This window comes from Thunnus thynnus, chromosome 8 (genome assembly GCF_963924715.1).
Source record: "Thunnus thynnus chromosome 8, fThuThy2.1, whole genome shotgun sequence".
Taxonomy (NCBI): domain Eukaryota; kingdom Metazoa; phylum Chordata; class Actinopteri; order Scombriformes; family Scombridae; genus Thunnus; species Thunnus thynnus.
This window is the reverse complement of record NC_089524.1, coordinates 27,650,654-27,863,089: the sequence shown is the minus strand read 5'-3', so window position 1 is coordinate 27,863,089 and position 212,436 is coordinate 27,650,654. Positions and strand designations below refer to the sequence as shown.

Here is a 212,436-nt window from a genome sequence, read left to right as displayed (position 1 = left end):
CAGTGGCCTCTTTGCCTCAACAGATAGCTAGCCAACTGTTTTGAGAGCATCAGTGAGCAAGTCCTTAGCCACCACTGCCAGTTCATCAGGGCTCTGGCACACATGGCTCACAGCCAAGCAAGTCATGGAGCAAATTCACATACATATTTCTCAAGCTACAGCCCGAAGAAAGCTGTCTTAAACTAAACGCCTCACTGCCCCAAGGGGACAGCTTCTATGAGAAAGTCCAATTAAGGAACTCACAGAGGTTGTGGGTTTTATGTTACTAGTCTTCCCTCCATTTGTTCCTGACTCCAACCTGTCAATTTGAACTGGTGCTTGTAACTTCAAGGCTAATCTGCTGTTGTCCATCAAAGACTGCAGTAATTGCACCATGCATCGTTTGGGCGACCCTTCATCTCTCTCACACCAACCACAACTTAATTCATCCTTTTTCACATACAGCAGCCTATTGAAACCTTCCACGTAAACATAAATTCAAAATCATCAAGACCACTAGTCCTTCAGTAGCAGCACAGATCCCCTTTTTTGTGAGAACAATCCTGGTCTCCAAGGTCAAGACATGTTTCTGCATCAAGGTTCATATATGGTAAAGGAAACAAGGTCATTCAAATCATCAGTAGCTGCCTTAGCCCTGTCAAAAAAGGGCTAAGGCAGGGAGCTATTACTGTGCAGGATTTCCTCAGAAGGGAGGTCGTTATTCTGTTTTGGGGGAGACATGATGGAATTTGGATGATAGTCTGATCCCACTGAATATTTACAAGCCACCCTCAGAACAGCTGAAGTGCTTATCCGTTGGACAGTGTGGCAACTGCCCATGGGTCAATAGTTTAAGCTTCCCAGTAGCTGTGGTGGTGCTGGCATGAATTTCTTTTTAGGCTGCTTCGAGGCCTAAGGTCTTGTTCCCACGATCCTCTGATCCTTTAGGGGTGCAAAGAGCTGCCTGGTCGGTCAAGTCACTCAGAAGACTGCAGACAGGACCTGTTGTATGAAGTTTTGGGGATGAGGTTATTATGAGGTTGGATCTTACGTTAGTGATGTGACCCATGCAGCATGAAATTATTTGTTCACAGATCATTAGCAGCTGGTACAAGCCTTAAAGACTCCATGAAATTGTGTATGAAATGTGATGACATACCTGTTAGGACAATGACAAAGTAACAGATCAGTCTGCACTGTAAACCGATGGGATATCAGCTGAGGAAAGAAAGCCTGTTTGATCTGATATCTGTAGAAGAGAATGATTTCACTAACAAGTTCACAATGACAACACTACCATGCTGATGAATAGCAGGATTCATGTTTACCATGTTTGTTATCTTAGTTAAACCTGTTAGCATGCTAACAATTAGCATTAAACGATAACTGCAGCTGGGGATGATGTGATGTCATGTTTGCAGGTAGGTCAAACAGATAACTAATGACATTTCCATCAGCCTAAGCTGTATTTTGTGTTCATGCTAACACGCTAAACAAAGATGATGAACATCGGAAATTGAAGCTGTAAACTTGAGTGTTTGTCCCTTAAAAATAACTGGCAATGTTTAAATGAATATTTATGTTATATAGAAGATTTGAAACCAAGTCTTCAGGGACTTTAAACATTGTGTATTTGTATACCTACTGTATAACAGACCTTATATATACTCAGTTTTGGGTGGTGAAGTCTCATTTCTCATCGCACCACTGAAGAGTTAATCCCTTACTCTGCCTTTCCAGGAATTCATACATAGTTCACTGGCCATCCTTCCTTTGGCCACAATATTATGCATACTTTGATCATGTAAGTTGTACTGCACTTATGACTGATCCACTCAGTCCAAAACCAATGTTCATAGTAACCCATGCAACATCTAAAACTGAGCTTCAGTTTATGGATATGAAAAATATTAGGCCAAAAGGAACAGAATTTCAGTGGTTTCAGTGGTTTTAAATACAGCTCGGACAGTATTTACTACATACTGTACATCAACGATTTCACTACTTATCTCTTTAAAATAGAAACGGTCCTCTCAGCCACAGATAGTAGTTACGACACTGATTTACAGGGCACATAAAAAGGAGAGGCATGAATAGAAGGACAAGGAAAGGCTTTCTGAAAGTTGCAGACAGGGTCATCATGCTCTTTTGTCTACCTCCCACATGCAGTCACATGCTGCTGCAGACCCAGAGAGCTGCCTACTCTCCCTGTGTCTGTCTGTCTGTCTCTCCCTCTATCTGTCTATCTGTCTGTCTGTCTGTCTGTCTCTCCCTCTATCTGTCTGTCTGCCTATTTGGCTAAACCATCATGAGCCGAGCAGTGCCCCTCACACCCGCCCTGCATGATCCAAACGGAGCAGCCTGAGACTTCTCAGTTACTTTCTAATACTATAATAAAGGGCAAAAAAGGAAGGTACACAGTAAACATGAAGTATTTCATGTACTATGTTACATTCTCTGAATGTACAATATTGATAAATATAAAAAAGGAAGATTTCAAATCTGCATGATGTGTATCTATATTACCTACATATGAACCACAGGTTTATGCAGTAATATCACAGTTCTCTCCAGCTGCTGTGTCTTCTATTAACTATATCAATTTTAACTTCCTGCATACAGTATAGTATAGTATATCAGTAGTACTTATCTTAATTTTTAAAAATAGCTTCACCTAGATGTAGGGGGCTGAGACACTGACCATGTGATCACATCCAGTTTGAGTTCCTGTTTGCATGTTGATCCCACCTCTCTATCATTCGCTCATTTCCTCTCAACCCCCTACTGCCTGCAATCAAAGAAGGGAAAAATGGCCCCCAAAATAGCTTCACCATCTAATTTTCCTTTGAGAATAAATAAAATTTCAATGTGTTCATATCTGATGAACAAGCCAATCAATATCAACAAAATGTCTCTTCAAACAGCAGTGGTAACTTCTTGGAAGTGAATCTTTAAAGGCCACGTTGACATTGTTTCAAGTCTGTCTTTAAACACTACTCACATACCCATATGTACGTTGAGAGTTGCTGTGTGCCACGGTAACTTCAAACTAATGATAAGAGGTTATAAAAAACAAACAAACACAAATGCAGAAATCTGTCATGTGAAACAACCGAAGCTGGTCTAACTTTGGCTGCAGGTTTTCTGTTCACGCATCGTTTGTACTGTAATAGGAAGCTGACAGAGAAAATAGGTTTTCAAGGCCTTTAAGGGCGTAAATTGCTACTGTGCTCATAAGCTTTGGTTAAAAACATAGTGACTGCAGGGTGGAAACAAACTAAATGTGTTTTTATTGTTATTTAAGGATGCAATGTGACATCCACTCACATTGTGGGCTTGCTGACTGGTTTTATTAACATACTATGTAACACAGCCACAGATGAAGGAGACTGTTCATTCCCAGTCTCTCTCCTCCCTCCCTGCCTTTAGCCTGGACTGTATTGAAAAGCACCTGACTCCCACCAGTGTAATGTACTTTGTGATTATTACTGGGGGAAAAAAGCACTAAGTCTACAAAGAATGCTAATGATTTTTAAGCCAAATCAAGCCTTCATAAAACAGAAGGGTTTTTTTTCCTTGTGCCTTTGAACTACAAAGAACTATGCATGATTTTACATGAGTGGAGAAGTAGACGCAGATGACACACACACACACACTTGAGGGAGCTCACTACAGCCAGCTACACTATGAGGAATGTGTAGTGGGGTCTGCACGAGTGAGTAGGGGTCTTAAGACCTACATCACATCACCATTTTTCCCAGCACGTGAGGGAGGCACGGCCCCTCATGATACTCAAGCGCTGCTGACAACAGCACGCCACAGAGGCAATTACTGGAGATTTCTTTAATCCCACAGACCTGCAGGCTAACAGCAATGTCCGACATCAGGGCAACACTCCGCCGCCATCCTGCTACAAGCTTTGTACCATGTATTAAAAAGGGACGGTCAAAGAGAGAAAAAAAAGAAAATCTGATTTGATTTTGGCTAAAGCACCGCCTGGTGAAAAGAGGGAAGAAAGCCAAAATGAACCTCTGACCTAGTTTGGAAAAATTCAGTACAATGGTTTCATGATGAGGAGCACAGCCTCTTAACCCTTTAACGCATTTAAATAATAACCTTAATCCAGACTGCAATGTCTGATAGAGCAAAAAAAGAAAAAGAAACCAGGAAATTGATATTATTTTGAAATTATTAACACTGCTTGTATCAATTTGTCTTACTTGCTGAATATTAGATTCTTAAAACAACAACACATAATCAATAGTCACTCCAGCACAGAAAATTTTCCATAATTTCAACAAAACAAAGAATGTTTCATTCTTTTTTCAGTTGAATTTATTAACAGAAATGTATTAACATTTAATATGCAGGAATGAGACCTGTGAATACATGGCACAATCATATTATATACATTCTTTAAGGAGACAGTGCACAAACATGGTGGGGGGAGGGGTAAATACAGGAATCTTAAAATGACCCTTCAGTGGGCTCTGACTGACGTGAGCCGAGTGAGAAACACTGACTTTTTAAGTTAAAAATGTTGTTTTTTTAATAATAAAGAAACATGGCTATTACCAACAAACAAAAAGTAATACTACTGTTTTGTTGCACATCAATTTCTATATACAAACTAGGGACAGGTAATTCACACAAACCAGAGGGAGAGATCTACCACAGTGCTAGGCTGGAGCCTTTTTTTTTTTTTTAACTCTGTAACTATAATAATATACATAATTCCCATGTAACACAACAATCACATGTGCAGCTGATCACCCCACCTTTTTTAAAGAAACTAAATAAGAGCAAACCTGTCTTTGTTCCTCTCTTTAGCTTATAATGCTTTTAAAGCTCATTGCACATTTTCCCCCCACAGACGTTTGTGTCGTAGTAGAATGCCTGCATGAATGTGTGTATTAATAGGTGAGATTAACGCAGTCTCTGTGTGGCAGCACCTGTACTCTTCCTGGACTTGTTGTTCTGTAAAGGTCAGAGGTCAGTGTCCTGTTAAGTAGTCCTGGGTGGAGTCTGAAGCAAAGGAGTCGGCGTCCTCGTTGTCGGAGTCTTCGCTGCTGTCGTCAGCGGCGGGCTCCCCGGACAGGGCGATGCGGGCGTAGTCATCAGTGTCGATAGACTTGCAGAAATGAATGGCGTATTTCAGTTTCTCCTCCAGCACCTGTTTACATGAGTACCTGGGCAGCTTAAGCAGGAAGAAACATGTGTAGGACTCTGGCAGGAAGTGGTCAGGTGGGTTGTACTTGTCCAGCACCTAGAGACAGAGAAGATAAAGTTAGCAGGGTGATATTAGAGTGTCTAATGTCAATACACAACAAATAACTTTGAATTTAACGAAATAGTTTGACTTTGAGGGAAATATGCTTATTCAGTTTCTAACCAGGGTTACGTATAAAGATACCACTCTCATATCTTTATGATAAATAAAGCTACAACCAGCAGCTGGTTAGCTTAGCTTAGCATAAAGACTAGAAAGAGGAGGAAACATGGTTCCATCCAAAGGTATAAAAATCCAACTACCAGCACCTCTGAAAAGCTCACTTACATGTTTTATCTCCTTTGTTTAATACTAACAAAAACTGAAGTCTAAAAATGACAAGTTGCGCCTTTATTGGGAGTAATGTGCTGGATTATTTCTTGGCCCAGTGCAGTGACTGGTTGCTTGGCAACCTCACAGTAAGGACAAGCCTCTGAGAAGTCACTGCTCCCAGCTGAGAAGTAGTCCAGCATATAAACCCCCTGTAAATCCAAATTGTAGCTGGAAGGTGACAAAACCAGGCTAGCTGTTTTCCCATCTTTCCAGTCTTTATGCTAAGCTAAGCTAACCAGCTTAGCTTCATATTTAGCAGACAGATACAAGTATGGTATCAATCTTCTCATCTGACTCTTGGCAAGAAAGCAAATATGCCCATTTCCTAAAATGTCAAACTATTCCTTTAAGTTAGCTTTACACTTCTTACCTGCACGACAAAATCCCGTCCACGGAAGTCAGCGATGGTGCGAGGCAGACGTGTGCGACCCCAGACGAACCTAAGGAAGAGGGACCTCTCCGTGTTGGAGAAGGACTCCATCACTTCCCAGAACCACTGGATGAGAGGCGCTGTTGGCTCCACCCCCTTGTAGGTGGCCACTGACTTCAGCAGGTGGAGCGGGATGTCTGGGCTTCCACACACCTGAGGAGAAGGAATCATTTACTGTAAAAAAAATCTGCACATAGCCACAAGCGATTTCACAAGCTAAAACTCCGCTCACTCACCATAGTTTCAAGTTCGTAACCAGTGAAAAGTGACAGCAAGGGAACAGGAACCACTCGAGCCATTCCCTCACGCACTGCAGATACCTGTTCATCAAATTCATGGAGCCTGCAGGGTTAGGGAAAAAAACAAAAATAGAGAAGGAAGGGTAAACAAAAACACTAAAAACAAACATAAAATGTACTTTTTGTTCATTCAGCGTGTTTTCTCACCTGTAGTTAATTGCCAAGCGGACATATTCTGCACGGTTCTCCAGGGTGATGTGGGAGTACTTGGAGCTGAGCTGGATGTCCTGCCCGCTGGCGTTGGGCACTGTGAAAGGCAGAGTCATGGCCTCAAACTCCTCAGCTGTGGCCTCGTTGTCCCGGATGTACATCAAGCCGGGAATAAAATCCTTATCAACCTGAGAGGAGCAGAGCAGATCATCGCTACATAATTAAACAAGAGCAAATGGTAATTTCACCTGGTATATATATATATATTCTTCATAATGTGCGTATGTACAGCATGTGAGTGTGTGTACGTGAGCGTGCCCTTGCCCTCGTGCCCACAACACTGATTCCTGTGAGCTCCACAGCGATGCACTCTTTCTCAAGTCTTGTGCTGAATTCATTTCCCATCTAACCTTTCTAATATCTCAAGGGCAAAACCGCAAAACAAGAGCAGCTTTGTGAGGAAAAAGGATGCTTTTTTCTGCTCCAGTATTCTCCCGAAGATGGCTCAGGAGCTCATGATCACAGCGTGAGGGCAGGAGTAGACTCACGCCAACCCTTACACAAAAGCCGAGGTTGTGGCTCACAACTTCCACTAAAATGAATGTGGATGTTAACCTTTGAAGAACAGGTACATTATGAGTTTATATCAATGTTTCTTACTGTAGCATTCTGTACTTCATGCTGTACCATTCAGTCCCTTTACAGTGAGCAGGGAGCTGATGGGCTTAAGGTTTAATCCGAGAAGGAATGTATAGGAATGTGTTCTTTTTGGTGGTTATAATGCAGATCATGAGGGTTAGAGGTGTTACATAATATCTGACATAAAGAGAGGCATTCCTTTTCGTAGCTGGAGGGTGGCGATGTTAAATTACACCAACACAATAAGAGCTCATGTGATGTTTCTTGGGACTGTGAAGTAATAGGACGTTAAATAATTTTGCAAGTTTTATTTTAAGTTGATGAATGTCACCTGTTCATGAGAAGGTGCATGTTTGTGTTTCCATTTAAGGCTACTCTGCTCTATTTGTGGGCAAGTTTCACAAAGAAAAAAAAAAGAAGTCATACAAGAACAAAAAGAATAATTTCACACCAGGAAGTTTTAAGACCTGTTGCTGGAAATCAGCAGATGAAAACATAATGAATGTAACAGCGTCAGTAGTCATATTGTGGGACCCTGAAATAATGAGAAAACTCTACTACAAATGTCAACAATGTGTCATCAGAGCAGCGCTGTACTGTGAGGGAAATCGAGAGGGAATGGTTCATGGTTGAAGTTAGATACTAAAAAACCTTCCATGACAGGGTCCATGACTTAGATGGGAGGAGCTCACAGGGACGTAACAGTCATGGAGGAAGATGAAAGAATATTAAACAGTAGGGGATGTTACAGCACTGAGCGCAACAGAGGATGTTCACCTGGACAGTGACTTGAATAAAGACCCCGAGGCAGCTGCTGTAGTGAGAAAAAAGTTCCTAACAACTGTATACTGGAATTATAAATTGCCATGCCAAAATATGCTTAAAAAAAAGTTGTGACACCTCTCACTTAGTCGCCATGATGATAAGGATGATACAGTAAACAGGGTTAACATTTTACTTAAAGTCCCCCTATTTAGCATTTATAAGGAGTATATCAACAATTAATAAAAGGTTTATAACACACTAATGTTCTAAGGAGCTCTGATTATTAATGTAGTTGTCAACATCTCTTAACTCCTCCTGTGGACACCCACAGATGGGTGCTGGTATATAAACATATAATGAATGACAATATAGGAAAATACAGCTGTAATAATATCATAGGAGGAATAATATTTCTTGCATTGGTAACATTATATTAATAAACACTGAAAAATGTCCTTATATCGGGTTATAACTACATTGTAGTGTTGTGTTATAAACTATTTATTACATGTTTATATACTGCTTATAAATGCAAAGTAGGCAGGTTAAAGAAAAGTGTTCCCTGTGAACAGAACATTAAATTTGAATCAAGTTTATTTAAGTTATCAACATCATATTTACCATATTTAAACTACATATCTTGTACGACAAGCCTGGAGCATTCATGAATCTGTCTGTTCCAAAGAGAAAATTCTGAATATAAGAGAAGTGGTGACTACAACAAATTCTCTGAGATGACTTGTATGTCCCACTTAAGAACAAATCTGCACACGAGTGGTTCTCGCATGAGGTCCAGGGTTTGAAATGTTAGTTGTATTTTCAGACTCAATCAATCATCAGTTTGTACTAGATAAACACTGAGAGCCCCTTTGTGCACAGAGGAACCAGGCTGCATACGTACCTCACTGAGGTCAGCGATGGTCAGGTTCATGCCTGCCAGCTGTTTCCATACTGGCTCTGCCAGATTCAGACTAAGTGGACTTCCAGTGCGGATTGCAATGCCCAGGAGCACTCCTACAGACACAGCAAGGCAGAACACATTACACACAGTTCAAACGTAAACAATCACTGTGTTGTGCAAAGTCTGTGCAGTGAGAAAATGAGAAATATCTATATTAAATGAAGCATGCTCAACAGATTGGGCCGGTTGTTTTATCAGCAAAAATGCACATGAAGCATTTGCACATTTTGAAATAAACATGCATATTTTCAGTTTTTGTTTATCTAGGATTAACACCCCAGAAGACCTGTCTGGGAGATTAACTGGATTATACCTAGGAAGCGGAACATGCTCATGTGAAGAGGGGACTTGGCTGCGGGGTTGAGCAGGAAACAGTCCCTGTTGGCGCCTGACTCGTCTCGGCCGTTGGGGGTGACTATGAGCAGCGGGGTCAGGGCGTTCTGCAGCTCTTCGCACATTTCAGCAATGGACTCGCTGTAGCCTCCGCCGCAGTCATCTACAGACTCCCCTGAGGACAAAAGTAGAGCAGAGTGTCCTGAAAATGCACACAGGCCTTGTTTTTCCTGATAATTAAGGGTTACTTTTAAGGAAAAATAGGTGCACACAGGAGACATTTGGGTAAGGGGAAGACATCGAGTTCCCTCGAATATCACAGTGTGGCCATGAACACCTACCCACAAATTTGACCTTCCAGACACGATGAGGGAGCAGCAGGCTGTCTGGGCTGAACGAACTCATTTTGGCACACATCTGACCAAATACAGACTTGGTTCCGTCAGGACCTGCCAGGCCCCCTTTGCTACGGGAACGCTTCACCTGCAGGGTGAAGAGAAAAAAGGAAAAAAAAAAAATCAAAAGAGATTATGGGTTGATGTGTTTCTATTCTGTGCTTAATAACTTCCTCCCAGATAGAAAGAAAACACTGACGGGCATGAATTCCTGGATATGACAGCTCTCTGCACCACAGATACAACTGGAGTTACACACTACAGGAGTGTGTGTGTGTGTGTGTATGTCTGTGGAGAGGCAGTGGCCCGAACCAAGACTATGTGGAGTAAAGTCTAAAAGCTCAGACCAGGAACCCCTACAGACAGGCTGGAGCGCACACAGACCAGAGAAAAATCCCCTTATGAAAGACATCACATGTAATGCTCAGGAGCCTGTCTGGAACATAGCCTCACACTGGAAGGGGGGGGGTGCTACAGTAAGAGTGAGAGTAGAGGACTTGAAAAATGTTGTGAGATAGATTATTAATGTTGTAGATGTTAAAATGTTTGTTCTTCATGTGTTTTCTACTGCACCTGTATCCTGTTCAGCTCCACCACAGGTCCATGCTGTCTGTCCCTCACCATGGTAGCTTGAACCACCTTCCTGAAAGCCGCTTCCTGTTCACAGAACGGGAGAAAAAGTCCCAGCAGATAAAAACATTGCTGTGTACATTTCTAATGTATGTTTCAGGGTTTTAATTCTATATTATCCCCACCTTGCCCTGGGAGATGAGGATGCCCCTGAGTGTGTCAAAGCCCACTGAGGGTCCATGGCCTGTCTGGCCCAGCCGACCCTCCAGGTCAAACATGGGTATGCAGGGGCAGAAGAGCTCAGAGATGTGGTGCAGCAGCAGCAGCCTGTTCCTCAGAGCCATGATGGGGATCTCCTGCAGGTGGTTGTACTCCATGGGTACCTTTAAACACATCACACAGTCAGAGATTGACACCTCGATAGGCATTTATAGGTCTGTGAGGGAATAGCTTTACTGCCATCTTCTGGAAGCTCTGACCAGAGAACATTTTGCTTTCTCACATACAAGGGGTTCAGAAACATGCAAAAAAGTTCCTTGTGAAGCAGGGGTCAATACTGTACCTGTGCAGGCAGTTTCCCAGCATTGGTGGGCTTGCTTGTGGACCAGGCGAGCGTGTGAGCGGATCCACATGCCACCCTGTTGATTTTCTTGCCCTGAAGCGCAGCCACCAGTCGTGGCCTCTGGATGGCATTAGTGGTCCCGTCTCCAAGTTGGCCTTCGTCGTTGTCACCCCATGTGTACACTTCTCCTGAGCCAAACACAACAGCAAAGCTTTCTGTGAAGCTGCAATCCAACACGACTTAGCTCAACGTTTGGGGCTCATTGATAGTAAATGGAAAGATGGCAAAGACTACAATAAACTGATCCGAAATAAACAAATACATCTGTGAGGTGCGGGAGAAGGTGATTAACAACAAAACTCATGCATAAAATGGCCCTTCCTACCATCCTCTGTGCAGCAGACGCAGTGCAGTGACCCTGTGGCGATGGCGATGACCTTTTTCCCTTGTAGCCCCTGAACCTGTCTGGGTCGTCGAACGTGGTCATCAGAGCCGTGGCCCAGTCGATGGTAGTCCCCTTTCCCCCTTCGGATGACAAACATATACCTGAGTCTGCTCCTCATTTCTAATATTTGATAGTGATACAAGGGGCTGTGACAGATTCACTACTCTGTACTGTGCTGTACATACCACGTGTAGACTGCTCCGGACTTCGTGAGAGCCACAGAAAACTGAGAGCCACACTCTACTTTGACCACTCCGAGGCCAGTAAGGGAGTCGATCTGAGGACAAGAAATCAATTCATCAATTAATTAGTCATTTGATGTATTAACATGAAACGCATCCTTTTCCTTTGAAACAGAGCGGAGTGAATAACTTTTGAACATATAAAGCATTTTCAGACTAGTCCTGTTGGAAATGTTTCCTAGAGATACTACAGTATCAGTCCAAAGAGAAGAAGTCCTAAGGTCTTATCTCTCATAAAAGCAAAATAGGAACTGAAAAGCAGAATAATAGAAGAATAATAATAATAATAATAAGAAGAAGAATTTTCTGGGTTTTTTTTTGCATTTTTGTCTTCTGAGATCCTCATGATGATATTCAGTGACCCCAGTCTGTCGTTGGTGGACACATAAAACCTGTTTTTACTCATGTGTTTCTTCTTCAGTGGCAGCAACACCCCCTTACAAGAGCCCTCAGAAGCTTCCTGAACACTTTTAGGGATGACTAACTCTAAAAGACACACCATAAATGGACTTGAAAAAACTTGATAGCCTAGCAACAGGGCTTACAAAGAACCTATAACGCAACAGTCTCTGTAGGAGTCAATGTTGAGCCGATACCCCCTGCATTCAAAAAGAATATCTAATGCTAAGAATATGAAATGGTCTTCTCCTGAATATAATACAAGCTCCACTTTTTCCAATTGTAAATTTCAGGGGAAAAATTGAATCTTATATTTGTGCCAATACAGTAACAGTTATGGCCACTGATCTTACTATTTTAAGCATGTTACTCTTTTTCTTAGCTTGTAGTTTTCATGTCTCAGTGTTTCATTCCTGATATAAAATAAAGAAAGAGATTATAAAGTGACGCCTATGCTGACTTTAAGGGCGCTCTGCTGTGTAATTTGCCTTACCTTCATAGGTATTTTGCAGCCATCACTGCCTCCCCGACCTAATTTGCCGTAGTCTCCGTCTCCCCAGGACCAGACCATGTCATCATCTGTTAGACACAATGTCTGGGCGTCCCCGCTGCCACAGGCTACATCAATGACCCTGTGACCCTGTAGTGCATCCACCTGGATAAACCACACAGACACAAACATGAGCTTTACCTTGCCGTGATTGTCTGGGAGACCTTGTCAGAGGAAGGCAGAGCAAACGTTTTGAGTCTTGTCCAAACACTGAGACATACTGTCTGTCATACAGGCTGAAAGAGAGTTATTTCTCAAGTCTGCCAAGTGTACTGACAAACCTGGAGTATGCTATGTATACAGCACAGTACATAGTGCTCACTGACCAGTTTGGGTTTGAGTTGGTCCTCGCTGTCTCCGTGACCCAGTCGTCCATAGCGACCCTTTCCCCAGGTGAACAGCTCTCCACTGGCGGTAATACAGGCACTGTGTGCTCCTCCAGCTGCGATATCCACCACTTCCACTCCTCTCAGGGACTCAATTACACGAGGACGATCACAGGGGCTAAAGTCAAAAGGAGTTACACTTAACTAAAAAGTACAACCCTTTACTAGGTCATGAGATGAGATGAGAAAACTTTATTGTCACTGTACTGCTGTGCAAGCAGCACAATGACAATTAATCCTTCATTCTTACCATGACATGGATCTGTATTGACAACGTGTGTTTTATAAACTGAAAACTGAAGGTGCAAAGTGTTATGATAGATGCAGTCCTGACCTTCTGTTCCCGTGGCCGAGTTTTCCATCCTCAGCCTCTCCCCATGAGTAGACTTCTCCTTCGGAGGACAGCGCCAGGCAGTGCTTTCCTCCAGAGTTCACAGCTACTTTTCTAATGAAGACGTGTTGGATGGACTCCAGCAGGGTGGGGGTGGACACAGATTCGGTGCCTCCGATACCCAGTCTGCCCCCAGCTCCATATCCTGTTGCGTACAGCTGAGGATCAAGATAAAATATATTAGAACAGCATTTTCCTGGAAGTCATCAAATTGCCGTTGTTGATCTATGGCCGAGCCAGGTTGTGTTACATAGTGTCTGAAAAAAGGAGACAGAGTGGAGTCCACATTTGGACTCACCTTTCCATCAGCAGTGACAGCAAACAGAGTCTGCTCCCCTCCGATAAGCTGCACTGGGCGCAGTGTGGCGAGGGCTTCGGTGGGGGTGGGCACTTTGACCTTTGCCCCCTCAATTCCCCCTAGCTGACCTCTGTGATTGTGGCCCCAGCCGTAGATGGTGCCACTCCCCCCGGCGGAGAGGGTCCAGTCATCTGGCCGTCGGTTCATCCACTGTACAAGCTGCTCGTCGTGCTCACGCTTGAACAAGTCGTGACTCTCGTGGAGACCGTTCATGCTCTCGTGATCAGCCATAAGCTCGCGAATTTTCTTTGTCACCTTCAAAGGGGATAAGAATGATGGACGGCAACAGATTAAGGACAATTCTCAGGTCAAAGTGTTAGGAAGGAAAGTGAAGGCGAGCACAGACAGCACAGCCTGGCACACTCACCTCGTCCAGGAAGGGCCTTGGTAGCGAAGTCCTTTTGTCTAGAGCCACAGCCACTCTGGAGGCAGTGCAGTATCGGCGGAACCATGCCCACTTGTGGGTTTCAGCACAGCAGGGTAAGGTATCGAGCTCAAGGTCGCAGGCAAGAGCAACCAAGACCTGAAGGAAACATAAACATTAGCTTCTGACAGAAAATTGCATCTAATAATACGTGCCAATCCATCACACTCCACTGTGTGGATAACGACAGAATTGTGAGCATACCTTGAAAAATGGACTGTGAAGCAGCTGCTTCCCTCCTCTGACAATGGGGTCCTCGTACTCATACTGCCTCTGCAGAGCCTCTGGTAGCCCCTTCACTAGAGCAGCCAGCGCACTGCCTGTGAAACTCTGAGACAAAACAGATTATTTTATTATCATTAAAATGTGGGCAGACAGGGCCAGAGTAAACAACAATGGCAGTTCTACTACCACAACAACACTAAATCAATTGATAATCTGAATTAATCTGCTCGTGCATATGGTGGATCAACAGATATGAAATGTATACTGAAAAGTCAATAATGAAACACAGAGCTGCATCAAAATTAGTTGGAATGACACACTTCTGTTAAATATTTATTGTGTTTTTAAACATACACAACATATATCTCAGTTGAGCCGTTTGCCCAGTGTCTCCCATCTGTGCGATTAGACTGTACTCACCATAGAGCGAGCCTCGCCTTCACTGTCTCCCAGCAGCCTGTTTATGTTGATGGACTGACCATACTCTGTGGTAAGAAGCTTTCTTAGTCTCTGCAGAGCCCACATTCTGTGTCCAGCAGCTGTACAAACAGAAAGTAATGATTAAATCAGCATGAGGCGCAACCAAGATTACATTCTTAGTACACTGGTAAATTAAGTATGATGGTAAAACCTAATCATGGTTAAACAGGATGATCATACCTAATGCACTTAGCTGGGCACAAGCAGCAAGAGACGCAGCTAGACGAGGCACAATGCTCCTGTTAGAGGCAAAGTTGAGCCTGAAGTCCAGGAGACATGTAACCAAGTCCATGGAGGGGCAGGACAAGATACAGCGATCAGACAGCAAGTCTTTGGGACCTGAGGAAGGACACAACAAGGTTCGGTGTCACAAGTCTAGACGGTGTTTGTCAGAAACGTGTCAGAGGTTCGATATCTGGTGTATATGTGCTATTTCAGATGACAATACGTGGGGTTTCTCTTTTTCTATCACTCAGTGCAGTTTAATATCTAGTGACAGGACTAGTGTCAGCATTGTGTTGTATGTGTTAGATGTGACTCACCAGCAGCAGGCATGATGGGATAGACAGTGAAGCGCCAGCCCCAGCCATTCACCGAGCCATCACTAGTAAATTTCCATTTGAGCTCGTCTCCTGGAATCCTTAATTCACTGGACCAGTCGGACCACTCCCGACCTGAAACACACACACAGCATGCCACTACGTTAATTTTTGATCCCTTGGCTACATTTGATGACAATTTAGTTTTCCTCTCATCACCTGATCTGACAGAGACGATCCTATTGGCTCCATCCATGATTGTAAGCGGGTCGTGGCGTCTTTCGGTTGAACACTGTCGGTCAAACTCTATCCTTAGACCTTCAGCACCTACAAAACAAAATAAGTTGAATTGAAGACACAACATCCTGAAAATGATCTTGCTCATTCAAGTTTCTCAGGAAGGTTTGTGCATTTTTGTCTTTTTTTTTTACCTGGGATTTTTACAGTGCCACTGGTAGAGGTGTCATCTGTATACGGATGGCTGCTCTCCACAACAACTGGCTGCGAGGAAAGACGGCCACTCTGTGAGTCGGTGGCAACGTCCTCCAGCTCAGTGACACACAATTCCAGCAGCATGTCAGCAACCTGCACACCACAGAGACCCCAACATGTCAAATGTTAATAAAAACACAGGCCTACATACACGTAGAATCTAACAGAGAATACAGTAAATTACCTGAGGATAAGCTGTACCCATGCCAGACAGCACAGCAGACAGCACCTCCTTGCCCTTCTCCCCAGAGCGACAAGACACTGCCAGCTTGAGCAGGTCCACCATTACTCGTGTGTCATCAGGCACAAGCAGACTTGTGAACTCATCCAGGTACTGAGGCTCTGGACCAACCACTTTGCTCTGGCTCTCAGAGTCCTTGAAGAAAAATGGGTAAAATAAAAAAATGTGACTGCTTTGACTGAGTCAGGTCCATAATGTCGGGGATAAAGACTTAACAACCCATTTTAATTTATGTGTTTTAATCATTGGACAGACTAACCTCTTTTGTTTTAGTCATAGTTTCAGCTATGATGCTGGCTGCTCCGGGGTCATCAGTGACAGGGATGAAAGGACGTGAGGAGGCACCGGAGGCAGAGGGAGTCACAGCTGATGATGGGGTGACGGCATCTTCTGATGAAGGAACCTGCTCACATACGCAAAATAACACACATGGTAGGGTCATGATCACACAATGACATTTTGTTCATTACTGCCAGAGCCTGTTAATGTAAACGAAAACCTGTATGACAGTGTCAGATATACTTTTTGCTTGTTCTTGTTCTAAGATCTAAATGATTTTATATGAAGTTCTATATTGAGCTCTACATTTTTATAGCCAGAATTCATTTTCCATAGCTGGGAATAAACTCTAGATGTCTTGTGCATTGTTTTACACGCATTTCCATGGAATTCAAAATGTCGTATATGGAATATTTGGAAATCCAACACTGTCTGTGGGACAATTTGTACCAAGTGATGCTCCTGATGTTAAAAGCTTTTAAAGAGCACAATTAATATCTACCACAAAGAAGTTTCCCTGCTTCCCTGTGTAGTCAGCCAGCTGACATTTTATTACACCCAGAATGAAAATGGGAGAAAGTTGCAGTAGAAAACTTGTAGAAGAGTTGTAATTATGATCAAAGCTCTGTCTCGTTATTTCCAACTTGGACCCAAATATAGTTTGCTGATGGCTGCAGCTGCACACCTGATTATTATGGAGAGGTCCACTGTTTTCCAGTAAATCAGCACAAAATGCACTTGAGGCAGCACTTTCATGACAAAAACGCCAAACAGCATGCGACCCCCCCCTCACTGACGTTTATTAAATGATCAGCTTTTTCAGAGACAAAGTTGCCAGCACATATTGTGTTCCTTACCTCTCCCTTCTTGTCTTGCCAGGGATTAGGGCTGACCCGTTCCTCAGTTTCAGGGGGGACAGGAGGGCCTTCTTCATCACTCACGCTGGATGAGGACGAGGAGTCTGATGGGGGAACAGGTGAGCTGGAAGGGCACTCTGCTGGCAGAATCATGCTGGCTGGCATCAGAGCACCAACCACTGCATCCCTGGGGGACACACAAAACATGTCCTGTCAACAGTAATAGCGACTAATGACAGTCAACAGATTCAATTATTTAGAGGTCGTACACACTTTGAGCTCGTCCTGTTTAGAATTCCTGCCTCAACAGTACTTCACTCATCTCTAGTTTGTCTATGCAGCAATTAAGATTTTAACTAATGCTAAACAAACAAGACTGTACTACTATCCTGAATCTTTACATGTCTTAACTGGTTACATGTTTAGTTCAGAGATAACTTTATAATCTCACTTATCACAATACAAGCACATGTATATGTAGCATCTAGCTACATTACAGACTTCTTTACTCTGGACATCTGGTATTATTATTATTATTATCCTGTATTCTCAGCCAAGGTTCCTTTACAGTCCGACACTCAAAATTAAAAGTAACATTGAGATTCCAAAGCACCTAAATAATACACACTTGAACAGATTCAATGATTGTTCCTACTTTAAATTCTGTAATATTTGGTGTTATTTGACTGTAATTCCTCTTTGTTATCCTTTTTACAGTATTTGCAAGGCTATTGTGTGCTTTGATGCCTTTCGCCGCACATTTTGTCATTATGTGTAATTTTTGTATTTTATTAGAGGGCTGAAGGGGAGAATAGTTTTTATAGACCGATCTGATTCTCCTAAAAACTTACAATTGTCTGTTTTTTTTTCTTTTGTGTGGCTTTACCCTTTATAATAATTTGACTGCATTCAGTTCAGACTTGTGCCATCTTAAAAGTGTTAGGAAATGTTAGTAGGTCCGACCTATCAGATTGCAGGCATGACTTGGGTGCTGATTCAGACCTGAGACCAACATGCTCAGTTCAGATTTATGTAAAGTGGTGCATGTCTGAAGGGGTCTTAAGTCCTTTGAGCCACCAGGATGGATATTTGGAATCCTGTGGATAACAAACCTTGCATGCATGATTTGGAGGGCTGACAGCACATGAGACAGAGCTTGCTGTTTGGCCAGGTTGCCGTCCAGACTGAGGAGAATCTTGGCCAGTGAGGGTCGATTAGGCTTCACGCTGCTCTGCCCGCTCATCTTGTTGCTCACAGCTGATGAGTCACTGTCTGACTGGACACCTGTGGTGTACAACACCAAAACAATGAGACACACTGTCAATGATGTGAAGTACCCTGAACCAGCCCCAACTATCATCAGCTAATTGCAGAGCTGCAGCGCCAGCAGATTGAGACCTGCAGTTCTAGTCCAACCTGTGCCACCTGTTGGTAGGAAAATCAACTGCAGCAGCAGTTTAGACCTACAGATGAAGACATGCCAATGTCTGCCATCTACAGGCAAGGAAAGACACACCTTCTGCAACTTTGACAAAGGTGCCAGATCTAAAATGTTGCTGCTATTGCTTTTCTTTCCTGCACGTGGCACATGTTGGCATGTGTAGAACAGGCTGGACAATGACTGAACAGCTTCCCCCCGGTGGACGCTCTGCAGCCGAGTTAGTGAGTAACTTACAAGCAGTTCCAAGAGCTGCTTCACATCTAAAAAAAAACCCCTATATTTATAACCTCTATCATCAGGTTTGACAAAGAGTGTGTGAGTAAGTTGTGTTAACGTGGACAGGGAGGATTACCTAAATAGGATGCACCGAGGGAGTCCCTGGCAGTCTGGAAAAGGACTGGCTCATGAACTGAGGGTGTGGTCACATCCACAGTGGTCCAGGCCACGCTGTGGGAGGAGCCGCAGGCCACTCGAGTGATCTTTTGTCCCTCCAGACCCTGCACCAGGGTGGGCTTCCTGTTAACTGTGGTGGTGCCGTTCCCCTGTTGTCCGTGGTCATTGTCACCCCACGCAAACACCTGACAGAGAATCACAACTTGGATTAGAGTTCATTTTGGTCAGTGTTCAGTATAAAACACTGTTAGCTCATGTGTCTCAGAACAGCCCAAAGAAAACATTAAATCACTGCTAAAACATGTAGGGACCCATGAGCTAGGGACTAAAGAAATGACACTGCTCCAAGCTCTCAATCTTAACAACCTCTTTAAGTACCTCAGCTGCTATTAAACATTCAGTAGCTGCCTCTCATCATAGTAATGATGTGTTAACATTATTAAATTTGTTCTGATGAAAGGTATTATACAATGTGAATGAAGCTCTCTAACAGCAAAGGTCAGAGGTGCCTGGAGAAGTAGTTTGAGAGTCGATAAATGAACTCTCAGGGCGGAAGGAGAAATTCACATATCTGGAACAGTGCCATGGCAGTAAGTGCAGAGTACTTGAACGATATGCTCTGTTGGTGGAGGTCAGTACAAACCTGTCCTGTATCTGTAACAGCTAAACAATGTAGCGCTCCAACAGCAACATGGACAATCTTTTTGCCTCTCAGTCCCTCCACCATCTGGGGCTTCCGCACATGCACATCAGTGCCATGGCCCAGTCGGAAATAGTCACCTTTGCCCCTGTTTGGAAATACAAACAGTATATATATATATATCCATACTATAGCTATAGATGGCAAATTCTGAATCATTGCGTAATTGTTCATTCATCCATCTTACCAGGTCCACACTACTCCAGATTTGGTAAGAGCCAAGGAGAACTGAGCTCCACATTCGATTTGGCAGACACCCTGCCCGTTGAGCCTCTCTATGTTCTGAGGGATGTTGCAGCCCTCGCTGCCTCCACGACCCAGCTTCCCAAAATCCCCATCACCCCAGGAGAACACCAACCCTGGGAAAACATAAAGAAAAAATACATTACCAACGAGAAACTGAAACATATCCATCAGCACCAAAACAAAACCATAGAAAACTTCTAACGAGTATTAGAGGTTTTGTTTATATTCAGGGTTTCTAACCAAAATGCCACAATGCCCTTTGTGTAATATTAAGGCATCAGACACATGTTGAATGCATTTCTCTCTTGATAAAACAATTACAAAGTCTTTCTACATGTTTTAGAGCCTGCATTGTTAGCACTGCGTTGCACCTCCATGCTTAGTCAAAAACTCCACAAAAGTACCTTTGAGTGCATTAATAGAAATACCTTCATCAGTGAGAGCTAGAGTTTGAGCATCCCTGCTCCCACAAGCCACCTGGATAACGCGATGCCCCAGAAGCACTTTCACCTGGATGACGAAGACAAGGCAAGCAGCAGCAATCAGGAATGGAGGCAGCAAGGATTCATGACAGTGAAATATCATTAACAAATCAAGTTCTACGTAAAGTACATGTAAGTTATTGGGTGTAAATATTTGCCTTTCTTGAAACGATGATATATGAAGCAGCCAAAGTAAAATTACACTCTCAGAGCTTTCACTCAGTTCCTATTATAATGTCTAAGATCTAACTTCAAGCCGTCAGTGTTCCTGTGAAGTAAAGAAATGTTTGCGGTGGGTCACACACATACCAGTTTAGGCCTCAGCTGAGTTGTGTTGTCCCCATGTCCGAGGCGGCCGTATTCCCCTAAACCCCAGCTATACAGCTCTCCACTGGAGGTGATCGCTGCACTGTGAGAGCTGCCGCAGGCGATGTCACGGATTCGTTTGGTCTTCAGTGCTTCAATCAACCGAGGCTTGTCACAGTTCCTAAGAGAAAAATCTTACTGTTCTTTAATTGTGAATAAAAAATTGTCCACAACACCATAACTATGGAGATGGATTCACATTCTGGGCAATAATGACTGACATTATGACCTATCTAACCATTTAAAAAATACCCAAACTGAGATTCATACATTCTGCTGAAGTGTCCCAGTTTGCCATCGTCTCCCTCTCCCCAGGAGAAGACCTTCCCATCCACAGTCAGGGCCATGGCATGTCGCCCTCCTGAATGCACGGCGACCTTCTTCACCACATAGTTACTGAGAGCAGTGATCTGACGGGGGATCGGGATGGTCCCACTGGACAGTCCCAGGCCTAACCTGCCGTTCGTAGCCTCTCCACAAGCGTAAATCTTCCCCTCCACCGTCACTGAAACAGTGACACATTGGTTACATACAATGTATGTGCATGTCGTATAACTACATTCACTCCAAAAGCATTTCTCACCCACCTGCAAAGAGGCTTTTGGAACCGCCAGCGACTTGTACCACATTGAGCGCAGAGAGCGTTTCAGAGAAGGAAGGCACCTTGATCTGTGAAGAACACAAACAAAAGTGATAAAAGAATGCAGCAGCTTCTGAGCTTTTTACACAGGCTCCCCCCAATGATGCATCTGGTCCCCTCTTCAGTATATTCTCTACAACGGTGGTTATACAGGTTTGACACATCCTCAAATGTGCGTCTCATACAGTAACCACAAACTGTTCAATAATCACAAGACAGAGCATGGGCCTGTGTGGCAGATTGGATACAATGGAGTCACTGGTGGAAAGTAAGTACATTTACTTAAATACTGTACTCAAGTACAATTGAGTATTTCCATTTTATGCTACTTTATACTTTTCCTTCACTACATTTTAGAGGAATATATTGTACTTTCGACTAGATTTACCTGACAGTAATAATAACTCGTCACGTTACAGGTCCTTGCAAGATACATGGTTATAGATTAAATTATCGAATAATAGGTTAAATAGTTAAATTTCAGCTGGACCAGACGTAACATCAATATTCTCCTTACATGTGAATACAGCAAGTATAATAATCCAATTATTTAACATAGAATAATATACTACTCTGAAAGGGGCTTTCTGCTGCATGAGGAAAACTTTTACTTTTGATAATGTAAGTACATTTTGCTGCTGAGACTTTAATACTCTTACTTGAATAAAAAATTCAATGGAAGACTTGTACTTGAAATGGAGTATTGTGTTCCAAACAGAACATATGGAAATTGACTTTGGGAGAAAGTACACTTATCAGAAGAATATATTTGTGCAAATTGTATTTTAAAATTAAAGCTAGTAAATATAATGACTGGCATCTAACTAGGAAAACACTTAAACACAGAGTTCAAGCTACCTTTGTTATTAAACCACATGCCAGTTTCTAATTTGGTCATATCTGTTCAAGCCTTGAACTTGAATTATTATTTGATTTTGTGGCAGGCTGCACCTTAGAACCCTTCAGTCCGCCCAGCTGGTCCTTGTCATTCAGCCCCCAGACAAACACTTTGGTCCTGATGGTGGCTGCAGACTCCAATCCTGACGACTTCTTCCTAGCAAGACTGAGAAGGAAAACAAATGCACACTGAGGTCACGCATTTTTTATTTCCTTGTCCTGATTGTTTTTCAAATGAAGAAAGAATACAACTGTGTCCTACTTAACTTAGCTGTATATTTATAGCACACAAACAAATCAAAGACACTCTTTTAGCAATGATGTACTTGATGCTTAATGTTCTTGTAATCTTTCAGCGAGGCAGTAAAGAAGGCATCTAAGTGCATATACTTAGAAACCCGTGAAAGTGTGTCAGCAGACATGTGCTCTACACCTTCACTTTACTGGTACACTGATAAAACTAAAGTTTAGAATCAAATAAGGATGAGCAGGAGCAGCAGACACCTCCTGTCAGATTCCTCATGTTTGCTAAAGACAGGGAAAACATCCTGAATTTACCATATTCTTCAAATGTGAAGAGCATTGGACAATCAGCACTGAAAAATTAATCTGTTGGACCATACCTCCCAGTGACAGTTTTGTCATCATCCTCTTCTTCATTGTCAGATGCCAGGAAAGGCACTGTAGCGAGGTCTTCATCCTCTGCTCTGATGCGTCCCACAATGCCAAGTCCATGAATCTTGCAGTCTATCCCAGAGCTGCGGCACTGCTTGATTGCAATCTCAATGTATCTGTGATACTGGAGGGAAGACATTCAAGTTATTACAAAAATCATTTTTTAAGGCAATAAAGAATAATTAATAGTTGATGTGAATTACAAAGTCTTGAGCCGACCAACCTCAGTGCAGTCACTAAGAAGAAGGACAGTGGTGTCTGTGGGGTTGATGTTAATCGTCTTCAGCTCAATTAAGTTGTTCAAAGAGCTTCCACCTGTATATTAAGTGAAAAACGTTACTTCTGATGATTAGAAACTTCTTGCTCTTGTTCAAAACACCATGTTGAGAAAACATGATAAATGTAACTCACCTGACACCACCACTAGTGAGGGCATGTAGCTGCTGTCCGCTGGGTCGACAATCATCTTCAGCCTGTGCACGAGAACGTCTGGAAAGAGCTCAAGCCGAATCCAGTGCTGCAGAGAAAAGATGATGCATTACATTTTAATAAAGCAAAACTACAGTAAATTGACTGTCATTCAGGCTATTTAGGGGCGCAATTCTATCTCCCACCTTTCCCTGCGAGCCAGACGACTGCCAACACTGATCACTGCAGTCAATGAGGCGTGAGGCCTGGTTAACCGACGATGAGACATTGAGGCTCTTGACAGCACGAGACCAGTCGTCAATCAGCATCCCACGCTGGCTGCTGTGATGCTTCTTGAGCTGTTTTCCTGAGCGGCCGCAGAATGCTGGAGACTGGCCTAATTGCAAGGAAGATAAATATCAGGTTTTCCCATATGCATGCACACAGAACCATCAGGCATACTATCTGAGTGAATGTGTGACTAACCGGGTTCGTTGATTCTGCCAAAAGAATGCCTGGTGTTGTGTTTGCGGGTTTTGAAGCAGTTTTCACAGAAGTCGAAATCGTCACAATTCCTGCACTTGAACCTCGGGCCATTTATAGGGAACATCTGACAGCCATCACACCTTCAGGGAACATAAGAGTGTGCACATGAACAACATGTTGAGATACACAGCTAATTGGGCAGACAGGAACCTTAAACATATCCCTACCTCACTCCAGGGTGAACGCTTGGCACCAGTTCCATCTCAGACAACAAACCAGTCCAGTGGGACTGCTGTGGGAAGTCTACTATCACATCCTTTCCATTGGCACTGAAAGCTAAAACAAACAATTTAACTCCATTAGAACAGAAAACAGAGGATTCAGGTTACAGTATCTTTAATTGAGGTATTTGTTTAGTTTATAAACAGAATAAAAATTGGAAAGAATAATCAATTTAAAGCCTAAAGAATCACTTACCTTTCACAACACCAACACTTCTGTGAGTGACAGAGCCCCATTTGTACTTTGGTGTTGTGACTGTGGGTTTCACTCTGACTTTGTCACCAATCTTTATATGGGAAGGAGAACTTTGTGGTGGGAATCCTGGAAAAGCAAATAATAACCAAAAAACATGTCAGAGTCACTTCTCATTACCAATTCCAGCATCAAGTCACTTCTGAATCATGTCAGCCATCAACAAAGCTTACCAAGCAGTTCGATGTGGATGTAACGGACCCAGTAAGTTCCACCTTTTTGCTGCCAGTCACATTGCACATTTAAGTCATGAAGCCCATCTCTGTCCAGCTTAATCACTTTCCCGACATCTCCGTCATACACTTCCTCGTACGTTCTGCAGCACTTCACCATCATCCCCACCTGCGGAAGAGTCAGAACAGAAAGTTAGTGATCCATCACTTGTGTCACACCTCTTTATGGCTGTTTCAGTCGATCCTGAAAGGCTCTTACCTGAATGTTCTCTCTCACATACACAGCGTAATCATCGTTGCTCTGGAAATCTGATCTTTTCTTAAATGTCTGGCTTTCAGTCACCACTGCACCTGGAGGCTAAAGTAACATACAGGCGATAGTATAATTAAGTTATTATTAATTATGTCATAAGAAGGATTTGACCTGCTGAGGGACAAATAACTTGGTCTACTACTGAGTGGGTTACATCAGAAATATAATGTGAAAGTGATGTACCACAGGGAATGTTGGCTCAGTCTCTTCCAGCTCCTCCAGAACCTCCTCATCAGAGTATTCATCTGACACGGTGTCTGCGTCTGACAGCTCGATGACATGAACGTCTGGATGGTCCAGCAGCCAGCTCACCAAAGCCTCCACACCTGTTGTATATGCTCAATTAGTCTCTAAAAAGTATCTCTCAAAACATGATATCGCTTAGAACTGGGATATAAACTAGCAGACACATCGCTGCAGTGACGGCTACACAATTTAAGTGACAGTGTTTGTTTAGAGGGAGAAAGTGTCATTAAAAGTGTACTCAGGTTTATGTCTTACCTGGGACACCAGACGCACTGCCTGTAGTTCCAGACAGTGACTTCAAGGCAAACTCAATGTTTTTCCGTGGGAACCCCATCTCCATTAGCTGGAGGACTATGGGTAAAGGTGGCACAGGGGAGGTCTTCTGTTTTTTCTGTTTGGGTGGTCTGACATGCTGTATGGTCACAGGTGTGGTGGCCTCACTGGAGCTGCTCTCCTCAAACAGTGGAGAGGACGGGTGGGCGGATTCCACAGCCAGGTATTGACACACTGCCAGAGCTGCCGCCTATATACAACGATATGCAAATAACACTGAGGTCAAACTAAACACACCAGCTCTAATGTATGCAACACAACAACTAACACTGATGTAACACCAGCTTTCTAAAGTTTAGTCTGTCGCCTCACCTCCATCTCCTGTCTGTCAAAAATGGCTTTGATGGGGGAGGGCTGAGTGGCAGCGGACAGCAGCTGTTGCAGGAGGATCAGTGGAGGCAGGGGACCCTCAGGTGACAGGTCTCCCACGTCAGGAGAAGACACAACTGGATCCTCTGCAAACAAATAAAGAAAGAGATACAAGATAACAGTCAACAAAGATACATTTCGTCCAAATCTAATGAAACATTATTGGCTAAGATAACAGCAGAATGGTGTTTCAAAGTTCTGTTAATAAAAGAATGTTTGTATAAACTCTTATCAGCAACTCAGTTTACATCCACCCACATGTAATCTCAGGGAAACCTCCAACCTGTGCAAGGTAAGCAGTCTCGTTAATCAAACACTGCAAAGTTTCTCTGCCCACACGGTAGCTATTGTGCTGTATCAAAAGAATTGGTATTTAATGTGTAAACACAGCTCTTCGTGACCAAACGCTCACCCAGTCTCACTGCACAGCAGACAGATTGGAGGGTCACTACACTTAATGAGCCCAAATTATTTGTACCTCATAAAAATGTTCTGACATAGTCAACACTCACAGGAAACATTTTTAGTTTCATAATTCCATAGTTTTTCCTTATCTCACTTTGTCTCACAGACAGCAGCCCTTTATTGGGGGAGATCTTACCACTGGGGTTGGGTCCTATGTCCGCAACCGCCGGCTGGGAGAGAATCTGCCTGAGTTTGTCCTGGTGAGAGAGCAGGGCCCGTGCTGCCTTTAAAATATACAGCCGCAGCTGCTGGCACCGCAGCAAATGGATGTCCACCTGGTCAGCTGGAAACACAATGGCTTTGATTAAATTAATTCAATATCAAAGCATCCTCCACAGCTTGAAACCGTTTTGTCATGGTTATTATTTGTAAAGAAGAAATGAGACCAGCTATCATTTATCGTTAGAACAAAGTCTTGCTTATTGCCTGAACACTTTAGCAGAGATTAGTCTAAATACAGTAAACAGTATTTTATTTTCTATTATGTTTATGAGTCACATGTGAGTCCATCAAGTCTACAATATTTGTGTTGTGCTTCTCAGCAGTTTCTGTACCTGTAAGCCCTCGACTGAGGGACTTCTTCATGCGCTGTTTCTCCAATTTGCTTCCAGCCAGGCTGACCAGCTGGGCCCAAACTGCCAACATGGGCTCAGTGAAGGGCAGGTTCTGCACACTGAAGGATACTGCCGGCAGCTGAGGAAAATGACAACAAAAAAAGATAATCAGTATTTTTGTCAAATGAATTTGCCTAAAGTGAAAGTAGAGCTAATTTGAAAGTTGTGTGTACACACATGAGCAACTAAACACTTCCATACCGGTTTGAGGTGGCTGAGTAAGCAAACCCTACAGGTCCTCATCTCATGAAACTGGACAGTGATGCGTCCTTTAGGGGTGATGCGAGTGACTGTTCCCTCTCCGTACTCCTCATGAACAACCTGACCTCCTAGTCTGAGGCGCCCATCAATCCCTCCAATCACTGCCAGCACTGCCATTAGACTGCCCACTCTTGGACCCTCAGAATCAGGAAAATACTCCTCCAGGAAACACTGAAATTAGGAGAGGGGGCTTTTATAATCACCATTAGAAGAGAACGAATTGTATAAATGTAGGAAGAGTGAAAGCACTAACACACACAATAACTGGATCCATAATAATGCAATCATTCTTACTGCTTCAGACTGGCAGCTTGCCATAACATCTCCAATGGAACTCAGCTGAGTGTTGATGTAATCATTTATCAGGCTGTTCCACTGGCCAAGAGAGTGCAGAGTACGCAGGACAGCAACAATCTCTTCAGCCAGAGTGCTGCTGTGAGTGGCCGTAAGAGACGCTTGAGGGCGTGACTTCCTCCTTCGTAGGGAACCCTCTGCAAGGGGGAAGTGGCAAATTTAAAAATTCATACTACAAAGAAAACACCAGATTTTTTCTTAAAGCCTGAGTGTGATTTATAAGTGCACCTCTGAGAAGTGGCAGATCTGAGGAGCAGGTGCTTAGTAGGCTTCCCAAAAAGCTGAACAACTTCTCCACCAGGAACTTCATGTCCTGAGAGCGCTCCATCTTGTCCCACGAAGGCAGGACTGCCTGCAGGAGACGTAGGGCCAGGATCTGGAAATGCAGAGAATATACAAGACAAGTAGGTGTTACTTCTAGAGATCATCCTCCTTTCTACAACATTATGAATAAATGGACACTGAAATTGCCAAAATAATAAAGTGTTTTTCACTATTTTCGGTCAAGAGAAGTGGGGTGCTGGATTAGCTCCTCATCCTCCTTTTCCCTACAGAACCTCTGTAGTAAAATTTGTCAATGTTTTCACAGAAACTGCATCATAACAGCAATACGACACGCAATCATGGTAACCCACCTGTCTCTGCAGAGTGATGGCATTGAAGGACTGGTGTCCCTCGACAATTCGGATGAGCAGGCTGATCCACGCAGAGGTGCTGAGGGTGCTGCACATTTGGGGCATGAGAGCGATGCTGCGTATGAAGCCCAGTGTACACCAGCTCCTGTGCTGCTCCCGCGACACCAGCCTGTGGGAGTGACAGCCTGAAGAAAAAAGATGGGTCACGTCAGATAATACCGAAATAAACGTGTTTTGTAAAAAAAATAAAATGTCTTATTAAAATGGCAGTTCAGTTACCTGTCTTGTCATTAGCTCCACTTTCCACGAGCATCCTCAGCAGCCCACACAGAGTCCGTGTGGCGTCAGTTTGCACCACGTCTGCATAGATCCCAGACGATAGAGACAATGTCTTCAGCAGGTTGACGGTGCTGGTTAGCATCATAGCTGTCGGGTGGCTGCTCTTCTCCATCAGCTCACCTTCTGTAACAAAGAGGAGAGATGTCATTGCTTGAACCTCACATTTTGCTTGTACCTGTGGTGATTTGCACTAAAGCAGCGATGCGAACTGACCCGTGTCATCCTCTGTGTCTGAGTCCTCGGTGGGAGGCTGGGTGGCTGGTGGTGGCTCTGCCAGTTTTAGGTCATATTTGCCCTCTTTGCCCATCCTGTAGGAATTGGTGCTGCTTGTATCCCACTGGACCCTGATCCAACCATCCTCGCCCAGCTCTCCAATAACCCTGCCGAGACCTGGTGCTGGACCATCCTGCACAAAGCATGTAGAGGGTCACATACTGAACAGTAGGCTTTTTCACTCCACTTTACTTTTACAAAACAGTAACCCATCAACTTTCAGAGTGACTGTAAAATGGATTCAGGTACCTGATCTCCCCATTTCCAGTCGACTCCCCTCATGACCCTGGTGCCTATCTTCATCATGGCAGCCAGCTCGGGGCCGGAGGCAGGTAGTGGGGTGGGGGCAGCCTCTTTTCTGGACTCCTCCAGTACTGTGGCTGAGCCTCCATGTGCGCATAAACTCAGGTCCTCCTCACTGCTGTCTGTGCTCGGTCCTGGAAAATGAGAGACATTGAACACTTTAATATATTCTATTCATGAATGCGCACAGGTGTTCACTGCTTTTGTTCTGGCTATGACTGCTGAGCATTTGATTAGACAGCACTCACCTACGAGCCTGAGGATACTCTGTGTGAGGGCCAGGATGCCAGAATTGAGCAAGAGACTGAGACTGTTAGCCCCATGTTTGAGGGACAACATATGTATCATGGCCAGGAGGAAGCGGGCTTGTGGAATGGTTCCGAGGCTTGGTCCCGCTGGGTTCTCATTGGTGATGGTTTGCAAAGGAACAGGCTGCACACCTGGTTACGAGAAAAACAAGTCAATATAACTAGTTATAGAAATATATCACAGTAGTAGCAATTTACCCAACATCACTCACCGAGCTCTTTGAAGCGGGCGCTGGCCTCAAGCAGGATGTTGCGAACGTTCTGGATGGCCCAGGAATACAACTTGCCAAAGGTCACCTCCAAAAGCATACGGTTGAAGGGAGGGATCAGATCCACGTCCTTCAGGCAGTCAGACAGGGGCTCTCTGAAAAAGATAGTTGAAACATAACTAAAAATATCAACATCCAAAAGCTAATACACTTGTCATCATTTTAACATTATTAGTGGATGATTTGCTTTCACAGACACACAAGATCACATGAATTGCTTTTGTGATGCCCTGCGGTATAAAATCACTAGAATCCTTTTTACCAAAACTCCAAAAATGTTGACCTACCCAATGTTGGTCCCTTCTGGTATAACCCTTTGCCAGCCACAGAGCATTGCATACTGCACAGAAGGCAGCAGGAAGCTTTTGGAGGCCAACTTCAGCATGGTGTCGATGCCCTCCAGCCTCACCTCAGCCCTCTCCAGCTATAATGAAACAGAGTTAACATGTGTCATGCTTTGTCCAGTCTTCCAAAGTTGAGACTGACTTGTATCCATGACAATAATTTGCATACTTCTTTATTTGCCTCTACATGTTTTGATATAATATCACACTGACTACTTGAAGATAGTGATGATTTGTTGCTTTCCAGTCACCTGCTTAAGAAGACACTTCCTCATCTTCTCCACATCCAAGGGCTCCTCCTTCAGTGCAAACTCCACTATGGTGCCCATAAGGCTGGACTGAGAAAAGGCACCCTGAACACTGTGTTTCAGCCAACGGTACTTGTGGACACTGGTGACAGTGTTAAGAAGCGGCTGCCACTTGTCCTGCTGGAAAGGAATTAAACAATACAAGGATGTTAAAATATACAAACACAGCCACTGTGTTGTCTTTGCCATGATATTTTGACTGTATAAGGGAACAATCAAACACAAAGTTATCAGTTTATCATGCACAGTTAGCTCAAACTAATGCAGTCTAATACAGCAGCCCTGCATTATATTCTACCTTCATGGCTATAATCTTCAGTTTATATTGAAACTGATTTACAGAGGTGTTAATTCAACTTTATGGTCATTTTGGAGGCTGTTGGATTGTATAACTGTAGAGGTTTTTCTAATACTGTCTACCATAATTGATATAAATAAGGTGGATATATCTTTTTACATTTATATCTTTTCAATATCTTATGAATTGTTTAAAAAATAATGAAATGAAACTCAAGTACCTTGGATGTCTTGCTCATGGGTGATTTCCTATCAGTAGGTGTGGGGCTGATGTGAACATTAAGTTCTTCTTCATTGGTCCCTTCATTCTCCAGCTTTGGCTCTTCTATGTCAGCAGATTCTGACTTTTTAGGCACTAAAGAAAAAACAGATATCATACATACATTTCAATTCAGAAGTAATGAACACAAAAATAACACCCTATTACTATGGTTTATCTTCCTCTTTCTCTATACCTCTCCATCAACATTCTCAAAGCAAACATTGCATCTATAGTGCTCTTTGCTGGTATGAAACCATACTGCTGCTCACTAATCATCACCTCTCCTCTTAACCTTGCTTATCAACTTTATACCTCTGTAGCTACTACAGCGCTGCACATCACCCTTGTTCTTGAAAATCGGTAGCAGAACACTTCTTCTCCACTCCTCAGGTATCCTTTTACTTTTCAAAATTGTGTTACTATGGTTTATAAGTTTTCCAATAAAGCTAGTTTAGAATAGCCCACCTCTTTTTTTCCTGCGGTCCCTGATGAGTTTTTGGGTGATTCTCCTCCAGCGCGGCTGAGAGCTCAGCAGCTTCAGTTTGGACACTATAGACAGGTCGTTGCTTACAGCTGGACGCAGCTCATTAAACAGGAAGCGCAGACGCTCAATGACAGGAGCACACACCTCTTTGTAAGAGCGTCCTTGTTCTTGATGGGTCTAAAAATAAGCAGGACAAAGAAAACAAGTCCAAATTTAAAGTCCCATTCCTCCTCATTTCCCCCTCCTATAACAAATTACCTTCTCAATATTTCATTATCATAATCAATGTCTATTTATTATAGTACACAAGTTAAAAGCAGGAATCATACCTTGATTAAAGAACACTTTGCCTGGTAGACCATGCGGCACACATCAATCACAGATTTAGGGAGGGACCTCTGTTTCCCTTGGTCCACACCCAAGGCACATTGACTGACAAGTGAGAGAGCAATGTGACCTGTGACAGGAAGAGATGTTATACTTAACTGCTATACAAGTGCAGGTCATTACAGATATAATGATTTTCTTTTGTTGGTAGTATAAGTGCTGGACATTGTGCAATTGCAAAAGAAAAAATGATGTAATTGCATCTTAGCATAACTAACAATTATGAAAAACCCATTTCAAAGCTCAAGTGAGCTAAAATTGCTCCTAATTCCTCCTCAAACAGCCTGTATGAGGCCAGTTGCTAGGTTACCGAGGTCTTGATGTTTGAGCAGGCAGCAGAGCAGCAGGCGGCCGACCTCCTCCACAGGGTGTTCCGGGGGGAAGGTGATGGGTGTAATAAGATGGTACTGCTTACAGCAACGCTCTATTTGGCATAGGAAGTCCTATAGTGTCACAAATAAAAACAAAACGTGAAATCATTTAGTTTCACACCCAGTGTATGGCTACTATCTCCAATCTGGAGTCGTACTTCTCATGCTTGTACCTTCACAGTGTGGTCCTGAGTGTTGTTGTCAGCAATGGCCTGCAGGAAAGGCTGTGCGTGGTCGCTGAGGGTTATTCTGCGGGAGTAGAGTTTGGCCTTATCTGGAGTGGTTGTACCCAGGGAGCTGCAGTGGTCTTCATCCTTCTCTTCATTGTAGTTATAGTGGATTTGACTGGTCTGCAAGCCCCCAGAGAATATAGAGGACTGGAGCCACTCTGTGCAAAAAGATACAAATTTGATATTAAAATTAAAACCAATGCAGAGTCTGGGAAGGAGCAACACCTGGAATATGAAAATCATTGAACCCACTGGCACATTCAATTTCCATGGGGGACAGGGGGGTGCTCTTGGCTAGGTAGGAGGCATGGAGACCCAGCAGCAACCCCAGGTTCCTCTCTGTGTCAATGAGTGGGGAGGACAGACTGCTGAGGTCTGGAGTGGTGACTGTCTCCTGGTTAGGCTGTAAATGATAAACATCAAAATATCAAAGATTATAACCAAATACAAAGCAAGACATTTCATTTTGAAAATGTATATTTGGATAGTTGGTACCTCCATATACTGGCCAACACAGAAGGCCTGCATAGACTCCCTGGTGTCCTCAAACTGCAGGGCAGCTTCCAAAGCAACCACAGGGTCCTCTCCTGCAAACTGAGCTGTAAAAGGAGATATTTTATTATACCATAGTACAAATTTATTCTGACTAATACATCACATTTCATTGCAAAAAATATTTTTTACCCTTACCCAGAATACTGTTTCCTGTTAATGACTGGGACTGAGCCTGGAAGTCCTTGATGTCATAGACCTTTCCGTCAATGACTGTCCAGAAACCACCATCTTTGTTGTGATTTTCCAGGTCAGCCTTGCGGATGAGGGACACCTCTTCATTGTTCTTGGAACTTTGCCCTGTGAAGAACGATCCTGCCACAGCAGAAAAGGAGCTAGTTACATTCTAAACCATACTGTGAAAAGCTTCTAGTCTTCACTCCTTATATTTATGACCTAAATACTAATAAATCGTCTTCAATGACATTTTAAGACACAACTGGTGTCATACCCATAATACCCGGCCAGGCCAGATCTTCATTATCGTCCCTCTCATGTCCTGGAGCCAGGTGATTAAATCGGTCAAGATGCTCCAGGAGACCAGCCAGGAGAGGGATAGAACCCGTCTCCTGCATCAGACCAGCGTCAATGGTGAGGAGGAGGACGATAGACACCACCAACTCAGGCAGGAGCACTCCTGCAGGAGAGAAGACCGCAAGTCATCCACAATTTATGCTGCATATACACACTCAGCAACTTTTGAGAGAGGGAATTACCGGTTAGATCTCCTTCAATAACACGAGATACTTCAGCAAAGTGGCGGCGACCGGTAGAAGCAATACTTGTTGCCACTGGGAGGATGTCTCCAATGTGAGTGCACAGCAGGGCAATGTACTTTTTCAACAGGGAACCAACACCCAGAAGCTCAGGATCTACAAAACAACAGACAAAACTGTCCATTTAGAAGTAATTTTCAAACTTCATCTCTAGTTACTCCAATCTGGAAGACTAGAAAGGTCATTTCAAAGTTGAAATACACAACTTACTGTATCCGTTGACATTCTCTGTGCCATTAACTCCGAGGTAGAGCTTGCTAACCAGCAGCCTCTGGAAGCGGAGCAGCAGGTCCAGAGATGCAGAGCGCTCCTTGCTCACATGCTCTGCCTCTAAATAGTTGGAGATACGCCGAGCTACGTCCTTCAGTCGTGCAATGGTCTGGGATGCGATATTCCTGCAGAAAACAAATCGATGTAAATCTGCTACAAGCTAATCATCCACAGTAGACAGCAAGGGGTTACTCTGTATAGTTGCATAAATGTAGCATAACCAAGGCAAAGTACAGGTACCTCAAAAGCTGCTGTACAAGCTGCACCAGAGGCAGGATTTGTTTCCCTGCTGACTCGTAGATGCCCGTGTTGATGAGGTCTTTATCTAGCATGGTACGACAACGGTGCATGGTAGAGGCATTGGCCTCTTGCTCATCTATCTCCTTCTCTTTTTGAGCCTCCTTCTTGGCCTCAATATCCTGTCAAGAAAAAAAAAATACAAAGTGTGACCCCGTTGACCAGTGAGCAGGGTTATGTCAAGAGTTTAGGGATGCGGAGACCATTAATGTCTAATATTCTGTATTAGTTATCCTAATAGTTAAATAAATACGTCAGAAAAATTGTCAGAAGAAATCGAATTCAATCGACCATAAAGGTTATCTAAAGTTTCAGGCTGGTTCTGGGAAAAAGTATTTAAAACCAAGACTGAAGTAATTTAATGGAGCCAGAAAAAACTGTCTCATAACAAGTAGTTTTATGACCCACTAGTCCAACAGGACCAGCTAAAAAGACTTTGTATCCTGATAGTTGGGGACTCAGTAAGTTTAAATTCAAGCAGAATCTTATTCCCAAGACAATTTTTATTTTCATTTTGTTACACAAACAGACGAGGCAGTTATGAATATATTATGTAAGAAAGGAGAGCGAAGTGGTGACTCATGCATTAAACACTGACCTGTATCTCAGCAGTAATGGCTGCATTCAGTGCAGACTCCAAACCTCCGTCAGCCATTAAGCTGCTGACCAAAAGGTCGATCATAAAGCGACGTCCTGGGCTCACACTCATCTCATTTCCGGATGCTGGGAGAAAAAGAAAATTAAAACCTATCTCCCTGGTCCAAACCATGTTTACAGTTCTATCAAAAGGAACAGGTTTAATGGACTATGAAGCATCCATTATTGCATTTAATCAGTGTGAGCAGATTTGCACTCACCAGCATTAGGCAGAAGTGAGGATAATGCCCTCGCCCTTTCCTCAGCAGTGGGCAGCAGCACTGACCAGCCACTTTGGAGGACAGCTTGAGCAGCTGCTTGGACAGTGTTGAGCACCCCAGCATTGCTAGCTAGCACAACCACTGTTTGTTTGAGGTTGTTAAGCAGGACACTGCCGAGCCCCAATCCCAGCTCCTCTGGATCCACCTGGTTACTAATGGCTGCATGGAGCTGAAGACACATTCAGTAGAGAAGGTTTTAGAGATATGATGATGAGATTACAATCAGCTGTCCAATTAGTCCACAGTTGGAATTTTAAACTTGGCATAAGAGAAGGTGTGGAGATACCAAACGTTACTATTAAGAAAATATAGAGGTGCCTCGAGCATAAATAAGTACCACATTTGCAATAAAACATCTGTTGAGAGACTACTGCCTACCTGGAGCCTGAGAAGGTTGAGTGTGGCGACTACCATACACTCCTTCTCCTGTGGTGGAGGCCAGTCTGAGCTGCCATCCATGCCATCACTGACCTGCCGCAAGAGCAGGTCCAGCTGCTCAAAGGTCATGGGGCATACGTCCACAACAAAGGGCACGCGCTGCCCAACAGACCACTCTGAGCACGAGGACCAGGCAAAGCTCTGAAAACAAACAAAGTGTGTTAAATATATCTTCTATCATTAGGAGAATTTTAAAATCAACAATGACAGTTCTGTATGTTACCTGTCCTGGGCCACAGGAGATCCCCACTATGTGTTTGGAGTTGAACCCCGGGAGTGCTTTAGGTTGCTTCTTGTTAGAAAAGAGTGTATCAAAGTGTTGCAGCTTATCATTACTGCCCCAGCTGTGCACCTCTCCGTCGTCAGTGAGGGCAAGGCAATGTGTAGACCCCACAGCCACATCCACAACTTTCTTCCCTGTTTGCAAGTATACCAGACAGAGATTAGTTTTTGTATTCTAAAAGCTTCTGAGGATATATCTTCACATAGTCAACTTACCTTGTAGACTGTCGAGCAACTTGGGATAGCGGACATGTTCATCAGTACCATGACCTAGGCGTTGATTGTCTCCCTTTCCCCAAGTGTACACTTGGCCATCTTTGGTAAGGGCCACTGAAAACTGGCTGCCACAGCACACCTTCACTATGTCCAGATCCTGCAGTTTCTCTACCAGTTTGGGTGTCTTGCAGCCATCACTGCCTCCTCGGCCCAGTTTTCCATAGTCTCCGTCCCCCCAGGACCACACTTGACCTGTAGCGACACAGAGAAGGTGAATAAAAATGCTAATAGCTTCTATGGCCAGAATTCAAGCCCAAAAAAGGACTCTCGTTCTTACCATTCTCCGTCACAGCAAGCGTCTGTGCATCGCCACTCCCACATGCTACATCCATCACCTTTAGTCCTTTCAGTGCTGTCACCAGCATGGGTGTGGTCTGGTCCTCACTAGAGCCTAGAAACACAGTCAGAAGACATTTCATTTTCAGTGATAAAACAGACATAGATGAGATTGTGTTTGGCAGCTGTAAAGCAGATGGAGCTTACCGTGGCCCAGGCGACCATAGTTCCCTCTGCCCCATGTGTAGAGCTCGCCATCAGCTGTAATGGCGGCACTGTATGTGCTCCCACAAGCAATGTGCACCACATGCTTTCCTGTCTGTTTCCCATTGAAGGCTGCAATTATTGTAGGCTCTTCTAGATATCTGAAATAAATTAAAAAGTAGTATGGATAATGGCATACAAAAATGCTTCTCTGACAGATTCAAGAATTAAAAAAAGAAGCCTTTCAGGAACATTTCTGATCACGGTGAAAATTAATAATTTATGTTTTAAGCATTCTTTTAGGAAATATTAATGCCACTGATAATGTTTAAAAGAATTTGTTAAGGTTGGATGTTTTCATCTCTGCTAAAAATGCAGTCAGTGGCAGCTGAAGATCTGTGGTGTATTAGCATAAAACATTAAAAGAAATTTCCTCGATTTGAGAAATAATACAGGGAATATTTCAGATCGATCATTTAATTTAACTAGATTTCCAGAAATTTGATTCTGTGTCCCAAATGCCATAATTTCCAAAGTCCTTCCACTTTGAAAGCACCAGAATTTCCAGGTAGCTTCATATTACAATATCATGGTACAATGTGAAAATACCAAACTGGGTTGCCCAGAAATTGAATATCAGCTCGAGTCCAGTTACTTACGTGGTGTCTCCATGTCCAAGGCGGCCACCATCGCCACAGCCCCACGAGAACACTTCCCCGTTGGATGACAAGGCCAAGTAGTGCTGCCCATCTGGATGAGCTGCAAGCTTCATAATCTTTCTAGAGCTAAGACCGTGGATTAGCATGGGAGCCTGTAACAAAATAATTCAGTGGCTCAATTTACAGTATGACAGGAACTTCCATTCTCATTTTTTAATTATTTTATTAAACAATAAACAGAAAAAAAATTGTACAACAGAACTGACCAGGGTTGTGCTCTTGTAGTTTTGGGTGTAAACAGCACCACTGCTGGACAGAATGAGAAAGCCCTTTTCTGAACAGACTATTTGTGAGACGCCAAGGCTGGACAGGGCTTTACACTGAATGGGACCATTAACATTGGCATAAAGCTTCCAGCCCAACAGGCCCCAGGCAATCACCTCCTGCAGGGTTCCCTAAAACAAAAAGAGATGGACATGTTGACTTCTCACATTTCTTTAACAACTGTCCAAGTTTTTCTAATGGAGGAATCACATTTGTTAGGCCAAATGTCATGAGAGTTGGAGAGTTGGAAGAAAACTTCAGACTTAAGAAATGTCCGAAGGAAGGAGTAGCATTATTGACCTTTAAAAAGAAAAACCTAAAGCATTTCCAACTAATAAAATGAGTCATCACCTTGTGCGACGTTGGGGAGTTGCAGTGTGGAGGGCTGCAGGGAGAGGCCAAGCGGTCAAGGTGAGCCATGATCACCACAGCTGTTTGCCGAAGGTCAATGGCCAGGTCATTATCCTGAGGCAAGGTTAGGTAGCGCAGGAAACTCTCATTTGGACTCAGAGGAGCTGCAAGAATCTGTAAATCACAGCAATCAACCACAAAGTACTAATTAGCTTGATTCTCATTCAGGAGTAGGAGAACAGTGGTATTTTAAGGCAGGTGTTTCCAAACAACACACAAGGCAACAGACCTTCACTGGACAACATTTTGTCTGAGAGGATTCTTGATCCCTCATCTTCAAATGATATTAAAGTTAAATTGTTCAATTTCTCATATTTCCTATTCATTGGGTGCAACTGAATCACTGCTAACTTTGAGAAAGGCAATTTTCACCTCTGCTTCCTCTTCAGGGATGGGCTCTTCCTTGCTGCTGTGTATGTTTTGAAAGCGCTGCAAAAGGGGTAGTAGAGGAGCGCTGGTGCCCTGTGTGGAGCGCTCGTTGTCCATCTCTCTGGTGCCGCTTTCCCAAAGACGCAGCAGCAGCAGAACAGCAGACAGCAACTGACTGGAGAGACAAAATGACGTAAAGGCTGAGTGAGCGGTGGGCAAGCGGTACATTTCAACTGCAACAGAATATCAAATAAACAGGTTTAAAGGGTATCTGGGTACCTGAGTGTGCCCCTCTGCACAGCCAACTCTAGCAGGATGGCCAGGGCTAGGTGCTGGTCCTGAAGAGGAATGTTGCCTTTGGTGCTGGCACTTCCGTGTACATCACTGTTCCCAAGGAAGACAAGGATTAGGAATCACACGATTATCCATCCAATATACAGTATCTTGTAATGTATATAGGTAGCAGCTGATCAGTAAGCGACAAACCTGAGGAACTTGGTGGCCCTCTCAACGACCTCAAGCCACACTGATGATACAGTTCCCTCGTCAAACAGCGTGGCCTCTGGCAGAGCCCGCAGAGCATCCAGAGACTCCTGGAGAAGCTCACTGCAAAGATCTGCATCATCTCCTGTACCAAAGCACAAAGGTCATGTTTTATAAAAGAACTGCAGTGGCTACAGTACACTACACAGAAGGTATGCAAAATATACAATTTACAGTTTGCTCAGCCCAGCAACTGGAGGTTTCTGCTATTTTCTTAAATTCATAGTGAACAAAATCATGCAGCATACACTACTGCAACGCACATAAGCATATAAAGATATTAACAGTACAATACAAATTTACCACAATCTGGTCAAACACAGACTTTCTTATTAACAAAACACCAATAACATTCAGAAAATGGGATCAGAGAAGTATTTTTACATCAGTTATTGATTCTGACATGGCTGATGAATATGAGCCCTGGTGTCAACCTTGCATGCACCAACAACCTTCAATCTACAATCTTTACTGGTAACCAAACAGACTGAATGCTCCTGGTCCTGGCCTTTGCAGGACCTGCAACAATAGAAAGTTTTATAATAACTATGATTCGTGCATTTGTTCATTCAGCAGGTGGCGAGTGAAAGAACACACTGTTTCACTTCTGTTTTTCTTGCAGTGTATTCCAGGAACACAGCTAGAATGAGGATGAGAAGCTTAACTCTGTGTGTGTGTGTGTGTGTGTGTGTGTGTGTGTGTGTGTGTGTGTGTGTGTGTGTGTGTGTGTGTGTGCTGCTCATGTTACAGAGGAGAGGGCTCTTTGTTCCCACCCAGTCCCTGTGGACAGGCAGCTCACTCTCAACATAAAAAACATTGAACACAACAGAAACAGCATCTTTACTTGCAAAGCTGAAAACAAAGAGCTTCTAAATGTGTACTGGATTGCACTGTGTTGAAATTTGTTCCATCATTATTTATAAAAATCAGGGGAACTGAATACTAAAATCATCTTTTGATACAATGCGGTCCATCAGAACAAAACCACAAACTACAGCCTCAAAATGACCACAGAGTTGAATCATCTCCTTTCTGATTATAACATTCCCAAAGTTAGGATTTATTGTTGTGCTATTGATATACTGCATTGATTTAGATCACAAAGGTCGCCTCAATAAACAAGAACCCACTGTTTGATACCCAGACTGTAGAGTATAATGTATAGCATTGAGATAGCTAGAATTCTGGTTGTAGATTAGGGTTGATATGATTAGAGAAATAATAACAACTACTTTGGTCAACTCATCAACTCATTGTTTCAATCATCTATCACCTACAGATAGTGAAAAAATGTCAAATATATCTGATCCCAGACCCTAAAACGTGAGGATTTGCAACTTACCTTTGTAATATATCACTGTAAAGGGAATATCTTTAGGTTTTGGACTTTATTGGTTGCACAAAACAAGACATTTAAAAATGTCACCTTGGTCAATGGGAAATAGCAATATATATTCACTATGTTTATTAAGACTAACGATTAATTGATTAATCAAAAAATTATTGGTAAATTAACAATCCTGAAAATAATCATTAGTTGCAGCCCCATTATAGGTAACAGACAGTGGTTATAGCTAGTAATTACAAAACTGGACAGCTGAATGTTATTTTAAGGTAAGAGGAGGTGAGAAGTTTGTTCCAAATTCATCTGTCTATAGAGGGAACTATATTTCAGTGGTGCTGATCAAGTGTCAGCCTCAATCCAGTCCAAATGGCCATTTTTAATGTTGGGTTTATCTTATCCCAAAATAGCAGGAATGATACCAACAAGTCTCCCTGGTCCTATCCCAAACACTCCTGCAGTCATTCATCTGGTGGACACCACAGGCTAAGGCTAAAAACATAGCATTGCGAAATGTGTTGGGTTGTTTACTTTGTTACTTTACTTGTAACATGGTGCAACACATCCATCAACAGCTGTTAAGCACAGTTCCATCACCATGACAGCAGCCATCATCGCCACCACTGAGGGACAAAACGTCTTTACTGTTAGTATTCCAGGACATTCTTACCTGACCTCCAGGCCCGGCGCAGGAAAGCAAAGGCGAACGAGAGAGCAGCCCTGGAGCCGACTCTGGCCAGACCTTCAACACCTTTGCTGGCTGGACGAGGGCTGAAATAACAAAACCAAACACACAGGGAATCAATTAAATCTCCATGTCATCTCTTCAGTGACATTCAAAATAAAATATATTCATTGCTAGGAGACCATAGCCACCTCTTGGTTTGCCAAGTAAATGTCATTTGTTGCCTATTGTAAAGGGTTTTGTGCAAGGGATTACCAAAATGAGAGCCAAGTTCTGTGTGTTTGCTGGTTGGTGTGGTCATGCAAATTATCACCATTCCCTCAAAATTACGATAAACACACACTGTCACAAACAGGGTGTGCTGACTTGGCACACATATAAAAACTACAGTAAAAGATAACCATGCAGTGCTGGTAAGAAATTGAAGAAATTCGGATGCGTGCGTAAGCAGTAAAAACCTTGAGGACAGATTTTTAAAACAAACCCTACTGAAGTATACAAGTTCAAGTTTGGAAGACAAATACAGAGTACAGTAGACTACAAGCAAGTGCAACATAGGTTATGCACACAAGAAGTGCATGTTTGAGAGTGTTTAAGAGGCCTACATAAGGAAAGCTGTGTGCATTTATACACCAAGCTGTAGGGTTTAACTCAAACAAGCATGAACAATCAACATCAGTGTACTGTACAAACCAGGAGGAAACTGTACAGAACTTTGTACTTTGTGACTGTACTCGCTCAATCTATAGATTCAAAAGATACCTTGTTCAGCAGCCTGTCAGTATTCATCTTCAGTAAAACTCAGTGGTCAGTGAACTCTTGCACAGGATTTTTGAGAGATCCATTCATTCATTGTCTATCTGCTTATCTTGTGCAGTGTTGTGAGGGGCTGAAGTCTGTTACAGCACACAATGGGCAAGAGGCTGGGTAAACCCACAACTGGTCCCCAGTCATCACGGGACTGACCACATGCACACTCACATTCACACCTCCAATTCACTTCATCTTTGAACTGTGGGAGAACCCTCCCACAGGAGACGCATGCAGAAACATGAATAACATGCACATTCCCCAAAGGGCTCAACTGAGCCAACAAATTTGAACCCTGGACCTTCTTGCCATGAGGTGACAGCACCATGCCAGCTTCAAATCATCTCTAGCTTTAATATTCTTACCTTTTATTGTCAGCAGCAGGGAGTGGTGGGCTGGGTGGCGTCTTCCAGCGGACCTTGTACTTCTCCTCCATCATGCTGTGGCTGAGAGAGATGAGGTAGCGCTCCAGGATGACCAGGCGCTGGCGCAGACGTTGGGCTGACAGGGTGCTTTTGGCCATCTGAGCTGAGAGCTTCTGCTGGTCGTCAACCAGGACCATGAGACAGTCCTTCAACTCAGTCTCATCTGCACACACAAAGAATGTGCAAAGAAAACATGTATTTGTTGTCACAGATAATTACTACTCATAGAAAAACTGTAACACATGAATATTCAACTTTATTTAGAGTGCAAAATTGTTTAAAATAAAAATAAATAAATTGACCACTCTCATGTCATTTTCTTTATGAACAGACACATCAAACGCATTATAAATGTTTTATTAAGCATATATTATTTATTTATGTTTCAAGTTGTTTCTTCGGCGATTCAAAACCAATTTCTGGCAGCTAAAGTCATCTTAAAATATATGTAAAAATGTAAATGCAGTTTATATTTTAATAAAATCACCAGAAATCTTGAAAGGAAAAGGAAAAGCCACAGCACTATGTGTGGCTCTGCTGACACAATGTTCACTGTAAGTTTAGAAAATATTTCATACTACTCATAAAAACTCACATTTTGATTTGAAAATCAATTTTAAAATATCAAAAAGCAGATGATACAGGACAAACAAAAAATGTCAAACAGTAAAAATCATTTTCGCCATTCTGCAAAGATACTGCTGCTTTTTAATAATTTATGTTGCAATCTCAAACAATCATAAATTTTTAATATTTAACCTTCAAGGTTCTGTACATTTCTGTTTACCAATACTAATAAACCACCAATAAAGAAAATACATATCTATCTACAATACGTTTCATTTCATGTCATCATTACGTCACAGCTCTTCATTATACTGGCAGTTGTGTTTTGAGAAAGGGTCATGAGACTCTTCAGCATTACTTGTGGCCTTGACTGTTTTTTTTTTTTAAATGTGAAGAAAAAAAAAATCCCCATATTCAGTATTTTCCCCCCAATGGCCTTCATCACTACAAATCCTTTATTCTGAATTGGTTCATGAGAAAAATGTCTTATTATGTTGCTATACAGCAGCGCTGCAGGGAAGACAAGATGGGCCAAAATAGCAGGTCTGAAATCCACTTAAGCTTTATGTAAGCCAGACTGGCCTGAGGTTGTATGAGCCACAATACAGTCAGCTGTGCATAGCTGTCAGCACAGATATGTATCCCAGTCAGACAAAGTCTCCTACTATTTATTATACATAACGCTTAGCTAAAAAGTAACTTGTACGGGAGAACTACCAAATTCATAACGGTTGATCAATACTTTATAAAAGATCTAACATGGAGAAGAAAAAAAAATACATCCACTGCAAGGAAGCAGGGTAAATCTGTCATGCGTCCCCTGCATCAACCTGATCTGAAAACAATAGGTTGGGTCTGGGCCCTAACTGCTGACATCAACATGTTCCAGATATCGGACCACTCAATGGAAAAGCAGGAAGTATGCTGTTTGAACTTTAAGCATCAATGACAGAGAACTCGTCCATGTAGCGATCCGGTTACACTCGCTGTACAATCAGATCAGTATGTTTTCCTGGCTCAGTCAATTAAAAAAAAAAAAAAAAAACAGAGAGAAGCAGCCAATTAGCTACTAGCAAACCCTACATATGCTTGGCATGTCCCCCGACCCCCCCGCCCAAAAGCTTATCTCCCACCACCATAACACCGTCCCACCCAGTCCCTCTAGTAAACACAGCTTGGGTTAGAGACGCTACCCCACGCTGGACCGAAACTGTAACACCTACCAAGATTACACTCCGGAGGGGTAAAAATAACCACTCAAACCTGCAGACTGCAAGTTGTCTTTTCCACACCTCACTTGCCAGCGCATGCATACACCAGCAGGGCCTGACAGACATAAAATTGATAAACAGAGAGACTGGCCATGTATCAAAATGGTCAGTATCACCGTATCTGGTCGACATTTCGGTGTTGTGAAACTGTCTGCTGACAGCATGGTATTAAGTCATGTAGTTGGAAACTGAAGGGTGTAAAATAACAGAGATAATAGATAAAATAAAGAGAAATAAGAGCCACAACAGGAGTAGTAGTGCGTCACGACAAGATATATTGTAGTGCGACACATCACAATCTTGTTCAGGCAGTGCTCTCACCTGGTTGACGCCCCCAGTCCCAGGTCTCAATGATGGAGTGATGTACTGATGTTGACGTCTCCTCCTCCTCTTTCTTCTCTTTGTCGTTCGGTTCATCCTTCTTTTGAGTTCCAAAGCAATCAGTGCAATCTTCTGAAAGAGTCGAAAGATATTCTGACATTAACCTTCATCTCCTTCAGCGAAGTTAAAATGCTACCCCCCCCCCCCCCCCCCGCATCCCTGGCTCAGGTATCATCCTTTGACAGTGTGTAGAAACATAGCATGTTGTCCTAAATGAATGGCAGTGAAGTGTAAATGCGTCAGGAACACAGGTGGTAAATGAATGCAGTAATCTCACAGTGCCATACCTGGGTGAGCTGATTCTTCTCCGTTGAATGTTATCTCCTCATCTTTTACCATTTCATTCCACATCTCACTCAATCCCTCTGGAGAGAATGCCCGCTGCAAGAAGAAGGAAGAAATCAACATCACTCACAAATCTCAAATATAAGTATGTCACAGACAAGCTTTTATCGCATTATGAGGGTTTTATAATTGCAGCTAAAAAAATCCAGGGTGACCAGTGGCTCAGCTTGTTTTTGTGCTACAGTATCAGCTCAGAATGTCTCCTCACACGGCTGCATTTTTGAATAATAATTTCAATGTGTGTTATCTTGCCTGTATATCATTCCTCTTTGAATTCTTCCATCTGTTTCATTTGATGAAAGAAATCTGTTGTGCAGTTTCATAACCCAGCTAAGGAAATGAATACTGACTAAACTAATATCAATAGTAAGTGAACGATTAAGACTTCAAAATAGCTGCATCATCTCCTAGTTTCCAACTGAATCAAGGAAACATCTGTAGTAAAGTTTGGGTCATCAGCCTGGTAGTAAACCATTGACGCACAGCTTTGCTTTGCTAAGAAATACACACAGATGGAAAGCCAACTCTTGCTTTCAAGGAATGTAATGTCTCGAATGTCAAAAACATGTTAGCTCAACAGACACAGCTGGACACCAGACCAGATACACAACACTAAAGCTGCCTTAAGCACCGGAGAGAGCTCTAACGATGAGAAAACTTGACACCCTTCTCCAATTTTAGTCCTGGTTTGGTAGTCCAAACCCATTTTCAAGTTCAGGGTGAGTCCAGACAAGCTTCAATTTAGGAAGGAGAAGCAGACAGCTCGCTGCACTGCCCATTTTGTAATATGAGACAGTCGAGTCAGTTTCTTGTGTCACCATCTTCTCTAAATCCATCCTATATTAACACGCTTTATAATTACTACCAACATGAGGTTGTTTTCACAACATAGACCTTTAAAAAAAAATACATTTTCCCTTAATTTACTGTGTTATTATAGGTTACACCTCTTTTCAGAAGCACACATGGAAAACAATAATCATCTGTGCAAAAGGCTTCATACAGCTTGCAGGTCAGTGGATTCAGATATGCCTGAAGAGATCTGTTGTGTCAGGTTATTGCAACAAATGTAGCCCCTATAGTTCAACTCTATGTTTGACACTGACCATGTTATGATAGCAGAAGTCTGGATGTTTTTGCTGAATAGTTCTGAGATAGTGATAGATGTGACTCATTTAATCGATTCGGAAAAGAAGAATTGAATCGACATTCACCATCAGAGAGGAGGCAACATTTAGAGGTTTTGCAGTAGTCATATGTGACTGAGCCCACACAGTATCACGCTGTACTTTTAATCTGGAAAAGTATATATTTTCCTGGGATCCTCCTCTTTACTTGGGTACACATACCTGTAAGTCTATCTTCAGCCATTTGTCATGAAATCTCAGCTGAGCATCGAGGGTAAAAGATGGAGAAGGCATCTTCCCCTCTCCTCTCCTGGCTGCAAACGCAGCCAACCTGCAAGATAAAGAGATGAAAAGCTGTGTTACTAATACAAGTCAAACTTACAACGTCACCATTAGAGAAGAATCATAGTTACACAATTATATACCTAATAGTGTGAGGTTGGTTAACATCAGCATGCACTTATCGTAGCATGTTTCCAGTTTGCTTTGAATTGCTACAAATGTCAACATCTATGTTTTACAATGGAAACTTACACTAACATAACCTCAAACTAGTGAACTGGCGGATTTACACAATCAGAGAAACCACAGACAGCTGATATTATAAACCAAATGTAAACAAAAGGGTTGCCCACCACTAATTTCAGAAGCATAGCACTGAACCACTCCCAAATTCAATGACAGGTGTTCAATACACAAGCTGACATGACACAGAAACTGTGTTACGTCTAAATGTTGCTGCTTTCCATCATGCATGTTTCAGTTGCGAAGTTAAGTTACACAAACTGCTTTATCATTAGCAAGGTGAGCCATTTCAGTTATATGTGTGATCGTAACTATAATTATATGCTCTTAAACTCACTACTATGACTTCATTTACATAAATAACGCTCGGGTTTAGGGCCAGAGATGTATCCTTAACTGTAACGTTAAATGACGTTGGGAGTATTAAAATGCTAGCAAGGGCACAGTCTCTGTTAACGTTGATACCGTAGTTACAACCAGGTTATCATACATGAACTAACATAGACACCACTCCAGCAGTTAATAACATACTGACACAGCATCAGTACGCTCATGAAGCAAAACATATTGCAAGGTAACGTTCACGTTAGCTTGGCGGCTAGGCTAACTAGCTTGCTAACGCTGAACCAGCTCTCATCATCCAGGCAGCGATGAACAAGCTTCTGTGACACTGAACCGAGAGAGGTGCAGCGTTTAGGAAAGTTCAACAACATAACGGATATCTGAATTTTAACGACAGATTTCTAAATTACCTGCGGTCTCTTCTTATGCTATTCTCGTCCCCTCAGCTGCTTTGCTGCATTAACAGGACGTGCATAATGGGCTTGATTGACAGGTCGCGGACTAGGGCACGAGGCATGGAAACAAATTACGTAGTCGTAACTGTGAGAGTCGAAGCGATGGATATGTTTCACCACATCCTGCGGAGGCGGGGTTTCACTGCACTGTGGTCGCTTGGACGGACTCTACTCCGCCCGCTCCTACTGACGGGTTTACTAAACGGGCGCTCCGTCTGTATCCGAGGCGGGACATAGGAGGGGCGGGGTTGGCCTGGAATGAAGGCCGCTAGGGGGCGGTTCGTCTCGAGGAAAAAGTGGGAGTATTTATTTGACAGTCAGGGCTGGCACTAAAACACTTAGTGGCCCCCCTCCGAAAAATTAGATAAATAGATGAATACATGTGCAGCAATGGTTCTGAAGACAGAATGATGCAATATTAACAATATTTACTAAAACAAAACTAATTACAATATGTGACAAAATCAAAATCAAAATCAACAAAAACACAAGAACATGCAAAATTCACAAAGGGGAATCATAAATAGACAATATAGAATTTAAGTATAAATATAATTTAAATAGATCTTGAAACAGAACTGAAATGTACTTTGTTTGGAGACACAATATACACAAAAGATTCATGAGTAATAGCCAACACAGATACAAATACAATCTCAAAATGTGTAGATTCTTTTGAAACAAATACACAACTAATAACTACAACCTCTCACAGGACATTAATTAAAACCAAAACATATCAATGCCCTGCACCACAAAGCCAGTGCACATGATAGGGGCACTGGGAACATGTTCACTGCAGCTCATTCCAGTGCATAGTGAAACTGGCCCACTATGCGGTTGCCTACATCACCCACAGCTAGGACCGGCCTGTTGACAGGTTACATATTTTATATAATTTTATGTATTATTCAGTTATAGTGATTATTATTTTAAAATGTGTTTGAATGTCTTTTTAAAATCATTACCATGCTTTGGAAACAAATGTAACATTTCATGTCAATAAAGCCAAAAAAAAAAGAATGTTTTTGAATTGAATATTGTTTAATCTGCCTGCATAATTTGGCTTCACTTGTGGTTTTATCTGAGGGTTTTGAGCATTGCTATATACTTGTGTACTCTTGTTATTATCTCTATTAAATGTAATATGTTTTTAATGCTGTAGCACTCTGACATTCACTGTGAATGAAAAGTACAGTACAAATTAAATGCATTGTTGTTACTATTATTATTATTACACAGTCATCAGAAATGTGGGTTCCTTGTCTGGTGTTTTTTGTTCCTATGAAAAGCAACATACCTGGGATCACCTTCCCTCATTGTCCACCTGGTTTAGTCTTCTGGATGTAGAACAATATTTTAAAAGGCAGATTAGCCAAATAGCTAAATCTGTTAACTCAAAATGTAATCAGTATTATTTCAGCAACCTAACCTAGACAGATTACTGAATGTGACAGAGGCCCAGTTGTCAGAGGACCAGTATGCCCAACCCCATGTGTGAAGATATCTCATTACAGACAGATACAGTAACATTTCCTTTTGACAAAATGAACAAATGGCATCAACATTTACTTTAATATTATGCTATCATGTCACATCAAGAAGGAGTGTTTATCCCACTGAGGTTTCATGCAGAAAGTTAAGTTGGGGTTCAAGTTGTGTGAAGTTCAGTTAGGCTCAGAGTGACACTATACCATATGAGCTCCACATATTTGCTGGAAAAACTATATAACTCTGTTCTTGGGCATTTGGTGTCTTGCTCAAGGAGACTCTAGCAGCAAGGCGGACGCATGGGGAGAGATGTAAGAGTGTATATTCAGCTCAGTTCATACTGTGTTAGCTCAAGAGGATATTTTTGCTTCATCAGTCAGGAGGAAGACTGTAGGCAGCATTCCAGGATTAATAGCACAAAAGAGCACAGTGTGGTAGATGTTGTTTTAATGTGTTATCATTGAGATGGGCTTACAGTGAGATCTTGAGTCGCATTTAATTGATTAAAATGAATATATACGGATTGGCAATAATCAAAGAAGCTTTACTGTAAGTCGAAAATTTCAGAGGTGAAGAAAACATGCTCCTTGTATCAAACTGGATCTCATAGCAAAGGGGTGTTTGCTGTTGAGACACCTTATTTGGTGTAAAAAGTGCCAAGCATGAGGGCTGCTGCAGCCGGGTGCCCCATAGAACGGCGCATGCGCAGTGTCACACTTCCCAATCCAAACAGTAACGGTGGGTTGTTGACTCTCAGTCATTCTGCTGTTGAACCAAATGAACTATAACCAGAAATGGCGTTTGACTCGGAACTAAACGCTGTCTCCTCGTTGCCAGTTGCTGGAATAGTAATAGCAGTAATATCAAGTTTCATCAACGGGTCGACATTTGTGCTGCAAAAGAAGGGAATATTACGCTCCCGCGACAGAGGTAGACTGAAACAGCAGATAAGTAGACCAACACAACATTTTCTTAAACAATACTTATGTGAGAAGAAGTAGTAGAAGCATATCAATGATATCATGAAGTCGAGTAAAGCCCCACAAACTAAACTCTTCCTGTATTTTCCCCAGGAGGGTCGTACCTCGGGGATGCCGTGTGGTGGAGTGGCACACTGGCCAGTGAGTATAGCGCCATCTATTGACTCGGTCTGGATGTACATTCAATAAGAAATCAGCTTCATCATTAACAGAACCTTATATTTCGTGCATCTTTAAGGTAAAATGTAACAATGTAACGCTAACAGTCTGAACAAATGTACAATATGTGTATAATATTAACAAGTGTGTCAAAAAATGTGTTTATGAATCTCATTAAGTGATCGTTGGTCAAATTGGGAATTTCCTGGCGTACAATGTGGCCCCTGCTGTGATAGTTACACCTCTAGGAGCCCTTGGAGTGTTATTTGGGTAAGTTTAAGACAGAATTGGATTCTCTTACATTGCTTTTATTAAGCGTTTAGCTTGACATTGTGATATATGGTTTGTCTAGACGAGAAACATCATTACAGACAGCAACAGCATTTAAGACTTTAATCAGAATCTGTAAGTCACAGGCATTGGATTTTTTTTTTTGCTTTATAGTTTATTTTTTAAAAAAATCCTATTTAAGTTGTTTAAAACAAAACGAGAATGTGATTTGTCATCATTTTAGTGTTGGACAGTGAGTGGACAGGTTTGATACCTCAGACGCTGTAAAGTTATGGTTAATTATCAATCTTTTTCACTGTCATTTTAAAAACTAAAATTATTCATTTTTAATACAATTTTGTTGCCAAGACATTAGGTTTAGTTTAGTTTATTTGTTTGACACAAAAAACATAATTCATTGCAGGGGTACAAAGGATTGTGCAGGTGGGATAAAAAAAAAAAAACCCTAAAGAATTGAAGACAAAAAAAGAAAAACTGAAGCCTGTCAAAGGAGAAAAAAATATCAATACATGAGCACAAACAGAAGAAAAAAAATGAAAGCCATCATGAAGTGTTTTAACCTCATTGTGTCACTGTATCATTTCACATCAGCAAGCAGAAACGTGCTTAGTGAAGACATAAAACTGTTTGTATAAATACCTTCAGGACTATGAATTGCCTTGGGTGTGTTGATAAAAGAGGCTTTTTTGTGTGATGCAGGGCTGTGCTGGCCTCTTGGATCTTGGATGAGCATTTAAATATCCTGGGGAAGCTTGGATGTGTTTTATGTTGCTGCGGCTCTGTTGTGCTCATCATTCATGCCCCTAAAGCAGAGACTGTAACGTCGAGTCAGGAGCTAGAGGAGAGGATATCGGACCCAGGTGACTAAGTCAAGTTTTTTTTTGCCTTTAGTTTACTTTAGTAACTGATAAATGTGGAATTATTAAAGATGAAGTACACTGTAGAGGTGCAAGCAGACAAGTAGTCCATGTGCAATCCAAGTAATATCAGCTCTTTCATTTTTATATTACTAATTCAAAGTAAACATCTTTTACATATACAATAGAATGCTCTTATAAATGAAGATATCACTAAAAATGTCCATTCTCATCCTGCAGTGTTTGTAATTTATGCTCTCTTGGTGGTCCTGATGCTGGTCGTGCTAATCGTGTGGATGGCTCCAGCTCACGGCACATCAAACATCATGGTGTACGTCGCCATATGTTCCCTCTTGGGAAGCTTCACAGTTCCGAGCAGCAAAGGACTTGGCCTGGCAGCACAAGACGTCTTTGGTGAAGGGCCTTCGAGCAGCAGAGCGCTGGCTCTCTTCCTGGGCTTGCTGGGAACACTGGCTGTCAGCATCTTTATACAGTTCTACTTCATCAATAAGGCCTTGGAGTCGTTCAGCTCCAACATGTTCGAAGCCGTTTACTACGTGACGTTCACATCCACCGTGATCCTTGCTTCTGCTCTTCTCTTCAAAGAATGGACTGCACTAACTTTAACTGACAGCCTTGCCATGCTTTGTGGTCTGACAACAGTGTGCGTCGGGGTGGTTTTACTCCGCATATCCCAGGAGGCCTCGCTTACTTGGAAGCAGAAGGGCTTACGGGAAAAGACAGACTGATTCACATGCCTTTTCATAATTATATGACTTTTGTGCCATTCTGCATTTTTTTATAACACAGAGCCTATACTTGAATGACCAAAGTTACAATGTGTTTATATAACTGGTTTGACTTCACATTTACTTGAATCTTATTGCAGTTTCTAATGAAACAGTTCTTAGTTACTGTGTAACCCACTAACATAAGTCTCTTTTTTTTCTTTCCTTCTTTAATTACATTTATACTCGTGAGTACAACTGCCACATGACCTCTCACAGCTTTTAAACAGCATACTCAAATACAGGGTGGGGAACAATTAATTTGTCAACTTCATGTTTTTACTCATTTCAAATAGACAGTGTTCCTCTCAAGGGTTTAATAGGCCTCTTGAATGGTCTCCCTTTCTCCCAATGCAAGGCTGTCTCAATGTAGAATCACCTGCACTTTAACTTATTCATTGAGTCTCTGAATTATTCAGTGTAATTTCAGTTGCAGTCACTTTAGTGCAGGAGTTGTTTAGCAGATGAGTATCAATAATGACTAGGTGTTTTGGTCTAATGGGAAAATTTATAAAGCTGATATACCAAAAAAAAAAAAAAAAAAAAAATCAGCTGTCTCACCATAAATCTTAAATTGTTTTGTCCAACTAAAGAGTGTAAGACACTGTTCTTACCAGATGTTTGATAAGTATTGATTTCCAAATAATAAAACTAAATCATAGTAGTTATATGTCAGCATTCCCTGAAAAATATTTTGGCTTTGCCTATCCTCGTACAATGATTTTCTAGAGATCTTTAATAGACTTTCAGGTTTCTGGGGTAAGAACATCACAAAGAGATGCTGAAGATAAGGGCTGCAACTCGCCTTAAGTTTTTTCCGTTGATTAATCTTTGATTAATTTGCCAATGATCTTTATCGAATTCTAGTCTGAAAAATGTCCATTATAATTTCTCAGAGCCCAAAGTGCCTCATTTTATTTTACCAACTGCCCACAACTCAAATATATTCAATTTACTGTCATGTACAAGCTGAAACCAAGAGCTGACAGTGTAAATATTATGAATTGCAATCTCCAGTTTCCCAATGATACCTGCTGAATTTAAGCCATTTTCTGTTAGACTAGAAAGCAGATTTAAAATAAATGCTTCCTTTAAATTATTTACTGAAACCTTGGGATACATAGGATTAAACTAAAGTTTTGGTTGTTGTGATGTTGTAGTCCTTATTATCAGTACTGTACATGATTTGCTTTTTAATAAACAAGGATTTTTAAGTCATACTACTACCTATAACTTTTGTGTTTTTATAATTTATTGTGCATAAATAACTCCAATAAAAAATCGTGTGATAAATACTACAAGAGTCGACTTTACATTGAGGTGCAGTATTTTATCTGAGAGATGAACATGCTGGACTTCTGCCTGCGGAGGGCACACAGCTCACCGGTCGCATCCCCGGTGATAAGCGGAAGAAGAGGCTCGCAGTGCGGCAGTCGTCCAACGGAGTCGGTGTTGATAGGATGCGGAGAGCAGTATGTGATGGTTAGCCTCAGAGCCAGGAAGCAGCCGAGCTACTAGCCAACCTCCAGCTGCTACCGGAGTCTTCTTTTTGGGGGCAAAACCAAGCAGCTTTTGGACAGGTATTTAACTCACAATATTACTTCTCAAACCTCGCAAACAACCAGACACTCAGATTCTTAGTTAATGCTGATTGACTTCGCTAGCCAGCCAGCTAGCCGCCGCGCTAATAAGGAGGCTAATGTGGCTAACGAGCATATATATAGTAGCTAGCAATTAGCTACTCGCAAAGTTACTGAAATGTACAATGTTGCCATAGTCACTGCTACTGTCTGAGTATAGCCTAGAGCAGTATACTGACATATAATAGCCGGGTAATTATAAAACTACAACCCCGTTAGAGGGCGACTTTGGCTTCAGGCTAGCTCGTTAGCTGCACCTAGCGTGCCCAGGTTAACATTAACCTCATTGGTTGTAACTTCCTGAATTCCTGTCTTGACATGTGGATATTGACATAGCAGGGGAGCGTCCCAAGGCGTTAGTGTTATATACATGCAACACCCAGCAATAACCGGCTATCTATACAACAGTCACTCCTGTGCGTTTGTTTGGGAACAGCTGCTAGTGAAATTAGATGCACCTAAATGTGCTGTTACTCATGGATTCTTACTACTCATCAAGTTATGGTTTACCAGCCTGTACTGTCTCCTGTGGAAACGGTAAGGCATTGTTGTTAAATTGATGTTAAAGACCCGACTTTCTGACTTTTCACAGCAGCTTATGAATGCCTTGTTGTGTTTCATGTGCTCTGCTCTCAGGTGTGTGGGCTGGCCAGAACTGCACTTTTGGTCAGCATCTGCACTGTTTGGTCGTAAATGTGACAGACCACACCAACACATCCAGCCTCACTATGGGTCAGGACAGGGGGAAGTATGATTTCTACATCGGTCTGGGATTGGCCATCAGCTCTAGCATCTTCATCGGAGGCAGTTTTATCCTCAAGAAGAAAGGACTTCTGAGGTTGGCGAGGAAAGGATCCATGCGGGCAGGTAATAACCTTCATGACCACCAAAGAACAAATGGTCCAACTTTGACAGCTGAGTTGAGACACTCCCTGCTCTACTTGTGCAACACCAAAAGCCAGCTATGAAGTCGAACCAGTGGGGACTGCCAATTAGCACACCCTATTACACCTTCCTTACATTTCAGGCTTGCCCAGTTCTGCTCACGTGTTGGTGTTTGTGTGTGTGTGTTTGAGTTATCAGCACTTTCTTAACACCTAGTAATCATTAACTAGGATAATTATATCATTCAGACTTAACTCACACTCAAGTTCTATCATTCATATAAGTTCACATGTTCTAAAATATGTATTCTTTGCTCCTCAGGCCAGGGTGGTCATGCATATCTAAAAGAATGGCTGTGGTGGGCTGGTTTATTATCAAGTAAGTGATGACACTCTATGTAGTTGAATTAAATTAACTTTTGTTTTTTCAGCATTTTTTTAACTGTTGAAATATATCAATTAAAATGTAGTTGAAACCATTATATGCAATCTTTACATCCAAAAAACTGATGCTGACAACCAGCTGTAATTCAGTTTAAACCTAGACTCCTACATGTTGTTTGACTTGCAAATTTCCAAACCCAGGTTTACATGGAAGGATGTCTTTGTACTCTGTGTTGCAACCCACTTAAACCAGTATTTCAGTGTTTACAAATACCTCTGCCTCCATTACAACATTAACTTTGCGCTTCTGTCCTTTATAGTGGGGGCTGGGGAAGCAGCCAACTTCGCAGCATATGCTTTCGCTCCTGCCACTCTCGTCACTCCACTGGGAGCCCTCAGTGTGCTTGTCAGGTACAGATTACTCACTGCATGAACTAGGCAGTTAAGCCTTGTCTGAAAGTACATTTCCCTCATATTTGTATCTAAATTTGTGGAGTGCAGTCACTGTGGCTGACCATTCTTTAAATGTATTACGTTGCAGTGCGGTGCTTTCATCGTATTTCCTGACAGAGCGGTTAAACCTGCATGGGAAGCTTGGTTGCCTGCTCAGCATCCTGGGCTCCACCACCATGGTAATTCATGCTCCACAAGAGGAAGAGATCAGCAGCCTTGAGCATATGGCCAGAAAACTGGTTGACCCAGGTAAACAACCAACTAAACATCAGAGATCCTGTCCAAATATATTTGCTTTACCTAGTTTAACCTCTTTGCCACACTTCATCACTTGAAGTATTGAAAGGTGGAAGTGAAATACATGAAATATAGCTGTTCCATATCAGAGTGTTGCATGTTTTGTTTAAGACCAAATATTACCAATAAGTTCATATTTTATTCTTTTAAATTCATGTGAAGCCCAACTTGACACCTGCTTCCTCCCTTTTTCTTCTAGGGTTTTTCATCTTTGCCACTCTTGTCATCATTGTGGCTCTCATCTTTATATTTGTTGTGGGTCCCCGCCACGGTCAGACCAATATCCTTGTGTACATCACCATCTGCTCAGTAATTGGGGCACTATCAGTGTCCTGCGTCAAAGGACTGGGCATTGCCATCAAGGAAGCAATCGCTGGGAAAAACATAGTTAGCAACCCGCTGGCATGGATCCTGCTTTTGGGTCTGGTGGCCTGCGTGAGCACTCAGATCAACTACTTGAACAAGGCTCTGGACATATTCAACACGTCCCTGGTGACTCCCATCTACTACGTGTTCTTCACTACATCTGTGCTCACCTGCTCCGCCATCCTCTTCAAGGAGTGGGAGCACATGGGCACGGACGACGTGATCGGCACCCTCAGTGGCTTCCTCACAATCATCGTGGGCATCTTCCTGCTCCATGCCTTCAAAGACATTAGCGTTAGCTTGGCTACTCTTGCTGTTTCCATGAGGAAGGAAGAACGGGCCTTTCCTGCGGCCAACGGCATGGCGTCTCACAGTACCTATGAACTACTACATAATGAGTCCACTGAGGACTTGGAGGACAGAGAAATGGGCTTGCCTTTCGATAGTGTTTCCAGAAGAAATGGGGCGATGACTTCTTCATAGGATGATCATGGAACTTTTTGCAGCCCCCTAATGACTCACCAACCATGGGATTGTTATAGGCACGGTGTATGAAAACAATAAGACAATCACCTGAAAGGGGGAAGTGACTCGGACAGACCAGTGGATTGTACTTAATGTTTTAATTTGCCTTACTTTTCTCAGAATATGACCCGGTCGTATTCAGTTAGTTAGAACTTTATTTCATTCCTCTGTAGCGCTGTAAATATGTTTTTTTTTAAAGAAATGTTTTGTTATATGTACATGCATATTCATGCACTGACTTACTTTATATAAATCAAATGTTTTAATATATATTCTATATGAGGTCCTGCTAAAAATGACTACATTTAAAAAGGACTGTCACTATGATTTGAATTCTCGTGATACTTGAAAGTAACAACTATTTTAGTTGGAGGTCATTCTGAACTTTTTTTTGTAGTGTTTACATGAAAAGTTCTTGAGATGAACCAACAGATTTGTTACATATTTATTGAATTAAAATGATTAAAACATTCGAAACACAAGGCACAGTGAATAAATGCTTAACATGAGTATGAGCTTTGTTACATTTCCATTTCCTTTAAAATGTTTAGCATGCATGTTGAACAATATAGAAAATACAAATTTACCTTCACCCCCACTTAATAGGTTACTGTTCACCCTTAATATTCCACCACTGCAAAACCTTAAATATTTCTGATAAAAACTAATTTCCCCTCCCTGATCTATAGCTTTCTGCAAGTATAAAACAAAGAATAGTTCATCCGAAAAAGGGGGAAATATCTATTAATTTCCAATAAGGCACAAGTGAATACAAAAACAACTTATTCTGACAAATGTGGCCCAACTTCCTTACATTTAATGGTCCTTTGCTACTAAAGACCTAAAGTAAATGAAGAGGAATATTTGTGGATAGTCTGGTAATGCTGACAGTGTTTGGAACTTCACGGTGGTCTGCAGTATCGACGGTGGCTGCAGCACCTCAGCTGCTGGCAAGTGACTGGTGTATTGGTGGCTGGAAGCATCGGACGTGTTCCACCGGCATGTTCTCTCCGTCTCCGGACTTCAGGTACTTGTTCAGGATGGCAAAAATCTCATTGTTAAGGACTTGGAATTTGCGGATTCTGTCCACCATCTTCTTCAGTGGCTAAAGAGAAAAAGAACAAAGTTTGTGTCATTTAATTGTAGTTTTTTAAATGGCTCATCAGGGTTCTATGTATTAACTTCGTATGGATTCTGGACTTTTAAGAGATAGTTTAACATTTTAGGAAGTACACTTATTGGCGTTCTTGCCAAGAGTTAAATAAGAAGATCAATACCACTCTCATTCATATTTATCATCAATCTTCTCATCTAACTCTCAGCAAGAAAGAAAAGTGTAATTCCTAAAAAGTTAAAACATTTTTAAAACTATATCCCCTGTGGGTTTGTTCTGTGTACAGCTGAGAACTGATAGCAGGTTTTTACCAAACATTTCATGAACTAAAGTTGACAACTCAGGGCTCAATATTTGTGGAATGCATTGCTTAAAAAATTCCTGTGCTCATTTTCTTATTTTACTTTACAAAATGACCAACTCAGAGGTAATGCTACTGGAAGGAACAATGTGAACTCAGTGCCACTTATTCACAGCGAGCACTTCCAGTCAGCCACACAGCGAAAAAATCTCTGCTACGTCTGAGCTTATTTGAGAGAGAAACAGTCCAGAAATAAGCACTCGTGTATCAGATTCGTATCATATATCAATATATTAAATGGAATGGTTCAAAATAATGTGATACAGCTGATATGAAGTGATAAACACACTCTAGTTCCAATTTGAAGTCCCCAATTCCATGATAAAGTCGAAAAACATGAAATTTAACAATAAACATCAGTGGATTGTGAGAAAGCTGATATGCTCTGTTTCCCCTCTGCTCATTGACATTAAATATGAGGGTAATGACAATTAGAAAATGTAACATATCAAGCCTGTCGCCTGATCAAGTGACATTTTAGAGGCTGTGTCAGCACTGCTATTCCCTCATCTCTCCGACTCACCACACTCTTGATGATCTCATCCTTTCCGTCGTGCTTCTGCACCTTGAGAAGGTGGTAGCTGAAGTCGAGAATGTCAAAGCGTCTCTGCTGTCCCAGGAGGGCGATGATCATGCAGCCCGCCCAGTGGAGGCCGTCCCCGAAGCACTGCCTGGAAAAGAGGAATGGCGTGCATGAGTAAAGACGTGGCAATGACAAATGACATGTGGTGAGAGTCTGTGGTTTTCTGCTGCACTCACTCCACTGTGAACTCGTGGGCTCCTACAGGGATGCAGTACACAAACTGCATGGCACTCCAGAGACGGTGGAACTCCACGCACTCGTCGACGTGCATCACTCCGTTGCTGGGTAGAGGGCCGCGCCAGATGGGGTCTTCCAGGAAGCCGCGCACACGTGTGAGGATGACCTCGAACATGGACAAACCGCAGCACAGCCTCTCTTTGGTTAGAAGGTCGCCCTCGCGAGCGATGGCGATTTGCTGAAAGAAAAGTGAAGCAGGAGACATGTAAGAGGATTCAAGTCACAAATACTGAACCTTACTCGGTTAAAATCTTTTACTTGTAAGATAATATAACAACGCTGATTGTGTTGACAGCTTCCTGTCCTGGTACATTTGGACATGTCATACCTGTGGGGTGCCGAGGCGCTCAATCAGTGGAACCAGATGCAGCGCTGTGTATTTGGCTTCCAAGCGCTTCATCTTGGCATCAAGGCGCTCCCCCTCTGCATTATGAGGAAGAGAAATGTGTAAGAGCATAAGTCTGGTGATATTCTATATTTGTATATTTATCAACAAATCTCCTTAAAAAACCAAAACCAAAAATTTATTTAGCCAAAGTGTCCAAAGCCTGATTATTCTTCTGTGTCATAAAGCTGCATTGTTGACCAAAAACTATTTAAAACACATCAATGCTCAGCACTGTTGCCCTGGGTGACCTGTTCCGTCATTACCATAAACACGGGCACTGTGGTTCATCTTGACTCAATCCTACATACACAGTCATGCTGCTGTAAAAAAAAATACTGGCGCAGCAAATGTGTATTAATCCATGGCTGAAAACAGTCCCCAACAAATGAACTATTTACTCCCGTTTGAGTAACATTTGCTAAAAACTACAGTGACCAGCTGTTTTAGGAAATTATTTAATGTTTTCTAAATGTGAAAGTATATATTCATGACCTGTTTTTTAAGATTCACATCCTCAGTATGAACCAATTGCATGTGGGCTGTGATTCACAAACAGGATCAGGAAGTCAGAAAGTTGATTTTGGGATGTGTCTGCAATCAACTAATTTACTTCTTCCTTTACTTGACACTTGTCAATCATCATCATCGATTGTTAATTTTTGCATCTAAAAACTGTGGTGCCTTGAACTGTAGGATTAGCAGAAAGTAGTGTACATGCCATAGATACTAACTCTTGACATTAAATTGTGGGAATTTTTACAGTATTATAGAAAATATATGACACACCTAGAATTTGGACATTCAAAGAAAATGGCAGACAGACAATATAGTGCACTAGACAGCAAATAGGGAGTGATTTCAGACGGCCTCGCAGCCTTAGGTGTTTTTCATGGAATTTGTTGACAGACTTTTCTCCTTATAAATAATGTTTTTCTTGTATTTACCTTTGACATGGACTCTGGGAAGAATGTTCTGGAAAGGTGCAGCATGCAGCAAATCACAAACTTCTTCCTGTGACTGGGAGGAAGATACAGCAGAGGTTATAATTCCCATCTATCCTCGTTAATACCAGAAGACTGGCGTACAGATACCTGATGATTGTACCATGGATGTGATGTCAGTGCTTGACTAAGGATGGCACTCATAAACTACAGCATTAAATTCTGTATTTTACAAATGATGACCAAGAAGTATTTCTGCAGGTATAATCTCAACAAGGTGTTGCTAGACTGTGATGCATACCAGACTCTGCTCGCTCAGCAGACAGAAGAGGAGGGCATTGCCCACTTCCCTCAGGTTCTGGAAACACACCGTCTTGAGCTCGGCGTACTCAACAATGTCCTTCAGCTGGTGGTGAAAGAACTCCAGGATACCTGAAAGGAAATACAGCCCAATTATCTAATCTTCCAACCTCATTTCATTTCTGTCACACGGTTTAATAGCCCTCACCTGTCCATCGCAGCAGTAGGTATACCCTATTCAGTTAATAAGCACATGCACTGCTGATGTGGCAGCATGGCGAATTTTATTAGATGCCAGTTCTCTGTGTAAAATGAAGGCACTCAGTGTGACTCATTCCTGACTGTTCTCCTGCAGTTTTCTCCTCTGATTTAGAAAAAGCTGAATAGAAACAAATTGAGCCAAGCAAGTATAAACCATGGTATTTGTTCAGCTACTTCATGGTGATTTGATGCCACGTTATTTGCTGTAGCTCTAGTTTATAGTCTCCCCAATGTCCGAAAGCTTCAATTAAAACATTTCGCTTGGTGGCTGCAAAGCTCGGTTCTTTTAACTGGAGTGGTGCCTCCTCCGGGCTCACAGCATCTGTGGGACATTTTTGTGACCAATTCTTTTTGTAGTTTTTCAGAACTCTCCTGTAGTTAACAGACAGAGTGAGATCAAAATAAATGTTTGCACATTTCTTCAGGGAATTCAAATAGGAGCTGCCAATAAACTTGGAATTAAAGAAAAAAAATCCTTTTCTTTTTTCTCTTTTTAAATTCAAATTAGATCAATAAACTGATTCATGTTAAATATATGCAGAGGTCAAATTTCCACTGACCTGGGGAGCCGTACTCATGGCGGGGAAGTCGGCAGATCTTGGGCATCACCTCCATCAGGGTCTTCACATACTGCATTATAGTGCCCTGAAGCTATACACGAGAAGGAGAGCATTAACCTGAAGCGTATATGATTAATCATTCAAGACACATACAAACTGAACCAACAAATATTCACATTTCTCTACTGTGTATTTGGTAGCAATGACATCACTCTGATTCATAACTAACAAAGAGAGCATCCTCTTTCAACCCCTCCACACAGTGACATCCTCTGTTTTGCAACAGCAGTTCTAATTATGCCTCCCACACACTCTTACCGATTACTGTCCCACTCACCAGGCTTTTAACGACCTTCAGCAGCTCCTCCATCACCACAGCGATGCCTTGGTAGCCCAGAAGTCTGCACATGACCTTGATGTGCGGGGGACCCACGAAGTTCCTGTATGAGCTAAATATGCTGCTGTACGCCAGGTTCAAGGTCTACATTCAGAGGAGGAAAGGTGAGGACAAGAGAGAGTTCAACTCAGAGCATCAGCACTTTTTTAATTACTTAAATAAACACTGTAATTTTCAATCATCCATGATGCATCAGGGAGTGAGGATGAGTATTTGAAAGACAAATGACAAACAGATTGTGTTTTCTGTTAAAGCCACTGCTCACTACTACCCTCTCCCTCATGACCAAATGGGTTCTGAAGATAAATTCAGCCCCCATGAGTCTACTGGTGGCTACAGCAGGGCTGACTCACAGTGAACACTTTCAACACATTATCACCACAGGACACAACAAAAAACATTTTATGTTTGGGAAATCAAACGAAATACGTTTAACACACATTAGCACCCTGTAGAGGCTGCGACGCTCAAGAAACCCCCACTATACAGAAAGTACTGGGACAGAATGTACAACATCCAGATTATTTTGTAATTCTTAGCGCTAGTGTGGATAAAAATGTCAATATTCTGCTACATGGGATAATTTATTAAAAATGGATAATCACGTCAGTGGCATGATTGTAGTTTGAGATATTTTCTGTGCAAAATGAGACTTTGACCTCAGGGTGCTGCTAGAGAAAAGCTAATGGAGACATTTTATACATGAAGTTCAGCTTTATTTACCACGAGAAATACTACTCAGTCTCTAAAAACTGTTGCATAATGTCGTCTGTGACTCTGGAGGGAGCTTTCTTTCTCCAGAGCCCTCCCTCCAAACAAGACTAAGAGTCTACAGCCAATGAAATGCTAACATGCTGAGGTTTAGGAGGTACAATGTTTATGTAATGTTTATCATGTTCACCATCTTAGTTTAGTGTGTTAGCATGTTAGCATTTGCTAATTTACCCTGAACACAATTGTACAACTGAGGCTGATGGGATTGACATAATGTTTGCAGTTGTTTGGTCATAAACAAAAGAGTAAAAGTCAGGAGATCATCAAAGTCAAGAGGTTAGTTAGGATTCATCCTCTGGTGACCAAGAATGTCTACAAAATTTCATGGCAATCCATACAATAGTTGAGACATTTCAGTCAAGACCAATGTGGTAGAACAACCGACCGACCAACATCACTATCCCACTAACCTGGCAAAACAAGTCCTAACATGACATCCTCAATAAAAACAGGTTAATCACTTTAAATTTAATGGCAACCTCCCTGGTAGATTATGAGGTATATTGTGTGCAAAACTGAGATTTTGGCCTGAAAGAGGCCCAAGAGGAAAACTCATGGAGTGTCAAAGAAGCAATGGATACATTTCACAGCTTTCTGACATATTTTGGAAAAAGGACATTTCTGGAAATGTCAGTGTAAGAGGATCACCAGAAACATCAGGAGTCTTCCTCTGGGGACCATGAATATCCCACAGTAAATTTCATGACAATCTGGCCAGCATTGTTGAGAGATTTTGCTCTGGACCAAATGGTTTGACAGATGGAGAAACAAAATTTCAGCTCCCACCTCCCCTGACAGAAGGTGCACTGCATTGCTAGTTTTCCGGATTGAAAACCATGGCATTCACCAAAGTGTTGCTCAAGGGTTTATGACTGATTAATCTCACCAGATGAAATATCAAGGCATATCAGATAATTTTTATAAAAACCAATTGATAAATAATAAGCCATTTGGATGTTGAAGTGTTTCAACCCGATGCACTCTTTTCTAACATTCACTGCTGGAGATTTCAGCTCCCTCTCTCCCCTGTCGGCAGAGAGTTGAAGTCGCTGCTCTAATCCAGCAGCACTCCCACTAGTGTGGCAGCAGTGGAGACAAGGACACAACGATCTCTGGTCCACTCCTGAGGTTGAAAACCTACACAGCAGCAGCCTCCAGCATCAGAGCTGTTGATACAGTGACAGTGGAATAGATGCTAATATGACTCATGGGTAGCTGGAGCGCAGGATAATCTGAACACGTCAGGCACTACAGATTGGTATGTTCAACAAATACTGGCACCGTTTTCCCGGTAAGTCTTCCCTCCAATCATGCTTTGAATGGATGACCACTAATGACTATCTTAACATGGTTTATTACCATATAGACCAGTATGTTTTGTTGCTATGGGTTACTGCTGGTGCAACAAAAAAAACCTGTGAAAGGATGCATTTACTGAAATTAATTAGTGGAAAAAATAGAAGTATCTCTTAAGTGACTTGTGCTTTATAACTCACATATAAGCACTCTGGTTTGGTTTAAACTAAGAATTCTACGACGGACTTAAAACCTATTGTTCTTGTGAGACTATCTGTATCTGAAAAATGTATCTGCCTTATTAATTTCCATGATGGCTTAGTTAGAAAACCCTGTTGAAAAATAAGGACCATTTACTTTGAATGTGCACCACACCCACTCTGCATTACTTCATACGGGAGGAGGCAAAACTTGCATTATTATTATTTCACACCACTACTTGACGTATGACTTAGGTCATAACTGAGCTATTATTTTGTATTCCATAATAGAAAAAGCTAAGTTTCAATAGATATTACAAATAATGCTCAAATCAAAGCTAAAACCACACCGTTCAAACCTTTTAACTGCTCTTCAAGGTCAACAGATCGTCACCTTTCCTGTAACAGGTGACTTAACACCACAGATGAGCCTCGTCACAAATCATTCTGCATTATGTAATTTGCTGAACATCTGTACGTACGCACACGTCCCCTCCCACCACTGCACTTTGTCCCAGATAATCCTTTCTACAATGCTTATTATCTTCTGATGTTGTTATTTCTTCTTTTATGCTTGATGTAATGTGGGATGGGTGGGTGGCCATGACGTTTTTGATTAATTATGTTTAACATTATCCTCTCTGAGCGGGAGGTATAGGATGGAAGCAATTACATTTTTTAAAGGGAATCTGCTTTTATGTTTAATTTGGCCACAGGCGAGTCTGGATTCTCATATTATTGTGCGTGTGCCATCATAACAGAAAAGGTGCTGTAATCAAAGTGGTCAAAAGAGTCTGTAATCACATGAAACAAGCACCACAACCCCAACAAACCTGCTATTTTCATGCTGATTTGATGACAACTTGGTGGAGACTCAATGTAAACAGCCGGGTGGAAATAAACACAAAAAAATTATTGTGCTTAAAATGATCTTTTCTGTCTGTCTTACTGTGTTTATGTTATCTCTCTTTCCAGCCCAATTTAAATTGTGAGCTCACAAAGACTATAACTGAGGAAACACTTCCCTCATTAACACAGCTCCAGAAGCAGACAAACAGACAGACAGACAGACATCATGGGTATTGTGGTCTACAACATCTCCACCACCTCCGCTAGAGTGAGCTGGCCGTCGTTCCCCGGCTGCCTGGACACTTTCTACAGCGTCATGTACGACCCCAACTGGAACAGCCTGCTGATGGGCTACAAGCGCAAAACTTTCATGCACGAGGAACGCATCCCCGTCAGTCAGACCAGCACGCATCTGGCCAACCTCCTCCCACAGACCGCCTACTTCTTGTGCGTGACGTGTCAGGCCGCCAATCCGGTTCGCGACCAATGCCAGGTGTTCAGCACTCTGACTGAGAGCAGTGAAGGCCACGACAGGGCCGGCTGGGAGCTCGCCATGGGTGTCTGGCTGACCTGCTGCATCTTGCTCCTGCTCATTGCCGGCATCCTGTTGTGGGGATGTCTCCACAACATCTGCTCCATCCCCAGCCAGGCCGCCAACAGCTGCCCTGTGGTGGCCAACGCAGCCCGCCAAGACACCTCTGGATCCAGACACCTCTACACTGCCAGAGGAAGTAGCAACAACAGCGCCAAACATGCTGCCGTCATACAAACCCCGCTCCTTTCAGCTCAGACCACTGGCCACATAATTACCCAGGACCATGAGCTGAGAACACTTGCTAAGCTGTCTGGCAGCGAGCCAGTATGAATCAACTGGATTGAGGTCATCACAGTATTGTTCTGCATGGACTGAATTGTCTGTCGAGTATTTTTACCCACTGATGAATTCCTATTTGTGTTTAGGAGAAATAGAGTGTTTCCATTTAAAATTAGATCTTGCTGAACTAATTCAAAGTTTTCAATGATGTTCAAAATGTTTTGTAATTGCGCAAATAATCGATCCTGTCTGTATTTGTTTGTTCTATTGAATGTGAATGTTTCTCTCATAAATAACAAGAAGCTCATGAAGGACTTTTTGATTGATTATGTACTATGAATATGAATTGTTTTCCCTTTACTTTGCACACACAAGACATTTCACACATAGTTACCCATAATGATGCTTTTCTAGAAATCTATCAATACATATATCAATAAAGTAGTGAATCTGTGGCTGAAAATGTCGACCATAGGAGAGCTCATACACTGCCAGTCGAATCATGCCAAAAATCAATAAAGATCATCCACTAATGGAATAAGAGAAAATGAATTTAAAAAAGGACAATGTTCTCTCTGTGGGTGATGATGAAGAAAAGCGTACTGACCTTTGATCCGTACAGATAATGGGGTTGAGCATTGGGCGGTTTGTCCCTCTGGAACTCCTGAGAGAAGGGCAGGATGGTGCGCACAAACCTAAACACAGATAATGATTCTTCAAACATGTATCACTAACGTCACCAACATCAAGATATGATGCACATGATCAGAAATAGTAGAAGGTTTAAAATACATCCAAACACTTGTAAATCTTTCCTCTCCAGTCCTGCTATAGATAACCTTGCTGGAGTATTGTGTTGGAGTGTTAACAGCGTTGACATCAGAGATACAACAAAACAAACAGCAGGAATAAAATATGAACAGACCAAACATGAGTATTTGCTTGTTTTCTTAGTCTCCTGTCTTTGGGTTTTGGCATGTTGGTTGGACAATACAAGCAATTAATGTAAACTTGGGCTTTTGGTAATTATGAAGGACTTTTTAATCATTTTCAGACATTTTGTACAATAAACGATTAATTGATTACTGAAGAAAATGATTGGCAGACTAATTAACAATAAAAATAATGTAAATTGATGTAACTACCACATGAACATTAATCATGATCGCAGCATGCTGTCTGATGTTCATGTTTTGAAAAAATAATTGGCTTCCGTTCCATTTTGTGTTATATGTTTGTTAAACAAATGTCAGAATAAATTAGCTAGTTTACCACCAACAGTTCCTGTAATGTGACTCAGACAGTGGTCCAAACTAACACACCTGTTGGTGGAGCCGTTGTAACAATAGTTGGGCAAGAAATCATAGTTGAGTTCCCAGAAGACGTGCAGTGTTATCCGTCCATAGGGGGCCGACACGTTGTGGTTGGCCTCGCGGAACATGGCGTCAAAGCTGTCCAGAGTCAAGAACTTACTGAGGAGCTTGTGCGTCAATCGGTTGATATCGAGAAGACCTTCCAGTTCCTTTAAGCAAGAAAGAGACATAAAAATAGTCAATACAACTGTGCACCAACACTCTGTTCCTACTCTCCAGGGACAAACTTTACATCATGAAAAGCTCACAAAGTCTGCCTCTAGAAACACACACAAAGAAGCAAAAGTAGCTAACACAAAAATACTGATAGAAAAAGAGAGAATATTGTTTCTAAGACTAAAATGGCCGTACCATAATTGAAGTGAGGTCCTCACTCTCAAAGCGATTGATGGCCAGCTCTAGAGACTTGTAAAGGGCAGCTGAAACCCTCTGAGTGATGAGTCTGTTCAGATCAATGGAGCGGCCTAGAAGCTGAAGTTCACAACCAGTTAGACAGACAGAGACAACATGACGCCAAAATAATGGAAGTGGCAACAGAGAGGTACAGTATATGAGCATGACTGGTAAATACCTGGACGTGTCGCTGCTTCAGTAGAGTCTCGTAGCGGTTGGAGGCCGGCCAGGGAATGTTGGCTCCTTGGTTCTTGCAGTCAGTTCTCAAACGTTTGTCAAGCAGAAGACTGAGGGGTTCAAATGAATACAGGAAGGGTCACGTACAGAGTGAAGTGTGAATTTGCATTTTAAAACCATTTGTTTACCTAATGTTACCCCACATCCCAATCAGATACTCACAAATGGATTTTCACCTACCTTCCTGCTAGAATCTTGTAGTAGGCAAATATTTGATCAGCCAGCTTGTAGACGAACTGATCAAAGCACAAGTTCACCTGAAATAACAGAAGTTCAAATTAACTCCACATATATACACACCACCTTTTTGGAACAATATTGGTTGCATTTATATTAACAGTTACATAACTAAGAAAGCACTGAAATAATAGCAAATAAAATGGACATGTGACTGAAAATAAAATTGGATGCATAACATTTGTTTTTTGACAAATAGCATTGGAGGCACACAATACTTTCACATGAGAAAGGCTAAGCTTGTAAAGATGTAAAATTACAATATGATAAAAGCCTAACACTCATGTTCATGCCAAATATTTGAATCTATTACCTCAGCTTCTATTTCATCGTAGAGGAACTGCTTCCTGAATTTGGTCAAGGCGTAGTGTGCACTGTCATTGTACAAATCCAGGGGATACAGCACGTACCTGGAGGGGATTCAAGCAAAAAAAAGCTTTATACCAACGTGTTTTCATTTGGATTCAAGAGTGAAGAAGATGTCTCTACAGATGAACTATGGATTTATTAAACAACACGAACACAGGCTGAGATGGGAATATAGCAACTTGGAAAAGAATAGACATAAAAAAAGATGGAAAGCTAATGGAAGGAGACAGTAAAACCTCTATATTGGGCACTGGGTAAAAACACAATTATATCTGTCAAACAGATAAACCCTATCCTGATGTGTCATTTAAGTCTTTTCAGACATAAGCACAGAAATGGAAAACTTAATTAAAATAAATGACAGGAGAGCACTGCTTCACTGTCAATGTGATTCACATTAGCAGAACTGTTCCCATATCCTGTACAGTTAGCAGAGATATTTGGTCATAAATTTAATTTGATTTCATAAAATCATTACTGTCGGCATCAAATATCTATATGGTTAAAATACAGACTTCTTAGCTATTTGGGGTAAATTAGTGTTTTAATTCCTGCTCATTTGTGTTTAATGGATTATGCAAAACCTGCCTCATCAAAATAATCCTGCAGCAAAGATTTAAAATAGACATGAAAACATTTACAGCTCATCCCAATTTTTAGGATTTTACCCGGAGTCCTTTTTGAAAATATAAGGCAAGATGAAACAAGCACTGAAGTTGCTGAATGCCTCTGATCAGTCACAGCACTGATAATGTCACACAGCCAGAACTTTGGCTTAAATTTGGCTAGAAAAGGGCAAAAACACAGTATGGTGTCTTAGTTCACCCAAACTTTAAATTACACTACCGAGCACTTGTTTGTTTCATAGAGAAAACAAGCAGTGGTGCCATTTCTTGACACTGACATTTCTAAATCCATAGTTACTGCTTCTCTAGATCCCAAAGTCTCATCCCAGAGTAAGACAACAGTTTCTCCAGACGTCTGTGAACTTTAAAAGACAGGAGGTCTGGTAACAGGAGACGCTCCAAGCATCCATCTAGCTTACCACTGCTACGTGGATGATTCACATTAGATAATTGTGAAGAGCTAAAGAAAGGCTCCTAGAAAGAGTAACATGTGTGGATGTCCAGAAAATAATGCAATGAAATTTGGGGTGAGAGGGTGACTGCAAGGCTACATGATTCTAGACCAAATAAAGATCACAATTGTCTTCATGTAAACATAAACAATATGACCATTAGATACTGAAGGATACACAGCTCATATGCTGCTGCAACTTGCTACATTTAAGAATAATCAACCAAGTCTGTCATCTACTCTATAAAGAACACTTCTGAACAATGTTTTCCTGTGTTAATTTTTTAAAAAATGATAAAAATTGTAACTAGCACACAGCTCACCTTTAGCCAGGTGTAACATGTGCCTCAAAACACTGAGGCCTAGTCCAGTTATGAAGGGAGACTGCTTTCATAATGCTAGAGCAGTTGTTATGCAAACCATGTTTCCATCTCCAAACTCCAGCACTTATTAAGAGCCTGTTCATGATAAAGTCATTACTAATAAAAATTAATTGTCATGTTTGATTCCATAGTTCATCTGCTGTGGCCTCAGAATGATTCATCTTTTGTTTTCTGCCTCCACTGCTGCTCAACACCTAACGTTAGCGTGTTTCATCACAGCAGGTTGCACAACGTGAATTTGCAAAAAAGCAATGAGTAGAGTTTATCTCACAAAGCATTCATTTCCTGGTATTAGAATCCGGCTGAGCGGCCGGCGAGGATTTTTTGCAGCAGTTTTCCTGCCTTCTTGTGACATTTCAGGTGGTTGTACAAGTTTGCGGAGTTACATTTACCTCCAAAGTAAAATATCTGCTTTAACTGTCATCATCATCTTTGAATCTGGTTCCACACAGCACAACTTTTTACAGGCTCAGTGTTTTTGTCAGAACTGGGGGTGGAGGAATGTACTGTATTTGCTCTTCCTCACATTGCTAGATTCTCACAACTCCTACCCCCTTTGTCCTGCGCAGTTAAGTCACATGGAGTAATGCACACTTGTCATTTGTTGATGCAACTTACAGAGAAATTAGGAGCGTTTGTTTTGATGCAATGAATCTCCAAGCTAATGCAAACACTGTAGAATCACTGTCATAAAAGATCAAAGATTGTCATTTTATTTTGATTAATTGTGCAGCCTCAGATGAAGATCTTTAATTATGTGAATTTAAAGTGTGACCCAGTTGAGAGTAATAGAAAAATAATGTTTCCCACACATTCCCTGCAAAAAAAAAATAGAAAAAAAGATAAGCATCCTTACTCCATCATGGAAGCTTCCTTGGTCTCCAGGATGTGGTCAGTGAGGATCCAGGGCATGGACATCTCAATGGGGAACTGGATCCTGCGGCCCATGGTAAGTTCCAGGAAGAACTCCCTGAACCAGAGCTGGGAGAGGTCGCAACACTGCTGCAAGGTTTCTGCATGGAAGAAGTGGGTGGACACAGGTTTTATTACATCACAGAGCTGTTACACAGCACACAAAAGGCTCCCAGGAGCTACAAATTTCTCCTTACCACTGAAGTTTAACAGATGAGTATAAAAGAAGGACTCGCGGTGAAACTTCTCAATGTCCACGATGGTGGGGCCTTCCAGACTGCTGCGCAGAGTCTTCTTAGAGCCACTTTTATCAGCGATGAGAGACTCCAGCATAGTCCTCACCATGTAGAGCTGCATATAAAACCAAAGCAAGCCCGGTAAGTGATTTTTTTTTTTTTTTTTTTTTTTAAGAAGAGCCACAAGGGGACTGATATCTTATTAATGCCAGCACAGCGGTGGTTTTACTAGCCACATCAACCGCAAACATCACAGATCCTTCAAATACCGGTATTCTAATCTCATAGGTGGGTGGCTCGCATAAAAGCTCTCCTCTACATGTCACAGAAAACTATCTCATTAAAAAACCTGCACGTAAAAACTACCTGAATATTTACCAGGAGTGTGAAATGTCTTCTTTTTTTTCCGAGTCTTTCCACAACAACACATACGCATCAGCAGGGAGGCTGTAGTACATTTTACTTTTGATTATAGCTCAAAATAAGCTCTGACTTCACATCAGTGGGGAACATTTTCTTAGACCCATTTTCATAATCTCTATCATCTACTACTGAAAACACTGGAGTTGAAAAACTGTTGATTCACTGTAGATAAACACAGCGGGTGATTGTGTAGCTGGGCTTTATAGTCCTGTACCTGGAAACTAGATTAGTTCTTGGAACTGAGCACTAAGCTGATAAATCTGGTTGGTTCATGCAACATAAGGTATGCTAATACAAAATGAAAACATGTGTGATATATAACATAATTGCACAGATGATTACTATTCAGTACTGTATGTAATTAATTAAAGAGATAGAGGGGCAAGCTCTGAGAGAAAAGGCTTATTAATAGTCCTACAGAAACAATGCAGAATGCAAAACAGGCTGGTTTATGAGGCAGAACAGCCCTGCCTGAGACCCTGTAGGCTCCTATTATCTGCTCTATCCAGAGGTGGTTGAACTTTGACCTGACATGTTGAAGACCTCGGCTCAAATCAGGTGTGCTACAGGGGCACCGTGAGCTTCATAAGCCCGATTACTGTTGACTGGCAGCTGCCTGGGTCACAGTGTGTAAGACTTCAGGGGTGTGGGAAAGGATAATGAGAGGAATGATAAAGCGAGTTGGGGGTAGAGAATGTGTTCATCAGCAGAGGCGGAAAGGTGAGACCTGTGTACTGGAGGGCCCCACGGCACGGCGAGGAACCTTGATGTCAAAGCCACCCTTAGGATCCTTTTCCCCACGGAGGGCAGGATCGTTGTGCGGCTCCCGGCCGGTCTCCCAGTCGCAGATCGTCTTTCGGATGGCCTGGAGGACGCTGAAGTAAGAGAACAAATATGGTTATGACTAGTTGTATAAGCAGGAACGGGGTTGTGGGGCCGTCAAACATCGGCTAGGAGGTTTGGATACAAGCACAAACAGTTACACACACAGGGATAGCTGCATTCAGCTTCCATTGTGAATAATGAATGGGATAAAGTATGCAGAACATGAAGGCTTTGCCACGAGGCCTTAACAGCTCAGTGGGGTTCAATCTATTATACACTACAGAGATTTAGCTGCACAGCAGTTTACTAGAGCTTTCAGGGAAATCTGCAGGAAAACAGATTCACAATCACATTTACAATAACCATACAGAGTCAAGCAGGAGGACATTTTCCAGTAAGTATGGTTATGAAAATACCGCAAAATACCAATTCTAATAAAATATCTTTTTATCATTCACTCCTCGGAGCCTGTAAAGGGACATAAAAGCTTGTATTCACATCCCTCACGGATGAATTAGCCTTCAAAAGTGGCAGAAATTCTGCAAAATATTCTTTAGTTGTTGATGTTTTAGGGCACAGAAGTTGGATCATTTTTGGATGAAACAAACAATTGTATTAATATGCACATATAGTCACACAGATTTAACAACAATGGGATTCATTATAAAATGAAACACTGTTGTCCAACACGCAAAAAGATTCTAATTATTATTAATTATTGATAATCTAATATTCTAATTGTAACTACATTGTCATATTTGACTGTATTGCAGCACAACATGTAAATATGTTCAGCCATCATGTAAAGGTTTTCCAAATGAATGTATATTTAATACATTGACTTTCTTTATGTAAAAGGACTTGTTTCCCCAAAAAAACTAATGAGAATGTGGTATGGAGTGAACATGGTATATAGAAGTGATGTGCTGACTAGAAGGCTGATTTGTCATGTGATCCGTACCTCTGGATGACATTTTTCTTCTTCTTGATGGCCTGCCGCAGTGGGTCACGCAGAGTGACTTGAGAAAAGTCCTGCAGAGCCGAGTAGATGGTGTGACGGATGGCGTGGTTGAACACACTCTCCATGCGTCCCATCAGCACCTGCAGCCCCTTTATCATCGCCATCACCTGCCAAAAACACAACGTTCACCGATGACAAGACTACTAGTTGTTCAGAAATGTACGTATGTGGTCGAGTGATCGGATAATCTCGAACTCAGGAATCACCACTGACCTCCACGAGGGCAAACTTCTCCTCGCTCGTGTAGTTGTATCTGGTGGCTCTTTCGTATTCCTCAGCATTGTCAGGACACTCCTTGTTTGAGTACTTGTCTGTCGGATGAACCAGTTTCCAGGAGTACTGCGGGGAAAGTCAAAAAGTTTAAAACATTTGACCAGACAAAATTTATTTAAAAATCAAGCAATCAAGGAGTGATGAGCTATTCATTAAAGCCACCAGTACAATATTTAACCTCTGCAGCTTTAATCAGTGGCAAAAAAAAATTACACAAAATAAAAATCAATACAGTCTCAACTAAATCTCAAAAGAAATCATTCACTCCATGTATTTGCTTCTGTGTATAATTCATCAGTCCTCACCACTTCCATGACGTGGGCGCTCCACTGGGAGAGCAGCTGCATGCCCTGCAGGGCCAAGTCAAACAGCTTCCTATACTCAGCATCTGTCTTCTGGGCTTCCTGACGCCCTGATCCGGTTACCACCTACATGGACACAAATTAACACACTTTTTCAGAACACAGAAGGCCCGCTCTATAAAATCCCGACTTACTCACAGTGCAAGTTAGATAATTAAACTATTCAGTGCCTTTAATGAAACAGACAGAGTGAGAAAACCCTGCACAAAATAGCACCATGGGAGATGTGATCATTAAAATGACTTTCCCCGTTCTAGACATTTCTGTTTCCAGCGCATCAGTGATTCTGATCTGCGAGTCAGTCGGTTAAATTTCCAGTTGAACCACACTTGATTGTGACCCTTGAGCTTTGCCCTGAGCAGATGTCTTGTCTCCCCCCCCCCCACCGCTGGGGCAGATGTCTTGGGGCAGATGCAACATCTGCTGAAATGTTTGTTACATCATCACTGGGAATTCAAATGTCCCACACGTAAGAGGCCGCTTTTAAAGCCTACTATAGGTGATTGTGTGACAAAGCAGCCAGGTGTTGGATGTACTGTTCCCTATTTTAACAAGAAAATATCTGAGTGCACATAATGTACTGATCCGCTCTTCAGCACTGTCAGCATGTGCTTGTTTTAAAGACAATCTAACACCTCACTGATAACCAATTTTCAGCAGCGGCGTACCTGGGTGTCTAATTTAAAACCTTATTACATACTAACCTCACTGTTACTATAGCGAGCCAGCTCCGAGATGAAGCGCATATGATCCTCGCGGATCTGAATCATCTGCTCACAGATGTTGTACTGGGGGCTGCTGGATATAGATGTGCAAGTCCACCTGGGGGGTAAGACAAATGTGGATATGTTCTTGTTAAGAAAGAAGACGTGCCGACACTGATAGAAAGAAAAAACACCTGAGGATTTAAGGAGAAGAAGAAGAAGAAGAAGCAGCAGGATGCTATTTAATCGCAAGATAAGGAAAGACTTGTTGGTTCAGGGTGGCTACACAGACAATACATGATAGTTGGATAAATTCATTGTTGTTTTTTGTCTCTTCAGGTGAGTTGTTCGTAATAAAAAAAAATTGCCTGATTCTTTAAAAAGGTATGAAGTGGTTAAACAAAAGAAAAAACAAGACTTTCATTTCATTACTAATTTGACAATCATATCAAAGATCATCTTTATTTATGAGGATATGACGGACAAATAGGTAGAAGCATTCATCGTTCAACAACTAGAAATAGTTTCAAGCTGAAATGTGGCCTTTAAAAAGGACAGGTTGACAATTTTTTAAGTCTGTCTTAAAACAACAGTCAGATACGTTTCTTTCTTGCCGTAATCATTCCTCCTGTTCATACTGGTTATTAGAAGTTCCCTTCATGATGCACTTACAATGTAAGTGATTGGGGGACAAAATCCACAGACCTTGTTTTGAGAGAAGATATACTTAAAAGTTCATCTGCAGCTGATATGTAGTAGTAGAGGTAGATATCTTCCAATGTTATAGTCTTTTTAGTGCCAAAGTCACTCTTTTGTTTTTTGAAGAATCACAAAGAGGGAAGTTTATGCTAAAAAGACTGTCACTGTGGCAGATATCCACTTGACATGACAAACTCAGGCTGCTGAAGCTGCTGAAAGCACATTTGAAGGCGATCTTTTAACAGCCAGTATGAACAGGAGGATTACACTGTTCCTATGGACACCTGACTGTTGTTTTAAGACAGACTGGAAAAATTGTGAACCTTTTCTTTAAGAGCAGGACAAGACAAAGTTTGAGCTTTATCAACATTATGATAACCACAAGTCTTATCATTATCAATATGGATAATGCTCTAGCTTGAGTTTAAGATACTCTACATTCCACCTGAACAACAGAAAATGATTGATGGTGATTGATGATGATTTGCTCTTACCTGGATTTGTTCTCTTCAAAGTGAGCGCTGGTCTTGATGTACCTGGACAACTCAATCTGCATGTCACCGAACAGAGGAACCACCTGGAGTTGCTGTGAACACCAATGACATGAGGAATGTATGTTTAATACCATATTAAACAACAAAGTTCCAGGTCAAACTCACTGAAAAGGTGAAATGAATGAAAACAAGGACAAAAACACATTTTGGTTTCCAAAGAAGATAAATTCAGGGACTGATTAAGAGAAAAAAACCAAATGAAATGACATTAATTTCAAAGGAACACTCTGCTGTAAATAAAGCATTTAGAGTTGTAGGTGTAGGTAGGAGTTGTAAGATATAAAACTAAAACTGGAACTTGTGGTCATTAGTTTGTTTTTTTTTGTTCAATTAAATTCTGAGAAATTGCACAGGATGAATATTAAGGCCTGTTATGCAAGACTTAGCATTTCTAGAAATTCTTTCTTGGTGTGCAAAGCCTTATTTACCACAAGATGATTGTACATTTTTATATCATATTTTCATATTTAACAAGTCATGATTTGCTGGACACCAACACTTCCTTCAGTTACTCAGCAGTACTGTCAGGTTCAGGGTTACACTCCTCTAAATGGAAAATCTGGATCAACATGTAATAGTGAAGAGAGGGATTTTATGGATTCACTTCATGGCCACCAGACATTAGGTACACCCTGGGGTTACTAAGGATTCATATCATTTAAGAGGCAATTATAATCAAAAATCCCATTACATGGAGATTATAGTTTTTGCACAAAACACAGTAATGACCAAATGTGTCTAATGGTACTTGAGAAACACGGACATTTAGTGTTCTCATTCCCTTTTTTTCCTTTCTTTGCTGTATTATGGCTTCTTTAGTATCTCTCTTATTATTTGTATTATGATTATACTGCAATGTACTGTAGTGTCATTAACTACACATGAACACATATATTTACCACATGTTTACACCTCCATACCTTAAAAAACTTGTCTATCTTGGTGAGGTTAATTCTCTTCTTGGCATCTAGTTTGTAGATGTTGCTGCTGTTTCCGTCCATGAGGTACAAGCCAAAACCCATTACCTAAGAAGTGGAACAGTGGTTATATATAGGATGTCCATTACTGCCAACAATACTCTGGTAAATTGTTTAGAATGAGCAGGATCACACAGGCAATCATTAGCCAATCCACACTGGCAGGTGTGAGGCTTACTTACTTTGAGCAGCATGTGCTTCTCACTGGGAGTGAGGTACATCTTGTTCTCGTAGTAATCGACACACAGGTTGACAATGTCGGCCAGCAGCTCTTCGTATCCATTAATCACTTCCAGCTGCTGCTGCAAAGACTGGCAGACGGTACAGAACAGACAATTAAATGGTAAATCATCACACAACCAATCATTTGGTTTCAATCGATTCATTCCCCATTTTAATGTTCTGTACATTTACTTGCAAGTGTTTTAGGTTAAATGGTTTGATCATAAATGTTGAATGAACAGTATGATACATATCTGACCAACCTGAGTGATTTTGTTGTGGTTTGCAAGGAACATGGACAGGTTCTGAGACTCCTGAATGGACGAGGGCTCAGACATTTTTCTGAGGAACTGAGCAGCACTGAACGAAGGCAAGACAGAGATTTTGTTTTAATAATTAAAAAAAAATAACACCAGGCAGAATGTAAGCATCTTTCATCAGTCAGTGAGGTAAAAGAGGGCAGATAAAGTATTCCTCAGGGATGCTGACTGATGCTGCCATCTAGTGTCTGGTAATTACAGTACTAATATCTTGGGGGGGGCGGGGGGGTTCATCAAAGTTTCTGAGTACCGTTTGTAGGCGGAGTGGTCATTCTTGACGCTGCATTTCATGTTCTTCAGCTCATCCAGTACAGCGAACATGTTGATGAACTTTCCCAGCGTTAGCAGGTACGCCTCGGAGACAAAGTCCTTTCTGCGCTCGGTGTGACAGAGACGACGCACCTCCCCGCAGAAACGGTCGATAGCTGTGCGCTGGAAGAGAGAGAGAGAGAGAGAGAGAGAGAGAGAGAAGATTGTAGATTAGGTTGAGGCAGCGGTTAAGGAGAATCCCTGCCGCTGGTAAAGTGACATTACCTGGAAGTACATGAAATTCATCAGCTTGGTGACTTCAGGCTCCAGGACCTCCACTGTCTTCTCATAGATCTCCACTCTGTTGGGCTGTTCGTTGCATTTTACCTACAGAAAGAGAGAAAGACATAATGAATCGCTAAGGAGAAGTCAGGTAAAGTGAACGAAAGAGAAGTTTTGTTCACAGAGATATTATCACTATAAAAACATACTATGGTACCAGAAAACCATGACTACCTGTGGTATCGCACGCGAGCAGCTCCTCCAGGTGTAGAGCATGATGGCGTACCCCTGCCCCTCCTCCAACATTTCATTCTAATGCAAGAAAAACAAAACTTAAGTTAATAATCAGTCACATAACTGTGCTGCCACCAGTAAAACGTCCAAACTGGCTCACATTTAACCCCCCCAAAAAAATCTAAAACACAAAACCACACACATACGGTAAACATGCATGCACCGTTGCTTCTTTTGTAAGTCATTTATTCCCAGTGGGTGGCAGCGAGAGCGAGTTGCTTTCAAGCCAGCCCTGCCTCCGCACAAAAAGTGCTGTTTGATTCAGACCCCCAGTAATTATCCCTCACTAATTAGACACAAAGCCTCACTATTCCTGCTAGAGATGGCCCCAAAAGCATCCGTTTGTCCTCGGGCCATTTGAGAGTCTCGCTCCTGGCCCCAGATCCTATGAGCTGCTTGCTAAACAATGCCAAATGCTCTGGTGGGACAGGCAAGTCCCTTACCAGGCCTCGTTTTCAACGAGCCTTTGACCCCATTCTGGTGAATTTATTCTCTCCATCAAGTCATTACTGAGGTGAGAGAGAGAACTGACACTCGAGAGGAAGCGCTAATCAGTCACTTCTCATATATGCGACCCTGCTACTGTACCATGCTGGAGTGGACGGTGGCCTGCTCGATGTATCTGGCGATGCCTGTGACGAACGCATTTCGGTCCTCAAAGTTGGTGTTGAAGTTGGGCTGTGGGAGGAAAAATGACGTTTATGTAAATGACAGTGGTACAGATATTAAGCATATAACAGACAAAATATAGTAATGCTTACATTAATGCTACAAGTGATGCCAAAAATATAACACATGATTATAATACTATGCTCATATCTTTTTAATGTGGCCTATCCAAATATTTGCATTTATCGTTTCTTGCTTTAAGAATCTAGCATGGAGATGATGAGTGTTAACTAATTGAACAGTTGTTCATAATGAAACTGCTGTATCGAGAGTCAGTTCGAAAAGAAAAACAATGTCTCTGACTAGAACAATCATTATGAAATAATTGCATGCAACAGAGGAAGCGTGCTCTACAAGTCTGCATGGATGAGAGGTCGGACAGCTGCAAAACGCAGCCATCAGAACTGACCTGGTACATGACCGAGGAGGGGAGGGGCTCGATGCATGGCTGCTGGTCCGGGAGTGGCAGCTCCTCCAGCAGGTCCACGTTGGAGAGAGCATCCTCTAAGGTCACGGTGGACGTCATGCTGCTGAAAAGGTCAAAAAAAAGAATCATGTTTACAACTTTTGTCGCAAAACGCAGGACCTACAGTTCATGTAATACTATAGAGCAGGAGAGTTCACGCCAAACCACAAATATGAATAGTGTTCATCCTCTGGGTACCATGAATGTCTGTACAAAACTTAATGGCAATCCATTCAGTCATTTTTGAAATATTGATGAATAATCACCATATCATTTTGGTTAAATAAACAATTGAGATATAGCAATAGAGATCCAATGTTACTATCCAGTAGAGTAGAGGGACATCTTACAATATGGATAAAAACCTCCAGTATCATGTTTCAGCTTTTCAGGAGGGCTGATATAACAAACTCTTCCTTAGAAATTAACTGAGTTGGAGATGTTAGTGGATTAAAGCCAAGCTAGGCGAGGACATGGGACTTCAGCTCCCTATACTACGACTTTAGTAGTCGTTCTTGAAATATTTCAGTCTGGATGTTGGTGGCCAACCAACCAACCAACCGACACAGATGAAATCCCTTGAGCCAGGCCGCTAGCACGCCTAAAAACAGCATAATGCATTTTTTTGGTTTGATAATATGAGACAGTGTAGGAGGGGGCAGAGAGACTTTTTTTGGGGGGAGAAGGAGGAGGCTCGGGTGTCAAGCATCAAGGCAGCAGCAGAGCAGAGGATGGGTGGGGGAATTAAGCTGAACTTCATGCTAAAAACCCGCCACAGACAGAACATCTTTATCTCTGAAAAATCACCCATATTCTCTGCACTTAGCTCATGTACAGACAAGCATGTCAAGAAACTGCTCAATGTACAGTTATTAGTGTGAATATGACAGGAATTTCCCCAAAAGTCATGAGTATGATTGTGTCATCAATTTATATACTAAATGCTAATAAACCGATAAACCATTTCAGAGCAGGAATGATGGTGAAGAGTCACTCTTCAGTTCTTTAGGGAAAACCCTGATTACAGCAACAACAGTGTAATTTCTGCAATTAAATCACTGAAAAAAAACACCTTTCTCCCATTGATTAACCGCTATCAACAAGATCATGTTTGAAGTCAATAAAAATCAGTTAAATGCGAAAAGATTAGCGCAGTATCAGTCAGAGGCGTGGTATGCTTTGGTTTGCATTCTCACGCTGCTGCTGCTGACTGCTGACAATCAAAAAACCTATTGCAATCAGAACTGACAGTGAGTCAAACAATCCACAGTGACTATCCACCGACACAAAAGCCTGGCAGTCACTGCGTGCACAGACCCGGGGTCAGAGGAGGTCACTGACCTCCTGCTCTGTAGATGGAAGTACGGCACAGAGCACAAAGAGGAGAAAGGATCCATATAATTGAAGAACTACTACAGGATACTGCATTTTAAAATTCAGCCTAATATTACATCTGACACACTGACAAAGTGGCTTTCATGTTTCTTATAAAACATTCACAGCAGATTACTTTTATAGGAGGTCATCTGAGAAAAGAAATGACAGTTGCCATGGTACTTTCAGTTTGGAGATTGCAATGGCAAATACAGAGTCTCAGTCCCACCCATGTGACTCAAGGGATGTGGCTGTTGAATAGTCACTGCATCGTTTTGTTTAAATAAACAACTGAGATATAACAATAGAGATCCAATTTTTACTATCAAGTAGAGTAGAGGGATATCTTATAATATGCATATAAAAAACTCCAGTATCATGTTTCAGCTTTTCAGCAAGGCTGATAAAAACAAACTCTTCCTTAGAAATAAATTAAGTGAGAGATGTTGGTGGAACAAAGGCCAGCTAGGTGAGGACATGGGACTTCAGCTCCTTATAATATAACGTTAGTAGATTTTATGCAAAGAATACAGAAGACAGTAACTGCAAGCCCGAGCGTGCAATCTACAAGGATCTCTACAAAGTGCACAGTGACCACAGCAAACTGCATCCCGTTACAAAAGCAGCTGTAAGCTTTTGATGATGAAAATGAACCTTTACCTCTACCTTTAGGACCTCCATGCATTAATGAGATTACATAAATTAAGTTATTTCAAATGCCAAAAAGATGTATAGTCAAATTAGTTAGTCAAGTTACTTTTCGAGAGACTAATAGTTTCACATGATTTCACTGATCTACCAGTGGCTGTGGCAGAGAAGAAGAAGGCTGCAAGCTAGTGAACATGGATGTAAACAATGTAGGATTTCAAATACTTTTTTTTTTTTTTTAAATTGGCTCTGCAAATGTTTTACAAAAAAATCCACGGAGTACCTTTAAGGGCACTTCTTGGTACATTAGGCTATGTTACATTAAACGTATAATTCTGAAAATGACTTTTTAATAGTACAACACCATTCCATCCTTTTTTTAAAGCACAAGAAGGTCTACTGGGGGTCAATAAAGCATCTTGCTCTGAACAACAGTATCATATACCTGACAAGTAGATTTATCACCTCATAAACGTATAAACAATGAAATGCAGTTCCTAGTTTGGACAATGACACATTATTTTGGCTCTGTGCTCCAGCGTGATGAACCTGAAATGACTGTACATATTGGGTGAAAAGTGTAGGAACTGCAACCTTTTTAATACATGTCACAGTTCCTCCACTGTTCACTCAATAACCTTTAAATTAAAGCTGTAAGTCAGAACTTGATCCTCATAGTGCTGCATTTCATGTCCAATGTGTTGGAGTACAAAGCCAACGAAACTAAAACCGTGTCATAATAAACTTAGAGAGTAAATATAGCTGTGGTTAATTGCAAAATGCAGCTTATGAAAGTGGGAAGGAAGTCAAATGGGAAGATCTATGTAAAGCGGTACTCAGAGTGGGCTATGTCTCATTAATGACTTAGCCAAACATCTTTTTTTAGGTTGCCAAACATGAACGGCAAACAGTCAAGCAAGCAGCATGGAAGACTTCAGATCAGTCATCTCAGCAACAAAATAGGGAAGTATGAGTCCCAGACAATGAGAGCATGTGATGTGGGGTCTTCTTCATGACAGGGGACGGACTGAAAAACTGACATCCAAGAAACTGAAAGTAGCCGATGAGATATAAAATAAATGTTGTGCTTGGATACTGTTTGTGTGAAAATACACAGAAAATAAAATACATACAGTAGATTTGACAAAAGGTCTTACCGCAGCAAGGACAACTATTGTTGAGCCTTTCGGTTTTCTTTAACTGAACAAAGAAACCACGTCCATTATCAAAAAAAAAGGGAACCCTGGTGGCTTTTGCTTTAGAGCACAGTTCCTCTTAAGACTGCAGCCTCTCGAGCTGTCTCCTCTTGTAAAACTAAGAGCCAGACAAGAGACAAATTAGAAAAGTCATGCCTCTTAAAAGAGTTAATTTAGCCTGCCAGGTTGTTGGCCATTACGCCCACTGCTGAAGTTGCACACCGTGTGTTTGTTGTGCTCCCTCAGTAATTACACGGTAAGGAGCTTAAACCAGCCTCAAGTAGGTAACCTAGGTGTGCGAAGCGGAGGGCATACACAAGGCACCGCCACACAACAGTAACAATGATACCAATAATAGTTGATTTAAGCTTCTTGTCACTTTGTGAAATCACACAGTTTTATCAGACAAGATAAAATTACAAAATTGACCAAGAGACATAAAGTAAAGTCAGATGAGTGACGAGACTACTTTCTGCCATATGAAACTGCCACTCTATGTGGTAGAATTATGTAGGGCTGCAACTAACAATTTTCATTATTGATTCATCTATCATTTATTTTCTCCTTTGTCTGGTCGATAAAATGTCAGAAAATGGTGAAAATGTCAGCTGTTTCATAAAGCTCAAGGTGCATCCTAAAATGTTTCATTTTGTCCTGACCAACAGCCCACAAGCCAAAGATATTCAGTTTACTGTCATAGAAGGCTAAAAAACACAGAAAATATTCACATTCAAGAAGCTGCAAACAGAAGATGTTTGCATTTTTGCTTTCAAAATTACAGATTTATTTTCTGTCGATTAATCGCTACAACTGTTGCAGCTGTAAAAGTATGAAAGCAAACTTGACCAAACCAACCTAAACTCTGACTGTGCAATATCCACTTGTATCTAATGAATAGCATAATAATCTGACATGGAGGTATGGTAGACAATAAAGGTCGAGAACCACTGATCTAGACTAACGAGGACATTGTTCCTTAAGACGTGCTGTTGTTTAGCCTTTCAAATGTCCTTTTTTCTATGCTGTCAGTGACACAAATAGAACTCCATTCACCTTCATTGTAGTGGAGTGGCAGCAGGAATGTTAAAGACCGATATCTCAAAACCTCTGAACCTATCAGCATGGCTGGATATCCTCACAAGTACGTGAAAATATGGGGTTTTTGTCATTTGTGTAACTGACCTTTTAAAAAGGTAGATACTGTAGGAAAACAGCAGTCACGCAGCATTCTTTTCAAAAAAGGAAACATCAAACTGTAGTACAGTATGACTTGCACCTGCGTCATGTCTGACAGGGCTGAATAATTTGACACTTTAGCAGGTTCTGCTACAAACAAATACCAGCACATCACACATTCATAGGTCCTTTCACATCTGAAGATGCAGAGGAAGCCACACATACAATACAGTCCTTTCAAGTGAGAAACAGAAGCAACAGCCACAAGCTGCACAACATTTAGCTTTCCTCAGAAGGTGGCAAATAATTGCACCGAAAAACACAAAACGTGACTTCATCAGCTAGTTGCCGTGTGCCAGCCACACAGTCCTCTGAAGAAGTTTGTTTGTTTATTTAGACCGAGGTGTGATAATCATTTTAACACCCTGACTTTAAACACGCGTTTAGGAGGATGTCGCATCATAGTTACTTCCCTATCAAAGCAAAATAAATCCAGATGCAGTCTAGACTTGGTTTGTCTTGATATATTTGGTATAGAAGGCAAATAGGGGAAATTGACAACATATTTTCTTTTTATTAAAAAGGAAACTCTAAATGCATTCTCTATGCAAGTATAGAGTGCTGTTCGATACTTAAAACTTAAAACTTTCAAGCCTACTTAGTAAAGTATTCAGTAAAGCCCTCCAAACAAGCATTAGTTGAGCCCTCTTAAGAGATTTGACCAATCTACATTCTCACAAAAGTTTAATTAGTGATCAATACAGAACAACTGTGGGAAATGGGAACCTATTATTCAATTTCAGTGTTATCATCGCTCTGTTATAAGCAGTACACTGTAGCTCATCACCTGCTAAAATTGACGTCACTGCATCCTTGAAGTAGAGGTTCAACCGCAAAGAGAGAAAAACACCACGTTCACCAAAGTAACATCAGATGTGGCTTTACCAACAGTATCTTCATGTCATATTACCCTCCTTCCTTCCTTCCCTTGTATCCTCCCAGCTAACAATGATAAGAGAGCAGTAAAAGTAACAGAGCAGCAAATGTTGCATGTTTGACTCCTCATTTTACTGTACAGGCACACACGTTTCCAAGTGTTTTTGATGGACATTCAACTCAACAGTTGCCACAATTTGCCCCTAAAATGACGATACATTCTTAAGATATCACTAAAAAGAAATGTCTCCAAATATCAAAGTGACGTACATTTTTAGAAATGTTTGAAACTGCTCCGGTATTTACAGTGAATAGCTGTGCCGTGAATGCAACATCAAGAAGAGGGTGCGGAGCGCAGTCGGGGTTCCTGAACACAACATCTGTCCTGCTTACTGTCATTCTCAAAACAACAAACAAAATAGAAAGAGACAGCATTCCCAGCAAAATCATAAAATGTTGAGTTTCACATCTTTTCAGTCGCTGACAGTGAAAAGTTTTTACTACTGAGAAGTTTGAGTCTCTTTGTCCCTGTTGCGGCTATCACACCTGGCGGACACTGCTCACTTCTAACACTAGTTCAAATAAATTCACCTAAAACGAACTTCTGAGCGAGAAAGTTGACCTAATTTGGAGCCTTTGATGTGGAAAAGGTGTGGGAGGACCTGCCTCCAACATGTAGCCGTGGTATGGCTAGTTACAGGCTCGGTGCCGTGGCCTGAGATTAGTCACAGCTCGGGCCTGTGAGCCAGGAAAATGGCTTGGCAAAGCAACAAGCTGTTAACCCCCTCAAGCTTTTAATTCTGCTAAACATTTGATAAGAGTTAGTTGTTTTTTTAACGGACAACTTAACCAAAACGACGTTAGGAAGACTACACCCAAAGCAACGCCGCACAGCTTTTTTTTCTCCTCCGTGGGGGAGTTAACTAGCTGGATATACACTCTGAAACCAACTTGACGATGAATCACTCCTACTCACCCGGAGCTGTTGGTTATCAGGGAAAACTTGTGCGTTTATTGACCCGATTAGAGAGCCATTTGGCCGGATAGTTGACTCCTTCCAGCGGCTGCTAAGTCCCGTCTTCGGAAGTCTTCAACTCCAAGTTTTTCCAGTCGTCGGCCAGCGGAGTGTTTCCTCAGTGGGTGTTATTATCATGGGCGGGGGAGAGAAGTCGAGCAGGGAGTTCCTGTCCCTCAAACAGGGAAACTCAACAGGAAACTCTGCTGAGAGCTGCGGTGCTGGCCTCCTCCACTAGGGCTGGGACGCGGAGGATAAGAGCTAAAGTCACAGGAATGTACAGTAGGAACGTGCCCGGGGGTATGGAGGGTTACTAGTGCCCCCTCCCCCCCAAAAAAAACTATCCCCATCAAACACAGCGTAGCATGTGGCATCATGGCAAAACCTTTAATTAAACCAATTCAAGCTTTTTTAGTAGCCTAATGACCCGAAAACAATTAGAATTAAATTAAATATTTATTAGATTACAACGTTTGGGTCTGTCCGAACTTTTAATCAGGTATATGGGCATCACAACAGTCCGTATATATACACACACAGAAGCTGCCGCAATCATCCAATCAGAGCACCTTGAATTTACTCATTGCGTCACCAGTCAGAAAATAATATTAAAAAGATTAGAAAGATACGAAATGACGCAATATAATGATAGCAATAAATCTTAAGCAACATCCATGTAACCGCAAACCACTCCAAAGGTTAAAAAATAGAAAAGAACAAGTAAATTAATAACAAACATTCTAATATGTATTATGAATCTTAGTGTTATTCAACCTATTAAATCCATTCTATAAAAAAAGGCAAAGGGGAAGGTAAAATAGGGACAAAAGTCTCAATTTGTCAAAAAAAACCCCAAAACTTTTTCAATGTCATCACAAATTAAATATATCTACCCCCAAATGGCATTAGTCATAGTTCAAGGATGTACAATAACATACATAAATAACATAATTAAGTGCATGAATGCCAATTTGTCAGTGAATCTATATAGTAACATCCTTATAATTTAAATAGAAAAAGAAACATTATAGAGGATAGGGATAAAATAGTGCAGAGAACCAACAGACTTGATCAATGCATATATGTTATTCAAAAAACACTGTAAGGATAAGAAAAAGACATGAATCTAGACATATTAATAAATGTATTGCAGAACAGAGAAGACTTTTTTGTTAATACCTAGCTCCAGAATAGGTATTTGTCTAATAAATATAGCAACACATTTCATTTGTACCACACTTTTCATTCATAGTGAAACTCAAAGTATAAATAACATAGAACATACAACATAAAGAAAATATTAATAAGAGTTAAGATGAAAAAGCCTTCCTGAATAGAAAAGTTTTTAGGTCTTTTTTAAAAGAGTCTAGGGTCTGTGCTGCCCTCAGATGGTTAGGAAAGCTGTTCCACAAGCGTGGTGCAGTAGAGCAGAAGGCTCAATCACCCATCGTGCAAATTGTTGCAATTGTTGAATTTATGAACTAGTTGATAAATTAGATTTTTACCAGTTAGATCATCAATTTATTAGATCTTTACCGTTTATCTTAATTGTTGTTGGAGCCACGTTTGTATCATGTTCATTGTGTATATGCAGCAGTATGTTTTCACCTGTAGTAATTCCCTTTTTGCACAGTTGCTGGTACGTGGAGTATTAGGAAGGTACACATAGGTGAGGCAGTAATCACAGAGCAGGTGTGTTGTTTGCTGGATGAGACAGTTTTTTGACCTTACAAGTGTAGCATGCCATTGAGTCATATTTGTTGTTTGCACACAAATTGTTAATTGATATTAATTGTGTGTGGTTCACAGTCTACACTGTGGATGGACCTGATTGTGTACAATAAATACTTGTAAGTATGGCTAAAATATGGATGTTTGAATAGTAGTAGGTAGATGCTATTGTCATTATAATCATTCTTTCTCCATTCATTAAAAATGCCAAAATGTGACCATACCAAGGGCTTGTTTTGTATTATTGTATCAAATAAAGAAAATTGACGTTAATATAACAATAGGCATTAATATAACAATGTAATTTAAAGTTACTAATATTATAGTAACCTGCCAAAGAATTATACTATTACTGTATAAAGAAGGAAAATCACTTTCAATAACTTAATTTTCAAAAAGGATAAAAGGCAAATACATTTTTAATACAACGTTCAAGAATACACACATACATACACTTCCATTATTAGTTAAAAATACATCCATCCATCAGTTTGTCAAATCATGTACATGTAGTTCAAGGTTGTGGAGTTGAAGCGTATCACAGGACACAAAGGGCAAAAGGCTGATACACACAAACATATTTAGAAATGTTTTTGTTTTTGGACTATGGGAGAAAACTTGAGCACCCATCACAGGACGCTCACACACAAAGACATGTAAACTCTAAATGCCATACAGCTGATGATCCACTGCGCCATCCTTTTTAAAACTATAACCATTGAAATAAGATAAATAAGAACAGGATAAAGATAATTTCCCTTTTATACTAGACATACTAGATGAAAAAGAAAGAATGAGAAAATTCTATGTTGTGCATATTTACCTAAGGTTATCAATTTGATTTAAGCCATACAGCAACACAGGTTGTGCAATAAGGAATTGTAATTTGCAGCTATGAAACGTCATCAGGTCTACCTGGAGCGAGGTCTGGAAAGGTCACTTTAAAAAAGCCTAAAATCGCAGCTCACAGTAGGCTGCTGCAAGAGAAAGACTGCATTTTATCAATGTCCTGTGCATTCTGCAATACCTCAAATGTCTGTTGCCCTGAATCACAACGTCAGGAGAAATGATCCTCAGTGTGCTGATGACGAGCAATTTTGTTAGGCCCTTTGATGGGCTCATTGGTAGCATGCCATCTCCTGCTTACAGTAGAGACAACTGAGTTCTGATTATAATAGATAGAATTCCTCCTGGCACAAAGTATTCACTTTAATTTGTAAAGCAAAGGCATTATACACACTGTAGGAGTTGATAACAAGAAAGTTTGGAAACCTCTGGCAACAGACCTGCTGATGGATATTTATTAAACTTTTAATACTATTTTTCACCTGCAAATGGAAATTGTTAATTGTAATGAACACATTTTATTTGTTAGTTGGAAAATGTTCATTGAGCTCTATTACTACTTGCAGCTGAATTTTCACTTACTGACCAATAAATACCCTTACTTACACTAGCATGTTTATGTAGTGTGCATACATACGAGTATTTTATATCTTGGCTATCCAATTCAATTTTAATTCAATGAATAAACAGTTGGTCCCCGTATGTGTGCAGCGTAGCAGAGGAGTGACAGACAGCGGTGGAGAGTTGGAGGGTTGACGACTACACTCATTATGTTACTGTAAGTGCAATAAAAGCTTTGTGAGTAAAAAGCCAAGAGGAGTAATTTATCAATGCAATCTGCAAAAGATGGACAGAGTCCAAATTCTGAAAAATATTGCCGTAAGGAGTGTGATTTGAGTCATGATATAAACGAGAGCATAATATGAAATGATGTGTTTTTCTACCGTCATACGATGTATATCGTCATATCGCACAGCCCTAAAGCAAGGTTGAACTATGTTTAATATTAAACATGACATATACACCTACATCATAGCGCAAGATTTATTGTGCTTCATATATATATATATATATATAACACATTATTAACAATCAACATGACAGCTCGTAGAAAAAGACCTTTACAAAAAGTACAATTTTTTCAATATTTACAATAAGTTGATGAGTGGTGCTGTGTGTTCACAAGCAGCTTGTTTGACTACGGCCCCAAAAAGACACATATTGTCCTCCAATGCCATGCAGTCCGAGTCCGTCTCCGACAGTCTGATCAGATAGTGACATCATATGTTGCACATCATCACAGGACAATGACAGCAGTCAGAGAACAGACAGTAACGAGACAAAGAAACAAACAGTGGACTTCAGTCCGATCGCGCCAAAGCAGACGCATTCTTCAGCACTGCTCGAACCCTGCCATCAGAGAGAGCGCGAGGGACTCCACTGTACACGAAGGAAAAGAAAAGAAACATCACATTACCTCCATGTTAACCAATAACAACATTTCAAAATGTGCTTGCAGAGCATAAATCTAACATGTAGTTCATTAAAAATCAAAGGTCTGTATTAATTCAACCGAGAATCAGTGTTTTACTTACGATGAGGAAAGGAGCCACGACATACAGCCTTATTGAGTATCGTCACAAGGAACATGTGACAGTTTTTGAAATCTGACTCCATTTTATCAATGGACTCAATCCTGCAATCAAAAGATAAACACAACATTTAGTCACAAAAGGCCTGCCACGAAAGCTACAGCAGCACAGATTTGATACACGGTTTCTGGCTTGTTCTTCTGTGATAGTTTTTAAATGGTTTGGAATTAAAACATAAATCATGAACACCTTGTCATCTTTAAACTACTTCACCACAAATATACTGACATTACATATATATATGTGTGTGTACATTTATTGCTCACAGATGCAATAAACACTATAAATGACAGCTTGTTATTTCTCTTCTGTCTACATGAGAGCTCTTACTTCCAGGCTCCAAATCCAGCTTGCCATCGTTCAGAGAAGATGAGGACTAGATTGAGAACCTTCATTATTGCCTCCTTCACAAAACTGACCTGAGAGAACACGAGAGCAGAGGATAACAGTGGTTGAATGAACTGTTGTAAATGCATGTATGGAGCCACACACACTACTACCCTTACATGAACAGGGAGTACAATGAGTGAAGTGATGTTTACCTTCTCCCTCAGTAAACAGCGGTCATGAATGGTTGCTAAATATCTGTAATGGATCTTGATCAGCTGGTCCAGGTCCTTTGCTTCCTGTACTTGGTGCTGAAACTCTAGTCCCGTGCTGTGCAGAATCTGTCAAGAAACAGCATAGACAAGTAAAAGATTATATGAAAGTCATTAAGTTCAATTTAAAGGCAGTTGTGTATAAATTAGCCTCTGACCATTTTCCAAAGCATACAATATGTTTTTAGATTGATTTCCTACCTTCCAGACAGCTATTGTTTTCTATGAGGAGCATGATACAAATTTGGTAATTTCTTGTTTTAACAAGTTACTGTTTGACAGTTTCATCTAAAATCTGGTAAATTGGACTGTCCTTAAAGCTATAATATGTAACTATTCCACATTAAAATGTCTAAAAACAACTAGACCTACGTTATATATTTTGTCGAGTTGTGTACTGACAGTATCCCAACTGTCTCCAACCATTTTCAAACCCAGAGAAATCTGTAATTTTAATCAAAGTAACGGATCGTTTCATTTGGTCGCTTGCCAATGGCGTCATACCTCCTCTACCAAAGAGTATACGTGCACAAGGTGCATGTGTCAGCGTTGTGGTTGTTCGCCACAATGGCGTCTACCAAAGAGTATACACATACAAGATTATACATTGGCATTGTGTTTGTCATAAAGCTGACTTTTTTCAGTTTTAAGCCACATTTTTATGGTAAACTTCTTAGATCTTGGTTGTTTTTAACTATATCTTTTAACTAGATGAAGGATTTCTGGATCTTAAGTTGTCAGAGAAACAAGTTGAGCAAATGTTTATAGCAGCTCAGCCAGCAGCCCCTCCCTGACATCCTGTGCCTGCCGAACACCCGAACACCGAACACCAGTGTTTTTACCAGTTTTAATCCCCTTTTATGTTTGTTCTAGAGAGGAGGAGACCAGTACCAGTAAAAACCTCCTGACTGATGAACACCGAAGGAATCATAACAGGGAGAAGCTGGTTGTTTAACAATGAAGACAACAACTCCCATGATCCCACACTACTTCACAACATCATCATCCAACTCCATCTTTTGTTATTGTTTTGATTGATAGTACAACATACAGTCAGAACAATATACTTTGGAAAATGGTGGGTCAGTAATATACAGTACACATCATTTCTAAAAAAAAAAAAATGGTTGAAACATTTGAAACCACATGTATGATCCTTTAAATACAGTGCAAGACTGATGATAAAACAATGGAAAAGCACAGGTGTAAATAATAAAATTAATGGCTGAATTCCATTAAGCTGCTTCAGTTTCAGGGTCCTGGTGACACTTGAATATAACGGAGCCATTGTTAATGTTATTAGTAACACCTGTGCTTTTCCTGCCATGACAAGTCAGAATGCTCATTGCTGGTCTCACCCTGGTCATGATGTAGTTGTGAAGGCTGTTGACAAAGTGCATCAGTTTGACCCGCAACAGACACATCCGATGAATCTGTTGATTTATAGGCTCTTTGACTTTTACTTCCTCAGCCAAAGCTCCCTCCAGTTTCTTAGTGATGTTTGTGAACTCTGTGAGAATTAAACATATTTCACATATTAGAGAGACCCTCAGTATAAATGGAACGGGGGAGATTCTCCACATACTGAAGATATTCATGCATCATTAACAACTGACTCGTTTTCATACATATCACTGAACTGAGCCCTACTGTGGAGAATACAGTATAATAAATACTGATTTTTAAGTGCCACCCTAAGTCATACCATTGAATCGAAGTGTGTCCAAACTGTATTTGGCCCATTTGATCTGCAGCAGGAGGAGAAACACTTGATTGTAGATCTTCTGACACTCTGAGCTGATCACAATGTCAACAGGCCAGGGAACCTGTGAGAAAAATAACTAAATGTCAGTATGGCATTAAAAAAAAATCACTGATAAAATCTAAACAAACACATTCAAATTGTTTACCTTGTAACTGAGGGTAAGCACTTCTAGATTATTTACAGGGTGTTTTTTCCTTGCAGGGTCGATGGTCTCCAAGAATATTGACAATCTGAGAAAATATGAAATAATGGAAAAACAGACATTTTTAATAATACAAGAAAACACTGTCCTGTGACATAATTCTTCAAATAATCAGTCTCGTTCTTCACACACAAATACATGCAGTACCTGCTGCTGTCCTCAGGGTAGCGCTGTCCAACTGCCTCCTGCAGCTGAACGTTGAGAAAAGACAGCTGCTGCCAGCTCTCCTTCTCCTGCACCTTGTCAAAGATGGCGGTGTAAAAGTCGTACATGGTGTCTCCTGCTTCCAGCAGGAAATAGTTCCTCATAGCTTGGAGGTACTCCAGCAGCCTGTGGAAATATCAGGGGACTCAAATTCTCTATATGCAGTAACGAGAAAAAGTAATTATTTAAATCATGTAACCCCAAACATGATGCTTACTTGTAGTCTTTCTTCAGAGTCTTCATTAGGTTCCCACAACACTCGATATACCGTCTTTCGATGTGCGGGTAGAGGCAGGAGCGCAGCGTGAGCTCAAACGTCTGGCAGGTGACAGACTGAGAGGAGCGGTCCACGATGAAATCACCTCCGGAGAAGCGCTCATGGAAGTCACTCTGCTCCAAGTAGAGTCTGAAGGAAAACACATGACATTTAAGATTTTAAAACTCTGAGTTTATCCATGCAGGTCTCGCACAAAAAAATATAATCCATTTGAAAATCATATTATCTTTAGACAGAGCCTTTTGTGAGATTATCAAACCAGCAGCTGCAAAAAGGCATTACATAATGTTTTTTATAAATGACAAATTCATGAAATAAATGAATGCTTTGACAGAGCTAGTATTAGCTAGTATTCAATAGGTAGTTTAAATGCTGTGATTAATGCTTACCTGGCAAAGTTGATGGCCAGCAATGGATCATGGACATGATCGATCGCCAGATGCTGTGCAATGATGGACTGCATCTTTATAAGGCTCCTCTTAGTGGCCAGTTCTTCTGTCACTGTGTCTGTCGGAGATTCCTCTTGGCTGCAGAGGCGTGACTGCACTGACTCCAGAAACAGTGCGTATAAACTCTTCCTCTCTGCATCTGCAATGTAACATGTTGTACATTTTTCAAGAAATTGTTCAAACTCTGCTCTGTTCAGCAAAAAAAAAACTTAAAAAACTGTTTCAAGCGCACAAATTAAATACAGTAACTTTTGCAGGGAAAACACTGACCTCTGGAGGATCTCTCTGACTGCTCAACCTCCTTACAGTCCAGATTTTTGAGCAGCTGCATGGACTTCCCAGCCATAATGATCTGCTTGAGGACAGGCTTGAGGAAGGACACCATGGTGAGCTGCTTGTTGCCCTGATCGCCTCCAGAACTGCCGCTGGCTGCATCGCTCAGCTTCTCCTCGTTCTCCACCGTCTCAGACACGCTGTACAGTGTGTAGGTGGCGTACCAGAAGTCCCTGTGGTTCACTGGGACATCTTTGTTCCTGGGCAATAATAAGAGCGAGTGTTTTCAAATTGAGGAAATCAAATGTCATTTAGTGTAGTAAATGTTAGGTTAAAAAGTCATGATGGAATAGATGTTTTAAGGTTCTTGGGGTCCAAACCTCTGGATGATGAACTCTTTGGCAGGATCAAACAGGTGGCCGTGAACAATCCATTCATCCACAATCTCCAGATATGGTCTGACTGTCTCTGTCCATAGTGAAAACAATAAAGCCACCTAGAATAAGAAAAGATGACACACAGGAATGATCACACATACAGATTTGTTTCCTTAAGATCCATGAACTCTCCCTTGTGTTGAATTCACTGAACAAAGCACTCAAGACAAAACTCACAGCTTGCTCTGAAGCTTCCCCGACACTGTCATATTCAATGATTGCCTTGTACAGGGTGTTGAGCAAGTGCGAAGCCCGCACGACATTCGGAGTCTCGGGGGGGACTTCAGCGACCCCGGTGCAAAAGACTTTGTGCAGCACTTTGATCTGTGCTAGGTGAGGGCTGAGCCGCTCCAGAACTGCAGACAGAGTCACCGTCTCATCTGCAAAAAAAAAGAGGCTGACTCATCAAATACCGGCTGATGCAAGCGAGAAACCTCTATTATCTATTCAAGTGTGCCAGTAAGTCATGACAGTGAGCCAGCATGAATAATACCAGGAGTGTAAAACTGAGGTAGCTAAATGGAATCCAGCTATCATTCATTTTTAGCATTAACACCAGTGTTTCTCATACCGTGACATGTCGAAATGTCGTCCATGGAGAATGCCTGTTGCATTATTCATTAAACAGCCATAAATACACAGTGAGAGGTGTTTCTTGCTCACCAGTGTTTGCACAAAACTATCCACCAACTTATTAAAAATCCAGGACCAGATCTGACCACATCACTACATGCTAATAGCTAATTATGCATGACATGGGTGTTTCCTTCACGGGTTGTTTAACATTTTTCATGCATTACTTATAAGATTTGTACAGTACATTCTTTTACAGTTGGATTGAAACACCGGCATCGATATCACGATATGTTCTCTTGCAAACCTGAAGCCTGCATTATCATCGTTTTAACTGGACTTTGAAACTGTCCAGCTTTTTATCATTTCAGCCATCTGCCAGTTTATTGCTGTTCCACTGACATGATGGCACATACAGTGCATGCTGATGTGTGTGTTAATAAGGTTAAGATTCTTCATACTATACACACATGACACAAACTGTGTCATCATATTTCACCAGATCACTTGTGTTGTGATGCCAGCTTTATCTTAAGCCAGTATTACTGTGAATGGAGTTATACTATCTTACCGAATGGTTTTCAATCCCATAACCATACTTGTACTTGCCATTGCATATGATCTCTCTCTCAATTGTGGTCAGCTCCTCTTTAAAGCTGGTAAAGTACTTGTTGAGCGCCCAGACAAAGGCCTGATAGGTCCTGAAGGGAGGCTCGGAGCCCTTCTTGGAGCTGTAGGAGGAACTGGAGCCGGGTGGGCAAGGCTCTGAACTATACCCCGTCACCTCATCTATGAACTTCTGCAACCTGAACACCGCCTGGCCGTACACGGCGATATGCTCCAGCACAGAGCGCAGACAGTTCTGCAGCACAGAGGGAGATAAGATCGTTTTCTTCAGCAAACAGAGGACACGTTTATTAAGATATAATACAAGGAATCTTCAGATTTTTAACTTACACTGGTCAGATGAGTTACGACCACGTTATTCCTTACTGACACTTTTCCATCGTGATGTTGGAATATAAAATGTTTCTTAACCCCAGACAGAAGCCTGCAACACAACAGCATGTAAAGGACACGATCATTTCCCTTATAATCCAACAATGACTCAAATGTTGGGGGATTTACTTGATTATAAAAAGGTATAACGTGAGACAGTAGGAGATACATTTCTCAGAGTTTGAACAAGGAACACAGTCACACACCAGCATCATTACATCTTACCACAGTGTCTCCCGTATTACTTGGGTCTCTGTGACAAAGGCTTTTTCTTCTGGTAGATACAATGGATCATTGTTGTACAAGTGTTGATCCCTGTGAAGAGAAACGCTGAGCATAAACATTTGAAATCTTTTCAATTCACAAATAACCTAAACTGCTACATTTGCCAACACTGTAGTTTATAAAAAAAAAAAAACTATTAGTCTTGGCTGCTATCAACTATTTTGTTATTTATGGAATTTGCATTTTTGTGATGTTTTTTTCTTTCTTTTCAACTGCAACAAAGCAACAAAATTGTCATTGAAAGTGCAGTATTATGGTATTTTTCATTATATTTTTAAAGCATTAAATTTTCTTCAAAGAGGCAAAAAACTGGATGTTGGTATCAGCTTTAAAAAACTACGATGTAGTAGTACGACCATTATTGAAGAAAAAAATGAGTTCTGTAAAAATTCTAAAAAATATACATATTATGAGCATATTCTCCTAATATTACAGCTTTGTTTATAATAGTTATTTCTTATAATTAATGTAACTGATTTATGACTTTATTCTCATGATATTACTTTTTCTCTCAGTGTTATTGTCTTAATATTCTATATCTATAATAATACTATTGTTTTTTTCTTGAGATTATGACTTTATACTTATAATGTGACTTTTTCATCAAGACTATAACATTTTAATTCTCAAAATGTGATTTTCTTGTAAGTGTGACCCTACTGCTATATCCTAAAGTAAAACATTTACAAATGTTGGAGTCTTACCACACATTGAGCAAGTTGGAGTGTAAATGCAAGCTGTGAGGAAAGCGAGGAGCGTGAGCCACCCAGTATGGTGTCACTACATGCTGTTCGAGCCAGGCCCGGGCATCAGGCTCACCCACTGGAAAGACACAAACTGGAATTATTTTCACATTCCTGTGTCCTGTGTCTGTTTCACATTATTGCAATATTAATGTGCGTTTCATTATCTGAAATTCTATTCTCCGTTAAATATAATATGATTGGTTCGCACCCGTCCATGTGACTGCAACTGTCTTGTTAGGGTTGTCCTGGTCTTCCTGGGGTGTTCTGTCCAACTGGATCCCAGAATCCTCCCTGCTGATTGGCTGCTGGCTGTCCTCATCCTCACTCTCCTCCTCAGACCATTCCTAAAAAAATACATAACACTTGATATTTCATAAATAACATTTCAAATACATTCATCAGCAGCCAAAAAAGACAACTCAAGTGAGAATGCTTAACTTCAGCTGGATTAATGTGTACTGAGGTCCTCTCTATTTTTTTAGAGCACAAATATATTGAATGACAGGTTGGTTATGATTTACTCACAGGGGTATCTGGATATGGTCCAAGGTCTATGTCCTCACCCTCCATCAGATATTTAGCCCAGTCAAAGTTGTCCTCTTGTTCTGAAGAGACACCAGTTGAAGAAATAATGATAAACTTGACAGGTGAGCATTTAACAGGATTCATCAACATTACACATGAAATTAAACATTAGTGAAACATCAGCTCACCAGCCTCCTTCACCCTGGGTCTCTCAGTGAAGTTTGTGTTGGAGGGGGACTCCGACAAGGAGAGGAGCAGTGACAGTATGCCATGGTGCACATCAGTCTGCAAAAACAAATAAAGCCAAAGGAAACGTGAACGACGAAGAAAAGTATCTAGTGCTGCAACAATTAGTCAATTTATTTATTGACAGAAAATGAATCAGCAACGATTTTGATAATCAATTAATTGTCATTTTTTAAGGAAAAATGCAAGAAATTAGATGGTTGTAGCTTCTCAAATGTCAGAATTTTAAGCTTTTTGTGACATACATGATATATGTACATGTCTTTGGATTTTGGATTGTTGATCGGACAAAACAAAACATGTGAAGACATCACCTTGGGCTCTAAGAAATCATAACAGGCGTTTTTCATTATTTTCTGACATTTTATAAACAAAGCAATTAATTGATAAAATAAGTATCTGATTAATTGATAATGAAAATAATCGTTAGTTGCAGCCCTGAAAGTATCTACTAGGGATTTGTCTTTGGGGCAGTTTTAGATCATAGACCCTCACTCTATTAATGAGAATATTTTCTGTGCCATACCTTTGTTCCATCTGTATTAGGTAAAGGTGAGTTCAGGAACTCATTAGTGAGCCTCCTCCAGCTTTCTGCTTTACTCAAGTCTGAGTGGACCATGAGCTTTTCATAGATTCTGAAAAACACAGCAGATTACGCATAACAGTGTCATCTGAAATATCTATATATTTTAATGGGGGGGTGTGGGGGGGTTGTATGGCTAAATCAGTCAGATCAACAAAATTGTGGAGGCTTTACGTTTTTGTCATGGGAACATCTTTCAAACATGCAAACCATGGATCCATGGTACAGCATGAAGAATATCAGGCAATGCAGGGACATTAGAGAAACTTTCTGAGGGGACCCCTATAGACCCCTTGAATTACAAAATAACTCTTACGCCCCTGCAAAAGACACAGGCAGAGTAACAAGCACCACACAGACACACTCACCCATTTATACTGCGTTGGACTTTATGGCTGTCCACGTCCAGGTAACGATGAAACCTGACAAGACAACAGACTATTAGCCCACTAACATCACCGTATGATGTAAACACTGGGTTACAAGTTAGCAGCTGACAAGCTAGCTCCCAATCCTGTCAGTGACCAACCTTCACTCACCTAAAATTTGACCAGGCGAATTTCAATGCCAGCTGAAAATTCTGGTCCTCCTCATCCTCAATCCCGCTGATACAACTGATCAACTTCTTGATTTCTCTCTCTGTCTCCTTTTCGAAGGTGCTCCAGTGTGCCATACTGATGTTGACAGTGCTGCTGCTGCTGCTGTTAGCTTTACGTTATATGCATGTAGCTGTCTTTCTGTCAAGGCTTGCGACAGACCTAGTGGAAGCTAAAGTGCTAGCACAAACAAGAAAATGTTAGCTAAATGTCCTTTGTTGCAAACGGCAGGACAGCTTCAGCGTTATCTATTCATTGATTCATCGAGCTAATGCCGCGCTGCTGCGTTTGCCTCCTACAACAGACGAGTGCGCATGCGCGACTTCAAAATCGATTTAAAAAGTGTTTATATGATATTTAATTTTCTTTGGAAATGAAGAACTGTCAACTTGTGCGGCCAAGAAGTTCAATATCTTGAATAAACTACTTAAAGACGACGCTGAAGTTAGCTTCAGATTCGGAGTAAAGGGGAAAGTTAAGGGAAACAATGATATTTAGCGTCTGATTCTCAGTTTTTTCACCATTTATACTCATGAAAAAGAAATGAAGATTTGTGAAACCTTTATTTTGCTCATGAAAACACAAAAAGGGCGCTTTCACTGTTTTTCCCATCCAGACCACATTCAAAAACCACTATATTTAGACTCTGGACTAGATTGCCTAGGAGACTCCAGAGACTCATTAAAACACTGTTTCAGTTGTGAAACCTTTATTCTATTTATGAAAAATGAGAAAAAAAATGGCGATCCTTACTGCTTTCTCCCATCCAGGACACATTAGACCAGGTCCAAAAATCATATACTTAGACCTATCAAATCTGGACCAGATTATTATTATTTTTATAATGACAACTCCAGCTATAAGGTTTGTTTTTTTATCCGGACCGTGTCTGATGTGGTCTGGGTGGGAACAAGCAATAAAATCGCCGCTTCCTTTTTTTTCACAAGGAAAATAAAGGTTTCACAAATCTGAAAATGGTTGAAACAGCGTTTAATCCCACATGAATCAGGCTTTTTGCTGCGATGTCTAACACTATTTCATAAGTAAGAGTAGTGAAAGTGACTCTTAACTTTCCCTTTTCCTCCGAATCGAAAGCTGCGAATCTAAAGACATTACCGAAACGTTGTTGTCATAGGCGCAGAAAGAGTGCCTGGTCAGCAGAATAAGCCTGGGACACACAAAATGTAATTTATCTCTAAACCTCATCGGGAAGCATCTAACCAGATCAAGGCAATAACAGCTGTTAAACAATGAACTGGAACATGAAGGGATTGAGCACATGGACTTGAACACACTCTTTACAAATTACTCTGGAAACTCTATTTTAAAACATAACTTAAGAAGCTATAACTATTTGAAGGAATTAAGAACTAATTCAACAGTTGGTGGCGATAGTGCTCCGAATGGTGGCAATTCGCCATTAGACAGGAAGAAGAAGAAGAAAGTGGGAACACTTCTCCCATAATGCATTGCAGTCCGTTACGACAGGTGGTAGCCGTTGGAGCCTCTCGCCTTCAAGGCTTTTAGATTGGATTATGGCGCTCCTCCCCCGAGAAGCACCGAACTATTCTTTTGAGTGTTCCCCAAAGAAAGAAAGAAAAACTACATATTGTGTAATGGTTTTGTGATACTTATTTTACCAAGCAGCGTTAACAGACTGAGTTTCTGTGAGAAATAATGGATATATATAAAGGAGAGATAATGTTATTTTGTCTTTAATGGGGCGTGGCTAGCACCCTCTCCTCCTCTCACGCATAACTTTAGAGTCGCCACAGCGGTGTTGTTCATATCGCTGTGCCGATCCATCAGAGAAGCAGCTAACCCAGCCCCCTCACGGCAAAAGGAAATGAAGAGGCGGCTACATAAGAAATACCTAATCTTGATTCTGGCATATTCAGGTTTACTTCTGCTAATCCCCTATGTGTTAGATTACCGGGACAAATCCGTCCAACACTCGAAACACGGACTGCCGCAACAACAGCCCAGATGCCCAGATTTGGAGAACACGGTGGCGCTGCTGTGGGATAACGGTTACAAACTCAACGGTAGCGACGCGGCGGAGTACGCCGTCAACCGGAGCCAGTCTCGGATACACATCTACCTGCACGCCACCTGGAGGACGGGTTCGTCATTTTTGGGGGAGCTGTTCAACCAGCACCCCGATGTTTTCTACCTGTACGAGCCAATGTGGCATATATGGCAGGCTCTGTACCCAGGGGATGCAGCCAGTCTGCAGGGTGCAGTGCGGGACATGATGAACGCCTTGTACCGCTGCGATTTCTCCGTCCTCAAACTTTACGCAGGCTCGCAAAACATCACTACGTCGTTCATCTTCGGTTGGAAAATGAACAAGGTGATATGCTCGGAGCCGCTGTGTGATGCACACAAGCGGCACGAGATAGGGCTGGTGAAAGAGGACCAGTGCGCGAAATGCCAAAAGAGGGACATTAGGGAGCTGGAGAGGGAGTGTAAAAAGTACAAGGTGGTGGTGATCAAAGGAGTCCGTGTTTTGGACCTAAGCACGCTGGTTCCTTTGATGAAAGACCCGGCGATAAACCTCCAGATCATTCAGCTCTTCAGAGACCCAAGGGCCGTGCACAACTCGCGGCTGAAGTCCAAGCAGGCCCTGGTGAAGGAGAGCATCCAGGTGCTGAGGAGCAAGAAGCAGAACGACAAGTATAAGCGTCTGCTGGTGCCGAACAACAGGGTGAACCGGGCTGAGAGCTACGTCTCCAGCGCCATGGAGCTCATCTGTGACAATTGGCTCAGTGACATGATGCTGGTGGTGAACTCCCCTCCCTGGGTGAAAAGGAACTATCTCCGCATCCGCTACGAGGACCTGGTCCTGCACCCCATGGAGGAGCTCCAGAGGTTGTTCCGCTTCTCCAACCTCTCCAGCTCTCCTGCTTTGGAGAGGTTTGCTCTGAACATGACGCACGGCCAGGGCTATTCCTCAGACAAACCGTTCTTGATATCGTCTAGGGATGCTAAAGAGGCCATATATGCTTGGAGGGAGCGACTCAATGTTGAGCAGATAAATCAGGTGGAGGCCTACTGCAGCGAGGTCATGAGACAGCTGGGGTATCAGAAGAACAGCATGGACAAAACCACATGAGCACGAGCCATGAAGAATCATTAAGGTATGTGAGATCACATGAAGGGGGGGGGGGGGGGGTGTGGTTTAAGAGTGTTTGATGGTGAACATAGTGTCCTAGATGCTGCCCACGCTCATCTTGTTTTCAAATCAGCACTTCTACCAATACAGGAAGTTAGTGGTTTGACAGAAACCATCCAGCTCTAGGACTGCTGCTGTTTACTGTCTGATCCTTGACTTTTGACCTCCCTCTGACCTGAGTCATATTGAAAACAGAGCGTCTATCTGGGGATCAGTAGAGTATCACATTTTTATTCCACTAGCTCTGCAAGCACAGACAAGCAATGATGATTGATTCGATGCATTTACAGTCCCCCTTCACTTAAAAATGTGTTGATTGTTATTGTCGTTGGATGTTTGAGCGTCACTGTGCAGAATGACGTATGTAGAGTTGAACTAGAGAAGGCCGTCTTCACTTTAGGGAAGTTTAGAGTTATAAGTTTGCTCTTACATGCAGGATTTTGTGACATTACAGGTAGTTTGGAAATGAGTCTTGTGACAAGCGTGATGTGGAAACCTGAAACATGCAGTGCACAGACATGTAACTGCAATTGAACAATTTTGTGGAAAGAGTTTTTATATGTCTTAAAACATGTCTGGAGGGGAGTCTGTAACAAAATCCACCTGTTGATTGTATTTTGTCATTTTCACTATTGCAGTCTGTCCTCACATGATCTGTCTGCTGTGTTAATCAGATACAGACTCTGCTCTCTGTGTTGTAGATAATAGCTCTGTCGGAGCCTCATAATCTATTAATATGTAAAGGTGTTGCTATCTCACATCAAGTGTGGTTTCACTTACTACTGTACTATGCAACAAACCACACTTTACAGGCTTAACCTACCACCTGAACAACAACAACAAACTAATGTTGCAGTTGAATGAACAAAATGTATTTGTGTGCTCCAAAGGCTAAACCTTAAGCTTAATAATCCAGCAATGGCATTTGAGAACAAGTGACACCGCTGTGACTGATTTTTGTAGCCATCAGAGCGGGACAGTCAGAAATATTTCTCCCTCCTTAATGAGCGACTGATCTGCTGTTTAATAGAGGCCTCATTGTTTTCTCCCTGGCATTGCCGGGTCCTCTCATGGATAGCGGGGGGCTGGCAGAGAGTCACTGGGCCTCAGACTGTGCTGTCGAGAAGGGGATCATTGTATACGGCTGTCCGTGACGGCATAGAGCTCCCAGGGTTACCACCGGCCTGTCACCACCAGCTCTCACAAGCAGACCCTTTAGGGCTGTGCAGCCTGCAAGCCATCAGCGATGGAGCAAGACACAGGGTGGTGGTAGTGGGTGCCCCTTATCTCACTGCCTCCAGCGTAGCACTGCTCTATATCTAGTGCGATTAAAAGAGCTCACCAGCATTATTAATCCTATTGAATGCAGCCCTTATGCTCCAGTATTTGTTCCTGTATGCAGCTGTGTCATAATGCTTTCATTTTAATACTCAGCTGACTATTTTCCTCAACATTTCCTGTCTTCCAGGGGCCTGGTATTCAAGGCAGAAGGCAAAAGGTGGAATAACAACGCAAGAAGCTGGAATATGGTCCACTGGGAGCTGCAAGCACGGCTCTTGGGTTGTTTTTTTTTCAGCCGAGGCGGGTCGATGAACTGGAGAGAATCCAAGTGGAAAGAGCAGCCAGTCAGAGACGGATGAAATTGAAACGGGGAGCCGGCAGCTTATTTTTACAGTGATACCTGTTCAACACCAGTGAGGTCTATGCAGATAGAGAAGATATGGGGAGGGGGAAATAAACAAGAAGAGAGAGACAGATGAGGCTGGTTTGTGCCGCCACTGTGCTCACCAGTCTCTATCCTTCTGTCCTTTTTAGTAGCACTAATCCTTCCTCAAATCCCCTGCAGGCGAGGGCCATAAAAAGCAAGAGATGGGTCCTTCTTGGGAGACGACTGCCAGGATCCAGGGTGGCAGCGTTGGGTTGGTTAGCTCTCACCTGACTGACTTATCCGTCCAGCCTATGACTAAGCGTGGCAGTAATCTCGAGCATTACTGATACTTAACTGCAGTTGGCTCACTAACAATGCTAATGTAGAACTTTGAAAGGAGAAACTACAGTATTTTCTTTAAAAGAGGCCTGACTGAGGAACTATTGTTCCACCCCCCCGGCCCCTCAGGAATCTGGACAGCTGCAGCGCCCCACTGACAAAACACTCACATGGGTGTGAAATTTTCTAATATCCCACGGACGTGTCTTGGAAAGCTGTCTCTGTCCTTTGCCAATGAACTTTTTAGCAAGTTTTCACCACAGATGGTACTGATTCATTTTATCTACCATTTTTATTGTTTTATAGTTTTTTGTCTAAACTATTGTTAAAATGCTGTGATATCCCTCCGGTTAAGAATGTGTTGTGTGTTGAGGAGGGGTAAAATGTTTACCAGCATCCACATGTTCAACTTTAGAAGTTGGTTCTTTAATATTTGTTGAGGGTGGAATACCTGAAGAAGTTCTCTTGTCAAAGAAAGAAATAACATTTAGACGATTCAAACTGACTTCAATAAACAGTGAAAACTAGAGAAGCATGTCCTGAACAACGTGCGTGTTATTGCTGTGCGACGTTTGGATGATAGATGCGATGAATATGGACTTTAAAACACTTCAGCATTAGGATTTGATGCGTTACGGTATTCAACTGAAACTGTACATGTGACCACAATGAGCTTTTGATCAGTGTGCAACAGTGAGCATGTTAAAATTTGAATGGAGTTTATACTTCATACCAGTACATTAAGTAAGTTATAGATACAATGGTAGCAAATGGGCCACCACAGAATGTAATGTATTTTGTAAATTATTACTCAAACTGTACATCTCATCATAATGAGCTTGTGTACAGTTGATTAGTGGGTGATAATGACCAGTTGACATTTGAATGGACTTTATGCAGGTCCTGAGTTTTAAATACTATGGGTCTGAATGGGCCTCCATGTTTTTACAAGTCAGGATCAAATGACGTCAGTCGGGTGTCCAAATGAACATTGAAACAGGTTTTCCTTGCTGTGATCATTCCTCCTGTTCATGCTGACCACTAGAAGATCCCCTTCAAATGCACTTACAGTGTAAGTGATGGGGGATACAAGAGGGACTTTGGCACTAAAAAGACTAACTTTGAAAGATATCTACTTGATGTGACTCATTTGGACGCTGAAGCTTCAAATTAGCTTCAGCTAAACTTTTAAACACATTTTAGCACAGAGGGACGACTGTGGATTTTGTCCTCCATCACTTACATTGTAAGTGCATTATGAAGGATCTTCTAATGGTCAGTATGAACGGGAGATTACAACAAGAAAAACACATTTCAGTGTTCATTTGGGTTCCTGACTGTTTTAAGACAGACTTGGGGGGAAAAAAAATTGTGAATCCGTCCTTGAAATGCCATAATAACTCACAGACTGTACATGTCATCAGATGATCAACACAGAGTTGATTTTTGAAATATCAGTGCAGTTACTGGCTGAAATGTAAATCCAATAGATGTCAGTGGGGATTGAATTTTAATATTAATAACTCCAAGTAAAAGTTATCAAAAAGAAAAGTCATAGCAGACAGCTACAAAAAAATCACTCACATTTTGACATGAATCACCATGGTAGCATATAAACTGTGACTTTTGACTTTTAAAAAACTTGTTTTTCCAGGATCATTTCATTCAATATGCAAATAACATTTGATCAAACTGCATGAAATTGCGAGCTTTAAGTGAGGGGAAAAAAGCACAAAAGAATAAGAAAAAGTATGCAAGACAGTGATGTAATCTGATGCATTTAACCCTGATGTTAACCCTAAACAATGCAAACTTCATGTGATGGCTTCTTAGACCTAAATAAAAGACAACTGGGTGACTTATAGTTTAACAATTTTTATTAACATGTTGACATGCAAACCATGGCAGGTAGAACCAGGCAGCCAGTTGCTACTAGAAACAACAGGTGCACATATTGACAACTGAGCTACATCTCATATTTCTCAGGTACAGAGAGCAAGTAAATATAGCCAGCAAGACAACTGACAGCACAACAGTCTGGAGAGAAATGAGTGCGCATGAAGGTTATATAAGAGTCCCACGAGTGTCCTCTGCTCGAGGTAAAGTGCCAAACTCTGCTAATGTCTTCGCCAACATTTAAGTTTTACATGAAGTTGCTGTCCATAAAGTTCTCCAACATCTCAAAGAAAAACTCAAAGTCAGTTTGAACTCAGTGTGTTAACATACAGGAGCTATGTTGCCTTTTTATGCACTTTTGTTAGTAAGTACAGCCGGAATCATACAGAAATCCACTACAGATATGATCAACAGTCAGTTTTCACATTCATACCATGATCATATGGTATGAAGAATGCAAATCTTCAGGCTGTGTGACCTTTCCATATAACAGAAGAGAGATTAACGATCACAGAATCTAACAATAATGGCTTGTTGAGACAAAATGAATGTGATTATTTTAATGCCCTTGATACAGACAAACTTCCCTATCATCAGACTGCAGAGATGTTGGTCAGAGAGCACAGTGCTATGCTTCACATTACTTCTCACTCCAGCTAGAGTTTAAATGACCCACAGTCCATCCTGCTTGGCAACAGCTTACATAACTAGATTCATTTCCTCTTGGAAGTCCTCAGTGCATCATAAAATTTGTGCGTGCCTTCTCCCTTGTGCGAAAGCCTCAGATTCAACTTACACAATCATGCCTTTCACACCTGCCCTTGTGTACTCATACATAAATGCAGGAGCCACCGTGTGCAGTCGAAGGAGAAAACAAAGGCGACACGTGCTGCATGGTGAATTCAAAATGGGGAGAGGCTCAGATGTCTAGACGTGGTAAAGGGAACACAAAAAAGAAGCAACAGAGTAACATCTTCCTACTCCCAGAACAACTATGTTGGTTCAATCAGAGGCTCCACCAGCCTAAAGGGCCTGGATACATGTATATGATGTGCCAGATAATGTGCTAGTATTTACATTTGTAGGAAAAGAGCTAAACGTAACATCTTGAAGGCAAATGACCAAATATTTCCCCTCATAATCATGCTGCGTGGGAGGAAATTCCAAAGAGTGCACTACAAACAGTGAGGATATGTAATTAGAAGGTCAACGAGTAACTGATGCATTATAAATAATGAAACATTTCTATAGTTTATGTGGAGTGAGACAAATCACCATGTAGAAAAAAAACAATAGGGCTCAGTGTTCTACTGTGGATAAATGGCAGCCAACAGAGATTTGCTTGGCAAGCGAAATTCAGAAGCTCAGAATCAGTTATGAAGGATTTGCATGCTGGAGTTGAGCCTCTTACCAGTTAAACTGTTCTGTGTAGATGGTAACTGGGCCACAGGTGAAATGATGTCATGTACTGTATGCTGTATTTGATGTTATCCACCTGCTGAACACATGAATCTATCCACAGTTGGGACGACATGCATTCATTTGGTACCAAAAGAGAAACCATAACAGCAGGAGGTTCACATCATTTTCTGTAACAATGCAGGATGCCATCAGCCCACTAAAGGTACAATCACAGTAATAGGATTACATTTCACTGTGATTGTACCTTATATGATTACATGTGACAAATAAACTTGATTGATTGATTGATTAAAGGGAACAACATGTGTTCCTATTTATTATCAGCCAATGTTAGTCCAATTTCAGGAAATAAGGGAATTCAGGTTACTTATAATCAATGCTTAGGGAAGTTTCTGCATTACTATTATTTATGTGCAGTGACTTCCAGAGAACTAATAAGCAACTTCACTTTTACATTTTTTGGCAGTGAGTTAGATGAAGCTACAGCCAGCAGCCAGTTAGCTTAGCTTAGCTGGAAATGGGGGATAACAGCTAGCCAAAGGTGTCCAAAATAAAAAAAAAGCAAAATCTGCCTAATAGTAGCCTAATTCAAAATAATTCAGCACATGACTCGACATGTAAAACTGTAAATTGCCATTTTTACTCTGCAGTTTTTGTGCAGATTAAACAAACAAGATATAATGTGCTAGTTGGTGAGCTTTATAGGTACTGGCAGGCAGATTTGTTACCATCAGACAGTGCTAGGCTAGCTGTTTCCCCCTGTTTTTCTTTGTGCTAAACTAAGCTAACTGGCTGCTGGCTGTAGCTTCACATTTAAAGGAAAGATATAAGAGTGGCATTGATTTTTATCTAACTAAGTGAAGAAGCGCACTTCCCAAAATGTCAAACTATTACTTTTAGATCATCTCATCCAAATGATGTTCAAAATCATTGCATCATGTTCTACAAAAATCAGTCTTCTGATTGGATTTTTTTTTTTCCCGCAAAATGGAAATGTGTGTTAAGAAATTGTCTCCGAACAAGAACAGGACAACACAAATTAGAAACTTATGTGTGTTAATATATATTGCAGTTAACCCAGGAACTCAGGTTTAAGACCAACAGGCGAGACGCTAGTTTTACAAAATCTTCCATTAAAATACTTGATATTAGTGATTTATGAGACCAACTCACTTCATAGTTCAGTTAAAGTGCTAACAAGTTCAACAAGCATTTGATGTGAGTATATAGGGTAAACAGTCCAGAGACACCACAGTTTAAGAATATACACGATGCTGATGCAGGTAAAAGGTGAGTTCTGCTCTGTCAGGGTATGTGTAAGCACTAATCCTGGGTGGTAAGCGTTTGGTATTCAGACCTTCTCCTTTTTTTCTACTTTAAAATGTCTAAGCACTGTGAGGTTGTCAGATGAAATCTTGTGGTGTTTGAAGAACTATTCCATCCTCAAACTTTGCTGTACTGCTCTAATGAAGACTCAAAAATCTAACCTGTGCAAACATGTCATTGCATTTTATAATTTTAAACATTTTTCAATCTGCAAACAATGTAGCAATAGTGCAAAGTAATCAGAATTATGATGAAGGCCTGCCTTTTATTTGACAGTGTTAAAATTCCTTTTTAACTATTTAAGACTTTATAATTCATGATGATATTTTAAGTTTTGGGAAATCATCATCTCAAGAGAAACAATGCAATTAGCATCAAAACACTTCTGTTGCTTGTTCATATTATTGTTGTGAAAGCCAGCCCTTAACACAGATAATGATCCAGGCCAGCTCAAAGACAAGATACACAGATGCTATTTGTAACAGTCATGGGATGTAATGCACTGAAAGGAGCGGTCGCTCTGAGGAGAAACAAAGCTCAGCATTGTAGCTATTTACATGCTCGTATTCTTCACCCCTGTTACTTCACCCATGACGAGCTGTGGTGGTGGTGGAGAGAGCAAAACGTTTGCTGTCCCTCTCTGCGCTACTCACATGCCAGAATCTCCTCCACACAGACGCTTTTGTGTGAAACTGCAGAAAGCTTCACTGACAAACTGAACAGATGAATAGTACAAATTAACCAGAGAAGCCATGTTTAATCTATAAACCATTAACATTTGTTTTGTTTGGACTTGTTTTAGCATCTAGATGGGGTGTGATGGCAAAGAAGTCACTTAGCATCATCTCAGTGCTAACTAATGTACTGTGAAGACAGAAAACTGGTCAGATGACATGATGAGAGAGTGCTGCTGGGCAATATTTCATTTTTCTACTACTTTTCCACGCCAGCTGAACACACAAAGTGTCACATTTTCAGCAGTGCAGATTGAGTCTCGCATCTTGTCCCCATATCCTGCATAAAGGTTTCAATCCTGTTTATGCAGAGGAAACAAAACAAAACAAAAAAAAAGAATCAGTAAAACTGAATCACAGTATAACAGCGTGGAGAGTTAGTCTCCTGATGCACAAGAGGACACATGTCTCCTGGAGGATAAACTCCGTCTCTGTGATGAGGATGAAATGCTCCTTGAACTCTGCTCTCGGGCCTGGAGCTCAGAGTCACTCTGAACCCTCCCCTCTTGTCTACTCCCATATCTCCACTTTGTCTTATCTCTGAAGGACTGGACGCTCTGCCCGCAGGATGAGAAGAGAGCCGAGGGCGAGGCGGTCTAGGGGTGAGGTCAGGGAGGTTTGACAGCACAGGCGGAAGGAAAGGAGGGTCAGACGTGATCCTCGATGGGGAAAACCAGGCGTGTGCCGCGGCTCAGCAGCTCCTGCTCCCTGGAGTCCAGCTCACGTTCTAGCGCCTCCTCTGAGGTGCTGCCGCTCCTTTTTCCATTGGCGCTCCAGCCTGACCCCCCGGCACCGTCCACCCCACCACCGGACGCCCCGTTGGCTGTGATGGAGGTGTCACCAAACATGAAGGTCAGGTCGCCGTCGTTACGAATGAGGTCAGAGTCGTGGTCTCTCAGCTGCTCGTGGTTCTGCAAACACATCCACAATGGAACATGAGGGGAAGGATGGCGTGACAGATGCAGGACGCACAGTGCGGATGAATGTGGTGTGAAGAAATGAACAGACTGACATTAACAGTGCAAAGGCTCATAAAGGACACTATGGATTTACATAAGGGAAGGAGGGAGACTTTCACTTAGCAGCCTGCAATGCATCCGCTTCATTAAAGAGCGGTAACACAGGAAACCACAGGCTGCTCATAAACATGTACACCATCCTTACAGTGATGAAAGATATGTGCAGTAATGGCACACATTTCAAGTCTACAAGTTAGACACTTAATTTAAAAGCACATATTGCATTCTGAGTATGTAATAGCTCTCAAACTGTGGCATGAGGCCTTCACAGCTCTAATTGACTGACTGACAATCAATATCGCCCATGTCCCCGGGGAGAAGAGAATGAGTTAACATCAGGTCAACACGGGGATTACTCAGATGAAGGGATCAGAAAAAAAACAACACAATTACATAACCTCTTCTCTCCAACAATTATATAGGCAGGGGGAAAAAAAACTCACAATTAATCCATCAGGCATTTTATGTAGTTAAAAAGGGTTATGAGTCATGTTCAAATTGAAATAGTGATTATGCTAGGACAAAGAAAAAATAAATATATTCATTTTAATAAGCTAGTGTAAAAGTGTAAAAGAATAAAGACAGAGGGGAAAAAATCTGCAGTTAAAAATAAATGCACTTCCTGTTTGAGTAACATTTGCTAAAAAAAACTACAGCACCCACATCCTTTATGGTATTATTAATTACCCATTTTAAAATATTAACAACTTAGGGACCAATGGGCTTGTGTGTCACAGACAGTACTGAAACTATTGAGACTAACGCATTTCTGGTTCTTTAGAAAGAATTGTTAAATCTGTGTTATTACGTATTTTTTTCAGAACTATCTAGCTTGGGAAGAACATCTATAATCACATTTTAAATGTTATACAATATGGGGTCAGTGGGAACCAAAAATCTCCTTTGTTTGTGGGGCATTTTATTCCCTCCAGATTTCATAATATCCATAACCGAAGAAGAACCAGGCAGGGAGCTTTATTTAATCCTGTTTCTCCCCGCTTGGCAACACAGAGCACTGGACGGTCCTGATTATATGAACAACCAGCTAAATTCATGGCTCGCCTGCCAGCCAGCCCTGTGCTGGCATACCAACAGCAGTAAACCGGAGAGACAAATATTTAGGGATACAGAACAGAAGACAGAACTAAACTTTCAGAGAATTTAATTTAAAGAGGAAGAACTCTCACAGTGAAGAGATGCAGTTTAGATTTTGTATCCTCACTGTGACAGGCTCTGTGGGTTGCTGTGAAAGGAGGCTATAATAGCCAAAAGCCCCCACATGAAAGTATGTCACATGAAAAGAAAAGGAAAACTAGCAAGAGTGAATCCAAGTGTGACCGCCTCGTCAATGGGTGTTTGTGTGTTTAAAATATCGGAGCGCAATGTCTTTCAGAACCCGATCATCATTGAGGTGGCGCTGAAAAGGGCCTTTTGTGCCCACTGAATGCAAAAAGGCTTCTTGACCGTCCATTTTCTCTCTTGCTGAAGGCCCCGGTGCTTTGTATATTTACTGGCAGGCACCAAGAATACTTTGACGATATTACAATTCTCCTGAGAGAAAAACCTTCAGTATTCAAAGAGAGCCTTCCTGAGGGCTCAGGTCTGAACACAGGAAAATAACTCATGCTTATAGCTGATGTGAACAATGGTTAAGATCAATCTTTTTTATTTATTCAGCATCATAGGCTACTATTAGGCGGATTTTGTTACCTTCAGACAGAGCCAGGCTAGCTGTTTCCCCCTGTTTCCAGTCTTTATGCTACGCTAAGATAACCAGCAGCCGGCTGCATATTTAATACATATTATATATATATATTAATATATACAATATACAATATTCTCATCTAACTCTCAGCCAGAAAGTGAATGAAGTGTAGTTCCCAAAATGTCAAACTATCCCTTTAAAAAACCTCTGACCGCACATTGTGCAGTGAATAGACTTTCTGCAGTTTCTACAGCGTGAACATGTATTTTTCACGGATCAGTGGTCATGTAGGAGTGTCACTGCGTATTTGCGGTGTGCCTGCTGTTTATTTGTGGATGTGCATGTGGACACTCACCTCGTATGCCTGGGGGCTGGTCAGACAGCTCGCCAGAGGGCCGCAGTAGCTGGGCAGAGTGGAGGTGAGCGGTGGGCCGCTGTGTGTCAGGATCGGTTTAAGGTAACTGAGCAGTTATTAAGGAGAGTGACCCAAAGAGTATGAGCAGTTATAAAAGTTAGTAAGTCATTAATAAGGGGTACTGAGATTCTCAATTACTCTCACAGAGTTCTGCAGATGTAAATGTTTATAAATTGTTAAGTATAAATTGGTAAGTGGCCGAACAGTTCTGATGAACTAAAGAGCTAAAAACACAAAAGCAAGTGTCTGGAGGAGGATTTTCCACAATCTGGCATCCCAAAAGTTGCCCTTTTTAATGGCTTATAACTGTCTAACTAACTTTATTTATTATTCATTTATTAACCATTAATGGAACTATTAGTTACAGGTAGTAAACCCTTTATAAAGGATGCCTTAATGAAAAGCAGTAGCCAAACATCTGACACAGTTTACACAAGCTTATTCCAGTATAAAACAGTTTAAACTAGCTTTATATTTTAATTAAAACACATCTCGAGGTCATTCATTTCCTACGAGAAGTTCTTTCCTGCAGAAAAACAAATACATTTCAGCAGATGAATTATGGCTTAATATTGTGGAGGCTGTCTGCCAGCAAGATATATTTGGAGTTTAAATCTGCAAGGAATTCTGTGAGCAGCTGAGGATAAAGTAATTTTGTGATGCTTGGCTGCAGTAGAGAGTGAAACAGCGGGCTTCTCTGCCTCTTGTTTATAATTAGACAGGCTGTATTGCACTCTGATGCACTGTTCAACTGGTCAGGTCACTGGTCTCTTTGTGTAGAGAGGCAGTCTGCTCCCTGTCAGAACATTTATATTGTTTAAACCGAAATCAAAAACGTTGCTGCAAATGAAAAACCACCGGCTGAGGTGCACAGTCAGCTACAGCCCTTACATGTCACCAGGGCACAAAATTAGCACCAACCAAATGCTGGGGAAATATGTAAGCAGCTGGTAGATTTTCCTCACTCACCAGCCAAAAAAAATGGTAATCTATTGAGTGGCTGGTAAAATCTGAACATTCACTAGCCATTTGGCCAGTGGACAAAAAATAATAATAATTTTACACCCTGCATGTCACCACAAGTCACTGAACTCCCCACACCAAAGCCCTGAGTCATGTATGTTTATCTCAGCTTCTGCAGTCAAAATGTGAGAGAAATCCACCCTGCTCGCTTCAGCTGCCTCTAGCATGTGTCACCAGGGAGAAAGTCTCCACTGTCGGCCACAGCTGCTCCGCTCACAAGCAGCTACACAATCAGCCACCTGGGGAGGCAGTTGTTCCCCAGAAAGGGAAGGACGGAGGAGAGCTGCTAAACACATTTACTCGGCTCTGTTTTTGCAGCCAGAGTAAGAGGAGATGGTAAAGGTGGTTCGACGAGATATCAGTTAGTTTGAACAATTAATAAACTTGTGGTCTGAAGGCAAATGATAGTCATACTTTCATTGTTTCTGTAAAGCAGGGTGCACAAAGGATACTTGTGATCAAAGGTGTACCACATTCTGAACAGCCAGGCACTCTCCTGTTTGGTTTTACTTTGTCCCTCACCTTGGGGGCCATCCTGAGGAAAAACATGGAAAAGTCATTATATTCTCATCTTCTACACATGCTGCATACAAAGATCTGGATCCATAAGCGCTTGGGGCCCTACAGATGTAAATGATGTTTGGAATTATAATAACTCTGTGACAAACAAGCCTGAAAACTTATTTTCTCAATCAGCCATTTGGGTTATTTCACATGAGAGATTTTGTGTGTGTGTTTTTGACTGTGCTGATGTTTCACTGGTTTGAAGTGGATTCAGGCTAGTAGCTGTAGTTGTTTTCAGTCTTTATGCTAAACTACGCTAACCGTCTGCTGGCTTTTCCCTTCTCATCTAACTCTCAGCAAGAAGGTGAACAAAATATTGACCAACTCTGTTTTTTTCTGATCTTTAACTTTTGCACATTTGGTACTGAATATGTAATGTCACACTTAAGGGGGAACTGCACTAATTTTACACATCAAAGTCTGTTCAGCATCTTTTTTCTTTTAAACTGTCCATCGTGAGCACAACAGTGTTATAGGAGTGTGATGCTACATCAGTGCAGTACTCTTCTAAGATCTGACACCATGTTTTCAGTGGCTTTAAAGTAAATATAAAATGCTATTCACAATACTGAGAACAAACTAAAACACCTCACTTTAATAATCATGTAAGTCTGTAGCAATCTGAGCAGTGTAAGTACTAACATCACACCCTAGCTCCATGGTAACCTGCACCCACCCCCATGGGCATAATCCCAAGCCTTGGCTCACAGTAATACTATAACTACATGGGACAGTGGGATGCAATTTAACAGGGTAGATAACACTCAACCAGTAATAACTTTGTACAAATTATTCATCATCATAATCATCATCATCTACTGAAAAGTAATTCCAAGCATATTGTACACCACAACTAATCATGCCATTCTGCTTCCGCTGTCTCTTCCAGCAAATTCGCCTCCATTTTTCATGACAAACGGATCTATTTAAGTGTCTTCAGACTTGCTGACTGTGCTCTGCATCGACATAAAATTGCAGAAGTGGAAGAGTATCAGCTGTGAGAGCAGGACTAGCAAAAAATAAATGAGTTCTGAGTGGGATCCTCACCCCCTGTAAGACCTGGAAGCTATCTGCAGAGGGCTGCAGGTCTTGATCTGGATCCACACCGACCCTGCAACACAGGAGGAAAGTAGAAAGACAATATTAACAACTAATGAAAAAAGCAATTTAACTTTGGACAAGCTAAATCACTGCAAACTCTGTTACAGATGTGGCTCATATTTGGTTAGATGTGGTTACGGTAGCAGCATTTGTCAGCCCCATTTTATGCTGTTTGTAGGTAATTTCCCTACCTGTGACATCTGTTCTATGTTTTCAGACTGTTTCCTTTAACACAGAAGTACTGTGTTTTTTTAGGCTACTGCACCTGCAGAAGTCAGATTTGGCCTCTTTGCTACGTGTCTGGAGTTGATTTAAAAACCCACATCAAAGCGCTTTTTGGTTGACCTTTTGGGGGGCTGAGAAATGCGAAATGAGAAATAATTCCTAGAAAAGGAGATGAAAGAAAGATTAGAAATCACAAATACCTTTATGGGTCATGACCCAAATTAGAAAACCGCAACCTTATAAAAAAAAAAGCCCATGCAGTCACCACTGACCCCGTGATAGAGAGACATGCATGCAGGGACCAAGAAAAAGTTAATGTGATAGAGCTAGTTATGTGTGTCTGTGTTTAACATCAAACACATGCTGTGTTTTCATATTTGTCTCTTAAACCAGGCAAGCAGAACTAATAAACTACCATATTTAAACATATTTACAATTTAAAAGGAGAAACTGCTTGTTTGCTTTCATGCAGAGAGTTAGATGAGAAGATCTATACAACTCTTTGCTACTGTCAGCAGCCGGTTAGCACCCTACCAGAGCTGCTGACAGCAGCTTCATTTTTACCATACACACTTGAGAGTGGTATAAATCTCATATAACTCTCAGCAAGAAAGAAAATGAGCAGATTTCTCAAACTATACCACTGAAATTACTACAGCACATATTTTTAGTTTTCATAGCTGGGCATAAATAATTTCCACCTGGTGTCTCTTACCAGCAGAGAGGGATTAAAACTGAACACAAGCAGATTTTAAAGGGGCACTTTTAATTCACATAAGCTCTGGAGCAGTTGAGTGTAATCCTTGTGGACAGAAGCCAAGGAGGAGAAGTGTAGCCTTTCATGGTTACGTCTGAACTTACAACTGGCACAGTGCAGGTGACGGTTCAGCTAATGTGAATGGTTATCTTTAGACTTTTCCATGACAGCTGTACAAAAATATCACTTCTGAGTGATTAAGGAACAGCATTTTTCCTTCCGTTTTCCACCCCAGCTGCTTGAGAAGGAGCAGGCTAAGAGTGTCTGACTGCTCAAAAACCTTGAGCCTTGAAGAACTTGCTTCCTTCTAAACTACACGCACACACACACACACGCACACGCACACGCACACGCACACACACACACACACACACACACACACACACACACACACACACACACACACACACACACACACACACACACACACACACACACACACACACACACACACACAGAGGATCTTCAGGGGGTAGAGGCTGCACAGAGGTCAAAGAGCCTTCAAAAACAAAGAGGTGCAAACTCTGGCGGCGCCGTGTCAGGAAGTATCTGAGAGAAATCACATTAAGACACACTGCTGGGGCCCCAAGAAGAGAAAGGCTCAGCCTAACGCACGTTTCCTCCGATAAGAAACAATACAGAACAGTCACACGTGCTCATATACACACCCATACTTATATAAGAGAGCATTCCACTGGTTTCAATTCACCCACTACCCTTTAATCCTAATCCTGAAACCATCCCCTTCTCTACTTAAAATCTATCAAATGTTCCTCACAAGCAATTTTGTTTGCTGGGTTTCTGTCTTCCAGGGAAGATGTGCAACCCTGAACGGAGTATAAATGGAAGAACCATCATGAGACGGCTCTTATTACTTTCCTCTTTTACAAATACTTTTCACATCAGTTCACACAGGTCTGTCAAGGTGCTTCTGCGGAACGAGATGTGTGATTTGTTCTTCACATTGCTGTGTGATAAACTTGTGCACAGTCCACAGAGATACAAGAGAAAACAAATTCCAGTTTTCACACCATCCAGAGAAAACCTTGAACAAAGCACTTGATCATGCTACAGTAACCAGCATTAGCTCCACCAGAGCTGGGCTGCTGTGTGACACAGTGGTTTTCTGTCTGTGAAAAACCACTGTTTTCTTTCTTAAAAGATTATATCTCAATAATCAATTTCATTTTTTTAAATTCTGACACCAACCTCTCCAGTCGGTCTCTGAAATATTTATTATATTCTTGAGAGTTCCAACTTCTCTTTCAGCTCTGATATTTATACCCCATAGTACCCGTCACCAGAAAAACAGAAGTAAACAGTGAAAAGAATTTCCATCTTAAGCAACTGCACGCTTCCCCAACACCACTTACTGTCAAAGAGTTCACACTCAGATACAGCACCTGACGTACTCCCACAATCCAAGCTGACGTCGCGGCTCCTGCAATGCCGCGCTGTTCCCAACTCTGTCACATCATAAACACGTACACTCAGTATCAAGCACATTAGAGCAGAAAAAAAGGCTCATTAAGGTTGAAGAGAAAAGTATTAAGAGGTATATTTAGCTTTTTTGTGGGACTTTATCTGCGTTTAAAAAATAGCCATCTCATGTATTAAGATTCTCATAGGAGGAACTGTATTGACACACATCTCTGATCTCTCAAATTTGATCTTAACATTAGATACAGACAAGAACTTCTATTAACTACTTTTAACTGAGAAATGTTTTTTTCTCAAGAATCAAAGTGTTTTTTTGTGCATGAAAAGCTTCTATATTCTGTCACACTGGTTAAAAGAGAATCATCCGTATCATTTTGAAGTTCAAAGTTACGTCACGGTCAGTGTTGGTTTAATGGAGGGCTAAGTATAAATGAGAGTTTAAGCAGTTAACAGTGACCACTCAGTGTTTTAAAAACAGTAAGTGGCAACAGTCTCAGCCAAATATGATCCTCTGTTTTGGGGACATGCACTAATCCTCCAACTTGGCACAGAGGCTGAGCAGATGTTCAGGCATACACATCATAAAATAACAAAAAACCGCTGGATGAAAGAACTGGAGTTCCTCAACTAACAATTCAACTGCTTTCAGCGCTTACATGTCAACCAACAGTTCCGCTGCTTTCATCTCTTTCACCTGCTTTCAGTGGTTACACCTCAGGTGATACTTCCTGGTGAATTCATCTCACTTTTCATTCTTCTCAGTCCTTGAACTTCATTTGAACTCCTTTCAGCATTGTCATGTAATTTTTCAGTGCTTAAACTTACAGACCCCCTCCAGACATTTTCAGGACATAGAAAAATCCTTTACTTGGAATAATAAATTGTGTCTGAGATGTTTTTATTCCTCAAAAAATGTTCACTTACCTTGTTAAAAATCTTTAAATCATATCTATTTCTTCTCCCTCATTGAAAAATTCAGAATCTCTGAATACGCAAACATTTTTCTTTTTTTTTTTCTCTCTCAGTGTACGTGCACCGGAGGCTTCAAGTTTCCACATCTCATTTTGTGTAAGTTGTTTACTGGTCCTCAATTGGCTCCAAACTGTTTGTGGTTGTGATGCAAATCATGCTCATATGTACATGCCTTTTGTGTTCAACTGCAAATTTTCAGCTGCGAGCACGCTTCAATTCAGAAAATGTAGCCTTTTCCAGATTATACAGTAATATTCCACCACAATCAAATCTAAAGGACGAAAGCAATTATTGACCGAGTGTGAGCACAGAGCAATCTCCTTCTGTCTCGATGACTGCTCTGCCGGGGCTTGGTGATAAGCTGCATGCCTTCCTGCTAACAGACCATCCATCAAAACCCAATAACAGAAACCAGCAGCGTCTCCTCTCACATCAGACACTTTCTATCCCAGCAGCAGTCCTCCATCACGTCCTGCTCATCATCATCACGCCTCACAGTGAATGCTTCTTTCTGGCTCCCCGGGCAAGAGGAGTCATAAAAAAATAGCAAATGCCATCTTGAAAATTTAATCTTCAGTATTAAATGAAGGGGAAAACACGATTCAATAACAGATTGGTTATATTGTAAGTATGCATGTTGTCATATTTTTTTAATGTCCGATCACTCCTCAGTGTTTAAAGTACTTCCCATACAGAGCCTAAAAATGTGTAAATTTATGCACATATACAGAGGATGATACAAGGATCACAGAGGAGCACGGCTGATATCCTCCTGCCGTATGCCGCATGTCCCAGTTACCATGGCGACAAGTTCACAGGGGAGATTTTGGCAGCGCTCTAAACAGCCACCAAACACAATAGTTCCTGCTCGGACTGAGGAGGCATTACTCATATTAAACAGAGCCTGTTCACTCAGGCTGTTGCTGCTGTCACACACACACACACACCACCGACACATAATCCGCTTTATCATGACAAATAGAGCCTCCCAGTGCATCATGGTCAGGCAAAAATATTTGAGGCTGCGCTCCAAATAAACAAGCACCACCCCTAACTAATAACATGTGTGGTTGGGAATGCTCATGTTGTGGCAGAATGGTGAGAAAATACCTGATATAACTGTAGATTCAGTATCACCTCTGTCTCAGGAATGACCTCATTTTCAAGAGTTTGTGTTCAAAAGTTCAATCTGAGAGCGGAGAACTAATAGTGCGGCCTACAGTAGAAAACGCAGGGAATTCCTTCAAAAGATGCAACATACAGTAAGTCTGAGTGACTATAAGCTCTGAGTGGAAGAAATGAAAGATGGGAAGTCAGCAGCAGTGGAGCACTCTGGCCCCATCTCCTGGCAACACAAGATAAATCTAATAATGTCGATGGCAACTGAACTACATGTCACAGGAGAAATCAGCCATGCTTAATTAAAGCTCAACACATTACTGTATGAAAGTAGAGAAGCAGTGAAATTGAGACACAAAAGGGTTTAACGCTTAACGGCCGGCTGGTAAACTCCGTAACAGATAGAAAAGCTGTAATGGCTTCATTTTATGTCTTTTTAGGCTGATTATTTTAACCCAAAAAAAAAAAATCACTTCCATTGAGCCTACATAATACATAATACATAATTCCCTTTGGATAATCTTCAGGGAACGCAATCAGAAATAAATAATAATAAATTCACTTTATTTTGATTATTTATAGGAATTTAATTTGGCTCAGTTTTTTGAGGGTCTGACAATCTATTGTTAACATTTATAATGAAATTAATAGACATTGATTCATATTTTCATACAACTGAATTTGTGATTTAAATGTGGCTGCTAGTTACCCTCAGCAGGAGTTTATCTGGGTTTTTTGGCCATTATTTTTACTCTATGTCTGTATAATTTAAATGCCATACTCGATTAAGAAAACAGAATACTAAATATGATTAGTTATTTTGCAAAGAGAGGCAAAACTCTGCATATTTTTGAAGATTTTTATGACACTTTTCTTTCATATTTCAAAAAATGTTCGGTTGAGACGACATGTGGATTCGTCCAAATATAGAGGGAATGTTGAATAGTTCATCCGACTTTGTTCTAGGATACAAAATAGTTTTTTCTTTTAAGGATTGTACTCTACACAATTTTGCTACCAGTTTTTTTCTAAAAAAAGAATCTGAGTGTTGCTGTACTTCTGATGAACTGGGAAATGTTGGGTAGATGTATTTGGGTTTCTTTGCGTTTCAATCTTGAGACCAGTTTCTTGACTTATGGAGGATGAATTATGTCTCGTTCATAAATCAACAAATGGCAAAAAAAAAAAGGTTAATGTAATGGTCATGTTACCTGATGTGTAGCCAAGACAGCATGGGTGTGGTCCCACCACCAAACACCCAGACAGTGAAGAAGACAATGAGCAGCGTTGTGGTGAACATCATCTGCCGGGCGTACGTGGCTGTGTCCCTGATGGCCAGAGCGAAAGCCATCGCCCCGCGCAGACCTGTAGAGAGTCACATCCAGGAAAATCAAATCATGGAACCAAACCACGTTCAAACCTGACGTGATGAGGAAAAAAATAATGTGGCTTTTCCATACCAGCAAACATCATCATGTGCTGGAAGTTTCCTTTGATCTTGTGCCTTCGACCGAGGTTGAGCAGGAAGGAGAGCGGGTAAATGTTGAAGGCTCTTCCAATGAATATAGAGAGCTGGCAGACAGGGAGCGGTCAAGAAATTTGTAACTGTACAGTGTTACATAACATGTAATACATTAAAGTTTTCTCTGAATTATCTGATTTTTAGTGGTACAAAAATAAATATTCTCCACAGGGGACCTTGACTTTGGGCTTAACAGGCTGGAACTTCAACCAAAACTCTGGCCTGTCGGCAGGGACATCACAGCAAGTCACCAACTATGGCCCATTTATGCAGCTGTGGAGAATTCGTACTCTATGAAAGGCTTAATCCCAACTGGAAACAGAAAAATGCATGCTTTGAAAAAGGATACAAAAGCCCCGATGATGAAGATGGGGCTGAAAATGTGGTTCTGGAAGGTGAACAGAGCCAAGCCCATGTAGGAGAAGATGAAATTCTCAGCCAGGAAATGAAGGACCTCAAAGAGCTGCATGGAAAACATCACAATATGTCATGATTTCAATTTACAAATGTGTTTTAAAAAAATCTCAGAAAAAGCCTTAAAAAGGTTCGGGTTCATGAGGGAGCTCATTTTGCTTTTCTCTCTCAGGCTGACAGAGCGGCAGGCTCCCTGGCAGCCATGATGATTACAGAGCTGACTGCGTCTACTCCGAGTGGGAGGCACGGTACAAGGGCAGACACACCAACATGTAGACAGAATAATCTTGTTTTAATCTACATGTACTTTGCCATTACACTGCGAGTGTGCCGCTTTCTTTGAAACTGAATAACAAGATACTTGGAGCTCTGATCCGAAATGTGTCACGCTGTGTGTTGTCTATGTGCTAATCTGTACCCTGTCCTCAAGACTGAACCCCCCCTGGGAAACTAAACACTCAGGAGGGATGTCCTCAGACAGCCCCGATTAAGGTCACAGCAGGCTGATCATTGAGCCATCTGGCATCAGGTTCATACTATCAGGGGGTTCAAAACAGTCCAAACTAAAACAGGGCGACATGTGCAGGAAGTGGCCAGATGCTACCTGCTTGGTGCGTTTTGTGGACTCTTCAGATAGGTTGTTGTAGGTATAGTGAGCCTGCGTGATGCCACAGAAGAGCACGGCCACGACGCCTGTAAGAGACAACACACAAACAATTAGAGGGCTCGATACAATGACTCCAACAGACAGAGTGTACTGCAGAGGCTGGGCTGAATAATTTGAATATCCAATGGGACAATTTACTGATTTGGACACATGATCATTAAAGATTAGCTTTTCAATCCTCTTGTTGCTGCGCTGTGTATTCTGCTGTCTGCTCATTTCATCTGCTGCACATCTGCTGTGTAATCTGTATTCAAGTCCCTGTCACATTTCATTTGTACAACAGACAGATCCAGCTCTCTGAGGATGGTTTACCATCAGTTAGCATAAATGGCTCATAATTATGTTATTCAACATAATCATGAATTTAATTGTAATTAAAAAGGCTCTATCTGGGTAGAGTTGTGATTGAGAACAAGAAAATTCACAGTGTATCTTTAGTATGTAAGCATTTTTTACATATTAAAGGTTCTGTTGAAAGTCCAAAGTTTTCTTTTTAATGATCAGTCATGTAGAAGAAAGAACTAGAAGGATCTTCTTAGCCAAAAAGTGTCAAAATACCCAAATGGTCACATAAATGCAACATTCCTGGTTTGATTATAATAAGTAAAAGAATAAAATTTGTATCTATCAAAAACCTTCTATTTTCATAGTTTGTCACCTTTTGGATATGTTATAAATGTATCTTATTTTTCCTTTGAAAATCCTCTGGCTTTATTTTTTTCACCTTGCCTGCACATGCCAGATGCCACTTTTTCGTAAGCCTGGGATCATGAGCTTTTTTTCCTTTTCAAAATGTCAAATTTTGATAGTTTCAGGTCAGATAGAAGTCTGACAGATGCTGAACATGTAAGCTTTTACTGTTTCGCATCCTGACCACAGATGTCTAGTGCCTACTTCCCAAATTGAAAGCATTTCCTTCAAAGCCATGTCCTGGAACAACTCACCTGTGAACCCGCAGGCCTCTGCCAGCAGGAACGTGCTCCAGGACATGAGGAAGAAGAGGGCCGTCTCCAGCAGCGGGAAGCAGTGCAGCTTGGTAAACTTGGTGACGTAGGAGTGGAGTTAAAGAACAACACTATTCAGAGACTTTATTAACCACAACTAGATCATAGCTACTTTGCCAAAGGCTGATGTCACTCTGAACATCAGACCTTATACGACTCATTTCATTTCAAAGCAGAAGGATATGAGAGCGGTGACCACTCCTGTGGCTGCACCCATCACAAAGGAGCCACTGAAAATACCCAGGAAAACCCCCACTGACTTGAAAAAGGCCGAGGCATCAAACATGTGTGTGTTTGCTCCACTTGGCTGATAAGCCACAATAGACCTGAAATGCAAATAAAAAAAACAGGATGAGGCTGTTAATTAATAATTTTCATTATTAATAATACATTTTTCATCTCATTTTGGCTTTTTTGAAAATTAATTGTGCCTCTGTGTCCATGATATTGTTAATTTTCTTATAAATCTACAGAACTGTATGAAAAGAATTGGTCATAAAATCCTTTCACATTCCAGTAGGAGGTGACTTGCAATCTTCCAGCAGAGGGAGGCAGAGAGCTGTCTGCTCTGTCTCACACTTCAGTGTTGTATTTCAACATCAGGAGGGAAAAGGAGCTTAGAATCCTTATCGGTATAAAGACCTTTATCTGGTGCAGAGGGAAGGAAAGCGTGACAGAAATGAGACTTACGAGGAAAGCACAATGGCCACTGCGTCATTCATAACGCTTTCTCCAAACAGCAGAGCGTAGAGATCCCCGTCTGCGTGCAGCTCATTAAAGATGGCCAACACGGTCACTACACACAGAAATACCATCATTTAATTTCAGATATGTAAACTGCATCACATTTTCTTGGCTGATTGTCAGCACGTATGTGTCATACCTGGGTCTGTGGCAGAGATGATGGCACCAAAGAAAAGGCAGTCAGTGTAGTAGAACTTGTCGGTCAGCTGTCCGACCACTTGCATCAGTTTGACCACACCGTACATCAGATTCCTGGAGATGGAAAACCAGAGAGGAGAGGAGAAAAAAAATGTGTGTTTCAGTCAAGCAAGAAGTAACCTGAGCTCACAACAGACAAATATTCAGTAAGTTCCTGATTTTAAACTGACATTTCATGAACAGAAAGCAGACACTCACCCGATAACAAAGCATGAGATAGCAGTGCCGAGAAACGCGTACGTTATGATGGAGCCCAGGTTCCTGAAGAAGTGTCTCTGGAGGAGAAAAAAGGAGAATAAGATGAGGAAAGTAAAACAAAAGAAAGGAAAGAGAAGTGTAACAATTGTGTACAAAGTTTCAGCAGTTTGACTGGTTGTACAACAAACAAACAGCACAACTCAAAGGCCTCTACGGATCACCTCCATAGCTGAGCTCCACCCAAAATCCATCAATGTCTGTATGAAACAAAAAATTCTAATTGAGATTTCTCTAGGAAACGTGTCTTTTCCTTGACTGTGACTGCCAGGAATGATATTTTGATGAAAGAAAGAAAATACTGTGATGATTACTTGATTATTCGCACACGCATTACAATCCTGCTGGTTTTGCTGAGATGATCTAAACCAGATAATTAACTGAATCAACAAGGTAAGAACCAAAGAATCACACAAGTATTGAAGACATTCAGTAAACATCTCTCTAGTGTACTTTAAGGCTGACATGACCTCCTGCTTCCTATTTCCTGAGGCCAGATGTTTGACTCAGCAAATTCTTGAATGGCAGTTTCACTAGAAAAACAGAAAAGCCATTGAAGACAGGATTCTTTGTTGCTTTAGTGGGTAAAACCCGTTATAGAGACTGGTTTTTCTAAACATATTAGAGAACAATTTCAGCTTCACCCATACATTATTTTATATTGGACATCTTTACATTTTGGATTGTTGGTCAGATAAAACAAGCAATTTGAAGATGTCGTTTTGGGCTCTGGAAAATAGTGATGAGTATTTGTCACTTTATAGGATGAACTGTTAATTAAAGAAACAATAGATGAACTAATAATGAAAATAATCATTAGCTGCAGCCCTAAAAAACATTAAGTATGGATAAAAACGGAATTAAAACTAAACCACCACACAACCACTTCTGCACAGTAGCAAAGCACAAGGCCATTTCCCCTCATCCCCCCTACTCCTTGATGTTATCTGTCACAGTATAATTGGCTGAGTTACGCTCTCACACTACGACCACAGATCAGATGTCACCAGCTGTTTAAACACATTTCACTCTCCATTATCTCAAGGTTGAGACACTTAAGCACCTCTACTGGAGATCTGCAACCCACAGTTCTCATTCATTGTGCCAAAACCTGAATTTTTACATAAATATGGTGATGAAGTACTAATAAACAGTGCTAAGCCATCTCAAGATTTCCCCAGAACAAAACAAATCAATTTTAAGAGCGCGCTCTACAACAGTCAAAAGGACAAATTGCTCATATTGTCAGCGTCAGCCGTTTTTTTTGTGCCAGCCCAAATACCAGAGAGGAAACGAAAGACATCTGCTCTGGACTTCCCCTCAAAAGGGCCACTTATGTACAGTAAACACTGAACGCTCTCACAGTTTGGCCAATGAGAGCTTTTCTTAGCTAACCATCTGTCCAATGAGACAGCAGTTTCTGGCAGCAGATACAGTGCATCCACCTGCCCCAACAACATCATCGCATGTTAATGTGTCACATACAAATGCAGCCTTTGACTAAAGAATTGAATTAGTCACAAATGTTACGTCTCACCTTCTTTAGACTGTAGCCAGCGTGGAAAATAATCGGAGGCAGCAATATGTTGAAGAATACTTCAGGGTCAAATGTCACCTGGAGGAGAAAAGAAAAGGTTAATTGAATAAATGTGAGGAATGCAGAAGTGAAGAATTGATGGGGTTTTTTGTCTTACTTTGCGCAGCATATCATTCTGCTCCACATTGTGAATCTCGCGGGAGTTGATCTCTCCTTTGAGGGTGTACTCAAAGAACTTGCCGCTGACATTGAGCAGCAGGGTGCTGACAGGCCCTTCCTTCAGAGAGCAGCTCGGTGGTGTTTTGTTGTTGTAGCTGGTGGCGGGGATGCCGTAACGCAGAATCACACCTACCAGCAAACCTGAGAAAATCAGAGGAGAGAGAAGAATGCATAAATTTGAGCTTTTTCAATGATTATAACCTTTTCAATTACACAGATAATAACAACGGGAAAACGCATCTACAATTATCCAAAACTAAATGCCACTGAGGCAAACTCATCAAGTGTTCAGTGCTAAATTATTCTCTGGGTGCTTCTGCTTTACAAGCCCGCAGGTTCAGCCTGAACCCCGCAGGTTCAGGCTGTGACAACGCAGAAAGCAGCAGAGCAAGGAAGAAAAATGGGGAGACGGTAAGCGGGAGCTTGTGGGGAGAGCTAAAGCCAGGAGGAAGAGATGAGGCAGGCAGTCAGAGAACATAAATCCTCTGGCAAAGCTGCCAGCACTGCGTTCACTCTTCCTACCAGAGGGTTAACCATGTACATAACACTGGCTTTGGCCTAACCACACACACACACACACACACACACACACACACACACACACACACACACACATGATGACAGTTTTGCTGCAGGCATAAGCATATCAGCATAGTGTTGACTTTGGGTAATATTTGAGAATAAACCCCCTGTTGTGTCAATTACGTTCAAAAGATACTCAAATTTCCCAGTCAAGAACTTTAGGTTCTTTCCAGCTGGGGGACTTTTCATGTTTTTGAACTGGGAACCACCATAAAAGGATAATGAGGATTTAAAAAGATGTTTGTCCTGCAACATGTCATGTTTTCTCTCAGAGTTGACACCACAGACTTCTGAATATGTGCTTATAGCTACTCCACAGTAATCAACTGAAAAGAAGGATTTCTTTAGAGGTTGCTCTTTATTCACCAAATCAATATTGTGACAAGGTGCCCACTTGGCAGCACATTCATCCTGGTGACAGTCCAACAGATATAAACAGTCTGATCTAACACAAGTTTAAACTTCATAATATCAAACTGAACTAACCAAAGCAATATTTCTGAGAGCTTGAGATTTTGAAAAACAGCTTGAGAGAAATAATGATATGAAAGTAATACACTAATAGAAGCTGCACTATTGATGTATATGACACATACTGCATAGGCACATAACCCCTACACCTAAACCAGAAGGAGGGTTATTTCACCTTCTCTGAAAATAGTAAATCTCAACAATAATGTTACTCTCAGTTTCTGTTTCTGATTTAGTATTAGATGATAACTACCATGTGAAGAATTGAAGCTGGTTTTAATTAAACCATGAAGGCCAACTAACTGGAAAAACTCAACAAAGCACTTGCAAAAGACAAACCAAAGTCTGTCGTTCTCATCTGATATCTGGTTAATAAGTGACATTTGCAGCACCGACTGGAATCATTCCAGAGAAACGCAACACAGATGTGTCGCTACTACATTCTCTACCTTGTTCCCACCTGGTTTAGCTCAGCATGACTTGCCACATATTGTGGCAGACAGCAGTCACTGACTCTGACCATGTTTTTGTTTTCATAAATTCAGAAGATAAAGACAGACTTTGATTTGTTAATTGAAGACTTTCTTCTCTGAAATTTCACTGCTGCTCAGAAAGATTGTTTCCTGAGCAGCTTTACACTGTATGTGGCATCAGTCTATCCAGTCAATATTCTGTGTTTATGTAGATGTCCCAGTAGAAATCAACATAAACTCACTGATGACAGCCCTGCACACTGATGAATATGAGGAACAAGCATACACTCAGCATGGATGATGCAGATGTTGGTTAGATATAGGCTTTTACTGGCTGCAATCTGAGCAGGCAATGAGGGTTACTACATACAACACATGGAAACTGTATCTTTTTCTATCATCTATCCCTTTTCTTTTTCCCCTGTGAAGCACTTAGAAAGCTTTTAAGAGGCTATATCAAACATTTGTATTAAAAAACAAGTCAAGAGGATATTCTACTAAAAAAAAAAAGTGTATGAGATATATTTTTAGGATAGTATAATGGAATCACAGGGGATAAAATAATATAAAATACATCAGGGTCACTGTAATCTAATTCATGATAGCACAGGCATTGCATAAGTGCCTTCAGATACTGATCCCCGGTCAGTCAGGGATAAAGCTGCACAAGCAGCAGCCTGGTGGAGAGTAGACGAGGCTGAGCAGCCGAAAGCACCTTCTAGAATTAAATTAGCACCGGGCCGGACAATTAGGAGCAATGTGAGCGGGTGGAAATGCGGAGGCGCGTCGGTGCATTTATTCAGACTTAAATGATCTGTTCAGGTTTGTCTCCTCATCGCCTGTGTGCAGCCTCTATGCAACCACCAGGGAGACTGAATCATGCAAAGCCTGCGGGAAGGTGGTGGTAGTTGTGAAGGAGAGCGTGTGTGCACTCAACATATAACCTAGTATAAGACTCACCGTAAATCATTGCCAGTCCGGTTTCGTGAAGGAAACGGACCCGTCTGTGCTTGAAGAGCCATATGGTGAGAATCGTTAAGGTCAGCAGTAAAATGAATGTCAGCAAATTAACGCTGTCCTGTCGGTGACTTTCCTCCGCCTCCTTCTCGGTGGCAAGTTCTTCCATTCCGGCGCCCTCCGCCTTCAGTCCGGACATCGTGTTCAGTAATATCCAAGCGGGCATCATCGTCTCCAGCGCGGCGCGGACTCCGCTCCGCTTCGGCTGTCGGAGAGCGTCCATGGCGCAGGATGCTGCTGCTGCTGCTGCTGCTGACAGCACACCGCCTCTATGCCATGTCACTGTTGGAAGGTACACACAGCTGAGCCGAGTGGGAAAACAATCCAGTGCTCACAGATCGTAGACCGGCGAGGTCAACCTTTTAAAGGTACACTGCGCGATGTAAAAAAGGCGAGGAAACCGTTCCGGAGGGAGACTGCGCTGCCCTTGTGGAGGAGACCAAATCACACAGGCACACACCAAGTCGGCCGATATGAAGCTACTGAGTCATTGTCCTGGGATTTTGATGATTTTGCAATTCAGTGCTTGGTCCTCCTCAAAACAGGAAATTGACACTTGCTGTGCTTGGACGTTAAAACTTGCCCCTTTGCAAGAAAAGTAAAAGCAAATATCCGCTTTGGATGATGTGGCCTTGGTAGTAACACTAGTGGGGGTGAGAGGTAGTGATGATTGGGGGTCGCAGCAGCTGGAAAGGCTGGATTTCAACTGGGCAAAGCCCCAAAAATATCAGATTCCTGTTTGTCAGTTGCACAAAATGTAACTAATTGCAAGTTTGTTGAGGAATTTGCTGAAAAAATGTACAGGACAGCACGTTTATTCTTTTGGACCAGTTTCAATATCTAGTGTTAAGACTTTAGAGCTGCACTAATCAATATTTTTATATTAAAAATAGATCAAATGACTTGTGTAAAGTGAAAGGTAGGGTATTACTTGTGAAGACCCACAGACAATCATCACCGTACTCAACAACATCGGCTCTTAGGCTCCAAAGTAGAAATGTTAGTTGGCCCCTCTAGCTTAGCAGATATGTGACACTGTTATTGTTTACTTGCAGTAAATCCATGTAACCTTAAAGTTGCTCTAATCAATATTTTTAATTTAAGAATGGATCAAATGACTGTGGGTAACGTGAGGGAGGTGGCTAATATTGTCAAACCCACAGAGGATTATGACCAGTTTCCACTCAGCTCTACAGAGGGTTTCAGCTTCCTTCAGTTCACTATTTTAGTGTTACAGCCCACCACCTTCCTGTTTTGATTCACCCTTACTGCTCTCATTAACCTCATTTCCAGCAGCAGCAGCAACAGATAGCTATTTTCAGCGAATAAGCTCAGATATGGTACTTTCACAGCAGCAAATGGCAGTAGGACAAAGTTAGCAACTAACTTGTAAATGTAGCGGAGCCACATATTTCAGTCATGAATTGTTTGGGACAAAGCAGAGTTAAATGAAGATTATTAATTGGAATATTGAATTTACATTAGTCAGGTGAACATGACTCTAGCATTGTGTGTGCATGTGTTGTGTGTGTGTGTGTGTGTGTGTTTGTTTGTTTGGAGGAGGCGGGCGCGAATATTTGTCCTTAGGCCACCTAACAGGTTAATCCGGCCATGACCTGCAGCCATGACTGCAAGATGTTTGCATTCATTGAGAAATAAAGTGTTGTGGGAGTGAGAAAAGGGCAAGTTTCATCAACTAAATTCAAAACGGATGCAATAATAACACCTGATAATACATTTCATGCAGACACTCACCACACTGACGCATGTTTTCTCATAGTGAGTGTTTTCTGATATCATAATGAGTGACAGGCAGAATTAGTTATTAGAGGGAAAGAAAAATTGTATTGTATTGTATGTGTACCGCTGTTCACAAGACTCCTCCACCAAAATCCCTCCACTTTAGCAGTAATTTAATTTTTAATCCTGACAGTGGACTATTTCCTGTCCTGCGTCTCACCCAGCAACTCTTGTATCCTTCACACTTTATGAAATGTAATACTCAGAATCTCCTTTAATAGAGCTTTTACCATTCACCATCCACTCCGTGAGTTAAAGTATACACACATTACTTAAATGTGTGTATACTGTCATTTCTGAGGAGTTAAACACACCCTGAAGGTTTTGGTTTTAAGTCCCCCTCCACTCAAAAAAATATTTTGCTTACAGTTGGATGTGTTAGCTTCACCGTGCAAAATGATTTATATGCAGAGTTTGACAATAGGAGGCTGTTTCCGTCAGCGGAAGGAGGAAAGTTTCTCTGTGCTCACTTTAAATCTGAGGTCAACGCATGTACTTGAGCATGATTTGTGACATAAGAACTAGTTTGGAGCCAATTGTGGTCCATTATGCAATTGCACAACTGTGATGAGAATGGATTTTTCAGAGAAGTAGGAGACATCTTACAGTTAAACTTTAGACATGAAAAATATTTGCATAGTCATAGAGTCTGGATCTTTCAATGAGGAAGAATGAGATGGTATTTTAAGGATTTTAATGAGGTAATTGAACTTCTGGAAAAACCATGTCAGACATGTACTTTTATAGGTCTTAAAACATCCCTTCTTCTGTATTTCAACTGCACCTATGTCACATTATGGTTATGAATGAAAAGGGGATGTACAGAAAGGCCAGGCCTTAGAGCATCTTTCACAGAGGAACCATGGGGGATTATTACCTATTATTAGAGTGGCCTTGTGGCTTAAGTTGCAAGGTAATCTGATCTAATTGGGCACGGTTACATGTTGTTTGTGTCGTAGGATTGTGTGCTTTTTCACTATAGCTCAAACTTCATAACAACATTACAAATATAGACTTTCCCTGACTGGTAAAAACAAATAAACAAACAAAAAAACACCGACATCTCGGCACATTTGCATGATCTTACATGATTCGCTACTTTTCAGTCATTTAACTTCATCGCATGGTATTATTATTATTTTATATAAGATATTTCCACATTGTACAGTAAGCAGCTTGTTGTGGGAACAAGACAACACCCAGTTGGAGAGGTGTGTCCAATGTGTAGATGACGATGCGTTCATGGTAGTCTGGTAAATTCAAGCTTATACGATTTTGGTTCTTCTCATCTAAGGTGACGTCAGTCTACTTTGAGGGCTGCCTACTTTGTAAAGCACAACGTTATTACTATTACTATACTATTACTATTACTATTTATAGTAGACCAACACAGTTTTAATAGATTGAACTCATATATATCAGTTTAGTACCCACGTCATTAAAATATGTCTATATATGATAATACACTCAGAATTTGCAGGTGTGAGGTGTGCAACTGACCCCATACTTTGAGACAGGGATGGTTGCAAGATACATTTAAATGAATTATTAATCATTAACTTAGTTTTTATTTTACCTATCATATTAGTCTGAATTTTTGATTTTGTTTTGCAAACAACGCACTATATTTATGAAAATCGCAGTTATTTTGTTTTGTTTGGGCAAAGAGAAGGCCTTTCCTATTCGCGGCTGTTGCCGGGCAGGCAAACTGAATTAAACTTGGAAAAAAATATGCCAGAAGGTTTTCATTTTATGCAAAGGCAAACGCATTAAAATGTATTAAAATAAAAACTGATTGCGTAAATTCTCATTTGCAGTTTTACATGAACATAGCATGAGTGCACGCCTCTTCTGCGTGACTTTCGTCACTCTGTCCAGGTCTGTGATTGGCTGTTATAACAACTAGTACGGTACCGATTGGTTGCGAAACAACCCTGGGAAACGGGAAGCAAAAAAAAAAATCTTGTCAACTAAAAGTGCACGTAAGCTTCTGCCTCACACATCTCGGGCTCTCCTAGCTAACGTTACTGTTAGAAAACAGGTCTCATCTCGTCACCAGTGAAATAGCAAAATGGGGTGCTTCTTTTCGAAAAAATCCAAAAGAAAGTCGTCCGAAAAAGAGGAACGTGAGCCGACAACAACGACGGTCGAAACTACGACAAGCAACGCGGTTCCCCTTGGCAACAACACCGACGAGGCACCGAAGCAATACAGCTGGGATAAGAGAGAAAAGGTAACGCTCGTAGGACCGGTGAAACAGAAAATAAAAAGATAAAATGAAATAAACTCATATCCGAATGGCAAATGAGGGTCTTAACCAACTAACTTAAGCTTGTCTGCACGCTTAAAACGTCTCTTAACGTGTGTGCCAGCAGCTTTCAGGTGGCTGGTTACTGTGTATTCCCCAAGAGGTGCAGTTAATGTGAGCTACATTTATAGATAAAAAGGCAAATTAGTGTAAATGCTAGCAGCCATGCACTATGCTGACATCCAAAGAGTGTCAGTGACTCTGTTATGCCAACGAGCACCGTTAAGTCACCTGTCGACATTTGCTCTAAAGAGATTTCCTCGGTGCTGCAACATGCTTAGATTCATTGTGCGGTCTCCAGATACTCAACTGTTACCTAACCAGCCAGGAGATGCGTGTAATGCTCATTATACGTTGACAACACTCTTTGAGTTTTAGGCTTAAAGCCTCTTCCTCTCTTCCTCTCTGTCTCCGTGTATCCCGCGTTATCTCATTATCGGATTACTACACAACACTGTATGGTTCACTGTTCCGCAGCTGACCACACTTTTACATGGCTTGTTCAGACACTGGGCGTTGACTAAGCGGTGGTTCAACTTCCGTTTTGACTCATGGGATGTTGCACCTTAAAAATGGTATACCAAACAATACATGACATCACGTAGTATCCGGTTGTGAGGTCTCAAAATAGTTTTATAAATAACTGCAAGCTAATGCGGTCAAATCAAATATCAGTCATGCATGCGACCTAGTTGTAAGAGAAATGGATATAGTGCATTATTGGTATATGCATGTCTGAGAAGCTTAAAAGTTTCCGCAGCAATGTTTCTAGAAGTTTAGACATTTCCAAAAATATCAGTATTGTTATTGGTTGACAGACGTGCAGATACTGGCACAGTTCAAAGAAGGCATATCTGTGCATCTCTAAATATATATTATTTGAATACTCATCTATTCAACTTTCTCTTTGCACAGGTTGATCCTAAAGACTACATGCTGACAGGGCTCAAAGATGTGACGGTGGGCCGCCTGCCTGGCAAACTGAACGGGCAACAGTTTGTCATCCAAGAGTGTGAGAACTGCAACATCTACGTGTTCGACCACTCAGCAACTATCACCATCGACGACTGCGTCAATTGCCGCATTGTTCTCGGACCTGTCAAGGGCAGTGTGTTTTTCAGAGACTGTAAAGACATCAAGTGCGTGGTGGCCTGTCAGCAGTTTCGCACACGGGACTGTAAAAAGATGGAAGTGTTCTTGTGCTGCGCCACTCAGCCCATCATTGAGTCATCTACAGGTATGAAATTCGGCTGCTTTCAGTACTTCTACCCCGAGCTAGCCTTCCACTTCAAGGATGCCGGGCTCAGCATATTCAACAACAACTGGAGCAACATACATGACTTCACGCCAGTGTCCGGAGAGAACAACTGGAGCTTGTTGCCAGAGACTTCAGCGGTTCTGGATTTTGTGCCGGCCCCAGACTCTGAGTCTGAGTTCAAGTCAGTTCGAGTCTCCACCGACCCCGCACGCAGCATTGTGCCTTTGACAAAAGGAGGGAGGCGTAAGGACAGTGAAGAGTCCTGCCTCTTTGTTTTCTTTGCTGGAGAGTACACCACTGCAAACGCCCGCAAACTGATAGATGAGGTGAGGAGGATTCAAAGTGAGAGGAGAGTGTGAGGAAGTTTCGCTTAATATAATACCACAATCTGTTACAAAGTGCTAGTAAAAGGAAGAAGTCTTTAGTATGTGAATGGAAAAATGGTGGTGATAATGATGTATCAAAGCTTTCTGGTAATGCACTGATAAAACTTAAAGAGCAGTCAGTCTTTTACTGCAGATTGAATCGAAAGAAAAGCAAAACCACAGTTTTAACTGGCAGAATCTGCAGTTTTCTGACGTCATCCTAAATGAAGTTACAAATTGTGACTTTTAATCCAGCATCAGCACCTGTCCTTACCTAAAACATTTAGAGGAATCTGAAGCTGGTTGTCAGCCAAATCAGATAAGTTGCATTATCACAGAAGCTCAGCGGATATTTCTTTCATCTCAAACCACTAAATAATTTCATGTGAAATATAGAATGATGGCTTCTCCTGAAGCAGATGCACTTCATTGTGTCTTTTTAGCTCACCAGCTATGTCGAGTACACACCTCAGCATTCCTTTAATATCTGGGACATATTCCATTCATGAATTGTGCATATAAACATTATAAAGCTTTTTTTATTCTTAGTGTTCTGTCAGTACAAGACAGATTTATTCCAAATAATATGATTTTCAGAACCAAACAATTGGTAGTCTGAGTGAAGTCAGTCACATTTCTTTTTGACTCTGACAACTTGTAGAATATCTGAAATGCTAAGCTAACATGCTAAGCTGGCTGCGTTGCCAGTTAAACATTCCAGTTATGTTGGTGTTGTTGCCAAAATATGCATTACTCCATCACACAAGCATGAGACTGGATCCACATGTGGGACAGTTACAACATCTTGTTGCAAGCACTATGCAGACACACTTATACATATATACAGTATATACAGTTAATCTTCTCTATGTGCATGCATTCTTTAAATGCTTGGTGGATCAATGCAAACCTTGAATGTTTATTATCTCATTTATACAGGCAACTGCTAAAGGTTTCATGCTGATCCAGACAAAGGAAGTCTCAATGCGACCTGAAGATGTGAAGAGAGTGTTTCAGAGTAACGCAGAGGAACTGGTGGAGTGGATCACCAAAGGTAATTTTCATCTTCTGCAATCTTTTTTTGTCTCTGTGTGATGTTGGTCCACAATATCACTAAAATAAAAGCTGCTCAGGAGCTCGACCCGGTGTACCAGATCTTATCTAGTAGATTATGAAGATTTTTCATAAAGAAAAAAAAGATACAACATGTGTACATACTCTAAAGTATCAAGTTGTAGTATCAAGTACATATAACAGCAGAGCAGAACGAAACTATCACACTGTCTTAACAGGTCTAAACTGGCAAACAGGGTTAGTTTCCAGTCTTCAAATAGCACAAGACTTTGTCACGTACTTGCTTGTACATATTAGTCATATTAGTCATATCTTTATGTTTACATATCTTTGTTGAGCTTTGTTGTCTTTGTTTTGGCTGCATGTCCATGTGCTTTTCCTGAACATTGTTGTGTGTAAGCATATCGAGAGCCACTAGAAACCAGAGCCAAATTCTGTGTACGTGTTAACATACTTGGCCAATAAAGCTGATACAGATTCTGGAATAATGCTACTAATAATGCAGTTTTTTAGCTGTTATAACAAGATCAGTTTGTTTGATTTGGGTTCCTGTTTTACACCCAAATACTGTCCCCTCTCAGGCTACAGTATATGCCATTTCTGCCATTTCTCAGAAGTTGAAAGTGACTTGTGGCCTATAAGCTCACATGATTTTTACGATGACGACACTGCTGACTGCTAGCTTTCCACTGCCAATCTGGGGCACATTGCAAAAATCAAATGAATCAGCACTCAGATTTGGTAATTATACTTGAAAATGTCAGCATCCCTATTTTGGTCATAGAAAGTTTTATAACCAAACTGTGTGTGTAGCTGTGCAGTCATAGAGCAGTTGGAAATGTTTGGAAGTCATTGTTTGAGTTGGACCGCTGTAGTGTAGGATTGTGACTTTTGTATCTTATTACTAATAAAGGTCCCGTCATCGCCCTGGAGCTGAACGGTGACGGAGTTGTGGAAGCCTGCAAGAACACAGCAAATGAAGTGTTCAGTGGGACCAAGGTAAGCAGACTGTATTTGCTGCATCTGTCTTTTCTAGTTTTACCCATATAGGTTCACTTTCTCTAGTAAAATACCTCCACCAAGCCTAGAACATCTTATGCTTGTTTTCCTCACAGGTTTTTGTCTCTGATAATAAGAACACATCTTCTCGAGACGTGGACAGCTTCTTCAACTTCGCTGACATGCAGATGGGCTTGTGAATGATTACGTATCGAGACAAACCTCTCATCAGACTTTGATTCAGATTGTCTAAACCCCTGCCGTCCAGTTTGGGTTGATTTATAAGTAGCATTTGATTATTTGCCTCTTTTATGGATTATTATTTTTATCCTAAAAAAAAAAAATAGGTAGAAGTGGAAACTATTAAGGACTGTGAATGACAAAGCCTTGGATAGAACAATTCAGTCGTCCCAGTATCATCTAAAAATTAGGAGAATAAAACATTTGCTGTAAAACACGTAACATCCATTAGTTGCTAACTAAGCGTGCTGTGAATATTTATATTTCTATGAATGTATTTGGTCATTCTGTTGCTTTTATCAATTGTGAATGTAGCTCTTTGCTGTAAATGTAATTCATTTTAATTTAAAGCTTTGTTTTTCTGTGCTGCCTGAAACAATCTCTGCAGTGGAAAAGACCATGAGCACAAGAATGCCTGAGGAAATATATTTTATATATAAATCATATTTTTATTTCTTATAATGACTTGTGTGTGTGTATGTGGTTTAGATAATGGATTTTGTTCAAGTTGTGTATATTTGAAAGAAGCTGTGTAGGTGATAACTACGTCTTTATTTGTATTTGTTAGGCCAAAGTTTAATCGTGAAAGGTTGAGTGTCTCTTGCGGTTCATTCAGATGAACTGATCTGTTTATACTGAATGGGAATCAGTGTGAACACGTGTATAATTGCTGGGTTTTTGATGTAGGCAATTCATGTGATAAGTTGTTTTTTTTTTATTTTGTAATATTTGTTTTATACTCTACTGAATGTTTTTGTATAGACACAAATTGATGTTCTTCATTATAATTTTTAGTAAAAGTTTCCTTTTGTGTGACTTCATTTTGTTTGTTTTATACCTGTACTCAATGAGACGGATGAAAGAAAGCAGTATGTGACTGTGATAATGCTTGTAGGCAATGAAGGTAACGACAGTCTATAATCACAATGTCGTAAATGATCGTCCTCCTGATTTAGTAAAGTTTCTATAGTCACCATCACCAGCACATCCACATGGTTTGAAGGTTGTCATTTACAAAACAATTGATATATAAGAAACTTACAATAAGGTAAAGGGAAACTTTCTGGTTCTGTTTTGTAACCAGATCAACCTGACATTTTGTAAAACACAATTTGAGCAGTTTTACATTTTTGAACAACCTCTAAATGAACTCTTGTCTTACTGTCTTGTATGTTGTGTAAAACTGGTAAAAAAGAGAAGGTGATTCATTAATATGACTCATCAAATTAGTGAATTATTTTCTGTGGTGTTTTAAGAAACACAGTGCTTGAATATTAGAGATCAGTGTCATTACTTTAATGGAAAAACACTCATGCCAGAATTTCCCTAAAGCGAAATGAATCATTGGTTTTGCATTGATGACTTCAGTAACAATGTGCTGTCTTGTTTTCATCTACAGCTCAGTGAATCCCAGTTAGCAGCTTTCACTTCAGCTATTTGACTTCCACCTACTTAAACAGTGTGTCCATCATTCGCTAACAGTGTGACTAGACCCAGACTGTGTCGGGGACTTTCATTTATTCATTTATCGATGATGAAACACATGCAGCACATTGCAGGTTTAGTTAGAAGTCCCCCTCCACTCAAAAATATGTTTTTCTTCTCGTTCCTATAGCTGAATGTTTGAGCTTCACTGTGCAGAACGATGTATGCGCAGAGTTTGTTTTCACATTCATCTGCTGAAAGTGGAACGTTTCTCTGTGCTCATTGAAAATCCAATTTTAAGGGGTGAGTATATGAGCAGGATTTGGGTCATCGCAAATAGTAGAGTATTTTATGTACATCTTAAAATATGTCTGGAGGGGATCTTAAAGATAAATTTAGCCAACAGTTTTGTACAGTTGCCTTTAAGAAAAATATACATAAGGACTTACTGTGATGTACTTTTGTATTTGTAAACCTTTTGTATTTGAGCTTAGTTTTTTTTAAAGCAACAATACACATTTGTCTGTAATTTGTTGCTTCTACATTTAAATGTGTAGTCACATTAAAAGCTGTAGAATATCTGAAAGCACACAGATGACTGCTGGACTGTTTTTGTTTTTAATCAGTGTGTTACAGTTGTGAAGGAGTTGTGTCTAGAGTTAGTGTTTCAAGCTAAACACCGGTGCACAAATCGAGCGCACCCAGCGTGGAGGGGAAGCGGCGGGGTTTAGGACCCGGAGGGACGCGCGGTACAATAGAGCTGTTGTGCCGTGGTGGTGGACAGATTGCAGCCCAGGAGGTTCCCACTGTGGTGGGACACAAAAAAACATCAAATGAATGCGCAGATAGCGGGTCTGGCTCTGTGTTTATAGGTGTACGTTGAGGATTGAGTTGTATGGTTGGAATAAAGCGGACAGCACAGCGAGGACTGGAGGTAAGACGGGAGGAATGAGAACACAGTGGGGCTCAGTGTGCCAGGATTTGCCCTGGATGGTGTTTCCAGGCCACGGGGCCTGCTCCTTTTCTGGGACTCTTTCTGCCTCTTGACTACATTAGTGTTAGCGACCATTGAGTAAACGTTGCTGATAATTCACTGCTCCCAGCACTGGATAATTAACCCAGTTGAGCTACATAGATATTCGTCTTTAATGTCTCTAGGAAGTGACATCTTTGTACGACGGTGGCGCTCATGTTTGATTTCTCCACAGCCTGCAGCCCGCTAACAGGCCTGTGTGTGTATGTGTGTGTGTGGGTTTGGCGCCAAGGCTCTTTGGGCAGGGCACTTTGTGTAGTTGTTACAAGGGTTTGTTTTTCTAAAAGCCCCCCAACGTCCCTGTAGCTAAGCACAAAGTCACAGCTACCCACACATTAATACATACAGGACACAACGAGGAGGGAAATGTATAGATCATTGTTTAATTTCTCACCCAGTAACCTCATATCAGTGTGATGTCATATCCGTCCACTTTGTACTATATGTGGGTAGCTTCCTGATCTCAGACTGTGATGACAGTAACATTAAGAGTGTAAGGAAGGCTGGAGCAGAGTTATGACACATGTGTCTGTCTTATTATATTTAACACAGTTGTCTCATTCAGACCATAAAGTACTTGTTGGGTGTAGTGGATGATAAAACATCTTAAACTCGGTGCAAAATGCTGTGAAGTACATTATGGAGACAGAAGTCAGTAAGGGCAGGAACTTTTTTATTTCATAAAAGAGAACTGAATCTGTGTTTTGTGGCTTCAAGCTGATTTAGAGCTGCAATGATTAGTTGAGTAATCGATTAGTCACCAACTTTTGAATTAATCACCGTCAACTGTTTTGATAATTGTTTAATCATTTTGAAGAAGATAATTGCCAAATTCTCTGATTTCACTTTCTCAAATGTGATTTTTCTCTATGACAGTAAAGTGAATATCTTTGGGTTGTGGACTGTTGGTCGGGACAAAACAAGACATTTTAGGTTGTATCTTGAGCTTTATGAAACAGTGATCGAAATTTTCCACAGAGGAAATGATCAGCAGATTAATCAATAATGCAAATAATCGTTAGTTGCAGCTCTGCCCTGAGTACTCACCTCCTACATCATTGGCAGTTTAACAATGTTATCCCACCCTCAGATTATAGCCAGCCTATCATTTATCTGAATATTACTCATCTAATAAGTTTCATCCAGTTCTTCACCGCAGTTGACATTCTAACTTTATACTTAAGATGGCCCGAACTTCACGTTATTCATAATATCTTATAGCTGTTATAATATTTTTTTGTTTATGTGTGCTGCGTTCAGAGACGGGAACGCTGGTGTCAGTAGCAGCTGGCAGGCGTTTAGAGTGCAGCTACAACAACAGGCTCTGCTGTGGAGGTGGACACTCTGTTTACTATGCTGTGTTTGTGTTTTTGGATTTCACTCTTTGAAACAGCACCAAGTTTTAAGTCAATAAAGATCTCGGAACAAGTGATAAAGTTATGACATAATAATTTCACCACTGATTTATACCCCAAGGATTTTTTATTTTCTTGTTTTCAGCCAGATTCAATTTTGATCCTTTTCGGGTATCGCTCGTCTCTTGTGATTTTACAGACTCTACAGGTCTAGTTTGGACTTTGTAACTAGTTTAAAACTATCTATGCACTTTCCTCAGCAGTTGGCATCAGTGTATTTGACTTATACTTCAGTATAGAGTGGAGTGAGTTTCATGCTCCCCCCACCCCTCCTGTCCTCATGGGGAATGTGAGGCATGTCCTGTCTGTTGAAACAGCGTACTGTATGTGGGGGCGACTCCGGGTTTGAGTCCCTCACTTTTTTGAGACCTTAATGAATCGTCCCAGCGGTTCAGTAGGTTAAAGGCAGATACTGTGAACCTGCGGTGTCTGTGTGCTCTATGTCACCCTCGCTATAAACTGTCCAATATACTTTTTTAAAAAAGAAAAGAAAAACTAACAAGAATCAGAGAAATGCAACTTGTGACACAGTGATCTTTTGCATCTTTTAAATCTTTTTACACCTTTTGCTTATTGCACTGACATATTTCTTAATACTGTGTTTCTTATTTGCAGGTATGAAATTAAGTGTTTAAGGGTTTATCAGAGGAATCCACTAGCATGCTTTTCAATTTGAAATTTATGGTGAGTAACTATCTCCTGTATACACATGCTGTTGGTTTTCACCTCAGCTGGTTGTCGCTTGAATTTTATAATCATTTAAACACTCACTTCTATTTCTAAACAATCATTAATTCCTTTTTTCCTGATGTGTTTTAATGCCGCTCTTCTTGTCTTCTGCAGGATGTTACAGGATGAAACGTCTCAGGTCCTCAAGCAGCAGCGACAGTTCTGACAATGAGAGTGAGTCGCCTGCTATGACCTAACACGGACTCTGTTTTTTTATATATATATATATATATATATATATATATTCTGTCGCTTTTTTAATTCACACCCTCTGTCTTAATTTAGGTCCCTCAACCTCCTTCTGCTCCTCCAACAAATATGGCAGTAAATCTGGAACCCCCGCCTCCGACCCGAAGAAACCGGCTGAAGTAAGTTAACCTCCACGTCAGGCGCTGCGCTGCTAAACATCAGGACCGGTGTCTGACTATCTGTGTGCCTCGTCTCCTCCCGCAGGTGTTCAGAAAAGACCTGATCAGTGCCATGAAGCTGCCGGACTCCCACCACGTCTCCCCAGAGGACTACTACCTGCTGGCGGACACCTGGAAGCAGGAGTGGGAGAAGGGAGTCCAGGTGCCAGCGAGTCCAGACACCATCCCACAGCCGTCAGTCAGGTAACGCTGCCCGAAAAGCTCCGACTCTGTTATCAGACGGTGTAGGAACCGGGCTAAATGTGCTATTATAACTTCTTACAGCCTCCAATGAGCTCTGCAGCACTGACAGATTTTGATCTTGTGTGTTCAGAATTATTGCGGAGAAGTCCAAGGAAGTGCTTTACTCCCACCAGAGGAAGTACGTCCAGTGCTCGAGCCAGGAGTCAATGGAACCAGGTTACGTCAACATCAAAGAGCTGGCGGAGGCCATGTGTCGCTACGATCTGGACGACATGGATCTCTATTGGCTGCGCACACTGAACAGAGAGCTAGACTGCATGGGTGAGGAGCAGGATTGCAAAGGGATAATCCACCATAAAATTCCCATTGTGCACATCTTGTGGTCGATATCTGCAACTGCGGACATCTGTCTCCCTAAACTGGAAATAAGAGCATTAAGATTTTGACTGATGTGGTCCTGATAGTCCGCCAGGGTTTCTCTTACCATCTGGGGTTTTGTCACTGTCTGTCTTTCAGGGGAGGAGCCCATAGACGAGCTGACAATGGAGCGCGCCATGGAGGCCCTGGAGAGTCAGTGCCATGACAACATGAAGCACGCCATCGAGACGGTGGAAGGCCTGGGGATTGAGTACGATGAAGACGTCATCTGCGATGTGTGCCGCTCGCCCGACAGCGAGGAAGGGAACGACATGGTGTTCTGTGACAAGTGCAACATCTGTGTGCACCAGGTAGAGATGAGCACACCTCAAACATTTAGTTATGTGACTGAAAATGTATCGATCTATTTCTAAACCTCTAGACATGGCCACCGTTATTTGTAGACAAGTGTTTTTTCTGTTTCATTATTTGATCTAAAGAGACATTTTTGACTATTTGACTTAATTTCTAATCAGAATTTCTTGTCTCCTGTATGTTAATAATAAATGTTCCAGTTACACATTGACTTACTTTAAGTAGCTCATTAATCACTGAACGTCTCAACCCGCCTCTCTCCCAACAGGCCTGCTACGGCATAGTCAAAGTGCCTGTTGGAAACTGGCTGTGCAGGACGTGCGTCCTCAGCATCGACCCGCAGTGCCTTCTGTGTCCCCTGAAGGGCGGCGCCATGAAGGCCACACGGGCAGGCACCAAGTGGGCACATGTAAGCTGTGCCCTGTGGATACCAGAGGTAAATCATCAAACACTTAATATCTTCTGTTTGCTCTCTATATCAACGCACAGTGAACGTTGAATAACGTCTCATCGTGTAAATGTCACTCCTCTGTAGGTGAGCATCGCTTGTCCCGAGAGGATGGAGCCCATCACCAAAGTCTCCCATATCCCACCCAGCCGCTGGTCTCTCATCTGCAGTCTGTGTAAAGTGAAGACAGGCGCATGTATCCAGGTGAGTGAGGATCTTAGTTATAAAAAACCTGACTGGGGTTATCTTTATTGAATTAAAGGGATACTCCACCCTAAATCCACCCGTTGAGTATCAAAATCTCACATTCAGGAAAGTTGAACAGTGATTAAAAAAAAAAGTGTGGAAGTTTGTGGCTTGTTCTTTTAAGGAGGCAGTAGGCAGATTTGATTCATAGTGGATATAACAAAGTTCAGTATTGACCAGTTTTCTGGTTATATGTTATTTCTTCTCAAATCACTTGTGTGCACACTGATATTTGTTCATGCATCTTTCCATTTTCTGTACCTGCTTATCCTGTCAGGTTTTCAGAGGACATTTGTTGTTAAATGCTACAAAAGGTGTTCAAATGTACTATCCATACAGTGATATATATTAGATAGAATATAGTAGAAGATTTAGCTTATGGACAGAAAATCCCAGCCGTACAGTTAGAGGACGCTGTTTGAAATCAACTCTCAAAATATAAAAGTGAGAGGGACAAAAATATAACTTTGGAAAATTAAAGTTTCCACTGTGAAATCACACCCATGGTTAGACTAGCATAGAGGCTGGAAATAAGGGGAGTCTTGTTGTCAGCTTGAGGTTGCCAGGCAACCAGAGGACACATTCAGTGCATCCAGCCAAGATACAGTCCAGCACAGTCCACCCCCTGTGAAATCACAAGTTGCCTTTTTACACTGATTTTTTTTTTTTAACGGTCTAAACTAATGAGATATAAGGTGTTAATTAGTGAGCTTTGGTGCTGGCTGGCTAGCTGTTTTATCTCACAGATATGAGACTGGTATTAATCTTTTCATCGAACTCTTGGAAGAAAAGCTAATACACATATTTCCCAAAATGTCAAACTATTCCTTTACAGTGTTATGCAAATGTAGCTGAGTAACAAATGGCCTCCAAAGTGCCTCCATTTTCCTTCTTTTACTTAACAGCACTAATGAGATGCTATTTGTAGGCCACAGCACAACTTTCCACACAATAATCCAATTATGAAACAAATCATGTAAACTCAGGTTAGTGGGGAAATTGGGTTTCTGCAAAATATGTAAAAGCTTAAATCCTACTCTTACCATAATCCTGTTATTCTCAGTAATTGGGTTACGGAGTCCATGTAAATAATGTACCTGTTTCTGTCTCTGCCCACAGTGCTCCGTAAAGAACTGCACCACTCCCTTCCATGTGACATGTGCCTTTGAGCACAGCTTGGAGATGAAGACCATCCTGGATGAAGGGGATGAAGTCAAGTTCAAGTCTTACTGCCTGAAACACAGCAAGTCCAAATCTGGTGAGGCTGGCCTGAGCCCAGCTCGCTCTAAACCGTCCGGTGAGTCGGTGAAGGTGGGCCAGCGGGCGCAGAGACTACAGGAGCTGGAGGAGGAGTTCTTTACTCTAATCCAGCTGGGAGAACTGGCCCGGGCCCTCGGACTCTCTGAGCACCTGGCAGATTTCATCTATCAGTACTGGAAGCTGAAGAGGAAAGCTAACTTTAACAAAGCTCTGCTGCCTCCTAAAGAGGAGGAGGAGAATCTGGTGCTGCAGCCTCAGGAGGACACCATCCACACACGCATGCGGATGTTCATGCACCTGCGACAGGATTTAGAGAGGGTAGGTGCTTCTTTTTTTTTTTACACTGCAGTGTGTGAGTCTTTACTGCTGAGTCTTGTTTTTTTTTCTATTTACAGAGCAAGTGCAGAGCATTTTGCAGAATTTCATAGTTTCACCGTGTTTGATAACTTAATTTTATTCATGATATGATGATGATTGCTTAGTGAGCATTCTTTACGCCAGAGATTCTGTGTGTTAGAATTCACAATTTGGCCTGTAAACTGAAATTAGTGAGATAACTGTGGTGCTTCTGCTCCTCGATTCACGTTCTAGTTTGAGTTTAGCACGTTCTTATTATATTTCAAACATATGTAATGTGTTTTCATTAATAATTCTCAGAAATCTCTTGTGAACCACTGTGCACATAAATCCAATCTAGGCATTTTTTATTTGGGCCTGTTGGGCCGAGACCCAGGGGTGTGTGTGTATGTGTGTGTGTGTTAGTGTTAGAGATGCACCGATACTGATATTGGATATTGGTTTGATACTGACTCAAATAGCTGGAATCAGGTACTCTGCATTGGCTGATACCTAAAGCCCAAGTATCGGTATCAGGACTGAAAAAGTTGGATCGGTGCATCCCTAGTGAGTGTGTGTGTGTGTGTGTGTGTGTGTGTGTGTGTGTGTGTTACTGTTTTACAACATGGAATCACTGTAAATCAAATCTCTACAAATCAATCCACACACATCAGCAGAAAAACTCTGCAGGGGCTGGAAGGCTTGTGAAGGTAGACCATAAAGTGGACGGTAGAAACTAGAAATATGCTGAAGGGAAACCTGCTGCAGTCTGTACAAGAACTGCCACACAGGAAAAGATTTACATTTACTTTCCAGCAAGACAAACGACCCCATAAAGACATAAAGCCAAAGCAAGGCGGGAACAGCTTCAAAACGACACTGTTAATGTCCTCAAGTGGCCGAGTCAGAGTCCAGATCTCAAACCAGTCCAGGATTTATGGAAGAAAAACTGAAGAAGTCTCAAAAATGTATACTGTCAGAACAGCTCAGAAACAAAGAAAACGCAAAATGATGAATCAGTATTACTATCATTTTTGTTAATATCATTTTTAAATTGACACTACTTTTTCATTCTGCAGGTGAGGAACTTGTGCTACATGGTGAGCCGGCGGGAGAAGCTGAAGCTGTTGCAGAGTAAAGCTCAGGAGCAGATGTTCAACTTGCACGTGAAGCTCTTAAACCAGGAACTCTCTGCTGGTGAGACCATCTGTTGTGTTTCAGCTTGCCGGTCACTTTGTCACCACAAGCACACATTTCACTATTATAACAGATGATTCTGATGATATTCTGGCTTTTTTTAGTGATGTTAGTAACATGTTTGTGTTTCTTTGTGGGAAGGTCTTCCTGCTTCATTTCCTGTGGAGGGTATGCTGTTTCGTCCTCCTCCGAGGATAACTCTCAAGCTGAAAATGCCCAAAGCCTCCAGTCTTGGAAATGGGAATCCCAGTTCCAAATCTGGTAATGGGCCGCTCTGCCCGGACAACAGTGGGAACGTTACCGACCATGCTGGTGAAGGGTTAGGTCAGGGGAAGCCTCAGCTGCACAGTCGTAGCCGGAGAGAGGAGCGCCCCAATGGCCGGCTGTCTGCCTCAAGCCACTCCAGCAGCTCGGCGTTACTGGTTAAACCCACCGGGAAACCGTTAGCCCTGCACGCCGCGCTCCACGGGCACTCGTCCAACAGCAATGGCAAACTTGACCAAGAGCGAGCCAAATCTAACGGTCTCTTAGAGAAGTTTGTGGCTCAGAAGGATAGTTCTTGCCAGACACCCAGCAACCAGGACGCTTCAAACGAGGCTTTGGACAAGAGCAGCTTTCGCAAGTCTGCCATGGAGCACTTTGGCAGATCCTTCAAAGAGGCGACTATTAACTTAGTACGGACCACAGAGGACCTGCGGGCCTCAGACAAACTGTCCCGTAAGGGCTCAGCCAAGGAGAGACTATGGGTTAAGCCCGTATCTGAACACAAAGCAAAAAGCACGCGCTCGTACCAGGACAGTGACGGATACTGTCCTGACCTGGAGCTCAGTGACTCAGAGCCAGAGGCCAAAGGGAGGCACCGGCGGCAGGTCGGGCTGCCACAGCCAGACGCTCCGAGGCGGGACTGTCAGAAAGGGATCAGTAGAGGGAAGCAGTCGCTGGGCTCCAGACACCCTATGCAGAGGTGACAGCTGTTTGTCGACTCCACCCACTGCCGCTGTTCTCTGCGCACTCTCTGGCAGTCTTCCTAAGTGCCAGGCCGTCTCTCTGAACACGTCTCCATCAGGGACCAGATCAAGCCACAGTGCCAACGGCTGTACACATGAAGCAGAAGTTACAGGAGGAGAAGATGCATGAAGGATATTGTCGTCAAGTAGCGTGTCAGTGTTAGTTTGAGAGGAACAAATATGTCAGTCTTCTGAGATTATCATTCCTGCCTTTCATTTGTGGCTAGCGTTACATTTGTACTCTGCACAACTTTGTATTAAACAGCCCTGTTCCCCTACAAACAGGTTTAATTTGCCTTTTGACTAAAACATTTGTACGTACGATGTTGAAATTGGCGTGTAAATAACATGTAACTGAATCACAAATGTTCCACTCTATCGATGCTTCAACATCACTGCGGCCACAAATTAAACTGACATGCCAGATGGAAGTGAATCCTAGCATCTCCTGCACCTGTTTGTTGCACACTGTCTGTTACAGTTAACCAGTTTACCCACAGCTGATAACCCGGCTCGATGAACCTTTTTATATTTGTAATACAGTAGTGGAGTCTTTTTTTCTTTTTTTTTTTTAAAAACATGCCTTTTGTGTGTAGGAATGCAGTTTTCTCAATATTAGTACCATAAGGTTTGCAGGTATGTGGTGTCCTGGTTAGATTTAAGGATCATGTGAAGATTCAAGGATAGGAAGAAATATGTTTAAGAAATTATAACATTCCCCGACGTATCCTTCAGTAACTGGATGCATAAAGGCAAAGACTCAGATTGTCACATGATCAGCCTTCATTTTCACAGACTATTATTTGAAAATGAACTTTCATATTTGCAGTCTTTGCTGTTAATTGTTTCCCTGATTTGATAATAAACAACCTGGCACAGCTGGGTCACTAGGGCTGGATATTGTTATAATTTTTTTGATACAGATGCCAATTCAATTACTTTGCCAAGTAAGAAATCCATTTTTATTTCATTAAACAAAAAAGGCCGAACTTCTCAAATGCAAGTCTTTAATTGTGTCTTAATACAAACAGCTCTACAAGAATTTTGCCTAAATAGAATATATCATGAAATTAACAAAATTGTGATTTGACCAGCATTTGGTGTGAGTTTTCACTGATTTGTCATCCACATTTCAGTTGGTCGGTGCTTTAAGAGTATAGTACTGTTGTAGTTTCATAAATAGTGCAAATATTCACATAGAATTACTTTAGAGCATCTTCCAGTGCACACTTAACAGACATAAAACCCTGAACACAGACCCTCAACCTCAGCTGACCACTCAGAACAAGACAAATGAGGTCAGAGAAGGCAGACGATATCCAATCTGTTGCCTCGCTAGTCTAGACTGGTGAAAGCAGACAGAGGTGGCACCACTACAAGCCTCTAAAAAAGCAGCACTACATACATTTTTATGAGCCAGAAATGTCACGCCAAAGTTAAACGTGGCTGTCACGCCTGACCTACATCACTGTAACCATTTTACAAATGCACGCTCTACGTTACACATGCTGCGATGGAGGGTTTGTGGTTACTGAGTGGTCACTCTGCTAAGAACTGGTCAGGGGAATTACTAAGTAGAGCATTGCAGTCAAATGTGCACCCCCCAACCCCCACCCAATGCAGCATGAATGAACACTGTCTGAATGCATTTTTGTTCTGTTTGGACTTTTCAACTTTTATTTATGTTGCGTGATTGGCCAACGACAGCCAACGAAAAACACTGTTCTGGACTGAAGTTGGTTGTAAATGGCTAAAACAGGTGCACACACTGAATCATGTTTTACAGTGAAATGATAAGGACCCAGATATGCATTTCCACATACGGTATGTTTCTCCTTTGGAAAGTACGTTTTAAAAATAAACTTTTAAAATTAAAATTGTGCTCTTTGTGTGGATAGATGATGGGTGGTTTTAGGGAAGACCTTGGCATATAAAACTCTATTTAAAGCTGTGAATAGCAATAAGGTCTTAGTCAAAATTTTGCAGCGCCAAATATTTTGTGTTTTTGTTTGGGGGAAGGTAGTATTAGTAGGAGGGAAGACATAAAGAATGAATGAAAACTGGCAAAAACAGTAACCTACTTAAAACAATGCCAACCATTTCATTCTTTGTATCAATTATTTGGATGGAAAGCTAGATGGCAGCATTGCTACACTCTAATCTACTAAAACCATCACTGTACTCAGCTTGTTTTAAGTCAGCGAGGCTGTTTTCAGTATATGTGCGCAGGCCTGTCTCGCAGCAGACATGTTGCCCTTGTACAGCAGGGAAAGCACAGACGCAACTAATAACATTAATTAATAATGGCTGTACTCAGTGTCTGTGTGTAAACGTGGCAGCATGAAGAATACCAAGAGTCTGTAAGCAGCATACCTAAGTGGAATGCAGCCATCATTAATTTTACATGGTTAAACCGCTACGATATGTGAAAAAGGCCTTTACAGTGAGACGTACAGAAGGGAAAGCTGTTGTGGTTAAATCTAAAGTCAGCAAGGCACTGAAGCAGTTTGTCTAGTTTGCTTCACTATACTGGTTAGTGCTGTTTCAGAGTTTATTGACCTGCTGAAGAAGCTGAGAAAGACCTGACCAACCAAATTATCACAAGCAAACAGACGACTTAATCAATGTCCTCTCTGGAAGCCCATTTTAGTGCAAAGGTCAACTCTCACCTCAATTTAAACTTTGAGGTACATTTCAAGGCATTTTAAGAATCACTGTGTAATGTGTGGCAGCAATTTTGAGCAGTCGAAAAACACATGAACATCTGAAAGATAGTTGGTATATAGGATGAAAAGGGTAACAGACTGTACACATCTCACTCACATTTTACAGAATGGACAACCACCTTTCTTCTCAGACAGACTTCATGATGTAGGTCAGCAGTTCCTAATCTTTTGGCTTGTGGCCTTTCAAAGCAAAGCAACGTGTTATTAAGACCTCTTGTCACAGGTTACATATGTCCCGAGTCACGAGCTGTTCAGTTCAATAAGCAATGTTTCCTTTTCAGATTGTTTAATTTGAATTTTAGAGACCTCCAATGTTTCACAATGGATGAGAAGGTAGCCTGTGGAGTTTTTCACCACTAGCAGCACTACAGAGCAATATTTTCATGAGTGTATCCTCCTTTTGTTTTTATTATTCACAAGTAGTAGGACACATGCGTGTGAGCACACTGTTGACAAAGTACACATTCCTGCTGCCAGTTTCACCACGGTGGTGGTAAGAAACGCAAAAAAAAACTTAGCAATGTGCCTACAAAGGCAAGGAAGAAGGAGACTGTAAGCTAGCTAACATGGATGTAAACATTTGGTGTTTTAATACACTAAATGTAAACATAACTCCACAGGGCAGCTTTAATTATCTGGTGACCCCTGGAAGGGTCCAAAACCCCAGGTTGGGAACCACAGACCTTTTTCAAAAAAAGAAAAAAAAAAGAAAATTTAAAATCAAATCAATCAATACTGGACCAATACTTGTATAGATATATAGTATGTTGTACTTTTGGCCACACCCCATCAGTGACGTAAACCAGGTGTGGGAAAACACCTGCTGGGACACGTACAGGTGTGGGCAGAGCTACAGTGTGTCTGGGAGTTTAAGGAGTTTCCAGCCAGACATCAGCATCACTGTTGTGTCCTGTCTGGTTCAACACGGAACTCTCATCTCAACATTTCAGCGGGCTCTTTAAGAAGAGAGCCTCTCTACATCTGCTGATCTGTCAGCAGGCGCGGTGCCGCCGCCCGTCCTCCCCGCACATCCCGCATCACCGCAGGGCACAGAGGGGACCCACTTTGTGTTCATGCACATGAGCGGCCAGCAGATCGCACGTGGATAATCGATCAGTTCATCGCTATGGCTGATCAATAATTGAACTCAAAATGCGCCGGGCCCACCGTCTTCGCCATCCCGGGCTATGCAGGTGTAAAAGGTAACTAGACGGAGCTGCTGGGGAGCGACACGGCCACGCTTTATCTCCTGGACCTCATCATGCATGTTTTATGTACAGCCATGACATTTTTTAAAGCGTTGGGATGGACGACTTGCTCTGGCACACGTCTTTAATTGTAGTCATCATCGTGTTTGTCCTGTGTGGTGGTTTGTCTGGTTCAGCTGGTTTGGCGACTGGAGGAAGCTGCAGCAGCAGTTTGATCAAGTAAGTGTGATATTAACTGGACACATGACTGAGTGTGATAGTGAACACGATGCACAAGTTTCTCTACATGCACATCTATTTGAATTACCCCTCCATACAAACAAGACTGCCCTCATGTAGTTTCAGTTGAATACAATAGCAGCTTCCGGGTCTGGAAACATAATGTAGAGATCTCACTTCTACAAGCGCTCTATAGGCTACCATTAAATGCAGTGCTGGAAAGTAACGGAGTACATTTACTCAAGTACTGTACTTAAGTACAATTTTGAGGTACTTGTACTTTACTTGAGTATTTCCATTTGGTGCTACTTTATACTTCCACTCCACCACATTTCAGAGGAAAATATTGTATTTTCTACATTTACGTTACATTTATTACATTATTTACATTACATTTACACTACATTTATTTGACAGCTTTAGTTACTTTTCAGATGAAGATTTGACACGAATGATAATATAACAAGCTTTTAAAATACAACATAGTGTTAAAGATGAAACCAGTGGTTTCCAACCTTTTTGGCTTTTGACGTCTTACATAAAGCAGTGTGTAGTCAGGGTCACATTTCAGATGTCTATGAGTTGTTAACAGCTCCTCCAAATAGTGATTTTTCCCTCTAAACTTTTCACATGGTTTCATTTCAAAAACTGTTCAAATGATCCAAAGTTTCAACAAAAATCAAAGATTAGAGAAAAAGTCCAAAAACTAAAAACAGATTTGTGTATCAGAACTTTGTTTTTTCTTCTTTCCTCTCCCATTAATCATCTCACAACCCCTCAGATTTATCTGGTGACCCTTTGGAGGGGCCCGACCCCTAGGTTGGGAACCACTGGACTAAAATAGCTAACTGTATATAAAGTAGTTGAAACTAGCTCCACCTCCAGCAGCTACAACAGTAGCATGCTGCTCTAACACTGATGCTTCACTATTAATAATCTAATGATGTCATATATACTACTATATCAGTCAGAGGGACCAAACCACTACTTTTACTGCAATACTTTAATTACATAAAACTGATAATACTTATGTCCTTTTATTTAAATAAAGGATCTGAGTACTTCTTCAACCACTGATTAAATGTGTGTTCACTGACGGGCTGCAGACGCCGGAGCTCAGAATGTCCTCGGTTGTGGTGTCCGGAGTGAGAGAGCTGAGACTGGGAGAGCTGCCCATGGACAGCTGGATGACTCACCTGCCGTGTGCTCTGTGGGACATCCCTCTGTACCACCTGGCCATCCCAGGTAGGCTGACGTTAGCTGTTGGTAGTTGCATTATGTCTAGACCATCCTAGATGTTAATGCATATAATAATAATTAGATGTCTTACGATGATTGTATTGATCTTCTCTCCACTCAGGCAGCCACAATGCGATTACTTACTGCTTGGATATGAATGACAGATCCCCTGTTGACCTCACCCAGCCAGACATGCTTCAAAAGCTGGATAAATACATGAAGCCCCTTATTCGCCCCTTTGTGTACAAATGGGCGAAAACCCAGGTAATAAATCACAAAAAAAGCCATACAAGTTACTCTTTGTTAATAAAAATGGATTCAATAATATTTTATGCTGTGTCTTGTAATGTATTCTGCATCCTGTGTCTCGCAGGACTACTCTATAAAGCAGCAGCTGGACTGTGGGGTCAGATACTGTGACCTGAGAATTGCACACAGACCCAACGACAGCTCCACAGATCTGTACTTCTACCACGGTGTTTACACCACACTCACTGTGGAGGTGAAGTACTTGCACACAGACACAAATGTCCACAAGATGTTTCCACACTGAGAGTTATGCTTCTGTAAAGGCCCGCCTGCACTCAGAACAATAACCAGAAAGATAAACTTAAAGAACAACAACACACTCATTCTCCAGTGAGATGTTAAATCCTCCTGTCTCTGCTCTTTATTGTGCTCAAAAAAATCAACATTGTGGTTGCAATTGTGGATGTTTATATTTTACTGTAGTGGGAATGCATTTTATTTAGAATCCTGTTCTTCAGCCCTTTTCTTAAACACACCTTAACCCATTAATTCTTTGGCAAGTATAAAAAGGTATTAGATGCTCTAGAAAATTATCCGCTTAGGAATTCATCAGATTTCTGTAAATCTTTCACCACGCTTGATGCTTTTCACCTAAGCGACCATATCTGTGATGCTACAAAGAAATAATGCAGAAAATATGAAGCATTTCTAAGACATTTCTGTTGTACTCAACATATCTGCAAGAAGAATAAGAATGCTCTTCACTCACCTCTACTCTCCAGCAGAGCTGCCAGGTGGTGAGTGGGAAAAAAAACTTCTTTATCCAGAGCAGATCTGGCAGATCGAACACACTTGACACGCTCCATTAGTAAACCCATGTATGAAAGCCAAAAATCACGTCCTACCACCTAATGGATCCTGGCATTATATGTCACAAGTTATCATTTGTGCAAAGCTGTAAATTTTTTACTAGATGGCGTCCTGCTGTAAACTGAATGGCATCTTGTGTTTTCCTTTATAGACTGTTCTTATTGAGATAAGAGAGTGGCTGGATGCTCATCCCAGAGAAGTGGTCATCCTCTCCTTCAGCCACTTCCTCGGCCTGAGCCAGGAGCTCCACATGAGGCTGCTCAGAACCATACGCAACATATTCACCTCCAAGCTCTGTCCCAAAATGGTATGGCTTCTCTTGGCGATGTTCTATATTTTTCATATTGTCAATAAATCCCATGAAAAGACTCAAATAAACAATACATTTATCCTAGCAAGTATTGTATGTGTAGCCAAAGACTGATATATCCTGTTCCACTGTGCCATAGAGCTCCACTGTTGTCCAACAAATTAAACACACTGTAAATTGTAGTTTATTTTAGCTAATCTATCAAATGTGTATTAATCTGCAGCTGAAAATAGTCCCCAACAAAGGCACTATTTACTTCTGTTTGAGTAATATTTGCCAAAAACTACAATGCCCAGCTGAAACTACTATGATAATGACCCATTTTTAAAGATTTACATCACAAGATTTCATCCTACTTCAATAGGAACAAACATAGTCTGGAGAAGTCTGAAAGCATTGAGAGACAGAGACGGTTTATGTCTTTTCATGGGGTTTTTTGACAGTAAGAATAACACAAGCCTCGTCCTTTAACTTATAATAAAAAAATCATCAAAAAATGCAACTCAGCCCATTATTCTTTTGATTTCAGGAAGTGTTAAGTCTTCGAAACCTCTGGGCTTTAGGCTACCAAGTGATTGTGTCCTATGAACACAACATTGTCAGCTATCACAGTGACCTGTGGCCACATATTCCTTACTGGTGGGCCAACAAATGCAAAGCTGAGGCTCTTATTGAGGAGTTTGAACACAGGAAACAACGCGGCAGACCAGGTAATGTACCAATGACACAGGCTAGGGACATAAATTATTATTACTTTATTACTTACTACTGTCACTTGTACAATCCCATGTGTGTATTTTGTGTTTCAGGAGGTTTCTTCGTCACAGGAATTAATCTGACAGAGGACCTGAAATACATCTGCACACACCCGACAGAGTCCCTGAAAGACTTGGTGATGTCCACGTACCCGACGCTGCTCAGCTGGGTGAAGGAGCAGACTCCCGGCTCCAAAGTGGACTCTCTCAATATTATTGCTGGGGACTTTATCACAGAGAGCCAGTTTGTACCAGCTGTTGTTACATTGAATGAGAAACTACTGAAATGGTCCTCATGACTTTTACCGATATGCATTATTCTACAAAAAAAAATGTGAATCACAGCATGAAATACACATGAGCTTGTTTTGTTGAGAAAAATACTCAAGTACTTGAATTATTCATTTAAATATAAATGCACTTATTGGAGGCAGTGAATTGTATATTTCAGTCTTAAAGCTGCTTGGAAACAGACTTTTGGTATATTGAGCTGCACTTGTTTGTTTACATTCAGTTCACTATTTATGCAATGTACTGTATCAGTTGTCACACATCAGCAAGGTGGCCAGCTTAATGTTACGGTGACCGAAGCAATAATGATACAACTAATGTCACCTTAATGTATGCATTTTAGATGAGTAAGCACAAACAATGTATTCACTGACCACATATGACTTATTGTAGGGCACATGTTTTATAAATACGACATGTGGGCAGCAAGTTTAAGAAGTAGCTAAACTGTAAGACGTGTATTTACCCATAGAGAATGTAGAGAAGAAACTTATGCAAAATGCATGGAGAAAAAAAAGTTATTTGCATGAACCCAACCTTGACTGTTCTATTAAGAATTGACTTTATTCAGCAGGTTAGGCCTTGATTTTAAAATAATGCTGCACCACTGTGCCTGTGAAGATACGCTTTTCCAATAAACATGAGCATTTTGAAGAAAATAATCTCACTTTATTCACGGACCATTCAGAAGTACAAATACAATTAAAAATGTTTCCACTTTATGAGCAAAAAATGTTTTACTTACTTAAAAGAAGTGACCATGTCCTTGGTATTTTCAGCCACAGAGAATGTCAAACTACTGTATGGTGTCCCTAAAGGGCCACAGTAGGAAAAAAGCTTGTTCCCCTACGTTCCTTTACAATGCTTGCAATTCCCTCATGATAGAACATCACAATTTGTGTTACCTTGCAAAAACTTAATTCTACAATTATTAATTAGCACAGGATGTAATTGACTTTTTAAAACCTTTTAAACGTAAGCTATTAGTTTACTCTAATTCAAATATGTTAAGGCAATTCATTGCTTAAATAGTAGGCTGCTCATGTTAAAGGTTCTGTTAAAGTCACCATAACAGTCAACATGATGACAAACAGGGAAATAAGAGAGTAACATTAGAGCCACAAAACAGACTTGTTCCTCTTGTTCCTTTTTGTAAAATGTGAAAATGACCTTTAAAAAGGCCTTTGTTCAGATAGTGTACATATGTTTCTACTGTTAGTTTGGGGTTTAAAGCCTCATACAGGGTAAAGAGGATTCATGAATTGTGCATTTACATTTTGTCCATGCTTGTAGGGAAGATAAAAGATTCCCTACCCGCCAGTTAAAAGCAGATTCAGGATTTTAAAACGTTTTCTACAACATTCAAGAGCCAGAACTGTAATCATGACACCAACTAGTGTACTTGAGTTTGTGCTATGAATGTTTTGGGTTTTGTATTGTTTTATTTGTCTGTTTGTATTTTTGCTGTCATGGATGGTTGTTGTTCTTGTTTTATTATTATGTGCACTGATTTTAAACTATAATGTAATTTTAATGATAGCTTGAACCATCAATACCCATCAAGGGACTGATGTTGGAAATTAGCTTCGGCTATTTACACATGTACAGTATATCAGACTCTGGTCCTGAAACTGTCGCTGTTCTCTGTACTTGTCTCTTAGAAATAAACTAATAAACTAAAAACTAAAGAGAGCATGCTTCTTACATAATCATTTTTTTCTGTGATTAATTAGAATAATTAACTTAATTGTTGCATTTAGAGACAGTTAATGAATGAATTACATTTAAATTATGGAATTACAATCTTAAAAAGTTAAAATGGTATTGTTGAAAACATTGATTAAATGAAATGAATGATTTAATTATTCTGCCATTAGATTCTTGTGTATTATGTATATATTCTTAAATGTACAGTTTCTGTTTCACCAACAGGTCAATTTAAAGATCCTCTCTATAATAAACAGAGTAACAAGAGCTCTCATTGGCCAGCACTTGTGTCCAGTGTTGTGGGCAAAGGCAAAAAGAAGTGTCTTATGAAGGTGGCCATTATGTTCTAAATGTATCAACTGCAGTAATCAATAATAAATAACCACAGAAAAGTCTATAATCATACCAGCAGCTCTGTCCAGCCTTAATTAGTTGAAGAAAAGAATGTCAGTATTTTTATTCATACTGTCCTCATTTAATCAGGGACTTTGCTTTGGTCTGCTTCCTTGTTTTGTTGTTTTCCTACTTCCTGTTGGTTGCTGCCTTCTATGTGAGATGGCTTATTGATATGTTGATGAGTTACATCTAGGAAGGGTTGTCTGCTTATGTAATGGAAAGATATGTAAATAAACTTGACATGAACACTTTGTCCTGACTCATTTTGTTCTTTTAAAAGACAGTGGTAATATTTATCTTTTTTAAACTCAGAAATTGATGATCCAATAAAAAAATATAGATTTAGTAGTTGTAAGGTAGATTTAAAAACAAACCAGACCATTCATGACAAATAAGCCTCAAAAACTTTAAATGTTTTGCAAGTAAAAAGAAAATGGAAGCACAATTATCACTGATAACAAGTTCCTCAGCACATGATGAAACATTTGGTGATACAAAGATTTTATAAATGAAATAAAATCACATGACGATAACAGTAGAAAATAAGCCAGTACATAACTGAGGGCACAATAAACCCTTCTGACCTCTCAATCTCATTTCTAAAATATAACTTTTTAAATTATTTCTGTGAAGAGCATACATCATTTACATAATTACATTGCAAGTTGATGAAATAATTCATCTTAGCTCAATGGTTTTATATGCAATTCTATAAAATGTTGGAGTTTTCTGCAGGAATTTATTTATTTATTTTAATGATTTCACGAACATTTCAGCACCAACATATAGGCATTGCATCTCTTTTGCATCAAACATACAAGAAATAATCCAAGCAGCAGTAACCTTATCATAAATATAACGTAAAAAGATAACAAACAATAAAAGCAAAATAGAGTAAAAAATGAATACATAAAACACACACAAAAAAATTAAATAAATAAAAATAATGCAGGTTGCAGAATGTATTGAAGATGGTCATGTCTAGACAGTTACCCTAGATTCGCGGAACTCTCGCGAGATATGTACGCGTTGTTTCTTCATTTTGCGCGTTGTACAAAATAATGATGTTTCATGATGTGACAGCGCTGTAGTTAAGGTCTGGTTATGTTTAAGCACAAAAAAACCCCACTTGGTTAGGGTTAGGGAAAGACCATAGTTTGGGTTAAAACGATCACTCTCGCGAGATCTTTCTCACCTTCTTGTTTGACACTTGCTTGCCCCGCCTCCTCCGACACGTCACAGCAACGAAGCACCGGGCTGTTGTGAAAAAGCAGTTTGTCTTCTTTGAGGAGAAATGTGTCAAGTGTGAATGAAGTGTGACATCACTTGCGTTGGCATTTTTCAGACATAGGACACTGTTGCCTTTTACGTCGCAGGGCGTGAACGCGAACTTATAAGTCCTTAAAAATGCAGTTGTTGTTATTAGGACGGAGCCAACAACGCAGATGAATCAGGAAACACAAAGTTTAGTCTCCCCCCTCCTCCTTTGTTCAATTTGTGGTCGATCATTTAAAGGAATTGGATAAAGGAAGTGGTATTGATCATATGATGACTTGCGCGAACAGGATTCTCAGATCCATAAGTTCAGTTTTCAGTGAGTCTCCTGAAGGTCTGTGACTGACTTGTCCGACATGGATTACAGCTGCCAGGACTGGATGTCATCTCTACCCGAGGATCTGTGGGACGTTCCTCTGACAGACCTAGCCATACCTGGTACAGATAACTCCTCTTCTCTTCCCGTGTGTTTGCACCGTACCTTTGTAAAATAAATCAACCTGCGCAGAATATTCATCCCATACAGCACAAAGGAGCACAGATCAGCCAGTATAGACATTCAAGTACTACAGGACAGTCAGACTAATTATATATATACGGTTGAATTATGTTAATTATAGCTGAAACAACTGATAAACTGGTTAGTTGATCGACAGATTCAGTTTTTTCAGCGAAAATGTCAAAATTCACTGATTCGAGCTTCTTAAATGTGAATATTTGCTGCTTTTACGACAGTAAACTGAATATATCTGTGTTTAGACTATTTACATTCTTTACAAGCAATTTGAATAAAAAGTGGACTTTGGCTCTGGAGAAAAATAATTTTAGTGAATACAACAATAAAGACTCAGTCTCTGACTTCAATTGGTTTTGCATTTTAGTCTTTTAGAAAGGTAAACCAGTTTCCCCAGTTCAGAGTTCTGAAGAACATGTAAAGCTTTAATGTGCTTTTTCATCCAGGGAGCCATGATGCCATGAGCTACTGTCTGGATATAAACTCCCCCTTGGTCAGGTCTGAATCAGACTGCTTCAGGCTCCTGGATGGAGTTTTCTACTGCTTTACAAGACCTGCCATTTTTAAATGGGCTACAACACAGGTATGTATGGTGGAAGAGTATAAATAGCATCAGCTGGACAACTTGTTCTGATTATAATGTAGTTGACAAAGTGGTTTGAGGACCCCTATGGGACTGAGACGTTATTGCTGTGGGGGGTTTTGCACACACCACTTCCCAGACATCACCTGGAAGTGAAGCTACAAGATTGTCCAGTCATACCCCCCCCCCCCCCCTATCTGTTTTGGGTGGGAGAACTAACATGTCTATTATTCTAATTGGTACATGGAGTTTGCTGACCTCACATAATTCCCATTTGGATCAAATGTAAGTAAATTAAATTAGTAAAACAAGGAACCAACAAACCTGATTGACTATTGATATCTGATTTTCTGCAGTAACTGATTTATTTTGGCCACTGGAAGACAGCAGACATAAGCTGTAAAGCCAAACATATTATCATATTGACATATGACAAACTTGTTAGCAAAAGTTGCTTATTTACACATCCAGCAGTTACAGAGCAACATTATAATTCATTTGGAGTCGTGTTTCTGTTCACCTGACACATGTAAGTCCAATAATCACTCTCCTTTTAGCTCTGTTTTAGTCTCCTCCTGCAACTCCTGAGGGAAATATCTGGCTCTTTAGCTGCTAAATGCTTCACTATGTTCACCAGATAGTTGCTAACTGTGTCTGTCTGCGGTTTGGTGCAGAACAGGTAGTGTACAGTCAGTCTTCATTTTTACTGATAACAGCTTCCTGCTGCGTCTGGAAACGGTGCCGATGAGAGCAGTGAGAGCCAAAACACTAAAGTTGCGAGCTGGAAAACAAAAACAATAAGCTGAAAGTTACTGAAAGGCACCACAGAGCTGCAGAACTGCAGGGTCAGGTGATAATTATCTGTGGGTTTTCGTCACTACAAGCGATTCCTGTTACATATGCAGAGTCATTTTATCCATTTTTAACAAAAAAATATTGATTATAGCAGCTTTAAGTAATGGAAAAGCAGTTTTGATATGCTACATGAAAAAGACAGGTGCAAGTGCAGGGACCAATCACATTTCTTGGCTTTGTGAATGGAGGTTTTCTGACTATTGATACATTTTTTTATCAATAACTGTAACATAATATATCTAATTGTCACATAACATACTTGCATATGTAGTATCCAAACATGTATTATGTCAGTATTGTGATAACATGGCTCCTCCCCTCAGGACAAAAGCATTGAGGAGCAACTTTCGATGGGGATTCGGTTCTTTGATCTCCGCATTGCACACAAGCCTGACGACATCTCCAATGACCTGTATTTCACACACGTCATATACACACATTTAACAGTCTTGGTTAGTATAACCATCTTAATTAAACTGCCCTTAGTTTGAGCTTTTGGGGAATATGTATGTATTGTTTATGCATCAATCCCTCCTTTACAGGAAACACTGTCATCTGTTGCCACCTGGCTGAAGTCTCACCCAAAGGAGATTGTTATCCTTGCTTGCAGCCATTTTGAGGGAATCAGCGACGGACTCCACGAATCATTCATTTTGTCACTGAAGAAGCTGTTCGGCTCAAAACTTTGCCCCCGAAAGGTTAGTTTTCTCCTCGTACAGCTGATTTATTGTATAAAAACCACACTGTGCCTGACAAAGCCTAACCTGCCCCACACAGGAGTCAGTCCTGACCTTGCGCAGTCTGTGGGCGTCTGGTTACCAGGTCCTGCTGTCCTATGAATCCCAGACTGCAGTGAGACATCAGGAGCTGTGGCCTGCCATCCCCTACTTGTGGGCCAATAAGCGCACAGCTCAAGGAGTGATCAGTTACCTGGAGTGGAACAAAGACCTCGGGCGTCCAGGTGAGTTTCAGTTACTCTCTTCTTTCCTGACATTCACTACACTGACTTGGGAGCACAAAGAGTAGAGTTCATGACATTAGAGACTTCTTTGAGGACTTAATTGACAAGTGTGTACTAGTTTTTAATGTTTTTTTTCTCAGATGGCTTCTTCATCTCTGGCCTGAACTTGACAGCTGATAGGAATTACATCACCATGAACCCAAAGCAGTCCCTGCGGACGCTGACCTTCAGTAATTGGGAGTATTTGAGGAAATGGCTGGAGGAGCAGATACCTGGGTCGGACCCCAAGAGCCTCAACATCATTGCAGGAGACTTTGTGGGTCCACTTCCACTCTGTTCTCTGGTCATTGCACTGAACCAAAAACTTCTACGAAAGAACAGCAGTCAGAATAAAAAGTGTTATTAGCTGCTGTGGATGTTTAATTTCATGGGGACTGATCCCAAGATAGCTACTGAAACATATACCTCATTGCCACTTTTCTATATTTCTGTCAATTTAAATGTCTACTTTGCGAGTTTTAACTGAAAGAGATGGTTTGAAAAGAAATCTATATCTACCAATCTGAGTTTCTGTATTCCTTACACTAACTAAAGGTTGTTTTTTTACCCAGAAACCTTTATATATGTTTACAAGAATGCACATCATTCCGTTTGTAAACTGTATTTTCTAATATTTTAATATACTCTTTGTTACATACAATCTTTTTTTACAACGATTGTGGTGCAGTCTATCTGTCCCACAGCTGCTGTCGTGCGGCAGAAAAGGATTTCTCTCCTCCAAGCGTTGTCATCTGCCTGTGAACAGTTTCTTGTAGCGTCCATAAGCAGCCGTGCTGATGATGACCTTGACAACAGCCGAGCCCTCATCTGCATTCACGTGCACGTCTTGAACGGCGGCCTCTTTGTACAGCCAACTGTGGATGAAGATGCACATTTACTATGGATACTCTGTTATTTCTAAATATACCACAGTGGGAAAAACAGCTCACCTTAACTGAGGAGTGCTGAGGTCTACTTTGAGATCCAGAATTTGTTTTCCTGTAGAGTTCACGATCTCTTCCTCCACGGCTTTCTTCAGCACATCCAGGCCTCGCTCTTCCAAAGCAGATATGGGCAGTGTGTCGGGCTCTGCAGACTGATAGCTGAGAGGGACGATGAAAGATTGTTAAGATTAATTTCTTCTTAAGACTGAATCCTGGAAAAAATATTATAATGTCTGCAATCCTTTTATCTAAATCCAAATCATTATATTGCTTTGGGTACAGTTAAATATGCTATTTTATGACATAAATTCAGTTGTATAAGTAAAATTGTGTGTTTCTGTGATGCATGGTCTTGTTTGGAGAGATGCAACCTGTCATAAAATCTTCTAGATCTTGTACACTAGTCAACAGATGCCTGTATTTTCCTGTTTTTCCCTCTAGGGATAAACTTGGCCTTATTTTTAGTCTAAATAGACTTTAAAAGATCTTTAAAACAAGCAGGTAACCTACAGTATAACAGGACATTTGCTCTTACTTGTCAACAAGGTCTATTTTATTGTGGACCTCAATCATGGAGCTCATCAGCCTGTCGGGGATTTGTAGGTTCTTCAAAACACTGAGTACGTTCACCTTCTGATTCACCGTCTCTGGATGGCTGATGTCTCTGACATGAATCAGCAGATCCTGGAAGTGCAAGAAAGACAACACACTTTACTCTGATGTATTCTTTTTCAAAACCAGTTACATCAGAACTTTGAAACCAAACATCCCACATTTACACTCTGTGTGAAAGCAAAAGAATTTCTGATTATCTTTGACGTGAGCAGAAGGTACGTACAGAGTGTTTAATATCTTCCAGGGTGGCAGAAAAGGAGTCGATGAGCTGGTGGGGCAGCTGGGACAGGAAGCCGATGGTGTCCACGTACAGCACAGTCATGCGACTGGGCAACTGGCCGGCGTGGACGGTGACATCCAGGGTGGCGAAGAGCTGGTTTCTGGGCTGGAGACCGCTGTCACCAGTCAGTGCTTTGATCAGAGTCGTTTTTCCTGATGAGGGAAATAAATGAATAAAGTCACTGTCATCGAACTGAAACTCTGAATATTGCAAATATCAAGACTGGTGTTGTGTGTTTCCAGTCTCTCACCACAGTTTGTATATCCCAGCACAGAGACGATGGGGAACTCCTTGTGTTTGCGCTGAGATCGCAGCAGATGCCTCTTTTTACGCAGCTTCTCCAGCGCTGAGCGAATCTTCATCTCCCGCTCCTTCAACAGTCTCTGCTGGACCTCCATCAGCGTCTCACCTGTAAGGACCAAGCTGAAGCTAGAGTCCATCAGGGAAGCTTTAAGGATGGGTTCACCATTTTTCAAGTCTGTCTTAAATCTCTTTTAATCTTTTAACAGCCAGTATGAACAGGAGGATTGATTACAGCGAGGAAAACCTGTTTCAATGTTCATATGGACACCTGACTGTTGTTTTAAGACAGACTTGAAAAATTGTGGACCTATCCTCAAACCTCCATGCAGACATGTGTACGCTGTGGTCGACCACTCAGGTGTAATGGTGTTACCTGAACCTCCGATGTATCTCGCCCCTCCACCCTGCTGATCCAAGTTTGCGATTTCATTTTTCAGACGAGACCTGAAACCAGCATTAAAAAAGTATTGTACATCAGTAGGAATTCATCTTGGTATCAGACTTATTCAAAATCCCAGAGGGTAGAAATGTGATAAAAAATAAAGGCTGAAATTGCAAAATGTTTTCAATGATGCAACCTTAACAAGGGAATCTCTGCCAGAGAGATCTGTAACTTGGCCTCTTTAGTTCTGGCGTTGCAGCGGAAGATGTGGAGGACCACAGAGTATCTGTCAAACACTTTCACCGCCCAGGCTTCCTCAAGCTCCCTCTGAAAAGATTTTTTTTTAAAAGTCTCAGTGCATGAAACATTTCTATACATGAACAGAAAGCGACTGTCAGACAATCTCACCTCAGACAAAGGGGACAGACGCTCCACATTGACAAAAACAGCTGTGATTCCTGCTGTTCGCCTGATTTTCTCTGGAGTGGAAACAGGCACAGATGAGTCATATTACAACATACATGTGCAGATTCACAGGTGGGAACCGAAAGAGGATCATACCTGTGAGAGACTGGAAATTGCCTTTTCCAAATATCCTCTTCTTCTCTGGCGTCTTGGTGGAGAGGATGATCTTGTCCACCACTCTCCAGTTATCTAAGGTGTTTACAAGCCCTTCAGCCTCGGCCATCATCAGCTCAGCTGCAAAGGAAGCCATTAAAAGAGTGAAATAACACCTCCAAGCATCTCTCACACGCTCATATCTGAATGATTGTGTTGTTACCGGTGGTCAGATACTGCTTCCTGCTTCCCCACTTGACATCAGGGTGAACGATGAAGACCCTGTGATGGCCCTCGATGCCTGTAGGAACCTGCTGCTGGAACAGCTCCTCCACCTCGCTGTCCTCGATGAAATCTTCACCCTCATCATCCTCCAGTGTGGAATCAGAGTGCTGCTGTCCACCTTTGAGGTCATCTGTGCTCTTGAAAGTGCGTGTAGAGAGTGCAAAGGCTCTGGACTGCAGGGTGGAGACAGCTCTCAGCCAGTGTTGGTGACAGTAGATCAGTGGAGCTGCATGGTGAGAGGTGAGGAGGGGTCTGCAGGTTGTTGAGGCTGCTCTCTGCCCGCTGTGTGTGCAGGGTCGCTGCAGGAGGGGGAACCATGAGTGAATCCTCCTCAGTGCTGTCATGTTGTTTCAGGAAGCTGTCTTACTGGTGGCATCGGGACCGCAGTTAGATGTCACTCTCACCTCTGATCGGACAGTATAAACTGTCTCACATGTGACAGAAGCTGCAGGTCACCCACCAGCACTGTTTACGTCTTCTTCTTCTTCTTCTTCTTCTTGCTCACTGAAGCATCACAAACCAGCCTGAGACTCTCACGCTGCCACTGTCTTTATTTCAAACTATAAATATATTCAGAAATAGAGTCTAACTGTTTGAAAGAAGGTATATTATCTAATAACACATGCGCTATCAGGGTTGTGAGCTTCAGATTTAGAGGTGTAGTTTTTTCGCCCCGAGTCAGGTCTTCCAGGCAGCGTTTTTTTCCGTGCTGTGTACTTTGGTAAAACACTGAGGGTTCAGTACCTGTCACATGCTGTCAGATACAGGCTCTCAGTGTATGAGATTCAGCCCTGAGTGGAGTTTGTGTTTGCATGTGAATTCTATTGTCCAAATTGTACCCAATTTGGACGAAAGAAGCTGCCTGGAAGTCTAAACTCAGGGACTAAAAGTAGCTACGTCCATGCCGTTGTTGTGTTCGTTCCTGTTTACGTCACTTCCGCTGTAGTTTCGCAGATTTATTAAAAAAACAAACAAAAAAGCACTACTGAAAAATTAACGAGAAACACTGAAACTAGTGTAAAGCACATTACATTTTCTGACACAAACGTACAAAACAGAGTTTAAAATGTTTCATTTGTTCTGCTTTTACTTTTTAATGTAATTTTATTGAGTTAATGTTCAAACTGCTTGATATTCTGGTTTACAGTATCCTGATAGCTCAGAATTTGTATTTATATGAATTTTGACAGGAATACATTTTAATGCTTTGGGTCCATTTTAGATTCATTTTCATTACAGCTGGTTAAATATTAAGCAATTAGTGGGAACTAGTTTTAGCAGTTTTAGTTTCAGTATGAGTATTAAAGTCATCATCTTGTTGTACAGAGTATTATGAATCCCAGAGTTCATTTATTTATTTGTTGAATACAAAGTTCAAAGACTCACACCAACTGAGAAAATGACAAATAAATTGACAGATAAAATCATATGATTAATATGAAGTGAACTTTGCAGTGAAGTAAGTGAATATTAAGCAAATAATAATAAGATTCTATAAATTAATAGGCTAAAAACTGGAATGAGGTTAAGTGTCATTTCTGTCTGAGAGTTAACTTACTTAAAATGAATAAACAGGAGAAGTTTAATATTTGGTTCCTCTTTTGACAACATCACTTTTAGAGTACCGCTGCCATTTGCCTACATCACTGTGTAGTGTGTTTGTGTGTGTGTGTGTGTGTGTGTGTGTGTGTGTGTGTGTGTGTGTGATGGGTGGGTGGGTGGGTGTGTTTGACATATAGTAAAAAGAAGTCAAACAGGTCGCCCCAGTCTGCACACAGACGGGATATAGTCAGATGGAAACTCAGTAGCAGCTATTAATCCTGCGTGTTAATGTTTTATTTTAACAACCATCGACGTTGGAAAAGATAAGAGAGAGAGAGAGAGACCAGGTAGCACAACAAGCCGCAACATGACTGACAATGAATTCCTTCAGAGTGAATAAAGGTGTGCTGTGACAAGGAGTTGTTAAAGGAAACGAGTCGAGGGGAGGATTTAAACCGGCATATAAATCAGTGATGGACCTGTCTTCGTTTCCCAGATTAAAGAGTGAAATATCTTTGGATTATTTTTGCGTCTTGCGTGCGCAAACTTGCCCTCAGCGGGCGATGCCGGTGTCACTGTGGCGGACAGGACTGCTGCTCAGCTTCCTCACTTTGTGCGCCAGTGTGGGTGAGATAACTCTGTCTGTTCATGTAGCTAGATTACATACTGAGATAACTCTTTACACTGAAACCTACTGATGATTTACCTGTGCTGCTTCACTTCTTTCCTTACAGAGGAAGAGTGCGTCCTTGGCATAGTCGGACGGCCTGTCTCACTGCCTTGCTTTTACCCGGAATTAATAACCTTTGTGAATATTTCCATTGAGTGGAGGAGAGACAGTGAAGTGGTGCTCAGATCAGTGTGGGCAGAGGATGGAAATGTGGAGATATGCAGTAAGAACGGCGTCACAATCTCAGCTGATGCTCCAATGACTGGAAACTTGTCTCTGAAGCTGCCCAATGTTGATGTCAAAGAGGACAAAACCTATTATAGTCTGTTCCTCATATCACCAGGAAATCAAAGTGCTCCGCTGTGCACCGTGTGCCTCAGGACAGCAGGTCAGTGTCAAACACATAGGCTGTTATCAGAAGAATAAGATCCCCTTGATTAACAATTTGTGTCTGATTTGTTTTTTTCCACAAAAAAGTATAATTACCTCGTTAAAAACCTTAATATGACATCTACTACCTTCTCCCCCATTAAAAATGACAGAATCTGGAAATATGCAATAAATTTCATTTCAGCAGGTAGTGAAGATGGCTCAGTGGATTGTTTTCCTGAGCTGATTGGATCACTTCCAAACCTGACACACATCCACTCGAGCTGTCTTCACAGATGTGCAGACAACATCAGGAGAGACCCTTCACTCCCTGGTCACTGCATGTTCACCACCCTCCCCTCAGACAAGGTCATAAGGGTCATGAGGGCACTGGCCAACTGTCTGAAAAACAGCTTTTTCCCTAGAGCTGTGGACAAGCTGTTGACTCCCCCCCTTGCAATAACTGCAATAACTTCTCTTACAGTTGCAGTTGGATATTTGTATATGTATAATATTATTGTACTGACTGTAAAGGAACTAACTCCTCTCATTGTTGGTTGTTCGCAGCAAGTTACAGTTCCCCGTTGCTGCTGAGGGAGGAAGCAGCGCAGGGTGATGAGACATTCTTCTTGTGTCAGTCCAGCGGCGGCTTTCCTGAACCTGCTGTTTACTGGCTCATCAACGACACACAGGAGCCCCCCGAAGGCTCAGTGAGGACCCTGGCGGCATCACTCCCAGACTCCCGTCTCTACAACGTCACAAGCCACCTGACGGCCAACATTTCCAAAGATTCCAGCGTGTCGTGCATCATAGAGAACCCGTCCATGAAGGAAACCTTGTCGTCCACAAGCTGTGAGTGATTCATTCAGTTTATCAGGCCTCAAACACACCAGCAGGTCACCAATTGGTCACTAATGTCTGGTTCTTGTTGGAGCTCAGATGGAGATCAGGGAGGCCCGGTGGTGAGTCGAGCATCACAGGCCATGTGGATGTTCAGCACGGCTCTCTGTGTGGTGGTCGGGGTCATGGTGGCGGCAGGAGTGGCCTATCAGATCCACCTGGACAGGATGAGTAAGAAGAAGAAGGAACAATACCAACACAGCCGTCCAGGCAGAGGTAGGCATCTGCTGCTGGAGACGTTTTATTTTTAATAACATTACAAGAGAGATCAGCAGTCACAGTGTAAGAAAGAAATTCAAGAATCTGATCAAACAATACAGAAACTCACCTTCTCTAAAATAAACGACACAAATCTGTGTGGAGGTTTCTCACCTGTGACAACTTTAAGACACAGATTTTCAATCTGTTATAAAATTCAAGCCTTTTGGTCTGACATTTTAGACATGATGCTTTACTGATCATCCTCAGCTCCTCTGAATCAACAGTGAACCTTTTTCCTTCTTATTCCTGAAACAAAAATTACTGTCTCAACCATCAACATCTGACATTTAAAGAAGATAAAACAAACTCTCTGGATTTGATAAAAGTTGGCAGCATCTTTTTAAGTAACTTGAAACTTGAACTTTAGAATCTAAATTTTATACTTCATCAATATTTCATAGTATCATCAGGCTGAAACTAACAGTTATTTTCATTGTTGATTAATCTGTCCATTATTTTCTTGATTAATCGATTAGTTGTTTGGTTGTTTAAATGTCAGAAAATAGTGAAAAATGTTGATCACTATTTCTCAAAACCCAAAATGCAACCTCAGCACAGTCCACAACTCAAACATATTCAGTTTACTGTCATTAAAGACTGAAGAAACCAGAAAATATTCACATTTGAGAGACTGGAATGAGAGAATTTTAGTATTTTTTCTATCATAAATGACTCAAAACAGTTATCTAAATAGTTACCGATTAATTTTCTGTCAATTGACTAATTGTTGCAGCTCTAGTAGGGACACAAGGTGAAATTGTCTAGGCTCTTTGTTGCATTTACTCCATTTTTTCCCCTTTTATTTATTTTCTGTATGTGAAGAAACTGTTCAATAAATATATGTGTGGCTGAAAGAGCAAGCAGAGTTTGAAAGTTTCAGTCCAAATACCATCAGTGCAGCAGCAGGTTTCTGTGTAGATTTATTGTTTAAACTGAAACATCTGGAGAAAGATAAAGGATTCTTCTGAATATCATTTTTAAAAAGATTTTCTGATGTACTGGTAGATGGCAGGTGAAGGAAACAGGGAGGAATATACAGGATGATAAATAACATCATGACACGGACTCATTAGTGCAGTGGTTGTGAAACTTTGAATAAAGTTATGTGTACTTGTGATGCCTCACTATAGACGTGTTCAACCAGGAGACACAAAAAGGTGAAAAGCATTCCATATTTCACAAGAAGAAAAGCAAAAATGAGAGAAAAATCTGAAAACCTACATATATTTTGTGTAACCACAGTATCTGGTGACCCCTGACTTTTTAGAACCCCCCTTCAAAATCAAGACCAGTTTTTCCATCTGGTCGTATTATTGGACATCTACTTGTCACATCCTTTTGTAGAATTTATTATCATGTTGTCTAAAGCACAATTTGAACCAACTGCACAAACTATACTGATACTCGGTGTGATCAGACTAGTGGCTCATTAATAATGTTAAACAATTCACCTCAAATAATCTGTTTTATTTAAAACGAGTTGGAAATCAAATGCACTTACTATTTAACTATTTACTGGAGAAATCAAACAACCTGCAGTGAAGGAAATGTCACAGAGATGTTTCTTAAGCCCTATTCATTTGCAGGAACTGGAACTCAAATGCTTCACTTCAGTAGAAAGTATTAATTGTCTCAATTCAGGTGTTGAAATGACATAAAATGTATCCTATCAAGAAGACCTGGTGGACCTTGTAATGTGCTTTTGGTTTTGTTCTAACTGAAATGACTGTTTGTCATCATCAGGATACAGAAGGCGAAATCTGTACATGGAGGAAACGGAGGCGATGAAGTCGGAACCAAAGGAGACTGATGTGTAATTTTTTAACTGGCAGGTTTCAATCTGACACAACAGAGCACTGATTTGTACATATATATATATATATATTTGTTGTGGTTCACTACTTAAATATTCCGTCTTGAGCTTTGGCTTTTTAAACAGACCCTGCCGATAATAAGTATAGTCACTGTAAATTAAACTGTTGACATGTTTCATCTCATCCCCTATCTTCATTGTTTACTGGAAACTCCCTTCCATTTCTCACAGAGTGGAGTCTTTGTGTTTCAAGGTTTAATAAAAGACACTCAAAACAAGTCTTGCAACTGTTTTATTTCACTTTCTGTTTTATTTCACTTTCTGTTTTATTTCACTTTGTGCAGATCTGTTAGAGTTTTTCCATCAGGACAGAAAATGTGACATAGATGGATAGAATTTTTTTGAATATTTGAAATAAATTAAATCTTCAATGAGATAAAAATGGATGAAAGACCAAAAAAAGACAAAATAATGATTAGTCTTTACTGCAATGAATATGATTTCAATAAGAACAGTTTTGCTTTTTTGATATTAGCATCTTTTTTTGGCAAAGCAAAGGTTCATTTATCAATAATCTGAAACAGACTAAATAAAACGTACATTTTCACATTAGACAAGCTGTAACCAGAAATGACTAAACAGTTCATTCTTCACCAAAACTGTCTGCAATTTTCTATTGATCGACTAATCGTTTCAGCACCAGACATTACACAGATGCAATCACTGTTCCATTCTCCGCATGAAGTGAGCAGTTAGTGCTCCATGCATGTTGGCATCAGTCATTTAGTGACTTCTGACTCTCGTTTCCACAATTAAGAGTCTGGTGCTTCTGGTGCAGGAAGAGAAGACGACGTCGTATCAGAAGGATGTTCTGACGTGTTCGTATCGACACCTCGTCTCTCTCTCGATAAACAGAGTTCAGCTTGATCCTCCCTGCACAGACGTCACCGTGTAGAGGTCGTCCCGACGCTGAACTGTGATCGGGATCTGCTGCCGGATGTCGGCTAAGTACTGCAGGTCTGGTGACAGGAGGATACAGAGAAGTGATTAACCAGAGTGATATGAGTGTGTAGTGCAAAATATACAGAGGATGGACACAATAACAGCAATATGTGTGTGATTAACCTTTGTGAAGCAGACTCTCAGAGAAATGCTTCTATTTTAGTCATTTTTGTTGCACTGTATTGTACCACAGAGGAGAAATCAACTTTGCACAGTCTATAAAAACTGAACATTATGATCTTCACAAATGTATCATCATCATCAAAAACACGTCATAAAACTGGAGCCACTGCATGTTTGTCAGTTTTAGTCTGAACAGAAATCACTGATTGATACAGTCTGCAGAGACAAGCTACTCACCGATATCAGCGTAAATAATGGCCTCCTCTGCTCCAGCCTTGGAGATAACTTCACCCCTGCATCCACAGAATGAAAAAAAAAAACAATCTGAAATCTGCACAATTTAAGATTAAAAATATCCACAGACAGACAATCCAAGATGCAGTTGGTCATAATTAGAAAACTTAGGAGAAGAAGAGACATCACTGATTTTAGTGGTAGAAAGTAACAAAGGACATTAACTCAACTACTAGTACAATGTTGAGGTACTTCTACCTCACTATTTCCATTTTATATTTCACTACATTTTAGAGGGAAATATTGTACTTTTCACTTCACTACATGTACGTGGCAGCTGGTTACTTTGCATATTAAGATTCTGCAAATAAAATGTGATAAATGTGATGCAGAGTTATAGATACATATGTAACACTCAACAGTGAATGATTTCTACATTATGAAAACCATGACTTTTTATACCTGAAAGTACATTTTGCAGGTGATACTTCTGTACTTTTGCATACAGAATGCATTTTAACGGTGATGAAGTATTTTTACTTTGTTGTATTCCTGCTTTCTGATCTGATCTAAAGGTCTGAATAATTCTTTTACTTACTTACTTACTTCCTGTACAAATGAATCCCTCCCTCTGTCGCTGTCACTCAACTTCATCTTCACCTTTCCTTCCTCAACCTCCTTTTCTCTCACCTCTTAATTCATTCATTGGACAGTCACATGCAGCCGTTCTCTCTTGTTCACCTTCAGTGCAGTTTCCCTCACTACTGCCTCCCTCTCTTCTTGTTGACTGCACGTTAAACAGTCACACACACACACACACATATATGATTCCTGGTTCTTACCATGGGTTTACAACAGTGCTGTGACCCCAGGCCACATAAGAGGCAGTTTCATCTCTGGCAGGTGATGCTGTGGCCACGTATACTTGGTTATCAATCGCCCTGCATAAGAGAAGGGAAAGTACAGACACTGATAATTTATGCCAAATTATAGAACATTTAATTACAGCCTAAAAATCTCTGGTTCAAGATTCCCATAAAACACTTCTAGTTGATTGTAAAAACCAAAAACAATTAAATAAATTGAATGCTATTTATGTCAACCTTGGATAATAATAATAATAATAATAATAATAATAATAAATTTACATTACAAAGTGCATCACATTGGGCAGCAAATTAAAACAGACAAATTATGAAAACATGACATTTGACACTAAAGAAAATAACTAAATAAATACATAAAACAGGTTCAAAGAAAATAAAAACTCAAGTAAAATCAGGAAAGATTCTCTGATAAAAGTATGTTTTAAGAAGAGATTTGAAAGAGTTGTGCCTCTGATTTTCTTACATATAACAAGATTGATAAGACATGTATTATATAGTGATGCTGTTATTAGCATTTGCATTACACTCAGTCATATTTCATGATGAAGGAAGATCTCAGTTAGTGAGATGAGTCAACCCTGTCAGGAGATACAGGGTTTACTGTTAAATAACTTTCGACAGCAAATGTTAAGTGTTTTCACAAAATATCTAAAAAGATTTTGAACATGGAGTCAGTCTGACCTCCCCCTCTGCAGCAGCTCCCAGTGGGCCGGACCAGTGGTCATGTTGAAGGCTCCGGGGTAAACCAGCAGCTGACAGCCTGAGAACAAAAAGGACGACGTCATCAACTGTCCTACATGCCATTTAAAAACAGCCCAGCTGATACAAACAGTCACTTCAGCCGCTTACCTTTCCTGCTGTAGAGCTGCGCGAGCTCTGCAAACCTCATATCGTAGCAAATCCCCACACCCACTTTACAGAACGCTGTAAGACAGAGAGAGAAAACAAGTCAACGTGATGCTCGTCCAGCTGCAGGGAAACAAAGCACGACTCAGGAAACGTCACTTACGTGTTTCAAACACTGACAGACTGTTGCCTGGGCTCAGCGTCTCCGACTCCTGGAAGCGGATTTTCCCGGGAACGTCGATGTCAAAGAGGTGAATCTTGAAGAAAGACAAACACGTTGATGTGGGTATAATGATTAACGTATATAAAATATTCAACAAAACTGGTTTCACTAATGAGGTGATGCGTACGTACCTTCCTGTGCTTCAGAATCAGCTCTCCATCAGGCCCGAACACTGTACAGCTGTTATACAACTTCCCACCGTCCTCCTCAGGGATGGATCCTGGTGAACAAGAAGTCACATGGTCAACTTCTCAACTGCACAAAAACATATTTAGGTTTTTATGTGTTTTTTAGTTCTTTGACATCACTTCCTCCGCTGTGCTCAGCCCCCCAAAACTGCTTCATTAGCACCAGGTGACTGTAATCAGTAACAACCAAGCTGAAAAGAGTGTCAATCAGTCCAAGAAAAGCAAAAGATGTAATAAATTAGGTTCAAGTTATAAGAAAAGATATCTGAACAAATAAGATTCAACTCAGTGTATTCTGTGAGTTCTTCTTTGTTGTGCCAGCTCTCTTTAATTAGCTTCATTTACATGTATTATTGATTTCCCGCACTTCACAAAACAATTCTCAACAACCCTCTGAGAAAGAACTTTATTAATTTTTAACAGTATTATGACGTGTCACAGCAGGAGAAGCAATTAACAACACTTAACGATGTCTGAATGTATTTAAGGATTCTGCTGAGAGGCTTCAGTGGAACAGAGATCATTAATGATGTTTGTTACAGCTGCTTTTCCAGTAAACTGTCTGTGGTGAAAAAATGGGTTTCACACTACCAGAGCAAAGTTTGATTGATAAATGTTGTTAACACTGGTGGTTATAGATGCTTCATCTTTCAGTTATCACACATGTACTCATTTCTGTGGTTCATTCATTTATTTAATTGCTATTAAAATTCTAAAAATGCATCCAATAAATGACATGGAAGGAAGAGTAGGCTTGTGCCTTTGTTTTAAAGCTGTTACTACTAGTTAAAAAGTGAGAGTTTTTCCACTCACTGAAATCAAAACACATCATGTGGCTGCACTGAGTTGATCTATTAACTCTGCTGTTGGTGGAGAAACCTGTTAGCCTTTAACTCTGAGGCACAAACACCAAAACCTGATGAACAGAGTAGATATTCTAGATGGGCAGAGGATGGTCTTGACCTGCTCTATGTGAAAAGTGCCCTGAGATAACTTTGTGATGATTTGGCGCAATATCAATAAAACTGAAATTGAATTGAAATTGAATACTGGTGTGATGTGACATGTTTCTACATTTGAACAGTTATTAACAGAAAGATAAATATGATCTAAAATTATACTTGAATGTCAAGTCCAAGTTGTTTCCTCCTCTCAAGTCTACTTCCAGTGATCAGCAGCTCACTACAACACCTGACGTGTGTTACTCCTCCATTATAACTGGAGGAAACAACCTTATGTTTTCCCAAGATAATGAGCTAATTAACCTGTCACACAGGAAATATAATACACCTTTAATAGTATTAGAACTATTCAACACTCAAGTTAAGGAACAAAAGGTGAAACATCTGTAAAACACGGCCATAAAATAATACTGTTTATGAATATATTCAGGAAACTCCCACGTTTCAATATATTGAGTAATCGATTAAAATGTCTATTTACAATTGAGAAAAATACTTATTGTGTTCTATGGACCTCTTTATGCAGGTCACTACAGCCACAGACGCCTCCTTACCTCCCACTAGATACACTTTATTCTCCTTTGCTGCCTCTGACAACACCTGGGTGGATTCTCCTGGGATCCTCTCAGCATAGGTAGAGAAGAAGCCGGTTCCATACGGAGAATTGAAGCATTCCTGTGTTAGAGACAGATGAGAAAACATCAGTTTACAGCAGATGGTGAGCTGTGACTTGAATCTTGGTCTCATGCACTGAAGAGGTGAGGGATAGTGAGGGACAGTAACCCCACTCCACTACATTTCAGAGGGAAATATTGTACGTTATTGTACTACAGCTCCACCAAATAGTGATTTTTCCCTCTAAACATCTCACATGGTTTCATTTCAAAAACTGTTCAAATGATCCAAAATTTGACCAAAAATCAAAGATTAGAGAAAAAGTCCAAAAACTGAAAACAGATTTGTGTATCAGAACTTTGTTTTTTCTTCATTTCTCTCCCATTAATCATTTCACAACCCCTCAGATTTATCTGGTGACCCTTTGGAGGGGCCCGACCCCTAGGTTGGGAACCACTGGACTGAACTAGCTAACTGTATGTAAAGTAGTTAAAACTAGCTTCACCTCCAGCAGCTACAACAGTAACATGCTGCTCTAACACTGATGCTTCAGTATTAATAATCTAATGATGTCATATATAATAATATATCAGTCAGAGGGACCAAACCACTATTACTGAAATACTTTAAATAGCTTTTAATACTTATGTTCTTTTACTGTGATTTTTCATGCAGGACTTTTACATGTAATGGAGTATTTTTACACTGCAGTATTGGTACTTGTACTGAAGTAAAGTATCTGAATACTTCCTCACCGGCAGCAGCACCACTTTGCTGCCCTGTCCTGCCGCCTCTTGGACCAGCCTCCGGGCCCGGCTCAGGTTGTCCGCCTTGACGCTCGTCACCTGTAGCTGCACCACAGCCAGACGGAACTCTGCAGCAAACAGGAGACCCTCAGTGTAAGTTTGGTTGTAGCTACAACTTTAAAACTGTGCAGTGTCAACAGTAAGAGAAGACAGGCTCGGTACTACAGCTGATATTATTAAACTGTTCACGCACTCAGTTAGCTGCACCTCCAGTAAAATACATTATACACACAAAAAGCTCACAGAAGACAGCTTTGTACTTACTAGCCATTGCTTTTGCTAAAGTAGACATGAATGCAAGACAGTGTTGTTTAGCTGTCACAAAGTGCAAAGCAGACGGCGCGTGATTCCGGTTGGTTGTCCGGTTTTCAGAAGAAAAGCCTACAGTTCTAGTTAATAAAGCTAACTCGTCTTTTTTTACTTTAGGAAGGTTGAAGAACTGCAACGATACAATAAAAATGCACGTTTGCAGATGCACATTGATTGTCCTTCTTTCTTAAAGTGACTCTACTACACGGGCTTTAGCTTATTTAAACTTCACAACATTTAATGTGAAGTTTAGAGGCGAAGTGACGTCACAGGGGTGGATGTTTTCCTGCCAATCCAGTTTCAGTGCGAGATTACACACCCGTCCTCATTGGGTACAAGATCAGTAATTTATTAGATGAAATTACATAAAATCAACATACCTGATGCTTGGTGGAGGAGTTAGCCGATATAAACAATTATAGTGTGTATTTATATTGTATATTTGAACTAAATAGAATGATCTTAGCATTAATATTATGAATATGTTGTCTTTATGACAACTCATATGCATGAAATTGAGAGTAAGGACACACAACTATATAGGAGACCAAACTCTACATATTGTCACTACTCCTCTGCTTTCAGTAGGTGTTTGCATAGTCATCTGTCCTTCAATATGGCCACCACTTGTGAAGAAGCGGGTAAACATCGAAAACATGATATTCTTGTTTCACTGTTTGCAGAAACAGGACACCAGTGTGTGTATTTCCTCTCTAATATTTGAGCTCTACAAATATGGCACATAGCCACTTTTTCCTTTTCGAAACGGAGAGAAAAATGCATTAATACTGTGAAAGGCCTCTGTCATTCTGGTGATTTTTTTCTCAAGTCACAACAAAAAACAACAGTTTTAATGTACATGTATATAAAATGACAACGTATGAATGACTATATTTCCACTGGTGCAGTCGAATAATTTCCATTTATTAAAAACAGAAACGCTTAGAAAATAATAGCAGTACAGTAAGGTGCAAATTACACTTGAGACATGTTGCATTTTCGACTAGTGGTGACATCCTTTGCCAGTGATGTTAACAGAGTAATCGAGGATGTTCCAGTCAGTTGAATACTGAAAAATATCACAAAATTACAAATTACAACACAATGCATGGGTTACACAGGAATGCTATGAAAGACTGGAGTGAAGAAAGACCAGATTTGTGAGTCTTTAATTCAAGTTTTGGTTTTTTGTTGCCCATATTATAAATGTGCCTTAATGTTTTAGTCAGGATGAGTTCTCCCTGCATTCAATTTTTTTTTTTTGATGATAAAAGGGATAAACCCCCTCTGGACTGAAGTTTCAACAGGAGCTGTCAGTTCAGAGGCTTCGCTTGACAATTAATACCCAGGCTGCCTACACAACTAGACTTCAACGCAAATGAATAAGTAAGCGAGAAAAGCGAGGAAAAGTCTGAAATAGAGTTAAAGGTTAGAGGAAGAAGCAGCAATATACTGTGATATGTTGCCACTGCTGGTGCCAATATCACACATCACAGGCATGAGGCCGAAGGCAACAGTGGCAAGCGAACTAAAGCTGCTTAGTTAGATTAATACACTGGACAAGACAGATTTGAAACCATAGATATATAATGACTTTGCTTTTTTTTTTTTTAATCACATTATCTTTTCATTCCTCTCAAAGCTGTATACAGCACAGTCCTTGTTACAGCAATCTTTCAAAATAGGTAGCAGTTAGCAGGATGTTGCTTCAATGACAGTTTCAGCCTTCCTGATGAGAGGACTCAACAGTCACATATTTCATCTGGACATTTTCATCCATTTAACTTGGGGGGAAAAAAAAAAAAAAAAAAAAAAATCAGTGACATACTGTATCTGAATGAAATGAAAAAAAAATACTGAGGTGCTCAGGCTCTCGATAACTACAATCACTGAGCCTCCTTTTGTAATACTAATGTAGTCCAGAGGGGCTTATGAACGATGCTTTTTGAGAGCTACATCACACTGCTATGAGATGAGGTTAATTCATTCTTTAAATTAGAAACTCTGTAAAAGGCTTATTTACTTACTGCTTGCTCTAGAAAGAAGGGGGAACTTCAAACCATGTGAGCTGGTTTTAGAAGCCACGTAAAGTTTCACCGCATATTCTAACCACCAGGATATGCTTTCAAAATGACATTGCAAACGTCTGTGCTGATATAGAGCAGTTTACACAATATATACATTACATATTTATAAACATCCTCAAATAATTCCTATTTAAGGCTGTCTGCTGGAAAATAAAAGTTATCAAAACAGTTGTTGCGGTAGGAAACCTGCCTCATGTGCCAGCACTGCTTTTTTTTTTTTCTTTAAATGGGATGTGCATCTTCTGTTTGAGCTGGCGGTACTTGACTCATGCTCACTTCCTGACCTGAACAATGACCATGAAACCAACTGTCGACACGTGAAAAAGGAAATTAAGAGACTGAAATGCAACAGTGTTCGCTACAAAAAAAAATGGGGTCAGAACCGTGATGTTTAAGTGAAAAGAAAAGGTCAGTCATGTGGTGATTGAACAGGTTTGCCATTGGTCAGTTAGTACGCTACGTTAAGGCCAGAGGGAAGTTTCCAAAGTGGAACTGCACTGTAATGATGTTTTATCAATAGCAAAGAAAAACATACAGTATAACCAATATATATATATTTTTTTAACTTAGTGTAAGAGGATGGTTGGATGACTGCGGAGCACCTAAGTATTTCAACACACACAGCCTGTCCCACAGCTCTGCAGTCAGCGGTGTGCCCCCGTGTCCTCAAACGCAGACACACGGGGCTTCACAGTCAACACTGCGCTGGATCTGTCCAGGAAGGAGGACAGCCGAGGGAGAGAGCGGGAGAAGGTTTCACTCTTGGCAGACAGAGACTCTTCTAACAGTTTGTGTTTACGGCTGGCCGTCATGATACCCCATCATGACCCCGTCTCCCTTTACGAGCTCTCCAGAGCATCTAGGACTTTCATGATCTGCTGCTTGATGACCTTGGTGGCATCGCCTGCGTTGGGTATCAAATATCTGAGAGGAGGGACGGGAAAAAAAAAACATTAGAAGAGGAGGAAACATTTGAAAACAGGGAAATAACATTGGATTTAAATAAAATATTCTCTTATGTTCACAAGAACAAAATTAAGCCCTTTATCACCCAGGGGGATCTCTAAAGGTGTCCTGTACGAATCTGTTCATGTCATTTTAAAATTTAGTTTTTAAGAGCTCTGATGTTGATAAGTTGTTGTTTTTTTAATTACAGCAACCTGACAGGCTTGAATGAAATCCAAAACAGAGAGTCAGAAATAACACCAAATGACCATATTAGACTATACATGACAATATTTCTTGAAAGAGTGGGGGTCATACTATAATCGGGGTCATCTGAACAATCCAACTCAATACTGGACATTCCAGTTAACAGGAGTCCTGTGTGAATGCAGCCTATAACAAGAAGGGTGACCTCTATCACTGCTTTCAAAATCACACCCAATGAGGGTCTTTTCTGATCATCAGGATGTTCAATTTTTACAACAATCTGTGTTTGTAGACAGTCACCTTTCAACTGCCAATATCTCCACTCCAGCTGAGTTGTTGCTGCCAAACTTGAACGTGATCAGTTCTGGGTGCTTCTTTTTGGATGTGATCTTCACCACAGAGTTTAGTGCTTGTCTTGACTGGATGTAGGCAAAGCCTTTCCTTGAGGCGATCTCCCTCAGGCAGTACATGTGAGTGGCTGTGATTAACAGGTGGCTGCGAAGACAACAGAATACCAGACAGAGTGAGTGCTCCGAATAACTCATTCATGAGTCATTTCAATGCTTCTTGTTCATTCATTTTTAAAGAAGTGGGGATTAGTCATGTTTAGGTGCAACTTCCCCTACTGCTTGCCCAATTCAGACTCCTACGCCCATAACAGTTAGTGAAGATGGGTGTGGGGGAGTCATGTGAGGAATAATTTATACACACATTACTTTTATGAAACACTATGTCATTTCTGATGACTGAAACACAGCCTGAAAGTTTCAGTGTAACATTTAATAATCAAATTCACTGGGGCAGTCAGTCATCCGACTCACCTCGGGAACATGTGACCGGTTTCTTTCACCTCATTGCACGGAATGTGATGCTTTACATCTGGTTTGTTTATCCAGGTCTGAATGTTGACAATCTCCTTCCTGTCATCGTCTGACATGGATGAGCTGTCAATCTCATCTATTGAGGGGGGGCAGACATTAGATAGTGGTGAATCAAAACTGTATTACATAGCAATATGATGCTGCAATGTATGTTCTTTCATAAATAATTTAATTTTCCGACTGCAGCTGCGTTCAGAAAGACTTTACCTGTGTCATACTCCTCCTCGTCACCGATACTGAAAACAGGCTTCACCCCCCGGTAAGGTTTGCCAACACGGTCGCTGCTGCTTACATGCCTACAGACAGGAAGCAAACAGGGCGACTTTAGAGCTTCGCATCAGCACTGAGTGAAAAAAGTGAAGAAATATCAATGCCTGCGACTGAAAAGTCACATTAAATACACATAACAGCAAGGCTGCACACAAATAGCAATGACATGAAGACCTCCAGGCTGCAGTGAAAAAACCTTCTTAGACATGTAAGCCCACTACTGCCACAGGTTATGCTGTTAAATATAAAGACAGAGGTTAAATGAGACATTTCTACTTGGATATTAGAGGAGTTACGGGTAAGTCATTGTATGATATTCAGGGCTATTTGCAGCATATCATAGTGTTGTTTTTATTTTTTTTCATTGAGGATTCAAGTTTTCTGCATAGCCCTGGCTATCATCTAAAAAGAACAACAATGAAATGAAAAGACAGACTGTTAAAAGTGCATCTCTAAGCAAACAGCAGTGAAGCTGAGGTTCTCCCTAAAACGCCTCAGCTGTTCAGACTAGAAAGAGACGAACGGACTCAGTGGGTTGTGGATGTAAAGATGACTCAATGCTCCCTGAGAGGCGACAGCGGCTTCAGCGGTGCAAACTAAACAGCAGTGTTGGATGTTGTTAGTGAAAGCATGAAGACAGATCTCAAGAAAAAAACCCTTGTCTTGTACACAGGGAACGCGTAGTGTTATATCATATGAGTGAGCGGTGTGAGGCAGGGGATGCTGACACTAAGGCATGCGTTAATGTGACACAGACTAAGTCTCCTACAGTCCCAGGGAGGGGGACTGGTGGGTCTGCAGCCAGTGGACATGCTGGTGACAAACAGCTTGATGTTAGCTCTTACCGATCAGGAATCACCTTCTCTGGCCAGGGCAGATTGAAAGATATTCTAGCGTGGGATAAGGCACAAGGTATGGTGAACATAAATTAAAATACAAAAAAAGACTGTTATAGGAGATAGTTGCCTGATTTTGATAGCCCAGTGTACATACTGTGTAAGAAGCGTGTAGAAATCGAAACATTTTTACTGGCTACATATGTCACAATTGCTCACATATTAAGCCAAGCGTACAGAGAATAAAAATAATACATTTTGGTTGAATTGTTAATCCCGGCAAAGCTCAACATTAACACCACTATTAACCAAGAAGTGAAGTGTAATAGTGTGTTGTAGCATGAGTTCCCCAGAGGGATATAATTGGATGTTCACCTGTCTACAGGAGTGGAGGTGTTCTCAATGAAGCTGATCATCTTCTCCTTTACGTTTACCGACTTGGACTTGAGAGCAAACGTCATTTTGTTGACCAAAGACTTGACTCCTTTACCGTCTCCAGGGCTGCTCAGAGAATCTCCCTGCATTGTCACGAAAAGAAAACGATCCATGTAAAGAAGTAGAAACATTGAAAATGCATCGCAGAGCTAAAAGATTCTCTTTAAGGTTAACATGTTTCAACATCCGTGGACGCTTACATCTGCAGAGCTGAGGCTGCTGTGAGATCCCGACGTGCTGACAATCCAGTGGACGTACGAGGAGTCGAGGCCCTCGACGTTCATGTCTACCAGATGCTGCTGGAGAGCTGAAATCACACAAATCTCGAGTGAGTTTTCGGTTCTTATCCGAATCCAAACTGCATTTGTGACATTCTCAAAATATTCACCCACTCACCCATGAAACCTCCTTTAGCAATGCTGACGTATTCTTTGTTTTTCTGTAACAGAAAGCCTTTAATTAGCAAAGATATTATATAATTGGTAAACATGGTAACAATTTGTGTTTTCTAGCGATGATGTTAACTCTTTTCATCATCTAGTCCCTCACCTGCAGGAAATGGGCCAACACCATGTTCATGTACATGTCCTCCTCCTCTCTCCCACTGCCCATGAAGCACAAGTGCTCTCCACTGGCGATGGAGCCTGACTCCAAAGACTGCTTCTGTGCCTCCAAGAGCGACTTCACAGAGAGAGCAAACTCAGATGGGTTCTGGAGCATCTGTGGGAGAAATGACACATTTATTACATTATTCACATTTGTCATATCGGGTTTACTGTCATTTCACTCTACTAATGGATGTAGTGACATTTACGCTCACCAGGTCAGAGTCCAGGTGAAAGGCAGTGGACAGGTGCCCCGCGTTGTACTGCTCAGCGGGCCGACAATCCACCACGAAGAAGCGTACCCCATCCTGAAAAGTGAAATCCATTATTATCACATCAGACATCATCTTCTCTTAGTTACTATTTTTCCACGTTAGCGGAAGCTAATCAAAGGTCAGCTGAGTGTTACTGACCTGCTGCTGCTGGTTGGCCTGCAGAATTTCGGGGACAGACACGGGGAGACACAATGCCTGACTCAGGTCTGTGTCCTCTTCTTTCAGAGCCACCAGGCTGCTACCAAACAGATTCTGGTTCATCTACCAGGGCAGAAAAAAACAACACACAATAATGGTTTTTAAACAATGCATTCTCTTGTGCAGCGTCCTCCATCTCTGTTAGCAGTCTTGGTTCTACTCAGCGCAACTCCATGTACAACATCCGTATGTAGTGCCTTACCTTTCTGAGAGACAAAGGGGTCTTGCTCTGGTAATACTGCGCCAGAGAAAACAAATCTTCAATGTCTTCACCTTCCAGAAGGGATGGAGATGCTTCCAGCATTTCTGTGACAGAGAAAGCCTTGTTTATGCCCGATGTTTAACATGATATTGAACAAATCAAGAGACAGGAAGTCAAACTTACTGATGATGTTCTCTTTGCTGTCTCCTTCTTGTGCAAGGATGGTCTCTCTGAGGGTCAAACAAAGACAAATCAAATCTAGGTTCGAATTTCCTCAGTATGAACATGTTTTTCTGTATAGCTTCCATGAGCGGCTGCCTACTTGGCATTGACGAGGATGATGAGCATGAGGAAGAAGATGAAGAAAGGGTCAGCCTGCTGGAGGTAGGAGTCCCACAAGGCCTGGGTGACGTCAGGAAGGCAGTGGCTGGAAAACAGACTGCCCATCTGTTGAGGAAAGATAAACAAGACATTTAGCATTTAACGAATACATGAACTGTCTGAATCAACGGGCAGTAACATTTCAACAAACCCAGTTGATGGCGTAGGAGTCAGGTGTGATCTTTTTGGTGTCCAAGAAGGAGCAGAGCTCTGGCTCGTGGTACTGCAGCAGTAGTCTGTATAGGTGGAAGGGGCGGCCGTTCGGCACACAGTCCCTGAAATGGACACATTTCGCAGGCATTATAATCAAAGCCACTATATGAGCGGGACGAACAGGACGAGGAGTGCTCAGACGACTCACCTGGGGATGTATTTGTTCATGATGGCGTAGAAGCAGTTGTAGAGGTCGCTGCGGGGAAGCTGAAGCCCCAGTAGTGGTTTGAGCAGGTGCGGCCAGCTCAGCTCCGGGGTGAAGGTAATGTTGCGGGACTTGCAGTAGAAAGTGATGACTGACTCAACATCGGACACCATGTCGCTCCTCTCCTCCTCTGATACTTCCAGCTGGTCTAAACATGTGGACCAAAGCAGGAAGTGTTAGTAGTGTTTTTCTATAAATATCTTTGTAAAAATGAAATGTTGAATTCACGCTGACAAAACAAACCTACTCAGTGTGACGAACCTGAGAGGTTAAGCACAAAAATAGCACTTTTTCTGCATGCCTTGTTGCTTCCTATTTTGAGCCACAATAGATCTTGTCAAAGGAGCAGACTGTTGTTTCTTCCTATTAAATCCTGACAATCTTCTTTAGATACTGGCAGACTAAGTGAGATCCAAAATTAAAATAACCTTTTCTCCCTTCCTGTCACTTACAGAGGTGTGCATCTGTCTATTTGTGTCGTCTATACTGCCTCAACTTGAGACATTTACCAGAGGGTGCTGGAAAGTCCTGAGGATGCTTTGGTATTTAAGTTATCTGCATCCATGAAAGGGTTCTTACTGAGGCTAAATGATTTGTCTAATGTTGGCTCATTGCTTAGTTTTTCTTTCAGCATTTTACAAGCAAAATACTAGTAGAGATTCTGCCTATAAATGGTACAAGCCAGATCATCCTTCCAGTTTTCACTCAGGATAAATCCTCTTCATAAAATATACAGAACGGTTTGTTTTAATTATGACTGGTGCTTCTCACATCCTGCACCTGCACAAACTGCAAGTGATTAAATTCATCCTGTCCATATTTTGGTGTTGCTGATTCCAAAATTCAGGATTGTGTCATGAAATTAGAGGCATGTGTATTTTACTCACCAATCAGCTGCTGGCTGCGGTTGTGAATGAGGGTCTGTTCGGGTAAATCGAGGACACCATCCCAGGGAGACAGGCTGTCTCCTTTGCCGGAGACATTTAGAGCGATCTGCCAACAAAAAAAAACAAGGAATCATTGCTAAAAATGCAGCTACTGAGTGATAAAGGGACACTTGATAAATACACATGAAAGACTGAGTCTGGTCTGTCAACAGCTGCTCCACTAAGAAACAGGGTTACTCAAAGATTAAAAAAAAAACACCCAAAAAACAGGCAGAGTAAGGAGAAATTCCTAAAAATAAGGGAAGAGTTTGTCTTTACTTTAGGACTCCTATGTTTCTTGCTCTAAGAGCTATTCATGAAACATTTTAGCACTAAAAGTATCTTTTAAGTCTCAAAGAAGTAAATGTGAGAGGTGATGTGGCTCCTCGCATCAGGATTTTATTACAACAAAACAGTAACACCAGTGAAAAATGCAGTTTGAAGCAATGATGAACTTAGAATATAACCTGTCAAAAGAATATAAGTCTATCAGAATTATTCATCAAGCCCGTTTTGTTCCGACAGTTGGAGTGCACATTAAATAATCACCAACTGCCATAAATAATTGAGTAAAGCTGATTTCATGGCCATGGCTGGATTACCCCGTAAAATAGGCACAATATGTAGAGTTAAGGGCCTTCCACACAATGATAACTATAACAACAACTATAGTTGTTCTAACTCAAGTGGATGATGGAGTCCACACCACAACTATAATGACAACGACAGTGGCCAACGATATCATAGGGATCACATTCAGAGCAATATGATGAACGATAGAAACACTGACAGCCAATCAAAATCCATCCCCTAAACCATACGACACCACAAAATCTCCATCTAGTCAAATCAGTGCAATTTGGTCTGTAAATACTGGAACATCACACCAACTAGTGTCCCAAAATACTTATGAGCAACACACTGAATCACCACCAGCCTGTGAACACAAACCCTTCTGGTTTTCTTTTTCTTTCTCTGTGAAACATACAACAGTAACAAGTCATCAATATCCATTTTCTTAAGCTGCTGACACAGCTGGAGCATGCGGCGTGTGCTTGGCACCACTGTTTACAGAACATTATCGTTCATAAGTGTGGATGCTCACATCGCTAGTTGTTGTTATGGTTATTGTTCTTGGTGTGGACAGCCTTCATCCTATCAAAGGATAAATATTTGTTCAGTCAACTGAAAAAAAATATCTCAGTATCAATGTGTGGATACAATCTACTGGACAAATTAATATTTCACATTGTTTCATGTATGAAACTTATGACTGTTTATAAAATATTTAAAATATTTGTTGATGAAATCTATCCATCCCTCCACAACCTGTTGTTTAATGTTTTAAAGTAATTAGATGAAGTCAACAGGCCAATATATACAAGTATCAATAAATTTATTTCTAGTATTACTATGTTCGTTTTATAATTATTTCGAATATATTAATAATATTTTAAAACATATTTATTGATCCTATACAATCCAACACTGTCAACTGTATCAAAGTTTTGATGTAAAATGAAATGAAGACTCTATGAATGCTAATTTACATAGACTGTAGGGTAGCGCTGTTGTAAAGTAATTGTCAATGTATTGAAATGACATTGTAGGTATGTGGTTTCAAACACTACTGAAACTCCAGCTGTGGGTGTGTCATGAAGTAGTAACAGCCTTCATATCATTTGCGTATGTGATGCTTGTCTTTCCAGTTTGTTGGCTTCTGTCTGAGGATGATAACCATCAGCGAGTGGACTCTAATAGTAGAAGTGTTACTCACTTCTATTTATATCCATACACATGATCTTGTACATGGATAACAATGAACTGATGAATGAATTCTATGTTTTAAACTACAACTGTCACATTATAAGTTTCTTATAGATAATTATTTTAGCTTCAGACAAATGACCATCTTGCAGACTTCACTGCTGTCCTAACCCTCTCTGTAGTGGTCACAGTGTTTAAACATGCTCCTCACCTTCCACATCTTGGCTCTGTGTTGAGCTGAAGACTCCTGGACCTGGATGATGCTTCTCTCCATCTCCATGTCAGAGCCGCCAGAGTCCAGAGCCTCAGCTAGATCCTGGTCCCTGAGGAGGCACGCAGAGAACAAATGAAGTTCATTTCCACCACATAACAAAGATTTCTTATGTGTTAAATGTGTCCATAGTTCCTAAAGAAATCGAGTTATCTCCATCACTGCAATCATGATACACAATCTTATTGAGCTGTAGTGATTAGTGGCTTCACTGATTAGTCAGTCTACATAAAAGAAAGCAAATATCATTTTCATATTATTTTTAAATCATTGCCTTCAGGTTGCTTGATTTACTCCACCAACAGCACAAATATATTAACTTTACTATCATAAATGACAAAGAAAAGCATCAAATCCTCACATTTGAGAAGCATGAACTAGTGAATATTTAGTGTTTTGGATTGAAAAAGAAAATCCACACAAACAAACAAACAACAAAAAGATTCTTCGATTACCAAAATAGTTGTGGATTAATTTTCTGTCAGTCAACTAATCAATGAATCATCTTATTGTTGCAGCTCTTGTTTTAAATTAAATAAATTTAGGGATTTTCAATGTTTACTATAATTGCAAAATGAATGCCTTTCAGTTTTTTATGTTTGGTCAAACAAAATTAGCAGTTTTATTTGGTCTTTGGTAACTTCTAATGGCCACCTATCATCAACAAATTGATTTAAAATGTATTGATAAACTAAGATAATATTTAGTTATCGTCCTGTGTAATTAAACCCAAACACATTCAGTTTATTATCATAAAAAACCAAAACATGTTCACATTTAAGAGGCTGGAATCAGAGAATTTGGACATTTTTTCTTAAAATATGACTCCAAACGATTAATCAATTATCAAAATAGCTGGTGATTCATTTAATAGTTGATAACTAATCGATTAAATGACCAATCATTGCAGCTCTATTATAGCTATGTACGATAATTAATACTAATCTGCTGATGATTTTGATTTGACTCTTCATTATCATGCAGTCAAACGTGTTGAAAAACCTGCTGGACCCAACAGGTCATTGTGTCACATCTCAGGAGGTTGAGATGAAACACTGGCGATATGAGAGTTTGGTTAAAACAGACCTGGATTGGGGTTTGAGCTCAGGGTTTTGTTCTAGTTGAGCTGAAACATATCCGACAAACACCGGCTGTCTGGCTAGATATTGTTAGCTTTCTGGCTAACAAGCTTTGCCCCTGAAATTGTCAAAGTGAGGAAGAAAGTGATGAAACGATAAAGACTTTTCACACAAGCTCTTTGGTTATTCGTGTCCGTGTTAATGGCTCGACTCTTGATTTATCAGAACCAACTTGGTTAAATAATATTAGCTGTTAGCTGCCGAGCAGTAACGGTGCCAAACTGGCTCGATAAGACAAACATCGACCGTCAGCAGAGCAAATTAACCACACAAACTCTTTTTTAGTGACTACACACTAAATTCTGTCAGATGAAGCTAACACAACTGTTTGACAGTCGAAGAAAAACCCCTCTTCTTTAATGTAAAACCGTCTCACCAGCTGCCTTGAAGAGCTTCCTCCACCGCATCCGCCATTGTTGTGTTGACGGAGACACGTCACATGCCGTCAACACGGCCCGTCTGTCGCGCGATGCTGTCATTGATTAATTAGATTGTCTGATCAATTATCCTTCAACTAGATTGTAACACTTCAAGCTGTTCGGCGATGAATTAGCTAACAATAATTAAAAGACTTTATAGGCTCTACTTTAATATTTGTGAGTGATATTTGTAATTTTAACAGGAGGATATAAAACAGACCTATTTCTTCATGTTATGATCAAGAAGGCTAAATGTCCCCTAAATTTCCCCTTATTTTTATTTCTCATTTCTCTCCACAGTTTATTGTTTTTTTCTCACAGTACTTGTAGCTAATTCTGTTTGCCCAGATTTTGTTTTCTTCTGTTTGTTCTGTTACTTATTTTTCACTGATTTACTGTAATGTGTTTTTTCGTTTTGTTTCATTATGTTTTGTATATATTGAAAAGTTAACAAAAAAGGCCAAATGCTACATTTTGACACACTACGTCATGTAATATCAAATCCTCTTTCTGAATGACCTCTAGCCTCAAGGTGTTAATAGGATTAAAACTAAGTCGCTTTGTTCACTCTTGAATCATTGTTCGTGATCAACACCAGTAGTTAGTCCTGGACAGATGACTGTTTCTGCTGATTATGGGCTTTTTTCTAAGCAGACACTTTGCAGTAGTCATGCTATGGAAAGCACGTGTTACTAATAACATTAACGATGGTGTCTGTGTACTAGTAAACCATGACAGTGTCAGCCAGCACACACATTATCAGGACCCTGAAACTGAAGCAGCTGAATGGAATTCAGCAATCATTCATTTTCTTATTTATATCTGTGCTTCTCCCACTTTACCACTGTAACAGGTGATAGTCTTACTTGTCCAAAGGTCAACCTCCTGATAAATTTTATATTAACCCTGGGTCATTTAGAATTGGAGAGAAATATAACAAAATCTTCAAAAGCTATATCTATTGCAATGTTAAATATCCACTTAAGGTTAGTGTGATGTTCCATTTTTACAAATTATTTTATCTGTGAAACCTCAAGAACACACACATAAACAATATCAGATATATAAAAAGACCATTATTAATCAAGCAATATTATTAAGCCAACATTGTTAAGTTTCACCAGTTTATGAAAATGCTGCCATGACATCACTTTGGTTACTGAGGAATAATAAACTCCTTCAATATGGGGATTTATCTGGTTTCAGCAACATTTCAAAGGACAACCAAACAATGAGGTCTCCAACCATTAAAAGTCAAAGAGTTCTCAGAGCATTAACATAAAGCTAAAGAGTACAAGACTACGTGTACAGGCTGGAAGAAAACTTGCAAAGATGAAATTCATTCCAGGAATTATAACTTTATTAGGATTCTTTCACTTTGGTCACCATACATATTGTTGATGAAGAATGTCAGTGTAGTTTGTCAGTCAGAATTTAGTGGATATCTGAAGCTGAAGGTCACATCCATTTCTCTGAGGTTAACCCATGTTTGAAGATGATTTCTGAGTAATTCCCACCAGCTGCAGCTGGAATGCATGATTTGGTTCTTTCAATGAAACACCTTCAATGAAATGTTGCCAATAATGCTGCTACATGCATGAAAATATCTTTTAGCAGTTGTGGCTCATTTCTTTTTTATAGATGACTGTACAGGTGCTACTTGAGAACCAAATCATACACTGTACCAAGAGATTCTCAGTGCTGCATGTAGGCTGGAAACACTAAGGCCTGTGTTGTGGGAGGATACATTTAAAAGGAGGGCATGTAGAGAAAAAAAAAAAAAAAAAAAAATCAAACCACTGTCTTTTTACTCTGTCAAAAGATGAAACCAAATGTAGCATGAAAAATAAACATTTTACAATAGTATAGAAAATAAATCATGTTTATCAATTTAAGTGAGCTAGGAAAACAAACACTGAATATCCAATCCCTTGTGACATCTTCTGACACTAGAGGCAGTTCAAAAAATAACATTTTCAAAAAACTAAAGACATAAAGTTGGTTACATTTTCCTAATCCAAAGTGTTTTGCCCAGTCTCTTATCGTTAGGGTGTTCCTAGTGTTCAAACAGCACGAGCATTGCATTTACATTTATTTATAAAGTGAACATGCTGCACAAAAAATATATATTTAAAAAAACAAAAAAAGAAAACAGGCAATCCTGTAATTAAAAAAAAAAAAACAGAACAAAAAAAAAAAAACACTTCAGGATCCTAAACTAACTCCTCTGTATGCCCTTATCCCTTATGGGATCAATTCCAGCATTACAAACACAGACATTACACATGTGACTATAATTTTAATCTTGCATTCGGAACTGATACTGTATGTTACATATGGAAGGTAGCTGGACAAAAACCCTTTTAGATCAGCTTAAATTAAGAGGTGAACAGTCCATTAGAACTATATAAAGCTCTCACAGTATTTTCTGTAGATCTAAGTGTCACATAAACCGTAGTCAGTAAATGGTTCAGACTGAGCACATTTCCATTCTCTTACATTTCACATCATTACTTGTAATTTGGACAAGTATACATGAGCATTCATGTATGTTTTTTCCTCTCAAGATGACACAATCTTTCTTTACTCTGAGCAAAAAAAAAAAATAAAAATGTTGATGTTATTGTGGTTGAAATAAGTGTCAAAGGGCTGTGTTGTTAAAGACCCCCCCACCCAAAACAACCTACCAAGTACACCAGAAGCCCCGATCACAGCCTTGGCTTGATTGGGAATAGATATCCATCTTTTCCATGACAGCAAACCCCTTTAATGTGATGTAAACACGGTATGTTATTCAGGGTGCTTCCTTTTATCTTTTATGATCCAGTACTCATTTTTATACAAATCAAAGTAAGTCAGACAGTTGCACTTTTAACATAGTTAGGTTCAGCAATGAAGACTGAGATTGGCAATCAATAGGCCGAGAAGTTACAGCGTCGGAGGTTTCAGCCCGTACTTCCTCGCCACTTCTGTCTGGGCGTATGCGGCATCGCATAACGAGTACAAATGGGCCATCTCCATCTCTGACTTGGCTAGGTTAATCGCCTTGTTGAACATTTCTATCGCCTTGTCCAGATTGCCCCTGGAAGGAAAATGCTTGTGTTATTTGAAGCACTTTGAGAAAGACACAATATGAGGTTTGGTTCAAACGGTTAATCTCACCTTTGAACTTCGATGGTTCCCATGGTTTCATAAGCAAAGTCACATTTGTTGTCAATCTCAATCGCCTTGCTGATGAGCTCTAGACCCAAATCGAGGTCTTGTTTCCACTGCAGCTGTAACAAACTGGACATATATTGCAGAATTACCGACTGATATCTTGTTTACACTTATGAATCAGATCTTATTTTAACAATATGCATAACTGAAGGGAAAAAAAAGCTTACCCCTTGTGGACATATGTGGTAGCATTGTCTGGTTCCAGTTCAATACACTTGTCATACATCTCATCTGCTTTTCCAAACTGCTGCTGATCAGTCAAAGCCTGAAAAATAAACAAAAACACTTGCGTTGTAAGGTCTGTTGAACATGTCAACAACGTCTGAAGCTGACATTTTCTGTCTGAATTTTAATAAAATATTTTATAAATGCCATTTAAATAAGAAAAAGCAACCACTGATCATTGTTGGAATAGAAATTCACATTTTTGGTTTTATACCTGAGCGTAGAGAGCGTAGCCTTCAGCACACTTTGGGAACCTTCTGATAACATCTTCAAAGCCGTCCATGGCGGTCTGTACTTGTGACGGGTTGTTTCCAGTATATGCTTGTCTATACTGAAGTACATAGCAAAAACAAACTCACTCAGTTAACTCACTCGATAGTGAAGTTAATATCAGACAATCTCGCTTTTTAAAGTGTTTAGATGAAAACTTACAAGAGCGAAGCATTTCTGTGCCTGGGCCAGAGCCGAGTCAGGCCTGAGCAGGATGCACTCATCAAAGTCTCCCACGGCCTCGTCCACCTGGTCCAGCAGAATCTTCAGCTGAGAGGAAATACAGAGGACTTTGTCTTACACTACAGCGTATACCAGGATCCATTCACAAACTGGCACCTAATGAGATAAACCTATCTTAAAGAGACCAGTTCATCCAGACTCCTACCTGACCCCTATGGTGATACACGTCAGGGTTGCGTGTATCGATGTCAGCTGCCATGTTGAAGTCTTGTGTCGAGAGCAGAGGCTGCTGCTGCTGCATGTACATGCTTCCACGCTTGATCAAAGCATTGGCTCGTAGCTGTGAAAAATTAGACAACACAACAGAGAGAGATCCTGTGATGTTGTAGCCACCAGCTCATCTTTCAAAAGTCTTTATTTATATGTAAACATCATTAGGTAAGCTGTGAAAAAATGGCATGCATTAAAATAAGATTAAACCTGGAAAACATGTCCGTACCTTCACATTGGCATCATGCATGTTGATTACTCGATCCAGATCAGGTTGAGCAGCAGTAGCGTTGCCAATCAGCAGGTAGAATGTAGCACGCAGCAGCAGGGCCTCAGCAGTGTATCGTCCGCCTGACTCGATCTCCTTGGTGCATTCGCTGATGATTTTGTCATAGTTCTCCTCCTCCATGTACTGCTTTGCCTTCAGGTAGCCAGAGCTAAGGACGTGAAAAAGATCAGATGAGAAAAACTGTTTATCTACTAGGTAATAATTCACAGTTTTGCAAAAAAATCATTTCACTTAATACACTTTAAACTGCAAGTAAACATTTGACCTCAGAGGATATCTTCAATGTGCCCCTCTGCACAAAAACAGACTTCAATGTATTGTAATGCTGAAACAGATTAACAATGCACTGTTTAGTACTTGGTTAATAGGCATATATTGTTGTGCAAACTCAAAATATTAGAGGTTTCCATAAAATATCAATGACATGCACATTTTCTTTACTACACAAAAATGTGTTTGATTGTGACCCTCCAGGTTTACTTCTGGATCCACAGCTAGTTCTATATATTTGTTTTCAATTTGACTTTGTGAATCCCTTTACTTTTCAGTTGGTCAATATTTCTAGTTGTTCAACACCTTCTGCACAAGATGCCAAAAAAACAAAAAAAAAAAACAAATTGTGGCCCAGCAGATGAATCATGATGATTTTAGTCATCCCCTGACGTTTACTCTAAAGACACAGTAAGGCAGTAATTCTCACGCGTACATCAACATCTAAAGCCATGACATTTTCAGAACACATTCATGTTCTCCTGAGGATGCATCATTTGGATTTTATCTAGTGCAAACCTCAAGTATTAACTTGTAACATTTGGAAATTCTATATGAAAGATAGCTACACTCCCCAGAAAAAACGTTCTGCTTAGTTCCCATTCAGCACATTCACACCCACACTCCTGCATCTTATCACTGTCACTGATAGTGGAAAGGTCGTAGGATCATAAAAACCAAATGAGTTTCTTCCGTTGGAAGCATGAATATGTTCAGAGCTTTCATGGCAACCTCCCCATTTCATTTAAATATTCTTGGAAATTTTGTGACTGTTAAGTCAACACAGGGACGAGCTGTGTTGGACGGTTAACTTGAAAATTGTAATTAATTACTGATGACATATTACTCATCGTAAAAGTAATTACATGACTTTATTTCTCAGCAGCAGAAGTAATGCGTTTTATTACTCATTACTTTACTTTTGTTAATCAGCTGCCAGCTCCAATCCTCCACACCCACATGTAATATGTATTGTATTTGTGTTTAACACGTGGTTTAACAAGCAGGCAGGATACAATTTGGAAGAATTTACTGACCATCCAACAGCTAGTGTTAGCGTAGCCTCAGTGACTGCACACAGCACTCCAGAAGTCCCGACCTCAGCTGCATGATTCATGGATTTAGTTCTCTGAACTGAACTAGCGCCAGGTGATTCCTGAACGCAGGCGTACCCGTGGCTAACGATAGTGAGCCAGCTAAGCTACAACCCAACTTTGGAATTACTGCGAGTTGCATTTGTCCTCCAGAGAGGTCTGCCAGCTGAACGCAGGGACCACATTGATATCAACCCTCCATCAATCCAGTAAGACAGCGAGCACGTTGACCCCCAAGTGTAAAAGTAATGGAGCGTTACTGGGATTAGTAACTGTAATATAATTATTGAATTTCAAACTGTAATAATATTACTATTAATATTATATTAAGTAATGCGTTACTGCCCAACACTGCTCCTCTGTCCCTCCTGGTGAAACCTAAATGTACCAGTTAAGTTGATAATAAGCAAATATTCTCTGACCTCTCAGTGACTTCAGCTGCCTCGCCCTCCTTGTCCTTGTCTTCATCTTTCTTCTCCCCCTTCTGCAGGGGCTGCGAGATGATGTCATCAGTGAATGAACTAAAGTAGGACTTGATGAACTGAGGAGAAGGCATCATGGGTTCACGGTTCTGCAGAGGGAGGGTTAAAAAATAGATGTTTACTGTGCACTCAGGGAAATAAAACTGAAACAAAATGTCTCTAGAAGTGTACAAATACCTTGTATTTCTCTTTGGCCTTCTCTTTTCCCAGCTGTTTCAGCACCTTGTCTGCTAGCAGCATGCTCTGTTGGTTCTGGAAGGCCTCGAGAATACACACCGCTGTGACATCTGGAGGATTAAAAGGAAACAATAGCAAATCAACTTGACAGTCTTTGTCACAACAACAGTTACACATTTTAAAAGACACATTTGTAAAAGGATAATTTTAAAAGAAAAGGGGTCTGGTCTCACCTTCCAAGCATTCCTTCTTGTTGTCTAGTTTTTCCAGAGCTTTAGCCCTCCTGAACAGAGCCTTGACATAGCGTGGATTAAGTTCCACAGCCTGAGAGCAGTCCTGCACCACTTCTGTCCATTTCAGCTGAAATAAAAGTTATAAACTTTGACATTTTCCACAAATATCTGTATGAGAATACAGTAGAGTCCCAGAGTGTGTCCACTATCCAGAGAGGCTTACAAGTGCAGTGGAGATGCAGACCTGTATGTAGCAAATTCTTTCCTTTGTTGAAGTACGTTTTTTATTAACTAGGACACAGATTTGCCTGAAAGGTAATAGTTCTCTATGAGTAAATGTCACTTCTGCTCATGCTTTATCTTTGATAAAAGAGTTTATTTTTTCCCTGTGCATATTGATGTTGAGATATTTAATAAAGCTTACAGTCTGTACAAAAATGTCAGTGCCAAATTGCAGCAGAACTGAAAAATACTGCAGACTGTTAAAGAGATCATTTCACCACAATAAGATCAAGAGATCTATAGTGATCATGACATCTCAAGACCAACATATATGATGACAGCATCTGTAACCAAGTAACACAACCAGTTACGCCCGGCAGACTGCAGCCTAAATTGAAGGGAGTGGTTTACAAACCATTTCTTAAGTGACAAAACCAGTCTGCATGATTAGCGTTGTCCCAACACATCAAACATTTAACTGCTGGCAGCTGGGATGGAATCTTCTTCACTGATTAATCAGCTCAACATCATACTTTCAGCCGGAGAGCATATGTGAACAGAATGTAAGATTAATACAACACTCAGTTTCAGTGTTGATGTTTCACTTGGTGTGTTGCTACACATTGACCAAAGATCTAAAACCTCTGTTCCTCTGGCTTTAAGTTGTAAGAAGAGGACAGTAACATGCACTGAAGCTCTTTCATGCCTATTTTAAGTTCAAGGAAGAGTCAGGAGTACTGACTTGTATGACTTTCCTTCTACAAGCACCTCAACCCAGTGAATATCTCTGGAGACAAAGTGTACCATACCGCAACATGCAAGACACTCGCCAGGATCTTCTAAAACAAACTACAATGACTGTGTGTTATTGTATGTAATTTCTTCAAAAGAATGAACAAAGGATCAATGCCAGACTGAGGCAACAGTGTCATTGCAGCAAAAGGTTGACATAATAGTGAGAAATTCACTTTGTCTGGACACACTTTCTCATTCGAGTTAATGGGACGATGTGTTCAAACTTTTGACGGGTACTGTACGTCACTCATAAGATGTATTTCTGACACTGTTTCAGCTTTTTTTTTTTTTACATTGTTGAATATCACAATAATCTCATTAAAATTTACAAGAAGACGGTACCAACCTGCTGTTCGTAGGCTGCTGCTCTGTTCTGGTAAAACGTTGACAAATCAGTCTTTTGCTCTGTGGGGCACAGAGCAATGGCTTCTGTGTAGCACTGGATGGCGTTCTCATACTTTCCAGCCTTGAAGTACTTGTTGCCCTTGTTCTTTGCTGCTTGGGCCCGATCCAAAGGGCTCTAAATGAGACAGAGAAAAGATGGTGTTTATTGGTTGAATGGTGTCTTCTGCATCTCAGTAGACTAGATCAAGGACTGAAGAGCCAAAGGGTTATTTAACATAATTAAATATCTCTCAGCAACCCATTAGAGCTGCAACTAGTCAACTGACAGAAAATAAACTGGTAACTCCCTTTCATCGTCTTCACATAGTAAAGTGAATATCTAATGTTTAGACAGTGATAAGACAAAGCCAGACATTTGATGACATTGCATTGGGCTCAAGGAAATGGTGATGGTATTTTTCACAGTTTTCTGGTGTATTATTGGTGATCTAGAAAATAATTGTCAGATTAAAACAATCATAGAAGAGCCAAAATTGCAAAAGGATCATTTATAACAACTATGCCGACACCAACACTGATTCAAGGATAACAACTGTAATAGTAGGCTGCAAATGATGATTATTTGAATTATTGATTAATCTGTCAGCCATTTTCTTACTTAATCGTTTGGTCTATAAAATGTCAGAAAAAAGTGAAAATTGCAGTTTGGCATTTTTTCAAGAGAAAACAACTTAATGATTAATGGATTTCATCCTGTGGATACATTTTCTGACCACTGACGAATCGATTAATTGTGCATTAACTCAAAACCCTGCTTTCAGATTTCTATAAATAAATAAGCTCAATGATGGATAAGAAAAGCACGTTTCACTGACATTAGCAAACACTGCAGGAACAAAGAAACTTAAACCATTTGATGTTTGTGTTTGAAATGGTTTATAACGGTTTAATGTTTGTCTTAATCCATGTGCATTACTTCGCATTAATATCACACAATACCTTAAATGAATCCTGTCTGTGTCACGTCACACATGAACAGAATCTGTTTATTAGCCAAGTATGCAGCACGCAAAGCATGTGTCTGACTAAAAATATAGCAAGAGTAAAGTGATAATGATTATGTACTACTACAATAAACAAAGTGGTGCTAAAATTAAATGACAAATTTTAAATCTATTTACAGAATGGGATAATAATAGTTTTGAAATGGAATATAAAACTTAAAATGATATATTGACTGTACACAGCTGTGTTATGGCCAAAGAAATAGTGACAAGAGCAAAAATTAAATGTGTAATGTGCAATAAATAATTAAATTATGTAACAGTGGAGGTTGGATGCAATATACAATGTAAAGTCCAGTTTGATGAAATATATGAAAGTGACCAGTGCAGGGACTGAAAGAGGGATGTGAGATGTAAAGTCCAGTTTGATATCAGTTCACCTGTTTAACAGGGCAACAACTTCTGGAAATAATGACTTAACATTTTACCTTTATCACACTTATTACTCAATGACATCCTATTTATAGGATCGGTTTCATATTTGCGAGCTAACAATCTCATACTAATGATATTATATTCTATAATTACACAAAGCTACTTCATGTAACTTAGCTCATGGACGCCATAATATCGATAGCATGACTGAATGAACGATCATGGGGGAAACATGAGTGAGGTGTCCATTACGCATGCATGTTACCACGAAATGAAAGCTATGACAGCCAGCAACAGCCTGTCACACTGTATAATGAAACCAACGCAGCCTGGTTCAAATGACATTTGCAAAACATAAAAATTACAAAGCTGTGCTTGTGGCTCCAAATAAAAAGCCTCGTGTCGTTTTGTTCCCACATGTTTTTACTCATCAGCCGCACTTACATGTTCTGTAAAGTCAATGGTTGCTTTTAAAGGCGTGCAGGCATTTGCAACCAGGCTAAATTAACCTAGCCGGCATATTAACACGGGCTAATCCAGCGCCGCTGAGCCGGTTGCTAATGGCCTTGCTCTCCTGAAGGTAGCTGCCACCGACGCTCGGTAACGTCAGGTGTCCTTGACTGTACTTTCACGGCAATGACGCATATAGTAAGAAAAGTGTACGCACAGCTCAAAGGCATACACAGCTATCGTGATAATGGTGAATTAAACGCAGTCTCAGGGCATCAGTTACCATGTCCTCCTGTTCTCGGCTGGCCCGGGCTGCGCCGTCTTGGCCCTGCACCGGACTGGCGCTGCCTTCCGGTGTTTTCCGCTCCCCGCTCCCTTTCCCTCGCCTTTCCTTCGTCCGGCTGCGATTCCAGAGGTAAACCGCCCCGACCCCCAGCACTATGGGAGTCCCGACCAACAGTGCCAGCTGCCAGCGGGGTAGTCCAGTCCCGGACTGCGGCTCGACTGGCTTTGAAGCAGCCATGATCAACAACCGAGCAGTGGCTAACCAGCAGCGAGTACCTGCGTGCGTCAGACAGCGTGAGCAGGCGCCACTTCTTCTTCCCGTGCGCTGCGAGGTCACAGACACACCGAGGAATCATGGGATACTGCGGGACTGTGTGTAGTTGTAGTACGTAGTGACATTTTGTAGTCCAATCATAATCTCAGAGAAACTGTGGAGTTTGAGCCTTTAGAAATAGTTTTAGTAGTTCTCCGGAATTGAGCCAGTAGTCTGTTGTAGTCTCAGTTATAGTTTGCCGTGAAGGGCAGTGTAAAAAAAGCCAAATAAGCAAACACATTTGAATTTTGCTTCAGTATAATGCACCAGTACACCACCACCATCCACTACGACCTCAATAATAAATATAAAGTAGAATTATCATCATCAAGTTTCGTAAAAAATAGACTTTATGGCAGAGCTGTTGTATTGGACTGCCTTAGACTGCACAGGTGTTCATAACAAAAGTGCTTGGTGAGTGTATATCAGTACTTTCAGGAAACATGACCCCCACCTGTCACTGTCACAATAACATTATCCACTCTGTGGCCTACTTTATCATGCATGTACTGGACTGAACAGTTTGTACAGTATCTGAATCATTGTTATAGGGAAAACTTGTTATAATGATATACATAAGAGACAAATAGGCCTATGCACACACTGTTTGCCACCAGATTTACCATTTGTCAGTAATTTGAATAAATACCATTTTCATGAGAAATGTGATCCAGAGACTATATGGACCAAGCACAATGTTGGCTGAAATTATAAGGAACTTAAAATCAGATATGAACATAGTGCTCTCATATAGCACCTATGATTTAACATGTTCCTGGAGGTCCAGGACACTGCAGCAGCTCCTTGCTTCACCCGGTCAAAACTCCAGCCTCGGTGAGAAAGGCACTAATTATATGCTCTCTACCCATCTAGTATTTCTACCTAATCCAAGGTACACTACACAGATAGATAAAGCCACATTACAACTGGGGTGAGTTTTATTTGTAATGTGGATAATGTAAAAATAAATAAATAAATAAAGTTTTACAACATTTTGGGACATTTTTAAACCATTAACGATTGAAGTCTTACCAAAGTAACGTTTTCAATGTTTACAGTCTTGAAAAAATGACTGCAGCCACCAGGCGGCAGTGTTGCTGATTCTCAACATAAATCCATACTCTCACCTACTCCTCTACAGAGATGACCAGTTCAATTAAAATGTTGCATGATTATCTCTGTATGTGCTTGTATGTTAAAAGAAATTAAAATACTTCTTGCTGTCATAAACCAAGAGGGCTACAGCATAGCGTATTTTGTTTCCCCAGTAAAGACAATTTGTATTTACAAGTACATATTTTTCAGCTGTAACACTCATCAACATATGGATTTATCATATGGGTTTGAGTGGGTGTTTCTGGGTTTGTATTTTTGCCAGGTTCTTCTCTGTACCCTTTCAGCGCTGAGTGCTTGTCTGTCTGGACGGTGCTGGAGCCTGACTATCAAATTTCGCTCTAGGCCATCTTTCCTCAAACAGTGACCAGCATTGCCCAGTTTTCAAAGTCAACTGTAGCTGGTTAAAGGGAAGCACATGTGATGAATAGACCTGTCCTTGCAGCAGCATAAACCTTTGTTAGAGCATCATTCCCTGGAGAGGTCGTGTACAGTTCAAGGACATACTGTACATTATGCTGTTGATTAATTCTGTTCCTGAAGTTGTACCGGATTAAAATGAAACGTTCGATATTAGATTAAAAAATGTATTTATAATATATACCAAGTTGAAAATAAAATAAAATTTTGTTTGTCCCAGCTGAGTAGCTCAAAACATGTTACTGGCCTAAAAATAATCAATTCTACACTAACACAGTAGCTTGATTTGAAAAGCCACAAAATCAATTTTGCCACTAAACTACAACACGTGATGAGACACATAAGTGTGTTTTGCATGTGTGGTGTGTGTTAGCTTCTCCTCACTGACTGAGCATGTAGGTGAAAAGGGGCTACAGACAGAGGTTACAATAAGGATGTCTGATCTTCTGGCTATTCCTGACTCTGTGTGCCTGCTATTGTTGGCACAGCCTGTCTTAGTTTTTAGTCGCTGCCACTGGATGTTGGGTAACCAGTGACCAACCTGTTCGTCTGTACTTTGAAAGTGTAAATGACACTGAATTATTCTAGTTAGACCATGTAATCTGATTAATTTCAGATGTCCAGGCACGTAAAGTTTTATTTATGCAGTTGTTGATCTTGTTCTCTGGCAGACTAGTTTGAGTTCCAGAAAGTACTTTTAAGTATAATCTGTATTATCACACACCAGCAGAAGAGACAGTTGGTTCAATCAGTCGATAGCGAGCCTCTGAGTTGGATCACAGCTTCTTGTCTCCTCATTCACTGGCCTCATCCTCTAGTCTTCAAACTAGATTTGAAACAAAGAATTGTGTTGTTTACCTCTATTTGTTGGCACTTTTTTACATTTCAGACTAATTAGTTTATGTTAATTATCATGTACAACCACTGTAAAGAATTTAAAAATATCTCAAAAGATGTAAATTCAGCCAATCCCCCCAGAAAATATTTTCCAGTATTTGAAAAATACATTTTTATATTCTAGTATCACATAAGCATATATAATGTGTTCTTCTTGTTTTTTCCATTGTTTCTGGTATAATTTCTCTTCAGGTGTGACCTTAATTGAATCCCATCTCTGGAATAACAACAGATTACTGTAATCTTGTTCTCAGTCATGATCTGAGGTTACATGAGAAAGCAGCATGAATGTCTTAAAACAGTGTCTGTCTAGATTAGTCGCCCGCGTTGAGACTCGTCTCTCTGAGATGATTAGCAGCATTTTAATCTTTTCAGTCTGTGAAGGTGTAAAGGAAGGTTTTGTGGTGGCACTTTACTTTGAGCCCCCCTATCTAGCATTTATACACAGTATATAAACATTTATTAAATGGTTTATAACACACCATAATGTAGTCAACTACTATAACTCCTCCTGTGGGAACCTATAACTCTATACTGTATGTATGTACAGTATAGTAAAGTACGGTTATAATAATATAAAATTAGTCTTCATAGGAGAAATTATAATTTTTGACAAAAACTGTACAAACTGTACATTAATAGACATTGAAAATGTCCTGCTTACAATTATATTATAATGTGTTAGAAACAATTTATTAACCCTTTATATACTGCTTGTAAATGCTAAATAGGGGTACTTAAAGTAAAGTGTATATGTGATTTGGGTAACGATCAAGTTTGAACTTCAGCTCCAGAATTCACTTACCCTGAAACATATTTTCACCTAAAATATTTTTTCGAAGTGTTTATCTGTCTAACATTTACTTTTCAGTTTCTGCACTTTTCCCATGTTGTATTTTTGATTTTCAAAGTCGTAGGACTGGATTACAGCATGTTCAGTACAGCCAGTTTTTCTTATGTCACTTTCAGAGCACTTTGATGACCTGTAATTGACACTCCAGATACCTGAGGACACCACGATAGCTCTATGACATGTAGCATATTTTATGATGGTAATAATATATTCTCTATTGAATTCATTCAAATCATTTAATAAATATCTGTTTTTTCTCAGACAGATTTTCTCATCCCAAGGTGCTCTACACAATTTAATTCAAAATAATAAATTCTCTTATATAATCTTATATGTGATACAGCTGATGTCATTTTATAAAGCATGAACTGACCACATATGTGCTGTAGAGAACTTCACCTCACTGTCCAGTACAAAATATGTGTTCATGAATATTTTGGTACCAATTTGTGCAAATGTTGCTTTTGCAGTTTCTGGATTTGTTCACTGCACAGATGCATTTCTCTTACAAGAACTGTATCGCACAACTTTGATAAAAAGTACCTCTGAAAACAAAATCAACAAAAATCTCTGCTTCAGTCATATCCACTGTAATATGAAAAGATTTGCTCCCCTGTTGTCCTGTATAACACAAGCCTCAGGCTCACAGCTCACTGTGGTAGGCACAGTTGCCTGCACTCCATAGTTATTGACAGGTTTGATGTACTCAGCGAGTGGAAAGTATGGGGAAATTGGAGTTTCAGTTGTCTACCCCCAGGCCCATGACTGTAATGGAAAGATTAAAAGCACTGGTCACATCACCCACCCAGTGCCAAAATACTAGCCGTTCCTCCCTGACTCCCGCCTCCCTGTTTATTCCCATCACCTCCATTTTTACTTTCTACCAGCGACGTTAAATAGATTAAAAGGGATTCACTTATTTAAAGACTTGAGCAAAAGCTCTGCTGTTTATTTTGGTTCGTCCAAGAATAACACAACTGCAGCAACAGTGCTTGAGGCACCAGAGGGATCTAAATGAAGTAAGTTACCTTTGCCTTGTGGGACATTGTAATGTAGTAGAGCAGCCACACCAACGGCCAGTCAGTCAGAAGCTTAGTAGGTCAGCTCAGTACTGTCTTAACTGTCTGTGCCACTCAGCCGAGATCACACTTTCACTTGTTGTACTGAGACTTGTCGCACCGAGAGGCTCCTTATACAGGATAGGATCATGTCTCTCAGGCTCCTGCCTGCTATCATTATGGACAATGATGAAGACGATGATGGCAACTTCACAAAATGGATGAGTAGTTACTGGGGTCATGGAGCAGAATCTGGGCACTCCAGAGACAGAAAACGCAGTTTCAGAAGACCTGCAAAAACACAAGTCGATCGAAGAGGATCACTCCCAACTGTGGTAAGGACCAGCAGCGTTTAATGGATGCATGGATGTTGTTTATTATTTATTTATATCTTGTTTATTATTGTTCTATATATATTTGTTCTGACATATAAACAAAACATTTTTCCAGTTTGCCTTTTTTATCAAGCCATGTTTGACCACAGCATAAACAAACGGATATTTTTAAACTGGTTGAAGATAAATTAACAAATACTTCTGCATCAAAAATCATACATGTCTGTGTGGAAGATTTGTAAGTTATGTCCGTTATATTTAAAGACTAAGGCTGAAAAAGAAAGGAAGTATGGTCTCATTTATATTTTGCCAGACAATAAGAGTAGACTAATGCATAATGCACAATACTGTATGTACTCTGTAGACATGGAAAACCCACACTTGGGTATGAGCACTATGCAGGCGAGGTTGAGGAGTTTAGTGATAGGATGTCCTGACCTGTAATTCACCTTGATTCACCAAATTCACATCAATAATGCCTGCTGGTGCACGCACGCATACACTCACACACACACAGTCATGCGCAGACAGATATCTCTATTTATTAATCTGATTATATAATATAACTTTCTTTACTGTTGTTTTGCTACATGCAAAATTCCAACATAAAAACTTACAAAGAACAGAATTAATAACGCTATGACGTTGGTGTCCAGATACTTACTGTCTTCAGTGTTCTGTATTACTTTATGTCAGTCAGTGTGGTCAAAATTATACAGATACTCTGCCACATGTGACTCAGTTCACTGTCACACTGTCAGTGATGAAAAACTTTTCAAATGAAAGCAGACCTGGTTGCAAGTTTGGTCTTTGATATGTTTCCTGTTATGAATGAGTAATGATGTAAGTTTGGGAGAAATTACTTTCCAGCTGTAACAAACATACTCTCTTATTCATTTATTGAAATACCTGCTGTTTTCTTAGTCACGGACTGTTGCATGCCAGAGCTCTTACATAGATAGAGGACATGTTGTCAACGGAACAGTGTGCTACTCTGTTCATTGCCATTGTCAAGGGAATTGACTTTTCATTTTCCTCTCTGCACAGCAAGGTCAGAGGTCACTGCCAGCTACACAGCAGCACACTTGTGGCTCATACAGTAGCTATTTAGGATAATCAAGGACACTTTAGCAAGGTGGATGTTTACCAGAATATAGACTTAACACCCTGTAAGTTTAAGATGGACAAGGGACAAGCCAAAAATAATGTGCGAGTGTGAGTTTAATTCGTGTTTTTTTCTGGCAGTGAAATCTTTTTTTTTTAAATTAATTTTACTAACAAAAGTAACATCTGCATGATGAAGATTGTTGATGCCTACAGTAGGTGTTACTCCATGTGATGGCTTTCATTCCATGGATTAAGTCCATCTGATAATATGAGGTTTTAAGTATAAGATTAGATTTTATCTATAACGTAAGTGTTGATGACATTTTCTTTGGTTCTATTCCTCAAAGAAAATCCTCTGAGTGAACTGGCATGTTATGTGAAACAAAAACAGCATGTTCTCATATAGACTGGCCTCTGGGGGTTGTCAAACAAAGCACTCATGGCCTAAATAATGCAGCTTAATTGAAAATTTGGGTTTTCGTCAGTGTGAAAGGCTGCACTTCTGCCAACACAGATCAACTTCTGCGTGTGAGCCAGAGGAGAAACAAGCCACACGACCCAACTATTAATCCACAGAAAGATGGACACCAGTCTTCTCAGACCCTGGTTATCAATTCAAACATGTACAGCAAAGCATCATTTTTCAGGTTTTTATTTTTATTTTGGAATTGTGCCCAAACACCAACTGATTTGGTTTTATATACAGAAACTGTATCTCTTCATTAAGATAACACAGGTGAACGTTGATACACAATCTCAATTAAGTCTTGCTTTACGGACAGTGCAGTCAGGGGGATTGTGTCTTGCTGTGAAGCTCTGAATTGTTGTTTTAATCATCAAGAGTGCTGAAGTTTACCAATGAGTGATAAGTAAGTGGACCATCAGAATATTCACCTCGCACCAGCAAAAATCTACACATTGTGTTTGCTACATTTTGATTTCACCCTCAATATACCTGTCTTGCTACACGTACTCCAATAAGTGTAATAATCAGATTATTACTGTTGTGTAAATCATCAGTGATGTCCTTAGTCAAGAGGCATTACTACTATAATTAGGCGGGTGCTTTGCTAACATGTTACTTAAGAATATTAGTAGTGATTAACCCCATTCACAGACAAAGGTCAGTGGAGTTGTCTGCATTGGGTTTATTGTTCTCACAGCAGCTCTTTACTCTGCTATAATTGGAAACGTAATTATTACTAGTTATGCTTGAATCATTGTGGACAAGTTTTAACATTGTGTAATGACGCTTATCGGCCCTCTCTGTGGTCCACAGTCACAATTAGATGCCATGAAGTTGAACCGGCTCCACGCAGCGACGATGGCGCCCACCCCCAGCCACATTAAAACAAGAGAGGAGAAAGGGGAAGTCAGGCCCCACCAGAGAGCTCGTCGTGCCTCTTCAGACGACAACAGCCGTCCCAAGTCAGCCATCCCGGAGAACCGCATTACCACAATCCCAGAGCTCACAGAGTCCTTTGAGAAGAGACTTTACCTCCGTGATAAGAGGGCAGCGTCTCTGGTAAGCAGGAGTATTATAAAGTAAATTACAGTTCAAAGAGTTTTTACAGTTTTCTTTATTAGCCTCCGTTTAACTGCAGGGTCACTGGGTTTTGGTATGCTCTGTCTTTCACTAATACTGTTGGGTATTATGAAGTTCTTAAAGATTCAAGGGGTCTTAGAAGGCATTAAAAGATGCATTACCTTAATGGACTAACAGGATCACGGACAGGTTTGAACTGCATGGCATGTCTCATAAGGTCATATTAGCCATTGATACTATAAGGACTTCTAGAATAAACTATTCACCTTTTATGCAACAGCTAGATTACCTCTCTATTCTGTGTTTTAGTATTAACATGTCATATTTTGTAGTTATAAGTTTTGACTTTAATTTTCCAGTCTTGTAATCTTGGTTTTAGCTTTCTATGATTAGAACATTTGTGTTTGCTGTCATTAAGCAACTTTCTCTTCACCACCATCTCAGCACAAGGGTTAGATTAATTTTCATCCACATATATATATAGTATGTTTACTGTATTAACTGTGACTTACAGTAAATTTATCATTTGCTAATGCATCATTCAGATCACTTGGAAGATTCCTGGAGAGGAATTTGTGGTTAAATGTGTATTGCATCCAATACACATTTGATTATGTGTTTGATCTTTGTCATGAAATTCAAACCTTTCGCCTTTGTACAGTAAACACAAATACAAAAAAAACTTTGTTACTTTGGTATAACAATTTATTTTGATCAGGATCTGAGCAGTAAATAAAAAGGCTTAATTTTATCTTTGGCAGAATGATGATGACAAGCTGTGCCTGATCTGTCATGAGGACATGCGTAAGAATGGAGGTACAGTTCAAGAGCTGCACTGTACACACCGCTTCCACAAAGAGGTAAAACATCTTTAATAAATCTGATCTATTGCATGTCTCCTCTGAACCGTGTTTACACTGCCCCGGTCTTCCCACTGCAAAGTCTTCATTTGTTCACTCTCAGCATGTGAGATATCATCCACACTGCATGACGGCAGCTCATTCCTAGACATGCATGATGTGAAGTGGAATGAAAACAATCTGCCCCCGAACCTCTCTCTTGGCGGAAGCACTCTTAACAGCTTTCCCCATGGTGTGAGGACTTGACACTTACTGCTTATGATATCTCCGTTTGGTGGGTGTTGAAGGCGGCTCGGAGGTTAGGGCAGTGTCGGCCCCGCAGCAGCAGTGAAGTGGCAGATGGTCAGGTGCCGAGATTCTCAGGTGAGAGGAGGAGGTCGGTAGATGGACCTATCTCTGTGGAAAAGGAGCAGCACACTCCCCGTCGTCAACTTTCCCTGCGGAGACATCGCTGATATCATTCCGTGGAAGGAGGTGATTCATTATGGGAAGAGAAGAGGGAGGGTTTGCAGCCATGGGCCAAATATGGTGTGAAGTGTTAAAATCTCAGGGCCTTGAATGTGCCTGACGTGATTCTGTAAAACTGTTCTGTGGCCCTGTCGCTGTGTCAGCTTTGGTTTCATTACTGCTGTTTCTCTTCAGTGTCAAAAGGAGAATTAATAAATCATAATTATAAAAAAAACATGTCTGATTCTAGGAAAAAACAAAGTATAAGTTATTTGTTTAAGGAATTACCCGTACTTGAAGTTTCCTGCTTGAATTAGATTGTATTTACCTGCTGCCATATTGAAATATATGCTACTTTAACAAAGGCAAAGAATATAAAGAATAAGCATAATATTTTCATTGTCATTTCGACAAAACTACATTATAGTTTTAAAGTGTGAAAAGTAAAGCTGTTGTGATTTGGTTGCATATTTCTCTTAACTGTTTCATGTCACTTTATACACTATAGATTATTGATTGCTTGGAGGTTGCTTTAATGAAGTTCAAATTATGTGTGTTTTTGTGTTCAATCATTACTTGCGTGTTTGCATTTTGTGTTGTGACACACAAGACAAAAAGTCAATAAATAACCAAAGACATAAACATTAAATTCTATATACTTTTTGCTTTTTAACCAGGGGAATCTGCTTGAACTCTTTTATAACTGGGCTTCTTCAACAAAACAGTTGGTGTAAAATAAAATAAAACATGTGACAGCAGTGTCCTCACAGCTCGGGGTCGGGGTCAGTGCTGCCGCTGTTGTGTATATGCTTATTGCAGGTCACCATGTTGGAAAATCGATATCTGCAGAAGTCATAAACATTCAGCCCGGGTGGAAAACACATGCAATAATCTCTTTTAAATTGTGTTTCAGTGCATGGAGCAGTGGCTGTGGAAGAAACAGACGTGTCCCACATGCCGTGTCCACGTGTCCATGCCGAAGCCCCTCTACTGGTCCTCGTCCCGCATCAAAGTCCCATAACAGTCCTGCACCTCCGCTTGCCACGCCTGCATTACTTCCCGACCCCCTTCACACCTCAGTCTTTCTGCATGAACACCTGCTGGTCCTCAGACAATATGCTGTTTGAGGAAGCACTTGAAACACTCAATGAGGTGACTTTAATGTAGTTCATCCTCTGTCATAGGAGGGTTCTGGATGCTGTATGAGAGTTAAGGGACCCCAACAGAAGAGATTTGGTGCTGTTTCTTTTTATAGTATCAGAATGTTCTGTGTACATTATGAGCCCTATTATGAGAGATTTTGTCTTTTTATACAGATTTCATCAGTGTCAAAAATATTTGAGACATTCTACACGGTGCATTGAACCTGGAATTATATGAACCAAATTTCCTCAAGATTACTTTAATTTTTCTAATTATTGTCTCTTAAAATTATTTTTTGCACTTCTCATTCACCTTAAAGCAGATCTAGAGCTCATCAACCACATAATTGGTGCCACATTAATTGACAGCTCGTGGTTACAGAGGGTTCCCTATAGTTCTGAAAAATAAACATCCTGAAAACAAGACCTCTCTCTTTGTCCTCTCCTTTTGAACAAGGTTACAGACTAACCTCAGTGTAAACAGTATTTGCATATTCAAACTAATTGGAGCCAGTATTTTTCTTGTACTTTAGACTCGGCACAGAACTAAATGTTAATGTTAATAAAACTTCATGACGAGGAGCTTTGTTAATCTGAAAGTAAGCACTATTAGTCATCTTTACTCTTAGGTTATGAACTCTCCCCCCTCAAACAGTGAGCCTGTCTGTCATTTCTCATTTTCCATCTGCTTCATGTCCCTGCCTTATCCCTGCTATTGTTTTGCATGTGAAATATTTTGCATGTTACGTCTTGTCGACTGTCAACACTACAATGTTGAGCTTTCAAGCATCTCTGTAACGTTGTGTTTCTTGCACTGCCAAATCAGAGTTTACAGCTTGTGCTAAATGTCCAACAAAATCAGACTGCCTGTATATAAATGTATCTTACAAATACATAAATAGTCATCTTTCCATGTATAGCATGTTAATCACTATATTATTATTATTTCATGTGATTCATACTATATCTTTAGCTGAATATACTGTAAGTCAGTCACTAACCACTAAATCCTGGTAATCTGCTGTGATCCTTTTGGGTTTATATCCAACCAAAATGAATTTATCTGCTGTACAGATGAAGTCTGTTAAGATTTGTAGTGGGAAATGATATAGAACTAAACTCTATTTACTGTCCTTACTGTTAGTGGCACATTTGGTTTTTCAATTGTCTTTCATATGTGAAATATTGAGCATTTTGTTGCTGTCCTACATCTTGAAACAATTTTTACTCATAACCAAAAACACAGGATTGTTGCGTAAAGCCTGCATCACACTGCTGAGGCTTTGAAGGCTGAAGTGACACTACGACCAACACACAACCAGCCCGAAGCAGCGCCAGCCTTCAGCTGCCATGTTCACTGTTTTCCTGAGAGAAGCTGGTGACACACAGCACTGTTATTCTGTGACTGCTGTGGTCGTGCACTCCTCAATAAAAATCCCACTGATGTGACACTCCCTTGCTAAATATGGTTTGGTTTGCCTCCAACAAACACCCACTTTTCTGTGTCTTAATATATAACTTACAGTAGTTTCTTTACAGTAGTCAATTTATGATGCTTCCATTGTTCAGATTTTAAGACTGCAGTCCATCAAAGGGAACAATTAAGTATTCAACAGCATTCAAATCCCATAATAGCAATACCTTTCTCAAGGCAGACATTTTTGACCTAGTAGGAAAAACACAGGCATAACCAGTAATATTAATGATGGCTCTGTTCCATGTAAGTGTTTCAGTAAGTTAGCATGCTAAATACCAGAGAACTGCTGACACATCAAAACAGACTGTAGTCGTTATCAGTGTTATTTGTTACACCTCCGTTTAAATATGTCAGTGTGGCTATTGTGTTGTTAACCTCTTAACATCTCCCCATTTCTTTGGAATTTTCCTATTTGGCATGCGAAATGGAAAAATACCAGAGGAACCGTGAGGCCAATAGACTTCATTTGAAAGGTAACATCTTCTAGTTTCTGGAAATGTGTTTGTTTAACATGTGGCTAAAACACAATCAAAACTACATCAGTTCAAATATGACAAAAAAGTGTATTTGGTCCTTGTCTATAATGAGTTATATTTGAATAACAATAACTAGGACATGCTTTATGCCAGAACTATGCAAATCACCATGTGCTTTCTACATCTTGTCAACCACACCTGTATAAAATTCAAAACCTCTAGACCTAACATTATGGGAGCTAGGGAGTTTTTAGTTTGTGTTGTCACTGGTGTCCCTGAACCTCTCCAAACGTCTCCAGGTGGCCAAATTGTGTCAGTTCCTTTAAATTTAACATTACTGCGTGACGCTGAGCTGCTTACAACTGGTTTAAGTGGGCTGCCAGCGACCCAGTGGACGTTAAGAGGTTAACCCTATGCTTTACATTGTTTTACATGTAAATTCAGATAATCATAGTGGAGTAATGAGTACTGTGTCTCTTCCTATATGTTGAAGAGTGAAAGTCACTAACACTGTAGACCTACCACATGATTTTACATAGGTACAGCGTTTGACTAAACCTACTTTGTATCTTGAAAAACATCGCTGTAGCTACCGATGGAAAATGGGCTTTTAAAAAACCTGGGAGCAGTTTAAATTCTACTATTAAAAACATAAACATGGTGGGTATTTTATGGGCCTATTCCAGTATTTTGTCAGTCAATATGTTCAGGCTTGACTACTTTCAGGCTATCAACATCTTCAACATCTCCTCCCGATAATTTTCATTCCTGGAAATGACGAGAAAGCTTCTTGAATCACCACAAAGAGCTTTCATTTTGTGTTTAGCGGCCCCTGTGGACAAAAGCAATAGTGTTTTCTGGAATGACGACTGCATTTCCCATGAGCACCACTGTCTTGTGTCGTATAGATCTTGGCTAGCGCGGGCATTTCTTTTGGAAGAACATGAAAGAAAGATGCTACTTACTTTGTTTTTAAACACAGCTATTTGCAAGATGCATAGCGATGAGGTAATGTATCTGTTTGTGGCCATGTAAGATTAACTGCTGTGTTCTCGTTACCGCCGCTCCCTCTCTTCATTCATTCTCTAGCTCCCTCGATGACGGCTGCTCTCTCTTGCTTGTGCTTTCAGCTCATTCGTGCTCTCTCTTTTTCTTGTCTTTCTTAAAATGAGTCAGGAAGCTGACACCAAGTTTTTAACTTTACTTTTGAGATTATCAAACGAAGGGAATATCCCCCGCTCGCCCTAGCAACGTCATTGTACTCCCTCATGCTACAATGCTACATGTAATGTGAACATTGGCTCCTCCTGTCTGAGTGCTGTAAAGCGTTTGGTCTGATTTTGTGGGGAGTCCAACCTGGTGGCAGGCATTTACAATAACTATATAGAAATAGCCAGTCTTCTCACTAAAACTGTGTAGTCACACAGCCAGTATTCACCAGGTTTGACCAGCCTACTGTCTGTTAAACTTGTGACCATCAGTGTGGATATTGCAACGAGATTCAGTGTTTCATCTCAAGTAAGCATTTAAAAGATCAATTTCAGAAAAATAAGTGAGGAAATGTGAATGCTTCTTGTTGGCAACACCATTTAAATTACATAATATTACACAAAAAGGACCAGATGAATATATACTGTGTTGAACATACAATAACTTAAGACTTTAGAAGGACACCTACATGTTCTGTTCATGTTCTCAACAGCTACCGTCACCACGATAACCACAACAGATTCCCCTGAAAGTCACCAGTTAACATGGTCACTGGTTAAAAAGAAACAGGTGTTTTGGTTTAACTACTAACTGTGTCAACTGGCAACTTGATTCTGAATAACAGTGACTGCTGTGAACTGAAGTTCAAAGGGTTAAACAAGCTCCTTAGAAACTGAAAGAGACGACAGGAAAAGAGCGAAACTAAGATTGTAAAGGCAACAGCTGTTGATGACAACAAAACAAA

The 212,436-nt window shown here is 40.8% G+C and overlaps 18 protein-coding genes across 25 annotated transcripts; 10 read left to right on the top strand and 8 right to left on the bottom strand.

Moving 5' to 3' along the window:
* Positions 1-4,291: 4,291 nt before the first annotated feature.
* herc2 (HECT and RLD domain containing E3 ubiquitin protein ligase 2) lies at positions 4,292-47,231 on the bottom strand. 3 transcript variants are annotated; one of them, XM_067597736.1, is made up of 91 exons: positions 47,024-47,231; positions 45,969-46,077; positions 44,562-44,655; positions 44,215-44,346; positions 41,996-42,218; positions 40,806-40,906; positions 38,737-38,878; positions 38,530-38,634; positions 38,254-38,425; positions 37,822-37,995; positions 37,413-37,601; positions 37,147-37,298; positions 36,491-36,648; positions 36,285-36,398; positions 35,948-36,199; positions 35,673-35,866; positions 35,390-35,590; positions 34,952-35,180; positions 34,693-34,817; positions 34,038-34,216; positions 33,738-33,922; positions 33,468-33,623; positions 33,203-33,388; positions 32,890-33,066; positions 32,695-32,798; positions 32,452-32,602; positions 32,143-32,357; positions 31,909-32,041; positions 31,541-31,668; positions 31,193-31,388; positions 30,687-30,820; positions 30,112-30,288; positions 29,804-29,940; positions 29,460-29,611; positions 29,188-29,379; positions 28,886-29,073; positions 28,577-28,769; positions 28,304-28,486; positions 28,025-28,209; positions 27,618-27,765; positions 27,330-27,526; positions 26,976-27,206; positions 26,715-26,853; positions 26,297-26,443; positions 25,639-25,781; positions 25,249-25,516; positions 24,931-25,073; positions 24,694-24,792; positions 24,435-24,603; positions 24,205-24,330; positions 23,955-24,063; positions 23,728-23,867; positions 23,448-23,638; positions 23,245-23,350; positions 23,057-23,148; positions 22,782-22,957; positions 22,213-22,324; positions 21,209-21,290; positions 20,892-21,126; positions 20,565-20,742; positions 20,202-20,283; positions 19,715-19,886; positions 19,471-19,615; positions 18,787-19,012; positions 18,106-18,277; positions 16,994-17,180; positions 16,117-16,260; positions 15,801-15,992; positions 15,556-15,709; positions 15,344-15,451; positions 15,128-15,259; positions 14,766-14,924; positions 14,526-14,644; positions 14,085-14,210; positions 13,824-13,979; positions 13,397-13,711; positions 13,042-13,256; positions 12,648-12,825; positions 12,265-12,426; positions 11,316-11,407; positions 11,071-11,210; positions 10,686-10,873; positions 10,309-10,506; positions 10,127-10,210; positions 9,500-9,641; positions 9,139-9,333; positions 8,766-8,878; positions 6,458-6,648; positions 6,248-6,353; positions 5,952-6,164; positions 4,292-5,245 (listed from the first exon to the last, which is right to left on the bottom strand). In XM_067597736.1, the coding sequence occupies exons 2-91, from the start codon at positions 46,038-46,040 to the stop codon at positions 4,973-4,975; spliced, it is 14,490 nt and encodes a 4,829-aa protein (XP_067453837.1). In that variant the 5' UTR covers positions 46,041-46,077; positions 47,024-47,231; the 3' UTR covers positions 4,292-4,972. The 3 variants fall into 3 exon arrangements, with proteins under 3 accessions (XP_067453837.1, XP_067453838.1, XP_067453839.1); XM_067597737.1 differs by having other exon boundaries at positions 30,112-30,285; XM_067597738.1 differs by having other exon boundaries at positions 32,890-33,051.
* A 2,029-nt stretch (positions 47,232-49,260) lies between these two features.
* On the top strand, positions 49,261-52,852 carry nipa1 (NIPA magnesium transporter 1). The gene is made up of 5 exons (XM_067597742.1): positions 49,261-49,489; positions 49,633-49,680; positions 49,878-49,968; positions 50,689-50,849; positions 51,087-52,852. Exons 1-5 carry the CDS (start codon positions 49,354-49,356, stop codon positions 51,593-51,595), a joined length of 945 nt encoding a protein of 314 aa, XP_067453843.1. The 5' UTR covers positions 49,261-49,353; the 3' UTR covers positions 51,596-52,852.
* Positions 52,853-52,998: 146 nt separating this feature from the next.
* Positions 52,999-56,695, top strand: nipa2 (NIPA magnesium transporter 2). Its single transcript, XM_067597741.1, has 6 exons — positions 52,999-53,214; positions 53,911-54,141; positions 54,481-54,537; positions 54,863-54,953; positions 55,084-55,244; positions 55,492-56,695. Exons 2-6 carry the CDS (start codon positions 54,003-54,005, stop codon positions 56,139-56,141), a joined length of 1,098 nt encoding a protein of 365 aa, XP_067453842.1. The 5' UTR covers positions 52,999-53,214; positions 53,911-54,002; the 3' UTR covers positions 56,142-56,695.
* Positions 56,615-85,399, bottom strand: cyfip1 (cytoplasmic FMR1 interacting protein 1). Of its 2 annotated transcripts, none has more exons than XM_067597739.1 (31): positions 85,122-85,399; positions 78,759-78,879; positions 78,269-78,358; positions 77,621-77,698; positions 77,390-77,491; positions 77,106-77,287; positions 76,799-76,895; positions 76,496-76,624; positions 76,257-76,361; positions 75,277-75,368; positions 74,084-74,201; positions 73,323-73,445; positions 72,958-73,083; positions 72,685-72,851; positions 71,626-71,773; positions 70,437-70,590; positions 70,184-70,340; positions 67,812-67,908; positions 67,442-67,518; positions 67,203-67,311; positions 66,983-67,102; positions 66,581-66,780; positions 65,866-65,953; positions 61,266-61,409; positions 60,929-61,019; positions 60,109-60,239; positions 59,811-59,883; positions 58,807-58,901; positions 58,418-58,656; positions 58,182-58,329; positions 56,615-57,288 (listed from the first exon to the last, which is right to left on the bottom strand). In XM_067597739.1, exons 2-31 carry the CDS (start codon positions 78,873-78,875, stop codon positions 57,124-57,126), a joined length of 3,762 nt encoding a protein of 1,253 aa, XP_067453840.1. In that variant the 5' UTR covers positions 78,876-78,879; positions 85,122-85,399; the 3' UTR covers positions 56,615-57,123. The 2 variants fall into 2 exon arrangements, with proteins under 2 accessions (XP_067453840.1, XP_067453841.1); XM_067597740.1 differs by having other exon boundaries at positions 78,759-78,876.
* On the top strand, positions 63,254-65,353 carry LOC137188220 (fibronectin type III domain-containing protein 9). The gene is made up of 2 exons (XM_067597743.1): positions 63,254-63,390; positions 64,571-65,353. Exon 2 carries the CDS (start codon positions 64,671-64,673, stop codon positions 65,307-65,309), a length of 639 nt encoding a protein of 212 aa, XP_067453844.1. The 5' UTR covers positions 63,254-63,390; positions 64,571-64,670; the 3' UTR covers positions 65,310-65,353.
* Positions 85,400-87,292: 1,893 nt separating the features above from the next.
* tubgcp5 (tubulin gamma complex component 5) lies at positions 87,293-98,438 on the bottom strand. The gene is made up of 23 exons (XM_067597732.1): positions 98,092-98,438; positions 97,921-97,974; positions 97,496-97,604; positions 96,912-97,008; positions 96,724-96,803; positions 96,407-96,542; positions 96,157-96,274; positions 95,393-95,482; positions 95,126-95,219; positions 94,778-95,030; positions 93,773-93,975; positions 93,539-93,654; positions 93,156-93,418; positions 92,826-93,024; positions 92,377-92,565; positions 92,103-92,285; positions 91,899-91,983; positions 91,694-91,814; positions 91,347-91,498; positions 89,932-90,057; positions 89,720-89,808; positions 89,333-89,433; positions 87,293-89,177 (listed from the first exon to the last, which is right to left on the bottom strand). Exons 1-23 carry the CDS (start codon positions 98,223-98,225, stop codon positions 89,131-89,133), a joined length of 3,039 nt encoding a protein of 1,012 aa, XP_067453833.1. The 5' UTR covers positions 98,226-98,438; the 3' UTR covers positions 87,293-89,130.
* A 1,468-nt stretch (positions 98,439-99,906) lies between these two features.
* chst7 (carbohydrate (N-acetylglucosamine 6-O) sulfotransferase 7) lies at positions 99,907-105,168 on the top strand. Its single transcript, XM_067597734.1, has 2 exons — positions 99,907-101,288; positions 102,792-105,168. The coding sequence occupies exon 1, from the start codon at positions 99,995-99,997 to the stop codon at positions 101,261-101,263; it is 1,269 nt and encodes a 422-aa protein (XP_067453835.1). The 5' UTR covers positions 99,907-99,994; the 3' UTR covers positions 101,264-101,288; positions 102,792-105,168.
* Positions 105,169-109,200: 4,032 nt separating this feature from the next.
* Positions 109,201-128,581, bottom strand: slc9a7 (solute carrier family 9 member 7). Its single transcript, XM_067597735.1, has 16 exons — positions 128,075-128,581; positions 125,527-125,729; positions 125,370-125,447; positions 123,776-123,852; positions 123,519-123,631; positions 123,326-123,431; positions 122,820-122,961; positions 122,576-122,681; positions 121,569-121,657; positions 120,900-121,013; positions 120,489-120,600; positions 120,240-120,393; positions 114,462-114,525; positions 113,303-113,385; positions 111,768-111,873; positions 109,201-109,599 (listed from the first exon to the last, which is right to left on the bottom strand). Exons 1-16 carry the CDS (start codon positions 128,352-128,354, stop codon positions 109,336-109,338), a joined length of 2,091 nt encoding a protein of 696 aa, XP_067453836.1. The 5' UTR covers positions 128,355-128,581; the 3' UTR covers positions 109,201-109,335.
* Positions 128,582-131,863: 3,282 nt separating this feature from the next.
* rp2 (RP2 activator of ARL3 GTPase) lies at positions 131,864-137,374 on the top strand. The gene is made up of 5 exons (XM_067597731.1): positions 131,864-132,164; positions 133,155-133,823; positions 134,802-134,916; positions 135,850-135,935; positions 136,052-137,374. Exons 1-5 carry the CDS (start codon positions 132,003-132,005, stop codon positions 136,133-136,135), a joined length of 1,116 nt encoding a protein of 371 aa, XP_067453832.1. The 5' UTR covers positions 131,864-132,002; the 3' UTR covers positions 136,136-137,374.
* Positions 137,375-138,338: 964 nt separating this feature from the next.
* On the top strand, positions 138,339-147,183 carry jade3 (jade family PHD finger 3). The gene is made up of 12 exons (XM_067597730.1): positions 138,339-138,534; positions 140,664-140,732; positions 140,892-140,951; positions 141,063-141,145; positions 141,231-141,388; positions 141,519-141,709; positions 141,905-142,116; positions 142,389-142,556; positions 142,656-142,772; positions 143,934-144,392; positions 145,490-145,607; positions 145,749-147,183. Exons 3-12 carry the CDS (start codon positions 140,903-140,905, stop codon positions 146,573-146,575), a joined length of 2,382 nt encoding a protein of 793 aa, XP_067453831.1. The 5' UTR covers positions 138,339-138,534; positions 140,664-140,732; positions 140,892-140,902; the 3' UTR covers positions 146,576-147,183.
* Positions 147,184-150,149: 2,966 nt separating this feature from the next.
* Positions 150,150-156,146, top strand: plcxd1 (phosphatidylinositol-specific phospholipase C, X domain containing 1). The gene is made up of 7 exons (XM_067597729.1): positions 150,150-150,767; positions 151,874-152,012; positions 152,128-152,270; positions 152,380-152,508; positions 153,277-153,432; positions 153,965-154,145; positions 154,245-156,146. The coding sequence occupies exons 2-7, from the start codon at positions 151,889-151,891 to the stop codon at positions 154,487-154,489; spliced, it is 978 nt and encodes a 325-aa protein (XP_067453830.1). The 5' UTR covers positions 150,150-150,767; positions 151,874-151,888; the 3' UTR covers positions 154,490-156,146.
* A 1,642-nt stretch (positions 156,147-157,788) lies between these two features.
* On the top strand, positions 157,789-161,180 carry si:dkey-66a8.7 (PI-PLC X domain-containing protein 1). Its single transcript, XM_067597727.1, has 6 exons — positions 157,789-158,297; positions 158,820-158,956; positions 160,135-160,263; positions 160,354-160,509; positions 160,589-160,772; positions 160,913-161,180. The coding sequence occupies exons 1-6, from the start codon at positions 158,216-158,218 to the stop codon at positions 161,176-161,178; spliced, it is 954 nt and encodes a 317-aa protein (XP_067453828.1). The 5' UTR covers positions 157,789-158,215; the 3' UTR covers positions 161,179-161,180.
* Positions 161,181-161,417: 237 nt separating this feature from the next.
* Positions 161,418-164,814, bottom strand: gtpbp6 (GTP binding protein 6 (putative)). The gene is made up of 10 exons (XM_067597724.1): positions 164,117-164,814; positions 163,897-164,034; positions 163,744-163,814; positions 163,532-163,662; positions 163,327-163,397; positions 162,901-163,059; positions 162,594-162,802; positions 162,291-162,439; positions 161,762-161,914; positions 161,418-161,686 (listed from the first exon to the last, which is right to left on the bottom strand). Exons 1-10 carry the CDS (start codon positions 164,520-164,522, stop codon positions 161,560-161,562), a joined length of 1,614 nt encoding a protein of 537 aa, XP_067453825.1. The 5' UTR covers positions 164,523-164,814; the 3' UTR covers positions 161,418-161,559.
* A 258-nt stretch (positions 164,815-165,072) lies between these two features.
* On the top strand, positions 165,073-169,982 carry LOC137188206 (ICOS ligand-like). The gene is made up of 5 exons (XM_067597726.1): positions 165,073-166,347; positions 166,455-166,778; positions 167,327-167,611; positions 167,699-167,875; positions 169,664-169,982. The coding sequence occupies exons 1-5, from the start codon at positions 166,194-166,196 to the stop codon at positions 169,735-169,737; spliced, it is 1,014 nt and encodes a 337-aa protein (XP_067453827.1). The 5' UTR covers positions 165,073-166,193; the 3' UTR covers positions 169,738-169,982.
* Positions 169,983-170,287: 305 nt separating this feature from the next.
* nit2 (nitrilase family, member 2) lies at positions 170,288-175,993 on the bottom strand. Its single transcript, XM_067597728.1, has 10 exons — positions 175,884-175,993; positions 175,569-175,687; positions 174,753-174,873; positions 173,180-173,268; positions 172,989-173,082; positions 172,829-172,903; positions 172,661-172,739; positions 171,935-172,033; positions 171,096-171,151; positions 170,288-170,752 (listed from the first exon to the last, which is right to left on the bottom strand). The coding sequence occupies exons 1-10, from the start codon at positions 175,909-175,911 to the stop codon at positions 170,652-170,654; spliced, it is 861 nt and encodes a 286-aa protein (XP_067453829.1). The 5' UTR covers positions 175,912-175,993; the 3' UTR covers positions 170,288-170,651.
* An 838-nt stretch (positions 175,994-176,831) lies between these two features.
* On the bottom strand, positions 176,832-188,254 carry tbc1d23 (TBC1 domain family, member 23). 3 transcript variants are annotated; one of them, XM_067597721.1, is made up of 19 exons: positions 188,148-188,254; positions 186,573-186,684; positions 184,556-184,661; positions 183,612-183,816; positions 183,402-183,525; positions 183,192-183,316; positions 183,053-183,099; positions 182,870-182,973; positions 182,608-182,730; positions 182,410-182,502; positions 182,139-182,309; positions 181,986-182,028; positions 181,790-181,896; positions 181,530-181,672; positions 181,164-181,208; positions 180,256-180,344; positions 179,989-180,124; positions 179,468-179,662; positions 176,832-178,939 (listed from the first exon to the last, which is right to left on the bottom strand). In XM_067597721.1, the coding sequence occupies exons 1-19, from the start codon at positions 188,183-188,185 to the stop codon at positions 178,855-178,857; spliced, it is 2,091 nt and encodes a 696-aa protein (XP_067453822.1). In that variant the 5' UTR covers positions 188,186-188,254; the 3' UTR covers positions 176,832-178,854. The 3 variants fall into 3 exon arrangements, with proteins under 3 accessions (XP_067453822.1, XP_067453824.1, XP_067453823.1); XM_067597723.1 differs by lacking the exon at positions 188,148-188,254 and adding an exon at positions 187,719-187,837; XM_067597722.1 differs by lacking the exon at positions 181,164-181,208.
* A 1,274-nt stretch (positions 188,255-189,528) lies between these two features.
* Positions 189,529-198,768, bottom strand: tomm70a (translocase of outer mitochondrial membrane 70 homolog A (S. cerevisiae)). The gene is made up of 12 exons (XM_067597720.1): positions 198,437-198,768; positions 196,266-196,439; positions 194,903-195,029; positions 194,670-194,779; positions 194,433-194,581; positions 192,587-192,794; positions 192,293-192,427; positions 192,067-192,174; positions 191,849-191,965; positions 191,577-191,674; positions 191,353-191,475; positions 189,529-191,272 (listed from the first exon to the last, which is right to left on the bottom strand). Exons 1-12 carry the CDS (start codon positions 198,674-198,676, stop codon positions 191,119-191,121), a joined length of 1,743 nt encoding a protein of 580 aa, XP_067453821.1. The 5' UTR covers positions 198,677-198,768; the 3' UTR covers positions 189,529-191,118.
* Positions 198,769-202,851: 4,083 nt separating this feature from the next.
* On the top strand, positions 202,852-209,993 carry lnp1 (leukemia NUP98 fusion partner 1). 3 transcript variants are annotated; one of them, XM_067597718.1, is made up of 5 exons: positions 202,852-203,427; positions 205,814-206,059; positions 206,842-206,940; positions 207,228-207,414; positions 208,301-208,375. In XM_067597718.1, exons 1-4 carry the CDS (start codon positions 203,242-203,244, stop codon positions 207,393-207,395), a joined length of 699 nt encoding a protein of 232 aa, XP_067453819.1. In that variant the 5' UTR covers positions 202,852-203,241; the 3' UTR covers positions 207,396-207,414; positions 208,301-208,375. The 3 variants fall into 3 exon arrangements, with proteins under 3 accessions (XP_067453819.1, XP_067453820.1, XP_067453818.1); XM_067597719.1 differs by lacking the exon at positions 207,228-207,414 and having other exon boundaries at positions 208,301-209,993; XM_067597717.1 differs by having other exon boundaries at positions 207,228-208,408.
* Positions 209,994-212,436: the final 2,443 nt, after the last annotated feature.

Coding starts and splice junctions, on each gene's coding strand:
- plcxd1 (XM_067597729.1), top strand. CDS start 151,889: ATGTCCTCGGTTGTGGTGTCCGGAGTGAGAGAGCTGAGACTGGGAGAG. Junction 153,433..153,964: donor CCAAGCTCTGTCCCAAAATG/GTATGGCTTCTC, acceptor TTTTGATTTCAG/GAAGTGTTAAGTCTTCGAAA. Junction 154,146..154,244: donor GAAACAACGCGGCAGACCAG/GTAATGTACCAA, acceptor TTTGTGTTTCAG/GAGGTTTCTTCGTCACAGGA.
- jade3 (XM_067597730.1), top strand. CDS start 140,903: ATGAAACGTCTCAGGTCCTCAAGCAGCAGCGACAGTTCTGACAATGAG. Junction 141,146..141,230: donor ACCCGAAGAAACCGGCTGAA/GTAAGTTAACCT, acceptor CTCCTCCCGCAG/GTGTTCAGAAAAGACCTGAT. Junction 145,608..145,748: donor AAACCAGGAACTCTCTGCTG/GTGAGACCATCT, acceptor CTTTGTGGGAAG/GTCTTCCTGCTTCATTTCCT.
- tubgcp5 (XM_067597732.1), bottom strand. CDS start 98,225: ATGGCACACTGGAGCACCTTCGAAAAGGAGACAGAGAGAGAAATCAAG. Junction 93,419..93,538: donor AAAGAGTTCATCATCCAGAG/GTTTGGACCCCA, acceptor ATTATTGCCCAG/GAACAAAGATGTCCCAGTGA. Junction 93,025..93,155: donor GTCAGAGAGATCCTCCAGAG/GTCAGTGTTTTC, acceptor GTTACATTGCAG/ATGCAGAGAGGAAGAGTTTA.
- LOC137188220 (XM_067597743.1), top strand. CDS start 64,671: ATGGGTATTGTGGTCTACAACATCTCCACCACCTCCGCTAGAGTGAGC.
- nit2 (XM_067597728.1), bottom strand. CDS start 175,911: ATGTCTACTTTAGCAAAAGCAATGGCTA. Junction 173,083..173,179: donor TGATTCTGAAGCACAGGAAG/GTACGTACGCAT, acceptor TCTTTCTTCAAG/ATTCACCTCTTTGACATCGA. Junction 170,753..171,095: donor CATTATTTACGCTGATATCG/GTGAGTAGCTTG, acceptor TCCTGTCACCAG/ACCTGCAGTACTTAGCCGAC.
- nipa1 (XM_067597742.1), top strand. CDS start 49,354: ATGGCGTTTGACTCGGAACTAAACGCTGTCTCCTCGTTGCCAGTTGCT. Junction 49,681..49,877: donor GTGGAGTGGCACACTGGCCA/GTGAGTATAGCG, acceptor AATCTCATTAAG/TGATCGTTGGTCAAATTGGG. Junction 49,969..50,688: donor GCCCTTGGAGTGTTATTTGG/GTAAGTTTAAGA, acceptor TGTGTGATGCAG/GGCTGTGCTGGCCTCTTGGA.
- gtpbp6 (XM_067597724.1), bottom strand. CDS start 164,522: ATGACAGCACTGAGGAGGATTCACTCATGGTTCCCCCTCCTGCAGCGA. Junction 163,663..163,743: donor GTCTGTCCCCTTTGTCTGAG/GTGAGATTGTCT, acceptor AAATCTTTTCAG/AGGGAGCTTGAGGAAGCCTG. Junction 161,687..161,761: donor CTCAGCACTCCTCAGTTAAG/GTGAGCTGTTTT, acceptor CTTCATCCACAG/TTGGCTGTACAAAGAGGCCG.
- LOC137188206 (XM_067597726.1), top strand. CDS start 166,194: ATGGACCTGTCTTCGTTTCCCAGATTAAAGAGTGAAATATCTTTGGAT. Junction 166,348..166,454: donor CACTTTGTGCGCCAGTGTGG/GTGAGATAACTC, acceptor CTTTCCTTACAG/AGGAAGAGTGCGTCCTTGGC. Junction 166,779..167,326: donor CGTGTGCCTCAGGACAGCAG/GTCAGTGTCAAA, acceptor GGTTGTTCGCAG/CAAGTTACAGTTCCCCGTTG.
- slc9a7 (XM_067597735.1), bottom strand. CDS start 128,354: ATGGACGCTCTCCGACAGCCGAAGCGGAGCGGAGTCCGCGCCGCGCTG. Junction 125,730..128,074: donor CGGACTGGCAATGATTTACG/GTGAGTCTTATA, acceptor TGATTTTCTCAG/GTTTGCTGGTAGGTGTGATT. Junction 120,394..120,488: donor GCACATGATGATGTTTGCTG/GTATGGAAAAGC, acceptor GACTCTCTACAG/GTCTGCGCGGGGCGATGGCT.
- rp2 (XM_067597731.1), top strand. CDS start 132,003: ATGGGGTGCTTCTTTTCGAAAAAATCCAAAAGAAAGTCGTCCGAAAAA. Junction 133,824..134,801: donor CCCGCAAACTGATAGATGAG/GTGAGGAGGATT, acceptor TCATTTATACAG/GCAACTGCTAAAGGTTTCAT. Junction 134,917..135,849: donor GGTGGAGTGGATCACCAAAG/GTAATTTTCATC, acceptor TTACTAATAAAG/GTCCCGTCATCGCCCTGGAG.
- cyfip1 (XM_067597739.1), bottom strand. CDS start 78,875: ATGACGTCCACCGTGACCTTAGAGGATGCTCTCTCCAACGTGGACCTG. Junction 74,202..75,276: donor TTTGAAGAGAACAAATCCAG/GTAAGAGCAAAT, acceptor CTTACCCCCCAG/GTGGACTTGCACATCTATAT. Junction 58,330..58,417: donor GCCCACGAGTTCACAGTGGA/GTGAGTGCAGCA, acceptor CCTCTTTTCCAG/GCAGTGCTTCGGGGACGGCC.
- herc2 (XM_067597736.1), bottom strand. CDS start 46,040: ATGCCTTCTCCATCTTTTACCCTCGATGCTCAGCTGAGATTTCATGAC. Junction 11,211..11,315: donor TCCGGAGCAGTCTACACGTG/GTATGTACAGCA, acceptor TGTCATCCGAAG/GGGGAAAGGGGACTACCATC. Junction 8,879..9,138: donor GAGCATGTTCCGCTTCCTAG/GTATAATCCAGT, acceptor CTGTGTCTGTAG/GAGTGCTCCTGGGCATTGCA.
- si:dkey-66a8.7 (XM_067597727.1), top strand. CDS start 158,216: ATGGATTACAGCTGCCAGGACTGGATGTCATCTCTACCCGAGGATCTG. Junction 158,957..160,134: donor TTAAATGGGCTACAACACAG/GTATGTATGGTG, acceptor TCCTCCCCTCAG/GACAAAAGCATTGAGGAGCA. Junction 160,510..160,588: donor CAAAACTTTGCCCCCGAAAG/GTTAGTTTTCTC, acceptor TGCCCCACACAG/GAGTCAGTCCTGACCTTGCG.
- chst7 (XM_067597734.1), top strand. CDS start 99,995: ATGAAGAGGCGGCTACATAAGAAATACCTAATCTTGATTCTGGCATAT.
- tbc1d23 (XM_067597721.1), bottom strand. CDS start 188,185: ATGGCGGATGCGGTGGAGGAAGCTCTTCAAGGCAGCTG. Junction 183,526..183,611: donor ATGAACAAATACATCCCCAG/GTGAGTCGTCTG, acceptor TGTCCATTTCAG/GGACTGTGTGCCGAACGGCC. Junction 182,503..182,607: donor AGGCCAACCAGCAGCAGCAG/GTCAGTAACACT, acceptor TTCACTTTTCAG/GATGGGGTACGCTTCTTCGT.
- lnp1 (XM_067597717.1), top strand. CDS start 203,242: ATGTCTCTCAGGCTCCTGCCTGCTATCATTATGGACAATGATGAAGAC. Junction 203,428..205,813: donor GAGGATCACTCCCAACTGTG/GTAAGGACCAGC, acceptor TGTGGTCCACAG/TCACAATTAGATGCCATGAA. Junction 206,941..207,227: donor CACACCGCTTCCACAAAGAG/GTAAAACATCTT, acceptor TGGGTGTTGAAG/GCGGCTCGGAGGTTAGGGCA.
- nipa2 (XM_067597741.1), top strand. CDS start 54,003: ATGGGTCAGGACAGGGGGAAGTATGATTTCTACATCGGTCTGGGATTG. Junction 54,954..55,083: donor GCCCTCAGTGTGCTTGTCAG/GTACAGATTACT, acceptor ATTACGTTGCAG/TGCGGTGCTTTCATCGTATT. Junction 55,245..55,491: donor CAGAAAACTGGTTGACCCAG/GTAAACAACCAA, acceptor TTTTTCTTCTAG/GGTTTTTCATCTTTGCCACT.
- tomm70a (XM_067597720.1), bottom strand. CDS start 198,676: ATGGCTGCTTCAAAGCCAGTCGAGCCGCAGTCCGGGACTGGACTACCC. Junction 195,030..196,265: donor CAGCAGCCTACGAACAGCAG/GTTGGTACCGTC, acceptor CTTTTATTTCAG/CTGAAATGGACAGAAGTGGT. Junction 194,582..194,669: donor AGGCCAAAGAGAAATACAAG/GTATTTGTACAC, acceptor CTCCCTCTGCAG/AACCGTGAACCCATGATGCC.